At 31.8% G+C, this 266,043-nt stretch overlaps 8 protein-coding genes and 1 long non-coding RNA gene across 12 annotated transcripts; 3 read left to right on the top strand and 6 right to left on the bottom strand.

The window, feature by feature from the left end:
- Positions 1-9,079: 9,079 nt before the first annotated feature.
- On the bottom strand, positions 9,080-11,468 carry LOC134726277 (perlucin-like protein). The gene is made up of 4 exons (XM_063590677.1): positions 11,417-11,468; positions 10,323-10,411; positions 9,581-9,686; positions 9,080-9,312 (listed from the first exon to the last, which is right to left on the bottom strand). The coding sequence occupies exons 1-4, from the start codon at positions 11,466-11,468 to the stop codon at positions 9,080-9,082; spliced, it is 480 nt and encodes a 159-aa protein (XP_063446747.1).
- Positions 11,469-94,433: 82,965 nt separating this feature from the next.
- On the bottom strand, positions 94,434-101,522 carry LOC134724803 (uncharacterized). 2 transcript variants are annotated; one of them, XM_063588061.1, is made up of 7 exons: positions 101,393-101,522; positions 100,659-100,751; positions 98,905-99,045; positions 97,555-97,665; positions 96,141-96,339; positions 95,720-95,837; positions 94,434-94,672 (listed from the first exon to the last, which is right to left on the bottom strand). In XM_063588061.1, exons 2-7 carry the CDS (start codon positions 100,713-100,715, stop codon positions 94,504-94,506), a joined length of 795 nt encoding a protein of 264 aa, XP_063444131.1. In that variant the 5' UTR covers positions 100,716-100,751; positions 101,393-101,522; the 3' UTR covers positions 94,434-94,503. The 2 variants fall into 2 exon arrangements, with proteins under 2 accessions (XP_063444131.1, XP_063444132.1); XM_063588062.1 differs by lacking the exon at positions 101,393-101,522 and adding an exon at positions 101,336-101,360.
- Positions 101,523-128,748: 27,226 nt separating this feature from the next.
- LOC134724804 (furin-like protease 1) lies at positions 128,749-194,055 on the top strand. Of its 3 annotated transcripts, XM_063588064.1 has the most exons (17): positions 128,749-128,848; positions 137,630-137,788; positions 156,838-156,859; positions 157,655-157,720; positions 158,765-158,890; positions 160,149-160,201; positions 161,842-161,927; positions 167,402-167,574; positions 170,887-171,013; positions 173,019-173,119; positions 175,497-175,597; positions 181,007-181,119; positions 181,569-181,686; positions 185,058-185,332; positions 186,891-186,980; positions 190,045-190,348; positions 192,544-194,053. In XM_063588064.1, the coding sequence occupies exons 2-17, from the start codon at positions 137,724-137,726 to the stop codon at positions 192,566-192,568; spliced, it is 1,845 nt and encodes a 614-aa protein (XP_063444134.1). In that variant the 5' UTR covers positions 128,749-128,848; positions 137,630-137,723; the 3' UTR covers positions 192,569-194,053. The 3 variants fall into 3 exon arrangements, with proteins under 3 accessions (XP_063444134.1, XP_063444136.1, XP_063444135.1); XM_063588066.1 differs by lacking the exons at positions 167,402-167,574; positions 170,887-171,013 and having other exon boundaries at positions 192,544-194,055; XM_063588065.1 differs by lacking the exons at positions 128,749-128,848; positions 156,838-156,859 and having other exon boundaries at positions 137,710-137,788.
- On the bottom strand, positions 148,724-150,361 carry LOC134726060 (uncharacterized). The gene is made up of 4 exons (XM_063590455.1): positions 150,278-150,361; positions 149,998-150,126; positions 149,307-149,423; positions 148,724-149,017 (listed from the first exon to the last, which is right to left on the bottom strand). Exons 2-4 carry the CDS (start codon positions 150,085-150,087, stop codon positions 148,724-148,726), a joined length of 501 nt encoding a protein of 166 aa, XP_063446525.1. The 5' UTR covers positions 150,088-150,126; positions 150,278-150,361.
- On the bottom strand, positions 150,398-151,333 carry LOC134724802 (uncharacterized). Its single transcript, XM_063588060.1, has 3 exons — positions 151,211-151,333; positions 150,923-151,012; positions 150,398-150,663 (listed from the first exon to the last, which is right to left on the bottom strand). Exons 1-3 carry the CDS (start codon positions 151,328-151,330, stop codon positions 150,484-150,486), a joined length of 390 nt encoding a protein of 129 aa, XP_063444130.1. The 5' UTR covers positions 151,331-151,333; the 3' UTR covers positions 150,398-150,483.
- Positions 169,064-169,597, top strand: LOC134726911 (uncharacterized). Its single transcript, XR_010108673.1, has 2 exons — positions 169,064-169,158; positions 169,420-169,597. It is a non-coding gene; the product is annotated as an uncharacterized LOC134726911 (long non-coding RNA).
- Positions 194,056-200,956: 6,901 nt separating the features above from the next.
- Positions 200,957-203,598, bottom strand: LOC134726276 (perlucin-like protein). Its single transcript, XM_063590676.1, has 4 exons — positions 203,551-203,598; positions 202,286-202,408; positions 201,543-201,648; positions 200,957-201,262 (listed from the first exon to the last, which is right to left on the bottom strand). The coding sequence occupies exons 1-4, from the start codon at positions 203,596-203,598 to the stop codon at positions 201,030-201,032; spliced, it is 510 nt and encodes a 169-aa protein (XP_063446746.1). The 3' UTR covers positions 200,957-201,029.
- A 5,391-nt stretch (positions 203,599-208,989) lies between these two features.
- LOC134726275 (perlucin-like protein) lies at positions 208,990-214,169 on the top strand. Its single transcript, XM_063590675.1, has 5 exons — positions 208,990-208,995; positions 210,031-210,040; positions 212,514-212,602; positions 213,137-213,242; positions 213,937-214,169. Exons 1-5 carry the CDS (start codon positions 208,990-208,992, stop codon positions 214,167-214,169), a joined length of 444 nt encoding a protein of 147 aa, XP_063446745.1.
- Positions 214,170-232,368: 18,199 nt separating this feature from the next.
- On the bottom strand, positions 232,369-241,555 carry LOC134726274 (uncharacterized). The gene is made up of 7 exons (XM_063590674.1): positions 240,974-241,555; positions 238,637-238,817; positions 237,804-237,889; positions 236,267-237,057; positions 234,641-234,780; positions 233,809-233,999; positions 232,369-233,252 (listed from the first exon to the last, which is right to left on the bottom strand). Exons 1-7 carry the CDS (start codon positions 241,425-241,427, stop codon positions 232,462-232,464), a joined length of 2,634 nt encoding a protein of 877 aa, XP_063446744.1. The 5' UTR covers positions 241,428-241,555; the 3' UTR covers positions 232,369-232,461.
- Positions 241,556-266,043: the final 24,488 nt, after the last annotated feature.

Raw genomic sequence — 266,043 nt, 5'->3', positions numbered from 1 at the left:
CATTATCTGGTGGATGATTAGCCAACGGGTGTCAGCAGTGGAGCAGGAACACCTGAGATCAACCCAGGGTTTTGAGCTTCTCATGTTGTGTTTCTTAAACTGTTGTTTGTCTTGTGGTCCTTTTTTCTTTCTTTTGAGTTTTATAAGCCTTGCAGTATTGTAGACCTCTCCTTAGCAAACATATAACAATGTATTTGCATTTTGAATTTGACATTAATTGAAGTCTATTGGAAATTCACCATTGAAAAGTCTAGATAATTGGCATGAAGACAATTAACCGTCTATGAAATGCATGATGACTGTTGTACGTGCAGTAGGAAATTTTATAGGTATATTCAGGATAGAAACACGTTTAACACATATTAAACATGCTGACTTCTAGACCAACACATTGAGATGGATCTATAACGTGTAGGTGACAAGACAACAGTGCAAGTACAGATATTTCACGGCCCCACCATAACGAATGTTATCTATACCGAATATGCAGTGTCTGCCATTATTTAGAATGATATACATAAGGACCTCACGCGTATTACGAAATATTAATGTTCAACAATTATCATACTTACATGTAGTTATAGTCGAAATTATTGCTTGCAACTTGTTATACAGAATTTTCGTTTTTAATACTGTTTTGAGAAAAGTTATTTGTGTCAACACTTACAGAACTAGATTTTTTATTTCCAAAAAGCACCATATCCCAGTTTTCAATTATCACCCCGGGCCCGTTGTATAACAGAAAATAGAAATCCTTATTCAAAACGCGCCTTCAACAAAAGTTAGACAAATACAACTGCTATTTCTAAATTTCCACCTGTCTATTTATGACCACATACACATATACATTTCTCTCGCCTTCTTTTTTAACCAAAGAGTCTTAAATGAGGGTATCGATTGTGTTTACAGAGAAGCTAATAATGAAAAACAAAATTAAGGAGAACAATGTGAAAACAAATTAAACAAATTAATAATAATATTAAATGAAACTGGGTAACCTAAAAACGACTGAGAAAAATGACGCGAAATACATAAATGAAGACGTTTCCTTCTCAAATCTTCCAACTTTGATACCAACACACCAAGGTGTTAATTCCATTTCTCCACCAATGCAAGATACCAGTACATGTGTCATATTATCTTTTAGTTTGTAAATGTGTCAACACAGTAATCTGACAACTTATTTCTAGTTTTGGTTGATTTAGCATGTTCTCTGATTGCAATCTTACTACCGTAAAGATGCGCCTTTTTTAAAAATTATATTAAGTTTAAATAATATTTTAATCTCAAACGTTCACAACATTCAATTATACAATAGAAAAAAAAGGATTCGGAAACAAGAAACACTTATATAAATCCGTCTCTCTCTCTCTGTAAATTATATAACCCTTTGTCTTATGTAATATCTATCTGTATTTTGTCATTTTTTAGTTTCGTTGTTGTCTGTTTATTTATGTATAGTACATGTAGTAGTTGTACACGCTTTAAGGACTAAAGACGGTCAAAAGCCGATTTGGCAGAAAACATTAAAATCTTTCTGTTGTAAAAGAGGGGCCTCGGTCTTAAGGTGGTCTAAGTAGTTCTACTACTGTAATCACTAGCCAGTAAACACTGAGATTGTGAGTTCGAAGCCCGCTCGTGCAGGTGCACTCGACTCCAATCTTAATTGATTAGGATGGTCAGTTTTCCTATCGAATAAAAAATGATCCTCACGAAATACCAAAAATGGCGTTGATAAGTGTCGCGAAAACACCAACAATCAATCAATCAATCAATCAATCAATCAATATGTTGTTAAAGACTATTGATTGTGCCTGTCTGTGTCTTTTATGTTTAGTTTTGCGTTGTTTGTGTTAAGTGTAATCTCATATTATTTATACGCATTGCTGTACAAAAGACTTACATGTTCTCCACAGGTTTCCCCCAGAAAAATCAATACCAGTCAGATATCGAACCCAATTGGTATCAGATCCTGAAATTCAAAAATCACGTTAAGGATTCTTTATATCTGAAATGATGAAATGCGATGCATTTTTAGTAGCACTATAAAGCATAGACATATGATTTTGAAGCCATTTAAACTGGGTTTAAGGTAAAATTAAGAAGTAATTATCTTATTGATTTTAAATAAAGATTCGTGAAGATATATCTTCAAGGATAGGAAAAATCTTTACAGCATAGCCCTCAAAGAATTAATTTGCTAAAAATGATCATGGTTTATTAATCAAAAACGTATCCCGAACAATTTCCGAAAATTGCACATACATGACATACTTGAATGACAACTAGTATCATATATCTTTTACACAATTAAGTGTTTATGAATAGAAGAAAATCTGGAATGAAATCAAATTAGACAACTATCATACAGAGTCTTAATGGTGTGGTCGTTAACATCGATCTTAATATGAAACTGTACGGCCTTTAAAAATGGGGGAATACAAAAATCCGTTAAGTAAACCATAACAAGCTTAGACATACTTTACTTTAACGAACCCTAGTAGAATGTCGAAGGATATATTACAATTGTTTTCTTAATGTTGAGGGGCTTCGGCAGTTGAAAGGTTTTAAATTCATCATCTAGTGTATCACAGGTCTGTCATCACAGGTTGTGAGTTCATCTCAGCACGTGGCAAGTAAATGCGTTCAAGTAACCACTCTCAGTGGATAGTTGTTACAGCTAACAGGCAAACGCTCGAACAATTTCCATCGTTTGAAGTCAAATGTTGACTGTATTGATTTTATAGTTCATAGTTATAAGAAGATGTGGTATGAGTTACAATGTGTAAAAGTAAACCGTTATAGTTCATGCATTTTAAGAATATTAATACAGATGATAAAATGAACAATTGAGAGGTAGGATATGCTACATGTAAATGAGTCGACAGGGTCAGGGATAAACAGGAGATGAAAGATGTCAAAGGGGAAACCAAACACTCATAGGTCGAAGAGAAATCCACCTCCACCAACTAATGTTATAACACCTAACCGCTCACACAAACAACCACATGGACAAACAACAGACCATAAGACATTTCATAAAAAATAAACACGGAGTAACGGATTTCTTTGTGTGTATCTGCTGTTAAGTCTTCTTTTCTTGACATCCAGTGGCAAGTATTCATTGTTTTTCAGGACAGAAACATGCTATCTTGATTTTTCATGTGTCCAGGAATGCAGGTAGAAAAATCTTCTCTCAAGGGTCGGCTTCATTATATTTGCATATAAGGCATATTCAGGATTCAAAAAAAGATATTGAACGGTGCAGGGACGAGATATACATATTTCATGTTCTTTTTTGAAATGATGGCAGAGAAAAATATATAAACAGAACGACTAAAACTTGTACAGGTATAGAGAGTTTCCTCAAAATTATTGTTGTACACAAATTAGGTCAAATGCTGATTGGACAACATTGGATGTCCCCAGAGGGATAACTAGAATGCCAAATAAAATATATCATTAAGGAAAGAGTTGTGCCGATGATTATTAATCAATTTCAAATATCAAAGGAATAAGTCATTTTTTCATTTCAACTTTAATCTCATTTAAATGTCATAATGATAAAAGGAAATTGAATGCGGCGACGGTAGAAAGTACAAATGATATACCTGCACTTAAAAAGATATGGCTTAGTATTGCATAATATTTGCTTGTCTATCAATGAAGCCTGCATGCATGTTGCCCTCTTTCGATCGTTGGGTGCTTCTCATTGGCGTATACATGTACTTATCGATCCTTTTTATTTATATTTAACAATTTTTTTCTACAAGCCAATCAGAGATCTCTACCAGCTAGATTAAACCACTGTAAATTGGCGTTTGCTGCTTACCTGCTAAGCAAGCGTCGTTTAGGTTTCAGAGCAATGACTTTGTTCAGGTGTGCTGACATGTCATCCAGGGGACTGTTTTTTTTTTATTTTATGATTTTTTTGTTTCAAACACTAACAACAAATACATGACATACATTTGTACATACAATATAATAATTATAAGATATATGCAATGTCATTATTATAAATATATCTTAATTGGAAATATTTTCCATTTTCTATTTTTAAAGTTAAGAATTTTTTTTTTAAAGTAATAAATAAATTTTTAGAAGGTTGTTCAAGAAAAAAGAAAAAAAATAATAACAAAAAACCCAACACATAAGGATTATCCAGTTAAATCCCTATCTATTTTTTAAATTTCACATATTCACGTCAAAAAGTATTTGCAAAAAAACCTATACATATTTCTTCCGTAACAGCCCTCAAAACAGATCAAGTGCATAAAATGACAATAATATTTTCTTTAAAATAGATTATAATAAAATAGTCATAAGTAATTGTAAAAAAAATCCAGGGGACTGTTATCTTATGAACTAGTCTGGGAAAAACCCCTTAGCACATTGACATTTATTTGTCCTGATATGTATGTACTATATTTCACTGCACGATAGAACACATTTCATCTTTAGTATTATCACTACAGTTATTTTTCATCTATTTGCCCTATTTTCACTATGGATGTTAACATCGTTATGTAGGAGATTTTTATTTCAATCTGTATTATTACCCAAAGGTCGGCATGATTTTTATTTGACAATTTGTTTAGAGGTAATTCCATCAAATAAGTCTCCTGGGGATTTTGTTTTAGTAACTTATCGCTAAACAATCTAATATTTCATCATTCGGCAATAATATAAATGTTATCTACAGTCGGGATACCATCTTTGAAACAATCCACTACGTTGTTGATAATTACAGGTAAATCTCATGTAACTTATCTTTGGTCTATATCAGATAAAATCATCATAATGCGTGGCCTTGATTAAGTAAAGTATTCACGGACTATAAACCGAATAATATTTTGTTTCCTAAATTAAGAAATAAATCACTTAGATGACCTGTAATTTAAAAGGCGTAATTTAAGACAGTAAAATTTCTGATTGGATAGTTCGTACTAGTTGATGTAGTTTCTTTGAGACTGCGTGTTTAATTAAGACATTTTATTACAAATTCTCATATAGAATTTATACTTTGGTCCTGTTTCACATTTTTGCACTTAAAATAAACAGAATGCTTTAAGTTCAAAATATGTATTTATAGACAAATTTAAGCGTAAAGAAAAACATTAAAATATAATGTGTTCTAACAATCCACAACAACATAGAAAAGAACTTTGGAACTTTGTAACTAAATTCAGGCTGGTTTTCAGATGTGAAAATAAGGTCCAAACAACAGTATTATCATGTTGCAGAATGTATTTTAGTTCTGCACAAATTGTTTCAACCGTTGAGTGATATCATCTGGATTCACAATAGCTGTCGTTCTGTAGTCGGTATTACAAGTCTCACATTTTTTTAAGCTTGATTGCATAAACAATGTATTGTATGTGTTAATCAGTATGATCATATATGACTCTGATTTTAATGTTGAACAAATCTAACTATTCAAAAATTTGCATTTATTTTCAGCGAAAGCGATATTTTCGATCCACACTTAGGTTATATATTTTGCTCTTTTAGACGCTATAGTGCAACACTCTGAAACACTCTAGGGGATGCTCAACTTGTAAACGTAAACTATCTAGTCTCACTTCGTTTGAAGTTAATACAATTCTTTTATTGCTTGATGTACTCATGACTTTTGAGAACATCTTTACACTGCTTAAATTATCTTCACTTTTATATACAATTGTTTAAAATATCATTAAATATTATATGAAATTATGTATTCTGTTTTTCAATATCGCACTCGTTTCAAGCTAAGACATCAAAACACTCCAGCGAGTGTCTGTTCGAGATTTTATTTGTCTTTGGGTTGATACATGGTATGCTGTATGATATTGTATATGAAAAAATAAGACAAATAAGACAAATTTCATGCTTAACTTGGAACAGGCTTTTGTCTGTTTATATGTTTATAAGGTATTTACAACCATAGCTGCTATCGATATCACAATGGCTGACTTATCGGCAAAGTGCTATATAAATGAAAATTATAATTTGAATTATTTTGTTTACGAAGCCCTATTTTTGATCTACCATAATCAGGAACGCTCACGCGATAAGAATTTAAATTATCAGTCGGCAATAAATAAGCTGTTTAAAAAATTGATTCCGAAGAACCATGCATAATTTTTTGAATTTGATTACTGATACATTGGCGTGACATATTGAATTCTCTAAAAACGAACAATCCTGATTTCGATGAACACGGCATGTGTTCTGAAATAACCTTTATCAGATGGACACACGACAAATAGTTTAGGAAAACCATGAATATTAAATAACTTTTAAGAGAATTTAAACCAAAAGAGTCGAAATAACACGTCACCTTTCTCTAAAATTTTTAAATTACAAAAAACATTCTTCTGCTGTTGTCAATTGCAAATAAATCGAGTACCACTATATGGTTTTTATTTGATACAAATATATATATATATATAACAGAAGAAAGGACACCTATGTTAGCTTTAATTAAGGAAATCATGACACTTTTCGTAAGAGAAGGTGTAATCGTCTGAATGATTTAAAGGCTAATGAATATTTTGGTTTGTCTGATTTATGACGGAACGCCATTTTATTTAGCCTGCGTTTCTTTTTCTACCAATAAAAACAACAAGTCGCAAATCATTAAATCATAGAAGAAGAATGACAACTCACGCAAAATCTGTCTTTCTGCTTAGCTTACATCTTTCCATAATCATCTTAATAATTTGGTCATAACATTTATACAAGATATTCAAAATGTTTAATCACATAAATTAATGTGATGAAGTCACTAATTTGTCAATTCACAAAGAATGAATACCGCTTCATTTACAAAGTGTAGCTACCTATATCAGATATTTTTCTTAAAAAATGTATAAAGTCTAAAAAGTTTGTAGAGGCAACGATGCATCCAGCGTTTAATGAAATTATTTTATTTTGAGCAGATTCTATTGAAAATGTGTTCTTCAATCGTCGAAATCTAGCTGAAAGTTTTGTGTTTAGAGTTTCAATTTGATGTAACCACGACATTACAATAATATTTTTTTATCTTTTCATTTGGAAACATAATTCTTAGAGCATAATGTTACCTTTGATGATTATTTTTGTTTTTAATATAGTTTAAAAAAAATAGATATCGCTTTAAAAACCAGTTTGATTTATGCAAACGTCTCCAGGTGCTGTTGGATAAATGTGATTTCACAAACCTAGTACTTTGGGCACTCTAATAGCCCGATGAAGGTATGCAGAGGATGTAACTCTTATCAACAATTCTTTAATTTCATTTTTTTTTTAATTTCATTTTAAGTAAGGCTATATCAGGGTTTTATCTTTTTTAAAATGTTTTGGATTCGATCGTCAGAGATTTGTCTCTTTTATATGGAAAATGCGTGACTAAAACAAGTCAGTGCATATGTAACAAGGTCAGGGTAATTTGGCGAAATGGTTTCATCGAAACAACAAGGCTTATGTGTACTCTTATCTTTATATCGTTTTTATTATGTAAATCAATCTTTAAGATTATTCTGATTACAAGTAATTTTAGAATGATATTTGAAAATTCCGAAAGTACATTGGTATTTCATTCCCCCGCTGTTCACTTTTACATGCCTTTAAGTATACATAATTAACATGCTTTTCATATCACAAACCAGACAGTAGTTGGGTACTTTATGTACTATATGTAAAGGAAATGTAATAACTATAAGTTATATCTTTTCGTCTGGTTATACTGTGGGTCTCTATCAGGTCAATCAAAAAACATTGTTACTGGAAACAACATTGATTGTTATATTTATGTGGAGGACTATTTTATATACATTTTGTGCTTTTGTGATGTTTATTATTGCATGATATGAAAAATAATATTCATATCTTATACTTGAAAAAAAAAATAAGTTCGCTTTACAATACTTTCTTGTTCTTCATAATACACGTTAGTCAGCAATGGCTTTTGTTAAACGCTAAGTAGATAGATAAACGATAAATATGTGAAATTTACCAGAAATAATCCATACTTTATTTTGCCTTTTGAACATTTTTGGATTCGAGCGCCACTGATGAGTCTTTTTTGTAGACAAAACGCGCGTCTGGCGTATATACAAAATTTAGTCGTGGTATCTATGATGAGTTTTTTGGCATTTGCAATTTTAATTTTAAGTTTACAAAACAAAATTTCTGTTTTACGACAATCCATGTTACACCATGGGCGCTCTCAATATCCATCAATTCGCATAAAACGCTAAATATCAAATAAAAGCAACAGCAATGTTTGTGTGTGAATATGTAATAAATAAAGTGACATGTAAATTGTAAAACGATTACTGACAAGTACAGCTATCCAAGAAGGTTTCCAATATCTGCTGCCCTAAAACGAATAAATAAATATTTGAAGAAGTCGTTAGTATTCACGTTTGAATTGTTTCCCTTTTGACATTTCAGCGATTCTTATACTTTGGTAAGGTGTAGGGGTTTTATTCGTTGTTGAAGGCTTATCGGTAACATTATGATGATAGCTTATAACGTATTTTGTAAAGAATTGTTTCGTTGCAAATTATACAAATTATTCTTATTTTCATATAAATAGTTCTCTTTTGTAACGTATATTACAGAAGCGTGAATATGTATTTACTCAAAATATCAAACAATCGGTCATGGTATGAACTCAGTGGGTCATATGAATTAATATTGCTTAAACGCCGACCGCGAAGTGGACATCACAACAAACTGTTATGCAAAAAGAAATATCTACATTTTCAATTGCTTAAACGCCGACCGCGAAGTGGACAACACAACGAACTGTTATGCAAAAGAAATATCTACATTATCAATTGCTTGACATCGAAGCGGGGTAAAATGCGACTTATTTTGTAATTTTTGTACCTGTTCTTTGTAAATTAGTTGGCTGTTTATAAGAATACCCAGAGATAAAAAAAAAACTATAGCAAAAGACGTTTTTATATCTTGAAAACAACAAATATATGTTTATTACCAAATAGTTGAAACCACATTGAAAACAGAAAAAGAACAATATATTTTTGCAGTTATAAAAGGCTCAGTGTTAAAATTTTATTTGTTTAAATTTATTTGTTTTCAATATTACTTACACCATTTCACAAATGTATGTTGTTGGTACTGTACAAGGACCATCTGTCCAAGAATAATTGAAGCCTATAACTGGATCAACTCTCATAGCAACACAGTTCTCGTTTCCCCCTCTGTTGTTTGGCTGGGTAGGTCCCCAGTTAAAGTAAGTTGCCTGCTTGCCGTTACCTACCCAGTGAAATTCCCCTTCAGTTACAAGGTCATTTAATCCTATGTACATTCCAATGGAATCTGTGAAAACATACAAAATGGGTTTGGACACCAATCAAACATATGTTGATGCAATAAAACAAAACAAGCTAAATTCTCTCAATCAAATATCAATTTTGAAAGTTACTTTGTGAATTTTTGTTTTTAATTGCAGGTATTTTGCATGTAATTAAAACAGCCAAGTTTTATCTTAAAATAGTGGCTATATATGTATTCAGGTTAAGCACGATAGGGAGCAAAAATTGCGCTTCCTTATTTATTAAAAAATCTAATATCAACACATTCTTACTTATTTTGATCATTAAATCTGTAAGAAACTGTTGTGTTTTTGCATCATCAACGGTAGCTAATGATGCCGATCTACCATACTGGCGACCAATCACTTCACACAGTTTCTAAAAAAAAAAAAGATAGAAAAGAATTTCTTTCAAATTTAAACACACACATTTATTCATCATGGGGATATGCCAATATATCATTATATCAAATGGGAATTTGAACATATTTTCAGCTATTTCTCTCCCTTGAAAAACAGCATAATTCCGACATGCTTAAACGTTTAAAACAAACGGCCATTACCAACTGCTTTGATATTAATTTGACAAAAATATGCTACATCTAGAAAATATACTTCCACTACTAATATTATGTCGATGATCTTATTCAAAAACTGTATGTAGTTACTAAAGCTTTCTATTTATAAATTAAGAACGGCTGATTCATATACCAGATCATGTGATGTGAAATGAGATGCAACCGTAGTTTACCGGTGTTCAAAACACATGCATCCAAATAAGAAATAAATTATAAACAAAAACACTTGAGGGATTCGCATAACTTTGAAAGAGGCGATATTGCTATGCAAACATTGGAATGCACACTTTTTCAAAATCGCAAATAAGTCAGACTCCATACATCGTTCAAAACAAAAACAGTAATTATACTTCAAAGTAAAACAATCGAAATCAGAATAAGAGTTTATGAACAATTATTTTCGAAACCCTCCCTATGCTCTATTCCTTTGTACTCACCAGTGAATCGGCAAATGTCTCGTTGTCACGGCTTAGAAAGAAACACTTGTCTTTATAATGAGTCCAACTAGTAGGGCATGCAGAAAATACTGAAATCAGAATTATAATATATATGCATGTATCCTTTCATACAGAAAATTAATGTTGAGAACTTTCTTATATGATTTAGAGAGATTTATCACGTTCATGGAAAGCTGTCAAAATCCAAAATAATAGAATAACAATCTTTAATCCATTTAAAAAGATACACAAAAATATTCGACGCTTAGTTTATTTTCATCACGATGATAACCTCCACTATTTAATAATCAGTCTTAAAGCACAGGGTGTTCTTTATCCAAAAAAATCATCGCATCGATAACTGCTCTTGCTATCAATGACAACGTTTATCACAACAATATGAATATTCAAAAACAAACAAAGGTTGGGCTTTGAATGTTATTGCAATGTACAATTTGATGACATAAGGACCATTCACACGAAATACTACTACATTTTAACGAGTCAATGCATTATTAATTGGTTCTCTATAGAGTTGTTGTAATTGAGATATGTGTTTTACAATGCTATCTATCAAATATGCTACTTTGTAATTGGGTAAAATTGTTAGTCCTAAACTTCACCGCTATGATTATACTAACATTTACTTTAATCCTAATGTCCATTAATCAAAACAAGACGTAAAAACTTCTGATTATGAATTACAGATTAAATCATGAAGAATCAGTTAAATAAACAATAGTTACATTACAGACATTGTATATTTCATTATAATACTTTATTTTGATTGGTTGACAGCAATATTGCGTCATTCTGAAAATTTCTCAAAATGAAATGTATCCTCCATCATGACCAGAGTTTCCGCAATAAGGTGCACAGGTAATTCAAATGATCATGATCCTAGTAAAACATTTAACCATCAGTTTTGAATTCCTCTTTTAGTCATATTATAGGATTGAAAAAGGTTGTCCGTCCGTACATTTTTTCGAATGAAGCCATTCGGCGCTTTATGCTACATGTACTTCGGTAAATGCTTTTATATCCCCAAAAATACAGAAAAGAATCACTTAAATTTTTTAAAATAATTGACTTACCAATAGTGGCTACAAATGCCAGAACACAAAGTTTCATTAAAACAAAAGACATGTTGATATATTGAAAGCAGATTGAATATTGAATGATGTATTTCTAGAGGCGATATTTATATGCGTTAAATTAAGTTAAGTTCGTGATGTAAAAAAAATTCAGACAAACTTGAATGGGGGTGTAAAATTTTGGTCAAAGTCAAGGTTTTTCTTGTTATTAATGATAAGTAATGAACTTTGAGACTGGTATTCATAAAGACCATTATGATAAAGTTCAAATTTTAGAACAAGATTATTTGGAATATAATTTGGAACATTTGTCAGGATAAGGATACAAGCCATAGTTCGAGATGTCCAATGTGAATATTTGAAATTTGAATAAGAATATTTATCAGTTCATAAGGTGAAATAATAGAAGGTAAATCGGAATATCCATTTTGAGGGACTTTGTTGACTTAAATGAAGACGGAACGCGCATCTTGAGAAAATCCTAGCAACGATATTTTTCTATCTGAGTCACACCGTTAGTACTAGAATAGATGATGGTTGTGAATCTATTATCCAAAGATGCATGTCTTCGGAATCACCACCACAGAGTTATCACAATATTAATCTAAATATCAGAATATAATAAATACATTTTTCTGATCATTATCATAATATCGTCCTTGATGTTTGTTAACCTGATTTCATAGGATTATAACAATCAACATGATTTCCAAGTTGACTCAACTGATTAATGACTTTTTATTTTGTAAAGTTGATATGGTTTAGGGATATGCACAGATACGTTTACGAGCTGTCAGTAATGCACGTAAATAAATCGGTTTGAAAGCAATGGTTTAAGTTTAAATCGACTGGAATGCTTCATTTAAGGGTAGAAAGTGGAGGTAGCAAAAGAAGAGGTTCCACAGTGAATATATTTTTCTTGCGAACTTTTTTATTTGAAAGGTTTATATTTTATTTCACCTGTGAATGATCTTTTTTTTCCTTTCTCCGGTTATGTTTTGAATTAGCATGTTAAAAACCCGGTTCGGCCAGTCTTGTACAAATAAGGATTCATATTAACAAACATTAGCATGCACTTGTTCTAAATATGCATCAAATTTTTCTTCTGAAATTTTAAGATGATGAATAAAAAGGCGAGGTGTTTATAACCTCTGAAGGGTTTAAAAGAGTATATTATTTTTTTTCAGTTATGTTTAAAATCATTGATAGTATTTGTATTTAATGTAGATCATACAAATCTGACACTGTAATCCACAATGTCATTTGAAAAATAAAATAATGTTTCAAAAATGATGGTAATCTTCCCTACAAAAAAAACATAACTAATCATGTTAAGCCATTGGTGTCCCCTAGGCCTAAAAGACACAATACTTATAGATTCCATTCATAAAAATGGCAGAAACAATATTTATAGACCACGGAAATACGAACGACCAAACAGGTAATTTTTGTCTTTAAATAAGATCATTTCTTCTCCTTTCTATTGGGTCCTTTTGTTTCCTCTTCATCGCTTATCAGATATGAAATAACACCTTAACTGTACGTTTGAAAATTTACAATGTCCATCAAAAACAAGTGTGGTGTAAACGTCAATGAGCCGCATCCTACCGACACAAATAACCAAAAGACGTGTGCACGTTTGACGTTAAACAAATAGATGCGAGTTTCCTTCAATGAGACAGCATCCCATCGACATAATATAGGTATGAATGAACTAGTAACTTGTCTCATGCTTCAAATTATTAAATTTTCTCTCTCGATTTGTTGATATTTTCCCATAATAAAAATTACTGTTTGCATACTAATGAAAGTGGCATTACACACTTAAAATCGATAAATCCATCATTGTTTATTTCAGACGTGTTCTACTCCGCTCATTCTTTTGGTAACAAGAATCTATCAACTGGAGTTGTTGTTTCACTAGAGCAATGTTTTGCATCACACACTTGTTACTATATATTTTGCATTATGACTGTAATATTTGCAGCTGGTCATGAAGCAGTTTCAGGGAAATAAATGATTTCTTTAATACCTGTAACAAAAGATTCTTTTAAACCCGAAGTATGATGAAAACGTCAATCAACTTTATGTAAAGAAAAAGAAAAAAAGTACATGGTAAAGAAGTAAAAAGTGTTGAAAGGACAAAACGATATAGGTAGGACCTGCTTTTTAAGGTCTTTGTGTCCATCACAGGTTATGTGTGGTGACCTTCTGTTCTTAAGTCTATATTAAGTTAAACTTTTTAAAGTTAAAGTAAACTTGTCATACAACTTTAGGTCCACACTAATAGATATAGAATTTTTATTTTCAAAATGAAAGGGTGTGTTATATGTCGAAAATTTTCGAAAATTCTGTAAATGCATTGCACAGTCTCTATTTCAATGCATCACTGTAGTTAAGAAGACATGTCGTCGTGGAGCACAACAGTTTCACACTAACTGTTTCTGTAAAGTTCTTATGTGCAAAAATGGCCAAAACTAGCTTAGAGTTAAGTCCCTGCTAAACTGAAGTCTTCATGTTTCAGCTCTGGAGTTCCCAGTGAAGACATATTTTTTGGTTTCACACATTATCGGTATACAGTTACTAAATGAAGAAAAAGTTGAAAATCTCTTGAGCATCTTGACATATACTCAATTATTAACACATTTGAACTGCTTAGATATTTAAATGGCGTCATTAGACACATTGGAAAAGTCGCATTTTTTAACATACAATTTTCTATTTCATTTGTAGAATAGACAGATTTGCCATCCATACAAATCTGACACTGTAATCCACAATGCCATCTGAAAAATAAAATAATGTTTCAAAAATGATGGTAATCTTCCCTACAAAAAAGCATAACTAATCATTTTTAGCCATTGATGTCCCCCTAAAAGACACAGTACTTATAGATTCCATTCATAAAAATCAACTACATGTAAAGAAAAAGAAAAAAAGTACATGGTAAAGAAGTAAAAAGGGTTGGAAGGACAAAACGATATAGGTAGGACCTGCTTTTTAAGGTCTTTGTGTCCATCACAGGTTATGTGTGGTGACCTTTTGTTCTTAAGTCTATATTAAGTTAAACTTTCTAAAGTTAAAGTAAACTTGTCATACAACTTTAGGTCCACACTAATAGATATAGAATTTTTATTTTCAAAATGAAAGGGTGTGTTATATGTCGAAATTTTTCGAAAATTCTGTGAATGCATTGCACATTCTCTATTTCAATGCATCATTCTGTAGTTATGAAGACATGTCGTCGTGGAGCACAACAGTTTCACACTAACTGTTTCTGTAAAGTTCTTATGTGCAAAAATGGCCAAAACTAGCTTAGAGTTAAGTCCCTGCTAAACTGAAGTCTTCATGTTTCAGCTCTGGAGTTCCCAGTGAAGACATATTTTTTGGTTTCACACATTATCGGTATACAGTTACTAAATGTAGAAAAAGTTGAAAATCTCTTGAGCATCTTGACATATACTCAATTATTAACACATTTGAACTGCTTAGATATTTAAATGGCGTCAATAGACACATTGGAAAAGTCGCATTTTTTAACATACAATTTTTCTATTTCATTTGTAGAATAGACAGATTTGCCATCCATACAAATCTGACACTGTAATCCACAATGCCATCTGAAAAATAAAATAATGTTTCAAAAATGATGGTAATCTTCTCTACAAAAAAAGTATACTAATCATTTTTAGCCATTGATGTCCCCCTAAAAGACACAGTACTTATAGATTCCATTCATAAAAATGGCAGGAACTATAGTTATAGACAACGGAAATACGAACGACCAAACAGGTCATTTTTGTCTTTAGATAAGATCATTCCTCTCCTTTATATTGGCTCCTTTTGTCTCCTCTTCATCGCTTATCAGATATGAAATAACACCTTAACTGTATGTTTGAAAATTTACAATGTCCATCAAAAACAAGTGTGGTGTAAACGTCAATGAGCGGCATCCTACCGACACAAATAACCAAAAGACGTGTGCAAGTTTGACATTAAACAAATAGATGCGAGTTTCCTTCAATGAGACAGCATCCCAGCGACATAATATAGGTATGAATGAACTAGTAACTTGTCTCATGCTTCCAATTATTAATTTTTCTCTCTCGATTTGTTGGTATTTTCCCATAATAAAAATTACTGTTTGCATACTAATGAAAGTGGCATTACACACAAAAAATCGATAAATCCATCATTGTTTATTTCAGACGTGTTCTACCCCGCTCATTCCTTTGGTAACAAGAATCTATCATCTGGAGTTGCTATTTCACTAGAGCAATGTTTTGCATCACACACTTGTTACTATATATTTTGCATTATGACTGTAATATTTGCCGCTGGTCATGAAGCAGTTTCAGGGAAATAAATGATTTCTTTAATACCTGTAACAAAAGATTCTTTTAAACTCGAAGTATGATGAAAACTTCAATCAACTTTATGTAAAGAAAAAGAAAAAAAGTACATGGTAAAGAAGTAAAAAGGGTTGGAAGGACAAAACGATATAGGTAGGACCTGCTTTTTAAGGTCTTTGTGTCCATCATAGGTTATGTGTGTTGACCTTTTGTTCTTAAGTCTATATTAAGTTAAACTTTCTTAAGTTAAAGTAAACTTGTCATACAACTTTAGGTCCACACTAATAGATATAGAATTTTTATTTTCAAAATGAAAGGGTGTGTTATATGTCGAAAATTTTCGAAAATTCTGTGAATGCATTGCACATTCTCTATTTCAATGCATCATTCTGTAGTTAAGAAGACATGTCGTCGTGGAGCACAACAGTTTCACACTAACTGTTTCTGTAAAGTTCTTATGTGCAAAAATGGCCAAAACTAGCTTAGAGTTAAGTCCCTGCTAAACTGAAGTCTTCATGTTTCAGCTCTGGAGTTCCCAGTGAAGACATATTTTTTGGTTTCACACATTATCGGTATACAGTTACTAAATGAAGAAAAAGTTGAAAATCTCTTGAGCATCTTGACATATACTCAATTATTAACACATTTGAACTGCTTAGATATTTAAATGGCGTCAATAGACACATTGGAAAAGTCGCATTTTTTAACATACAATTTTCTATTTCATTTGTAAAATAGACAGATTTGCCATCCATACAAATCTGACACTGTAATCCACAATGCCATCTGAAAAATAAAATAATGTTTCAAAAATGATGGTAATCTTCCCTACAAAAAAAGCATAACTAATCATTTTTAGCCATTGATGTCCCCCTAAAAGACACAGTACTTACAGATTCCATTCATAAAAATGGCAGGAACTATATTCATAGACAACGGAAATACGAACGACCAAACAGGTCATTTTTGTCTTTAGATAAGATCATTTCTTCTCCTTTATATTGGCTCCTTTTGTCTCCTCTTCATCGCTTATCAGATATGAAATAACACCTTAACTGTATGTTTGAAAATTTACAATGTCCATCAAAAACAAGTGTGGTGTAAACGTCAATGAGCGGCATCCTACCGACACAAATAACCAAAAGACGTGTGCAAGTTTGACGTTAAACAAATAGATGCGAGTTTCCTTCAATGAGAAAGCATCCCAGCGACATAATATAGGTATGAATGAACTAGTAACTTGTCTCATGCTTCCAATTATTAATTTTTCTCTCTCGATTTGTTGGTATTTTCCCATAATAAAAATTACTGTTTGCATACTAATGAAAGTGGCATTACACACTAAAATTCGATAAATCCATCATTGTTTATTTCAGACGTGTTCTACCCCGCTCATTCCTTTGGTAACAAGAATCTATCATCTGGAGTTGTTATTTCATTAGAGCAATGTTTTGCATCACACACTTGTTACTATATATTTTACATTATGACTGTCATATTTGCCGCTGGTCATGAAGCAGTTTCAGGGAAATAAATGATTTCTTTAATACCTGTAACAAAAGATTCTTTTAAACTCGAAGTTTGAAGAAAACTTCAATCAACTTTATGTAAAGAAAAAGAAAAAAAGTACATGGTAAATAAGTAAAAAGGGTTGGAAGGACAAAACGATATAGGTAGGACCTGCTTTTTAAGGTCTTTGTGTCCATCACAGGTTATGTGTGGTGACCTTTTGTTCTTAAGTCTATATTAAGTTAAACTTTCTAAAGTTAAAGTAAACTTGTCATACAATTTTAGGTCCACACTAATAGATATAGAATTTTTATTTTCAAAATGAAAGGGTGTGTTATATGTCGAAAATTTTCGAAAATTCTGTGAATGCATTGCACATTCTCTATTTCAATGCATCATTCTGTAGTTAAGAAGACATGTCGTCGTGGAGAACAACAGTTTCACACTAACTGTTTCTGTAAAGTTCTTATGTGCAAAAATGGCCAAAACTAGCTTAGAGTTAAGTCCCTGCTAAACTGAAGTCTTCATGTTTCAGCTCTGGAGTTCCCAGTGAAGACATATTTTTTGGTTTCACACATTATCGGTATACAGTTACTAAATGAAGAAAAAGTTGAAAATCTCTTGAGCATCTTGACATATACTCAATTATTAACACATTTGAACTGCTTAGATATTTAAATGGCGTCAATAGACACATTGGAAAAGTCGCATTTTTTAACATACAATTTTCTATTTCATTTGTAGAATAGACAGATTTGTCATCCATACAAATCTGACACTGTAATCCACAATGCCATCTGAAAAATAAAATAATGTTTCAAAAATGATGGTAATCTTCCCTACAAAAAAAGCATAACTAATCATTTTTAGCCATTGATGTCCCCCTAAAAGACACAGTACTTATAGATTCCATTCATAAAAATCAACTTTATGTAAAGAAAAAGAAAAAAAGTACATGGTAAAGAAGTAAAAAGGGTTGGAAGGACAAAACGATATAGGTAGGACCTGCTTTTTAAGGTCTTTGTGTCCATCACAGGTTATGTGTGGTGACCTTCTGTTCTTAAGTCTATATTATGTTAAACTTTCTAAAGTTAAAGTAAACTTGTCATACAACTTTAGGTCCACACTAATAGATATAGAATTTTTATTTTCAAAATGAAAGGGTGTGTTATATGTCGAAAATTTTCGAAAATTCTGTGAATGCATTGCACATTCTCTATTTCAATGCATCATTCTGTAGTTAAGAAGACATGTCGTCGTGGAGCACAACAGTTTCACACTAACTGTTTCTGTAAAGTTCTTATGTGCAAAAATGGCCAAAACTAGCTTAGAGTTAAGTCCCTGCTAAACTGAAGTCTTCATGTTTCAGCTCTGGAGTTCCCAGTGAAGACATATTTTTTGGTTTCACACATTATCGGTATACAGTTACTAAATGAAGAAAAAGTTGAAAATCTCTTGAGCATCTTGACATATACTCAATTATTAACACATTTGAACTGCTTAGATATTTAAATGGCGTCAATAGACACATTGGAAAAGTCGCATTTTTTAACATACAATTTTCTATTTCATTTGTAGAATAGACAGATTTGCCATCCATACAAATCTGACACTGTAATCCACAATGCCATCTGAAAAATAAAATAATGTTTCAAAAATGATGGTAATCTTCCCTACAAAAAAAGCATAACTAATCATTTTTAGCCATTGATGTCCCCCTAAAAGACACAGTACTTATAGATTCCATTCATAAAAATGGCAGGAACTATATTTATAGACAACGTAAATACGAACGACCAAACAGGTCATTTTTGTCTTTAGATAAGATCATTTCTTCTCCTTTATATTGGCTCCTTTTGTCTCCTCTTCATCGCTTATCAGATATGAAATAACACCTTAACTGTATGTTTGAAAATTTACAATGTCCATCAAAAACAAGTGTGGTGTAAACGTCAATGAGCGGCATCCTACCGACACAAATAACCAAAAGACGTGTGCAAGTTTGACGTTAAACAAATAGATGCGAGTTTCCTTCAATGAGACAGCATCCCAGCGACATAATATAGGTATGAATGAACTAGTAACTTGTCTCATGCTTCCAATTATTAATTTTTCTCTCTCGATTTGTTGGTATTTTCCCATAATAAAAATTACTGTTTGCATACTAATGAAAGTGGCATTACACACTAAAAATCGATAAATCCATCATTGTTTATTTCAGACGTGTTCTACCCCGCTCATTCCTTTGGTAACAAGAATCTATCATCTGGAGTTGTTATTTCACTAGAGCAATGTTTTGCATCACACACTTGTTACTATATATTTTGCATTATGACTGTAATATTTGCCGCTGGTCATGAAGCAGTTTCAGGGAAATAAATGATTTCTTTAATACCTGTAACAAAAGATTCTTTTAAACTCGAAGTATGATGAAAACTTCAATCAACTTTATGTAAATAAAAAGAAAAAAAGTACATGGTAAAGAAGTAAAAAGGGTTGGAAGGACAAAACGATATAGGTAGGACCTGCTTTTTAAGGTCTTTGTGTCCATCACAGGTTATGTGTGGTGACCTTTTGTTCTTAAGTCTATATTAAGTTAAACTTTCTAAAGTTAAAGTAAACTTGTCATACAACTTTAGGTCCACACTAATAGATATAGAATTTTTATTTTCAAAATGAAAGGGTGTGTTATATGTCGAAAATTTTCGAAAATTCTGTGAATGCATTGCACATTCTCTATTTCAATGCATCATTCTGTAGTTAAGAAGACATGTCGTCGTGGAGCACAACAGTTTCACACTAACTGTTTCTGTAAAGTTCTTATGTGCAAAAATGGTCAAAACTAGCTTAGAGTTAAGTCCCTGCTAAACTGAAGTCTTCATGTTTCAGCTCTGGAGTTCCCAGTGAAGACATATTTTTTGGTTTCACACATTATCGGTATACAGTTACTAAATGAAGAAAAAGTTGAAAATCTCTTGAGCATCTTGACATATACTCAATTATTAACACATTTGAACTGCTTAGATATTTAAATGGCGTCAATAGACACATTGGAAAAGTCGCATTTTTTAACATACAATTTTCTATTTCATTTGTAGAATAGACAGATTTGCCATCCATACAAATCTGACACTGTAATCCACAATGCCATCTGAAAAATAAAATAATGTTTCAAAAATGATGGTAATCTTCCCTACAAAAAAAGCATAACTAATCATTTTTAGCCATTGATGTCCCCCTAAAAGACACAGTACTTATAGATTCCATTCATAAAAATGGCAGGAACTATATTTATAGACAACGTAAATACGAACGACCAAACAGGTCATTTTTGTCTTTAGATAAGATAATTTCTTCTCCTTTATATTGGCTCCTTTTGTCTCCTCTTCATCGCTTATCAGATATGAAATAACACCTTAACTGTATGTTTGAAAATTTACAATGTCCATCAAAAACAAGTGTGGTGTAAACGTCAATGAGCGGCATCCTACCGACACAAATAACCAAAAGACGTGTGCAAGTTTGACGTTAAACAAATAGATGCGAGTTTCCTTCAATGAGACAGCATCCCAGCGACATAATATAGGTATGAATGAACTAGTAACTTGTCTCATGCTTCCAATTATTATTTTTTCTCTCTCGATTTGTTGGTATTTTCCCATAATAAAAATTACTGTTTGCATACTAATGAAAGTGGCATTACACACTAAAAATCGATAAATCCATCATTGTTTATTTCAGACGTGTTCTACCCCGCTCATTCCTTTGGTAACAAGAATCTATCATCTGGAGTTGTTATTTCACTAGAGCAATGTTTTGCATCACACACTTGTTACTATATATTTTGCATTATGACTGTAATATTTGCCGCTGGTCATGAAGCAGTTTCAGGGAAATAAATGATTTCTTTAATACCTGTAACAAAAGATTCTTTTAAACTCGAAGTATGATGAAAACTTCAATCAACTTTATGTAAATAAAAAGAAAAAAAGTACATGGTAAAGAAGTAAAAAGGGTTGGAAGGACAAAACGATATAGGTAGGACCTGCTTTTTAAGGTCTTTGTGTCCATCACAGGTTATGTGTGGTGACCTTTTGTTCTTAAGTCTATATTAAGTTAAACTTTCTAAAGTTAAAGTAAACTTGTCATACAACTTTAGGTCCACACTAATAGATATAGAATTTTTATTTTCAAAATGAAAGGGTGTGTTATATGTCGAAAATTTTCGAAAATTCTGTGAATGCATTGCACATTCTCTATTTCAATGCATCATTCTGTAGTTAAGAAGACATGTCGTCGTGGAGCACAACAGTTTCACACTAACTGTTTCTGTAAAGTTCTTATGTGCAAAAATGGTCAAAACTAGCTTAGAGTTAAGTCCCTGCTAAACTGAAGTCTTCATGTTTCAGCTCTGGAGTTCCCAGTGAAGACATATTTTTTGGTTTCACACATTATCGGTATACAGTTACTAAATGAAGAAAAAGTTGAAAATCTCTTGAGCATCTTGACATATACTCAATTATTAACACATTTGAACTGCTTAGATATTTAAATGGCGTCAATAGACACATTGGAAAAGTCGCATTTTTTAACATACAATTTTCTATTTCATTTGTAGAATAGACAGATTTGCCATCCATACAAATCTGACACTGTAATCCACAATGCCATCTGAAAAATAAAATAATGTTTCAAAAATGATGGTAATCTTCCCTACAAAAAAAGCATAACTAATCATTTTTAGCCATTGATGTCCCCCTAAAAGACACAGTACTTATAGATTCCATTCATAAAAATCAACTTTATGTAAAGAAAAAGAAAAAAAGTACATGGTTAAAAAGTAAAAAGGGTTGGAAGGACAAAACGATATAGGTAGGACCTGCTTTTTAAGGTCTTTGTGTCCATCACAGGTTATGTGTGGTGACCTTTTGTTCTTAAGTCTATATTAAGTTAAACTTTTTAAAGTTAAAGTAAACTTGTCATACAACTTTAGGTCCACACTAATAGATATAGAATTTTTATTTTCAAAATGAAAGGGTGTGTTATATGTCGAAATTTTTCGAAAATTCTGTGAATATATTGCACATTCTCTATTTCAATGCATCATTCTGTAGTTAAGAAGACATGTCGTCGTGGAGCACAACAGTTTCACACTAACTGTTTCTGTAAAGTTCTTATGTGCAAAAATGGCCAAAACTAGCTTAGAGTTAAGTCCCTGCTAAACTGAAGTCTTCGTGTTTCAGCTCTGGAGTTCCCAGTGAAGACATATTTTTTGGTTTCACACATTATCAGTATACAGTTACTAAATGAAGAAAAAGTTGAAAATCTCTTGAGCATCTTGACATATACTCAATTATTAACACATTTGAACTGCTTAGATATTTAAATGGCGTCAAAAGACACATTGGAAAAGTCGCATTTTTTAACATACAATTTTCTATTTCATTTGTAGAATAGACAGATTTGCCATCCATACAAATCTGACACTGTAATCCACAATGCCATCTGAAAAATAAAATAATGTTTCAAAAATGATGGTAATCTTCCCTACAAAAAAAGTATAACTAATCATTTTTAGCCATTGATGTCCCCCTAAAAGACACAGTACTTATAGATTCCATTCATAAAAATCAACTTTATGTAAAGAAAAAGAAAAAAGGACATGGTAAAGAAGTAAAAAGGGTTGGAAGGACAAAACGATATAGGTAGGACCTGCTTTTTAAGGTCTTTGTGTCCATCACAGGTTATTAGGCGAGTGTAATATTTGAAAAAGACGTCTAGTTAAGGACTTTAATGCACCCACCTAACACACGGCTAATTTCTGCTTTAAATGAAAGAATAATGATTTAACTTTGATTTTTGCCCGGTCGTCACAAAATCGTACGGTGCAGTTTTTGTAAAATTGACGTTTATTTCAGAATGGAGTAGGGGCATTCAGGCCTAGTTTTGGCCCAACAAAATAAAATGTTTGATAACCATTTCAAATTGGCACATAATGTTTATAAATGCATAGGGTCAAGAAATATAAATTAAAAACAGAAAGATTTTTATCTGATGACGTCACAATTACGTCATAATATGTATTGTTTTCACAAAAACGATGGAAAATACAGAATTTATGCAGTTTTCTATCATAATTTCCGTTGAGGAAACATCCTGCGCAGCCGAGAAACAACAAAATAATTTAATAGAAGCTTTATTATAACTATTGGCATAATCTCACCAAATATAAAGTTGTTTCTTGGGTGCGCACATACTTTTTCAATCTAAAATATACTTAAAATTTTATGAAAAAAACGGGGAAAATCACGAAATTTAACAAAATATGCAAATTAGGTCATGATTCGTTGCCATAGTAACTTGTTCGATGTCAAATTTGTTTTGTTTTTCTTAGTACCTCACACCTTAGTAAAGTTTTTAGTAATTTAAAAAAATGTGTGATAACTTTTAAATTCGCAGTAATTTTTGGGCCAAATAAGGGCCTTATTGCCCCTACTCCTTTGTTGAAAATTATGACATAACGACATATTTTTCAAGCAAAAGAAATTAGTAATATCTCTTCTTTTAGACAGAATAATTAAGTAAATTAGATTTAAAAAAAAAATGAAAATCAATATTTACAACTGCAAGTCCGCATGCTTTTGCATTCCTTCTAAATATTTGACATTTTGTACAAATATTTCATAATCCTGATCTTAATTACGGATCTACAATTATTTTTTTATTAAATGCTTTTGCACTCTATCCGTTTTAGAACACACCAAATTACTCATCAGTTATCGTTTTTTCATTCAAGATCAAGACTTTATCTCAACATTTCTTAAAATCACGAATTTCTGTAATTTTATGATGTTGGGTAAAATCACTATCGTTTCCGGAATCCCTTATCTATTTCGTTATCGGTTTTTTACTGAATATATTAGTCGATTTCCGTGTACTAAATACTGCAATTAGAGTACGATAAATCATATTTAAACGGTTCTATTTCTATCTTTAACTTCAGTGTAGCTAAAATAGATATAAAATCGTCCGAAATTAAGATCAAATCAAAGTAAAACATAGCCGTTTTTGAGTTCTGTAGAATTCACCCCTTTCTAAATAAGGAATCGTATCGGAAAATTGTCGAAAATCTTCCGAGTCGTGTCAAATTTTCACTGTCCAGTTCACAATCAAACCCTTCCTATGCTAAAAAGCAAAAACGATCCATTAATTGACACAAATACATAGTCTGTCATATATTTACTACAGAGAAAATATGCAGTTAAACACTTAAACGAAGATACAGTTGTATTGCCGCAGTCGGAAAACGAAAAGATGAAATTTACAGAAGACTGGTCGATGAATATAAAAAAAATGAAAACATCCCATTTGAAAATTCAAAACATCATAAGAGTTGCTATAAATATTTCAAAAGTAAGTTTTGTCTGTACAAAGACTTTGTACTACATGTACCAATTCTAACGACCAGTCTCTTCTCATATACCAACGAGGGCAGTAGATCTACAACCTATTCTGATTTTTTTGTTTGTATATTTTGTAATTGTATAAAGCCTATTAGCAAGTTACACAACTTCATAATGTATCCTCTGAGGTGCAAACTCGTATTTAGTGGTACTACATATATCTCCTACAATGATCTGACTTACAAAATAACTCATGATAATTTTAAGATTAAATCTTTATATCATCGAGCTTGCATCGCTAAATATTTGTTACACAATTTGAAATCAGAAAGTAAAGAGCTATTTGATTCTGAGCATAAAACAGCTTTTACTAATATTTCGACGATTAAAGACGACGTGCATGTATACAAGTAAGTATTCTGGTTAACAACTTTACTGATTACTTGATCAGTTAACCGGGCTTAATTTCTGCTCGAGGATCGCCGCCGAGAAAACTACACAACATATTATCAGCTTCAACAAAAACTATAAAATGTTAATTTATAATTATATGTAAACAGCCTCAAAAAGACCAAGGTAAATCCAATATTGTATACAGTATCTCTTTAATGTTGTCTTATGCCGTAATGACGGAAAACTACCCGTTTAAAATGACTGTGATATATAGTCTGTCAATTTTAAAGATCTGAGCAGTGACTGCGAAACTGTTTGTAAGCACTTTATGCAGCTACTAGTATTTTACAGAAGCAGATAGAGGTAAAGTTGTAATTCAATCAGATGAATATCCATTATCTAAAAACATTTCACTGGACTATTCAATTGAAATTATGGCACCTGCTTTAAAAATATTTCTGTATTGTCTTTTGGATGATGGCACATCTGCGGCAGTCAATAAAGCGTACAATATTCCTATTGACAAAGTTCTTAGATGTACGGCTTTAGTAGAATGTATATCATCTTTAATTTTTTTTTACTCTAGTTCGTTATGTTTATCATTACAAATGCACCGTATTTATGGACACACCTTTGATAATTATTAAACAAGTTTGACTGATCAGGAGATTAGAAAAATTGAAAATGGGGCATACATTCTACATGGCATTGTTTTTTTTCTGGGGGTCAAATTTTATCCAAGACAATGTCGACCTAACAACAGAAACAATAAGTTCTCCGTATGACTTTGGTTGGCTTAAAGGCAACATCGGTCCGGTATGATGTCATCCAACTATCTACAAGATTTGATCTGTTCACGCATTGGTATAGGTATAGGGGGAGGGTTAAGGTTTCCCAAAACATGTTTAACCCCGACACAATTTTGCGCCTGTGCCAAGTCAGATGCCTCTGGCTCTTCTTAGTTTTGTATGATTTTTTATTTTAACTTCTTGCGTATATTTCGAAGCTTAGTATGATGTTCATTATCATTTCCAACTAGTACATTTTTGTTTAGGAGCCAGCTGAAGAACTCCTCCAGGTTTTGAAGTTTCTTGCTGCATTGATGACCCATTTGGTGGTCTTCGGTCGTTGCCTGCTTTTTGAACGGGTTGGTGCCTCTTTGACAAATCCTTCATGTCCATTTCCCAATTTTTATTTCAATCTGTATATAGTAGATCTTATGTCCGCTTTGAGCAAACCCTCTGCTGTACTGATATATACCCATACAGTGATATTGTTGCCTTTTTTTCAAAACTATCTCTAATACCCTTTTTTTTGGGGAAAATATGCGCAATTTTCATCAAATTGTGAAATATCAATAAACCATGAATTTGACTGAAACTTCGATTTACAGACCCCCTTTCAAGAGTCAAGTCCTGCTTTGGAATGAAACTCCATTTTGTCAGTAATGATACATAGTTAGACCCTCATATCTGCACATACAGTCATTTTAGGCATGAAAAATGTATAAATGAGTGTTTTCAGTTTGAATTCATGCACAATAACTACTGAGACTGCTCTGTTTGGGAAAAACGTTGTCTATTGGGGAATAATTTTAAACCATTTTTTGTCCAAATTGGGATTCTTATTCAGGGGGAAAAGCCTTTATTCTCCACTAATAAAGGCAAACAATATCACTGCCATGCCAAGGAAGTTGTCTTTGTATGGACATGTTGACCGATAAGAATGATGAGATTACAAGATAAAATGAAGCTATAATATTACGATATCGCAATATTCCATACACCTAAATGGTCGAACATCTCATTGGGCCGACGTTTCGATCATTTAGGTTACACGCTAACGGAATTTTAACACAAGAAAGCCAAATAAAAGGTTCATTATTAGGATAACCTTGTCCTCCCTTTTGAAGCGGTGAAACAAGATATAAAAAAGTAATACTCAGTGCCAAAGTAGCTATAGCCGAACGTCATCACTAGCGTAATTTAAAAAAAGTACAAACTACTTTGTCAAGTGTTGTTTGATTAATTATCTCAAGATACACGGCGGCCGACTAAAGTAAAACAATGAGTAATCATATTTTCCTTTAAAGTTTATATATTAAAATTGTCAATTTGTTGATATAAATATACTAGTAGCACTTTACTCATTTTAGTAATGTTAGTTAGTACTCTTATCATATCTGAGTTAGTGATGAAAATGGAATTGCGGTATGGTCCAGACTCAACATATTGCACTACAATAATAAAAAAGAAATATGCCCTACTGTTGTCTCATCTTGAAGCAGTTGGCAGGCTTTCAAACTAACAGGAGACCATTCGCTTCCTCAATTTTATTGTACAGCTCATCATGGGACTATCTAACCAATTAAAAACACGTCATATGTTATATTTTCCCCTTGCTTCAAATATTTTATTTCGGAATATTTATATCAAATTTAAAGATATATGTTTGTAAATACGTGTAATCAAATGATATGGAGGAATTATAAAATTAAGATGATGCAAGGGTAACTATAGATACATTTGTGTTACTTAATGATTGATTTTCAAAACTCCGAGAGAAAACATTACGTAAATGCGTTACCGTTAAAATCAACCAAAATTAATTAATATTATGATAGAAATATATTTTCCCAACAGTAATACAGCAATTCCATAAAATTGTTTTGTTTTTGCATTTGTTTTGACTCGATTTTTCCACTGGAAGTATCCGAGAATTGAAATTGCACCCATGACCTTTGACCTCGATTTAAAAAAAAATGCACCATAATTTCTTTTGACGACCGGGATATTAAGAAAGTACACATTCTTAGCTTTCCAATGATATATAATTTAGCCGTGTGTTAGATAGGTGCATTAAAAATGTAAATTTGGCTCTCATATTACTCAATTTATTTCACTTGACTGGGCGGAGTTTATCCAGTTCGCTCATAATAAACCAGTCCATCTTTAGATAGGTGTTTTAGGATACACTCATCAATGCATTGTCCAGTCATTCTTTTGTAAATTCCTTTGAGGTCACTGATAGGTGATTAGAAATCAGTAATAACTATATAAACTATATCGTAATCACACACATCTTCAAATCGACTGTCCTAATGCAAATTAAAACGTAAGCTCCGCCCGATCAGTTGAAATAACATTGGTAATATCACTCGCCTATATGTGTGGTGACCTTTTGTTCATAAGTCTATATTAAGTTAAACTTTTTAAAGTTAAAGTAAACTTGTCATACAACTTTAGGTCCACACTAATAGATATAGAATTTTTATTTTCAAAATGAAAGGGTGTGTTATATGTCGAAATTTTTCGAAAATTCTGTGAATGCATTGCACATTCTCTATTTCAATGCATCATTCTGTAGTTAAGAAGACATGTCGTCGTGGAGCACAACAGTTTCACTCTAACTGTTTCTGTAAAGTTCTTATGTGCAAAAATGGCCAAAACTAGCTTAGAGTTAAGTCCCTGCTAAACTGAAGTCTTCATGTTTCAGCTCTGGAGTTCCCAGTGAAGACATATTTTTTGGTTTCACACATTATCGGTATACAGTTACTAAATGAAGAAAAAGTTGAAAATCTCTTGAGCATCTTGACATATACTCAATTATTAAATAATACGTTTAAAACAGCCCTAATACGGATAAATCGGCATGTGCAATACTGATAACGTTCCACTGTCGATATAAATCAAGAGCTCATATTGCTTTTCGAACAGGGCCAATACAGATAAAAGCTGTATTGGCCCATGGGCTAATACAGGACGTTTACTTCCGGTTTCAATTTTCCAACGCCATTACTTAACTTTGGTGGTACATTTGTGTAATCATAAAATAAAAAGGTTAAATGATTTGCAATGTTTTTTAACGTCTTGCAGTCTTGAAACGGAAATAATTCACAGCCTTTTCGAGTACGACTTTCTATTATTGACACTGTTGCATTTCCGTAAGGTAAACAATCATCACATTCAAAACGCAGACGATCCAAGACAGAGTAAGAATAGTTTTAACTGTCTGAATTATTCTTCCCAGTTACTTTATATTTGCAACATAAAATGAATTGTTATAGCATTTTATTAAGTACTTGGACGAGGAATCAGAAATTTCATCTGACAATGTTGACAAGAAATCCATGCATGATGATGGACTTAAAAGCGAAAGGCAGTGACGAGTTCAGATATGAAATGATTTCTGTATCCTCTTTACAGTAAGTCCTATATTTATTCTTATTGAAAAAAATATGAATCTTACAAATTTGACAGTTCATACAAATTTGTCTTTTGAAATATTGACCGCTGATCACATTATGACACATATCAATGACATACATGTAACTCTATAAGTCTAAAGACTATAAACTGGATTCAATCAAGTCAGTATTTAAAAAATCAATGGCCTGTAAACATACATTGTGAACAGATCATAAATCATGTTATGGAGTGGTATTTGCGAAAAATACCAGTCAAGGGGCTGTGAAATTTCCCAAGCCTGCAAGGCGATGGAAATCGGTCCCAAGACTCGTATTTTTCGCAAATACCACTCCATAACATGATATATCTGTTTAATTACACCGAATAGTTAAGGACTAAAATTCTCTGTACAGGCGAAGTTGATTTTTTTCTTTTACTTGTAAGGTGTAATTCATAAACATGTTTATGCATAATTTTGAGGATAAATAAGTGGATATTATCATAGAACCGTAGGAATTATGCATGTACTAATACGTGTTAGCTCTCTTTTTTATGTAACGTCACATCCGAAACAAATTGGCGAAAATATGCCCGGCAGGGTAAAAAAGAAATATCCAAAATGGCAAATACCATGGTACATGTATTTGAGGCATATTCACCGGCAGTGGTGAAAAACAGGCAATTTGGTTTGAAATGAGGAAAAATGTTAGAATATGCGAAAAATACACTGGCTACCAACGGTTGAACTAATCAAATTCTGGCTTTCTTATATTAGGTGTAATTTTGCATGTAATTCAGGATTCATTGGCAGTCCGTATTGGAAATATTGGCCCGATATTCACATCATTGCCAGTCCGTATTGAAAATATTGGCCCTATATTCTCATTTGATGTATGTAATACAGCATTCAGAACAAGTCTGTATTGAAAACGTTGGATTATTTAATAAAAGTGTTATGAACTGGCTGTTTCTGTATTGACACTGGTATAGATTCTCGGTCAGCTGTACAATACAGCAAACCTTGAATCTATACCAGTGCCAATACAGAAACAGTCAGTTAATAACACTATATTATTAACACATTTGAACTGCTTAAATATTTAAATGGCGTCAATAGACACAATGGAAAAGTCGCATTTTTTAACATACAATTTTCTATTTCATTTGTAGAATAGACAGATTTGCCATCCATACAAATCTGACACTGTAATCCACAATGTCATCTGAAAAATAAAATAATGTTTCAAAAATGATGGTAATCTTCCCTACAAAAAAAGCATAACTAATCATTTTTAGCCATTGATGTCCCCCTAAAAGACACAGTACTTATAGATTCCATTCATAAAAATGGCAGGAACTATATTTATAGACAACGGAAATACGAACGACCAAACAGGTCATTTTTGTCTTTAGATAAGATCATTTCTTCTCCTTTATATTGGCTCCTTTTGTCTCCTCTTCATCGCTTATCAGATATGAAATAACACCTTAACTGTATGTTTGAAAATTTACAATGTCCATCAAAAAAAAGTGTGGTGTAAACGTCAATGAGCGGCATCCTACCGACACAAATAACCAAAAGACGTGTGCAAGTTTGACGTTAAACAAATAGATGCGAGTTTCCTTCAATGAGACAGCATCCCAGCGACATAATATAGGTATGAATGAACTAGTAACTTGTCTCATGCTTCCAATTATTAATTTTTCTCTCTCGATTTGTTGGTATTTTCCCATAATAAAAATTACTGTTTGCATACTAATGAAAGTGGCATTACACACTAAAATTCGATAAATCCATCATTGTTTATTTCAGACGTGTTCTATCCGCTCATTCCTTTGGTAACAAGAATCTATCATCTGGAGTTGTTATTTCACTAAAGCAATGTTTTGCATCACACACTTGTTACTATATATTTTGCATTATGACTGTAATATTTGCCGCTGGTCATGAGGCAGTTTCAGGGAAATAAATGATTTCTTTAATACCTGTAACAAAAGATTCTTTTAAACTCGAAGTATGATGAAAACTTCAATCAACTTTATGTAAAGAAAAAGAAAAAAAGTACATGGTAAAGAAGTAAAAAGGGTTGGAAGGACAAAACGATATAGGTAGGACCTGCTTTTTAAGGTCTTTGTGTCCATCACAGATTATGTGTGGTGACCTTTTGTTCTTAAGTCTATATTAAGTTAAACTTTCTAAAGTTAAATTAAACTTGTCATACAACTTTAGGTCCACACTAATAGATATAGAATTTTTATTTTCAAAATGAAAGGGTGTGTTATATGTCGAAAATTTTCGAAAATTCTGTGAATGCATTGCACATTCTCTATTTCAATGCATCATTCTGTAGTTAAGAAGACATGTCGTCGTGGAGCACAACAGTTTCACACTTTCTGTTTCTGTAAAGTTCTTATGTGCAAAAATGGCCAAAACTAGCTTAGAGTTAAGTCCCTGCTAAACTGAAGTCTTCATGTTTCAGCTCTGGAGTTCCCAGTGAAGACATATTTTTTGGTTTCACACATTATCGGTATACAGTTACTAAATGAAGAAAAAGTTGAAAATCGCTTGAGCATCTTGACATATACTCAATTATTAACACATTTGAACTGCTTAGATATTTAAATGGCGTCAATAGACACATTGGAAAAGTCGCATTTTTTAACATACAATTTTCTATTTCATTTGTAGAATAGACAGATTTGCCATCCATACAAATCTGACACTGTAATCCACAATGCCATCTGAAAAATAAAATAATGTTTCAAAAATGATGGTAATCTTCCCTACAAAAAAAGCATAACTAATCATTTTTAGCCATTGATGTCCCCCTAAAAGACACAGTACTTATAGATTCCATTCATAAAAATCAACTTTATGTAAAGAAAAAGAAAAAAAGTACATGGTAAAGAAGTAAAAAGGGTTGGAAGGACAAAACGATATAGGTAGGACCTGCTTTTTAAGGTCTTTGTGTCCATCACAGATTATGTGTGGTGACCTTTTGTTCTTAAGTCTATATTAAGTTAAACTTTTTAAAGTTAAATTAAACTTGTCATACAACTTTAGGTCCACACTAATAGATATAGAATTTTTATTTTCAAAATGAAAGGGTGTGTTATATGTCGAAAATTTTCGAAAATTCTGTGAATGCATTGCACATTCTCTATTTCAATGCATCATTCTGTAGTTAAGAAGACATGTCGTCGTGGAGCACAACAGTTTCACACTTTCTGTTTCTGTAAAGTTCTTATGTGCAAAAATGGCCAAAACTAGCTTAGAGTTAAGTCCCTGCTAAACTGAAGTCTTCATGTTTCAGCTCTGGAGTTCCCAGTGAAGACATATTTTTTGGTTTTACACATTATCGGTATACAGTTACTAAATGAAGAAAAAGTTGAAAATCGCTTGAGCATCTTGACATATACTCAATTATTAACACATTTGAACTGCTTAGATATTTAAATGGCGTCAATAGACACATTGGAAAAGTCGCATTTTTTAACATACAATTTTCTATTTCATTTGTAGAATAGACAGATTTGCCATCCATACAAATCTGACACTGTAATCCACAATGCCATCTGAAAAATAAAATAATGTTTCAAAAATGATGGTAATCTTCCCTACAAAAAAAGCATAACTAATCATTTTTAGCCATTGATGTCCCCCTAAAAGACACAGTACTTATAGATTCCATTCATAAAAATGGCAGGAACTATCTATATTTATAGACAACGGAAATACGAACGACCAAACAGGTCATTTTTGTCTTTATATAAGATCATTTCTTCTCCTTTATATTGGCTCCTTTTGTCTCCTCTTCATCGCTTATCAGATATGAAATAACACCTTAACTGTATGTTTGAAAATTTACAATGTCCATCAAAAACAAGTGTGGTGTAAACGTCAATGAGCGGCATCCTACCGACACAAATAACCAAAAGACGTGTGCAAGTTTGACGTTAAACAAATAGATGCGAGTTTCCTTCAATGAGACAGCATCCCAGCGACATAATATAGGTATGAATGAACTAGTAACTTGTCTCATGCTTCCAATTATTATTTTTTCTCTCTCGATTTGTTGGTATTTTCCCATAATAAAAATTACTGTTTGCATACTAATGAAAGTGGCATTACACACTAAAAATCGATAAATCCATCATTGTTTATTTCAGACGTGTTCTACCCCGCTCATTCCTTTGGTAACAAGAATCTATCATCTGGAGTTGTTATTTCACTAGAGCAATGTTTTGCATCACACACTTGTTACTATATATTTTGCATTATGACTGTAATATTTGCCGCTGGTCATGAAGCAGTTTCAGGGAAATAAATGATTTCTTTAATACCTGTAACAAAAGATTCTTTTAAACTCGAAGTATGATGAAAACTTCAATCAACTTTATGTAAAGAAAAAGAAAAAAAGTACATGGTAAAGAAGTTAAAAGGGTTGGAAGGACAAAACGATATAGGTAGGACCTGCTTTTTAAGGTTTTTGTGTCCATCACAGGTTATGTGTGGTGACCTTTTGTTCTTAAGTCTATATTAAGTTAAACTTTCTAAAGTTTAAGTAAACTTGTCATAGAACTTTAGGTCCACACTAATAGATATAGAATTTTTATTTTCAAAATGAAAGGGTGTGTTATATGTCGAAATTTTTCGAAAATTCTGTGAATGCATTGCACATTCTCTATTTCAATGCATCATTCTGTAGTTAAGAAGACATGTCGTCGTGGAGCACAACAGTTTCACACTAACTGTTTCTGTAAAGTTCTTATGTGCAAAAATGGCCAAAACTAGCTTAGAGTTAAGTCCCTGCTAAACTGAAGTCTTCATGTTTCAGCTCTGGAGTTCCCAGTGAAGACATATTTTTTGGTTTCACACATTATCGGTATACAGTTACTAAATGAAGAAAAAGTTGAAAATCTCTTGAGCATCTTGACATATACTCAATTATTAACACATTTGAACTGCTTAGATATTTAAATGGCGTCAATAGACACATTGGAAAAGTCGCATTTTTTAACATACAATTTTCTATTTCATTTGTAGAATAGACAGATTTGCCATCCATACAAATCTGACACTGTAATCCACAATGCCATCTGAAAAATAAAATAATGTTTCAAAAATGATGGTAATCTTCCCTACAAAAAAAGCATAACTAATCATTTTTAGCCATTGATGTCCCCCTAAAAGACACAGTACTTATAGATTCCATTCATAAAAATCAACTTTATGTAAAGAAAAAGAAAAAAAGTACATGGTAAAGAAGTAAAAAGGGTTGGAAGGACAAAACGATATAGGTAGGACCTGCTTTTTAAGGTCTTTGTGTCCATCACAGATTATGTGTGGTGACCTTTTGTTCTTAAGTCTATATTAAGTTAAACTTTTTAAAGTTAAATTAAACTTGTCATACAACTTTAGGTCCACACTAATAGATATAGAATTTTTATTTTCAAAATGAAAGGGTGTGTTATATGTCGAAAATTTTCGAAAATTCTGTGAATGCATTGCACATTCTCTATTTCAATGCATCATTCTGTAGTTAAGAAGACATGTCGTCGTGGAGCACAACAGTTTCACACTTTCTGTTTCTGTAAAGTTCTTATGTGCAAAAATGGCCAAAACTAGCTTAGAGTTAAGTCCCTGCTAAACTGAAGTCTTCATGTTTCAGCTCTGGAGTTCCCAGTGAAGACATATTTTTTGGTTTTACACATTATCGGTATACAGTTACTAAATGAAGAAAAAGTTGAAAATCGCTTGAGCATCTTGACATATACTCAATTATTAACACATTTGAACTGCTTAGATATTTAAATGGCGTCAATAGACACATTGGAAAAGTCGCATTTTTTAACATACAATTTTCTATTTCATTTGTAGAATAGACAGATTTGCCATCCATACAAATCTGACACTGTAATCCACAATGCCATCTGAAAAATAAAATAATGTTTCAAAAATGATGGTAATCTTCCCTACAAAAAAAACATAACTAATCATTTTTAGCCATTGATGTCCCCCTAAAAGACACAGTACTTATAGATTCCATTCATAAAAATGGCAGGAACTATCTATATTTATAGACAACGGAAATACGAACGACCAAACAGGTCATTTTTGTCTTTAGATAAGATCATTTCTTCTCCTTTATATTGGCTCCTTTTGTCTCCTCTTCATCGCTTATCAGATATGAAATAACACCTTAACTGTATGTTTGAAAATTTACAATGTCCATCAAAAACAAGTGTGGTGTAAACGTCAATGAGCGGCATCCTACCGACACAAATAACTAAAAGACGTGTGCAAGTTTGACGTTAAACAAATAGATGCGAGTTTCCTTCAATGAGACAGCATCCCAGCGACATAATATAGGTATGAATGAACTAGTAACTTGTCTCATGCTTCCAATTATTATTTTTTCTCTCTCGATTTGTTGGTATTTTCCCATAATAAAAATTACTGTTTGCATACTAATGAAAGTGGCATTACACACTAAAAATCGATAAATCCATCATTGTTTATTTCAGACGTGTTCTACCCCGCTCATTCCTTTGGTAACAAGAATCTATCATCTGGAGTTGTTATTTCACTAGAGCAATGTTTTGCATCACACACTTGTTACTATATATTTTGCATTATGACTGTAATATTTGCCGCTGGTCATGAAGCAGTTTCAGGGAAATAAATGATTTCGTTAATACCTGTAACAAAAGATTCTTTTAAACTCGAAGTATGATGAAAACTTCAATCAACTTTATGTAAAGAAAAAGAAAAAAAGTACATGGTAAAGAAGTTAAAAGGGTTGGAAGGACAAAACGATATAGGTAGGACCTGCTTTTTAAGGTTTTTGTGTCCATCACAGGTTATGTGTGGTGACCTTTTGTTCTTAAGTCTATATTAAGTTAAAATTTCTAAAGTTAAAGTAAACTTGTCATAGAACTTTAGGTCCACACTAATAGATATAGAATTTTTATTTTCAAAATGAAAGGGTGTGTTATATGTCGAAATTTTTCGAAAATTCTGTGAATGCATTGCACATTCTCTATTTCAATGCATCATTCTGTAGTTAAGAAGACATGTCGTCGTGGAGCACAACAGTTTCACACTAACTGTTTCTGTAAAGTTCTTATGTGCAAAAATGGCCAAAACTAGCTTAGAGTTAAGTCCCTGCTAAACTGAAGTCTTCATGTTTCAGCTCTGGAGTTCCCAGTGAAGACATATTTTTTGGTTTCACACATTATCGGTATACAGTTACTAAATGAAGAAAAAGTTGAAAATCTCTTGAGCATCTTGACATATACTCAATTATTAACACATTTGAACTGCTTAGATATTTAAATGGCGTCAATAGACACATTGGAAAAGTCGCATTTTTTAACATACAATTTTCTATTTCATTTGTAGAATAGACAGATTTGCCATCCATACAAATCTGACACTGTAATCCACAATGCCATCTGAAAAATAAAATAATGTTTCAAAAATGATGGTAATCTTCCCTACAAAAAAAGCATAACTAATCATTTTTAGCCATTGATGTCCCCCTAAAAGACACAGTACTTATAGATTCCATTCATAAAAATCAACTTTATGTAAAGAAAAAGAAAAAAAGTACATGGTAAAGAAGTAAAAAGGGTTGGAAGGACAAAACGATATAGGTAGGACCTGCTTTTTAAGGTCTTTGTGTCCATCACAGATTATGTGTGGTGACCTTTTGTTCTTAAGTCTATATTAAGTTAAACTTTTTAAAGTTAAATTAAACTTGTCATACAACTTTAGGTCCACACTAATAGATATAGAATTTTTATTTTCAAAATGAAAGGGTGTGTTATATGTCGAAAATTTTCGAAAATTCTGTGAATGCATTGCACATTCTCTATTTCAATGCATCATTCTGTAGTTAAGAAGACATGTCGTCGTGGAGCACAACAGTTTCACACTTTCTGTTTCTGTAAAGTTCTTATGTGCAAAAATGGCCAAAACTAGCTTAGAGTTAAGTCCCTGCTAAACTGAAGTCTTCATGTTTCAGCTCTGGAGTTCCCAGTGAAGACATATTTTTTGGTTTTACACATTATCGGTATACAGTTACTAAATGAAGAAAAAGTTGAAAATCGCTTGAGCATCTTGACATATACTCAATTATTAACACATTTGAACTGCTTAGATATTTAAATGGCGTCAATAGACACATTGGAAAAGTCGCATTTTTTAACATACAATTTTCTATTTCATTTGTAGAATAGACAGATTTGCCATCCATACAAATCTGACACTGTAATCCACAATGCCATCTGAAAAATAAAATAATGTTTCAAAAATGATGGTAATCTTCCCTACAAAAAAGCATAACTAATCATTTTTAGCCATTGATGTCCCCCTAAAAGACACAGTACTTATAGATTCCATTCATAAAAATGGCAGGAACTATCTATATTTATAGACAACGGAAATACGAACGACCAAACAGGTCATTTTTGTCTTTAGATAAGATCATTTCTTCTCCTTTATATTGGCTCCTTTTGTCTCCTCTTCATCGCTTATCAGATATGAAATAACACCTTAACTGTATGTTTGAAAATTTACAATGTCCATCAAAAACAAGTGTGGTGTAAACGTCAATGAGCGGCATCCTACCGACACAAATAACCAAAAGACGTGTGCAAGTTTGACGTTAAACAAATAGATGCGAGTTTCCTTCAATGAGACAGCATCCCAGCGACATAATATAGGTATGAATGAACTAGTAACTTGTCTCATGCTTCCAATTATTGATTTTTCGCTCTCGATTTGTTGGTATTTTCCCATAATAAAAATTACTGTTTGCATACTAATGAAAGTGGCATTACACACTAAAAATCGATAAATCCATCATTGTTTATTTCAGACGTGTTCTACCCCGCTCATTCCTTTGGTAACAAGAATCTATAATCTGGAGTTGTTATTTCACTAGAGCAATGTTTTGCATCACACACTTGTTACTATATATTTTGCATTATGACTGTAATATTTGCCGCTGGTCATGAAGCAGTTTCAGGGAAATAAATGATTTCGTTAATACCTGTAACAAAAGATTCTTTTAAACTCGAAGTATGATGAAAACTTCAATCAACTTTATGTAAAGAAAAAGAAAAAAAGTACATGGTAAAGAAGTAAAAAGGGTTGGAAGGACAAAACGATATAGGTAGGACCTGCTTTTTAAGGTTTTTGTGTCCATCACAGGTTATGTGTGGTGACCTTTTGTTCTTAAGTCTATATTAAGTTAAACTTTCTAAAGTTAAAGTAAACTTGTCATAGAACTTTAGGTCCACACTAATAGATATAGAATTTTTATTTTCAAAATGAAAGGGTGTGTTATATGTCGAAATTTTTCGAAAATTCTGTGAATGCATTGCACATTCTCTATTTCAATGCATCATTCTGTAGTTAAGAAGACATGTCGTCGTGGAGCACAACAGTTTCACACTAACTGTTTCTGTAAAGTTCTTATGTGCAAAAATGGCCAAAACTAGCTTAGAGTTAAGTCCCTGCTAAACTGAAGTCTTCATGTTTCAGCTCTGGAGTTCCCAGTGAAGACATATTTTTTGGTTTCACACATTATCGGTATACAGTTACTAAATGAAGAAAAAGTTGAAAATCTCTTGAGCATCTTGACATATACTCAATTATTAACACATTTGAACTGCTTAGATATTTAAATGGCGTCAATAGACACATTGGAAAAGTCGTATTTTTTAACATACAATTTTCTATTTCATTTGTAGAATAGACAAATTTGCCATCCATACAAATTCTGACACTGTAATCCACAATGCCATCTGAAAAATAAAATAATGTTTCAAAAATGATGGTAATCTTCCCTACAAAAAAGGCATAACTAATCATTTTTAGCCATTGATGACCCCCTAAAAGACACAGTACTTATAGATTCCATTCATAAAAATGGCAGGAACTATATTTATAGACAACGGAAATACGAACGACCAAACAGGTCATTTTTGTCTTTAGATAAGATCATTTCTTCTCCTTTATATTGGCTCCTTTTGTCTCCTCTTCATCGCTTATCAGATATGAAATAACACCTTAACTGTATGTTTGAAAATTTACAATGTCCATCAAAAACAAGTGTGGTGTAAACGTCAATAAGCCACATCCTACCGACACAAATAACCAAAAGACGTGTGCAAGTTTGACGTTAAACAAATAGATGCGAGTTTCCTTCAATGAGACAGCATCCCAGCGACATAATATAGGTATGAATGAACTAGTAACTTGTCTCATGCTTCCAATTATTAATTTTTCTCTCTCGATTTGTTGGTATTTTCCCATAATAAAAATTACTGTTTGCATACTAATGAAAGTGGCATTACACACTAAAAATCGATAAATCCATCATTGTTTATTTCAGACGTGTTCTACCCCGCTCATTCCTTTGGTAACAAGACTCTATCATCTGGAGTTGTTATTTCACTAGAGCAATGTTTTGCATCACACACTTGTTACTATATATTTTGCATTATGACTGTAATATTTGCCGCTGGTCATGAAGCAGTTTCAGGGAAATAAATGATTTCTTTAATACCTGTAACAAAAGATTCTTTTAAACTCGAAGTATGATGAAAACTTCAATCAACTTTATGTAATGAAAAAGAAAAAAAGTACATGGTAAAGAAGTAAAAAGGGTTGGAAGGACAAAACGATATAGGTAGGACCTGCTTTTTAAGGTCTTTGTGTCCTTCACAGGTTATGTGTGGTGACCTTTTGTTCTTAAGTCTATATTAAGTTAAACTTTCTAAAGTTATAGTAAACTTGTCATACAACTTCAAGTCCACACTAATAGATATAGAATTTTTATTTTCAAAATGAAAGGGTGTGTTATATGTCGAAAATTTTCGAAAATTCTGTGAATGCATTGCACAGTCTCTATTTCAATGCATCATTCTGTAGTTAAGAAGACATGTCGTCGTGGAGCACAACAGTTTCACACTAACTGTTTCTGTAAAGTTCTTATGTGCAAAAATGACCAAAACTAGCTTAGAGTTAAGTCCCTGCTAAACTGAAGTCTTCATGTTTCAGCTCTGGAGTTCCCAGTGAAGACATTTTTTTTGGTTTCACACATTATCGGTATACAGTTACTAAATGAAAAAAAAGTTGAAAATCTCTTGAGCATCTTGACATATACTCAATTATTAACACATTTGAACTGCTTAGATATTTAAATGGCGTCAATAGACACATTGGAAAAGTCGCATTTTTTAACATACAATTTTCTATTTCATTTGTAGAATAGACAGATTTGCCATCCATACAAATCTGACACTGTAATCCACAATGCCATCTGAAAAATAAAATAATGTTTCAAAAATGATGGTAATCTTCCCTACAAAAAAAGCATAACTAATCATTTTTAGCCATTGATGTCCCCCTAAAAGACACAGTACTTATAGATTCCATTCATAAAAATGGCAGGAACTATATTTATAGACAACGGAAATACGAACGACCAAACAGGTCATTTTTGTCTTTAGATAAGATCATTTCTTCTCCTTTATATTGGCTCCTTTTGTCTCCTCTTCATCGCTTATCAGATATGAAATAACACCTTAACTGTATGTTTGAAAATTTACAATGTCCATCAAAAACAAGTGTGGTGTAAACGTCAATGAGCGGCATCCTACCGACACAAATAACCAAAAGACGTGTGCAAGTTTGACGTTAAACAAATAGATGCGAGTTTCCTTCAATGAGACAGCATCCCAGCGACATAATATAGGTATGAATGAACTAGTAACTTGTCTCATGCTTCCAATTATTAATTTTTCTCTCTCGATTTGTTGGTATTTTCCCATAATAAAAATTACTGTTTGCATACTAATGAAAGTGGCATTACACACTAAAAATCGATAAATCCATCATTGTTTATTTCAGACGTGTTCTACCCCGCTCATTCCTTTGGTAACAAGAATCTATCATCTGGAGTTGTTATTTCACTAGAGCAATGTTTTGCATCACACACTTGTTACTATATATTTTGCATTATGACTGTAATATTTGCCGCTGGTCATGAAGCAGTTTCAGGGAAATAAATGATTTCTTTAATACCTGTAACAAAAGATTCTTTTAAACTCGAAGTATGATGAAAACTTCAATCAACTTTATGTAATGAAAAAGAAAAAAAGTACATGGTAAAGAAGTAAAAAGGGTTGGAAGGACAAAACGATATAGGTAGGACCTGCTTTTTAAGGTCTTTGTGTCCATCACAGGTTATGTGTGGTGACCTTTTGTTCTTAAGTCTATATTAAGTTAAACTTTCTAAAGTTATAGTAAACTTGTCATACAACTTCAAGTCCACACTAATAGATATAGAATTTTTATTTTCAAAATGAAAGGGTGTGTTATATGTCGAAAATTTTCGAAAATTCTGTGAATGCATTGCACAGTCTCTATTTCAATGCATCATTCTGTAGTTAAGAAGACATGTCGTCGTGGAGCACAACAGTTTCACACTAACTGTTTCTGTAAAGTTCTTATGTGCAAAAATGGCCAAAACTAGCTTAGAGTTAAGTCCCTGCTAAACTGAAGTCTTCATGTTTCAGCTCTGGAGTTCCCAGTGAAGACATATTTTTTGGTTTCACACATTATCGGTATACAGTTACTAAATGAAGAAAAAGTTGAAAATCTCTTGAGCATCTTGACATATACTCAATTATTAACACATTTGAACTGCTTAGATATTTAAATGGCGTCAATAGACACATTGGAAAAGTCGCATTTTTTAACGTACAATTTTCTATTTCATTTGTAGAATAGACAGATTTGCCATCCATACAAATCTGACACTGTAATCCACAATGCCATCTGAAAAATAAAATAATGTTTCAAAAATGATGGTAATCTTCCCTACAAAAAAAGCATAACTAATCATTTTTAGCCATTGATGTCCCCCTAAAAGACACAGTACTTATAGATTCCATTCATAAAAATGGCAGGAACTATATTTATAGACAACGGAAATACGAACGACCAAACAGGTCATTTTTGTCTTTAGATAAGATCATTTCTTCTCCTTTATATTGGCTCCTTTTGTCTCCTCTTCATCGCTTATCAGATATGAAATAACACCTTAACTGTATGTTTGAAAATTTACAATGTCCATCAAAAACAAGTGTGGTGTAAACGTCAATGAGCGACATCCTACCGACACAAATAACCAAAAGACGTGTGCAAGTTTGACGTTAAACAAATAGATGCGAGTTTCCTTCAATGAGACAGCATCCCAGCGACATAATATAGGTATGAATGAACTAGTAACTTGTCTCATGCTTCCAATTATTAATTTTTCTCTCTCGATTTGTTGGTATTTTCCCATAATAAAAATTACTGTTTGCATACTAATGAAAGTGGCATTACACACTAAAAATCGATAAATCCATCATTGTTTATTTCAGACGTGTTCTACCCCGCTCATTCCTTTGGTAACAAGAATCTATCATCTGGAGTTGTTATTTCACTAGAGCAATGTTTTGCATCACACACTTGTTACTATATATTTTGCATTATGACTGTAATATTTGCCGCTGGTCATGAAGCAGTTTCAGGGAAATAAATGATTTCTTTAATACCTGTAACAAAAGATTCTTTTAAACTCGAAGTATGATGAAAACTTCAATCAACTTTATGTAATGAAAAAGAAAAAAAGTACATGGTAAAGAAGTAAAAAGGGTTGGAAGGACAAAACGATATAGGTAGGACCTGCTTTTTAAGGTCTTTGTGTCCATCACAGGTTATGTGTGGTGACCTTTTGTTCTTAAGTCTATATTAAGTTAAACTTTCTAAAGTTATAGTAAACTTGTCATACAACTTCAAGTCCACACTAATAGATATAGAATTTTTATTTTCAAAATGAAAGGGTGTGTTATATGTCGAAAATTTTCGAAAATTCTGTGAATGCATTGCACAGTCTCTATTTCAATGCATCATTCTGTAGTTAAGAAGACATGTCGTCGTGGAGCACAACAGTTTCACACTAACTGTTTCTGTAAAGTTCTTATGTGCAAAAATGGCCAAAACTAGCTTAGAGTTAAGTCCCTGCTAAACTGAAGTCTTCATGTTTCAGCTCTGGAGTTCCCAGTGAAGACATATTTTTTGGTTTCACACATTATCGGTATACAGTTACTAAATGAAGAAAAAGTTGAAAATCTCTTGAGCATCTTGACATATACTCAATTATTAACACATTTGAACTGCTTAGATATTTAAATGGCGTCAATAGACACATTGGAAAAGTCGCATTTTTTAACGTACAATTTTCTATTTCATTTGTAGAATAGACAGATTTGCCATCCATACAAATCTGACACTGTAATCCACAATGCCATCTGAAAAATAAAATAATGTTTCAAAAATGATGGTAATCTTCCCTACAAAAAAAGCATAACTAATCATTTTTAGCCATTGATGTCCCCCTAAAAGACACAGTACTTATAGATTCCATTCATAAAAATGGCAGGAACTATATTTATAGTCAACGGAAATACGAACGACAAAACAGGTCATTTTTGTCTTTAGATAAGATCATTTCTTCTCCTTTATATTGGCTCCTTTTGTCTCCTCTTCATCGCTTATCAGATATGAAATAACACCTTAACTGTATGTTTGAAAATTTACAATGTCCATCAAAAACAAGTGTGGTGTAAACGTCAATGAGCGGCATCCTACCGACACAAATAACCAAAAGACGTGTGCAAGTTTGACGTTAAACAAATAGATGCGAGTTTCCTTCAATGATACAGCATCCCAGCGACATAAAATAGGTATGAATGAACTAGTAACTTGTCTCATGCTTCCAATTATTAATTTTTCTCTCTCGATTTGTTGGTATTTTCCCATAATGATAATAACTGTTTGCATACTAATGAAAGTGGCATTACACACTAAAAATCGATAAATCCATCATTGTTTATTTCAGAAGTGTTCTACCCCGCTCATTCCTTTGGTAACAAGAATCTATCATCTAGAGTTGTTATTTCACTAGAGCAATGTGTTGCATCACACACTTGTTACTATATATTTTGCATTATGACTGTAATATTTGCCGCTGGTCATGAAGCAGTTTCAGGGAAATAAATGATTTCTTTAATACCTGTAACAAAAGATTCTTTTAAACTCGAAGTATGATGAAAACTTCAATCAACTTTATGTAAAGAAAAAGAAAAAAAGTACATGGTAAAGAAGTAAAAAGGATTGGAAGGACAAAACGATATAGGTAGGACCTGCTTTTTAAGGTCTTTGTGTCCATCACAGGTTATGTGTGGTGACCTTTTGTTCTTAAGTCTATATTAAGTTAAACTTTCTAAAGTTAAAGTAAACTTGTCATACAACTTTAGGTCCACACTAATAGATATAGAATTTTTATTTTCAAAATGAAAGGGTGTGTTATATGTCGAAAATTTTCGAAAATTCTGTGAATGCATTGCACATTCTCTATTTCAATGCATCATTCTGTAGTTAAGAAGACATGTCGTCGTGGAGCACAACAGTTTCACACTAACTGTTTCTGTAAAGTTCTTATGTGCAAAAATGGCAAAACTAGCTTAGAGTTAAGTCCCTGCTAAACTGAAGTCTTCATGTTTCAGCCCTGGAGTTCCCAGTGAAGACATATTTTTTGGTTTCACACATTATCGGTATACAGTTACTAAATGAAGAAAAAGTTGAAAATCTCTTGAGCATCTTGACATATACTCAATTATTAACACATTTGAACTGCTTAGATATTTAAATGGCGTCAATAGACACATTGGAAAAGTCGCATTTTTTAACATACAATTTTCTATTTCATTTGTAGAATAGACAGATTTGCCATCCATACAAATCTGACACTGTAATCCACAATGCCATCTGAAAAATAAAATAATGTTTCAAAAATGATGGTAATCTTCCCTACAAAAAAAGCATAACTAATCATTTTTAGCCATTGATGTCCCCCTAAAAGACACAGTACTTATAGATTCCATTCATAAAAATGGCAGGAACTATATTTATAGACAACGGAAATACGAACGACCAAACAGGTCATTTTTGTCTTTAGATAAGATCATTTCTTCTCCTTTATATTGGCTCCTTTTGTCTCCTCTTCATCGCTTATCAGATATGAAATAACACCTTAACTGTATGTTTGAAAATTTACAATGTCCATCAAAAACAAGTGTGGTGTAAACGTCAATGAGCGGCATCCTACCGACACAAATAACCAAAAGACGTGTGCAAGTTTGACGTTAAACAAATAGATGCGAGTTTCCTTCAATGAGACAGCATCCCAGCGACATAATATAGGTATGAATGAACTAGTAACTTGTCTCATGCTTCCAATTATTAATTTTTCTCTCTCGATTTGTTGGTATTTTCCCATAATAAAAATTACTGTTTGCATACTAATGAAAGTGGCATTACACACTAAAAATCGATAAATCCATCATTGTTTATTTCAGACGTGTTCTACCCCGCTCATTCCTTTGGTAACAAGAATCTATCATCTGGAGTTGTTATTTCACTAGAGCAATGTTTTGCATCACACACTTGTTACTATATATTTTGCATTATGACTGTAATATTTGCCGCTGGTCATGAAGCAGTTTCAGGGAAATAAATGATTTCTTTAATACCTGTAACAAAAGATTCTTTTAAACTCGAAGTATGATGAAAACTTCAATCAACTTTATGTAAAGAAAAAGAAAAAAAGTACATGGTAAAGAAGTAAAAAGGGTTGGAAGGACAAAACGATATAGGTAGGACCTGCTTTTTAAGGTTTTTGTGTCTATCACAGGTTATGTGTGGTGACCTTTTGTTCTTAAGTCTATATTAAGTTAAACTTTCTAAAGTTAAAGTAAACTTGTCATAGAACTTTAGGTCCACACTAATAGATATAGAATTTTTATTTTCAAAATGAAAGGGTGTGTTATATGTCGAAATTTTTCGAAAATTCTGTGAATGCATTGCACATTCTCTATTTCAATGCATCATTCTGTAGTTAAGAAGACATGTCGTCGTGGAGCACAACAGTTTCACACTAACTGTTTCTGTAAAGTTCTTATGTGCAAAAATGGCAAAACTAGCTTAGAGTTAAGTCCCTGCTAAACTGAAGTCTTCATGTTTCAGCCCTGGAGTTCCCAGTGAAGACATATTTTTTGGTTTCACACATTATCGGTATACAGTTACTAAATGAAGAAAAAGTTGAAAATCTCTTGAGCATCTTGACATATACTCAATTATTAACACATTTGAACTGCTTAGATATTTAAATGGCGTCAATAGACACATTGGAAAAGTCGCATTTTTTAACATACAATTTTCTATTTCATTTGTAGAATAGACAGATTTGCCATCCATACAAATCTGACACTGTAATCCACAATGCCATCTGAAAAATAAAATAATGTTTCAAAAATGATGGTAATCTTCCCTACAAAAAAAGCATAACTAATCATTTTTAGCCATTGATGTCCCCCTAAAAGACACAGTACTTATAGATTCCATTCATAAAAATGGCAGGAACTATATTTATAGACAACGGAAATACGAACGACCAAACAGGTCATTTTTGTCTTTAGATAAGATCATTTCTTCTCCTTTATATTGGCTCCTTTTGTCTCCTCTTCATCGCTTATCAGATATGAAATAACACCTTAACTGTATGTTTGAAAATTTACAATGTCCATCAAAAACAAGTGTGGTGTAAACGTCAATGAGCGGCATCCTACCGACACAAATAACCAAAAGACGTGTGCAAGTTTGACGTTAAACAAATAGATGCGAGTTTCCTTCAATGAGACAGCATCCCAGCGACATAATATAGGTATGAATGAACTAGTAACTTGTCTCATGCTTCCAATTATTAATTTTTCTCTCTCGATTTGTTGGTATTTTCCCATAATAAAAATTACTGTTTGCATACTAATGAAAGTGGCATTACACACTAAAAATCGATAAATCCATCATTGTTTATTTCAGACGTGTTCTACCCCGCTCATTCCTTTGGTAACAAGAATCTATCATCTGGAGTTGTTATTTCACTAGAGCAATGTTTTGCATCACACACTTGTTACTATATATTTTGCATTATGACTGTAATATTTGCCGCTGGTCATGAAGCAGTTTCAGGGAAATAAATGATTTCTTTAATACCTGTAACAAAAGATTCTTTTAAACTCGAAGTATGATGAAAACTTCAATCAACTTTATGTAAAGAAAAAGAAAAAAAGTACATGGTAAAGAAGTAAAAAGGGTTGGAAGGACAAAACGATATAGGTAGGACCTGCTTTTTAAGGTTTTTGTGTCTATCACAGGTTATGTGTGGTGACCTTTTGTTCTTAAGTCTATATTAAGTTAAACTTTCTAAAGTTAAAGTAAACTTGTCATAGAACTTTAGGTCCACACTAATAGATATAGAATTTTTATTTTCAAAATGAAAGGGTGTGTTATATGTCGAAATTTTTCGAAAATTCTGTGAATGCATTGCACATTCTCTATTTCAATGCATCATTCTGTAGTTAAGAAGACATGTCGTCGTGGAGCACAACAGTTTCACACTAACTGTTTCTGTAAAGTTCTTATGTGCAAAAATGGCCAAAACTAGCTTAGAGTTAAGTCCCTGCTAAACTGAAGTCTTCATGTTTCAGCTCTGGAGTTCCCAGTGAAGACATATTTTTTGGTTTCACACATTATCGGTATACAGTTACTAAATGAAGAAAAAGTTGAAAATCTCTTGAGCATCTTGACATATACTCAATTATTAACACATTTGAACTGCTTAGATATTTAAATGGCGTCAATAGACACATTGGAAAAGTCGTATTTTTTAACATACAATTTTCTATTTCATTTGTAGAATAGACAGATTTGCCATCCATACAAATCTGACACTGTAATCCACAATGCCATCTGAAAAATAAAATAATGTTTCAAAAATGATGGTAATCTTCCCTACAAAAAAAGCATAACTAATCATTTTTAGCCATTGATGACCCCCTAAAAGACACAGTACTTATAGATTCCATTCATAAAAATGGCAGGAACTATATTTATAGACAACGGAAATACGAACGACCAAACAGGTCATTTTTGTCTTTAGATAAGATCATTTCTTCTCCTTTATATTGGCTCCTTTTGTCTCCTCTTCATCGCTTATCAGATATGAAATAACACCTTAACTGTATGTTTGAAAATTTACAATGTCCATCAAAAACAAGTGTGGTGTAAACGTCAATAAGCCACATCCTACCGACACAAATAACCAAAAGACGTGTGCAAGTTTGACGTTAAACAAATAGATGCGAGTTTCCTTCAATGAGACAGCATCCCAGCGACATAATATAGGTATGAATGAACTAGTAACTTGTCTCATGCTTCCAATTATTAATTTTTCTCTCTCGATTTGTTGGTATTTTCCCATAATAAAAATTACTGTTTGCATACTAATGAAAGTGGCATTACACACTAAAAATCGATAAATCCATCATTGTTTATTTCAGACGTGTTCTACCCCGCTCATTCCTTTGGTAACAAGAATCTATCATCTGGAGTTGTTATTTCACTAGAGCAATGTTTTGCATCACACACTTGTTACTATATATTTTGCATTATGACTGTAATATTTGCCGCTGGTCATGAAGCAGTTTCAGGGAAATAAATGATTTCTTTAATACCTGTAACAAAAGATTCTTTTAAACTCGAAGTATGATGAAAACTTCAATCAACTTTATGTAAAGAAAAAGAAAAAAAGTACATGGTAAAGAAGTAAAAAGGGTTGGAAGGACAAAAGGATATAGGTAGGACCTGCTTTTTAAGGTTTTTGTGTCTATCACAGGTTATGTGTGGTGACCTTTTGTTCTTAAGTCTATATTAAGTTAAACTTTCTAAAGTTAAAGTAAACTTGTCATAGAACTTTAGGTCCACACTAATAGATATAGAATTTTTATTTTCAAAATGAAAGGGTGTGTTATATGTCGAAATTTTTCGAAAATTCTGTGAATGCATTGCACATTCTCTATTTCAATGCATCATTCTGTAGTTAAGAAGACATGTCGTCGTGGAGCACAACAGTTTCACACTAACTGTTTCTGTAAAGTTCTTATGTGCAAAAATGGCCAAAACTAGCTTAGAGTTAAGTCCCTGCTAAACTGAAGTCTTCATGTTTCAGCTCTGGAGTTCCCAGTGAAGACATATTTTTTGGTTTCACACATTATCGGTATACAGTTACTAAATGAAGAAAAAGTTGAAAATCTCTTGAGCATCTTGACATATACTCAATTATTAACACATTTGAACTGCTTAGATATTTAAATGGCGTCAATAGACACATTGGAAAAGTCGTATTTTTTAACATACAATTTTCTATTTCATTTGTAGAATAGACAGATTTGCCATCCATACAAATCTGACACTGTAATCCACAATGCCATCTGAAAAATAAAATAATGTTTCAAAAATGATGGTAATCTTCCCTACAAAAAAAGCATAACTAATCATTTTTAGCCATTGATGACCCCCTAACAGACACAGTACTTATAGATTCCATTCATAAAAATGGCAGGAACTATATTTATAGACAACGGAAATACGAACGACCAAACAGGTCATTTTTGTCTTTAGATAAGATCATTTCTTCTCCTTTATATTGGCTCCTTTTGTCTCCTCTTCATCGCTTATCAGATATGAAATAACACCTTAACTGTATGTTTGAAAATTTACAATGTCCATCAAAAACAAGTGTGGTGTAAACGTCAATAAGCCACATCCTACCGACACAAATAACTAAAAGACGTGTGCAAGTTTGACGTTAAACAAATAGATGCAAGTTTCCTTCAATGAGACAGCATCCCAGCGACATAATATAGGTATGAATGAACTAGTAACTTGTCTCATGCTTCCAATTATTAATTTTTCTCTCTCGATTTGTTGGTATTTTCCCATAATAAAAATTACTGTTTGCATACTAATGAAAGTGGCATTACACACTAAAAATCGATAAATCCATCATTGTTTATTTCAGACGTGTTCTACCCCGCTCATTCCTTTGGTAACAAGAATCTATCATCTGGAGTTGTTATTTCACTAGAGCAATGTTTTGCATCACACACTTGTTACTATATATTTTGCATTATGACTGTAATATTTGCCGCTGGTCATGAAGCAGTTTCAGGGAAATAAATGATTTCTTTAATACCTGTAACAAAAGATTCTTTTAAACTCGAAGTATGATGAAAACTTCAATCAACTTTATGTAATGAAAAAGAAAAAAAGTACATGGTAAAGAAGTAAAAAGGGTTGGAAGGACAAAACGATATAGGTAGGACCTGCTTTTTAAGGTCTTTGTGTCCATCACAGGTTATGTGTGGTGACCTTTTGTTCTTAAGTCTATATTAAGTTAAACTTTCTAAAGTTATAGTAAACTTGTCATACAACTTCAAGTCCACAACTAATAGATATAGAATTTTTATTTTCAAAATGAAAGGGTGTGTTATATGTCGAAAATTTTCGAAAATTCTGTGAATGCATTGCACAGTCTCTATTTCAATGCATCATTCTGTAGTTAAGAAGACATGTCGTCGTGGAGCACAACAGTTTCACACTAACTGTTTCTGTAAAGTTCTTATGTGCAAAAATGGCCAAAACTAGCTTAGAGTTAAGTCCCTGCTAAACTGAAGTCTTCATGTTTCAGCTCTGGAGTTCCCAGTGAAGACATATTTTTTGGTTTCACACATTATCGGTATACAGTTACTAAATGAAAAAAAAGTTGAAAATCTCTTGAGCATCTTGACATATACTCAATTATTAACACATTTGAACTGCTTAGATATTTAAATGGCGTCAATAGACACATTGGAAAAGTCGCATTTTTTAACATACAATTTTCTATTTCATTTGTAGAATAGACAGATTTGCCATCCATACAAATCTGACACTGTAATCCAGAATGCCATCTGAAAAATAAAATAATGTTTCAAAAATGATGGTAATCTTCCCTACAAAAAAAGCATAACTAATCATTTTTAGCCATTGATGTCCCCCTAAAAGACACAGTACTTATAGATTCCATTCATAAAAATGGCAGGAACTATATTTATAGACAACGGAAATACGAACGACCAAACAGGTCATTTTTGTCTTTAGATAAGATCATTTCTTCTCCTTTATATTGGCTCCTTTTTTCTCCTCTTCATCGCTTATCAGATATGAAATAACACCTTAACTGTATGTTTGAAAATTTACAATGTCCATCAAAAACAAGTGTGGTGTAAACGTCAATAAGCCACATCCTACCGACACAAATAACCAAAAGACGTGTGCAAGTTTGACGTTAAACAAATAGATGCAAGTTTCCTTCAATGAGACAGCATCCCAGCGACATAATATAGGTATGAATGAACTAGTAACTTGTCTCATGCTTCCAATTATTAATTTTTCTCTCTCGATTTGTTGGTATTTTCCCATAATGATAATTACTGTTTGCATACTAATGAAAGTGGCATTACACACTAAAAATCGATAAATTCATCATTGTTTATTTCAGACGTGTTCTACCCCGCTCATTCCTTTGGTAACAAGAATCTATCATCTGGAGTTGTTATTTCACTAGAGCAATGTTTTGCATCACACACTTGTTACTATATATTTTGCATTATGACTGTAATATTTGCCGCTGGTCATGAAGCAGTTTCAGGGAAATAAATGATTTCTTTAATACCTGTAACAAAAGATTCTTTTAAACTCGAAGTATGATGAAAACTTCAATCATCTTTATGTAATGAAAAAGAAAAAAAGTACATGGTAAAGAAGTAAAAAGGGTTGGAAGGACAAAACGATATAGGTAGGACCTGCTTTTTAAGGTCTTTGTGTCCATCACAGGTTATGTGTGGTGACCTTTTGTTCTTAAGTCTATATTAAGTTAAACTTTCTAAAGTTATAGTAAACTTGTCATACAACTTCAAGTCCACACTAATAGATATAGAATTTTTATTTTCAAAATGAAAGGGTGTGTTATATGTCGAAAATTTTCGAAAATTCTGTGAATGCATTGCACAGTCTCTATTTCAATGCATCATTCTGTAGTTAAGAAGACATGTCGTCGTGGAGCACAACAGTTTCACACTAACTGTTTCTGTAAAGTTCTTATGTGCAAAAATGGCCAAAACTAGCTTAGAGTTAAGTCCCTGCTAAACTGAAGTCTTCATGTTTCAGCTCTGGAGTTCCCAGTGAAGACATATTTTTTGGTTTCACACATTATCGGTATACAGTTACTAAATGAAGAAAAAGTTGAAAATCTCTTGAGCATCTTGACATATACTCAATTATTAACACATTTGAACTGCTTAGATATTTAAATGGCGTCAATAGACACATTGGAAAAGTCGCATTTTTTAACATACAATTTTCTATTTCATTTGTAGAATAGACAGATTTGCCATCCATACAAATCTGACACTGTAATCCACAATGCCATCTGAAAAATAAAATAATGTTTCAAAAATGATGGTAATCTTCCCTACAAAAAAAGCATAACTAATCATTTTTAGCCATTGATGTCCCCCTAAAAGACACAGTACTTATAGATTCCATTCATAAAAATGGCAGGAACTATATTTATAGACAACGTAAATACGAACGACCAAACAGGTCATTTTTGTCTTTAGATAAGATCATTTCTTCTCCTTTATATTGGCTCCTTTTGTCTCCTCTTCATCGCTTATCAGATATGAAATAACACCTTAACTGTATGTTTGAAAATTTACAATGTCCATCAAAAACAAGTGTGGTGTAAACGTCAATGAGCGACATCCTACCGACACAAATAACCAAAAGACGTGTGCAAGTTTGACGTTAAACAAATAGATGCGAGTTTCCTTCAATGAGACAGCATCCCAGCGACATAATATAGGTATGAATGAACTAGTAACTTGTCTCATGCTTCCAATTATTAATTTTTCTCTCTCGATTTGTTGGTATTTTCCCATAATGATAATTACTGTTTGCATACTAATGAAAGTGGCATTACACACTAAAAATCGATAAATCCATCATTGTTTATTTCAGACGTGTTCTACCCCGCTCATTCCTTTGGTAACAAGAATCTATCATCTGGAGTTGTTATTTCACTAGAGCAATGTGTTGCATCACACACTTGTTACTATATATTTTGCATTATGACTGTAATATTTGCCGCTGGTCATGAAGCAGTTTCAGGGAAATAAATGATTTCTTTAATACCTGTAACAAAAGATTCTTTTAAACTCGAAGTATGATGAAAACTTCAATCAACTTTATGTAAAGAAAAAGAAAAAAAGTACATGGTAAAGAAGTAAAAAGGATTGGAAGGACAAACGATATAGGTAGGACCTGCTTTTTAAGGTCTTTGTGTCCATCACAGGTTATGTGTGGTGACCTTTTGTTCTTAAGTCTATATTAAGTTAAACTTTCTAAAGTTAAAGTAAACTTGTCATACAACTTTAGGTCCACACTAATAGATATAGAATTTTTATTTTCAAAATGAAAGGGTGTGTTATATGTCGAAAATTTTCGAAAATTCTGTGAATGCATTGCACAGTCTCTATTTCAATGCATCATTCTGTAGTTAAGAAGACATGTCGTCGTGGAGCACAACAGTTTCACACTAACTGTTTCTGTAAAGTTCTTATGTGCAAAAATGGCCAAAACTAGCTTAGAGTTAAGTCCCTGCTAAACTGAAGTCTTCATGTTTCAGCTCTGGAGTTCCCAGTGAAGACATATTTTTTGGTTTCACACATTATCGGTATACAGTTACTAAATGAAGAAAAAGTTGAAAATCTCTTGAGCATCTTGACATATACTCAATTATTAACACATTTGAACTGCTTAGATATTTAAATGGCGTCAATAGACACATTGGAAAAGTCGCATTTTTTAACATACAATTTTCTATTTCATTTGTAGAATAGACAGATTTGCCATCCATACAAATCTGACACTGTAATCCACAATGCCATCTGAAAAATAAAATAATGTTTCAAAAATGATGGTAATCTTCCCTACAAAAAAAGCATAACTAATCATTTTTAGCCATTGATGTCCCCCTAAAAGACACAGTACTTATAGATTCCATTCATAAAAATGGCAGGAACTATATTTATAGACAACGTAAATACGAACGACCAAACAGGTCATTTTTGTCTTTAGATAAGATCATTTCTTCTCCTTTATATTGGCTCCTTTTGTCTCCTCTTCATCGCTTATCAGATATGAAATAACACCTTAACTGTATGTTTGAAAATTTACAATGTCCATCAAAAACAAGTGTGGTGTAAACGTCAATGAGCGACATCCTACCGACACAAATAACCAAAAGACGTGTGCAAGTTTGACGTTAAACAAATAGATGCGAGTTTCCTTCAATGAGACAGCATCCCAGCGACATAATATAGGTATGAATGAACTAGTAACTTGTCTCATGCTTCCAATTATTAATTTTTCTCTCTCGATTTGTTGGTATTTTCCCATAATGATAATTACTGTTTGCATACTAATGAAAGTGGCATTACACACTAAAAATCGATAAATCCATCATTGTTTATTTCAGACGTGTTCTACCCCGCTCATTCCTTTGGTAACAAGAATCTATCATCTGGAGTTGTTATTTCACTAGAGCAATGTGTTGCATCACACACTTGTTACTATATATTTTGCATTATGACTGTAATATTTGCCGCTGGTCATGAAGCAGTTTCAGGGAAATAAATGATTTCTTTAATACCTGTAACAAAAGATTCTTTTAAACTCGAAGTATGATGAAAACTTCAATCAACTTTATGTAAAGAAAAAGAAAAAAAGTACATGGTAAAGAAGTAAAAAGGATTGGAAGGACAAACGATATAGGTAGGACCTGCTTTTTAAGGTCTTTGTGTCCATCACAGGTTATGTGTGGTGACCTTTTGTTCTTAAGTCTATATTAAGTTAAACTTTCTAAAGTTAAAGTAAACTTGTCATACAACTTTAGGTCCACACTAATAGATATAGAATTTTTATTTTCAAAATGAAAGGGTGTGTTATATGTCGAAAATTTTCGAAAATTCTGTGAATGCATTGCACAGTCTCTATTTCAATGCATCATTCTGTAGTTAAGAAGACATGTCGTCGTGGAGCACAACAGTTTCACACTAACTGTTTCTGTAAAGTTCTTATGTGCAAAAATGGCCAAAACTAGCTTAGAGTTAAGTCCCTGCTAAACTGAAGTCTTCATGTTTCAGCTCTGGAGTTCCCAGTGAAGACATATTTTTTGGTTTCACACATTATCGGTATACAGTTACTAAATGAAGAAAAAGTTGAAAATCTCTTGAGCATCTTGACATATACTCAATTATTAACACATTTGAACTGCTTAGATATTTAAATGGCGTCAATAGACACATTGGAAAAGTCGCATTTTTTAACATACAATTTTCTATTTCATTTGTAGAATAGACAGATTTGCCATCCATACAAATCTGACACTGTAATCCACAATGCCATCTGAAAAATAAAATAATGTTTCAAAAATGATGGTAATCTTCCCTACAAAAAAAGCATAACTAATCATTTTTAGCCATTGATGTCCCCCTAAAAGACACAGTACTTATAGATTCCATTCATAAAAATGGCAGGAACTATATTTATAGACAACGTAAATACGAACGACCAAACAGGTCATTTTTGTCTTTAGATAAGATCATTTCTTCTCCTTTATATTGGCTCCTTTTGTCTCCTCTTCATCGCTTATCAGATATGAAATAACACCTTAACTGTATGTTTGAAAATTTACAATGTCCATCAAAAACAAGTGTGGTGTAAACGTCAATGAGCGACATCCTACCGACACAAATAACCAAAAGACGTGTGCAAGTTTGACGTTAAACAAATAGATGCGAGTTTCCTTCAATGAGACAGCATCCCAGCGACATAATATAGGTATGAATGAACTAGTAACTTGTCTCATGCTTCCAATTATTAATTTTTCTCTCTCGATTTGTTGGTATTTTCCCATAATGATAATTACTGTTTGCATACTAATGAAAGTGGCATTACACACTAAAAATCGATAAATCCATCATTGTTTATTTCAGACGTGTTCTACCCCGCTCATTCCTTTGGTAACAAGAATCTATCATCTGGAGTTGTTATTTCACTAGAGCAATGTGTTGCATCACACACTTGTTACTATATATTTTGCATTATGACTGTAATATTTGCCGCTGGTCATGAAGCAGTTTCAGGGAAATAAATGATTTCTTTAATACCTGTAACAAAAGATTCTTTTAAACTCGAAGTATGATGAAAACTTCAATCAACTTTATGTAAAGAAAAAGAAAAAAAGTACATGGTAAAGAAGTAAAAAGGATTGGAAGGACAAACGATATAGGTAGGACCTGCTTTTTAAGGTCTTTGTGTCCATCACAGGTTATGTGTGGTGACCTTTTGTTCTTAAGTCTATATTAAGTTAAACTTTCTAAAGTTAAAGTAAACTTGTCACACAACTTTAGGTCCACACTAATAGATATAGAATTTTTATTTTCAAAATGAAAGGGTGTGTTATATGTCGAAAATTTTCGAAAATTCTGTGAATGCATTGCACATTCTCTATTTCAATGCATCATTCTGTAGTTAAGAAGACATGTCGTCGTGGAGCACAACAGTTTCACACTAACTGTTTCTGTAAAGTTCTTATGTGCAAAAATGGCCAAAACTAGCTTAGAGTTAAGTCCCTGCTAAACTGAAGTCTTCATGTTTCAGCTCTGGAGTTCCCAGTGATGACATATTTTTTGGTTTCACACATTATCGGTATACAGTTACTAAATGAAGAAAAAGTTGAAAATCTCTTGAGCATCTTGACATATACTCAATTATTAACACATTTGAACTGCTTAGATATTTAAATGGCGTCAATAGACACATTGGAAAAGTCGCATTTTTTAACATACAATTTTCTATTTCATTTGTAGAATAGACAGATTTGCCATCCATACAAATCTGACACTGTAATCCACAATGCCATCTGAAAAATAAAATAATGTTTCAAAAATGATGGTAATCTTCCCTACAAAAAAAGCATAACTAATCATTTTTAGCCATTGATGTCCCCCTAAAAGACACAGTACTTATAGATTCCATTCATAAAAATGGCAGGAACTATATTTATAGACAACGGAAATACGAACGACCAAACAGGTCATTTTTGTCTTTAGATAAGATCATTTCTTCTCCTTTATATTGGCTCCTTTTGTCTCCTCTTCATCGCTTATCAGATATGAAATAACACCTTAACTGTATGTTTGAAAATTTACAATGTCCATCAAAAACAAGTGTGGTGTAAACGTCAATGAGCGGCATCCTACCGACACAAATAACCAAAGGACGTGTGCAAGTTTGACGTTAAACAAATAGATGCGAGTTTCCTACAATGAGACAGCATCCAAGCGACATAATATAGGTATGAATGAACTAGTAACTTGTCTCATGCTTCCAATTATTAATTTTTCTCTCTCGATTTGTTGGTATTTTCCCATAATAAAAATTACTGTTTGCATACTAATGAAAGTGGCATTACACACTAAAAATCGATAAATCCATCATTGTTTATTTCAGACGTGTTCTACCCCGCTCATTCCTTTGGTAACAAGAATCTATCATCTGGAGTTGTTATTTCACTAGAGCAATGTTTTGCATCACACACTTGTTACTATATATTTTGCATTATGACTGTAATATTTGCCGCTGGTCATGAAGCAGTTTCAGGGAAATAAATGATTTCTTTAATACCTGTAACAAAAGATTCTTTTAAACTCGAAGTATGATGAAAACTTCAATCAACTTTATGTAAAGAAAAAGAAAAAAAGTACATGGTAAAGAAGTAAAAAGGATTGGAAGGACAAACGATATAGGTAGGACCTGCTTTTTAAGGTCTTTGTGTCCATCACAGGTTATGTGTGGTGACCTTTTGTTCTTAAGTCTATATTAAGTTAAACTTTCTAAAGTTAAAGTAAACTTGTCACACAACTTTAGGTCCACACTAATAGATATAGAATTTTTATTTTCAAAATGAAAGGGTGTGTTATATGTCGAAAATTTTCGAAAATTCTGTGAATGCATTGCACATTCTCTATTTCAATGCATCATTCTGTAGTTAAGAAGACATGTCGTCGTGGAGCACAACAGTTTCACACTAACTGTTTCTGTAAAGTTCTTATGTGCAAAAATGGCCAAAACTAGCTTAGAGTTAAGTCCCTGCTAAACTGAAGTCTTCATGTTTCAGCTCTGGAGTTCCCAGTGATGACATATTTTTTGGTTTCACACATTATCGGTATACAGTTACTAAATGAAGAAAAAGTTGAAAATCTCTTGAGCATCTTGACATATACTCAATTATTAACACATTTGAACTGCTTAGATATTTAAATGGCGTCAATAGACACATTGGAAAAGTCGCATTTTTTAACATACAATTTTCTATTTCATTTGTAGAATAGACAGATTTGCCATCCATACAAATCTGACACTGTAATCCACAATGCCATCTGAAAAATAAAATAATGTTTCAAAAATGATGGTAATCTTCCCTACAAAAAAAGCATAACTAATCATTTTTAGCCATTGATGTCCCCCTAAAAGACACAGTACTTATAGATTCCATTCATAAAAATGGCAGGAACTATATTTATAGACAACGGAAATACGAACGACCAAACAGGTCATTTTTGTCTTTAGATAAGATCATTTCTTCTCCTTTATATTGGCTCCTTTTGTCTCCTCTTCATCGCTTATCAGATATGAAATAACACCTTAACTGTATGTTTGAAAATTTACAATGTCCATCAAAAACAAGTGTGGTGTAAACGTCAATGAGCGGCATCCTACCGACACAAATAACCAAAGGACGTGTGCAAGTTTGACGTTAAACAAATAGATGCGAGTTTCCTTCAATGAGACAGCATCCAAGCGACATAATATAGGTATGAATGAACTAGTAACTTGTCTCATGCTTCCAATTATTAATTTTTCTCTCTCGATTTGTTGGTATTTTCCCATAATAAAAATTACTGTTTGCATACTAATGAAAGTGGCATTACACACTAAAAATCGATAAATCCATCATTGTTTATTTCAGACGTGTTCTACCCCGCTCATTCCTTTGGTAACAAGAATCTATCATCTGGAGTTGTTATTTCACTAGAGCAATGTTTTGCATCACACACTTGTTACTATATATTTTGCATTATGACTGTAATATTTGCCGCTGGTCATGAAGCAGTTTCAGGGAAATAAATGATTTCTTTAATACCTGTAACAAAAGATTCTTTTAAACTCGAAGTATGATGAAAACTTCAATCAACTTTATGTAAAGAAAAAGAAAAAAAGTACATGGTAAAGAAGTAAAAAGGATTGGAAGGACAAAACGATATAGGTAGGACCTGCTTTTTAAGGTCTTTGTGTCCATCACAGGTTATGTGTGGTGACCTTTTGTTCTTAAGTCTATATTAAGTTAAACTTTCTAAAGTTAAAGTAAACTTGTCATACAACTTTAGGTCCACACTAATAGATATAGAATTTTTATTTTCAAAATGAAAGGGTGTGTTATATGTCGAAAATTTTCGAAAATTCTGTGAATGCATTGCACATTCTCTATTTCAATGCATCATTCTGTAGTTAAGAAGACATGTCGTCGTGGAGCACAACAGTTTCACACTAACTGTTTCTGTAAAGTTCTTATGTGCAAAAATGGCCAAAACTAGCTTAGAGTTAAGTCCCTGCTAAACTGAAGTCTTCATGTTTCAGCTCTGGAGTTCCCAGTGAAGACATATTTTTTTGGTTTCACACATTATCGGTATACAGTTACTAAATGAAGAAAAAGTTGAAAATCTCTTGAGCATCTTGACATATACTCAATTATTAACACATTTGAACTGCTTAGATATTTAAATGGCGTCAATAGACACATTGGAAAAGTCGCATTTTTTAACATACAACTTTCTATTTCATTTGTAGAATAGACAGATTTGCCATCCATACAAATCTGACACTGTAATCCACAATGCCATCTGAAAAATAAAATAATGTTTCAAAAATGATGGTAATCTTCCCTACAAAAAAAGCATAACTAATCATTTTTAGCCATTGATGTCCCCCTAAAAGACACAGTACTTATAGATTCCATTCATAAAAATGGCAGGAACTATATTTATAGACAACGGAAATACGAACGACCAAACAGGTCATTTTTGTCTTTAGATAAGATCATTTCTTCTCCTTTATATTGGCTCCTTTTGTCTCCTCTTCATCGCTTATCAGATATGAAATAACACCTTAACTGTATGTTTGAAAATTTACAATGTCCATCAAAAACAAGTGTGGTGTAAACGTCAATGAGCGACATCCTACCGACACAAATAACCAAAAGACGTGTGCAAGTTTGACGTTAAACAAATAGATGCGAGTTTCCTTCAATGAGACAGCATCCCAGCGACATAAAAGAGGTACCGATAATGTGTGAAACCAAAAAATATGTCTTCACTGGGAACTCCAGAGCTGAAACATGAAGACTTCAGTTTAGCAGGGACTTAACTCTAAGCTAGTTTTGGCCATTTTTGCACATAAGAACTTTACAGAAACAGTTAGTGTGAAACTGTTGTGCTCCACGACGACATGTCTTCTTAACTACAGAATGATGCATTGAAATAGAGACTGTGCAATGCATTCACAGAATTTTCAAAAATTTTCGACATATAACACACCCTTTCATTTTGAAAATAAAAATTCTATATCTATTAGTGTGGACTTAAAGTTGTATGACAAGTTTACTATAACTTTAGAAAGTTTAACTTAATAAAGACTTAAGAACAAAAGGTCACCACACATAACCTGTGATGGACACAAAGACCTTAAAAAGCAGGTCCTACCTATATCGTTTTGTCCTTCCAACCCTTTTTACTTCTTTACCATGTACTTTTTTTCTTTTTCTTTACATAAAGTTGATTGAAGTTTTCATCATACTTCGAGTTTAAACGAATCTTTTGTTACAGGTATTAAAGAAATCAATTATTTCCCTGAAACTGCTTCATGACCAGCGGCAAATGTGTTAATAATTGAGTATATGTCAAGATGCTCAAGAGATTTTCAACTTTTTCTTCATTTAGTAACTGTATACCGATAATGTGTGAAACCAAAAAATATGTCTTCACTGGGAACTCCAGAGCTGAAACATGAAGACTTCAGTTTAGCAGGGACTTAACTCTAAGCTAGTTTTGGCCATTTTTGCACATAAGAACTTTACAGAAACAGTTAGTGTGAAACTGTTGTGCTCCACGACGACATGTCTTCTTAACTACAGAATGATGCATTGAAATAGAGACTCTGCAATGCATTCACAGAATTTTCGAAAATTTTCGACATATAACACACCCTTTCATTTTGAAAATAAAAATTCTATATCTATTAGTGTGAACTTAAAGTTGTATGACAAGTTTACTTTAACTTTAGAAAGTTTAACTTAAAAAAGACTTAAGAACAAAAGGTCACCACACATAACCTGTGATGGACACAAAGACCTTAAAAAGCAGGTCCTACCTATATCGTTTTATCCTTCCAACCCTTTTTACTTCTTTAACATGTACTTTTTTTCTTTTTCTTTACATAAAGTTGATTGAAGTTTTCATCATACTTCGAGTTTAAAAGAATCTTTTGTTACAGGTATTAAAGAAATCATTTATTTCCCTGAAACTGCTTCATGACCAGCGGCAAATATTACAGTCATAATGCAAAATATATAGTAACAAGTGTGTGATGCAAAACATTGCTCTAGTGAAATAACAACTCCAGATGATAGATTCTTGTTACCAAAGGAATGAGCGGGGTAGAACACGTCTGAAATAAACAATGATGGATTTATCGATTTTTAGTGTGTAATGCCACTTTCATTAGTATGCAAACAGTAATTTTAATTATGGGAAAATACCAACAAATCGAGAGAGAAAAATTAATAATTGGAAGCATGAGACAAGTTACTAGTTCATTCATACCTATATTATGTCGCTGGGATGCTGTCTCATTGAAGGAAACTCGCATCTATTTGTTTAACGTCAAACTTGCACACGTCTTTTGGTTATTTGTGTCGGTAGGATGCGGCTCATTGACGTTTACACCACACTTGTTTTTGATGGACATTGTAAATTTTCAAACATACAGTTAAGGTGCTTTTTCATATCTGATAAGCGATGAAGAGGAGGCAAAAGGAGCCAATATAAAGGAGAAGAAATGATCTTATCTAAAGACAAAAATGACCTGTTTGGTCGTTCGTATTTCCGTTGTCTATAAATATAGTTCCTGCCATTTTTATGAATGGAATCTATAAGTACTGTGTCTTTTAGGGGGACATCAATGGCTAAAAATGATTAGTTATGCTTTTTTTGTAGGGAAGATTACCATCATTTTTGAAACATTATTTTATTTTTCAGATGGCATTGTGGATTACAGTGTCAGATTTGTATGGATGGCAAATCTGTCTATTCTACAAATGAAATAGAAAATTGTATGTTAAAACATGCGACTTTTCCAATGTGTCTATTGACGCCATTTAAATATCTAAGCAGTTCAAATGTGTTAATAATTGAGTATATGTCAAGATGCTCAAGAGATTTTCAACTTTTTCTTCATTTAGTAACTGTATACCGATAATATGTGAAACCAAAAAAATATGTCTTCACTAGGAACTCCAGAGCTGAAACATGAATACTTCAGTTTAGCAGGGACTTAACTCTAAGCTAGTTTTGGCCATTTTTGCACATAAGAACTTTACAGAAACAGTTAGTGTGAAACTGTTGTGCTCCACGACGACATGTCTTCTTAACTACAGAATGATGCATTGAAATAGAGACTGTGCAATGCATTCACAGAATTTTCGAAAATTTTCGACATATAACACACCCTTTCATTTTGAAAATAAAAATTCTATATCTATTAGTGTGAACTTAAAGTTGTATGACAAGTTTACTATAACTTTAGAAAGTTTAACTTAAAAAAGACTTAAGAACAAAAGGTCACCACACATAACCTGTGATGGACACAAAGACCTTAAAAAGCAGGTCCTACCTATATCGTTTTATCCTTCCAACCCTTTTTACTTCTTTAACATGTACTTTTTTTCTTTTTCTTTACATAAAGTTGATTGAAGTTTTCATCATACTTCGAGTTTAAAAGAATCTTTTGTTACAGGTATTAAAGAAATCATTTATTTCCCTGAAACTGCTTCATGACCAGCGGCAAATATTACAGTCATAATGCAAAATATATAGTAACAAGTGTGTGATGCAAAACATTGCTCTAGTGAAATATCAACTCCAGATGATAGATTCTTGTTACCAAAGGAATGAGCGGGGTAGAACACGTCTGAAATAAACAATGATGGATTTATCGATTTTTAGTGTGTAATGCCACTTTCATTAGTATGCAAACAGTAATTTTTATTATGGGAAAATACCAACAAATCGAGAGAGAAAAATTAATAATTGGAAGCATGAGACAAGTTACTAGTTCATTCATACCTATATTATGTCGCTGGGATGCTGTCTCATTGAAGGAAACTCGCATCTATTTGTTTAACGTCAAACTTGCACACGTCTTTTGGTTATTTGTGTCGGTAGGATGCGGCTCATTGACGTTTACACCACACTTGTTTTTGATGGACATTGTAAATTTTCAAACATACAGTTAAGGTGTTATTTCATATCTGATAAGCGATGAAGAGGAGACAAAAGGAGCCAATATAAAGGAGAAGAAATGATCTTATCTAAAGACAAAAATGACCTGTTTGGTTGTTCGTATTTCCGTTGTCTATAAATATAGTTCCTGCCATTTTTATGAATGGAATCTATAAGTACTGTGTCTTTTAGGGGGACATCAATGGCTAAAAATGATTAGTTATGCTTTTTTTGTAGGGAAGAATACCATCATTTTTGAAACATTATTTTATTTTTCAGATGGCATTGTGGATTACAGTGTCAGATTTGTATGGATGGCAAATCTGTCTATTCTACAAATGAAATAAAAAGTTGTATGTTAAAAAATGCGACTTTTCCAATGTGTCTATTGACGCCATTTAAATATCTAAGCAGTTCAAATGTGTTAATAATTGAGTATATGTCAAGATGCTCAAGAGATTTTCAACTTTTTCTTCATTTAGTAACTGTATACCGATAATATGTGAAACCAAAAAAATATGTCTTCACTAGGAACTCCAGGGCTGAAACATGAATACTTCAGTTTAGCAGGGACTTAACTCTAAGCTAGTTTTGGCCATTTTTGCACATACGAACTTTACAGAAACAGTTAGTGTGAAACTGTTGTGCTCCACGACGACATGTCTTCTTAACTACAGAATGATGCATTGAAATAGAGACTGTGCAATGCATTCACAGAATTTTCAAAAATTTTCGACATATAACACACCCTTTCATTTTGAAAATAAAAATTCTATATCTATTAGTGTGGACTTAAAGTTGTATGACAAGTTTACTATAACTTTAGAAAGTTTAACTTAATAAAGACTTAAGAACAAAAGGTCACCACACATAACCTGTGATGGACACAAAGACCTTAAAAAGCAGGTCCTACCTATATCTTTTTGTCCTTCCAACCCTTTTTACTTCTTTACCATGTACTTTTTTTCTTTTTCTTTACATAAAGTTGATTGAAGTTTTCATCATACTTCGAGTTTAAAAGAATCTTTTGTTACAGGTATTAAAGAAATCAATTATTTCCCTGAAACTGCTTCATGACCAGCGGCAAATATTACAGTCATAATGCAAAATATATAGTAACAAGTGTGTGATGCAAAACATTGCTCTAGTGAAATAACAACTCCAGATGATAGATTCTTGTTACCAAAGGAATGAGCGGGGTAGAACACGTCTGAAATAAACAATGATGGATTTATCGATTTTTAGTGTGTAATGCCACTTTCATTAGTATGCAAACATAAATTTTTATTATGGGAAAATACCAACAAATCGAGAGAGAAAAATTAATAATTGGAAGCATGAGACAAGTTACTAGTTCATTCATACCTATATTATGTCGCTGGGATGCTGTCTCATTGAAGGAAACTCGCATCTATTTGTTTAACGTCAAACTTGCACACGTCTTTTGGTTATTTGTGTCGGTAGGATGCGGCTCATTGACGTTTACACCACACTTGTTTTTGATGGACATTGTAAATTTTCAAACATACAGTTAAGGTGTTATTTCATATCTGATAAGCGATGAAGAGGAGACAAAAGGAGCCAATATAAAGGAGAAGAAATGATCTTATCTAAAGACAAAAATGACCTGTTTGGTTGTTCGTATTTCCGTTGTCTATAAATATAGTTCCTGCCATTTTTATGAATGGAATCTATAAGTACTGTGTCTTTTAGGGGGACATCAATGGCTAAAAATGATTAGTTATGCTTTTTTTGTAGGGAAGAATACCATCATTTTTGAAACATTATTTTATTTTTCAGATGGCATTGTGGATTACAGTGTCAGATTTGTATGGATGGCAAATCTGTCTATTCTACAAATGAAATAAAAAGTTGTATGTTAAAAAATGCGACTTTTCCAATGTGTCTATTGACGCCATTTAAATATCTAAGCTAATAATTGAGTATATGTCAAGATGCTCAAGAGATTTTCAACTTTTTCTTCATTTAGTAACTGTATACCGATAATATGTGAAACCAAAAAAATATGTCTTCACTAGGAACTCCAGAGCTGAAACATGAATACTTCAGTTTAGCAGGGACTTAACTCTAAGCTAGTTTTGGCCATTTTTGCACATACGAACTTTACAGAAACAGTTAGTGTGAAACTGTTGTGCTCCACGACGACATGTCTTCTTAACTACAGAATGATGCATTGAAATAGAGACTGTGCAATGCATTCACAGAATTTTCAAAAATTTTCGACATATAACACACCCTTTCATTTTGAAAATAAAAATTCTATATCTATTAGTGTGGACTTAAAGTTGTATGACAAGTTTACTATAACTTTAGAAAGTTTAACTTAATAAAGACTTAAGAACAAAAGGTCACCACACATAACCTGTGATGGACACAAAGACCTTAAAAAGCAGGTCCTACCTATATCTTTTTGTCCTTCCAACCCTTTTTACTTCTTTACCATGTACTTTTTTTTCTTTTTCTTTACATAAAGTTGATTGAAGTTTTCATCATACTTCGAGTTTAAAAGAATCTTTTGTTACAGGTATTAAAGAAATCAATTATTTCCCTGAAACTGCTTCATGACCAGCGGCAAATATTACAGTCATAATGCAAAATATATAGTAACAAGTGTGTGATGCAAAACATTGCTCTAGTGAAATAACAACTCCAGATGATAGATTCTTGTTACCAAAGGAATGAGCGGGGTAGAACACGTCTGAAATAAACAATGATGGATTTATCGATTTTTAGTGTGTAATGCCACTTTCATTAGTATGCAAACAGTAATTTTTATTATGGGAAAATACCAACAAATCGAGAGAGAAAAATTAATAATTGGAAGCATGAGACAAGTTACTAGTTCATTCATACTTTATTTTTATTATTATTATACAGTATTTATAACAGCGCATTATATAATATTAAAATTACCCTAAGCGCTTTACAATATATTTCCATATACATATATAAGAATTAACAATAAAATATAAAAGCCCATGTTTAAAACTTTTAAAAACAAAAAGATTTGAAAAATATAGCATTGATAAAACAATAAAATTGATATAAAATGGGCATGATAAAATTAAGGAGATATTGAAACGGTACCAATAAAAGTAAGTTAAAACTTCAAAATATTTGCTTAAAAAAACAATCTAAAATAACCAATAAAAGTATACTAAATTAAAAATTCAAATAAAGTAATATCTTAAAAATTCAAATAAAGTAATATCTTAAAAATTCAAATAAAGTAATATCTTAAAAATTCAAAATTACAATGATGTAGAAATATTTTAAGAACTATTAAAAGCATGACTGAATAAATGAGTTTTCAATTTTTTCTTAAAAACGTTCACACAATGGATGTTTCGTAGATCACTTGGTAAATCATTCCACAGAACGGCTGCTGCTTTGTCGAATCTCCTTTCCCCATATGTTTTAGTTCTTACACGTGGCGTTGTTAAAATCATGGAATTATTAGATCTAAGTGCTCGCATTGGTTTGTATATTTGAACGAGTTCTTGTAGGTAGACCGGTGCCTCCTCGTGCAAAGCCTTAAACACATACAATAGAAGTTTATACTGGCATCGGTATGTTACGGGCAGCCAATGGAGAGACTTGAGGATTGGTGTTATGTGGTCGTACTTCCTCTTCCTTGTAATGACCCTAGCTGCTGTGTTTTGGACTCGTTGTAACCTTTGGATAGATGTTGCTGGGAGTCCATACAGTAATGCGTTACCATAATCTAAACGGGAGGTTACAAGAGAGCATACTAAGGTTTTGCATGCTTCTTCGGTAATAAAAGGTCGAATTCGTCCAATGTTTCTGATCTGATTGAAACATGATTTAGAAATAGCACTAATTTGTTTGTCCATTGTCAAAGTTTTCTCAAAATAAACGCCTAGGTTTTTTACGCACTCAGCATCACTAACAATGTTTCCACCAAGGTTGAGATTCATGTTTGAAAGGTCCTTCACTCGGTTTTTTGGAGCAAATACTATCAGTTCCGTTTTATCCTCGTTTAATTTTAACATGTTCGAGCACATCCACTTGCTGATATCAGCTACGCAAGCCTCAAGTCGCTTTGATATGTTCGTCCAGTTATCGAGTGGCTTGAATACGAGATAAACTTGTGTGTCGTCTGCATAACAGTGATAACTCATGTTATGGCGTTTACATATTTCGCCAATTGGTCTTGAAAAAATGCAATAAAGTTTTGGTCCCAAGACCGATCCTTGAGGAACACCAAAAAGGAGACGAATCTCATCTGAAAGAACAGAACCAATAGCGATTCGTTGAGTCCGAGTTTTGAGATACGACTTCAACCAACTAAGTGCTGTACCGGTAATCCCACATGAGTATTCCATCCGCTTTATCAGAATAGGATGATCTATAACATCGAAAGCGGCCGATAGGTCTAGCATTAGTAAAACGGCACAACAGTCGTTATCAAGTGCAACGGTGATGTCATGATGTACACGAAGTAATGCTGTCTCGGTCGAATGACACGCACGGTAGGCTGATTGCACATTGTCGTGAAGAGAGTTTGTCGTATGATGGTTTTCAAGGCGGGTCTCAACAACCTTTTCAACTACCTTGGATACAAACGGAAGATTCGAGACGGGTCGATAATTCTTCAATACCTCTTTGTCTAGACCGGCCTTTTTCAAGAGAGGTCGAACAACTGCCTCCTTGAAAGATGGTGGTACACAACACTGTTCGAGTGACAAGTTCACTATCTTGGTGATGACGGCAGCCAAACTGTTCAAACACGGTTTTAATATCTTTGTCGGAAGTGGATCTAATTCGCATGATTTTGTTGGAGCTTTCAAAATAATTTTACGTACTTCCTGTACAGATGCAGGTGTAAAGAAGGTGAGTGGTTGACCTTCAAATTTTAAATCGTATTTGAATTCTTCATTCTCATATGCAGACGATTCATTCACTAAGTAAAGGTTGGTCCTTATTGTTTCGATTTTTCCAAGGAAAAAATTTCCGAATCTATTTGATAATTCAAATTCACTCTGATGCGATGGCAAAACCACATCGTTTGTGTTTCCCATTAGACCGTTTGTGAGCCTATGCAGTTTCTTTTGATCATGTCCAACTTCAGAAATTTTATTTGAGTAATATTCCGTCTTGCATTTGTAGAGCAGTTTGATTGTCCTGGAACAATGTTCTTTGTAAATTTGTTTATGTACTTCGAGTTTTGTTTTCCGCATTTGCCGCTCAGCTTTGCGGCGTTCGCGCTTAGCAAATCGCAACTCATCAGTGTACCACTCGGTGTTTGGTCGCTGAGTGATAACTTTCGATTGTTCTGGAGCATGCTTGTCGAGGACAGTTCGAAGCACCGAATCGTATGACGCAACAACCTGTTCAACCGAAGTATTTTGCTCATTTAGGAGATGAGAATTGTTTATATCCATTTCGATGTTTTCAATGTTTATTTCTTTGAACTTCCGAAAATTCACGGACTTTCTTTGCTTTGGAGGTTTCGTGATATTAAGTTCACAAAGAACTGCAAAATGGTCTAGCGATATACCTATATTATGTCGCTGGGATGCTGTCTCATTGAAGGAAACTCGCATCTATTTGTTTAACGTCAAACTTGCACACGTCTTTTGGTTATTTGTGTCGGTAGGATGCGGCTCATTGACGTTTACACCACACTTGTTTTTGATGGACATTGTAAATTTTCAAACATACAGTTAAGGTGTTATTTCATATCTAATAAGCGATGAAGAGGAGGCAAAAGGAGCCAATATAAAGGAGAAGAAATGATCTTATCTAAAGACAAAAATGACCTGTTTGGTCGTTCGTATTTGCGTTGTCTATAAATATAGTTCCTGCCATTTTTATGAATGGAATCTATAAGTACTGTGTCTTTTAGGGGGACATCAATGGCTAAAAATGATTAGTTATGCTTTTTTTGTAGGGAAGATTACCATCATTTTTGAAACATTATTTTATTTTTCAGATGGCATTGTGGATTACAGTGTCAGATTTGTATGGATGGCAAATCTGTCTATTCTACAAATGAAATAGAAAATTGTATGTTAAAACATGCGACTTTTCCAATGTGTCTATTGACGCCATTTAAATATCTAAGCAGTTCAAATGTGTTAATAATTGAGTATATGTCAAGATGCTCAAGAGATTTTCAACTTTTTCTTCATTTAGTAACTGTATACCGATAATATGTGAAACCAAAAAAATATGTCTTCACTAGGAACTCCAGAGCTGAAACATGAATACTTCAGTTTAGCAGGGACTTAACTCTAAGCTAGTTTTGGCCATTTTTGCACATAAGAACTTTACAGAAACAGTTAGTGTGAAACTGTTGTGCTCCACGACGACATGTCTTCTTAACTACAGAATGATGCATTGAAATAGAGACTGTGCAATGCATTCACAGAATTTTCAAAAATTTTCGACATATAACACACCCTTTCATTTTGAAAATAAAAATTCTATATCTATTAGTGTGGACTTAAAGTTGTATGACAAGTTTACTATAACTTTAGAAAGTTTAACTTAATAAAGACTTAAGAACAAAAGGTCACCACACATAACCTGTGATGGACACAAAGACCTTAAAAAGCAGGTCCTACCTATATCGTTTTGTCCTTCCAACCCTTTTTACTTCTTTACCATGTACTTTTTTTCTTTTTCTTTACATAAAGTTGATTGAAGTTTTCATCATACTTCGAGTTTAAAAGAATCTTTTGTTACAGGTATTAAAGAAATCAATTATTTCCCTGAAACTGCTTCATGACCAGCGGCAAATATTACAGTCATAATGCAAAATATATAGTAACAAGTGTGTGATGCAAAACATTGCTCTAGTGAAATAACAACTCCAGATGATAGATTCTTGTTACCAAAGGAATGAGCGGGGTAGAACACGTCTGAAATAAACAATGATGGATTTATCGATTTTTAGTGTGTAATGCCACTTTCATTAGTATGCAAACATAAATTTTTATTATGGGAAAATACCAACAAATCGAGAGAGAAAAATTAATAATTGGAAGCATGAGACAAGTTACTAGTTCATTCATACCTATATTATGTCGCTGGGATGCTGTCTCATTGAAGGAAACTCGCATCTATTTGTTTAACGTCAAACTTGCACACGTCTTTTGGTTATTTGTGTCGGTAGGATGCGGCTCATTGACGTTTATATAACCCCGTGAACTTGCGGCATGAGTCCGTGAAGTTCGGCACGGGTTACATTAAAGTCTGTAGGTCTATAATCGACACTATGGCTGCTTTAAACGCAAGACCGTATAAAATATATATACAAATTTATTCACACAAGTTTACAGTTCGAAAGCTAGGGGAAGACTGCCCAAGCAAAAGTTTACAAAACATAAATTAAGTTCAAGATAAGGGTATTAAAACATAATAAAAGGTTCTCATAAAATATAAATATAATTGTCCAATCTTATGTAATAATAAGCTGATCATTGTCCTCCGGCTTAACTTTATAAACTAGCGATAATTGCTTTTGTAGTTCAAGTGTTAGATACATGTATTATCTCTCACACTCTTGACAGCCATCGGATTTAGTTGTAAAATAGTAACTCTATAATCTCTTTGGACATTGAAATAAGAAACATTATATTTAAGAAAACAGGAACATTTAAAATAAGAATATACAACTTAAAACTAAAATGGGAAATACTAGTATTCAATTTGAAACGAGAGTTCATATAAATATTCAATTCAAAACGAGAGTTCATATAAATATTCAATTCAAAACGAGAGTTCATATCAATATCAAATGTAAAACGGGAGTTCATATAAAGCACTTTTCGAATTATGGTAAAAGTTCCCAAAGTCACTTTTCTTCCGGTTCACCAATTATAACCCCGTGAACTTGCGGCATGAGTCCGTGAAGTTCGGCACGGGTTACATTAAAGTCTGTAGGTCTATAATCGACACTATGGCTGCTTTAAACGCAAGACCGTATAAAATATATATACAAATTTATTCACACAAGTTTACAGTTCGAAAGCTAGGGGAAGACTGCCCAAGCAAAAGTTTACAAAACATAAATTAAGTTCAAGATAAGGGTATTAGAACATAATAAAAGGTTCTCATAAAATATAAATATAATTGTCCAATCTTATGTAATAATAAGCTGATCATTGTCCTCCGGCTTAACTTTATAAACTAGCGATAATTGCTTTTGTAGTTCAAGTGTTAGATACATGTATTATCTCTCACACTCTTGACAGCCATCGGATTTAGTTGTAAAATAGTAACTCTATAATCTCTTTGGACATTGAAATAAGAAACATTATATTTAAGAAAACAGGAACATTTAAAATAAGAATATACAACTTAAAACTAAAATGGGAAATACTAGTATTCAATTTGAAACGAGAGTTCATATAAATATTCAATTCAAAACGAGAGTTCATATAAATATTCAATTCAAAACGAGAGTTCATATCAATATCAAATGTAAAACGGGAGTTCATATAAAGCACTTTTCGAATTATGGTAAAAGTTCCCAAAGTCACTTTTCTTCCGGTTATATTTACACCACACTTGTTTTTGATGGACATTGTAAATTTTCAAACATACAGTTAAGGTGTTATTTCATATCTGATAAGCGATGAAGAGGAGACAAAAGGAGCCAATATAAAGGAGAAGAAATGATCTTATCTAAAGACAAAAATGACCTGTTTGGTCGTTCGTATTTCCGTTGTCTATAAATATAGTTCCTGCCATTTTTATGAATGGAATCTATAAGTACTGTGTCTTTTAGGGGGAAATCAATGGCTAAAAATGATTAGTTATGCTTTTTTTGTAGGGAAGATTACCATCATTTTTGAAACATTATTTTATTTTTCAGATGGCATTGTGGATTACAGTGTCAGATTTGTATGGATGGCAAATCTGTCTATTCTACAAATGAAATAAAAAGTTGTATGTTAAAAAATGCGACTTTTCCAATGTGTCTATTGACGCCATTTAAATATCTAAGCAGTTCAAATGTGTTAATAATTGAGTATATGTCAAGATGCTCAAGAGATTTTCAACTTTTTCTTCATTTAGTAACTGTATACCGATAATATGTGAAACCAAAAAAATATGTCTTCACTAGGAACTCCAGAGCTGAAACATGAATACTTCAGTTTAGCAGGGACTTAACTCTAAGCTAGTTTTGGCCATTTTTGCACATAAGAACTTTACAGAAACAGTTAGTGTGAAACTGTTGTGCTCCACGACGACATGTCTTCTTAACTACAGAATGATGCATTGAAATAGAGACTGTGCAATGCATTCACAGAATTTTCAAAAATTTTCGACATATAACACACCCTTTCATTTTGAAAATAAAAATTCTATATCTATTAGTGTGGACTTAAAGTTGTATGACAAGTTTACTATAACTTTAGAAAGTTTAACTTAATAAAGACTTAAGAACAAAAGGTCACCACACATAACCTGTGATGGACACAAAGACCTTAAAAAGCAGGTCCTACCTATATCGTTTTGTCCTTCCAACCCTTTTTACTTCTTTACCATGTACTTTTTTTCTTTTTCTTTACATAAAGTTGATTGAAGTTTTCATCATACTTCGAGTTTAAAAGAATCTTTTGTTACAGGTATTAAAGAAATCAATTATTTCCCTGAAACTGCTTCATGACCAGCGGCAAATATTACAGTCATAATGCAAAATATATAGTAACAAGTGTGTGATGCAAAACATTGCTCTAGTGAAATAACAACTCCAGATGATAGATTCTTGTTACCAAAGGAATGAGCGGGGTAGAACACGTCTGAAATAAACAATGATGGATTTATCGATTTTTAGTGTGTAATGCCACTTTCATTAGTATGCAAACAGTAATTTTTATTATGGGAAAATACCAACAAATCGAGAGAGAAAAATTAATAATTGGAAGCATGAGACAAGTTACTAGTTCATTCATACCTATATTATGTCGCTGGGATGCTGTCTCATTGAAGGAAACTCGCATCTATTTGTTTAACGTCAAACTTGCACACGTCTTTTGGTTATTTGTGTCGGTAGGATGCGGCTCATTGACGTTTACACCACACTTGTTTTTGATGGACATTGTAAATTTTCAAACATACAGTTAAGGTGTTATTTCATATCTAATAAGCGATGAAGAGGAGGCAAAAGGAGCCAATATAAAGGAGAAGAAATGATCTTATCTAAAGATAAAAATGACCTGTTTGGTCGTTCGTATTTGCGTTGTCTATAAATATAGTTCCTGCCATTTTTATGAATGGAATCTATAAGTACTGTGTCTTTTAGGGGGACATCAATGGCTAAAAATGATTAGTTATGCTTTTTTTGTAGGGAAGATTACCATCATTTTTGAAACATTATTTTATTTTTCAGATGGCATTGTGGATTACAGTGTCAGATTTGTATGGATGGCAAATCTGTCTATTCTACAAATGAAATAGAAAATTGTATGTTAAAACATGCGACTTTTCCAATGTGTCTATTGACGCCATTTAAATATCTAAGCAGTTCAAATGTGTTAATAATTGAGTATATGTCAAGATGCTCAAGAGATTTTCAACTTTTTCTTCATTTAGTAACTGTATACCGATAATATGTGAAACCAAAAAAATATGTCTTCACTAGGAACTCCAGAGCTGAAACATGAATACTTCAGTTTAGCAGGGACTTAACTCTAAGCTAGTTTTGGCCATTTTTGCACATAAGAACTTTACAGAAACAGTTAGTGTGAAACTGTTGTGCTCCACGACGACATGTCTTCTTAACTACAGAATGATGCATTGAAATAGAGACTGTGCAATGCATTCACAGAATTTTCAAAAATTTTCGACATATAACACACCCTTTCATTTTGAAAATAAAAATTCTATATCTATTAGTGTGGACTTAAAGTTGTATGACAAGTTTACTATAACTTTAGAAAGTTTAACTTAATAAAGACTTAAGAACAAAAGGTCACCACACATAACCTGCGATGGACACAAAGACCTTAAAAAGCAGGTCCTACCTATATCGTTTTGTCCTTCCAACCCTTTTTACTTCTTTACCATGTACTTTTTTTCTTTTTCTTTACATAAAGTTGATTGAAGTTTTCATCATACTTCGAGTTTAAAAGAATCTTTTGTTACAGGTATTAAAGAAATCAATTATTTCCCTGAAACTGCTTCATGACCAGCGGCAAATATTACAGTCATAATGCAAAATATATAGTAACAAGTGTGTGATGCAAAACATTGCTCTAGTGAAATAACAACTCCAGATGATAGATTCTTGTTACCAAAGGAATGAGCGGGGTAGAACACGTCTGAAATAAACAATGATGGATTTATCGATTTTTAGTGTGTAATGCCACTTTCATTAGTATGCAAACAGTAATTTTTATTATGGGAAAATACCAACAAATCGAGAGAGAAAAATTAATAATTGGAAGCATGAGACAAGTTACTAGTTCATTCATACCTATATTATGTCGCTGGGATGCTGTCTCATTGAAGGAAACTCGCATCTATTTGTTTAACGTCAAACTTGCACACGTCTTTTGGTTATTTGTGTCGGTAGGATGCGGCTCATTGACGTTTACACCACACTTGTTTTTGATGGACATTGTAAATTTTCAAACATACAGTTAAGGTGTTATTTCATATCTGATAAGCGATGAAGAGGAGACAAAAGGAGCCAATATAAAGGAGAAGAAATGATCTTATCTAAAGACAAAAATGACCTGTTTGGTCGTTCGTATTTCCGTTGTCTATAAATATAGTTCCTGCCATTTTTATGAATGGAATCTATAAGTACTGTGTCTTTTAGGGGGACATCAATGGCTAAAAATGATTAGTTATGCTTTTTTTGTAGGGAAGAATACCATCATTTTTGAAACATTATTTTATTTTTCAGATGGCATTGTGGATTACAGTGTCAGATTTGTATGGATGGCAAATCTGTCTATTCTACAAATGAAATAGAAAGTTGTATGTTAAAAAATGCGACTTTTCCAATGTGTCTATTGACGCCATTTAAATATCTAAGCAGTTCAAATGTGTTAATAATTGAGTATATGTCAAGATGCTCAAGAGATTTTCAACTTTTTCTTCATTTAGTAACTGTATACCGATAATGTGTGAAACCAAAAAATATGTCTTCACTGGGAACTCCAGAGCTGAAACATGAAGACTTCAGTTTAGCAGGGACTTAACTCTAAGCTAGTTTTGGCCATTTTTGCACATAAGAACTTTACAGAAACAGTTAGTGTGAAACTGTTGTGCTCCACGACGACATGTCTTCTTAACTACAGAATGATGCATTGAAATAGAGAATGTGCAATGCATTCACAGAATTTTCGAAAATTTTCGACATATAACACATCCTTTCATTTTGAAAATAAAAATTATATATCTATTAGTGTGGACCTAAAGTTGTATGACAAGTTTACTTTAACTTTAGAAAGTTTAACTTAATATAGACTTAAGAACAAAAGGTCACCACACATAACCTGTGATGGACACAAAGACCTTTAAAAGTAGGGCCTACCTATATCGTTTTGTCCTTCCAACCCTTTTTACTTCTTTACCATGTCCTTTTTTTCTTTTTCTTTACATAAAGTTGATTGAAGTTTTCATCATACTTCGAGTTTAAAAGAATCTTTTGCTACAGGTATTAAAGAAATCATTTATTTCCCTGAAACTGCTTCATGACCAGCGGCAAATATTACAGTCATAATGCAAAATATATAGTAACAAGTGTGTGATGCAAAACATTGCTCTAGTGAAATAACAACTCCAGATGATAGATTCTTGTTACCAAAGGAATGAGCGGGGTAGAACACGTCTGAAATAAACAATGATGGATTTATCGATTTTTAGTGTGTAATGCCACTTTCATTAGTATGCAAACAGTAATTTTTATTATGGGAAAATACCAACAAATCGAGAGAGAAAAATTAATAATTGGAAGCATGACACAAGTTACTAGTTCATTCATACCTATATTATGTCGCTGGGATGCTGTCTCATTGAAGGAAACTCGCATCTATTTGTTTAACGTCAAACTTGCACACGTCTTTTGGTTATTTGTGTCGGTAGGATGCCGCTCATTGACGTTTACACCACACTTGTTTTTGATGGACATTGTAAATTTTCAAACATACAGTTAAGGTGTTATTTCATATCTGATAAGCGATGAAGAGGAGACAAAAGGAGCCAATATAAAGGAGAAGAAATGATCTTATCTAAAGACAAAAATGACCTGTTTGGTCGTTCGTATTTCCGTTGTCTATAAATATAGTTCCTGCCATTTTCATGAATGGAATCTATAAGTACTGTGTCTTTTAGGGGGACATCAATGGCTAAAAATGATTAGTTATGCTTTTTTTGTAGGGAAGAATACCATCATTTTTGAAACATTATTTTATTTTTCAGATGGCATTGTGGATTACAGTGTCAGATTTGTATGGATGGCAAATCTGTCTATTCTACAAATGAAATAGAAAGTTGTATGTTAAAAAATGCGACTTTTCCAATGTGTCTATTGACGCCATTTAAATATCTAAGCAGTTCAAATGTGTTAATAATTGAGTATATGTCAAGATGCTCAAGAGATTTTCAACTTTTTCTTCATTTAGTAACTGTATACCGATAATGTGTGAAACCAAAAAATATGTCTTCACTGGGAACTCCAGAGCTGAAACATGAAGACTTCAGTTGAGCAGGGACTTAACTCTAAGCTAGTTTTGGCCATTTTTGCACATAAGAACTTTACAGAAACAGTTAGTGTGAAACTGTTGTGCTCCACGACGACATGTCTTCTTAACTACAGAATGATGCATTGAAATAGAGAATGTGCAATGCATTCACAGAATTTTCGAAAATTTTCGACATATAACACACCCTTTCATTTTGAAAATAAAAATTATATATCTATTAGTGTGGACCTAAAGTTGTATGACAAGTTTACTTTAACTTTAGAAAGTTTAACTTAATATAGACTTAAGAACAAAAGGTCACCACACATAACCTGTGATGGACACAAAGACCTTTAAAAGCAGGGCCTACCTATATCGTTTTGTCCTTCCAACCCTTTTTACTTCTTTACCATGTCCTTTTTTTCTTTTTCTTTACATAAAGTTGATTGAAGTTTTCATCATACTTCGAGTTTAAAAGAATCTTTTGTTACAGGTATTAAAGAAATCATTTATTTCCCTGAAACTGCTTCATGACCAGCGGCAAATATTACAGTCATAATGCAAAATATATAGTAACAAGTGTGTGATGCAAAACATTGCTCTAGTGAAATAACAACTCCAGATGATAGATTCTTGTTACCAAAGGAATGAGCGGGGTAGAACACGTCTGAAATAAACAATGATGGATTTATCGATTTTTAGTGTGTAATGCCACTTTCATTAGTATGCAAACAGTAATTTTTATTATGGGAAAATACCAACAAATCGAGAGAGAAAAATTAATAATTGGAAGCATGACACAAGTTACTAGTTCATTCATACCTATATTATGTCGCTGGGATGCTGTCTCATTGAAGGAAACTCGCATCTATTTGTTTAACGTCAAACTTGCACACGTCTTTTGGTTATTTGTGTCGGTAGGATGCCGCTCATTGACGTTTACACCACACTTGTTTTTGATGGACATTGTAAATTTTCAAACATACAGTTAAGGTGTTATTTCATATCTGATAAGCGATGAAGAGGAGACAAAAGGAGCCAATATAAAGGAGAAGAAATGATCTTATCTAAAGACAAAAATGACCTGTTTGGTCGTTCGTATTTCCGTTGTCTATAAATATAGTTCCTGCCATTTTCATGAATGGAATCTATAAGTACTGTGTCTTTTAGGGGGACATCAATGGCTAAAAATGATTAGTTATGCTTTTTTTGTAGGGAAGATTACCATCATTTTTGAAACATTATTTTATTTTTCAGATGGCATTGTGGATTACAGTGTCAGATTTGTATGGATGGCAAATCTGTCTATTCTACAAATGAAATAAAAAATTGTATGTTAAAAAATGCGACTTTTCCAATGTGTCTATTGACGCCATTTAAATATCTAAGCAGTTCAAATGTGTTAATAATTGAGTATATGTCAAGATGCTCAAGAGATTTTCAACTTTTTCTTCATTTAGTAACTGTATACCGATAATGTGTGAAACCAAAAAATATGTCTTCACTGGGAACTCCAGAGCTGAAACATGAAGACTTCAGTTTAGCAGGGACTTAACTCTAAGCTAGTTTTGGCCATTTTTGCACATAAGAACTTTACAGAAACAGTTAGTGTGAAACTGTTGTGCTCCACGACGACATGTCTTCTTAACTACAGAATGATGCATTGAAATAGAGAATGTGCAATGCATTCACAGAATTTTCGAAAATTTTCGACATATAACACACCCTTTCATTTTGAAAATAAAAATTATATATCTATTAGTGTGGACCTAAAGTTGTATGACAAGTTGACTTTAACTTTAGAAAGTTTAACTTAATATAGACTTAAGAACAAAAGGTCACCACACATAACCTGTGATGGACACAAAGACCTTTAAAAGCAGGGCCTACCTATATCGTTTTGTCCTTCCAGCCCTTTTTACTTCTTTACCATGTACTTTTTTTCTTTTTCTTTACATAAAGTTGATTGAAGTTTTCATCATACTTCGAGTTTAAAAGAATCTTTTGTTACAGGTATTAAAGAAATCATTTATTTCCCTGAAACTGCTTCATGACCAGCGGCAAATATTACAGTCATAATGTAAAATATATAGTAACAAGTGTGTGATGCAAAACATTGCTCTAGTGAAATAACAACTCCAGTTGATAGATTCTTGTTACCAAAGGAATGAGCGGGGTAGAACACGTCTGAAATAAACAATGATGGATTTATCGATTTTTAGTGTGTAATGCCACTTTCATTAGTATGCAAACAGTAATTTTTATTATGGGAAAATACCAACAAATCGAGAGAGAAAAATTAATAATTGGAAGCATGAGACAAGTTACTAGTTCATTCATACCTATATTATGTCGCTGGGATGCTGTCTCATTGAAGGAAACTCGCATCTATTTGTTTAACGTCAAACTTGCACACGTCTTTTGGTTATTTGTGTCGGTAGGATGCCGCTCATTGACGTTTGCACCATACTTGTTTTTGATGGACATTGTAAATTTTCAAACATACAGTTAAGGTGTTATTTCATATCTGATAAGCGATGAAGAGGAGACAAAAGGAGCCAATATAAAGGAGAAGAAATGATCTTATCTAAAGACAAAAATTACATGTTTGGTCGTTCGTATTTCCGTTGTCTACAGGTCATGCTTCCAAGACTTGCAAGATATATGCATTTTCTGAACGTCAAGTGGCAAATACTTGATGCATATATATAATGCAGAGCAATTAATAGAATTGAAATTCAAACAAGAAGCAGCCCTTTTTGAAGAAAAAGTTAAAAACATAAATATATCCATAATTATAGTATTCAAAGTAAGCAACCATCTTCGTTAGTCGGTAGTAGCACAATCGCATACAACGGTACAGAAAGAGACAACACAAAAGAGACCAAAATAACATCAACTTTGTATGTGCCTGTAATTCAGTGGTTGTCGTTTGTTGCTATATATCATTGTTTTTCGTTAATAGTTTTATATATAACTTAGATTTCTTGTTTGCATTTTTTTAATCAAAACTATCGTGATTTGATATTTGAATGGTCATATATAGGCCTTTTATTGCTTATTCTTCACAATGGGTTTTGATCGTCGCTCGATGACATATATTTGTTAACGACTGAATCATCTGGTCTCCGAAAGGGAGTTATCTCTTTGGCAATCATACTACTCCTTTTTGTCTTTATACTTACTTTTAGGAACCCAATCCCATGTGAATATCGGAAACCTAAAACATATCATAATGTCGGATTGTTTTTCTTAATTTTCTATCGTTTTTATTGGGAAAAAAATGTTCTTACAGGGTAATGTCAATAAATTTAACTAACAAGTCGTTATTTCAGTTTTATAATTTATTTGGAAAGTCTCTCTGACTGAATTAAACCACTGTGAAGGACTGTGTATAAGGTCGAGGGGGGTCCACTTCCTATATACAAGGTTATAGGACGTTCCGCTGGAAGGGGCTACCTTTTCAAGCTTGAAAATATGTGAATAGGTCGGGAAAACTATCAGAAATATTTTATAATGTTGATAAAGTTTTCCATAGTTCTGTTATATATCTATCTACACCATCGATTCATAATTATCTTTAATTCTAACTTGGCATGCCATATTTGATGAAAGCTAGGAAATATGTGAAAAGGTCGGGAAAACTATCAGAAATATATAATGAGGTGGATAAAGTTTTCCATAGTTCTGTTATATATCTATCTACACCATCGATTCATAATTATCTTAAATGATAACTTGGCATGCCATACTTGATGAAATGCGAACAAGAAAGAAAGCACCCTTCACCTACGCTTCAAAAAAGATTTGATTCCCAATGATTTTGTCATTTAAAAAACAGAAGCCTATTATATTTAACATGTGCAGAAGGTTGTACTAAATTAACAACAGAAATAACAGGTTTTTGAAAGATCATTATGATGTGGATATATATAATTATGCCAAAACAAACACCTCAAATTATCTTTTTTCATTGAGTACTGAAGACAATCACTGACATTGTTTGAACTGTGGCCTAAGTCATAATTCAAAGTGAAATAAAAATCTTGAAAATTACATGTACCCTAAACCATTTCATGGTAAACAAAATGAATGCACATGTAACTTTTTCCATTCACAGGCTGATTTTTTTTTATTCTTGACGACCCTTGAAAGCATATTTTATTTCGAACTGGAAACACATCTAAAATATTAATATATGTTTCCATAAAAAAATTAACATTGTCATAAGATATTTATTCAATAATTATTCACCCAAAAACTGGTTAAAAGAAGAATGTTATAATTTAAAGCAGAAAGGGAAGTTATGTAGGCCCTGATTTATAATGCATTGTGGAAAACACTTGCTCTCTACCCAATCTTAATCATATGATTAACAATTAATAAAGTGATTATTTAGTAATTGCAATGATTAAAATAAGTTGAACAACGTAATTTAATCATTGTATTTACTAATCATGTGATCAACTTTTAACGACTGATTAAAACTAATCATATGATGAGTAACATCAAAAGTTGAACAACAGACCCCTTGTTTTATAGCTAGCTAAACCTCTCACCTGTATGACAGTCCCAGTTAAATTCCATTATATCAACAACGATATGTGAACAAAACAAATATAGATAATAAGTAAAAATGTAAAAAAAAAAACAGGGCACAGCAGTCAACATTGTGTCATAATTGAATCACTATAAAAACAAACAAACATGTAATAAATAATATTTATATTTTATTTTCATTAACGGTGTTGCTTTTCTTGTTTTAAATGATTATAGTAATCCTTCGAACATACAAATTAGAAGAAAGTTTCTTTTATCTTCATACCTAATTGTACACTGAAATAATTATATCAGTTAGCTATTAATACATGTAATTAGAGGTTTTAAAGAAAATTGAAACAGTAAAACCACAAAAAATTATAGTTGTTGATTATTCATACATTAGCGTCACACAATAACTTTTTACAACAACAAAAAAAAAAGATACTGATGTCCATTAGGTTTTCTGAAATAACCTTTATCTGATGGACACATGACGAAAAAAACACATGCATACTTTAAGAGACTTCAGAAAAATAACAACACAACAAATAACACGTCACAATTGTCTAAAGTATTCCAATTACAAAATCAAATAAACATGTACTGTTGTCACTTGAAAAATAATTCAAATACAACAATATACAATTATGGCTCGTAGAAAAGATGAATATCCAAAATTGTCAACACGAGAAATTGTTTCACGGAGAGTTGCAAATTTTGGATATTCGTCGATTCTAAGGGGCAACAATTGTTTTTATTATTCCGAACTTACAATGGAAGGAAAGAATCATTGAAAAAGCTCTTACTATTTTACTGGAAACAATCACAAGGTGACGTTCGAAAATAAATTTGTGTCTGAGAATTTCTCGTATGTAAAACAAAGGTAGATTTGTTTTTGTGAAATATTGGTAGCACTGAAAAGGACTGTTTATAAGAGATATTATTGGCAATAGATGTATGTCCCAAGCCTTATTTCCTTGTCTCTCGATAGACTTCCTGTGACGTGAGGCTGCAATTTTTTTGGTTACGTCAGTGACGTCATTTTCATGGATGATAACTCGTGTACAAATCAAAAAAAATTTTAAACAATGTTATTCACCGGTGAATAATAGGGTTATATTTACCGCTGGTGTATGTTTTAAGGGATATTCTACCTTCTTTGTAATTAAATGAAAATTAACTGAATTATTCCATGTCACGTGATAAAATGTTACCCAATAGAAGTAATTGTAAGTATTATAATACGAATTGTAAATTATTCAAATGAATATAACAGACGGAATGACAGCTTTTTTTTTGCTTATTTGAGGAAATTTTGTCACTTTTCGCCAATAAAAGATGAAATAATCCGTCTGCGAATGATTTAAATGTCAATGAAATATTTCGTTTGTTTGATCCAGAAAGGAACGTACGTAGTTTATTAAGGCTGCATTTCGTTTCAACTAGTAATAACTACAACCCGCAATTTTTTAAATCACGGAAAAAGAACGGAAACTCTTGCAAAATTTCCCTTTATGTTTCCGTTTACTTTTATTTCAATAATCATTTGTTAATTGCATTTACAATATTTTAATCACCAGAATTTACGATCAGGTCAATAAATTGTCAATTAAAAAAAAATGGATACTAATTCATGTACAAAATGAGGCTACATTATCAGAAATCCCTTTTATACAGTTTAAATAAGCAACTTTGTATTGCAAATTAAAGCAATACGATTGTGAGATAGATGCAACAAAGGAAATAAACTGTTAAATTTACGAAATAGTTTTATCAAAACAAAACCACAATTGAGACGTATATGTATTATTCATCAACTGCGAGTGGTTTTCAAATCGCACTGTGTTACCTGTTAATACAATCTTTTTTTTTTGGTTTTTGAATGCTCTATCTCGTGTTTCATGTTTTAAGCATTTTATAAGCGTTTGACAGGTTTGATATAACTGTAAATTGTCAGTTCTGATCTCGTACTATGATCAACAAAATTATCTATTTTGAAAATAGAATAAGTTCCGTTCTTCATTAATGTATACCTTAAAACAAAATTATTTTCATTTATCTGTACATTATTTTTATGGCGGTATTTGTCCTTGGTATGGTTGTAATTCTGATGAGGTACCAGTCTTGTATTACAACTCCAGTTTCCGGTGCATGTCAAAACATGGAGGGAAACAAAAAAACATGAAGTGCATTTTTTTCTGATTTTTTTTCTGTTTCATTATAGGTTTATGCTGAATTGAAACATATATATAGACTTTAAAAAAAATCTTGCATCTTTTGCGGATATCAATCCAGGAAAGTGGAAGGATATTATGTTTACTGAGTGTCGTGCGGCCTAGTAAAAATAACAAACAGAAAGTAGGAAAAAAAATTTGACTTCAGGATTTCCGTAACTTTTAATTCTCCGTGGTAAGACCCTCTTTTTGTCTCGGTTTAATCACAATTTCACATTAGTGAATTCATGATATGAACATGATTTGTTTTTTTTGTGTAGAATTATTTTTTTTATATTTTCAAAGATCAGCTGTTTTGCATGTAAGCCTATGGAGCAATCAATTACAAGACTGCAACCATTATGATTAAGATATAATCATTATTTTATTGATTTTGTATTAACATTGTGTCATATATCAAATATATTCGTTCAAAGTATCTTCACTTATTTGTGTTAATATGTCTGTTGATTGAGTAAAGCCATTTCAATTGATATTTTATAGTGTGCCTTTCTACATGTATGTTTTGATGTTACACTATTGTTTCAGATAAGAGCAATGGTTGGTTTGTATTTAAACATTTTAACACGATGTATTCGTTTGCAGCTGATCCAAGTCAGGCACCTGATATCTAGTGGTTGTCGTTTGCAGAATAGTTCATAAGTGTTATTCGTTTCTAGTTTTTTTTATATAGATGTTTTCCTGTTTAAATAGTTATTCACTAGTATTTTTTTGGATCCTTTATAGCTTGCTATTCTCAGTAACCCAAGGCTCCGTGTTAAAGACCATACTTTGAACTATATTGGTTTACCTTTAAAGTTGTAACTTGAATGGCGAGATGTCTCGTTGCCACTAATACAGCATCTACTGATATCTAGCATATGTACCCTTACCTACTATTGTAATTTAATCATATGGCTTATTCTGATTACTAGTCATGTTCTGAAAGTGTTATTTTTACATTTCCCCTCTGTTTACTTATATAGTTATCAAAGGTACCAGGATTATAATTTAGTACGCCAGACGCGCGTTTCGTCTACACAAAACTCATCAGTGACGCTCAAATCAAAATATAATAAACCAAACAAGTACAAAGTTGAAGAGCATTGAGGAACAAAAATTCCAAAACGTTGTGCCAAATACGGCTAAGATAATCTATGCCTGGGATAAGAAAATCCTTAGTTTTTCGAAAAAATCAAAGTTTTACTAACAGGAAATTTATAAAAATGACCACATTATTGATATTCATGTCAACACCGAAGTGTTGACTACTGGGCTGTTGATACCATCGGAGACGAAACGTCCACCAGCAATGGCATCGACCCAGTGGTGTAAATAGTTATCAAAGGTACTAGGATTATAATTTAGTACGCCAGACGCGCGTTTCGTCTACACAAGACTCATCAGTGATGCTCAAATCAAAATATTATAAAACCAAACAAGTACAAAGTTGAAGAGCATTGAGGAACAAAAATTCCAAAACGTTGTGCCAAATACGGCTAAGATAATCTATGCCTGGGATAAGAAAATCCTTAGTTTTTCGAAAAAATCAAAGTTTTACTAACAGGAAATTTATAAAAATGACCACATTATTGATATTAATGTCAACACCGAAGTGTTGACTACTGGGCTGGTGAAACCCTCGGGGAGGAAACGTCCACCAGCAGTGGCATCGACCATGAATATAAGCATACATAGTTAGCATGCTTTTCATACCACAAACGAGCTAGTGATTAGGCTCATTATGTAAGGGAAAGGGTAATAACTAGAAATTTGGAAGGGTAATAACTTGAAGTTATATCTTTTGTTCCGATGTATACTGTGTTCATTTCCCATCGGTTCCATTAAACAACATAAATACTGGAAACATCATTGATTGTAATGTGAATAGGAGAACCCTTTTCTTCTTTTGTCATGTTTGTGTTTTTGTGTTCTTTATGTTTGCATAATCTGTCAAATTATATCAATTTTTCTATTGTAAATAAATACGCAAGTAAGCTGTACAAAACGTTTTGGATCTTCACATTATAGATGGCCAACTACGGTTTTGAAATATTGGACTGGTAAATTGATAGATAAACGAGGATAGCTCAAAGTATTTACCATAACAAATCTGTACGATTGCGTTTATATATTCGAGCTAACCAAAACAAAAAAAAATCTATTTTGACGACAATCCATGTTACACCATGAACTCTCTCAATATCAAATAAAAACAACAACAGTGTTTGTGAGTATATATATGTAACAAATAATCGGGCATATTAAATGTAAAACAAAATTCTGACAATACGGCTATCCAAGAAGGTTTCCAATATCTGCTGTCCTAAAATAAATAAAGAAATATTTGAAAAAGTTATCAGTTATACAGTATATATTAGATACTGCTTATTTCAAATATATGGGATTTTCCCAACTAACTGTTGACACATTAACAATGGGACATTTGAACGAAGTATTTTGGTCCTCAATACTCTTCGTACTTTATTTGGCTCTTGAACTTTTTTGGATTCGGGCGTCACTAATAAGTCTTTTGTAGACGAAACGCGCGACTGACGTACATACACAATTTAGTCCTGGTATCTATGATCAGTTTATTTACTACCACTGGGTCGATGCCACTGCTGGTGTAGATTTATTTCCCCGAGGGTATCACCAGCCCAGTAGTCAGCATTTTTTGTGTTGACATGAATTATCAATGATATGGTTATATTATTAAATTATATGTTTACAAAATTTAGATTTTTTTAAATACTAAGGCTTTTCTACCACCTCAGGCATAGATTACCTTAGCTGGATTTGGCAAAATTTTTAGGAATTTTGGTCCTCAATGCTCTTCAAATTCGTACTTTATTTGGCTCTTCAACTTTTTTGGATTCGAGCGTCACTGATGAGTATTTTGTAGACGAAACGCGCGTCTGGCGTATATACAAAATTTAGTCCTGGTATCTATGATGAGTTTATTTATACACTAGTTGTCTTTTGTTGTTTTCATATTATGTTCATTTTCGTTTGATGCAGAACCTTCCTTGTAAACAGCATCCTTCTATCAAGAAAATTATGTTTGGAAACGCACTCCCTGGAATATTGTTTTAACTGTTAGATTAATACTAAATATTCAGTTGCTACTGGAATGTTGTTACATAAAAAGGAAAGTTCACAATTGGAAAATTTAAAAATCTCTTTGTCGTAAAATTTATTTCTCAAGCAACTCTCGTTGTCTGTTTATACATGTACATCAAGATATTGAGCAGACTTAACTTTATCTATGGTATCCTATATTTCAAGTCAATTGGAATAGATGCTGTCAACAGTGTCATCAAATATTGACTTACTCAGTGAAGGAACATCATCTATATAGCTGAAAGAGAAGTTAAAGGATAATGACAGCTTCTTTTTATTTGTCTTTAGAAGCTCAAGTCACTAAGTCTGCCTCGTTAGTATGAAGGAACCCACAAAGCAAGCAGAGGGACACAGTTGGTTAAATAGAAATGCCGATTTGTCTGTTGAATAGCACGTCCCCCTAACGTGACAAATATGGAAGCCAATGAATGATGGGATCCTTATGATGCCCTGGCCTTACCTTCATTTTGCTGTTAGATAGTGGTCATGTACGATTTGTTCTTTGATGGAAGTAGTAGGAATTAAAAAAAGTAAAATCTCATTTGAAAGTACAAAACCTTCGACATAGTATTAACGCTAAACAACTATAAACTGACACGTCAGGAAGAGCCCCGCTTGCATATGTTTGTGAAAGGCACAGACGCAAATCATGAATACTAATTAAAAAAAAGCAATACACATTGAAGATATATCAATTTTGGTAATCTTTGACACCATAAATTAATTGAGAACACGTTCTGCGCAAATATCGTTATGATCCGAACATTTTGTATGTATTTATGCAGCCATTTCAAAAATTGCGATTGATACATAATTTTAAACTCATGGAATATATTTTGAATAGCCTTTTATATCTGTACATCAATTTTTATTGAAATCCTACCACACAACGTGGTTTCCCCAAATTTGTGGTTTGTTTTCAAATTTAAACCTAAGTTAATACTGTAAATTTGACACTTATTATACCAGCATTTCAACTTTTGCTGTAATATTAGCACAAAAAATGTATTTCAAACTTTGTGATTTTTTTAACAAAAAATAAGTTTTTCCAAAAACTAATTAACAAAGTTTTACCAAAATATAATTTGCACATCTACCTTTTATGCACAACACCAATGCATAGTTTCATCAGTTTCTAGTTATAAATGTACGAATTTTTTTTTCATTTAGAAAAAGTCATTTTCCAAAATATGTATGTTGTTTTACAGAAAATAAGTATTTTAACAAAATTTACTTGTCGATTTTTTTACAAAAAAATAAAGTAAGCATGACAGTCCATACTTTTGGAGTTTTTGCGCTTACAAAAAATGTTGACGGACGTACGGACGGACAAACAGGCAGACAAAGGGAAAACTATAAGAGTCTCGCAAACTCGATGCGGGTCCTTTACAAGAAAACCGTTTTCAGCTTTGTCAGTTGATACATACACAGAACAAATATGTAATTTTGTGAGCCAATGCACAGTAGGTTCATAAAGATGCCCAGTCGTCAAGGTAACGTTGTTGTAAATGTATATACTCAAATTTCTGTAATTACAAAAACAAAATTACCTATTTCTTTACTTACTGATTAGAAAGCATTTCTTTTTTGAGGAAATTAGGAATTTATGATTTTGCTTTGGTATCTTAGAAGAGTGTGTTTGTATGTATTTATTTTTAAACTATATGAATTGTCTTTTCTTGATTTATCTATGTTTACCGTTTAGTTAAACTTGTTCTTTCAATCTAGAAAGAGGAATATGTGTAGAGGATAGAAAAGTCAAATGTTTTATACTATTGATCGAAATGCTTTTTATAAATAAGCATTTCTACGTGTCAGTTTTTTCAATACCAACAAATTTTTAATATCAACGATGGACAGTATCTGGATTGATAACTGTAATATAAAACTAAGTTATGTGTTTTGATTGCCAATGACACAACTATCCACCACAGTTAAAATGACGAAGATAATGACAATTATGGTCATCGTACGGCATTCAACAGTGAAAAATACCCGTACCGTATAGTCAGCTATAAAAAGCCCTGACATGAAAAATGTGAAACAATTCAAACAAGAAAACTAACGACCCAATTCATAACAACACAATTTACGAAAAAAAAACAAATATGACAGACATTAACCAACGACAACCACTGAATTACAGCCTGCCGACTTGGGACAGGCACATAACACATTTGGCGGGGTTAAACATTTTTGTGAGCGCTCAACCATCCCCGTGAAATGAGACAGTGTCGTAACAGCACAACATAATAACAAACTGTAAAAATCAGTTGTAAAGTTGCTTAAGGCGAAGTGAACGTAATTAAACTACACAATCGATTTTTTTTAAATTTCACATACGAATTCTGCTTGTAAAATTACACCAGAAAATGAAATAAAAAAAGAGGGTAACCGTTTTCGTTTTTGAGATACGAGCCGTTGAAATTAACTACATGATACACCAAAATTACAAAGGATATATAGGGAAAATCATCAAAATTAGCAGATATTTTTACATTATCAAGATTTTCTATTTTGTTGGACAATGGATTTTTTTCTAAAATTGAAATACGATTTAAAAATGAAAGACGAATCCATCGGTGCAAAGAAAGTCCTTAGCAACCGTATTAGTTTTTACGCTACTCTCTGAAGTTTAGTTTATTGGCCGGAACATTAAAATTATCTGGCGACGTCATTGTCTGCAGTAACGTCGCCACAACTTCTACGTCGAAACGTTATTATACCGTACAATGTCGTAGCAATGGCGGGCGTGTGTATTACCCATCCTCCTATGCATTACAAATGATCTAAGGAAATAAATTGATAAGGAAATAAACTAACTTACTTTAAAGAATATTTCTGTCGCAAAAAAAAATGCAAGTTTGTAAATTAATTTACCGCAAATAAAAGAAATTTACCGTAGTCTCTAATTTCATCTTTTCTATATAAGAGTGATTTCCGAACCTTTTTCAATGCTGGCATGGATTGTTTAATTCTTTTATGAATCAAATATCGAGTTTGAATTTGTCCCGGTTAGCACAATGTTGTCAGAATGAATTGATCGGCTTTAATACTAAGATCGCGTATACACCTCGTTTTCAATCTAACTTCTGCATGTTTGTATTTAAAAAAATAGACCTATTTTCTGCATATTCACATGTTCGTCATTTCTGCATGTTGTTAATCTGAGGATTTGCACACACTATAGTCTACATCATAAACCTATTTCATTAGTCATGTTTACACACATGCTCACGTCGCATCTCTGCCAAAACATATTTTATTTTACAAAATTTCCAATCTCAACCACTTTCCCTTTTCTTTAACTAAATGACAAAGAATGATGTAATGTTTGCTGAATGAGGTTTCACTAACATAAGAAAATATTTGTTTGTTCCATGCATTATTTTAAAAAAATCCACATTTAAGGATTTAAATTGATTGGTTGATTGTTGGTTGCTTAACGTCCAGTGGTAAATATGTCATGCATGTTCAGGACGAGAACAAGTTAATAATAAATACAATAGGAAGTTTTGTTCATAACAGAGGCCATCCGGATGATGGTCCGGGAAATTTGGAGTGCCATTAGAAAATGAGGGTATATTGGATAGGGACAGAAATTTTGCCGCGTGCAACAGTCCACATACTCAACCCTTAAATTATAGTTGTTGCAATGGCTTTTAACGGGCATAGAGTGTGGCACTCTCTTTACACGAGGCATCGGAGTTAACGTTCCCATTCTGATCGGACGTGACTGCGAGCTTAATGAATCCTGCACAACCAAACGGACGCTCCTCTTCGGCAAATGTTTTACTGCCAGTCGGGAGAAGACCAAGTGACCATGTTTCGTTTCCCCAGTCACCCTTGGGGTAACACGGATTCAAACAATAAGCATAATGCATACTATTGCACTTCAACTATTTTAGTTCTTATACATCCGTGGCTTTAAAGTGTTCTGCCTTTAGTGTCCCTTATCTAGGTTAATCCAGACAAGCGCTTCATTTCATTTAATCTTCAGACCGCAATGAGGTTAAAAAGAAGGACTCGTTTATGTATAAATTTTCAAAAAAATAGAAAAGATCGGAGTATTTGGTATAACTACCCGTCGCAGATATTTCATACATGTATATTCAAAATGAAAACCTTACACCGTATATGATCCTTTTAAGATCGACGTACCTAGTCAGTTCAATAACGATCGTAACATACCAATGCAGTGTTATGCAATAAAATTTGTGTAGGGGAAGGCTTAAAATAGCGATGAATATAGAGTAATGCTTTAAATTAACTGCTGTAAAATTAATTATGTAAGAATGCGACCTTATGAGAATTATCATGTCCGATGCTTTAAAAATTTACCTAATAACATGTTACAATAATGTACTCAGTGTAATGCACGGAGATAATTCATACTGTATGCTACACGGGTTTACCTAGCGAAGTGCCGTACGAATATAGCCTCTGCATAATGCAAATGCATAGCTTTCCTATTTATATCATATAAAACAATAAGGAGATGTGGTTTGACATCCAATGAGTCAACTACCCGCCACTGGTTAAGTGAAGTCGATGTAAGCAAGAACTATTAACAACCAAACTCTCTTTTCAACAATTCAAGGGACAAAAACATAATGTGTAGGCCACAAAAACCCGATATGAAAAATGCAAAAAATTTCCAACGAGAAAATCAACAGCCTTATTCAAGAAAAAAATAGTTGCGAAAAACAAATACCACGTTGTGAAGTGACAGACTTGAACCAAAGTGAATAACAACCAGTAAACTATTAGTCCAATAATACAAAACTTTGGAGTTTAAAATGATTTACATTCAACGATTTTAATCGGATACATTTTTTTTTTGGGGGGGGGGGGGGGGGCAACGTTGATAATAAAAAAAGTAATATCCTATAAAAAACGTTGAATGTAAATGATATGAAACTCCAAATTCTTACATTATTGGACAAGTAACTGGAAGATCCTTACGGGAGTTGGACCCTCTTTTGGGGCCGATCAATGCATTTGAATGGGGACATATAGTTGGAACCCCCTTTTTTAAATGGCTGGATCCGCCACTGCTAGTACACCACAGACTTCTCAATTCTTGTATTATGATCTATTATCATGAACTTAGTGAAAGCATAGAGCTGACCGAGTGTGAAATCTTCCTTGATATAATCATTGAGGTCGTTTAAGCATCCCTTGTAGTAGACTTCCGTTAAATTAAAAAAAAAATCTTTAAAATGATATCGAAATGTATTAAAAGTCTAAACTCATTTCACCTCTCATTCCACTAATTAAAACATTGAATTACAGTGACAAGTGCCACAAAACTTTCCTGACCTCTGTTCTTTAACCGTAATGATATATTCTACTCATTCGTAATTGAATTGAGACGTTACTTCAAAATTACATTTTTTTCTCTAACTTGAAATTAGGCACACAGGCACAATAAAAGAAAACAAATTTTGCTATCTCTTCGAAATTGAAGTTTGAAAAAGGAGAAATGACGTGTTATATATTTATCATACATGAATCATGTGTATTTGTACTTTCAATTTCAATTTGGTTCTAAATTTAGATTCAGTTTTCCAATAAATTTCGGACGGAATAGAAGACACCTGTTTATTTTCTGCACATGTAGAAAAAGTTGAAAACTGGAAGTTGAATGACATAGTTTTTACTTATTCTCAGATAAACTATTAGAGTGATCACTTTTTAGTTTACTATGAGTATTTTTTGGGGCCTAATTTGTTAATTTTCGTCTTTGTTCTTCCGACTTGTAAGTGTTGCTCTAGACTAGTGGTCAAATTATATTCTCTTGGCATCGTCTTATTTTCTAAATGGATATAAAATATGTCCTAAAATTTTCATTTGCACAAAAAACGAACATGTCAACGTTTTTTTAATCTAAAAATTAATTTCACCTGTCTTTCATTAATTGTTCGGTAACCTAAAACTTTATGTTGAGTACTGTGTGTTTTCGTTCAAAACTACGGCTTTTAAAACGTTATTCAGATTGTTGGGTCAATTCAGGTTTCATTTAAATTAATTTGATATCAATTGAAGTAGAATCGTCACATGTTTATTTATTCATAATTCTGTTGTGAGGCGTTTTTACAATCTGTTGGTGTCATAAATGTTACACGAAATGCCTTTCATGTCCCATGCGTCTAAAACAAAAAAATTCAACTGGTATTAAAGTCAGGCTGCATGAAATAATAGAATGCTTTGATTTCTATATATGTTATAACTGGAGAAATTCAGATAATTTCTCATGATTAGGTTTTTTAAGACAGCACGGGCGTGCTTGTTGGATGTATGATAGACCGCACGAAGTATTGTCCTTTCTTTAAATAAGGGAGATAACTTGCGTAACTAACGTCGAACGTTATTAATCCCGTATACTGCTAGGGGCGTGCAATTACGTACACTTCGCCTTAACTCAAAAGATCGGTACAAAGCACAAAAAGCAATTAACTGGAATCTAGTAAATGATTGATCAAATGCATAGATTGATTCCATTAACAGAATAAACTCGAATGAACAACGAAAATAAATTGCTGAAAAAAATCACATGCTTCAACTTATAAACTTTATATTTTCTCGGTCTGTTCGCCTCAAATCGCCTCCAATAAGTTGATCGTTCCATCTTTGTACAAGTACAATGTTTCCTATTAGATTTATGACTGTAACCCGAGACAGATTGACCTACCTTGTAGAACCTAGTTATTTTATTAATTGTTGATCTGTTCTTACCATTGATATGTATGAAATATTTGCTACGAGACGTTAAGCAAGCATCAATCATGGTTTTTCCAAAAAATAGTTCATTTCATCAGAACTATCCAAAAAAAATAACGAACAAAAAGGAATTGCTAAAATACATCAAATACTTTATTTTCTATGCAGATAATAGACCATCTTCAGCTTACAGTACATATTTATCTTATTTTTTTCCCGGCCGGCTTGCCTGATTCATCTTTGTACATTGACAAGTGTTTGTATTGATTTCTGTAACTGGTGAGCAGCATGAACACATATATGCAAGCGGCGACGTAATGTGCACATTTTCACACCCCTGGAGTACATAATTTCCGTTTACGTTTTGCAAAGTACTAAAAATAGAAAATTCAGATGATTCATGGTTTATTTACGATATAAATTACAAAAAGGTATTTTCTGTTAATGACAAATATTAGATATCTCATCGTTTATGCAGATATGAAACTGAGTAAACTATTATAATACAATCGAATCAATTGTAGGCATCAAGGATTTCAAAGGGTAATTAAATGTGTGTAATAAAAATAAAAAAGAGAACTTTTCAGTGTTTGCTATGCAACTTGTCTCAATGAAAATATATTTAAAATTTTGAATTGGAAGAGATAAAATTATTGCAGAATGGATAACAAGTATTCAAAACTTTAGCCAACCGACCTTTTCAGTAATCGTATATGAGAGTGTTTCATTATTATGCTTCGTTGTGTAGAATATGACAATGAACAGAGGTATTTTGATCGAGATTGGTTTTCGATGTAAGCCTGCAAGTTTCATTTAAAAAGATAATTATCCAGATGAATAAAGGCAAATTTATCCGTTGATGGATAGTTTCTGTGTTATTTTCTTAAACGGTTTTAAATAAATTTGAGACCGTATATTAACATCAGTTAAAATTTAAACAGGTCTCATTTAAGAACAATATTTCAGGTGTATTTTGAAATATAATGCTTTTATTATACGTTTTGACTAAATACCTTATCGCTTTTTTTTTAGTCTAAATAAGTTTAAACGTTTTGATCCTTTCATCCTGTAGATGTTATTTCTCTTCATACCATACTCTACTTTAAACTGTAAATTGTACTAGGCTGATTATAACCAAGGGTCCGAATCGACCACTAACAAGCAGTGACATCGACCCAGAGGTGTAAAACTTGTAAAAGATATCAGGTTATAATTGTGTACGCCATTACGCCAGACGCGCGTTTCGTTCATATATATTCTTTATAGCAATTGCATGTTTAAACAAAATAATAAAACATTTGCAGAAGATGTTCAAAATGAGAGTAAGGAATATGATGTACAATAAATGAATACGGTGGGAAGTGTAGAATTGCATTCCCTCTCCACATTTTCTACAGCAAAACTTTGAATATAATACTTACTCTCCACATATTTTAAGATAGTTACATGACATTCCAGTAGAAATACCGTAAACTGTTTCGGGCGGTTGTCCATTGTCACAGGGTTGCAGAGTTTTGAATACCCTTTTCAACCGTCTTTCTGAAATCAAAATAGGCATTTTTAAACAAACATGATTGATATGACAGCATTGATATTTGCTCTGAATTTTGTATTACTGATGTCGAATCTAACATGTACATGGCTATGAGTAAATTTATCAATTTGTGTTAAGCAACAGTATATATGCTTGTTAAGACAGCACTAAATTCAATTTGATAAGATGCAAAGATTAAGAAAATAACCCATACTAGTTTGAAATACGTTTGAAAAAGTTAAGTAAAGTGTGTCATTATATTGATGTGTCAATGAAATTTTATCAGTTAGATTTTGATATAAACTTACCAGAATAATTGGTTATATTAAGTACTCCAGCGTCACTGGGTATTTTCTTTTCAATATAAAGAGGGTATTCAAAGCTTTCATAAAATTCCCTCAAGTCCTCCCCAAGTGAAACAGTATCGGTTACCTTTTCGCCATCAACAAAATACAGCTCTCTTATCACTATTGCATTGTTGCTTGATATACTGTTTGTGCCCTTGTTCTGAAACAAAAAAATCTTAATTAGTGAACAAGCATGATTGAAATTCGTCAAAAATAAGTATAATGAACTAATTTTTAAAAGGCAGTACAGTCCGGAATCATGTGGTTTTGTGTTTCCCGCTAATAGATATACTCTTCTGAGAAACAAAATGTTTATAAAACTTAGAATATACATAAGGGCAATCATAGCACACGTCAAGGAAGGACACACAGCAACGTAGTCAAATAGTTATCAAAAGTACCAGGATTATAATTTTATACGCCAGACGCGCGTTTCGTCTACATAAGACTCATCAGTGACGCTCAGATCGAAATAGTTAAAAAGCCAAATAAATACAAAGTTGAAGAGCATTGCGGATCCAAAAATAAACACAAAATCAACAGTCCATAAACACTACCAAATGAGAAATTTCAAACGTCAATTCGGATTGTTTTCATAACAAAGCTCAAGGATACATAATACAATTTCTTGCAGAACCAACACAGACAAAGAAAAATAAAATACAATAAAAACGCAGAACACTTAAAATAAAGCAACTATGAAACCTTATGAAGGAAAAATTTTGGTCGTGAATTCGTGAAAAAGCGTGACATATCTGGGGCCATCAGTGGCACGGAATTCCGCAACGCTCTACCATGTTATGATGGCATTTGTTATTCTTTCAAATATATATTTACGCTATTCAATATTTCAAGCAAAACAGTTTTTATTCATTATGATATGTGTACTGCTTTGTTTTATCACTGTAAGTAAATTGTCTTAACAACCACCAAACATGTGAAATACGTTACAGGACAATTTGTGTTTTGGAAGAATCAAGAGTTCGGTCATTGATTATATCAATCGCCTTGCTGAATAAGTTTTCTTTGTGATTTATACCTAGCAACTAGTAGTTGATTGTCAATCAATCATCATCATCTTTTTATTCTTTATAGAAGTTCGTTTAATATGTGTCTATTTATTTTGATTTGGAGCAGGACAGCTTACCCTTCAGGAGCATCAGAACCAATCCCGGTTTTTAGTGGAGTTTGTTATGCTCAGTGTTATGTTTTCTGCGTATTGTTTTGTGGACTGTTGCTTGTTTGCGTTGTTTTTCTGTTCACCATGATGTGGTCTGTATATCTTTTACTTATGAAAGATTGCCCCCTTGGTATCTGCTTCGCTTTTTAATACCATTTACAATAATATCCATGTCAAAATGGGTGTTATACATACCCAACTCTGTACATATGACTCTGTAACTTGGCCAGCATCGGCGGAAGTCTGTCTATCAATATCCCTCAGTCTACATTGATGTAAAGATGGAAGACATCTTATTTGCTTACCCTATAAATAATACATATGTTTAGCTTTTCTTTTATGTTCATATATTAAGTAATTCAGCGGTCATTCTCATCTGATTACGTTTCAAATGTTTGAATCCAAAACCGTTTAGTCCTTAAAAATATTTTATGCTTTTTTTCAGACATATTTCGAAGATACAATCCTGATCTGTTCGGTCAGCTTTTAGATATTTGTCATTCAGTACGTGGTAGCAACCTAAAGTCAACATATATATAGTTTAAAATAAAAATTAAAGTTGTCGGACACAATTTTGAATTCGCAGATATTCCAGAGTATTTCGCATATTTGTCCACCATTACTGGATATCACACAGGTTCCCGTAAAATTTTGTCGTCATAAAACAACTTATCTGACGCCACAATGGAAAAGTGATTGTTGTATGCGTCAAAAGTTCAAGCGGCCAGGTCAGCCGGGATTATTGATAAGGTGTATTGTTGCGGACGTTGATGATATTTTCAGGGAGCTAAGATACAGCTATAATCTTTTTTGAGATATGCCTTTGTTTGCCTTTATGTTATATGTCTTATTGTAATTTACCCTAAGTTCTCTCCCTTCCTTATCAACCTGGACTGTCCTCAGTTTTTGTCACATAGTCCGGCATTTTTGGCAATTTCGTTGATATATAGTTCAGTGACACAGGTTCAAGTACGTTTTTGACATATATCGAAAATTATTTTCCAGAGTCGTTCTATGATCTCACTTAAATTGATACATGTATGCATATTTTGCAATCAGCTATTTCATTTGGCATAAACAACCCAACTTAAAATATATAAACTATTCGTACGTCAACTTGTGGCGAGGAATGTGCAATTTTTTGAAACATAATTGAGATTTCAGGACAGGAACAACTTTATAAATATTGTATCCTTTTTGTTTTATTTACCTCATAATGGTGTGATTGTTTTTTTTTATTCTGAATTGATCCCAAATATCAATGGCATTGAGTCCGTTTTATAACCACCATATCAACATGATCAAATATTCATCAGTGTTTTAAGATGTTTAAAGTTAAAAAAATGTCTGAAGATGTTTCAATACACTTGTGATCATTTTCTTAATTAAGCATTTAAGTGAGATCATATGATATTACTGGTTCAACACCAGTGAGATTTGTGGCATCTCATTAAATCATAGTAATTTATGTGTTTCAGATTTTAAAGTTCGCGAGTTTGCCTATTTATTGTTTGACAATATGTCTGACCCACATAAATTACAAACCTTTTGGAAATCTTGCATAAGGTGTGATTCGAGAACATCGTTGTGTGCTGGAGTATGGATTTTAACTATATTCTTTCCTAGATTGGTTTCTATATTTTCAACAAATCTGGCCCTCCCTTCACTAACCTGGTAATCAAATTTCTGAAAATAAAAATAAAATTTAAATATAAATTTTCGTCTAAAAATAATATATGTTATATGGGTAAATCATTAAATAACACATTCTTGACTATTTTCGTTAAGATGTTAAGGATAAAATCAAAAAATCAAAGGGTAGAATTGGCACATGATATGAACCAAATTTCATTTGTCATATGAAAAAAAAGATTATGGTAAACGCTATTGAGACACCAATCTAACGACAAAAATAACCATCATGTTATCCTCCAATAGAAATGTATAAAGAGTTGAAATTAGAAATTGAAATGTTCTTTGGAATACTTCATTCTTGTCAAGTGTTGTTCAAAATATCTGATAGTCGAGCATTTTCAGAAAGAAAACAAAAACATGATTCCTATAAGTTTGATGGTGAACCTGTGTTACATCATAGCCACCATGTATACATTGTATCACAAGATAAGCAAAAATGAAGAATATTTGTGTTACAAAATACAGAAAAAATGAAGAATATTTGTGTTACAAAATACAGCAAAAATGAAGAATATTTGTTTAACAAAATACAGCAAAAAGTTTCAACAATATTGTATAAATTGTAGCAGATTGAAATGATGTTCATTTATTCTATGCAAAAATATAGGTGAGCTGCCGTAATAAATAACATTAGGATAAAGAATAAGGGAGGGATATTTATGGGAAAATATAGGTACGTTGTTAAATTCAAATAATAAAGTAAAAATAATATTACTTTTATTACATTTATGAAAACTACAGTTTTGTTTTCGGGAAAAATATGAACAACTAATAACATTTTGATAAAGAAACATAAAATTTGTATCCCGGAAAATTTAGTCTAAATGAGCTTTGACCGTTTCTAAGACATTCACAGGTATTTTAGTGAATTTTACAGATTCTATTTGAAATACAACTGCCATATTTATTGACGGACCAGAACATTATACATAAGTTATACATAAGTTACCAAGAGGATTAGTCATGTTGAGTTCGGATTTTCAAAATTAAGTAATTCAGCCAACAACAGATGACGAAGGCTACCTGATTTTTATAGCGGCTTCATAATTTTTGTTTTGCGAGCTAGAAAGGAAAATCATTAACTCAGTATAGGAGTAAATTTAGTAAATGTTATATCCGTCATAAAGGACCGCCCATTTGAGGTAGAGCTTTCTGTATAACATTGAAGTCCTGTGCTCCACTGATTAATAGATAATGTTTGTAATTAACATTTTTTGATAAATGGATCAAAACAAGGTTAAAATAAAATAAAGAATGAATATTGAATGCAGTTAATTTTTTGTTCTACATGGTTGGAAAGTAAGGGGTCCGTTTAGGAATTTAGTGTGAATCTACAGTGTTTTTAACCAGGCCATGTAATTGGCCAAGAAAAGCCGCATGATCCTATGTTTTTATTATTGCAAAAGATGGTGCTACATTTGTACTTTGATGAATGATATATGAAAGCATATGATTTCTAAAGGTAAACCAGGCATAAATTTAATTCAAGAAATAGGTTTGTCAATGGGAGATTTTTTACGGAATTTACCCCTATAAAATACGCATTAGTATTATTGCTTTTCAAAACGTGTGTAGACATGTGCTGTAGTATAAACAATACATACCAAATCGAATGCTGCAATAAATGACACTAAAAGCACACATATCTGTATTCTAAACATTGTTACGTTCAGTTCAATCTTTAATTAAAAAAATCCCTGAAAGATAAAAATAAAATAAAAAAAGGAATAGAAGCGGCAAAAATATACTTATATTTTATGACATAATGTTCAATGAAAAGCAGTGTTAAAAAAATATTTGCATGTCATTTATAAATTATCCGTCAACGCTAAGATAAGAGGATGTTGTCTGTTCTGTTAAGAACAATTTATTTTTCATGCTTGCAAACGATTTATGCATATGCCGTCTCAAGTGAATCTTATGAAGGTTATATTAGAAACATGTTTCGACCGCACGTCTTCAAACTAAAAATAGACAATAAACCAACGATAAAACAACACAAAAGACAGCTATAGTCAACACACGGTCGTCAATATTATAGACAAATATTTATGCAATGTGTAAAGCTTAAAATCAACCCCAGTCTAGTAATGATCCTGTTTTGATCTTTTCTAATTTTATCAATTAATGAACTGTTTTTCAATTTCTAATTTGTTTTATGTTAGTTCTTCTTATCATAAAGTATCAGTTTCTGTTTATATATTTACTATTTTATATAGTGAAAAATCCATGAGCAAAATAAATAGAAATAGTGTTCAGCATTAATTAATCTTATACCGACCTTGCTTTACTATGGGATCGATGGAACCAATTCACTGATATAATTTTAGTCACTTACCTTTAAAATTTGTCGATTTTGCTGATACCAGGTTTTGGTCTGCAAGTTAATTTATACTGCTTAATATGTATCCCACGCATATGTGGTCGCTAATCATATTCGACCATCGCGGTCGTCACGTGACTTTTACGATTTGGTTGGCTATCAATATATTGTGTATTGAACCGCCAAACCCGGCATAATATAGATATATCTTTTTTTAGGACCTTCTTATGTAATAAATATTCTCATTTTATTCATTGTTAATAATATCCGCAAAACCACTGAAAAGGTCGACAATATATTTAACTAAAAGATTTCGAAAACCAAATCATTATTGCCTTAACTATTTTCAGCATATAATCAACAATTCAATTTCTCTTTTCTTTATTATCTATTCTTTAAAAGTGAAAACGGTGAAAAAAAACTAATCTGTTTTTAGTGATCTTGAAAACGACTAAAATCGAACTCATCATCTAGAAACCAAAAAAAAAATAGAATGTTTCCCAACAATCAAGAACCATTACTCTGGAACGGTAGAAGTGAAAACAACGAAAATCGACCTTAAATTGTGAATACTGGTTCAAAACATTCCATCAAAATTTCAATCAATTTGAAACAAAATTTTTTTTTTTTCAACAATCAAGTACCATAACTATTGAACAGTAAAAATGTAAACCAGAAAAATTGACCTCTACCTGTCTTTAGTGGTCCAAAACATTCCATAAGGATTTTGATTAATTTAAAAAAAGCTGTTCTCTATCTATCATACTGAAACTAAAGAGTGTGAAAGACGGACAGACGGACGGACATGAGGATTCATATCTACCACCGACTCTATCGAGCGGGAGTATAAAAAGACAAAAAATGACACATCGTACCGATCTCAGAAGGTACTCGCAGTTACTGAAAGCTAGTTCATAACCAATTAAAACTAATCAATAATTCTTGTATTTCTAAACGAATAGAGCAATAATATAAATTGCTTTTTATATATATAAATATTTTTGAAAATAGATATTACAGACTTTCATCGAGTTACCATTATTTGTTAAACTGTTCAGTTGGCGCTGGGAAGATCTAGTCCCTACAAAATGACAAACTTTATTTCCATAATTTAAAATTCCATAATTATTTAGTTATTATGATTAACACTTTGGTTGATAAATTTCAAGCACTACCAACTGGTGTTTATTAATGATGATATAAATACATAGTTGTAACCCGACACTTGCAATTCTCTATACTTTAAAGACATAATTGTTGTCGGTCAATATCGAATATCGGTGAGAACTATTGAAATACATTATAAGTGGATAATAGTCAAGACTCATGTAATATAATTTTGTTATACAATATAACTACTTTATTTCTAAAGAAACATGAACATTTTCATCGCTTAATGGTTTGACTTTAATTAAATCTAAAATTGGGTTCACAGACATCCGTGTACTTTAAAAATTACATAAGAGTTTTAAAAATATTTAAACAAAATTCTATGGGGTATATACTTTGAAATAGTCGATTTAATTTCATTTTATACATGAATACGTATAATACAATTTCAGTCAAATCTATACAGAGCACTAGTTTGAACAGTGTTTCAAACTGGCCCGAGTCGTCTTTGAAAGTGGCCCGAAATGTCTTTAAATTGTCCGAGATGTCTTGGTCCAATTTGTGATTGGTCCGACTTGTCCTGATTCCGACAACCTTACTGAAAGGTGTTAAAATCTGTATTTTCAATTACTGCATTTCATCGATTTGTAACTTTTCTCCACTTTTTTATGGTGTCTTGTATTCACATCAGAATGCGGATATTTTTCGGCCTTTTCTCCGATTTCGCTCCGATATTACTAATTCGAAGAAAGCTGTTGTTTTTGGGGAGAGATTGTTTTATATGATTTTGAGTGCCTCCGCCAACGTGAGACAATAATTTCTTTTCTTAGTCGGCCATCTTAATCACTAACTTTTACTTTGGCTCACGTTGGCGAAGGCCTTTTAAAACGAAGTCTGATGACGTATTTGAAGCACTTTAAGCAACCCAAAATCTCTGTTTTTTTTTACTAAAAGATAAAATACGCATGTGCTACTGAAGAACAGATAAATGCAAATATTTTCCGATCCTTAGTTTATTTATTTCATGAAAATGATTTTGTGACAAAATAGGGGGCCACAAAAGACTCTTAGTGTACCTTGTCCTTTAAAGTTTAACCATGCATAGTTTGAAATTGTGTTAAACTTGTCAAACGATTTTGATATTTGCCTCAAATTGAGTTTCTGTATGTTTACCTTTATAACCACTATAGATATGTTTCTGCAATAATTAGATAATTATTACCAATTTCACAATTATAACTATCATTCAAGTTTATTTTATAACTTAACCTGTATCTAAATGTGTATCATCATTTCTTTCTCGTAACCTAAAATCAAACAAGTTATGTAGAGGTCCTAACGTGTGGGTATTAGTCCCTTTAAAACTTATTTAGTAAACACGTTTACAATATGCTATAGTGTGAAGATAGAGAAAACAAGTATTATTGTTATTACACTCAATATAAATTGACATTATTTAACTTAGAATTGGAGTTATCCTGCACCATTGTGCACCCAACACGCGCATCACATTATTTGCTGCATACAATTTGCTTCAGGTTCATGTAACATCAAACTGACATCATTATTATATGCAGATGACATTATTTTATTCTTTTGAGACCCAAGAAGGGCTACAAAATGCACTAAATGAGATAACTTAATTGTGTTCCCTATGGAAACTTGATGTTAACAAACAAAAATCAAAAATTATAATATTCAATTCTGATGGAAAATCTTATTGTAATTATTCTAAAGTAGAAAAAGAACATCTTGAAACTGTTAAATCTATTTTTTACCTTGGAATAACTATAAATTGTTCAGGAAGTTTAAGTCATTCAAAAAAAAATCTTATGGAAAAAGGAAGAAAGTCTTGGTTTAAAAAAAACAAAAAAACAGTCTCTTTAGATATTTCCTGCAGTATGCTTGAAAACTTATTTGATACTTTAGTTGTTCCAATAACTCTTTATGGAAGTGACGTTTGGGGTGTAAGCCAAGTGTTCAAAGATGCAGATCCATTTGAACATTTACATATTAAATTTATAAAAGAAATTTTAGGAGTACAGTGCAAAACAACAAATGTAGCCGTTTAACTGAGACAAACATAACCCCGTTGTACTTTAAAATTCAGCTTTCAGCTATAAAATTTCTAAACCACATCGTAAACTCGCTTAACACTTTAGTCCATATAATATATAATAATGAAGAGAAAACAAGTAAATGGGTTAACATTGTAAAAGACTGGTTAAATAATTTAGGCTTTGGTCATCTCACTTTTGATACTATTACTTTAAGATATCACATAAATACTATCCAACAAAGAATCTTTGACTAGGCTTATAAAATTATGAGTTATTCTATCAATAAATGTCAAAAATTAAATTTCCTTTGTCATATTAAAAGAATTAGAAAAGGGCCCCCATATATTGATATATGTAAATTCAAAACTGACTTATCCTGTAACAGACAAGAAATTGAGGATGAATACCATTTCTTCTCAATCTGTCCACGCTATACATCATTGAGGGATACATATGTACAAAATATTAATAAAAATCTTAATTTCAATTTTATTAAATTGCAGTCCAATACAATACTGAAGCATTCGACTGTATTTTTAAATAACAGTCTACCAGTCATTATAAAAATCACCATAAAGTATATCAATGATTGTTTTTTTTATTGAGAACATCTGTATAACTTGCATTTTTTTTTAATATGCAACCTAATTTTGGTTTGTGTTCTTTTTTTTTAATTGTTCATAAACATTAATAATGTGTTAACTGTTGCTATGTATAGTCTTTTTCTTTTTCGCTGTGAATACCACTGTCACTCTAATATAATTATAATCAATTTAACTATTGTCAGTTTATTGTCTTGATTTTGTATGCCATAACCATTTAATGTAAATGTGTTTGTGCTACTAAAATATTGTATTGTATTGTAATTTTATATTATTGGAGTTTAACCGACTCGATATCAAACAAAATTTAAAATTTATTTATTTTCCTTTCAAATGCAGATAATTTTCATGTTTCATTTTATTAAATATATATTGACCGATTTTCGATACCTTTTCAGTTTTCAACTTCAGTAATTGAAATGAAACAGGTATCGTCAGTCATGTGGCGATCAACAATAAAACAAGGAGTTTCAATGTTTATTACAGATACCAGATACCCCACAAAGGAGTAATTATGTACTTGACAAACCTTTTATTTTCTTAAGAAACAAGTGTGGACACAGACTTGTGTTGTCTGATGGGCGAATTTTTACAATGACTTGGGCAGGGTTGATTATGCAGAGTGACTGCATGCGCAGATGCCATTACAAAATCTAAAATTCTGTTGTGTTGTTTTGTAGGCGAATGTTGACACTATTTTACGAGATAGCGAGAAGTGTGACTTATTGAACAAATACTTTGGTTTGATATCTAAACTAGAGGAAGAAAATGTTCCCATTCCAGAGTTTAAAGAAAAAACCAATACTTATATTCAAAATTTATACATAAATCAAAATGAAATAATTGATATTATTAAAACTATTGATCCGAATAAGGCATCAGGACCAGATTTGATTAGTCACAGAATGCTGAAAATTTGCCCTAAGAAAGTGGCGGTTCCTTTACAAATAATATTAAATAAATCCCTCCAACAATGTAAGTATCCTTCTAGCTGGAAGATTGCAAATGTTATTGCTATTTTTAAAAAAGGTGATTCGTCATTACCTTCAAACTATAGACCAATTTCGTTAATAAGCTGTGTAGGTAAAATCATGGAACGAATTGTCTTTAAACATGTATATAATCATTTACATATGAATAAATTAATTTATGAATATCAGTCTGGATTTTTGCCAAAAAATTCAACTGTACATCAGCTATTAGAAATGTATAATTGTATTCTTAACTCACTAGAAAAGAAGGAAATAAATTGTTTTGTCTTTTGTGATTTTTCGAGAGCTTTTGACAAGGTTTGGCATAGAGGACTCTTGCATAAAATGAAAGCTTACGGAATACATGGTAATCTACTTAACTGGTTTGAGAGTTATCTTTGTGATAGGCAACAAAAAGTTGTGATTAATACATCATCATCCTCATTTTGCAGTCTTTCAGCTGGAGTACCCCAAGGCTCAGTACTTGGTCCCTTATTATTCATAATATATATAAATGACATTGCAGAGAAACTCACATCTCTAACTAGACTCTATGCGGATGACACTTCGTTTAATTACTCGGGGAACGACCAAGAGCAAATAAAAACTGTTATTGATCGTGACCTCGAAGAGCTAAACGAGTGGTCACGGAGGTGGCTAATGTCTTTTAATCCAGACAAAACAGAAATAATGATTTTTTCAAATAAAGATGCACCCGTTTTAAAATTCTGCTTAAATGATAAAGAAATCCCTATAACAAAATGTCACAAACACCTTGGGGTAACGTTTTGCTCTGATGCTCGATGGAACAGTCATATAGACAATCTGATTATCAGTGTTACGAAACATCTAAATATCCTGAGAAAACTCAAGTATCAGCTTTTTAGGAAAAACTTAGAAAAACTCTATTTAGTATTTATAAGACCAATTTTTGAATATGCAACTGAAGTTTGGGATAATTGCGGGATAGGATATGTTAATAAACTTGAAAGTTTGCAGCTAGAAGCTGCTAGAATAGTTACTGGTTTGCCTATATTTACAAAATCTGAAATTCTGTATGAGGAAATTGGGTGGGAAACTTTAGCTGACAGGAGGAAAAGACGAAAATTACAAATGTTTTATAACATTCAACATAACCAAGCTCCGGATTATCTATGCAAACTTGTTCCACCTAGTGTACAGAGCACAACTACATATCCCTTGAGAAATGGCAATGACATCATTGTTCCTTTTTGTAGATTATCTCTTACTAAAGAATCTTTTATACCATCAACTATTAACCTATGGAATCATACCGATTTGTCCCTTCGAAAATCAGACTCTATAGCAAAGTTTAAAATTCAATTAAAAAGGTTAAATACCACAAATAAAGATGTACCAAAGCACTTTCTATATGGACCGAGGAAACTAAATATGATTTTAACACAATTCAGATGCTACTCATCTTTCTTAAACTATGACTTGTTTAGAGTCAATATAATTGCTGATCCATCTTGCTTTTGTGGATGTAACATTGAGACTGTACACCATTTCCTTTTCGACTGCTCTTTATATAAACACCAGAGAGAAATTCTGATGAATAATCTAAGATGGCTTCCTGATGACCTTATATTAAATGTTAAGTTACTTACATCTGGTAATCCGAATCTCTCGTATGAACAAAATGTGAATATATTCAAACACATATTCGAATTTATCAAAAGGTCTGAGAGATTTCTTGTTATGTAGAAAATGTATTTACGGTAAATTCACGTCATCATCATCATCATCATCAACGTTTTCAATGTTTACATCTACTTCTGTTTCATTTGTTTTTCTCAATTGATAGACTCGTAAAATATTGTTTATTTTGATATTGCATGCTCATATTAATATTGTATTGTAAATTATTGTCATTCGGAGCGGACTTCATAAGTATGGCTTACTTGTGTCCAATCCATTTTACTTTGAGTAAATAAAATATGTTTAAACTAAACACTATTTTACATTGAAATAGGAAAACAGATACCTAAGGAAATAACAAAACAGTAACAACGAAAGACAACTCTCAGAAGAAACAATTAAAAATTACCATGACTGGTACTGTTTTGCAAAAATGTGGGCAAGTCACTTCTGTTCTTTTGTGGTAGGGGTGAGCAGCTTGGTGTCCAGTACTCCAGCCTTTATATATGTTTTAAATATTAAGTAAAAATAGACCTATAGCTTTGTTACACTATTTAATGGAGAGAACATTTTATTTGACCAATATATTATGCATTTGTGACTGTGGTTTTAGTTGCATCTTTAAAAAATACTAAATATAATTTATTTAATTTCTTAACCTTATCATATATTATGACCTCACCCCCCTGATACATGTACATGTAAAAATGTAGCTTATCTAAAACATCCTGCAGATACCACAGATTATACATGTATATCAGTGTGTATAGGGCTCTAGCACATGAACACTGCGATTGTGAGTTTAAACCCTTCTCTAGGCAAGATCAATAGACCTCCATCTTAGGATTGCAAGTTTTCCTGCCGAAGGTCACTGGGTCTCCCTTTTGGTACTTCGGCTTCCGACAAAAAATGGCAACCTTGATAAAGCCAAGTGTTGAATGTGGTGTTCAACACAATAAATCAATCAACTAATCAATGTGCAATAACACAATCAATGTACATCTTCTTATATGTATCAATGTACAAAGGTCAATGTCAATTCCATTTAGGGGAAAAGCAAATTACAGTAATATACATCCATGTATATACTTCAAAATTCAAATATATATATAAAGAACTTTACTTGGTTCTTCCAAGGGCTTTAAAACTCCATTGTGCTATATGTTTTGCTATCTGAATATATTTTATAATGGAATGTTTTATTAATGTGGTGCTATAATTAATTTAGGGAAACAGTGCTATTTTCAAATCCCGTGATGCTTCATGTATATGAAAATACTGCAAGCTTACATACATGTACATAACACACATCCTAACAAGACTGGATATACAATTAATGAATCTTTGACCTTTGATCAATATCAAAAGCATATCAAATTTGAAGAGTATTTATTGCTCATTTACTTTTAAGCTATACATTGCTATATGTTAATAAAAAAAATGAATATAACAGATTAGGTACTTTCTATATCAAGGATCTGATAAAAATAACTTCAAGGTTAAGATTTTTATGAAGTCTGACTAACTGTTTTCATGAATTTTAGTTGACGTAAAAATGTCATCTAATAATCTGTCTATCAAGCTACAATTACAATAGCATTTTGGAACTTTACTGGACTATTGAAGTACATGTTATATAAATGCAGAAATTGCAAAGTTCATACTTCTGAATATTTCATGAACTGTAACATTTTGACAAAAAAAACCAGTTTGAATTGAATCATAATAATATTATGTAAATTTGAAATTGTCTTACATGTACATTTACAATTGTCATTAGATACTTTGCAAAAAAGCCCACCCCTTATATAAAAACAATAGGAAATTATAAATGCAACAGTATATATTTTTCAGTGAATTTGTATAATCAGGAATTATGTAGAATCCCTAAAATTTTCAGGGATTTTGTAGAATCCCTGGTTAGTGTAGGGATTATATAAATGTATTTAAAGATGAGGATTTCAAGTTCTTAAATGGAAATTAAATAAAAATGAGACGCTTTTTGGAAATAAAAAACAGTTAAAAATATAACATTTAAGCAAAAGATAAATTGGATCGGGTTTCTGTGTATTCACATTATTTGTATATCTCTCTTTAATTTGAAAAAAAAATCGGGATATTTCCGACCCATTTGGCTTGCTACGAACAATATTTCTATATATAGTATAGTAATCAGTAGGGATGGGAATGTGATAATTTTCCGTTTATACTGTCAATATAGTGCTTCCATGATCTGTAACTACATTTCAATTTATGTAAAAGTTTCCGTTAACACTGCGACGATTACTAACTTATCAATACACTTGTATTTGGTTAGTAAATAAATTGCAACTTCAATGATCGAAACATTATTGCACCACCTGCATACATGTATGACAAAACTGTTTTTCACTTAGGCTTCTCAGACGATATCATTTCATTATTTTTTAAATTACATAATTCAAACTATAGAGTCGTTACGAAACCATGATTCGAATTCTTAAGATCAAGATAAGATGGCAAATTGCATGTTGGGAATACCCCCAAAGAGAATAATTTAAAAAGTAATTATATACTCGTTGAATAGTGTTTGGTAAGATAATGTTTAACAATTATATAATTTTGACATGACAATACTTTCATTTTACACATTTCAATTATGACGCCTCTTCATGGATTACCACAAAAACAAAGCGTCTGAGTATACAATTTCTGAGTTAAAGAATAGGGAAATATGAATATGCGGACTGGAACAATAATAATTTGCGGTCGTGAATGATAAATATCTAGTTTCATGATAATTTCGGTGTTGACTGATTTAAAGATAATTTAACATAAACATGATATGATTTTTGTACGTGTACATCAGATATTAAGTCATGTTCTTCAGTATACATAAAACAATTGAGTTATTTTATAACAGATTCACAAAGATTATCATTATAGACTGGATCGCTAGAATCTGAAGTGTTATACCTATCTCTGCTTTCACACGAAGATCAATGTCACGTCATCTACATAGGGTTTAATATCTCAAAGTCTTTAAATAAATGCAGAAGATATGAAATAAATTTGGAATATTGTATGAACAAAAATTCCAAGTCACACACTGTCCACACTAGGGACTGTTTTCATACACAAAGTAAATCAAATAATGATAACTATGTTCCCAGACTTAATAAGATAGAAAAACTTGGCATGACCTAAGCTTCGGAAATTCTAAGACAGTTTCCCAAATTTCATGGCAATATGATATACATTATAGACAGTACGGTCATTTTTATTAGTTTTAGAATTTGGGTGTTTATTTTAACGTTTAAATTGTACAATTCACCTATCAAGACTTGAGTCTAAAACAGAATATTGCAAAATGTGCTTCTTAAACGCTCTTATACATAATGTGGCATGTATTTAGGGCAACTGAACACTCATTTGATGTATCAGATTTATCATTGTTTTTTGCAATGATTCAAAAATCAAACTTATATGAGCCTGTTTCTAAAAAATAGATTTTCGGATGAATATATGAAAATGTTTTTTTTCCCCACCAATTAATATTTTTAAAGTTATATTGGTTATAAATAACTCTTCCATATGTATTTAATGTACTTTAAATGGCAAGAAATAGTACAAAAATCTTACGATTTGAGTATAAGTTAGTCCTATGCCATGTAAGACTGAAAATTATTTTTTTGGTAAATTTTGGCCGTAAGACATATTTACATTAACGAGGCATACAGAAGCTATTAGGAGATATAATATAGTTACTTTTTGCCCATTTTAATGCATAAGATATCATGATACAAGAAGTCTGAATGCAATTGAACTCTTGCATTCAACTGTTTTGCCGTGCCGGAAGTATGGTCTGAGCAATGCACAACGTTTTTTTTTTAATTTTCAGTTTAAAACTTGCATGTTATTTTAGTCTCAACAGGCATAAATATCTGAACCACTCTCTATTCTACAGAAGAAAATAAAGGAAGTATTTAAAATCACACTGATACACCTTTCATTGTAAAGTCTTTTTTTTTTTTACAGATTAAGTGAAATATTTATGATGGATTTCAACTTTTTAGTACATTTTACTTGCATCAAACAGGCCGTTTGACCAGCACCATAAATACAACACATTTTGCACATTTTTTTTGTGATAATCAACTTTTCTGTAGATTCAGAGTTCACAAATGATGGATGAAACTGAAATTAAGTTAGATAAAGTATATATTTTTTGAGACAGAATTTCCTTATAATTTGCAAAAATGAAGATTTTTCTATGCTTTTGAAAAAAAATGTAATACAAAATATAGGTCACTGTGCTTTTTTTCATAAGTCGTTGAAAATTGACTAAGTTTAGTTAGTTTGTTCATAAAAAAACACATTAGTGTACATAAAAAAAATTCTATGAGATAGAATTTTGAAATAAATTTTGAGAAGATAGGTTTCATAATATGTTTTTAGAAAATAAAAAGAAACAGGTAGCACCGAAATTGTTTTCTTGCTACATGTAAAAAGTAAAAAAAATCCCTATTAGCCCAGTTTAAATTTTGTACTGAAAAAGTTATCTTCCCTTAAAAGGCTCATTTGAAAACAAGGATTTTAAAAACCAAAATATTTGATATTTGTTAAAATGTTTTAAATAAAACAAAAAATTGACAAGTTTTCTTATATAAATAAACAGTCTAACCATTAAATTGCAAGACTGTCTCCAAACTTGCAGATTTAGTCAAATAACTAGACCGATTTTGTACTGTGATTGTACAATCCAAGATGGCGGTATACCATGAATCTACCTTAAGACTAGAAAAAAATACCAAAACATAAAAATCTGTCAAATAAAAAGTCAGCATGCCATAAAATGGAAACAGCTTTAAAATGCGTAAACTGTCTATATAATGCCAAAATAGGACATTTTTACAGGATTTCTATCAAATAAAGATGTTAATTCCTTTATTTTCATTCAGTTTGACAAATTGATAACACCAAACCATTCAGGAAAGTTGCCAAAGCACAGAATCAACATTTACTAAATTTATCTCTTAGGCCCACAGTTATTTTGTAGTGCACTGCTTTTAAACAATAAACTCAATTTAAAAAAAATCGCACCTTCTCTATTTCAAAAAGATTTTAACAGTATGCGTGTACTACTTTTGGGACAAATTATATCTAAATTATAGAAAAGTCTACTAGCTCTAACTCAAAATATGAACTATATAAAGTTGAGGAGGTCTTTAAATCAGTTTGACAGCTTCAGCCTGTTTCAAATTTTTACCTTTTCAACTTGAATCACTACTTTACCTTAAAATTCATATAGGTTCACTTTATTAGTTTCATGCGAACTCTTAGAGATATTTTGAAAAAGTCCGGGAAAAAATTACGTCCCTTTAACAAAAGTCCGGGAAAAAATTACGTCCCTTTAACAAAAGGCCGGGATAAGGTAACTTCCCTTGTATTTTATCAGTAAGCTTCCGGGCACGTAAATTTGAAAACATAGAAAAAAGTTTAAATCTTTTTATTATACGCCTGAGATGGACTTAAAATGTTACGAACATTACCAAATTGAAAAATATAAACGATGTCTGCGATCTGACGGCCTGAAAGGCACGTTTTCCAGATAAATCGTTGGGGAATCAAGGTAGGTCAATTTCGTTCTTTATAGATAGCAAAAAAAAATGGCGTCGAGTTAGTTGCCTTTTTGTTTCTTAGTATGGATAGTAAAATTTGGTATTTTCACTAAGTCGTTTAAATCACTCGAAATTAGGTGAGACATGCACAGAAGTGATAGATATGCATTATGAATATAAAAAAAATTGTATCATATACCCAAGCGCCTGTGTTTTTGACCCGTCTGTCTGTCCGCCAGTCATTTATGTTTGAAGGTGTAAACTCCTATTCTTTATATCAGCTTTCACCCATACTTGGATAAGTGGTAAACTATAATGAGGGGAAGATTGTTATTGGTAATTAGGTCACTACCTTCATTGTCAAGGTCAAAGATACTAAAAATAGCAAAACATTTAGCCAAAAAGTAGTTTCCGGATGCTAAATCAAATACCTCTTAGGAGATTGCAACCTTACTTAGTTCTATAGTCACATATAATAAAGAACAGAACCCTATTGATAGCGAGGTAACTGCATCCAAATTCAAAGTCAAAGTTACTTTAAGAATACACGGAAAATTGGGGGTTTCTGGATGCTAAATCAAATACTACATGAGGGATCTCAACCATACTTTGATATATAAATACATGGTCACATATAAAGTTTTTAGGTCACATTGTTTATTGTCATTCTTATTCAAAATATACTGCAATGTATGCCAAAAAGTAATTTCCAGATGATAAATCAATTACTTAACATGGGATCGCAATCTTATTTTGATGGTCACATATAATGAGAGGAAGATCTCTATTGGTTTTAAGGTCACCACATTTAAGGAGTAGGTCACAGCTGCTTAAATAGACAGAAATTGTTGCAGTAAAGTGGTTTCCTGATGCTTTATTAAATGCAATCTTACTTGGACATATGGTCACATTTTAGAGGAGGAAGATTCCTATTTTATTTTTAGTCATTAGGTAAAATTTCATGTCATAGTAACTAAAAATAGATTTTTGTAACAGTTTATTACTGCCTGAAACAATAATCAAAAGATTCATATTTTAAAGTAAACCGAAAAACTATACTATCATGACATTTTAAACTTCTGACCTTTATAATAGAGGCATGGGGTATGTGAGCTTGCTAACTTAAAGTTTTACAATTCATTTTTCAGGGAGCCAATTAAAATAAAGCATAATTAAGTACGACAAAAAAACGACTACCTGCAAATCATGTGTTAACTTTTTTAAACATATGTTTAACAATCTTTACTGCCTATTGAAGAGTTCTTAGTACAAATGGTTATTCATTTATGCATATATTTATGCAAAGGGACGAAACTCACAAGGCCTAAACGACTTCCAAAATTATCTAACATTGTTCAAATTTACATTTTTGTTCAACTTTTATCATTATTTGTTAAATCTAAATTCGTGTAAATGGTTGTTACAGCACTGCTCTATTTTTGTACATTGTGTACCGCCATTTCAAAACTGAATGCTCGTATTTTCATCACCACGTGTGTTCAAACAAGTCATTATCTATATACATGATAAATTTTTCTCTAGGTAACAATAAAGTGAACAAAAAATAGTTCTGCAATATTTTTTTCATTTCAAATTCAGTTAAATGCTATAGTTCATGTTTTATAAATCTTTAAGTCTACACAATCTATTGTAATTGACTTCTAGAACATTAATAATCATGAACAAATAAATTTCTTTTACCATTTTATTAAAATCAATTTTATATTTGTGAAAAAATGTTAAATGTCAATTCAATTAGGGCTTGGGACTCTAGGCAGAAAACATTTCGAAAGAAAGAATACAAATTGCACAAGAATATACTTTCTGCATCTATTAGCTCACCTAGCCCAAAGGGTCAGGTGAAGAACTGTCTAAACATTAAACATTTGTATCTTCTGCAAAATGTTTCCTGCTAATTGAAAGTAAGCTGGAAGGGAATCTTCATAATTGAAAAAATATGTACTCTCAATTAAACTTTTTTTTATGTGAATCTGAATTTTAAATGGCTTCAAGGATCAAAAATGTATACTGATTGCCTGAAATTGAAAACATCTCCTGATAAGCATATTGAATAAAATATTGTAGGAATTATTTATTGATAGTCTAATACCAATTGAAGCTTATATTGTCAAATGCTAAATTCAAGATGACCACCACTTGCACCATCGAATAAAGTTTAACATAGATCTATGAGAAATACATACACATAGATTATTCTCAAAAACTCTCTAACACATTTAAATGAAATCTTGCACTAATGTTACTAAAGTGATCGTATATCATGTATATAAATTTGCAGTTTTTGTTCCCTAACCGAAATAAGAAATGAATACCAGTGTGAAACATAATAAAACCATATGAGTTATACATACATACAGCTTCTGAAAAACCATCTCACACATGAAAACCAAATCTCGCACAAGTGCACCTAGGATATTCCTCTAATTATGATTGTTTGTTCTAAAAACAAAGACAGCCACTACTGTGTAATATGTTTACCATAGATTCATGTTGGAAATCATACAAATAGCGTCTTCTCCAAAATAGTCCTGAACATTTTAACCAAATATTGAATTAATGACACTATGCTAAATTTGATGATTAATTTCTACTATCTGAAATCCAAGTTGGCTCTCATTATAGCTGTTTGACACAGTTTAACATAGAACACTATGAGAAAGACTTATTAAAAGCTCAGAAAACATCTGTTTGGGGTACCACCATTCATAAATAACAGGAGAAAAGTTTGTCAAACATTCTATCCCTATTCAAACAATTACTATCCACACTGATATGTGTCCACACTTGTATTATCAATAAAGATTATTTGAAATGTCATATTTTATTTAAAAAAAAAAGGAATTCTTATTTTTGACAAATATATTAGTTCACAAGAGGTCGTTTTTCCATTTTTTTTAAATCCTGCATTCTAATTCAAGATTCAGTTACAAACTTTAAGAGATGTGTTTAAAAAAAGTACACAATAGAACTTACAGTTCGATATTAAAGTTTTAAACGTTTTTATTTCACTAAAAAAATAATGTTTATTGCATGTGAATTGTTATTGAAATATTTCAATTATTTCGTTTAAAAAAAAACGGAAAATATAAAATTGGTTTTGCTCATTCATATATCAAACTTAATATAATATCATATAACATCTGCTAGTTAATTAATCTGATTTGATGATTTAGGTTTAATACAGTTTTACAGAAATATAATATTTTTATGTGTTTTTTTTCTCTCTTCTGTTTTTAATTATTAGAGTCACATTCTCTCAACTATTAATACATTTCATTTTAATAAATTGCAAAAAGTATTACATTTCATCCATCTTTAATCATATTATATATAAAGTGCCAAAAAAATCAACAATATAACTGATTGTTTGTTTTCTCCCTTCCTTGTTGGAACCTGAACGTTGACTTATCACTTCTACGACTACACCACCTAGCATTGCGCAGCCGCTTTATCCCCTCCTCTAACGATTCTTGTTCCTTATCCCTATCGTTACTACATCATACCACGTGGTTCGTGTTTGTAATGTTTGTGGAATTGTGTTACATTATTCCATATCTGTGGTGCGTGATCTCTCATTTTGACACTACTGTATTGAATTGCAGTCCTCTTGCACAAGAAATGAAGTCGTCTTCAGTTGTCCATTGTTATATAAAGATCATTTTAGATTGAAAGATTATAAATTATTTTGTTTATTTAATTTCACATACCGTTCGTCATTCAACTTTCATACAATGATTCAATACTAAACAGTTCAGTCTGTTCATAGTAGACTTATGCATCTAAGGTTCACAACTGCAGAGAAATATTATATCTAAAATCCAAAAAATGAATAGTAACACATGTCGTTGTAACAAATAAGGCATTAGTCAGTATACATTTTCCATGTTTTTTCTATAAATCAAATTATTCAGTCGTTATATGTGGATGTTCTACTATTTTCAAATCAGGCATGTATATATGCAGATAGCAAACTGATATTTCATAAACACTATAACGATAAAAATTGATCGTTAGTAATACTGAAATGTTCATATTTTTTGTGAAAACAGTCACAGAGATTTCTGGTCTTCCTTTTTATTTGTTTTAACGCAGTAAAATTTAATAATGGCATGGTCGTTTAATTTCAATTCCCCGACAAATATGTACACATGCGGTTATTTCTGTATATTCCGTAATTACGATCAACAACGTTGATCGAAACCCATATGTATCGGTATGAGATGTCGATTTAATCAACAGATACTTAACAATTTTAAACTATCAACAACATGTTAATGATGTTGGTAAGCCAAACATCAATCATCGGAAACCAATCAACTGTTTGTTCAAAAACAAAATAGTAGGTTGATGCAAAAAAAAGAAAGAATAAACTTATATGTGATTATTGATCGTTAAAAATCGTATACTCTTCAATGTGAACAGTAATTAAAATAATGTACTTATTTTCTCTATTCAACAACTGGGAGAGGCACGTTAATCCTTTCGTGGTAGGGATGAGCAGTTGATACTTTACATCAACCTATTCATATAATTTGAATAACAAAAATACATACCCTAGTATATGTTTTACACAAAATATACCGTTAGCTTTAATGATGAGCTAGGTCGTCGAGAGATGAATAGGTTTGACAAATATTTGATTCAGTCACAGGGGTTTTATTCGCATCTGTGAAAAAAAACGACATCTGATTAGTTGCAGATACTTATGATTCAATGAGCAACCCTCTCATATTTCTCGACCTTATCATATAGCATGAAAAAGTGACGTATCCCAACGGCTCATCCCTACCACTCATTGCATAGTAAGTGCCCCCACCACCCACTCTCACCTCAAACTATCCCCCACTCCCTTTCCGAGATTTAGCAAAACAAAATCATTGTCAGGACTAAACATAGATTTGTAATATTTAACCCTACCTTATTTTCACTTTGTATTGTTTTAAAGACTTTGTAATATTCAACCCTATATAAATGACTTGACATAGATCTTCGTGTTATAGTAGAGATAAGTATAATACTTCAAATTCTAGTGGTCCCTTCTGAGGATAGTCTCTGTGAATCTTTTTTATGATAACATTGATCAGTCCTACTATTTATATAAAAGAAAGTTATTATACATTCATCTGTTGTACGTAAAAAAGCATATCATGTTTATCTTAAACTTTCATTAAATCAGTCAACATCAAAATTATCCTGAAACTGGGTAGACAGATTTGTTTTTCCCGTCTCGGGTTATCCTAAATTGATGCGACATTAAACGCCTGAAGTTTAATACCCAGACACTTTAATTTTGTGGTAAACCATTGAGGATTGTAAGTTTTTCAATATTACTATCCAAGATAGGAATAGTATATGTCAAAATTATATGATCATTAAACATTGTATAACCAAGATCTATTGAAACAGTATAGAATAACTTTATAAATTAATCTGCTTTGGGGTATTCACGCGAATTTGCCACCTCATCTTCATCATAAATAGTCGAATCATGGTTCGAGTATGACCTTATATAATTTGAATAATATAAATTTAGAATTAATGAACTAATATCGTCTGAGAAGCCGCTGTATTAAGAAAATAAAAGGTTTTACAAGTACATAATAACGCCTTCTTTTGTGAGGTATCTGTTATACCGTATCTGCTTATTAAGTAAACTGAAGCTACTCTTATCACGTAATATGTTATCAAATGTCTTATATTCCTACCAATGTCAATAAAATTGAAACTGAGCCAGTTGTCAATTGTGGATCGACATGACGATACATGTTACATTTCAATTACTGAAGGCGAAAACTGTAAAAAAAATCTCAAAAACTGGTCAATACTGAACAGAACGACACATGAAAATTAAATGTATTTGGAAGGAAGATAAAAATATTTTTATTCTTGTTTTATGTTTTAATCCTTGAAACTTTTAAGTTGGTTGAACTCCGATAATGAAAATTACATGTACCTGAAGCAGATTATTTTCCGAAAATAATGTGATGCGCGTATAGATGCAGGATAGAGCAGGTTAACTCCAATTTGAGACAAAATGCAATTTATATCGACTGTAATAAACAAATGAACTGTTTGCTCTATCTTCACAATACAGAAAAATGAAAACATGTTTTTTAATAGGTTTAAAAGAGGTTAATACCCACACGTGATGACCTCTACATAATGTATTAGGTGACGAGACAGAGAACATGATACAAGTGTATGTTTAGGTTTAATAAAATAAATTTGAATGATAGTTATAATTGTGAAATTGATAATAACTATTTAATTATAGCAGAAACATATATATCTAAAGTTATAATATAAGTAAAAAAACAGCAATTGATTTAAAGCAAATATCAAAATCATTTCACATGTTTTAAACCATTTCAAACTATGAATGTTTTAACTTTTAATTCAAGTATTCTGAATTACATTTGTAGCTTGAATAATATGATCATGATGAAGGGACCAAAGCAGTGTAATGGTTTTTTTTTGTTCTTTTAATTTTATCATGGGAACCAAATTCAAATTTAAGTTTTTTGTGTAAATGTTTAACGGTGCTGAATCAACATTCAAATTATGCTAAGCAACTTGTTTTGTGTTCAAATAGCTTGAAATATTTCCCATTGGACATTCAGTAAACACTTAATAAAACAGAGGGGGTACCTTGGTACCTTATTCCTACTGCCCACTTCTCCCTCACTCCAATAAGTCAAAATTCTGTCCAGCATATCCCTATTTTGTACCCCCTCTTCCCCCAGTGTCCTCCCCTGACTCCCTCTCAATAAATAGATAGTAATGGATAAGCTTTATTAAGAGGCGGCATGGTTTACAGAACAAGGACAAAAGTTAAGCTCTATCGAGCCTAATACCGACACACAAGGCATAACAATACAAACAAGCATACAATAAGTAAAATAAAAATACAAAATCAAGCACTATAACTTAGGATAGTAACAGTAAGCATAATTTATGTGCACGAACAGGTATTAAAGCAAAAATAAAATAAAACCGAAAAGTCAGCATAAGTAAGCTAGTAAAAGGCATAGCATAAAAGAATAAAAAAGGGACATGATCTAATTTGGTAAAAATTTAACAAAATACATAAAAAATCTGCACAAACTGTGCACTTACTGTCATGTCACTTTAATTTTTTTTTAAACTGACTGAAATTAGAAATGTTTCTAAAATCATGTATAGGCAAATTCCATAAAGTAGCAGTTGTATATTTACCAAAGAGACTGTTCGCCATTCATTACGATGTTCCCTTATCCCTACATATCCAACCCCAAAACAATAACTGTCAACTGTAATGCGAAACTTCGATAATAGCTATGAATTACAACTTATTTGTTTTCCTGTTATCACAAACGTATTATTTTTTATTTTATCAATTTCTGACTTTTCTGTGACATGTGGCAAGTTTTGTGTTTTGAATGATTTTTTTTTAATATGAATTAAATTTGATGTTACAAACACATGGTTTTCAACAATTGACAGAAATTCTGTAAACAAAATTTCAACCTAAATGGGAGTATCGAAATATTTGTTCAATAAAACTGATCAGATATAGCAAGGAGGAAATAGTAAGTCTAAATAGATGTAAAGAACCAAATCCACGATAAAAGGTTGCTTGTCCAATTGTATTTTGAGATTTACGTTAAAAAGTAGAAATAACAAATGTTTACAATTTGTAAATAAATTTTAAAAGGCGATTCCAGATTTCTTAGTTCCCTCTATTAACATTGCCGGTAAGCCTAAGAGAAAACTGTATCAATGACTTTCTTTGGTAACAGAAATTAAATTTGCAGTTGGTTGCGGTATCATGTATATTGAAGTAAAACGGATCATTCCCTCACATCATTGACGAAAATTTTCCTTGAACAAACTATCTGCAAACAGTAAGTGGCAGTATGGCGGATGTGAAGAATTGCTTACACTCTACAACTCAACAGTATCAAGCTGCACACCAACTATTTAATCATTCCCTTCCATAGAAGCCAAGAAAAAGTTTTCACTGATCTAAAAACAAATGATTAACCTTCAAATATACTTAATTGAACACATGCATGCTTTTAAACAAGATTTTTATGTAAATATATGAGGTAATTTTTTTATATTTTCAAAGACAAAAGAAATACCTTTCACTGATCGACCCCACTGTGAGAACTGGATGTATTTGAATTTTATTAGATAGATCTCTTATACACTGACAAATGATCATCCATCGGGTACAAAGTTCAATTTTGACTTTAAACTTAAACATTTCCAAAATTTTAAATGACATATTTAGATTTCAAAGAGGTATATTTTAACTTGTGGAATGGATTTTCAGACATGATCAGTATGGAACTTGGCTGTATGAATATATATAAATTTCGTTTTAAACACCTTTTTTCATAACAGCCATATCATGCAACTTCAAATTCATTTAATTTTCCTTGTATAATTTCAATAGTTTTTGTGTGTCGAACTCATTTAAAATCAACAGTAGAAAGGGAAATAAATCCAGCAATTTTACCTAGGTTCAAAATTGGCAGATTTATGGTGCAAAATGAGCAGGTGCTTTATCAGCAGGTGACAGATCTAAACCCATATCAATCTTCTCATTCATTTTTGATCATCATTAACCAAATGAACTTGTTTTTTATCATTCGAACTAATTAAATGTTTCAATTAACATGATTAAACGTTTATCTAATCTTTTAATTAATATACGTTACGCTTTTCTTTATAAAATAAACATTTTAAGGGAATTATTTTTTGGGCAAGGTCACATGGATTCGAACTTAAGTGTAACCTTTAAAGAACCTATGGCTAATTTACATAAATGTCATGCGAATGGATATCGGATTTATCTAGTTTCATTTTGGTGAATAGATAGATTTTAAAATCTTCAAATAGTTTTACTAAAGACTCCTTGGCTTTATCCTTTTTATGTGAATTGAAAGCCAATGAGTCTTTAGTAAAAAAAGATCACAGGATATTATTCAGCACAATCAATACCTTAACTGAGATTGAGAGATGGAATAAATTAAGGTACCAAAAGTGGCAGAAAAATCAGTCTATTGATGACGGCCGCGTAATGGTAGAAGGAGAAGAGTCAAGACAGGGACTGTCAGTCTTTCTTGGCAAATTATTAAACGGATTTCACAGCAGTTTGGCTTATCATTGGTATTTATAATAAGTTTTAGGCATGACATTTCGTAATCCAATTGGGATTTGCAGGTAAGGGCTTTTTTTCTTTTGTTGCTCCGGCAGTGAGAACATACGGTAGTGTCACACATATTCGTGGAAATAAGACTATTCAAATGGAATGTTCAGTCGAATTTTTACTTGCGAATAATGATTTCTTTACACACAAATAAAGTTCATATACAAAATAACTTAAATGATCGCAACTCAAAAATGTTTCAACTGTTAATTAAGAACTACTTCCAGTAAACGCATTTTACGTAAAAATAACTGGAAACGATCAAACAGTTAACTGCATTATCAGTGTTCTTCAGTTTTTGTTTGCAGGAAAACCCCTGACACGGGCAGTAAATTTAATCTGTCCTGCGAAGGACAGAGACATCACAGCAAAATTTAAGATGAGTCAATGATCACATTCTTGAAATTCAAATTTGACCCATTGTGTAAATACAATGGAGATGCATTCCGTTTACTTCTTTGGCTGCCACATGTTGCAAACACAATGTGTCATTATCATGATGATTAGCCTATGCAAATGATTCATATGAAACGACTATGTTGTGCAGCCCTGATGAACCTGGCTGTTGTGAGTCTTGCTGGCTCTTTTTGAATTTCTTGAGTGGGGCTTTTGAACTAGGGGAAGATGATGTAACATTTGGTTTACGTTTAGTTGTTGTATTTTAAGCCTTCTGGGTAATCTTGGGTTTTGTTGATTTATTGTCGGTCTTAGCTATTGACTTGGTTCGTGACTTTGACTGTTTAACATACTTCTTTATTTATTTACGTGTCTCTGGTTCTGTAATTGCCTTTCCTGCCACTATCTTATAACTGGAAAGTCTTTCCTTTTTCGGTGGACTTTTGTTGGACAAATTTGTTGATTTTGCACTGAAAAGGACTGAGTTGTAATTTCAACTTTTTTTTCATCAGGAATTCTCTCAGCAACGTAAATCAGCATGTTTTCATTTTCCTTGTTTGTAAATATTGGTTCAGTGTTGATATTGATCATATCTCCTGAATTGTTCATTATATCAGTTGGTTCAGTTGTTACATTTTGGATGACAGGGATTACATCATCTTTGCTATTCTCTTTTTCATCTGATTGTCTCTGTTTATGCATGTTATGATAGTGACCAAGTCGTAAATCATACAAGACTAATGTTTTTCTCGGCTTCGAATCAATTATAGCTGGTGTTATATGAGTTCTGTGACCATTATACAGAAGAAGAACGTGTTTGTCTTGCATATCAGTGATATATTTGATGAAATTATTTTCAAGGTACGACTGAAAAATCTCCGAATGTGTCCATCCTGTTTCACTAAATGACCCATCAGCACCTGGTGTGGCCACTTCTAGTAATTCCTGTCTCATACGCTCACCTGCAAAAACGAAGTATGGTGGAATTTTCTGTTCAAGGCCTAACCACATATCATTACAGTAGGTTTTTTGCCTTTTTCTAATGCTAAAGTAGAGGTACATACTCAGCTGATGCTACAACATTTGATGGTTTGTAATTTGGTTGTAAACCCTTCTCATAAACGTTATAAATACTTTGTGGCCTTTCTTTGAGTCCTTACCTTTCCATTATACGACCAAGCTCATCAAATTAATGGATGGATGCCCTTGAAGTTGCTTTTGCTTTTAGTTCGGAGATAGTTTTGACTCTATATATCTTCAGTTCAGGCAATCTACCCATAAAGCTGCAAAAACATCTCAACGAAAGCTGGTTGTCTTCTGTTGTCTTATCGGCCAAGTGTACTCAGTTCCAAGACCCACCACTTTAGCTCTGGTGTATGCATAACCTTCGGTACCCATTTCTTTAATGTGCTGAACTGATGTTGCCTCCTGTTCACAGGTAAACACTGGTGGTGGTCCAGACTTCATGTTGTCTATGACGATATGGCCCAATACACGGTCTCTCAATGTCTGTTCTGGAATACATTTACTTCCTAGCAACCTAAACAACACTCAGCTTGATGTCAGTAACACCAAGATAGGCATTAGTCAACTTTGTTGTAGAATATGACTTATATTTTTTTTTCTTTCTAGTATATATTTTATTTGAATTTTACATTTGTTAGAGATACATAAAGAACCTGTACCTTATCCCGGCCTAGTTAACGTTAGTATATAGCATATAAGTGATAAGGTTAGTATTTGTTAGTGTACAATATATATAATAATTTAGCTACTAATTTATAAAAATTTCAAACACATTTACTTGTTTTGTCGTTTGCTCGGATTTATAGTATCTTTTGTATACAGTAAAAAGTATTATTGTAAGTTAATCATTAATGTTGTAATACTATGTATCGTTTATCTTGTAACCATACAGCAGTGACCTGAGTGATATTTTAATATAATATCACTTAGATATTATGATGCCCTATTTTAAGTTTATCGAGCAATAGTTTTATTTGATCCCAGATTGATTTTAGAAATTTGCATGTCAAAAAATAATGTTCCTAATCTTCGATGTCAATACATATGTTACATAAAGGAGTTTTAGTTATTCACCAAGAGAAAAGTAATTGTTTGGTTGGTAAAATGTAATGCAGAAATTTCAAATTTAAAATTTTCATTGTTTTGTATATAGTTAAAAATAAAGTACAGCATTTGTTGTTTTTTGGTTGTGTTTTTTTTCTAAATTATTTTTTTTGTCCCATTTTTGAAATCCTATTGGTTTTTCTTAATATCTATTTAGGAGGAAAATATAAATGTCTTTAGGAGAATATGTTTTAATTGATATCTTTTTGCATACAAGTGAGAGGTTTAGCTAGCTATAAAACCAGGTTCAATCCACCATTTTCTACATTAGAAAATGCCTGTACCAAGTCAGGAATATGACAGTTGTTATCCATTCGTTTGATGTGTTTGGACTTTTGATTTTGCCTTTTGATTTTGGATTTTCCTTTTTGAATTTTCCTCGGAGTTCAGTATTTTTGTGTTTTTATTTTTTGCCTTTTTTATCTTTAAATTTAAATTCAGAGCCAGTAGCAACTTTTGTTTTAATTGACTCTTCTTTAGTTAGCTCTTGTAAGCACGGTTTTGGTATTGTTTTCATCAATTTAGAATATTCCGAAAACCAGTTAACATGGCTAAATAGTTAATCTAAAATCATATTTTGATTAAATTTTCCTTTGCTAACAATTATGTCATTTACAAATAAAATTGGACTGTCCATCCAGTTTTAAAAAACGAGACATTTATCGTTTAAATTCATATTTGTATTGCCCCATATAATTTGCTGTCTAATCTGCTTATATGACAGTTGATCTGATTTTTTTTCAAATTTTAAATTTATCCATGATATGATTCTTTTTAAGTAAAAATGTGGAATTATTTCCTTTAGCATGTTTAATTTATTAGTCAAATTAATATTGTTAAAGTTCATTTTGAATATAAGTAATTCTTGTCCTAAGTTAACAAAGTAACATTTTGATAAGGCTTTCCAGTTGGGCGATTGGTCTTAGTTATCAATGAGGTTTATTTTTACCCAATTAATATTTATCGCTTCTATGTCTAACATTTTAAGCCCGCCTGCATTGTAATTTTTACTTATTATAGCTCTTTTAACTTTTTTTCTGATTTATTGTTCCATATAAAACTATAGTGTAGTTTCATTTAAGTGCCAGTCTTTGTAAGAATCAGGCAATTTAGGTAAAAATCAAAACATGATCAGAAAAAAACCACCGAGCTAATCATGCTATTTATTACTTACCATCATCCTTAGTTGAAAATATTTGGTCTTTTGTTTGTGTGTGTCTAGTAATATCAAATAACTTGGTTAGAAAATTGGTTAGAATGATAGCAAATTACAGAGTTATTTCCCCTTATTCGTTAATTTTTAGTGCATTTCAACCACATTGTATCTTCTATTACCAGAACAGAAAACGGAAATAAATGTTTATTTTGTGCATAACTACATTTAATGAACTGAAGTCAATGTCAAATCGGGTGGTGTTTTTTGGTCATGTTTTCACCACTGTCTGATTTTTATGCAGACTGGCACTTAAAGTTTACTAGGTATTCTTTCTCTCTTTCGGTTAAAGATGCAATATAAGTGATAGTAGGATTAGTGATTTAACAAGAGTTATCATACCTAGCACTGTTAAATTTCTTTTATTCAAGTCATTATTTATTTTTCAGATTTTTCGTATTGTCGTTGCAAGTTTTATTTTTTACATTCATTTTTATTAAGTCCAAAATATATTCCAAAAACATGTATCGGTTCTTTTGTCCACTTTATGATTTCAGGTTTTCTATGTAGGACTTTAAATTACCGAGCCATATTCTCTCTTTTTTATTTCGATTAATGTTTAGGCCTGAAAGTGATCCCAACATTTCAATAATATTTCAAGTTAGCTAACTTATCTTTAAAGTATGAGTTTTGTTATCTAGTTTAATTTGAAAACCTTTATTTTGTTTATTGTGTCTTTACTTACATGCTAGAAGTTCAGCAGCAATAACGAAAATTATAAAACTCGCAGTACAGCCTTGATGAATCCCGTGCTCCATGTTGAAGGGTCTTGAAATCCAGCAATTTTTTTATAGGCAGCCCTTTATATCTGTATATAAAGTATTTATCCACCTTAATAGAAATTTTTGATAGCAAAATTTCTTTAAAGAACAATACATGAATACCCATTCTAGTGAGTCAAGTGCCTTTGTGAAGTCTAAACAAAGGATTGCTCCAATCAAATATATCTGGGTTTTTTTCAAATCCGTTTTGATCATTGTGAACAATGTTATGTTATATTAGTTTATGGGTGGGGTCTACATTTTATAAAATAATTGGTATATCATTATCTTATTTTAATGGGTCGTTTTTCTGGTAAACGAGAGTAATTAAACCTAGTTTCTGGGGATTGGTCAATTCTTTTTTCTCATAGCAATGCTTAAAGACATCTACAGCAAAGTTTTGTAGATTTGACCAGAAAGATCTTTAAAATTCAATTGGGAATCGTTCAATACCCGGTGTTTTATTAAGGTTCATTTTAAAGACAGATTTTGTACATTCCTCTATTTTCAGCTTTCCTTCAATTTCATTACCTTCATGTATAGTTAGTTTGTAATTTGTTTTTGTATTTTCAATATAATTTTTAATTTGTCTTAGTTCTGGCTTAGTTGACGTATATAAATGTACATAATAATTTCTCCCCGTTTCTAATATTTTTCCTTGATCTTCGGTTATTTTCATTTAAGTGTCCCTAATCGCAGTACTGTTTTTCCCTGTTTGTCTAGAATTTTCTGATACCAAGAAATATTTTGAATTTTTTTCGCCCTCTTCTATCCATTTTACTCTTGATCTTATTTGTGCTCTTTTATTTTATCTGAATATAGAGTTTGTAGCGTTTCTTCGGTTTTCTTTATTGAATCTATGATGTTTGGCAAATTACTATTTATTTCATCAGGGCTATTATCATGAATTGCTTTCAAAAGTTTTAGTTCTTGTTCTAATTTTTCAATTTCATCTCTTTAATGTTTAGCTCCAACTTAAGGGAAAAAATGCCCATCAAAATCCAAAAAAAGATTTTATCTTTCTCAAACATGAAAAGCATTTATATATCTTGTGGCTGCTAGGCCTTCAAACTTTTCCAACTGGACAGGTAAGTCTGTACTCAGAGTAGTTTTTGAGGTGAAAATACAGCCATTTTTCCGTTGTTTTGATGAACCTTTAAGAACATATACGTAAAAGATAAGGTTTCATCTTGGTATTTTTTAAAAACGTATTCGATACATGTATGACAAATAGAAAAACACAATATACTGTAAACTAATTTATTTTCACGGATAATTTATTTAGCGTTTTACCATTGGTTGACCACTTCGCGGCTATTTAATTTCGCGATTTTCTGATTAACTTGATGAAGTTTAATAAGGAAAGACCCAAGGTTTACATATTCGCGACGATTTATATTCGCGTTATTTTTCTACTCGCGAAAGTCGCGAAAATAAATCGCTTGCGAAAATAAGTTGGTTTCCAGTATATACCAAAATTTACAGTTAAAGAATTTAGAGACAAATTGACAATCATACGTATATCATGACAGTTGATTTGGGAGTTGCTAGTATAAATACATGTGCACACATTCATTTAATTTCATATTGACGTGTCTAGCTATTTCTATATTTAGAATCGTTGACTGGTAAAATATATTGAGCTTCCCACGTATAACATTTGATATGCACAAGGATCGACTTTAAATTAACATACCTTACATAGGAATATATAATTGTGTTGGATGTAATAAATATATCTCTAAATGGGTAAATATTGAGTATATATTTCATGATTTGTATATTTTTAAAACACTTTTCAGAAAGGAAGACGTTAAGGTTCATCATAATTACAAACGGAAAAAATGGCTGTATTTCCACTTAAAAAATTACTCTGAGTACAGACTTACCTGTCATATTGGAAAAGTTTTAAGGCCTGACATCCACTAGATATATAAATGTTAAATGCATTTTGTGTTTTAGAAAGTCTGAACTCAGAGTAGTTTTTGAGGTGTAAATACAGCCATGTTTGTTCGTTTGTTATGATGAACCTTAATAGACAAGTTGCATGACAACTGAAAGGTTATAATCAAATGTCTTCGCATGCTATTGATATAAAATGTACTGACAGTTTTACTGTTTGGTTTGCTAGTCTTGACTTTACTAACACCGATGTGTATCAAATCAAGGAAATTTTTATAAAAGAAGTTGCGGATATGTTTAATTCGACCTTAATTTAATAATCATAAGATTTGGCATTTAATATTTCGTAGCTACAACTAATAGATGATGATTATCTGTATAGAAAAAGGTATAAATAGATCAATCTGATTTGTTTACATGTTGTGCACAGGTGAGTGGAAGTGTCAATGTATTTGATTTGCATATCTATATGAATACTGATAAGTGCTGTGGTGATCATTGTTTACGGGATTACAACGTAATGCACATATCGATATTTCCGTACATTAATCACAAATTATTACATATGCATGTATGACAATACTGGTTATTTTTTATAAGAAAAAAAGTGGTGACTTTCATAATCTCTATATGTTATATTGACAAACATCTGTTTACAAATTGTTTGTTATATTTGTTTTGTGCAGAGTATATACGATCTAAGGGTATTGTATCATACACTGCCACATATTTTTTTAAATGTTTTTTCGGAGGTATAGATACAATAGGAATATATACAGATATTTATACAAGTACAAATCATTTTGTTCATTAAGTTGAGGGTATATAGAAGGATTTGCAAGGAAATGATATATGATAAAAAATCATTGACTTATGTTTTTGAAGATTTGCTGGAGTCAATTTTTCTATTGTGATATTCATCTGTAGGGGTTGTTGCTGCTCTTTTACCCTGTTTTTGTACTGGTGTTGTTGAGTCTAAATTCACAATAAATTTATCAATTGGACCTTTTGATTCTGCTTTTGGTTTGTTTTTGTTTGTTTTCCCCTGTAAATCAGGATCAGTTTCTGAATTGATGACTTTACTGACATATGTTTTTTTTCTGTGGTTGTTTTCTGATATTGCTTCTGTAGGTTGCAATATGGACTGTGATGGTCGGGTTTCACTGTGATTATCATGATCACCAATGTCAGTCTCATCCCCACTTTCACTTTCACTTGAATCAGATTGATCATCATTCTTATTTACATCCTTATTTGTTGCTGATTTACTTGGATTTTGGCATTCTTTTAAATTTGCTTTTTGCCCTTCTTTGCCACATTGGTTACAAACCCAATTGGTTTGACATTTGTCTTATTTGTGTCCCTTTTTCAGACATTTCTGACAAGTAATGTATGCATTTATGTAAATCTACCCTTTATAGTATACTTTGCCAATTCTTGTAAATCTTGGTAGTGTGTCTTCTAATGGATAGACATAGAAAATTCTGTCTCCCGATTGGCAGTCTGTGAGAGCGCCATCTATTCTCACTTTCTTTTTGAAATAGTTAGCAATGACTACCCAAATAGACTGAATTACGCAAAAATCATACCGTCATCAGCTGATAGTGGGATATTGGGCACACGTACTCTTAGGTATACTTGCTGCTCAGTTACAAGGATTTTTGGGTTTTTATCATAGTCTGTTAAGAGTTTATTACGTATAAATAGACTAGTTGTAAGGAGGTGATCTCTTGCTTCTTCTTGTGCACTGTAAATACGCCACATTCCCTTGACTCTTTGTAACCCTTTCATTTGGTATCTGGGTACCTCTGTACCGATACTTTTGTATACTTCTTCGTGTGTTAAGAAATGTTTTTGTTGGAGGTCTGTATTACCGAATAAATCTGTCTCTAGGATAAATATAGGCTTTACTCAGAACAGTTCTTCAAGAACTTCATGTATCGACTGAAAAGACACGGTTTTGACAAGCTTGTTTTTAAACAACGTCGGAATATGAGTTGTTGTCAGCCATGTTGTTTGTTTTGGTTTTCTTGACTGGTTGGTTATATTAAATTCATGGTTTTAAAGAGTCTGTTAGAATGTTAGATATACTTTTCTACCATTTCCGATTACTGATAACTGTAGCAATATACAAATTATTCACTCTAGAAGAATATGTCTATGATTATTTGAACAATTTTTGGGAGCACGAAAAGTTCCGTGGAAATCATTCAATGTCCCTTACGTTTCTCTACGTTTACGTAAATGACTTATATATTTTTTTTTAATTTGAAACTTTTAGATATAAATGAATAACACTTATAATGTCGTGATACACAAAACAGTTTAAACAAAACAAATAAATATACAATAGAATATTTATTTATTCAATCTTGGTTTTTAATAATATCGTGTAGTCAACTTTTGTTGAGCTTAATTAAGATGAACTGTGTTCATTAAATCCTTTCAAGATGATTCAATAAACTGAATCTCATAATTTATCGCTAAAATGCTTTAAAACCATTAAAGATTATGAAGCTCGTTGTGTTCCATAGATTTGTTCTGCTACAGGGAATCACCTTGCTGGTCATGTGACTTTATTCATTGGAATATAGAGAAATGAGACGACACTTGGATTGTGGAATATAACCTTGGATAAAACGTATCTATAGATAAATTGGGAAATGAGCAAAATCAGCCATTTTTAATATGACATAAATAATGAATAAGTTTTACCTTGCTTGAAACGACGAGATTCCTTCTGCATGTTGGCGTAGTAAGAATATCCTATAGCCATCAAAACAAGCAAGTGAAGACGTTACAACAGTTACACACATGCAAAATATTTACCATTTCCGGAAGTCAATGAACTTTTATATCAACAAATTTATGTGACTAATCTGTACGGATTCGTTTGGCCCCGATATTTTTAAAGAATGTTATTTTGACAAGAATATGAAATTTGAAATGACAAAGTCTGAAAAATAAACTTATATTTTTACGGTAATTACACATTTTAAAATAAAAAATAAATATGAATTATATATTTTACAAATAGGGGTGTATAACTACTCACTTTTCAGGGCGAATCGACTAGAGGCAAAACAAGCCTGTGCGAGTGAGAATTGGAGCGAACCGACACGTTACTGATTTGACTACAGGTCGATTTATCTCGTTTTTATATTATTAACTGTTTGCTATAAATAAAAATTACTAACTAACTAACTTATCAGAAAACAGTTATCACGGTTGCATCCTAAGGTTTTGGATATCAAATTACTTTAAAGAGTGTCTTAAATAGTTGTCTTAGGTATTATGCATTTTGACATTTACAGGGGATTCTGCAGCTGTCAGAATGAAACGTTTTATGCCGATTAAACATGTTATTTCACCATTCATGTCATTAATATTTGATTTGTTTTAACATGAAAAGAAAAACAGACCATACAAGACTAAGTTTTATGGAATATATGTGCCACATTTTTTCGATTGTGACATCTTTGAATCAGAATTAATCATCAAGGAATTTGCACTTACATATATCATGAGTAAACAGACAGGTGTTAGGAATAGAGCAGAATCTGTTTACCATTCAGGAGCACTTATGATTACCCCCTATTTTTAGTAGACTAAGTGTTGATCAGTCTAGTTTTCTATGTAGTGTTTTGTAGACTTTTGTCTTCATTGTTTTTCTATGATTTTTTTGCCATGATGTTATATTTACTCTTCTAACTTCATCTTATAACGTGTTATTGTCCTTTTGGTACACGTATATCTTCTGCCTCTGTTTTGAGGTGTGGGTACAAAGACATACCGGGCATCCGCCTGTCCGTCCGCCCGCTCTTGTACAGTTAGGGGTATTTTAAACAAGTAACAATTAAAATTACCTATACAAGAAATGTTGAAAACGAGGCTAATTTAAATATAACTTATATAAGTTATTTTTATGAATATTATGTTTATAGGTGTCCAAGAATACAGATTTTACTAGCTTTAAATAATTTTCACAGTTATCTGGTTACTTTTCCCTTGATATATAAAAACTAATTCTTCAGAAACACTAATTAACTTTCCGACGCACTTATCTTTCATACCGACGCTTCTGGGTCAAAGATTGGTCTCTTGGGACTATTAAATTATCATTTTCCTCTAAAATCTTAAAGGTAGACTGATATAAATAGATAGATACTTGTGAATTAATTAAGACCTGAAGTTATTTATAATTTGTAACCTAAATCAATTACATATGTGCCTTAGATAAGTGTAATTGCTATTTTTTTCAAAAATGATTAAAATAACTTATTCAAGTAATATTTTTGCCATTATTTTCAAAGTAACCCTTTATCTCTATACTCCTTTTAAATCTGATAAATTCTTTACTTTATGATATAAAATGTTGTTTAAAATCATGAAAACTACATTTAGCCTATGTTTCTATTGAAAATTAAAATAACTCTATCAAGTAATTTTATTATTTTTAAAATAAAAAAAATACTTATATAAGTAATTAAAAAAAAAACTTGTTTAAGTAACGCCCCTGACTGTTGTAAGCGCTCTCACCCGTACAATTATTACAAATTTTTTATGAAATTTTTTTCATAGGTTTATATCAGTAATGTCTCGTCTCAGCTTAAAACTATCTTTAAAGGAGTTAATCCGCTTTGGTAAAAACAATTCTATGGAAAATTGCTTTGTAAGTGCTCTCAAGTCACATTTATTGTAGGATTGTTATGAAATTTCTATCAAAGGTTTATGTCAGCATTATCTGGGACGAGTTCGCAAATCAGCGCTAATCACTTATTTTGACGGGAGTAATGTCCCTTGGTAATTGTAAATTCTATAGAAAATTACATAGTAAGTGCTCTCATGTGTACATGTATTACCAGATTTTTATGAACTGTATATTAAAGGTTTATATGTTTTATATCAGCAATGTCTCGGACGAGTTCGAAAATCATTGTCGATCAACTGTTTTCCAAGAAGTTATGCCCCTTTGTAGATATAAATTATATGGAAAATTACATTGTACTAAAGTACTCTTACACTTACATTTCTTGTAGGATTGTTATGAAATTTACATCAAAGGTTTATTTTAGCAATGTCTGAAACAACATCGAAAATTAGCGGTGATCAATTATTTTTACGGGAGTTATATCCCTTTCAAATGTAATTCATATTGAACATTGCACTCTGACACCTTCATTTCTTGTCGAATTTTCAACAAATCTATATCAAATGTTTATACCAGCAAGGTATTGGAACATTGCCGACCAATTATTTTTTTAGAAGTTACAGTACTTGCAACCTTAGGCGTTACTATTTCAGCGATCAATCAGCGGTCATCGATCAGTCACCGATCAGTCAAGTTCGCGTCAAACTCACGTCAGCAATCCGTCAGACTTATAGTAAAAGTAATTGACTGATCGGACTGATCGAACGGATAGTACCGATCGACCTTGATGACAGATTGACTTGTTATACGTCACATGATAAACAAATACAAATTACGGAATCTTAGTTTCGTTTAATTTGATTTTAAAACGGCGACTAGTGAACATCGAACGTTCAATGATCATGGTGATACATTTTGTTTATTACTTATTTAGCAAAGTTTTATCAATTGAAATGATAAGAAATGTACAGATAAAACCTAAAATAAATATCATTATTAAAGAATATGGTCTTTTGATGTATTTTTGTTATATATTTTCAAACCCGGCGGGTTTTAAAACGGTGTCTTCATCGCGATTTTGATTTTATTATTTTCCAAACATACTCGGGAAAAGCAAAATGAAAGGATCAGTTAATGAAAGATGTAGTCTAGTTTTTTCAATATTTTAAAGTTTTGTATCCTTATCATGATAATAAAATTCTTTAAAAAAAAACTTATGATAATCACGGACTTTCTATATTCCTGTCACAATCATTTTTAATAAAAAAAAGTAGACTAATGTTTGATATTTTAAACAATGCGAATACAATTTAAGTAAGTAAGATTTATTTGACACTCTTTTAATTTCATGAAAAAAAAACAATTCTAAACTATGAAAAGTACAAAAATCCAATGGCGATCAATAATTTTTAGTAACATGAAGAAATATTTGCATTTAAGGAAACGCGTTCAAAATTTAATATCTTGTTCCTTAAAGTAAGCATATTTTATGAAGAACAGCCAATCCTGATGTACAAAGAGTACTGAAATCATATGGCGGTTAATAATTTGTATCAAAATAAATCAATAACTGCATTCTTATTCCACAAAAATAAAAGTTTAAGTATTTAAATTCTCCTTATATCTCAATTCTGATTAGAAGACTTGTCTCAAGATGGGGAAAATAACTGATTTCAAATAAAATAGCATCATTTTTAATAAAAATAATACTAGTTTTGGTTATTCTTAATAATGCCAATAAAACTTTAGTATGATTTGTTTGACACTTTTTTAATTTCATGATTTTTTTTTTATTCTAAACTATAAAAAGTACAACAAATCAAATGGCGGTCAATAATTTACAGTAAAATGAAGAAATATTTGCATTTTAGGCAACGCGTACAAAAATTTAATATCTTTTCCTTAAAGTAAGCATATGTTATGAATAACAGCCAATCTTGATGTACAAAAACTACTGAAATTATATGACGGTTAATTATTTGCATCAAAATAAATCAACAACTGCATTCTTATTCATCCAAAATAAAAGTTGAAGTATTTCAATTCTCATTATATCTCAATTTTGATTATTAGACTTGTCTCAAGATGGAAAAATAACTGATTTCAAATAAAATAGTATCAATTTTAATAAAAAGAGTTATTTTAAGCAATGTGAATAAATTTTTATTTTGATTTCTCTGACATTCTTTTATTTTATGAAAAAAACCTATTCGAAACTATAAAAAGTACAAAAATCCAATGGCGGTCAATAATTTACAGTTAAATGAAGAAATATTTGCATTTTGGGCAACGCGTACAAAAATTTAATATATTTTCCCTTAAAGTCAGCATATTTTATGAAGAACAGCCAATCTTGATGGACAAAGAGTACTGAAATCATATGGCGGTTAATAATTTACAGTAAAATGAAGAAATATTTGAATTTTGGGCAACGCGTACAAAATTTTAATATCTTTTCCCTTAAAGTCAGCATATTTTATGAAAAACAGTCAATCTTGATGGACAAAGAGTACTGAAATCATATGGCGGTTAATAATTTACAGTAAAATGAAGAAATATTTGCATTTTGGGCAACACGTACAAAAATTGAATACCTTTTTCTTTTAAAGTAAACATTATTTATAATGAACAAACAATCGTGATGAACAAAAAGTACTGAAATCTTATGGCGGTTCATAATTTGTATAAAAAATAAACAATAACGACAATTTTCTTTTTCCACAAAATAAAAGTTTAAGAATTTTATTTTTATTATATCTCAATTCTAATTAAAAGACTTATCTTGAGTTGTTTGAAATAACTGATTTCAAATAAAATAGTGTCATTTTTTAAATAAAAAGGAGATTATTTTTTGTTAATTTTTAACAATGTGAAAACAAAATTTTAATATGATTTCTGTGACATTTTTAATTTTATGAAAAACGACCTTTTCTAAATTATAAACTGTTCAAAACTGCAATGGATGGAAAATTACCGACATTTTTGTAGGAAGAAGTTCATGTTAAATAAGACATATAAAACAATTATATATTATATATGTCTCTGATGTTTACAATATTTTATTCAAAACTATTAATTCAAACAAACAATTTAACGCTTTAATTAAGCATCTTATACAGTTATACTATTTTTACTTTTTTATTGCAACCAATTTTATTACAAATTAACGTGTACACCATAGTGTCTTCGTCGAGGTCCGCGTTCGTGGATTGTAAACACTGTTGAGTTCGGTTTACATAAGAATTTGAAATATATACGTATCCGTCCGATCCGTTCATAAATTTGATTTACTGATTGATCGATGAACGTTGTCACGGTAACTCTTACATAGGTTATTTGACTTATCTGACGGATCCTATGGGTCACCGATCACTCATCGATCAGTCAACCATCCGTCACCGATCATTCACCGATGAGTCAAGTTCACGTCAAACAGTAACGCCTAAGGTTGCAAGTACTACATGCCCCTTTGAAATAGAAGGTAAATAAAACTATTTTCTTTTTTCTTTAATATTTTGCATAGACAATATATGGAAATGCGTAACCAAAAATGTCATGCAAGTTAACAGTGTTAGGGTAGGTAGGTAGACTGGCAGGAAACACAACTGTTTGGCCTTGTTTTTAATTTCAGTGCAGAGCACACTGATAATGAAGACGATCCTTGCCTGAGAAGTTGCATCATTAGTTTTCATGGTTTATTAAGATGATTGGTGTTTCATACGCAGTGGCAAATATTACATGCATATCAGGACAAGAACATTTTGATGTGATATGAATATGAACCCTGTTTTGTAGTAGACTGACATGATCAGCATAAAGTTTATTCCTGAGAAAATGTGTCCTTATTCAGTTAGAGTTATGAACAGAAGCAAACTTGCAAGTATTCATAAGATTGGAACCATTTTCTTTACTCACATTTCTAAATGTAATCTAAGTATAATGGTGACAGTTTATAAGACTATTTTTTCTTCTTCCAGTCAGTGGCAATAATGGTGTAACAATAAATCCTAAAAGAAGAGGAATTGAGAGCCTAAAGCAGCATATGATATTCTTTGATGTTTGAACTGCATTATGGTGCCATTTCCCACAGAAATCAAGAAAATATTTGCAGCTGTTTATCTATGTATCTTTTTCATGTAAGTTAATAAACTATAACCTCAGGTTCATGTAGATGAACCAACTTACTTACATTACTAAATGAATGAATGGATTGGTTTGTCAAAGAAATAAAATAATCAAAATTCTTACAAAGTTGAAATAGCGGCATTTTTTATTAGAAATCTGATACATTATAGAATGAAAAGTCATTCCGGTTGATTGCTCCATGAGGTAGAACATTGTCAATTCAATACTAACATGTCATCGGACATTTTAATTTCTATATAAACAATTAACAAATTAATTGTCAAATAGCTTGTAATTTTTGGGTTTTTGGGTTGCAGTCTCATTGTCGTAAACCCACATCTCCTTTCATTTATACAAATGTAAAAAAAAATTGCAGAAAAATGTTCTGCCTCAGGGTTATTTAAGAAACAGAAACACCTGGAATTTATAAGTTTTACTTTTGTTATTTAGGCTTCATATATTCCGGACCATATGAGTATTTGGAGCATATGCGTATATACTTATGTGTATGGTCGTTTTAATTAACACTATGCAGGTTGAAACGTTTAACCTGTAATATTGTAAATTTAATAAGGTATGACCTATCGAGTTGACATAGACAACGATTCTAAAAAAGCTAAATGTTGAGTTTTTAAATCATATTCCATGATATGGTCATCATTTGTACATGACTAACTAAATATAGTTACGATCGATGGATAACTCAGTGGATTTAATTCACCAGTTAAAAGTATAGTAATCACATTTATCATTATCAATTCAATTCAAATTCAAATATTTATTGTCAGATAAACTCTGAACAATAAGTTTGTGACAAATAATATAAACATACACAAAATACGTTTTACAAACAAAACAATGAAAACAAAAAAAGCAAAAACGCAAAACAATCTATCTATATGATAAATAAATATATTTTATAATTAAATCAAGAGTCCCCTATCCTTAGTTCTAATGCCTGTTTAAAATAGGACCCTAAGCTTTCTACTTCTTTTGAGGTTGATGGACAAAGAAAACATTTATTTTTTTTCATTTTCTTGCCAGGACATAAAATCTGGCATATGTTTAATTACATTTCCTATAAAGTTATCTCTTAGTTGAGCTTTTTTTTTGCAGTATAAAATAAAATGGGCTTCATCATCCATTGTATTACAGGATGTGCAAAGTCTTTTTTCTCTAGGCATTTTTAAATGTCTTCCTTTTTCTATCATTAAATTATGATCGCTAATTCTCATTTTTTTTTATGTTACTTCTCTTTTCAAAAGATTTACAGTTTAAGTAGTTTTCCATGTTTGAATTTTGCTTTAAACTTTTATATAAATTTAATTTACCTTTTTGACCTATTTTTTGTTCAAATATATTTGTGTAGAAATTTAAGAATTGATGTTTTAAGGTTTTTTTTAACAACTTTGAGTAACTATTTTGTTTCCCTCAAGAATGGATGCGTCCATGTTCACCTCTTTCAAAATATTTTTAACATATGTAAACCAGGTATAGCAACCTGAATTATCTAAACTTTTAGAAAGTAAAAAGGATTCGTATAATAATGTATTAATTTCAGAATTTAGTAATTTTGATAAGTAAAGTATACTTTGAGTTTTTATATCGGGATCTCCCTAACTCTGTTCTCACAGCTATGTTTGATGAAGATAGTCTTGTTCCGAGGATATATTTACAGAAATACAAATGTATTTTTTCTAAAATTGATTTATCAGTAAAATTAAGGGGGTCTATATTTGTTTTGGAATATTTGCACGTTTTTCTGCTCTAAATTTTAAAACATAAGTATCTATATATTGAGTAATTTCTGAATTATAAGTGGCTATTGGTTTAACTATAGAATCAAAAAAGACTGCAATATACTTTAACTGGCAGATTATTTAAGGAACCCGTATAAGTTTTAATGGCAAACATCACTGTCCTTGCTTTATTTGCAAGCTATTCAGAGCTATGCAATAAGTTTCTATTTGATTTCACAAGAATTCCAAGAGATGAATACTCAGAGACATTTGACAAATTTTCATTTTTTTATATTTTGATAAAGATGTTTCCACTTTTTTTTATTATTTTGCTGCAGAATCATTGTTTTAGTTTGATTAATATTTAAAGTTAATTGCCATTGTTCACAATACTTTTCTAAGTTGTTCAGACTATTTTGTAGGCTTTCTTTACTTTCAGATAATATTAAAAGGTCATCAGCAAATTGTGAAGATCTTACTCTAGTATCAATTAGTTCTAATGGACAGCTATTTTCATTTGAAAACTCTGCATCTAAAACATTAATAAATAAAATAAATAAAGTAGGACTCAATAAATCCCCTTGTATAACCCCTTGTGTGATTTCAAAATATTCTGAATGCCACTCTTGATGCTTGAAGGCAGACTTTGTTTCCTCATACTGTCCTTTAATAATATAAAATATTTTTGTCCCTTCACCTGCCTTATACAGTTTATAAGGTAAAACTTTTCTTCAGACGGAATCAAAAGCCTTTTTTAAATCTACAAAGCAGGCATATATCTTATTTTTATTTTTGTGTAAGTATTAGTTTATTAAAGACAAGCACACATATACTTTCAGAGGATCTGTGATTTTTTCTGAAGCCAAATTGAGTATTACTTATAGTATTTTCCATCATTTAAATCAATCTTTCATTTAATACAGCATTAAACAACTTTGGTAAGCAACTTATCAGAGATATTCCCCTGTAATTATTAGGATCAGTTTTTACTCCTGATTTATGCAATAAGATTAAGTATGAGTATTTCCATTTTGATGGGTAAATACATGTATTCAAAAATAAGGTTAAACAGTTTTGCAATACTTTTGATAGATACATTTTTACTAAATTCTACTATTTCATTTATAACGGTATCTGGCCAAGGCGCCTTTTCTTTTTTTTTTTAGCTTTTTTATGTCAGAGTATTTTATTGGAGCATCTGTTTCTCTATTAGATATTATATTCTTTTCAATATTAACAAGTTGTTTTTCTTTTTCCTCTTTCCATTTATATTTACAAATGTGGGTTTTCCTTGGTCCTGAATATGCTTCGTAATTATTTCTTCATCTTTTAAAATTTCTGGCACTTTATTACCAGTATTTTTTTTGTTTTTCATTCTTTTAAGTATTTCCCAATAATCTTTAGTTTTTTTTTATCAAAACTATCTGTTAATGAGTTAAATATTTTCTCTCTGTATTGTGCTTTTTTGAATTTAACCATTTTTTAAAAACTTTTCAACAATTCAAAATATTTCTTTTTAAGTTGATTATTTGGACATTTTTTAAGTTTATTTCCAACCCTGTTTATTTCTTTTTTAGTCTGATATACACAATTTTCCGACCATACCTGTCTATATTTTTTTCTCTTACTTTTAATTCTTTTGTAATTTTACAAGTAATATCGGAGATATTTAAAAAAATGTTAGTTAAATTTTCAGTTACACCATCAACCCCTTTTTGATTTTCCTGATACTCATGTAATTCAAACTTCATTATATCATTTTTGATATTCTCTGACATAAGAGCTTTAAGTAGCAAGTTATGTGAATTTTCAGTCCATTTATATCTTTTCAAATATTTCCATTTTTTTTTATTATATAACTTTTAAGGTCCAAAGTTTGTTTTATATTACAATTTAATGTTAACTGAATCTGCACATGAGCTGACAAGCAAGTAAAATCATCAGTTTTAAAGTATTTCACTGAGGACAGGAGACTTTCAATTATTAATGCATAATCTACAGCACTGTATAAATTTATTGGCATGTAAGTATAGTAGCCTAGTCTGTCCCCTATAAATCTGCCATTTAATATGCGTATTATGCATATTATTGAGGCAATACATACTTCTAATAAGGATTTACCTTGTACATTTGTTACATTATCTTGATGGTTTCTAGAAACTTCAGTGTCAACTTCATAATAATGTGGTATTAGATTTTTAACATCAAAATTATTTATTTGACAAGAATCTCCTGTAATAAAAATCAGGATATTTACCAGTCCTTGCATTCATGTCACCCATTAAAAGTATTTTTCCTTGTCATGCAAAAGTACTGATCTCATTTTCTAAAATAAATATAATGATTTTCAAAATAGTTTGAATTTATAGGGGGAATGTATAATGCACATAAATATAAGTCTTCTTTGAAACCAAAGAATTCCTTTTCAAGTTTTAACCATAATCTATTTTGTGATTTTGTACCAATAATATTGGTTATACCTTTTGCTATTTCATTTTTGTAGTAGACAATAATTCCTCCACTATGTCGACGTGTTTTTGTCTTTTTTTGCGTATTTTTGAGAAAGTATTATAATTTGGTATTTTATAATCTTTACACTCCCCTTTCCAGGTTTCAAGTAATATATTTATGTCACTTTGAATTTTATCTATAATAATATCATCTTGAATTTTGTCCTCAAGGCCACACATATTCCAAGCAAAAATAGTTAAATAGCGTTTATTCTCATGAGTTCCCATAATCAAATTCCTTCCTTTTTTTGTAAAGTAAATGTTTTTGTAAAATAAATAAATAAATGGTCTAAAAATAAATATAAGTTTCAATGTTATAGTTTTCATTTAAGTTTTTCTACTGCCAATTATTGACTTAAGAAGATGTCTTTGGTTTACCTTTAAAATATAAAACTCTTCATTATCATATAAAGTATATGATATATTCTTATTTTAAAACATTTACCATACATTTGTACATATAAGAAATATCAAGCAATAAACAATATGTCATCATTTAAACAATATCTGAGGACAAAGAAAGATAACTAAAAATTTTTGAATAATCGAGTAAAAAATGCTTGTTTTTTTCTTTCTATTTTCTGTTTTAAAATTATTTCTTTATACTTACATCCAGATATATTGATTAAACATGTTGAATTCTAATTTTAAAATGATTGTTTATGAATTACTTTTTTAACATAGTACATTAAATATGGTAAATCTGTCATTGCCTTATGATTTATGGTAAACAATTAACATATAAAATAACACTTTTAAGTTTCTCTTTTGTCAGTTTGATCACAGTTATCCAATTTTACCAACCTTCTTATTTTAACTAACCCCAGGTATATTATATGGATACACATTATAGTATCTATCATATTTCTTTTAATACATCTACATGATTATATGACAAATATTAAAAAACTTAATTTCTTTCAAATATTACTAGGCTTATCTATTTTGCCTATTTTAACATGTTTAACCAAAAAACAAATATTCAAAAATGTCAACAAAAAATCTTTATTTCTTATTACTTAACAATGTCCATCTCTCATTCCACTAAACATGTATTCAAACAATTTGTACATGTTGTCACTATCATTGTTCATGTGCATGTGACTAGTATTTGTATTATCTGTATATCTGTTATTTGTATTATCTGTGTATCCATTGTTTGTATTCTCTGTATATCTATTATACGAGTTATGCTTGTCCTGTCTGTAACCCTGATATCCATTTGTATCTCTTTTATTGTATCCACTTCTATTCTGGTCATAAGTTGACCTCACTGAATAGCCATTGTTGAAGGACCTTGTATTATTTTTATCATATCTAACTGATAACAGTGGGTTTAAAATTTCCTTAACACATCTGACATAAAGCTTTACACCTTTAAAATTTGGATAAATACCATAATAGAAATCTGAATGAATCATATTTTTAAATTGTAACCCAGTATCAACACAAAAGTCTCTAAGTAAAATGTTGTATAGACCAATTTTTTCATTATATGCATCAGCTTTGTCTCGGTCACCAAGATAATATCTTGGTAAAAATTCCCCGATCAAAACTGTAGATTCTGGTAGAGTAGATTTAAGTTCACGAACAAGTAATTCAACCTCTTGTAGTACATCATCTGGTGTTTTTTATTAGTAGCAAAACAGTTTTAGCATGTACTGTGCCCAATTTCACAAATTGTGTTGCTCCCTCTACAGTTTTATCTCTCAAAGTAGTGATTTTCACTTGTTTATTCTTGTACATTTTTTTACCATCAAGGTCATTCACAATTGATGATCCTATGACCCATAAATCAACTTTTTGTATGTTTGTGTTTTTTGATTTTTCAATACAATTTCCAGACTCTTTTTCTATCATACTTTGTGTATTGTTATCAAACTGTGTACATCTTGCTTTAAACAGATCTTTCATTTCAGATCATATCTTGGTTACCTCTTGTATTCTCTCTAATGTCTTAAAACTTGTGGTCACGCCTATCCTTAAATCCATAAAATGTCTATTTATTTCTTCCAGGATATTTTCCTTCATTTCTTTTGTTGAATTTTCCAATAGTTTTAGCCCACTGTTTTCTACATGTAAATTCTTATGCATTTCCTTTAATTGAGGATTTATTTCTTCTTTTATCTCTTGCACTTTCTTTTCTATTGATGTTTTCTATCTTTATATTCAAACTATCTACTTTCTTGCATATTTCACTACGGTAAATCTTGATCTTAATTCTTTGTATTTCTTTGTAATTTTCAGCTAATTTTTAATTATTCAAAAGATTTTGAGCTTTATTTTCCTTGTAATTTTCATTTGTTGGAGCGAAATCTAGCTTATCAACTGATTGAGTAATCATGTGTACTTCTGATTTTATTTGGTCTATATCTACACATTTTGTTATGATTTTTTCACACATAATAGTTAGATTATTGTTTTTTCATCCCTGACAACAGTCGGGGCACTTAGCGAACTCAATAATATTATGGAATTCCATATTTTTGGTGGAAAACTAGAGTTGTCTCCCTCTGACTAAGAGGCTAAATTTTAGATGGGAGATAACTATATTTTGAAAGTGATTCTCCAAAAAAAGGGAGACAAATGATTTTTTTTTCTCTAAAATACTATGGAATAAATAATATAATAATATCATTAATTTGACATCCTTACAAGTAAGAAAATAAATTATTATGACATCCTTACATCCTTAGAAAAATTGATTGGTCGTAATTGTTTCCAACATTTTGTTGATCGCAAATATTAACACAAGGTCTGTAAAATAAATAAAAAAAGAAGAAGATATGATATGATTCCCTATGATACAACTCTCAACAAGAGACCATATAACACAAAAATTTGCTTGAAGCATGTACACGCATAATGTGGCGGTGTTAAACAACTTTGAAGACTCCAAAACCTCCTCTAACCTGGTATATGAGTGTAACATTGCAACATATGAACGAACTTAAAAAATCATTTAAAAAAAACATTTTAAAGGCTACCATATGGTATGGGATTTTTTCATGGTTTCAGCCATTACTGTTGCTTACACCCACTTCATTTAAACTCTGGTGGATAGTTGTTTTATCATACAACACCAAATTATCCATATTAACTGATCAGATTAATACGAATAGAAATTCTCATGACAAAAACAGAGAGGACAAGGACGTGGCGGGGTACTTATACATCAGCACTTCATTTGACATCATAAACAAACTGATGAAGATTATCTGTTATCTGAAATGGTTATAGATACATTCATTTAATGGTCCCGTTAAATATATATATATATCAACGATATTATGCGTATTCTTTAAACCCTATATGTCCGTAATTTTTTTAATAAAGGACGAGTTGACAGTGTAATAATTCGACTGTCTTTATTAGTAACTTCCAACAAAAAGTATAATGACAGACCACATGCAATTGTCTCAGAAATTGTTTTTTCTATATACCGTAATATAACAACATATTAAGGTTGGTAGAAAAATATATTCTGAGAAAGGTGCCTGTGTGCCAGACTTGGTAATATTCCTCGTTATATCATTTCCAAGTTTACACAATGAAGTTGTATCTCATACCATAAAACCAAAAGAAAAATAAATTAAACGAATCACTCCTATCCCATTATCATTTACAAAGCGTATCTGCTAGTATTTCAATTACATAAGTCGGAATAAATATACCAACCAATTATCAAGTCTATCGAAAAAAAGGCATTTGGATATTATAATTCACAGGCACTTGTTTCTATCCATTGGAAGAACCACTATCAACGTATATTTACGAGAAGGTACCCAACTACTTTTTTCACCTCTCCGCTTAAAACCCTTATTTCTCTGTCAATTCAGTCTCAATTTTTTTGTAACATACACCATTCGATTCATGAAAAGTCTATCTTTCAGATGATATGCATTGTATTTACCCTTAGAGTACCCCTTACCCCCAGTACACAAGAATTGTCAATAAATTTTCATATTCTCATTTTAGTCCTCCTACAAAATACAACAACAACCGGTTTGAAGCAGAAAGATTTAAAACCGCTTGTGATTGGTCGGTTCATAGTTCATAGGGTCATTTACTCTCTAGACTTTACATTAATCATTTGTGACTCTTTAGATTTATCCTTTACTGTTTTATGCAAATTATCTAAAACGGAAATAGTTGTATTTTGTAGGAGGACTAAAAACAATCACATGAAAATTTAGTGACAAATCTTGTGTACTGGGGGTAAGGGGTACTATAAGGGTAAATACAATGCATATCATCTGAAAGATAGACTTTTCATGAATCGAATGGTGTATGTTACAAAAAAATTGAGACTGAATTGACAGAGAAATAAGGGTTTTAAGCGGAGAGGTGAAAAAAGTAGTTGGGTACCTTCTCGTAAATATACGTTGATAGTGGTTCTTCCAATGGATAGAAACAAGTGCCTGTGTTATAATTGCAGGACATCAATAAATATGAACCCTAACAACCATTGACAAATTGTTGATGCAATCACATTGACGTATGCGTATAAGCTTTCCATATGTGTGCTATAAATACATTTTAATCTGCAGAGATATATAACTTGTGTAATTATAAATCGTTTTAATTACAAAATATTGTGTTTTATCAATGGAGTGAAATACGATACTAATACATCTGTGTAGTGTAAGCCATTTGATTATCAATGGCCCAAGTTAATCAGGAAACCTCATTATAACTAGTGATAATTCAACGAGTTGACATTCCTCTTTAGATAGAAACAGAGGTTATGTCGGTACAATGATATCTCGAATTGCACTTCCCACTTTAATATATAACATTTGTGATAAAAGTTTAGAGATTGAAAACGACAGACAACAAAATACACAAGCGTAGTTAATAGTTATAAATTTTGTTTTAACTTTTATTGTTAATTTATATGCATCTGGAGGAAAACAAACTAATCGACGGCATAAATAAAATAAAACTAAATTGATCATTTGAAAATGCTCATATAATAGAAAACATTCACAATAACTTTAGTGTATCATGAGTTAATTTATGTTAGAATGTTAAATACGTTGGATTTGTTTTCTCCGTATGCACATGTACTAACTTTCACGGACTTCAAAGTGAAAGTTTCTGAATTTAAATTAAATTTATAATAAATGCTTAAAGCTTGTGAAATACTAAAACTCTTTTTTTTCTCGCGTTTGTTTAAATTTTATGACTTATTTTATGTCATATTCAACTAAACTGGTTAGCAGCGCTGTATTTTGTTTACCTGAAAATGTACATTTACATTTAAATAGTCAACAAAACAATCCTTACTTTTAATATTACTCCGCTATCACCACAATGTTCCCTCTGACATAAAATACAGGGGCGGATTTAGCCATTTAAAAATGGGTTCCAACCCAGGACAAAAGGGGTGGGGTTCCAACTGTATGTCCCCATTCACATGCATTGATCGGCCCCCCAAAAAGGGGGTTCCATCCCCGATTGAACCCAACTCCTGGATCCGCCAATGTAATATTTCTTATTAATTGCATCGAAAAATATCACTCATACGAAAGATGTGTACATGCCAGCACGAGACTGACGGGTCGGTTTAAACATAACAGGACACATTTAATTGTATTGCAATACTTTTATTCTAATCTTTTTTAACATAATCAGTATTGTATATGTAAGACTCTAAAGTGCGATGGTACTCTAAAGTGCGATGGTCACGCTAAAGTGCGATGGTCTACGCTAAAGTGCGATGGTGTAAATCGCTAAAGTGCGATTGTTGTTTGTTTTAAGTGTAAAAAGATGACACGCTAAAGTGCGATGGTATGACACGCTAAAGTGCGATGGTCTATGACAAGCTAAAGTGCAATTGTGTATGACACGCTAAAGTGCGATGGTATGATACGCTAAAGTGCGATGGTGTTTGTCACGCTAAAGTACGATGGTATAACACGCTAAAGTGCGATGGTATGAAATGATAAAATTTTATGGTAGCACATTTGCACCGCTTACAATCAAGTATGTAATGGAAATTGGGTTAATGCAATGGTTATTTTAAGTGTTTTTGAAAGTCATTTTTTTGTTGTTGTATTATTTGTAAATAATGCCGTTGGTTTTCTCTTTCAAACTGTTCATTGTGGTTCTAAATAGCCTGGTTCAATGTGCTCCATGTTGAAGGTTATAAAAAAAATATTTGCATACACCAAAAATATTTGGTCTTTGGTGAATAGTTGTTTCGTTTACAAGTTTTTGTTATGTATTTAATTCAATTATTTTCCGCTGGTTGTTGATAACTCTCGGTTGTATAAGATTACTTTTTGCAGGGTTATTTATACGGTAACCTATAGTTAATAAAAACATATTTTATTTTGTAAAGAGCCATATTGTCTCATTGGCATTCATTTTATAATACAACACCTGTAGGTTTTTTGTTACTGGTTGAATGTCGAGTATTTATTTATTTCCCGTAATTGTCTCATTGTCAATCAAAATATGATGTTACAAGTTGTGTTGATAAGTTATTGTCTTGTTGGCGAAAATCAATATATTAAACAAATGTACTTTTACATTTAAAACCTGTGACTTTGATGTAAAGTTATCTCATTGGCACTCATATCAATCTTTTTTTTAACTCTATTTAATAAAATATAATTAATTAATTTCAAAGTGAAAAGTAGACTTTATTTGGCACAACTTTTAAAAGTCATGGAATTCATAAAAAAGATATCTAAATCAAATTCGGACGAATCAAATATTTTGAAACTTGGTGAATTTTGCCATTTTCAAGCTCCTTTATGGTATACACCTTCCCTTTACTGTCATCATTTTCAATATTCATAACAAGTCCTTTCTTCCAATACCCGGACAGAAAAACGTTTGTACCCGCGGACAAAGCTGATCTTGGTTTAAAGTCTATAACTGCATTAACTGAGGGATGAAAAGTTTGCATTTCTGTAAGTTTGGATACTTTTTTAGGAAACAACTCCTCCGGATACAAGCTACTGTCCCATTCTTCACGATTCTAAAAAGCGTAATAAAACATAAAGTTACAATAAAATCAAACCAAGTAATGAAAGTAACAAATGTAACTTAAAAGAGTTCAAGACGTGATTATGAATTAAGCAAAGTCCTTAATAAACATGATAAAAGCACATTATTTTTTTTATTTTTTTAGTTTGAAAATTTTAAATAACTTTACTATAACATTTAAAAGTACGTTCACAAATGTGCATAACAAACAAATACTAGATTACAAATTGTTTAATCACCTTTAATTCTATATTTTGTTACACGGTAGTTAAGATGCTTACCTGAGACATATAAATTTCTGTTTCCAAATGACGGCGTTTCAGGCCTGCTATACCAGAATCAGTACGTTGTATAAATTTTCTTGCATACAAGTCTTTATCATATGGGCTAACTTCTGACTGAAAGCAAATAAGAAAAGGTTTAAACAAAAATTAATATTAACTTAAAAGTGTTGATAATATTCAAATTTGTACACACAATAGGCCGTTGGTGTTTTCGTTTTTGTTTACATAAATTTGTTATTTAAAGACATTCAGTTATACATAGCTAATCAATATGTATAAGTTTTGCTTTTTTTCAACGGCCGTAGAGTGACAAATATTTGTAAACTTCTTTGATCAGTTAGTCTCTGTTAGATATTTGTCATACCATGATGAATATTAAACTACATCTTCTTATTTTTATATTTTCACTTTTTAAAACAAAAATATAATAGTTCAGTAATGTTAGTGCATTTTCAGATACATGAACATGTATATGATGATAAACAAAATAACAGAGATGACATCTGTATAACGTTTAGTACGCAGAAATAACTACGGATTTACATTTGTTTAAAGAGTTTTACTCATAAAGCTGCAACTATTACCATGCAATAAAATAAAAGTACAGTATGTTTAAAAATACCATTGAAGTTGATAGTGTTAAGGCAATATTTTTATAAACTACTTTTTAGTGATAAAATTTACGTACTTGATGTAAACTTGTATTGCGCATCATTTGAGAATTTGTGATATCTTGCAGTGGTTGAGACATTTGGAGTTGCTGTTGTGATGGTATCATTTCGTTCAATCTATCGTAAGTCTGTACAGTATTATTGACCTACAATAACAAAAATATTTTAATATTAAAATTGGGTATTCAATTTAAAAGTATAATGATATTTGCAAAATGTTTTGGACAATTGAACCTTTTTTTTAAATAAAAACTTAAAATGTTATCAAAATACTAAATGTAAACTAGTAGTACTAACCTCAACATTTTCTACGCCATTTACGGACTCATTACTAGTTATAGTTGCATTTGCAGATATTACCTAAAATGTAAAAAAAAAAAACACACTTATAATTATTGACAAAGATGTATATTGTAATCAAATTATTAGTACTTTATCCTTCATTACGTGACACTTTTTCACCTTATCAAAACTAAATTATAGTTATATGAACAGATTTTTATTTAAAAACAATTAGAATAAACAGTTCTGTATCTTACTAATTCACTTTCTTTGATCCTGTTGGTAATTTTTGTGTGCCACATCGCTTCAACAAATTCCTGGTAATCATTTTCTGCATCCATTCTGGCAATTTCTCCAGCTTTATTCTCTGAGGCTTTATTAACCACATCTTTACTGTTAATCTATAAGTATGCAATAAAAATGTTTTATAAATTACGTTTAATAACAAGACAGGATTTTAACCCTTGGGTCTAAAATTAAATGAACGAAAATTAAATTTGACATATAACCTTTAATAAGCCATTTTTTCCTAAAACTCAATTCAAAAAAAGAAAGAGTGTAAAGGGAAAGATATTTAACCTTCTATTACATGGAAAAACACCAAGAATTCTGAATATTTAACACTTATACTAAAACAAAGATTAAGGTTTTCGCACTCACCTCAAAATTTGTATTTGATGCACCAATTGTTGCAGAGTCCGTAGTTATGGTATGATGTAGAATCTCAGACTGCTGAACTTCATTATCTTTCTACAAAGGCATTACACATGTAAAATATTTTTAAATGCACAGGTACATTAGAGTAAGCAATCAAATAATGTATAGATTTAAAAAATAATCATCACTTTTTTTTTAATTACAACTTGTGTGCAGATAATAACCCATATTAATTTATTTTACCAGTTTCGTTATTTTTTATTTAAAATATTGATACAGCTATTTTTATACCTGATTAATATGACTCTCTTCTGGATCTGTAATTTCATTAATTTTCACTGATTTTAAGTTTTCATTTAAGGCCAAGTTATTGTTGTCGTCATCATCTGCTTCAACATCCAAGTGAGCCATTTCTAGAAATTCTTCTTTAGTCAAATTACACTTTGCAACCTAAACATAAACAGTTCAATAGATTCATTAAAATTAGTATGAATAAACAAATGGTTGCCAGTAATTGTCAAGTAAATGCATGTAATATTTGTCACTGTACGTTTAACAAGTACGGTGTCAACATAAAGATATTACACAAATTAATAAAACTAATTACTTTTGTCTTGATAATAAAACATGAACTTAAACCTTGGTGATGAGTTTTATACTTAGACAAAATCGTTGTTTATAACTTAATTTTTAAATAACTGTTTAAAGAGGGGCTCTATAATTGCAATAATTATGCGTGAAATAAAAAAAAAAGTTAGTACCTGTTCTTCTAATGCCATTGAAAAATTTGGCCTCTTAAAAAATCTTTGGTGGGGTGTCATGGGTCTAGTGGATTTGTTGACTCTGTTGTTGTATTTATAATAAAATTCTCCTAGTAAACTTGGCCAATCTCTAGTATCAACAAATTGGGCTCTAAAGTATGCGACTACAGTCCTGTTAAATCTTTCTACACGTCCTGAAATTATTGTGTAAAAATGTGTTATAATAGTTTGCAGATTACATATATTTGTTAATATAAAATTTTAAAGATAATAAAGCTTTAAAACAAAACAAAACATGAGGCTCGCCAAGCTATTCTCCTGTTTTGCAGCGACTCCACATGAATGTTATATTTTCCAACAATGTACATATTTTTTTTTATCCAGCAATTAGCTGACTATTGTACAAATAAAGGGTATACATATATTTTTTTGCTTTATTTGTGCTTGTTCAAATGTCGATTTCTTTGAAACATTAGAGGCAATAATTTAGATTAAAATGATTTAAGATTACATAATTTAGTAATTATATATTTAGAGCTAATGATTTCGTAAATTAGTAATTTTTTACTTGTTGTTTGTTTACGTTAAAGGTGTTAAAATTGTGTTAAGAACGGCCTGTTTAAGAAGTACACCAGTCCTGTAAATGAAACGTAAAGGCAAAATATAATTGTATTTGTATTTATTTTTTAAATACATAAGTGAAACTAAATTATCATTTATTAATGCAGTACAATAAAGTTTTTTATGACTAACCTTGTGATTGTGGATGGTACGGACGACCATTAATTTTTCTTGTCTTAAACTCATCAATTACTGCACAAAGATCAGCATTATTAAATTCTTTGCCGTTATCAGTCTGGAGAATCCGAGGTGGGCCAAATATGTAGATGAATTTCAAAAGCAATTCCGACACTTCTTTTGCCGTCTTCTGTTTAAGATGTCCACCAAAGGCAAAGCGGCTGTAACAGTCAACTATGTTGCATATATAATTGTAACCTTTGCATGGGGGCATTTTCTTCAGATCCATTTGCCACCTACTATTTGAATAGGTAGCCGGTATAGGTCTTCTGGTTATTTGTGTTTTTGGTAGATCTACAGCTGCTAGGCATTGGGAACATTTTATATGTTGCTTGAACAGTAATCTTGTATTTTCCCGAACTACGGGAAAATAGGTCTTTCTAAGTGTTTCATATACCGCGTCACTTTTACGGTGATCAATTTTATGGTTGGCATTAATTTCAGCTATCATTTGTTCTTTTGATAAAACTCTTCTGTGATTGTCTCCAATCTTAGTACTTCTGTGGTACAATGCACAGGTATCATCATCATAAAGAAAGTTGGCCAAATATTTTCTTACACTTGTCTCACTCATTTGTAAACTTAGTTGCTCTTTTATTTTTTTAGCACCCCAGCTGTTTTCATCAAATTTCTTTTTACAAATTAAATTTACCTCTTCTAAAACCGACCAAAAGTGTTCCGGATTCGGATCATTTGTTTCTCTTTTCTTTCTTTTTTTGTCAAGAATAAATCCTTCATTTGGACACATATTTAAGTTTAACGGCAGCGGCACTTCCATTTTTGTTTGTTTGTATAAACGGCTTATAACGTCATAATAATAGTTAACGTTCCGAACGTAAATACTTTCGCGAACAAATGCACTTTCGCGGAAAAACGCACTTTAGCGTATTGAGGCATCGGACTTTAGCGTGTTCTACTTTATATGACATACCATCGTACTTTAGCGTATCTTACCATCGCACTTTAGCGGAGACCATCGCACTTTAGCGTGACCATCGCACTTTAGCGTCCCCATCGCACTTTAGAGTCCTACATATATATGTTCAATTATTTTTTTAAACTTTTCTAGGAGATTTTGCTTACTTATATTCTAACAATTCGGTAGAGAAGTAATATTCCTTTAGGAAAACAAATGAGTAACACGTCGACCTTTTATTTTATTGCATTCATCACACAAAAGAACTACAAACAAGCTGTCCCAAGTCAGGATCGTGTAATTCAGTGGTTGTCGTTTGTTGATGTATTTCATATTTGTTTTTCGTTCATTTTTGTGCGTAATTTAGGTTTGCATTGTTTTATATTTGTCATTTCGGAACCTTGTATAGCTGACAAAGTGGTATTGGTTTTGCTCAGTGTTGAAGACCGTGCAGTGACCTATAATGGTCAGTTTCTGTTTTATTTGGTCTCTTATGGAGAGTTGGCTTTCATACCACATCTTTTTTATATGATAAAGTTTAGTTGATGATTTTCTGAAATCTTTCAACATCAAGAATCACTTACACAGTGCAAATTGTTTTCTTACACTTGAGGTGAGTGATATTTTCCCCATATCGAAGTCCTAACTAATATTTCAAGTTGAAGACAAGCATTTACACGCGGTTCATGTGCTTTTTGGGGTTTTCAGCATTGCATGTACTGATTGTGTGTCATAGATCCTTTTTTCGTCATACATTGTAGTAATCACAATATGGAAGAGGAAAAGAGGAATATTGCAGCTAGACAAAGTCTTTCAATTTTATTAATTCATTTATTGTCTGCACTGTAATGAAATATTCGAATTACTTCTATTTTCACTACTGTCCCAGAATATTATGCGAGTTAAAACAACACCAAAAAAAAACGCCATTTAAAAAAAAAATGGAGGCTCTAAAACCTATGTTGCTCACTTTGTTTTATATGCATATTAGGCACACACAATATCTGTTTTTTTCCTTATCTTATATTGCCGGTCATTGAAGTCTGTTCAGTTTCTCTCTTTTATATCTTATATAAATAAAACACTGTATCCCCGCTAATTTAATATTTAGCCATGCTGCCACATTGGTTAATGGTTGGTCATCGGATACATTTTTTAAACTAGATACTTTGGGGATTGTTTAGGCAAAGTTTGTTTAAATTTGGATAAGTTCTTTCAGAGGAGATTTTTTTTAAAAGGATTACCGAAATGTAAAACAAATTGTAAGAAATTAACTGTAAAAGGCAATAATTAGCGGTTTAGGGAGAAACAACATAACAACGGGTTGTCTGATGTAAGTTTGAATAGGCAGATACATTTTGACTGAATGAAGATAAAATTTGATATAAATGCTTCAGTTTTGGAGATTTATAAGCCAAAAGTGCATTTTACCCCGATGTTCTAATGTTAGCGATGGCTGCCATCTCGATGGATAAGCGTGGTCATCGGAATTATTTTTTAAATCTAGATACCCCAAGGATGATTGGCAGTTTTCTTTTGGCCCAGCAGATTCAGAGGGGAATATTTTTATTATGGAGTTCGCTAAGTGCCCCAACTGGACAATGTGTTCATTCTCTTACTTATGGAATGCTGATTTTAGTGTTTTTATTTCATTTTCCTGTTATCATGATTACATTAAATTATTGGTTTAATTAAACAAAAAAACTAATTAAGCTCTCATTTTTTAAAATTTATAAAGTTGTTTTATATTCTATTTTATATATTTATTAATTAAAAAATATTCAATGCATTATTAATTAGGCTCAACAAAATCTATACTAGGCTAACGTAAATGGTGAAAATAGTCCAGTTACCATAAAATACTTCAGAAATATTCATAAAATTTTGAATAAATATTGAAATTATTAGTCATTTGTTATAAGTCACAATTCATTTTCTTAGATTGATTGATCAGCTTGTTTTATTGATATTTTAAAAGTTGATATATATTATTACGTAAGTGTTGAATAATATTGTGTTGAAGTTATATTAAAATTAATACTTTTTAATTTCAAGTTGTTGTTTAAATTTCATTTTTATTAAAAAAAATCCTAAATTGATAAAATTCAATTGACAGATACAAAGAACTGTAGGACTAGGTTGGTTCAGACTTGGTCTAGTATGGTTCAGACAAGGTCGAGTATGGTTCAGAAAAGGTCGAGTACGGTTCAGACTAGCATATAATGGTTATGTACTGGTCAAGTACATATTAAGACTGTTAAGTTTGGTTCAGACTACAGTCGAGTATTATCAATTGAATCTCAGACGAATTCAGACTGGTCGAGTAAAAATCAGTACAGTCAAGTACAGATATAGGCCATTTCAGACTTTTAATGGTTTGTAGTGCAAGCATGATATAAACTGTTTTGGATAAGTTAAAATCTGTGCTTGTTACAAAAAACGTTACTTTAATGCAAAGTATTATCTCTTTATGAATGGAATATCAGATTAAAGATTATGTTTTTTGCACCCATTAAATATTTTAAAATGAAGTCATCAGTTTTTTGAAGATTCAATATGACTCGATTGATTTATTTTATTTTCATTTATTACGAGGGGTCTTGGTGGCCGAGTTGTCTAGGAAGTTGACCATTAATATAGCCAAGAGTGCTGGAAGTCAACACCAACTATCAAGCAAACATGTATTTATTTTATTGCGACCGTTATACAATTTGGCCGGTGAGGATTTGATGATTTGCATCGGTTTTTTATGCTCTTTTATCAGCATGAAGAAAAAGATTGTTATGTTAGATCCCACAAATAAGATTTTAATTTACGTTTGTCTGTATGAAGCATTAATTTTGATTGATGGGAAAATCATTTTACCTATTTTTTAACAGTAGTAAAATTATATGCAAGGCTTAATTATTTTTTTTTAGATATCTTGTTTTATGAAAATAATACTGTTAACCAACTTTTTTTCGCGAGTAGAAAAAAAATGATGATAAAAATCTTTGTGAATATGTAACACTTATCTTGGTATATAAATACACCAAGAAAATTAGAAAATTTTGCAATAATTACCACGTCGTAATCAGCAGGAATTCTCTGAACGCCAAATAAAGTCTCTTTGAAAATAAGTTGGCTAACTGTATTTTTATTTTTCATTTTGCTCACTCGTTGAATCACACTAAACCATCGTTTCAATACACCTGTACTAAAGGTAATAGAAATGTATTAAACAAATGCTATGATAAAGTATGAAATTGAATAACAGACAATTAAATTATTCCGAACAATTGGGAAATTGTGAATCCTCCGCATGATTTAATGACATAAAACTTGGCCACATAAGAGCCTTCACCAAATAATTACGGTATTATTGTTAACACATAGATAGTATATTACATATCTGTGATTTATAAAGAATACTTTTTATTTTATACCATTTTACTCTTTTTAAGGTCATTCAAACAGCTTTGTCAGGTAAGTGCGATTTTGATGTGCTTTTACAAAAAAAAAATGTTAGCCATTGTTTCCAACTAATCAGAATTATAGATTACTTTGAAAAGTTATCCACACAAACATTTAGCTTATTTGGCAAAAATGCTGAAAGAACCTTCCTTTGGAATCTAGTTTCAAAATTATGTAGAATTTCTAATACTTTCATTTTCTGTGCAACCATGAAGGGAACCAGTTATTTTAGGGTCTTATTTCAGATGGCCAACGAATTTGTCGGCTATTATCATTCAAAATTAAATAAAAAAAAACATATTGAAGAACTTCTGGTTAAAAGTATTTGGGGGAACAAATACCAAGGGGGCAACTAAAACCAAAAGTCAATAATTGATTGCAGTTATTTTAACCAAATTTGACAACGCTGCTTAATTGGAAAAAATCAAACGACATCAAAGGAAGAAGACTTCTAAAATCATGTGTGGTTTGCATAGAAATTGGAATCATATTTTTTGTAAGAAACATCTCAGACATCATGTAACTCTATCCCACATACACTGAATCTTTCCTTAATATGTTTGACATAGCATTACCTAGACGTTTATCAATGTTAGTTTAATATTATTCAGGTCATCAAATACTTTCTACATATACAAAAAGAAACTGGTGATTCATGAAATTGCAGCATCCAGTCAGTAAAAAGGTTATATATATATATTTAACCTTAAACCATTTAGAAACAATTTGATGAAACCATGTTTAAGTATGGTTAATTAAATCAATATAAATAATATATGATTGATTCTTATTTTTTTCTCTCACTAGCTTGTAGAATCACAGACCTGTGATATAATAATTGAAGATGAGTTATGGCCATTACAGTGGTATCTTGTAAGTAGTACAGCGGAATTCGGGGTTAGATGTTATTGCTGATAGCATTTTACTAAGCAGGATCAACTTTATAGAATAATAATCTGACAAAAAATTGTCATGGCCTCAACTGTTACTTAAAATGAAAATATAGGCAAAAAATCTGTGAAAGACGAAAGAACACTATACTTTGTGTAATAGACACATTATAATATCCCTTTGATAATATTGTTGATGAATCAACTGCCATCAAACATGGCCATCATTATTACTAAATCCCGAAAATGGGACTATAAAAATGGCAAATTCCTTCAAGCGTTGGCTAAATGATAGTTGATGACACCACAAGAGTACCACTACATAATACATTACTACTTAAAAAGAAAAAAATGACAAAACATTTCTATGAAAAACTCTTTGGAATATCTGTTAAAGAAAATTGCCACTAGAAATTGGGTAAATGGAATAAAAAAAAAATAAAATCAAAAAGAATATAAAATTTTAACAAAAATTAAACATGATTAACAAATATATCATTAAATGAAATGTCAGTATTTTTATACTTTTTCAACACAGTTAGATTGTTTTTTATAGTTCAAGGAACGATAACGACTTACTCATCTGAAACAACTAGGCTAATTTAAACCTAACTTTAATATTCACACTTTAAAAACGTACATCTTGTGGACATTATTTCTCATCACTCATACTTGGAATGGGACCCTGAATTGCAAAAAAGCCAGATCAGCAATATAGGTCCCAGGGACTGTAGTTGTTTGTCTGCTGGGGATCTTTAGGGTTAAAACAGCTCACATACATTTGAGAAATCATCTAACATCAACCTTACTATGCATTAGTCTTTGCTTTTTATATTTGAATTAAAAATCGTATTTTGATCTGCATCCTAACTTGGTAATAACTCTGAACAGAATATTTTAACAGTGAATATTATGACATTTTACATTAGTCTTGATAGTGGCTTTGGTGTCTTCTTTGCTTGCTGCTACAAGAAATTATCTTAGTACGATTCCTAAATCATCAGTCTATAAATACTTATCATTTTAGAATAAATCAGAAGGAGACCAGTATGACATGAACGTTCTACCTGCATGGAGAAGTTGTATTAATGGTACTGGTGTTACAGTTGGCGTGGTAGACAAAGGTGTTCAAGATCATATTGATCTTAAAATTGTAAGTATCGCATGGTTATTCAGTGATTGTCTTATTTCATGTCTTGATATATTCTTTTTGTTGCAGAGTTTAACCTTGATGGTAGATCTTTGACTGTTTCTGTTTAAATTATGCACACCTTTTTTAGACTCGGTACGATTTAGAGCTTGACATGTTGATTTAGAAACTTGTCTTTTATTGAAGGCTGTATGTTATAATTACAGATTAACCTTCAGACAACTTTGGTTATTTTTCCTTGGTTTGCTTTCTCATTGATCAATACCCCAAATCTAATTTAATTCATACTTAAATAATCTGTTCTAAGGATGCTTTACAAAAGGTTATACACAGATAAACAGATATAAACAGTGTAATTCAGCTAAATATTACTCTTGAATCACTCTTAAATTCAATATAGGACAGAGCGGGTGGTCATTCCAGTATTCTTTAATTTGTTGGCTCATTTTTCTCTATTCTTTAAATTGTTTTGCCTATTATTCTCTATTTTTTATAATCTAACACCCCATTATTTTCTATTCTTTTATTTTGTTTGGCCCATTTTCTTTATTTTGTTGCCCATTATTCTCTATTCTGTAACCCCCATGAAGACTTTTAAATGTGATGTAACAAGGTCGTGCATCAGACTAAGTTAAGTCACCAGCAGTGCATGCATGATCTGAGATGACTGGAATAAAATGATAGCATTAGTTTAAGAAGACTTAAAGAGGCTATTCATGAATACTGTAAACCAACTTAATTTCGCGGATACTTTATTTCGCGTTTTACCCATTCTTGACCACTTCGCGGCAATTCAATTTCGCGATTTTCTGATTTACTTGATGAAGTTTAATAAAGAAAGATCCAAGGTTTACATATTCGCGAGGATTTATATTCGCGTTATTTTTCTACTCGCAAAATTCGCGAAAATAAATCGCTCGCGAAAATAAGTTGGTTTAAAGTAAATGGTGCGAGTTATAAAACCTATTAATAAAGGAACCAGCCAGGAATAAATGCAAGCATTTTTAATGGACTTAGTAAGTATAGATTTATACAAAATAAGGAGATGTGGCATGACAACTATCCAACAGAGTCCAAATAACGTGGAGTTTTTTACCGCTAAAACTGTCTTAATCGACATGTTGGTTCCATGAATTATATGGGCCATGATTGATGATTTTTTGCTAAATTCGATATTTTGTATTTTATAAACAAAATTCAGAAATGATTTTTTTTTTAATTTTATTATTTACATTGTATTTTTTTTTAAATCTGATTGCAGAACAAACACATTGGTTTTGGTGATGTAAACGCAGGAACAGTTATTTCATTACAGTAAGTTACAGTAGCCAGTCAAGGTCATGAACCAGTTAAGAAAGAATGTTTCGTACCAAGCTCTATGCTCATTTTAACATGGGTAGGCATAATTTTTGTCAATAACTTTATACCGAGCGGAAGCGAGGTAAAAACTATTGACAAATACAATGGCTACCCATTTGAACATGAACATAGAGCATGGGTTGATAGAGTTATTTCGATTCTAATAGGAAAATTAAGAAGTTTTGTCCTTCGAAGCGGACCTTAGCAACATTAGAAAGACATTCATTTTTATTTGATGAAGCCAAAAATGAACTGTTTCACGATTGCAAAATTAACAGATATATGTAAACTTACTTTTATAGTTATCTTATTTGATTTCCTAGCGAGCAGTACCAACAAAAATGTCCATTTTGATCTTATGCGTTGTTCAAAATGCAGCTGACGTTGCAATTTTGAATGTGACAACCATCACGTGAGCCCCATGTTCTTTTAAAATTTCAACATGGCTTTGTTTCCAAACCAAAAGAAGAACGTCATATTAGAATATATATGTTGCACCGGTAGTTCATAGAAGCCAATTTCAGGTGTTTGTTTAACCAGTTTTGAAACATTTAATTAGTTCATTTTTCCATAGTACAGTACAGTAAAATTTGTTGTCACATTAATAGTGTAACTTCATCTATTTAAACAAGCAAAATAGAAGACTTACTATACGTAATTGGCTAGTTATATTCTTCTATACAATGATTGTAAGGTGTACATATCCAATTGACTTTGACTTCATTTCCATGGTTCAATGCTTAAATTTTCTTAAAAGGTGATTTTTTAATTGATAGATCAAGCATATTGGTGTTATGGAATGATTAAAAAGTCTACATGTCTTTAATTATTCTGGCCTTGAACTCATTTTCACAAAGCATTAATAGATGTTAAGTTTTCATGGTTAGGGAGTTGTTCGAGTTACTGTAAGTTATATTTATGGAGTGATTGTAATGACTACATGTCTGTCTGACAGGGTCTCCTTGGCATGGACCTCATTTTCTTGGTTCTTTGAACAACTTTAACTTGTTTACTTTTCATAATTAAATCAGATTATCAGTAACTATAAGTTATAGGTTTATATTTTGTTGTATAAATGTGTTCATTCCCTGACAGGTCTCATCTTACCTTGACATCATTTGCATTGATCATTGATCAATGTTAAGTTTTTGTGATCAATATGTATTAAAACCTTGATCATAAGATATTACACTTGATTAAGCATATGTTAGCATGTACATTCTTGTAATATCATGTTATTTTGTATAAGAATACCAAAAGTAAAGCTCATTGAATTCAATGATACACAAAAGCATACACTTATTTGTTATCAAAAGAAAATACATCATGGTAACAATGCTTTAAGGCATCTAATCTTGTCATTTCAGTACTGCAAATAACTTCTGAGATAACGGCTGAAAAAATACTTTACTGAAATTTTGCAATAAATATTTTCAACTATCACTAAGTAGACTTACGAAAATAAGTGTTAAGGATTTCATAATGTTTCCAAGACAACTGACCCTCGAAAGTACCATTTAAAGCATGCTATGGTTGTTGTATGATGTAGGTAGTTATTGCACTTCAATTGACTGTTATATCTTTGTTTTTTGCAGACATGGTACTAGGGTCGCTGGTATTATAGGAGCTCTGACGAATAAGAATTTTACAATTGGAATTGCTTTTGGATCAGAAATAGCAGGTACACATTTAAAGAAGCATGTATCGGGACATTTTTTTAACAATCTATTATAGCCCTGTTTACTGAAATGGGGGTAAATGGGGATCATTGTGTCTATTTTGTTTGGTTGTTTGTTCGTCTGTTGCACTGTGCGTCGGCAATTCCTCATAAACAGGAAACTTGATTTCAATGAAATTTGTACAGAATCTTAAGTATCTAATTGAATTGTACACCTATTACACTTTTCTAGAGTTGATTTTCTAATTGTAAAACATGGACTTAACCATATCTATACAAATTGGGGCCGGGTGGGAGGGGGCAAGGAATATGCATTTGTGATCTCTGCTTACAATATTCTATAAAACCATAACAACCGTACCTTTTCAGTTATTTTTAAAACATATGTTTATATCTGTTTGATACAAAGATGGCCTTTTTAGTTGTGTTTACAATTATCTGTTTGGAAATGGCAACCATGCTTAAGATTTCATTTTTAAACTATCTTTTATCTGTCAATGTTGTTTATAAAGCACGTTACTTTAAATATGATCCTTTGAAGAATTTTTTTTTTAAAAGATATTATCTTAACACCGTAGTAAGATCTTTGAGAATTGTTTTATCGGTTCTAATATTGATTTCGATTTTGATGAATTAAAACATAATTAAATATGTATTACATTTCATTGATGAAAACTTATGGGCCTACATGCCGTCGATATTATGCATTATATTTTGCTATTGCCCAAGTTCATGCTTTTTCAGACTGTTTGTGACGTCTTTACACTAAATGTGTTGGATGTGTACCAATTGATCATTTTGTCTGGAAGACATACTTTATTTATTAGTTGTGATCGGCTTTGAAATAGCTTATAGTAACTATGAGTACTCTTAGATCAATACTCAGTGTCTTTGCCTTTTGGTATTAGTTGGTTTTTTTTGTGTCGTGCTGGTCTGGTTAGTCCAATGGATTTTACAGTTTGTTCTTTAATATGTTGTACTGTAAAACCATTTTCCCAAGCTAGGCGAGGGTTGAGCACTTTGTAAGTGTCCGTAATCAGGAGCATCTAATTCAGTGGTAATTGTTGGTTGCTGTCTGCTATATCTGTTTTTCGTTATCTGTTTTGTCATAACTCAGGTCATTGTTTTTTTTCGTTTGAATTGTTTCACATTTTGTTCTGTCGTGCCCTTTAAAGCTAACTTTACAGTATGACTCTTGCTCATTGTTGAAGGTCGTACGGTGATCTATATTTGCTTAAATCTACGTTATTTGGACTCTGTTGGATAGTTGTCTCATTGGCAATCATACCCCATCTAGTTGTTTTATAAAGAATGTCTGACAGGAAAAAGCAAAATTTGGACCTTGCAAACGGGCTTGCACCAGAAGTTGCGAAATTTAAACTTCCAAAAATAAACCCCTATTGGTACCCTCATTTGTACTAGGCCAACTTACTCAACCATTCTTTGCTCTTTAATGTCATTTTTTCGCCGGAAAAGTGGAAAATACCAGTTTTGAAGTCTTTGGTTTGACTTACATGTAGACAGAGAATAAATATATGACACTCTGCAATCCAGGTGAACATATATTAACAAAACCACTGAGTCTGTTAAGTCATCTTCTTAAATTGTACATGTGTTCAAGACATGTATTTATGTAGGTGGCGGATGAATTTTATCGTATGATAATTCTATTATAATATCAATAGAATTCTAACCGGTTTTTAAAAAAAAATTGAAATTATCGACAAGGGTGTTGACTATTCGCCAGTATATACGTATTTTTGTAAGCTGTTTTTTACGAAGTCTGCCATAGTAGTTACGTTGATAATGTCTGATATTGAGGAGGAAACATTAGGTGAACAGCACTAGAGAAATTCTCACGACATGACGAACGCTGATTTGTTTTCGCTCCTAAAGACTTATATGGACAATAGGTTATCTAGCATTGAAACTTCTTTCACAAATACTACGCAAAATTAAGAGAAGAAAGCAAAAAAGGCGGAAAATTCCTTTAAATTCAAGGGACATTATTTACAGTACGAGCTTAATGATGATTTGCAAGGTTTGATAGAGAGGGCGTGTGCTTATTTAAGGAGGAATAAGTCTAATAAAGCGGAGACCATCTTAATAGAGGCACTCAACACTTTGACGAAAAGAAACAAGCTCATAAGAATTGCAGATAAGTAGAAAGGTTCGATTTTCGTACAAGAATATATATCTGATGATCTAACCAGCCATTCTGAGGATGAAAAGAAGATAAGGACAGCAGACAATCGTGCCATGAAAAAGCTAAATACCGTAAAGTCTGTGGCCAAGAAGTAGAACGTGCGCAAAAACCCGTTCAAGCATCAGGTTCAAATTCATAGACTGCTCAAAACGCAATCCCCATTTCTGTTAGCATGCCGCCTTTTCGTGGGAGCAGACCTGGCTACAAAACCAGGTCAAAAGGTCCAGAGAAGGAGATATGTGTTACAGGTGTAGATTATTTGGACACTGGGCTTTAGAGTGTAAAGAAGACACCAAGACTGGATTTGGAGCTCCCAGAGAAACTTCGTAAAGACTTCAGCGCTCATACGGACTCTTTGCAGGTACAAAATGTTTCTCAATCTTATTTTAAATATGAAAAGGTTTAATCTGATATTGATATAAAAAATCTTTTGGAAAAGTATTAATGCATCTAGTTTTATTGTTGATGTTAGCGAAAATGGTTACAAAATACCTTTGTTAAAAGAACATGAAAACACATATCTTGAAAATAATAAATCTGCATTAGACAATGTTAGAGCATGCAGATCTTGTGTCAAATCCAATTGAACATGTTGAGAAGCTTTTATCAAGCGAATTAGTAAAACGGGTACCGATTGGGCCACATGTTGTTAACCCTTTAACCGTTTCAGTTAATGGTAAAGGTAAACAGAGATTGAGTTGAGACCTTAGACATGTAAATATACAGGTTGTTTTTCACAAAGTCAAATTTGAAGATTGGAGAACTTTGTCACAATATGTTACTTTGAATTGTTAGGAGTGTGTTTTTTTATTTAAAGTCAGGATACCATTATTTGAATAAATGTTTGAGCCACATTAAAAGTATTTAGGTTTTTTGTGGAAAGGAGAACATGATACTTACAATTTTATGTGTTTACTGTATTGCCATTTGGTTGAAGCTCTCGTGGTTATAGTTTTACTAAAGCTGTTAGACAATTGGTCTAGTACTGGCGTAAATCTAGCATAAAGGTATTTGTCTACTTAGACGACGGTTTTGGAGTTCAAGAAAAATATGAACTTTGTGAAAAGCACGGTAAAAGAATCAAAACAGACTTGAATGATTCTGTTTTTGTCCCAAAATAAAATTAAGTGTGTATGGTTAAATTTACAGCGTGTTGAATGTAAGGTTTACTTTGTGGAATTTAATTACTTGCAAGTTAGAAATTCCTCAGAGAAAAATAGCTGACATATTGAATTTAGTATCTTTTATACTTGAATCTAGTTACAGGGTTAAGGTACGCCATTTGGCCAAAATCTGCGGTTAGTTAATTGCTTTGCCACTAGCTGTAGGAATTGTACTCAGATCATGACTTGATTCATTTTTGCAGTTTTTAATATGAGAGACCATTGGGATCAAACATCGGAAAATATCCTGATTGTATTATTAATTTATTTTCTGTAGAGAGAATTTGCCTTTTTTAAAAGCTGTGGATCTGGTAAAGAATATTTAAAGTTTTCATGTTTTCACAGACGCAAGCGATACGGGCGCCGCTGGTTACATACAAAATTCATCTAAAATTTTGCACAAAATGTTGTTCTAATCAGAGAGAGATAGAAATTTATGCAAACAATCGTATAGTACCACCAGTGTCTTTAGTTTGTAAATGCATAAACCACTTGGTTAGATACAAGCAGAAGAAACTATTGTAGTTCCTATTTGTCCGTCTTCTCCTTATTGACCATTGAAATTTGATGAAAATTCAGAACACAGATCAAATATGTTTAAATTTCACGAGGTAGACATAATTTTTGTAGCAGGAAACAATCTGAATTCAATTTTTGCGAACGGAAAATGTAAGGGTAGACTTTTAGCTGTTCGTTTACAAGCAACTTTTTTTAATGATTTTCTTTGTTATTTTTGCAGATTTAAGATATTGGATGTTCTTGGTTCAGAGAAATTAGATTACTCATTGATGATGATAGTCTGTCACGCAAATATAGACTTTTTTTGAAATTTGGCGATAACAATAATTCTCTAAAAAACTTTGCTTATTAGCTATGTGTTTTCTAGCTTTTTCGAAATTTGTAAGGTACAGCAAAACACTTTACATTCGGAGATGATCATATTGATATTTTCTATTGAGAGTAGTATAGAAAATGTTACCGAAAAGGAAACAAAAAACAACGTTTTAATAGCTTAACTTGACCAAGTGCACTGTCCTGTTAAAATTTTGAATGATTATTTAGATGTTGCTCAAATAGACATGTCTTCAGATAATTTTGTGTTTAGAGCTTTATCTTATTGTAAGAGTAAAAACAACTGAAACTATCATATACTAGAACTAGAGTGATAGTAAATAGCGCTTTGTCAGAAATAGTTTAAGATCAACGCATAGTTTTAGAGAAGGCGGTTGCTCAGCCGCTGCAACACTGGTGTATCAGACAGATTAGTAGAGTCTCACGGAAGGTTGAAGACTGTTATCGCGGAAGTAAGTTACATTAGTGATGATTTTAAAAAAAACACTTACTAGTTTCAAAATCTTTAGATATATAAGATTTCTTCCGGCAATTTCTTTCTTTGTTCACTCGAGAATGGTCATCTTGCCTAACAAGATATAACACTGGTGTTATAGTTATTTATGAGTGAAGAAGTCGCCAGTATACACGTATTTTCGTTACCTTTACTTATGTAGATATGTATTCTAAAATAGTAGCAAATGCTTGTCTTTTTTAGATTGTTCAGCTCAACATTGTTCTTAAATTTCAACAGAGGACTTATTCTGTTTATGGACTTTGAGTAATGCTTATAAATATATCATTGATTGCTTTAAATTACAATGGTTGATTAAAGAGAATGGTCATCGTGCCTGACAAGACCTAAAACCTGGTGTTTTAGTTATTTATGAGATAATAATTAGATGGGTCATTCGCTGGTTTATTGTTTCTATACTATAAATCATAAAGATTAGAACATACATAATGTATGTTCGTTTGACGAAGGGAATTAAAAAATAAGTGTTTTTGTCTGACAATGTCTGATATAGGTACAGAAATATAATTTCCATGTACGTATATCAGGTTATTTGCACGTCATGTTTAGTTTTTGGTCTCGACCTTAGAAGGGGCAGTGATATCTTCATTATTTGCGTTTAATGGCATTGTACGATGCATTAAAATGGACAGTGAAATCTTCTTGTAGGGTAAATTAAATGGGAACATGTCCATAGCGAAAATTTAACACATGCGAAAATTTTCTAATATAGAGTACTTTAATTTTTTGTTTTCCTTTTTAGATTTAAAGATAGCTTCCACAGCTGTTTGGGAGACGTTTGATGTGGCAGTATTCTTTCATCGTATGGATATTATTGATATTTACTCCTGTAGTTTTGCTAATTTCCATACTGGCACTAAAACATATAAATTAGAAAAGAATCAGGAGGATGCATTCATAAAGGGAACTACTTTGGTAATTATCTCCCCTTTAAAGAATTTTATATAGGTATTACTTTTCTGGTATCATAAGATTATTGGCATTAGCTTTGAAAAATATCAGTTACATATTGTCCTTATAACGTTTGTCCAAGCTCCTGCTTTCAAGAATTCCTAGGCTCTTACGGGCACTTTTTTTCTCTTCAATCTTCAATGAGTGCAACCGTGACACTGATTTCCATGCCTCTTGTAGATTTATAAAATAATTCGCATGAGCATCGTGATACGGTGTAACAAAATCGGAATATAGATTCTTTAGAAGATGATAAACAATAATTCGTTATTAAGCTTTCCGAAATTCTCATGTTTTGATGTCTCCCTTTTTCATACATGCTACATGTGTGAAAATTAAGTCTCCCTAACAAAACAGTTCTTAGTAGTATTATTAAGTCGCTAAAACCGAAAGTTGTTTTTGTCCCGTTTCTTCTTATTATAATTATGTCAACCCGAACGAATGTCGGGTGACAATGCTTTTCCTCCATTTATTTAGTATTATTATTTTTCTTCCACCTTTTTTCGTCCGCGACTTTTCTCAGAGATAAGTGGACCAATCTGAATAGATGTTTACCATAACCAGGACCACCATATGTAGATACACTGTAAAAATAGTGCTTAAAATTTAAACGTGTTGCAAGACTTATGTGCTGAGGAAAGTGTTTAATTTCTAAACATTAAAAACTAAACATGTTTTGGCTCTCAGCACTTCGCACTAAACATGTTTAGGCTGTCAGCACTTCGCAATACACATGTTGTTGTGCTAAACATGTTTAGCTACATCGTCAAGTATATGAAGCTAAACGTGTTGCAATTCTAAGCACTTCCAATATTTAGACACTTTCCTAAACACGTTTAGAATAACAACAAATTTAGGCCGAAGACGGCATGCATACCACGTGTTATTTTTTGAGCGGGAAGAAGGAACAAAGAACCCGAAGTCACAAGGCCACGTTGTTTACTTCTGACCATATCTGATCGTAACTTAACTGTTTCAGAAAGGTAAGGAGTTATAATTATACTGATTTTTATTTTGTACTGCCAATTTTAAATGATAATTGACAGTTATAAGTATTATTTACAAGTACACTTACCGTATAGTCAATGCAGGAGAAGAAAAAGGGGGAGCCATCCCACGAAACAAGTGCTTGTAAAAGCTTTTAGTGTTCAAACTATCTTGTGATGGATAAGAGTTGTTTTATCATGCAAGCTAGTACTTACTATTTTATATGTATATATTCTTGGAAAGGAGTTTGTGAGGACAATTTTCATTTGGTATACTCCTCGGCAGATTATAATGCAACATGAAGGGAATTAAACGGAATCTGCCGAGTGCATCATTCGCAAAACCAGTGTCATATCGAGTTCATTGTTTTAGTAAGCACTTCATAAATTCACAATCAACACTTGCTGAAATAAATAAAAAGATGCTTGTTTTTCTTCAATAATTATAAGCGGTTTTGCTTTCTTATATTTTTATTGATATGTATTGTTTTATTTCAGAATAAATCATTTGTCTTGACATGCTAAAAGAGGAAATAATGCACAGTAGCAACTATATTGCTAGGTAAGAATCCGAAGTGTATTTGATTTTAAAAATGTCAATATATATTTGATCAAATGAATGATATTTAGCATGAAAAGAAGTTTTGTATTAAAAATATCAATTGACTTATCAGTACTACATTTATGCTTTTATATCACGGTTCTAATGTTGTTATCTTGATTTTAAATCATACATTTACTTTTTGGTGTTTTAGTTCGTATACTTATATTTTTAGATTATTTTTTCTTAGTTGCTTCTCAATTATATATTTCTATCTTTCAGGCCAGTGACCAGCAGTTGGGTACTAAGAAAGGAGAAGCTCTTATTGACTGGTAAAATGAAAACAGGACATTTTCAAATTGTTTTGATTGGTCAATATTATGTATATGTACGTTGATATGAATTTATGATTTTATATTTGATTGTGTTCAATGATTAACTGGAAATAAACAATTACATACATTCCTTTGTTTCATATGTTGTAATTTTGTTTTTAATCCTGGAATTAGTATAATAAAAATTTCATTTCAAAAATTCTAGACTGTTTAATGAATATTTGAAATGAAGAAAAAATGCAATAGTCGAATGTCAATTAAAGAAAATACTCATTCAGATTGAAAAGGTTTTAGTCACAATCAATTTGATTTGGAATTCCAGTTTCTTAGTTTGATGCGTTTTGCTTCTTTTGTGATGGTATGAAAACATATAGTATTGAGAGCTATCATACGTGTTACAGTCTAGCCATCCGGAATATGAGTTTATTTGGGGTCTAATGAAGTAACGGCTTATCGCACTAAAACGATAAACATGTTTCTTCACGACCCTTTATGGTCTAAACATGTTTACATTCAAAACACTTCACAACTAAACGTGTTTCCTGACAAAACACTTCAGAGCTAAACATGTTTTCAGATACAACACTTTACATCTAAACATGTTTACAGTCTAAGCACTTTTTAGCAAAACATGTTTCTAGTCTTAGCACTTTACATCTAAACATGTTTACAGTCTAAGCACGTTAAAGCTTGACACGTTTAGGCTGTAAGCATATTAAATATTAAACATGTTTAGATTTAAAACATGTCAAAAATCGGTTTCACAAATGTGTTTAGGAAAGTGTTTAGGCTCTAAACACAATTTTTAGAGTGTATACAAAACTTCGTTGGGATTTTTTTTAAATCGCCACTGTTACCATGGAAACTGCAAAAATGTAAAAAAGAAAATATTTTATTATAAAACCAAACCGAAAGAAACTGTACGGAAATGTTGCCTGTTATGTTTGAAAGCACCGACAATATTTAGAAATTCTAAAATAGCTACCATTGCCATGGAAACAGGGGGAAAGATTTACATAGAACCCTATTGGAAAACACATTAAAGTATCATTTTTTCAAAGAATATAAGATCAAATCCAGTGAAGCTTTACTGAAATGTACCATGTCATGTGCTAATGTGGTATCTGTTTTTGAAATTTTCCAAAAGGCTCCCGTTACCACGGAAACAATGCAAAAAAAAAAAAAATGCTCCAAACTTAATGAAACTTTATATAAATGCTAACTTGAATCCGTAGATGTGCCTTTTGACTTTAGATTTTTTTAAATGACCACCGTAACCATTGAAACAGCACAAATTTGCAAAATTGTTGTCTTAAATGTGTTTATTCTGTGTGTGTTTTGCTTATTTAAGTTGTATGTTAGTTATATATATATATATATATTATTAAATTAACTATTTTTATTCAACTTTCAGGGCAGGGGAGGTCTTGGATCTGTGTTTGTTTTTGCTACAGGAAACAGTGGTGATGAAACAAAAATAAGTCATGACAGCTGTGCTTTTGACAGACTAGTTACTAATAGATATGTTATTTCAGTAGCAGGTATATTATTTAAGTTTTAATAGGTATCAGAATATAATAAGCAGCTGCAACCATCATAATTGATCACATTAAGATCAAGTTACAACAACCTCTGATGCAAAAGGTTTTACTAGATTTTGCATACAGGTTCCATATATATGTTAAACTTAAACAAAAACAAACAAAAAATAATGAATTTATATCTATTAACTTCTAAACAGAATTTCAATGATTTTTCTTTATATCATATTTGTTGTAAATAAAAGCACGTACAATTGAGAAAAATATTCTTAATTTCTATTTAAAACCAGTGTTTCACAATATTTAACAATTCACAGATTTTTGTAAAAAAACAGATCATGTTGTTGCTAGACAGATTCACATTTAATTGATATAAAATAAGCATAGGGTTTTATTTATACTTTGTTTTTGATGCATTACTATTTGTTTTAGTGAAACATATTAAAAATTGTGTTTTACAGTTTAAGGCTAAACCTGAGTAACTGGGCAGTCCTTCGGGTTTTTATGAAATTATATAGGCATTTAGATCTTGTAGAAATGCATCTGAATATATACCAACAAAAATAATGTTAGTTGCATTTATACTTTAAGAGACTTTATTAGATACAATCAATTAAAAATACAGAGAAATATATTCATAAATATCTAAACTGCACGTAAAAAGCACTGTAAAATTGCATTTTTGATTTAAATAGTGATTTCACAAAATCCTGTGTATAGAAGACTGTTTCAAAAGGATATGTTATTAATGATATAACATTTCTATTGGACAGGTCTACTACAATTATTCATACATGATTTATTTTATCTACATGAAGCTTGTATATCTTAGGCTGTGTTCCCTTTGAGTTAAACTCGGTGTGGTGCTTGTGTTCTCAACATATAGGCTAAACTATACTAGGTTCCTATTGATTATAAACCAATGTTTACACGTAATTTAAATCAGGTTTTGATTACATGTAGTTGAAAGTCAATGTAGGCCAGATGAGGGTTAAGCGTACATAAAACTAGATATTTTGAACGTCAATTTTATAATGAATATTTCAGAAGAAATTTAATAGTATCTGCAGGAAAAAGACTATATCGGACGAAAAGCGTTTTTCTTCTTTGAACAAATAATTTGTTCGGCTTTAATAAAAACAAAAACTCTTCTTTCAAAAACATACAGAAACAAACATTTACTTTTGTATTTTGTTCTCTCTTATTGACAATGGAAATATACTATTTTTTTCACTTTCCTTCTGAAACAGATCATTTTTTTTTCAATGAAATTTGAATCAAACAAATAATTTATTTTTATAAAAACCATGCACCCAATATATTACATACTTTGTCATCAGAAAACTGTTACGTTATACATTACGTATGCGTGAAGCGGGATACCTTGAGAGGTCTAGCTGTACAGAAATGCATGTGAATACAATGTGCAACTTGTTGAACAATTCCTATTTACATATCCCTTATATGAAAATACATCAAAGTATGTCAGTTTTGATGAAACCATATTTGTATTTAACAAAACATACATGAAATCATCCATGGGATATCAGATTTTAATATATCTATAATAGACCCCTGACATTCAGACAATATGTTTTGTTTAAACAACAATATGTTCTTTTACGCTGAATCAGCATAGCCACTACTATGGACCAAACTTTCATCAAAATGTCTAAATAATATATTTTCAAAGATTTTTTGACAAGTCGGGTTTATGCTTTGCATATATATGTGCCGGATAAGCTATTTTCGCAGCTGAGTTCATCTTATTTTGAGAACACCAGGGTTCTGTAAACCAACTTATATTGGAAAGCAGTTGATGTTCGCGACTTTCCCGAGTAGAAAAATAACTTGAGAAAAATGTTTGTCTTTCCTTATATAAATATATCAAGAAAATTAGAAATCGCAAATAAAATCGATGCAAAAGTGGCTAGAAAGGGCTAAACTCAAATTAAAGTATCCACGAAATAAATTGGTTTACTAGTAAGTAACTATATAATTTCAGGAATTCAGAATGATTTAAGTAAGGTTCCAAATGGAGAAGCCTGCAGTGCAATGATGGTAGCTGCTTTCACTGCAAAGGGTGGAGCCAAACATCACGAAATAGTATGTAGAATATAAATTATAAAACTATTGAGATGTGGTATGATAAAAAATGAGACATTTGTATGACAAAAAAAGACATTTATATGACAAAATAAAAGACATTTATATGATAAAAAAAAGACATTTATATGATAAAATATGAGACATTTATATGATAAAATATGAGACATTTATATGATAAAATATGAGACATTTATATGACAAAAAAAGACATTTATATGACTAAAAAAGACATTTATATGACAAAAAAAAGGTATTTATATGACAAAATAAAAGACATTTATATGACTAAAAAAGACATTTATATGACCAAAAAAAGACATTTATATGATAAAAAAAGACATGTATATGATCAAAAATGAGACATATATATGACAAAAAAAAAGACATTTATATGACAAAAAAAAGACATTTATATGACCAAAAAACGACATTTATATGACCAAAAAAAAGACATTTATATGAAAAAAAAAGACATTTATATGACCAAAAAACGACATTTATATGACTAAAAAAAGACATTTATATGACAAAAAAAAGACATTTATATCACAAAAAAAAAAGACATTTATATGACAAAATAGAAGACATTTATATGATAAAAGAAAAAGACATGTATATGATAAAATATGAGACATTTATATGACAAAAAAAGACATTTATATGACTAAAAAAGACATTTATATGACTAAAAAAGACATTTATATGACTAAAAAAGACATTTATATGATAAAATATGATACATTTCTCAGTCTATAGTTTTCTATGTAGTCATGGTGGTTTTTTATGAACTTATTTGTATTTCCTCGTTTTTTTCTGTTTTGCCATACTTGTCAGTTTCTTATTCGCCTCATGATCAGTCAAAGCACAGAATCATAATACAGCATGCTAAATGGAAACTTGCTAATGCATATTACGAACATGACAAAAGGGGAGCTTCTATATCTATGAAAAAATGTATATTTGAGGTATGTGACAAAAAAATTCTTGTCCTTTGGTCTTTTGGTGGATAGATGTCCAATTGGCAAATTAAATATCATCAACCTGACTATTCATGAAAAAGTTGCAACTAGATATAAAGCAAACAACAATCAACCAATCCTTTAAGTTTATGACAAACGCTTGAGTATAACTAATTCAGAATACACTTGAAGGGAAATCATACAATTTTTTTTTTCTAAAGATATTCATCTTAAACTGGATAGAAAGCAGGAATAACTAGTGATGTTAGAGATGCATTTAACTTTCTATCCGAAGGCAATATAACACATCATAAAATACAATATTCTATGAGGTAATTTTCGTAATTACCCTTTATATCCTCGGGTTACCTAGTGAGTTCATAAAAATAATTAAAAAAGGTGATATGCGTGTTGGCCCCAGATGACTTTTAAAATGTAAACATCATTGAAAAAATTCCAAATTATCTCCCTTTGGTGAAAAAATGCCATTTTTTGGCTTTAAAATTGAAATATCTCTTTAAACTCATCGGTGACCTATATTTTTTAATATAATTTCGATATATGATGTACTGAAACTAAATTATTGTAAAATTTGAGCGATTTCTGTAATAAATTTCATTTTTTAATTGCGATATTACCTTTATTTCTCCTATTAGTTCAACAGAAAAAAAAACACTTTTATGCTTCTTTCGAAGGCAGACTGTGAGCGCAAATGAACGGTGACCCCATTTTTTTATTTTATTTTTCTATTAACTATAAGATAAAGTTTATTTATAGAAAAATATAGAGAAATCCTATATAAATGATTTAGAACTGCGAACCCCCTTAATGTTGTTGCAACTACTTAAAAAGTAAAATAGCAAAAATACCGAACTCTAAGGAAAATTCAAAGGGAAAGTCTTTCATCAAATGGGAAAATCACGTGAGAAAAAAAATATACTCAAAAGCTCAAACACATCAAACGAATGAAAACAGTTCTCATATTCCTGACTTGGTACAGGCATTTCCTCATGTAGAAAATGGTGGATTAAACCTGGTTTTTTAGCTAGCTAAACCTATCACTTGAATGACAGTCGCATAATTTAGTTTTGATTTTTTTGAAAACTGTTTAGAAAATATTAAAATGGAGATTGGGTACAAATGTACCTAAGCTAGCAATATCAGTTCGTTCAAAATCATTTAGCTCTAGGTGAAATCAATTAGAGCTGAACAGATTCAAGCACTTTAGTTTTGACCTCAAGTGGGAGAATCATATAACAGTATATTGTACTACAAGCTCCTTTAAGTTACACCAGAAAAGAGGATGGTATAACAGAATGAAACTCAGATTGATAATAAATTACTCATTAATTACTCAGTGAAAATGGGGTTGACCATTTATACATATAACAGATATGAATTTATTAATTGTTTAGGTAACTACTGATGTAGGGAACAAATCGACAGGATATTTTAATCATAACTCAGCAGCTGTACCAATGGTGTCAGGAGCAGTAGCACTGGCTTTCAGTGCCAAGTAAGTCTGTTTGTAGATCACAGCAATAAATTCTCTGTGCTGAATTGTCTAATCTTTTTATGATATGCTTCAAGTGAGGATCCACAAGGAGTTATGAATACCTTTGTTTCATCTGTCGTATCACGAAATAGTTGGGTCATTAATCTATGTCATTTAAAGGAAAATAAAGACATATCTGCATTTAGTATGGGTTCCAATATTGAACAACATATTGGCCTTTAAACTATCCTGTTCATATTATTCTGCCAGTTTTCCCTTAATACTAGTTATTGATTGCTAAGTGAAAAGCAGTATGCAATTACTTTATCTGGTCCAAGGAGACTTCTGAATCCTTCACGGTAATATGACAACTTGAATACTACATTTATTTGACATTTTGAGGTATACTTTTGCATGATCACCAGTGATATAAATACAGACAGAAAAATAAGATTTTGCATGTGAGGTTTGATATTTTTATTGATACTAGCTTAGGTTGAGGAATCACTGTTAAGAAGTTAATTTCAATTAGATTTTCTGTGGTAACCATCTGCTTTCAACTGTGATATGTGTTTATATAGCATAAATTACTTTTAAGTATGTTAAACAAATGATTATTAGACAATGTCTGTACTTTAAAAAGGACAAGCACCTACCAACTTGTAATCGAAAGGATTTCCTAAGAAATTGTCTTTGGATTCATATTGATGGACAACTTAATATTCCTCGATGTCTTTCCTTGTACGTAATTTGCTGTATCAGAATCTAAAGGATTATAGGTAGTTTCATTGTAAGTACACCAATTTGAAAATGAAAATAACGTTAAGCTATTGGTTGAACTTCCATTGTTGTGGACGTTATTAACCAATCACAACGTTTTGAAGTATGGTTTTGAAATATTACCCAGAACGCAAAGGTTCTGAAACGGCAAATTGCTGATATGTTAAACAGATGTTAATTTAGCAACATGTTTTTGAATAAGTTGTCAAAAGTTCGTCAAACGAACTTTAAACTTGTAATCTTATTGATTTCTTTATAGAATACAAATAATTTTGCCAATTGTGTTTTAATCGAATGTTTGCTAAAACAAAACTAGTCTAGTCTTATGAAATATATGGAACATTTTGGAATTGGATGTGAACTATTAAAATAATTTAAACCAAAAAACAAATATCAAAGGTTAATGAAATAATATTACTTAAAATTGATAATAATCTCTCAATTGAACAAATTGTGAACATTTCAAGAACTATAAGTTCCTCAAATTATAAGTTCGAGATGGAAGAAATATTATGAAATATTATTTCAACTGGAACAAATATTACAGTATTTGTTCCTAGCGGAATAAAGGTTATTGAATATGTGTTCCAACATGAACAGATAGCATGGCATTGTTTCTAACAAAGTTTCCAGTGGAACTTCTGTTAGCGGAACAAATATACGTGTTTGTCCCATCTCCGACAAAAGTAACAGAATGCGAGACAAACGCTAATCCAGCACCTGCAGTGTTAGAGTTTTGTATAAGATATCATATTTCAGAAGATAAAACGCTGGATAGTCCACAGTATGCTGATGCCTAATAGTCTAAAATTTGTTTCTTGCATATGTTCATTGTCCCTGACCTAATTTTCATGAATCAATGACAACTTAAGAAACTAAATAGATATTTATATCATGTGATTTTTTTCAGTTATTATGAGTAATACGACAACTATATATGGAATATAGAATCATTGCAAGGTAAACAGATAAAACTAAGGATATATGGTATAATAGCCAATAAGACATCTTTGAACCAAGTATAAGGATTTACACAACTATATGTCCATCTGACCGTTATCTAATTTTCAAGGTGTATTTGTCTTTGAAATGTTTATGGTACAAAGGTCAGTTTAAGATACTGTAAATAATAGGTCAACTATGTTCAGTGTATAGAATTATTGTAAGGTGACCATCTGACACGTTTATTTTATTTTGATCCCGTTTTCATTGTTAAATGGTTTTTTTTCTTGATTAGGTCCATTTTTTTAGATACTTTAAGAAATAAGTCAACTACATTTTGTGTATTCAATGATTGTAAGGTACATATGTCTGTCTGACACAGTGATCTGACCTTGATCTCATTTTCATGGTTCTTCCATCGTTCTGATATTTTCGTGATTAGGTCAAATCTCAGATACTTAAAAGTGAAAAGCCAATTATCAGTATGTGTATAGAATGAGTGTACATGTTCATCTGGTGTTCACTTGACCTTGTCTCCTTTTTCACGGTTCATTGGTCAACATACATGTGCAGGTCTATTTCACAGATAATTTAAGTAACTGATAAATTTTATGCTGTATAAAGAATGCTTGTAAATTGTACATATCCGCTTACACATTCATCTTATCTTGACCTCAATTAGTAATAAACTAGATCAATCATATGTGGTTTATAGTGTAAAAATATATAAAGATGCCTTTAGAATATAGAATTATTAAATAGTTTTCTTTTTTTAATATTGCCTTTAAATGTTAGTTTAATTACTAGTATTATTTTTATTTTTTGAATTATCAACAACTGTTAAAATTGTTCAAGGTTCTAAACAATTGCAATAGGAAATAAAGTTTTACCATGTTAAAATATTTGGTGACTGTTTAGAAAAAATTAAAAAAGAAAATTAAAAAATGTTTTAGCAGTTTCTACAATGTAGAAGTACATCTTTTCGCAATAGAAGTACTTGTTCGAAAATGTTAGAAGATACTCAAGAAAAGGCACAATAAATTAGGATCCGATTGACTGCAGAAAGTTGCACTTCTACAAATGTACTATACAAAAACTGTAGTTAACTTACTGCAGCCATCTCTTTTACTCCCTGCAGATTTTTTTTATTTTAGATTCGCTCATGTTGCGCTGAAATGAATTCTTTTTTACTTTTAGTTCTGATTAAATGTAAAATGGCCTCTAGAAGCAATGGTTGCTTCTGATTGGCAAATTTTCAAAAATTTTACCTGAAACAACACGTAGAAATGTTTTGAAAGAGGGACGAAAGATACCAAAGGGACAGTCAAACTCATAAATCTTAAACAAACTGACAACGCCATGGTTAAAAATGAAAAAGACAAACAGAAAAACAATAGTACACATGACACAGCATAGAAAACTAAAGAATAAACAACACGAACCCCACCAAAAACTAGGGGTGATCTCATGTGCTCCGGAAGGGTAAGCAGATCCTGCTCCACATGCGGCACCCGTCGTGTTGCTCATGTGATTACAAATCCGGTAAATAGTCTAATTCGGTAGGTCAAATTCATGAAAGGGAAGGGGATTGTAGTAACGACGTGAGGAACAAATCCGATATCATTTGTGAAATGGTTATTCCATAACGGTCAACCAACTCGTGATGGCGTCCGAAAAATTTACGAAGGGATGATTTCAACTTCACCATTTGGAACTCTTGATTTAATAGCTTCCTTGTGAGCAGTAACCTTCTATCAAGAAAATCATGATAGGAAATGCAAGCACGGGAATATCGTATCAATTGAGAGATATATACCCCGTATGCAGGTGCTGCTGGAATGTTGCTACTTAGAAATGGAAAGTTCACAATTGGAAAGCTGAAATCATCTCTTTTGTCGTAAAGTTTTGTCTTCAACCGACCCTCATTGTCAATTTCTAGATGTAAGTCAAGACATGAAGCTGACTTAACTGTATCTGTAGTATCCTTTATCTCCAATTCGATGGGATAGATGCGTTCCACATAGTCACCAAATTTTGAATTGTTTAGTGAAAGAACGTCATCTATATAGCGGAAAGTAGAGTTAAAGGATATTGCTAACTTCTTATCTTTCTTCCTAAGAAGTTCCTGCATGAAGTCAGCCTCATAATAATAAAGAAACAAGTCAGCAAGTAGAGGGGCACAGTTTGTTCCCATTGGGATGCCGACAGTCTGTTGAATAACACGTCCTCCGAACGTAACAAATATGTTGTCAATCAAGAAATCAAGCATCTTGATAATATCGGTTTCAGAGAATTTTTTGTTTGAATCAGAGTGATTCTTTACAAAGTAGGATTTATCCCTCCCTAAGACAAGATACTTGTATCTACGTTGGCCATTCTTTTTTATGAAGCAAAGTAATACCAACTCTTTTAATTTGTCTTTAAGTTTGGAATGTGGAATACTTGTGTAAAGAGTAGAGAAGTCAAATGTTTTAATACTGTTACAAGATGAAAGAGAGTTAGATTGTATGTACTCTAAAAGATCTTTGGAATTTTTAAGTATCCACATCTGATTCACGCCACCTCTAGAATAGGCAGTTTCACAATAACTTTGAAGCCCGTCTTTGATTGCTGATAAAATTGATGTTAATAATTTAGAAAGAGGTTTTGTGGAGCACTTGGAAGACCCAGCAATATACCGCTGTTTGTAAGGACACTTATGTAGTTTAGGTATCCAATACAGTGATGGAAGATCCAGTTCTTCATCTTTGGTTGAAATACCAAAGGAACAAAGACCAGACCTATGATCATCCAGGATTTCCTCTTTGGTAAGTGTCATGAGGGTATATGTTGAGTTTCCAAGTGAATTTTCTATACCTAATTCGTTTATCAAGCAATTAATGTAATGACTTTTACAGACAAAAACGATGTTATTTGGGGCTTTGTCTGCGGGGACAACAACATATTTATCATGGAGGTCGGATAGGTGTTTAGCAACATTTGGGTCTTTAAAAATTGACGTAGCATGGGCATTGATGGACCCATTCAGTTTCTTAATTCTGATTTGTATTAAGGACCTCACTGCCTTTATCCATTCGGATAGAGTGTATACGTCTTCCTTCTCGCGCTTAGGCCATTGCCTGGCATAATCCTCGACTGAATCCATCAAAATTGCAGGGATTGATGATTTTATGACACTCAACAAAGGAACCTTGTTGATAGTAATTGATAGCAAACACTGTAGTTTTGATGGCCTAAATGGTATTAAAACTCTGTGAACAATCACTTATTCATCTTCTGTGAACCCTTCCAGGCATGATGTATGGAAAACCCCGAAAAAAAGTCCTGAAATGGTTATATTCAGATGTTAAACATGGCCACGAGAGGAAATTGTTCATTCCGATTGATAAATCAGCAAAATATTCTCTAAAACTTCAAAACAATATATCTTGAACCTGTAGGGGATTCATCAAAATAAAAAAAATATGTAGCTTAATTTGACAGAAGTTATCTTTTCTTTAGCAATAAAAGAATAAATATTTCAGGTAATCGATTTAGGCTGCTAAGGAGCCTCTTATTATATTATCCATTCAACTGTTCTGTATTACATATTCTTGGTTAGAAAATAATTATGGTCTTACCAAATAATGCCACCACTGGTTATTCATGTTACTTTATAATTTATATTTAAGTTGCATGCTATCATTATTATATATAATTATTTTTTAGTCCAAAGCTATCATATCGTGATGTGATGCACCTTCTGGTTTTAACATCTAGGGGTGATCTGCCTGAATTTAAACAAGGAAACTATTTCATTAAGAATGCAGCAAACTTATCAGGTATATGTAGATTAAGGCCATATCTTTTTTTAATTTCTTTTGCTTCAAGTCAAATTGTTAAAACCTTCCAACCAGATAGCAAGGAAGAAAAAAAATAAAAACAAATAAAAACAATTTCATAAACTGAAAAAGTCATACAGTAAGTGAGACATCGGTAAATAATGTTTATAATCTGAATCAATCAATGTATGATTTTGGTAATATATATGACTGCTTTCAGAATTTCCCAACATCTTTATTTCTTGATTTTCAAAAGATTTTCAAAAGTACACTTTTTGTGTTACTTTTTTTTTTTTTTTTTTTTTTTTTTTTTTTCTCAGATCACTTTATGCAGACATATGCCCAAACAAATGTCCATCCTGTAAAATTTGATATTAAAAAGTAAACAAATACTTTCCCAAAACTAATTATGTTGTAAATATATCTTGTAGAAACTGTCTATTTTGTAGTTTCTTCATATTTTGGATTTGGCTTGCTGGATATGGGAGCACTTGTTAAACGGAGTCGTGGTTGGAACAATGTACCAGTAAAGGAGAGCTGTAATGCAATCAATCCCCATCGTAACCCGTATGTATCAGTAACAATCCAGCTTCTGGAGCTTTCATGTACTCTTCACTACTGTTTATTTTGTCATAAACTTTGTTGAAGAGTTGTTCGCTTAACAAGTCTGTTTCTCACTTAAATGTTTTCAAAATACACATATTTATAAATCTTGCGAGTATAGTTTCAGACTCTGTGTAGGACGTTTAAGTGCAGATACTGATTATGAGTTTAAAAAATGGTAAATTTAAAATTCTAATGGGTACTGTAATGTATCTGTATGTTTTTATCAGGTGCCTAATAAATTTATATACATTTCTTCCTAAATTGCCAAAATTAAATAGAGAAAATAGAAAGACCTATTTAAAAGAATGAAAACTATAAACAAGGACTACTTAAATTTTGATAACCTAGATGAAACAAATGGACCTAAACATTTAATCACACATCTCGCAGTCAAATTAAAATAACAGTGTCCTTCGTACGACAGTCATTGAAACTGAAGACTAACTGTTTTTATATATTAACTTAAAGTTAAACTTTCAACTAGTTGTATACATGTTAGTATCATAATGTTCCACTGACTAATCAGTGGAAACCTTTAGTAATCAGCGTCCCTGAGCATCCGTTTGTCACAAATTGTTTCCGCTCTCTAACTTTCAAATCCCTTGAAGTTGGGTAATGACACTTGGCATGATTATTCACCACAACAACAACTTATGTAAATGAAGACAATCTTACAGTGAAAGTCATGTTCAAAAACTTAAATCAACTTAGCTATCCCTGTGCATATGTACACAAAATGTTTCTGCTTTCTCTTTCTTTAAAACCCCTAGGAGCATTGGGTTGAATTATTGGTGCATCAGAAACAGTCTGCCTTCCATGGGTATAAGCTATATTTACACAAGATAACCCTGATTTCTTATTTGCATCACAATTTACTTGTTAACTCAGGTGGGGCCCTAAGTGATTGGTTCCATCATTATCGTCTAGTGTAATTGTCCCTACCGAGCTTTTACATCAGAAATGTCAGACGAATTCATATAGTAAAAAATGAAAGCAACACATATAAATTTCATGCGTCCAAAACTCTTTTCTTGGTTTACCTTCATCAGGAACCCCCGAAGCCGAATATTTGATCGCAAAAGATGTAGTAGAACCGATACAGCTGAAGAGCTTGATGACAAAAAAAAACATAAAAATAATAGCCAAATCCATCTAACTTTGCCTGACCAAATGCTGAGGGAGTTGAAACCTTAATTTCTTAATCATTTAAAAATTTATAAACTGTAAATTTAAGACGAGCTTGTTAAAAATCATGTCAGTACCATAGTATCATAGTACTGACTACTGAGCTGATGAAACCCCCTGGGACTGAAGTCCTTCAGCAGCGGTATCGACCAATGACAATGTTTGCCAATTTTTGCGTTTATTCCAATTATATTGAAAACTATAATACATACACAGAAACCTTAAATAGCATGACGATTTTTACCAATTTGTTGTGTTATTGTCTATAATTTTGGAACTATACCAGACAGAGATAAACTTTAGATAGTAAAAACGATTCTCAGGACAGGACAGGATCGACAAACGAAAATAATTGCAAAACCGTTGGTCAATTTTTACCATTTTTTTCGTTTTTGCCTATTATTTGGTAAACTTAAACAATAGATTGATGGAAAATAAAAAAAACACTATCAGCAAGACAAGATCTTCAAGCAAGTCAACATGGCCCAAATTGTCAGTAATTCCTTAAACAGTGTGTTAAAGGAGTAATTGCCCTTAAATGACGATTGTTACCAAGTTTTTTGCGTTTTTGCCTATTACAATGTATTTTGAAAACTATAATAGATAGATAGAAACTTTAAAAACAGAAATGATGAGCAGGACATTATTTAACGAATACGTCAACGGGCCGAAATTGTCAGTCATTCCTTTCAAGATGATTTTTACCATTTTTTCCTTTTTTTGTGATAACCTGGTGAATAAAGAAAAACTGTTAACAACAAAAATGGTCAACATAGCCGAAATTGCCAGTCGATTCCTGATAGGAGTTATTGCCCTTAAATGACAATTTTAACCCTTTTTTCATTTGTGGCAAAACATATAGAAGATAGAGAGAAACTGTAAAATAGTAAAAATAATCAACCAAAAAGATGTTGGAGAGTGGCCCTTGTAGAAGATGCACAAGGATCCAGTTGAAACGTCGTCATAAACATGATAAACTTTAAGAAAAATCTTCACCTCTAAAACTACTGGGCCAAATGTCAACAAACTTTACCTGAACAACCCATTTTTGAGTAATTGTCATAGAAAAGTATTTTGTTTGGAAAATTTCGAGGTTTTAACCTTGAAAACAGCTGTAACAGATAAAGTGAAATTTTAAACGGTTAAAATGGCAAGAAAAATAAGAATTATAAATAAGTCAGCATAGCAGAAATCGTTAATTGACCTCTTATAGGCGATATTGCCTTTGAATGATGATTTTGACCCTTTTTGCATTTTTTGCGGAACCTATATAGTAGTCATGGTGGTTAGAGAGAATATTTCGATAATAATATGTTAAGTAAAATAAGATCTACAAATAAGTCAAAATGGGGAAAGTTGTCAATTGACCCTTTATATGAGTTATTGCCCATGAAAGACGTATTTTACCCACATCATAGATAGACAAAAACGTTAAAATAAATATGTTCAGCAAAATAAGATCTACGATGTAGTCAAATGGTCAAAATCGTCAAATTACCCTTTTTAGGAGATATTGCCTTGAACGATGGTTTTCACCTATTTTTACATTTTTTGCAGAAACCATAACATATAGAGAGAATTGTAATTTGCATAGATGCTAGGCACAATAAGATCTACTGATAAATCAAGATGGCCTTATTGGAGTCATTTCCTCTAACAATGTCTAAGTGATGTCTTTTACAAATGTACCCATTTTTTTTTCAAAGACTATAGTGGATAGAGATAAACCTAAAAAAGCAAAAAAGAGCAGAATTATGATTCATTATGATTCCACCATTTCATGGAAGAAATGGAAATTTGACCATTGTTTGAACTATTGTACCACATGGACACAAAACTCTGCCTGTTGAATAAAAGCTACAACAATGATTGATTGATTGTTGTGTGCTTATATTTTACAGTCCAGAGACAAATATTTCATGTGTGTTGAAGACGAGAACAAATTAATAATTAGTACAATAAGTAGGTCCTGTTATATGTGTTTGCCGAGAAGAAGGGCGGGACATTTGGAATTCCACTGAAATAGGAGGGCATATTGTATAAAGAAAGACATGTATCCTTGCAACATGCAATGCAATGTTGATATTTGACCATTTAAGTGAACAATCAGCTGAAGGGAAGATAACCTTACTAGTTATATTTTTCAGAGTGGAAAGTCCCTATAATTTTGTACATGTACACTCATGCAACATCAGTTACACAGAACATGTTGAAGTATCACTCAAGGTAAACCACCGACATGCTGGGCAGATACAGTGGGTTCTAATATCGCCTCACGGAACCAGATCTACAATACTACCAGGCAGGATATTGGATTCAACAAAATATATGAACTTTACTGTATTAACTGTTCAGATGTGGGGAGAAACACCTAATGGATACTGGACTTTAGAACCTACAGCTCTCTTTGAAATAAACTTAGGTACGTATTTAAATGCTCTGTCTCTTTGTCCTTGCTTAGTTTATATAGCAATTGCTGTTCCTGTTGTAATTCAGTTAAAATTTATGTGGAAATAAGTCATTCTTTTGGTTTATCATCAATATATCTGTGTAGCCTATTAAGTTGTTATATAGAGTAATTCTACTTCAGCAATGGGAATGATATACTAACAAGAACTACCTTTGGTAGCTATTACTGCTAGTGGACTTTTTGTTCCCGGGCGTACCTTCTGCCAATGCCAATAGCAAATTGTTTTTGTACATACATGATTAAATTATATATTCGGTCTTAGCTTTCTATTTACAAGATAAGTGAAATATTAATAAAAATTAAGATTGCATCTACTTCAGGAAAAGTTGACCTTGTTTGGGTTATTATATTAAGGGGGTTAAAGTTCAATCTGGCAACATGTGATGTGACTGTTCAACACGAACTTTTTCGGTGTTTTCGTTTGTATGTCCTCTTGCAGTTGTTTCTTAAGGAATTTTCTTTGATATTATTTAACCCCTCGACATGCTCGTCCGAATTTAAAGCATTTCTTTATTAAATTCGTTGGTATATATAAACAAAACTCTCATGTAGATTTGGTTGCTCCCAGGCACGTATTCTCTTTTCTTTCAAACAATGTTTAATAACATAATAATCCGATATAATTTGATAACAATATTCAAATTGACATATTCATGCAACCAATTGTCCAACACATCATTATATGTAAATGAACTTAAATTCTATATGATCCATGTATTCGTAATGGCAAGAAATGGAGAAATGTATGCTGTAGTTACTGTGAGCACCTTCGATGAACTGACTGCTCAACAATTTCTTTATAAAGTATACTTGAACCCCTACCTTAAAACCGCCAAAGGATTGCACGTGCATATATTACTCATATATCTAAATCAAAATGACAAGAACCCGTTTTACAACTGCTCTAACCAGTTTAAAAATATAAATAATATAACTATATTAAACACAGGGAAAACCTCAAAGTTCCAACGAAAAAAATATAATTATAGCCTCTTTCAACATATGAATACACGGTGATGTTGGTAGACCCCAACAAAATGTGTCTGTACATTATGTCAAACTCTAAATCGTCCTTAGTCTACTCTGGAGATTATTAAAAAAGCGAGTTTTTTTTTAGACATTTGATTTTTTCTCCATCTAAATGAACCTCTCAATGTCTTTTCTAAAAATTGTCTTATAACTGAAATGGAGATAATTAAATTGTGTGCACAAATGATTTTCCCTTAAAATGCTCAGAGATTTGAAAGTTTGATAAGTGTGTAGGGTCACAGAGTGGAGATGACTTATGTGCTTATGTTTGGTTATTCATATCAGTAAAATTATAAGACAGTTTTGAGTTTTGCCTTTATTACAGAAAAAAGTTTTTTATAAGGGCTATTCGATTAAAATGGGCGGAGAAGTTAAAAAGAGACTTACAATTACAAAACCCCCTTCAATGAAAATGGAATTATATCAATGTTTTAAAGCTAAACAGAGTATTGTTTAACCTGACTAATTTTATTTTTTTTAGATGGTGGTACAGTGGAGTTAATCAGTCTAACTATACATGGGTTTAACTGTTCATCATCTGACTTAAAATGTTTAAAGCCTGCTGTACAAGGTAATTGAATAAACCACTGTTATATCAACTAATTTTGAGTTTTTAGACTTACTACTACCATAGATGTATAAAGCCATAGATAAAGTACTCAAACTATGTCCCACTGAACACCCTGTAAATCACCTCGAAATATCAAAAGCACGGCAATCAGGGCCTGATGGCCTGTGATGTAAGTGATATTTTCAGACTAATTACCTATCATAATTACACATAAATAATTGGTCCGTCGTCTTATTAGACGATGATTAATTTCCTATACCTGTCTCACGTAAAACATTTCAAGGGTGTAGAACCTATATAATTGTCAAGATGGAAAATTGTTTTAATGGATGATTATTTTGTGAAAATTGGTCAACAAATGAGAAGTTTATGGCGTAGTAAAAATAACAAAATAGAAAAATCATGGGAACTTGACAAAAAAGGTATCTTAAATCAAATTGTCAAAGCACTTGCATGAGTTGCACTCAGCTTATAAGACTTATATGATTTACGAGAGATGAAACTTTGTCAACCAATGGTAGAAACGGCTAGGATGTTGAACTGAGCCAAATTTTCTATGATGACTTAATGAATAATGCTTTGGTAGAGAATCACAATAATGACATAGTATTGGGTGTCATTTTCGTCACAATTAACTTTGTAATGAAAGAAATTATTATTTAATTTTCCAGAAAAGAATAGGGTATTAATTTTTCGAAGTATTGTTATATTATGCCGTTACAAGAAGGTCTTGAAAATTTAATAGATCCAATTTTAAAGTGATACCGTATCATCTTCAACAGAAAAGTTGTGCATCTGCAATTTTTACTGGGACCAAATATAATATATGGACTATGTTTTGTCCCAGATTTATATAATCAGATATCTATGGAATGGCAGATCATATACCATTTCGTATATGAAAATGTCACATAACTTGAACGTTTTAGAGACATTGACTGGATATTGAATTAAAAAACCAAATTAAGTATTATTTCATGGATTTCTTCTCATATAAATTCAATTGTATGCGGACATGGTAGCTAATGTAAATATGAGTGGTCAAAATTTACCGATAAATAGATTAACAGGAATAATCCAAAGAACCATGATAGTACTCTTCAGATTGGCAATTTATTTGATATCAATCAACAACAATTACCAATTAAGGTTAAACAACACCAAACTTAACATGTCTGATAACATTTCGGTTAATATCATCTTCTTTTGACGTGGGGTCAGTACTTTGTCTGTGGCGTCATACATTTGTGCTACAACTGACATAAAATTTGCTCAAATTGACCTAATGATGCATGTGCAAAACAATGATTTCGTTTTGTGACTTCTGATGTTTTTGTGTTGAGGTAAACAGATAACGTAATATTTTTCGTTTCTGTCAATGTCAGACAAACTAGAAAACTGTGTATTGGGATTTTTGATAGGCAGCTTTGTTAATATTAAAGTGTAAAAGAAACCTCAAATGGATCAACATTTGACTTTAATATTTGAAATAGGAATACTCATTTTGACTTGTAGAAAAACATTGACCTATGGCAGGGTCAAACTAACAATTTGAGTACTGGAATCTTCCTTTTTAGCTCACCTGGCCCAAAGCTTTTCTCACCACTTGATGTCCGTCGTCCGTCGTCGCCGTCGTCGTTAAATTTTTACATTTTGAACTTCTTTTAGAGAACCACTGAATGGAATGATACCAAACATGGCATGAATGTTCCTTATGAGGTGCTGACCAAGTGTTGTTACTTAATAGCTGATCCAACATTCAAGATGACCGTCAGCAGGGGGACTTAGTTTAACATAGGACCCTATGGAAAATGCATACACATGACTTCTTTTAGAGAACCACTGAATGGAATGAAACCAAACATGGCATGAATGTTCCTTATGAGTTGCTGACCAAGTGTTGTTCTTTGTAGCTGATCCACCATCCAAGATGGTAGCCATTGGGGGACTTAGTTTTACATAGGACTCTATGGGAAATACATACACATGTCTTCTTTTAGTCAACCACTGAATTGAATGAAACCAAACATGGCATGAATGTTCCTTATGAGGTGCTGACCAAGTGTTGTTACTTAATAGCTGATCCAACATTCAAGATGACCGTCAGCAGGGGGACTTAGTTTAACATAGGACCCTATGGAAAATGCATACACATGACTTCTTTTAGAGAACCACTGAATGGAATGAAACCAAACATGGCATGAATGTTCCTTATGAGTTGCTGACCAAGTGTTGTTCTTTGTAGCTGATCCACCATCCAAGATGGTAGCCATTGGGGGACTTAGTTTTACATAGGACTCTATGGGAAATACATACACATGTCTTCTTTTAGTCAACCACTGAATTGAATGAAACCAGACATGGCATGAATGTTCCTTATGAGGTGCTGACCAAGTGTTGTTATTTTGTAGCCGATCCATCATCCAAAATGGCCGCAAGTGGGGGGACTTAGTGTAACATTGAACCCTATGGGAAATGCACACAAACGTCTTTTTCTAGAGAACCACTGTTACTTTTAGCCAAATTTTATATTTTTTAATATGATTTCAAAAACCCAAGTAGAATCAGGTCAGCCATACAGGCTCTTGAGAGCCTCTAGTTTTTAAATCCAATTTTACATGATCATAGAAAATTTTGTTTGGGTTAAGGTAGTTTACCATAACGTTGTGGTCACATCAACTTGAAAAAAGTAAAACAAAACTTTATGAATTGCATGCATACGAAGCGCTTTTATGGATTTGAAACTTAGAACACAAATTAATTATGATGTAAATTTATATGCCAAATTGGGGTTTGACCTTAAAATTGGTTTCACAGTTTACTGAACATAGAAAATTGATAGCGCTAGCGGGGAATTGTGCAATATGGACACATACTTGTCCGTACAACTGACCATGCTTTTACTACTTATTTATGCAATGTTTCTGAGCTTCTGAGCTTCTGATTGTTGTTTAAATATTTAAGACGTTAATAGTCAGACACTCGTACACGACTGTTGTTGTCATGAATTGATACACTATATCCTCATTTTTCATTGTTTAATAATATAACCATTGCTTTGCAGATAAATCCCTTTTTACCACACCACTCCCAGATGTTACAGATAAACTTCCAGATGTTACAGATACACTCCCAGATGTTACAGACAAACTCCCAGATGTTACAGATAGACTCCCAGATGTTACAGATAAACTCCCAGATGTTACAGATAAACTCCCAGATGTTACAGATAAATCTGATAAAAGACCTAACTCTACCATTATGATAATAATTGTTGTCGTATTAGGTATAGGTTTAGTCATAAGTGGAATTCTACTTCTGTGCTATGTCAAGAAAAAGAAACAATTCAGTTTTAAAGATAGATTGAGGTATGTCTATCATTTACAATGTATACAACCAATTATGTATGCTGTAAACATGGAACTTTTAGAGTTTTTTTCACTTCTATTTTTTGCACGAAGAAAGTATCTCCCATGTGAATAGTTTATACAAATCAACAATAATGGTGTGAAGGGCCAACTTATTGTTCCAGGTACGAATTTAACACCACAAAAAATATTTATGTCTACAGTAGTATTTTGGGGATCTGCTGATGAAGTTGAAAATGGCCAAATATGAAAAACGATGAAAAAACAAACAATAGAACACTACATAAAAAAAGACTGAGAAACGGGAACCCCACCAAAAACCGGGGTAATATTAAAACTATATTGAGTTATTTGAGATGTAACTTTTGAAAGAATTTTGAGAAATATAAGGATTGCTTAATCATTCTGAGATTTCTGTTTTTAACGTGCCCTGGGAAGATGTGCATGCAGTGACAGGTCGTCATTTCTTTTTTCAGACAAAGATATGTTTAAGCTTTGATTACAAATTTCTTTCAAAACAGTTTAGAAAAGTTTAACCAATTTCAAAATTAAAATGTATTCCCCTCTTTGATACAGTGAAACTTTTTGATTTGAAATGACTTAAATACATTATAATATAAAAAGGGATAATAGACGGTGTGATACGATTGCCAATAAGACAACTATCCACCAGAGATCATATGACGTAAATGTAAGCAGCTATAGGTCAGGGTATGACCTTTAACAATGAGCAAAATCAGTATCGTAAAGTAAGCCGTAAAAGAACCAGACATGATAAAATGTAAAACAATTCAAACAAGAAAACTTTAGGTACAAAACAGTAAACAAAAAACAAATTTGATAGACAGCGACCAACGACATGCACTGAATTACAGGATCCTGACTTGGGACAGACACGTACAGAAGTGGCGGGGTTAAACATGTTTGTAAACGCTCAACCTTTCCCCGATCCTAGACAGTTGTGTATCAGAACAACATTAGAACAAACCGTAAAAATTGCGGTCTGGAACATTGAAATCGGCCTGAATCATCAGATCGCCACAAAGTACAAAAATCAAATAACATAAAGAATAAAGACACAAAGCACCGATCTAATATAATTCACAGTTACTGAAAGCTAGTTCAAAGCCAATTAAAACTAATAAATGATTTATGATTCCCAGACTAAAATATCAATCAGTATGCATCGAATGGATTTAGTGTAAAGACGTCATAAACAAATAATAAGTTCAGATTTAGAAAAGGTTCAGAGTTTATAGGCAGAGTGAAATGAAATGTGTTTCAATAGTTTATTTGAAGAACCTTTTTGTTTTTTTGTTTCATAGTAGAAAAATATGGCATTAATGTTCATATTCAGTAGAAATGTCTATCGTTTAGTGGTTAGAATCATTTGGGATGGTACTGGTCCTTGCTTGTATCCATTATCTTACAAGAATAATTACAAATAAAGTTTCTGTTTCACAATATCCAAGAAAAACTGTAAATTCGCTACGTACTGGCAACTGATCCAAGACCAGAAGTAATGCTAAAAAAAAATCAACTGGTCCACAATATATACAGTGAAACCTGTATATAAAGGTCACCCTTTGTACAAGAGAAAACTGACCTTGAAAAAGAGATGACCTTTGAATTGAGTTTCAAAATGCAAAGGTATTACTAGAATGGGACAAGACTAATGTGACTTGACTAGGTTTTCCTTAAACAAAGATAACTTTTAAGCCAGGTTTGACTGTATAAAATCCTATGTTCACTTTGATATTTCGTTTGTGAATGCAGATCAGAGAATTACCTACACACACAATGTATATATATAAGATTATATAGAAACCAACCAACCAGCAAATTTAATACCTATTGACGTTCAGCACAAACAGAAAAAAAATACTACAGTCTAAAGATCTGTGCAATGATACTGATAAAGGATAAATATATACGAATAAGATGAAATAAAATCGAATTGACAGATATTTCGGCACCTTTTCAAAAGTGATAAACAATGAGTTATTTGTGTGTTAAAAGAGTTTACTCACTCATACAGGTAATCTTGCAGTTTATCCAATAAAAAAACAAAATAGTTGTAAAATTCAAATGTATATACATATTCCCCGATCAAGACTGTTTATAATAGACACGGAATACTAAATTGTGTGAACATTTATATATATATATAAGGTTGTTGTTTTATACTACTGCAGGATATACCAACTTTCAGAAAAGTAATGACTGTCTTAATATGGAAGTGTTTTCGGAGTGAAGATTACCTAATGTAGGGACTCTGTGGGACTGCGACGTCAAAGACCAAGACGTTATATCTGCCACTGTACAAAATATGGAAAAATGAACTTTCTAAAAACTGTCGAATCAATGTTTCGGAGGCAAAAAAGTTATATATAAGTAGATATTTCTGAAGCAAATATTGTATTTTGTTTCAAACTGTAATATGTGTGCACGAAATATTTTTTCACCTTTATTTACGTTTGAGAAAGACCGCCGTTTTTTTTTATATCAGCACTAAGCATATTTCGTCTGTTATCGCTTTAAACCTAGCCATCAGAGATACACCGGAAATGACTAAAATGAAAGTCTTCTAGCTCATTAAGATTTTTAAGTAGTTTTACAGCTTCAATTCAACCATTAATTACCGTCTTTTTTTTCCAGAATTAGGAATTTCCTGATCTTCCCGAAGCTTATACCTAGTGCATTCGATTTTATGAAAGTTTTTCTTTTAGAAACCGGTCTTTAGCTGTCAAAAAAATTTAAAAGATAAAAGCGATTTGTGTTTGAAGTAACGAATGTCACTCTTAAAACATTGTAAAATATGAACGTGTTTCGCTTTCAACGTCGTACTGATGTAAACGTAAAAGTTGAAATAAAAAATACACGCTTATATTACAATATCGTTTTTTTTACGATAGCAAGGCAACAAACAGGCTAAATAAATATTTCTTCCCCCATCAAGACTATTTATAGACACGGAATACTGAATTGTGTGAATATTTATATTATGAAATAAATAAAAAATAAGGAAATTATAGAATGTTAGAGGGGCGGGCCAGCTGATGGGAACTTTAATTTAAACTAACGGCTGTTAGTCACTGCGATAACATTCCGATCTGTATACTTAGAGTGTTTTTTTTCGTTGAGACGTACAAATACTGAGCCACTCCGTCTCTATGTTTTTCTATGTGTATCCAACTCATGAGGTAAACCTTATACAACTAATTTGTTCTTATGGCATAGTGTTACACCACAGTCCCTTGTTCAGGCGAGTGATCGGCTCCCATTTAAATGTTTAACCCTGCCACATTATGTATGTACTTGTCCCAAGTCAGGAGCGCGTAATTTAGTGGTTGTCGTTTGTTGTTTTGTTACTTATTTGTATTTTATTAGTTCATTTTTCGATACATCACCTCGGCCGCTAGTTTTTTTGTTTTTTCAAAGCTGACTGTTTGGTACGGTCTTTGCTCATTTGCAACATATTTATATACCATTTTTATATCAATAAATATCTAAAAATGCCACATTTTCAATACTAAATTAATAATCCGATGCGCACATATTTACAGCGAAGCAGTCAACCGCTTTTTAGAAAGCTCAAATTTGTACTTTTTCTTAATTTTCAAAGTGAATATCATTGATGCGTTTTATTTTGATCTGTGTCATAAAGGCGTTTACCAGAACGTAATGTGACAATATGATGGGCTTAAAAAATATACAAATATATATATATATATATTATATAAACGAGTCTAAATTGAAAACTACGTTCAAACCTATGATTGCATATGGTTGCATAAAAAAACGCATTTTTTATACGTGTGCATGTAAAACAAATTTCGTTGTAGAAGGGTCTAAATACAGCACAAACAACATTTTCCAAAAGACCAAAAAATTGAAAAAGTATATTTAAACAAAACGCATTTGACTAACAGGTCGAACAACTGATGTTCTTAAACCCTGTTGACTGCCATTGGCGATTGCCACATAAAATTGATCACAAGATGTAACAAAATGGATCTTAATATGAATTTAATACTAAACAGAAAACGATAAACTTGTGGCCAAGATGAAATACCACAAACACAAGGTGTCAATATATATATATATATATATCTATACTATTAAACGAGAAGACCTCATTTTGGGTGTCGCTTCTCTTCCTTTCACAATAAATCAATCATCATGCCTTTGTGTCCTATAGGTAACATGCATAGTCGCATTTGTCATCCTTTCTTATGATTATTCAGATTTAGTTCTTTTGGGAGAAAAACGACAAAAAGGGGTCCGGATATGATTCCGCTCACACTGTCTTTTAGTCATATATATGACTTCCGGTTTGAAACATGCAAAAATGCAATCAATCGAACTAGTATATATTTGTTTAGGGGCCAGCTGAAGGACGCCTCCGGGTGTGGGAATTTCTCGCTACATTGAAGACCTGTTAATGACCTTCTGCTGTTGGTTTTTTTATTTGGTCGGGTTGTTGTCTCTTTGACACATTCCCCATTTCCATTCTCAATTTTAATCGTAAGATAAATAACAAAAATAAAAAAGAGATAAGTCAATCAGAGCGTTCTCCATATCATGGTGTTTAGATCGCAAGAACCACAACTATTATACCTCCTTAGAGAGGATAATTAATTTTCGCGTTTATCTACATGTAAACTAAGATTATACTACTTTAATATATAGAGACTCTCTGTTTTCTGTCTACTGCTTTTTAAATGTTTACTATTTAAATTAGAATAAGTAAAACATGTGACACAAGCAAGAACAACCAATCGAAGAACGTTCTCCATATCATGGTGTTTAGATCGCAAGAATCAAAACTATTATACCTCCTTAGTCTTAGAGAGGACAAATATTTTTCGCGTTTATCTACATGTAATCTACAATTATTCTATTTTAATATATAGAGACTCTGTATTTTGTCAGGGAATTTCTATGTTAGTATAGAAAGTTCCTGATTCTGTTTACTGTTTTCTTTGAAATGTTTACTATTTATAAAGGGGTCATACCACTTGCATATATATTAAAATAAGTAAAACATGCTCAACTTCATCTAAAACTACCTCGAACAAAAACTTCGAGATAGAGGCGGATTTATGGGGCCCGGCCCCTCCCCCTTTTCTTGAAAAAAATTGGTTGCTATTAAGGGAATCACTGAATCATGATCGAAGCGGGCCCCTCTTAGGCAGTCATCGGCCCCTGCGTATGAAAAGGACAGACGCACAAGACGGACGGACGACCGAACAAACGAACGCACAGGTGCACAGACTAGAAACCATAATTATTCTTGGCCATAATTGGGGCATACAAATTTATTGTTAAAAGGGAACATAGTAATTTTGCAAAAATGAAAGTAAGGTAGAGATTAGAGGGAAGCAGGACCTTTCTCGAGGCGGTGGGATCGGGTGTTTTTAAGCCCGGGATCCGGGAACTTATTTTTCGATTTCGGAATATGAATTTCTTTAAATTCTGCATCTCGGGATTTCATGATTTCAAGCCCGGGATTTCGGGATCTGGACCCCTCCAACATCCCCTAAAATAAGCCTCAGTCGGTATAAGTAATTTATACATGATTCAAATCCTACTATTGGCATGTTAATAAGGCTCTTAAAAGATAGCACTGATGGATTGTCATAGAAGCATAGTTTTAAGACTATCAGACTCTGGTCTATAGACTATATATAAGCAGTTACATTTATTTCATGTTTGAAACGGTGCAAATTTTTAATTTGATTTGACTTTTACCAAAAGAAGCATTGTAGCAAAGTAGAAGAATAATTATGGTCGTAGGCCAGAAACACGAATATAATTGATTTTAACAGAAAGGAACCAAATATCGGACTTTGGAAAAAGGGGGAGGGCTTTTGATAACTTTTATGTAATTCTTCATACATAATATCTTATACAAAAAAATATCCTACAACAGTTCACAAGCTGTATATGCCCGCGAAATGAATATAGTTTGTTTAGACTTTGTTTCGTTTCTACCACAAATAACAACCAGTCAATTATTAAATCATGGGAAAAGAACGACAACTTATGCAAAATCTTCCTCTCTGTTTCAGCTTACATCTTTCCAAAGTCATTTATTAGAATGCATTTACACAAGATACTCATATATTTCAATCACCGGAATTTACATTGAAGTAAATTAATTGTCAATTAACCATGTTTACAAAGAATTGATACTGCCGTTTCTTTAAAAAATGTAGTTACCTTCTCAGAATCTAAAAGTTTGTAAAGGCAAATGATATCAAGTGTTTTTGTTTAGTTCTAAAGAGATTCTACTGTAAATAAAGCAAATTGAATGAAATTTCTGTTGCAAAATAAAGCATCACAATTGCGAGATATTTTGTAAAAACGTAACCATATTTGTAAGATAAAAGTAGTATTTGCTTGCCATAAAATCCATCAGATGTGTCCTTTAATTATCGAAATCTGACCAATAATGTTGTGTTTAAAGTTTCAAGTTGATGCAACCACGACTTAGCGATAATTGTTTCTGTTTTTTAGTTTGAAAAAGTAAAGAAAGCTGTACAAAACTTTATGGATCTTCATTATACACGTTAAACAGCTAAGGCTTTGATATACTGGACTGCTTAATTGATAGATAAACAATAATAGCTCATAATAGTTACATTAAACGATCAGCTAGATTGAATTTTTATATTCGAGTTAACAAAAAAATATATTCTGTTTTAATGACAATCCATGTTACACCATGGACCCTCTCAATATCTAGCAATTAACATAAAACACTAAATATCAAATAAAAACAACAACACTGTTTGTATGTATATATGGAATTATGGGTCCTAAACGCGCCTCAACTTTGTACTTGCTTTGCTTCATAACTGTTTTATGAGAGCGTCGCTGATGGTCCTTATGTAGACGAAACGCGCGTCTGGCGTATTAGATTATAATTCTTTGATAACTATTAACTAGAATCAATGATACACTATTGGATCTCTAAAAATCCAGCAATTAACATACAAACTAAATATAAAACAAAAACAACAGAATTATTTGTGTGTATATATGTAATAAATAAAATGACAAATAAAATGAAAAACAAATTCCTGACACCTAAGGCTATCCAAGAAGGTTTCCAATATCTGCTGCCCTAAAATAAATATAGAAATATTTGAAAAAAAATCATCAGTTGTATTCTAGTATATTAAATAATGTTTATTTCAAATGTGTTGGATTTTTCGTGAAAGAAGTAGCGGTTGACACATTAACAATGGTGTGTTTGAACGAAGTAATTCATTAGTTGCCTTTTGTTGTTTTTATATTATATTCATTTTCTTTTACAAGGCTGTCAGTTTTCACGTATATATTATGTTTTAAATTTGCAATTTCAGCCATTTTTCAGCTACTTTAATATATAGAGACTCTCTGTTTTCTGTCTACTGCTTTTTAAATGTTTACTATTTAAATTAGAATAAGTAAAACATGTGACACAAGCAAGAACAACCAATCGAAGAACGTTCTCCATATCATGGTGTTTAGATCGCAAGAATCAAAACTATTATACCTCCTTAGTCTTAGAGAGGACAAATATTTTTCGCGTTTATCTACATGTAATCTACAATTATTCTATTTTAATATATAGAGACTCTGTATTTTGTCAGGGAATTTCTATGTTAGTATAGAAAGTTCCTGATTCTGTTTACTGTTTTCTTTGAAATGTTTACTATTTATAAAGGGGTCATACCACTTGCATATATATTAAAATAAGTAAAACATGCTCAACTTCATCTAAAACTACCTCGAACAAAAACTTCGAGATAGAGGCGGATTTATGGGGCCCGGCCCCTCCCCCTTTTCTTGAAAAAAATTGGTTGCTATTAAGGGAATCACTGAATCATGACCGAAGCGGGCCCCTCTTAGGCAGTCATCGGGCCCCTGCGTATGAAAAGGACAGACGCACAAGACGGACGGACGACCGAACAAACGAACGCACAGGTGCACAGACTAGAAACCATAATTATTCTTGGCCATAATTGGGGCATACAAATTTATTGTTAAAAGGGAACATAGTAATTTTGCAAAAATGAAAGTAAGGTAGAGATTAGAGGGAAGCAGGACCTTTCTCGAGGCGGTGGGATCGGGTGTTTTTAAGCCCGGGATCCGGGAACTTATTTTTCGATTTCGGAATATGAATTTCTTTAAATTCTGCATCTCGGGATTTCATGATTTCAAGCCCGGGATTTCGGGATCTGGACCCCTCCAACATCCCCTAAAATAAGCCTCAGTCGGTATAAGTAATTTATACATGATTCAAATCCTACTATTGGCATGTTAATAAGGCTCTTAAAAGATAGCACTGATGGATTGTCATAGAAGCATAGTTTTAAGACTATCAGACTCTGGTCTATAGACTATATATAAGCAGTTACATTTATTTCATGTTTGAAACGGTGCAAATTTTTAATTTGATTTGACTTTTACCAAAAGAAGCATTGTAGCAAAGTAGAAGAATAATTATGGTCGTAGGCCAGAAACACGAATATAATTGATTTTAACAGAAAGGAACCAAATATCGGACTTTGGAAAAAGGGGGAGGGCTTTTGATAACTTTTATGTAATTCTTCATACATAATATCTTATACAAAAAAATATCCTACAACAGTTCACAAGCTGTATATGCCCGCGAAATGAATATAGTTTGTTTAGACTTTGTTTCGTTTCTACCACAAATAACAACCAGTCAATTATTAAATCATGGGAAAAGAACGACAACTTATGCAAAATCTTCCTCTCTGTTTCAGCTTACATCTTTCCAAAGTCATTTATTAGAATGCATTTACACAAGATACTCATATATTTCAATCACCGGAATTTACATTGAAGTAAATTAATTGTCAATTAACCATGTTTACAAAGAATTGATACTGCCGTTTCTTTAAAAAATGTAGTTACCTTCTCAGAATCTAAAAGTTTGTAAAGGCAAATGATATCAAGTGTTTTTGTTTAGTTCTAAAGAGATTCTACTGTAAATAAAGCAAATTGAATGAAATTTCTGTTGCAAAATAAAGCATCACAATTGCGAGATATTTTGTAAAAACGTAACCATATTTGTAAGATAAAAGTAGTATTTGCTTGCCATAAAATCCATCAGATGTGTCCTTTAATTATCGAAATCTGACCAATAATGTTGTGTTTAAAGTTTCAAGTTGATGCAACCACGACTTAGCGATAATTGTTTCTGTTTTTTAGTTTGAAAAAGTAAAGAAAGCTGTACAAAACTTTATGGATCTTCATTATACACGTTAAACAGCTAAGGCTTTGATATACTGGACTGCTTAATTGATAGATAAACAATAATAGCTCATAATAGTTACATTAAACGATCAGCTAGATTGAATTTTTATATTCGAGTTAACAAAAAAATATAATCTGTTTTAATGACAATCCATGTTACACCATGGACCCTCTCAATATCTAGCAATTAACATAAAACACTAAATATCAAATAAAAACAACAACACTGTTTGTATGTATATATGGAATAATGGGTCCTAAACGCGCCTCAACTTTGTACTTGCTTTGCTTCATAACTGTTTTATGAGAGCGTCGCTGATGGTCCTTATGTAGACGAAACGCGCGTCTGGCGTATTAGATTATAATTCTTTGATAACTATTAACTAGAATCAATGATACACTATTGGATCTCTAAAAATCCAGCAATTAACATACAAACTAAATATAAAACAAAAACAACAGAATTATTTGTGTGTATATATGTAATAAATAAAATGACAAATAAAATGAAAAACAAATTCCTGACACCTAAGGCTATCCAAGAAGGTTTCCAATATCTGCTGCCCTAAAATAAATATAGAAATATTTGAAAAAAAATCATCAGTTGTATTCTAGTATATTAAATAATGTTTATTTCAAATGTGTTGGATTTTTCGTGAAAGAAGTAGCGGTTGACACATTAACAATGGTGTGTTTGAACGAAGTAATTCATTAGTTGCCTTTTGTTGTTTTTATATTATATTCATTTTCTTTTACAAGGCTGTCAGTTTTCACGTATATATTATGTTTTAAATTTGCAATTTCAGCCATTTTTGTACCTTGGTAATGTGGAAGTTTTATTTCTCATTGTCTAACAGTGACTTATAGATGCGAATTTATAATGTTTCTTGTAAAGAATTGTCACATTGGCAATTTTACAAATTCCACTATTTTCTTTAAATAGTTATCTTTTTAACATATTGCAGACTTGTATATGTGCCTACTCCAAACAATAAACGATGGACTAAGTTCATTTTCATTGTCTAATCGGGGCCTTTTATAGCTGATTATATGCGGTATGGGCTTTGCTCATTGTTGAAGGCCGTACAGTGACCTATAATTGTTAATGTTTGTGTCATTTTGGTCTTTTGTGGATAGTTGTCTCATTGTCAATCATACCACATCTTCTGTTTTATTAGTAAATTATTATATATACAAATGTATTCGGAACAAAATGTTCGGAGAGATAAATAAAGAACTATACTTATAGACGGAGAGGACTTTCTGAAATTTTGCTGATATGTGCTGATTACTCGGTATTTGAATTCAAATAAAAAAATAAAAAGTCCCAACATATTTTTGCAAAGATAAAAAAAAGCACACTGTTAAATGTATTGCGTTAGAATTAACTTGTGTGCTATAATACTTACACCATTTCACAAATGTATGTGGTTGGTACAGTACAAGGACCATCTGTCCAAGAATAATTAAAACCTATAACTGGATCAACTCTCATAGCTACACAGTTCTCGTTCCCCCCTCTGTTGTTTGGCTGGGTAGGTCCCCAGTTGAAGTATGTTGCCTGCTTGCCGTTTGATATCCAGTGAAATTCCCCTTCAGTTACAAGGTCATTTAATCCTATGTACATTCCAATGGAATCTGTGGAAACAAACAAAATGGTTTTGGACACCAATAAAACATAGGTTGGTGCTATAAAACAAAACCTGCTGAATTCATTCAATTAAATATACATTTTAAAGTTACGTTGTGAATTTTGTTTTTTATTTATTTTGCAGGTATGTTGCTTGTTATTAAAACATCCAAGTTTGACCTTAAACTAGTGGCTATATATATTCAGGTTACGCAAGATAGAGAACAAACGTTGCGCTTCATTTTTTTTTATAAAAAATCTAATATCTATATAGCTACACATTCTTACTTATTTTGATCATTAAATCTGTAAGAAACTGTTGTGTTTTTGCATCATCAACGGTAGCTAATGATGCCGATCTACCATACTGGCGCCCAATTACTTCACATAGACTCTGGGAAAAGATAGAAAAGTATTACTTTCAAATTTATAAACAAACATTTATTCATTTTGTAGATATGATATTATACCATAACATCAAATAAACATTTTAACATATTTTCAGTTATTTCTCTCCTTTGAACAACAGCACCATTCCGACACACTTAAATGTTTAAATCAAACGGCCATTACCAACTGTTTTGATATAAATTGGAAAAAAAATATGCTACATTTAGAAAATATACTTCGCAAGTAATATTATGTCGATGATCTTATTCTAAAACTGTATGTAGTTACTAAAGCTTTCTTTTGACAAATTAAGAACGGTTGATATAATATACAAGATAACGTGATGTGAAATGAGATGCAACCGTAGTTTATCGGTGTTCAAAAGTCATGTATCCAAATAAGAAATAAATGTTGCACAAAGATACTTGAAGGATTCGCATAACTTTAAAAGAGGCGATACTGCTATGCAAACACTGGAATGCACACTTATTTCAAATCGCAAAATTAATAAGTTAAACTCCATACATCGTTCAAAACGAATTGAGTTATTATATTTCAAAGTAAATTAATCGAAATCAGAATACGAATGTTTAAACACTTATTTTTGAAACCCTACCTATGCTGTATTCATTTGTACTCACCAGTGAATCGGCAAATGTCTCGTTGTCACGGCTTAGAAAGAAACACTTGTCTTTATAATGAGTCCAACTAGTAGGGCATGCAGAAAATACTGAAATCAGAATTATAATATATTTGCATGTATCCTTTCATACAAAAAAAATAATGCTAAGAACTGTGTAATATGATATAGAGAGAGTTATTACGTTCATGGAAAGCTGTCAAAATGATCTATATTACATTTAAAATTATAAAAAAATTCGACGCTCATTTTTTTTGCATCACGATGATAACCTTCACTATTTGATAATCAGTCTAAGAGCACACGATGTTCTTTATCCCAATAAATCGTTGCATCAATAACTGCTCGTGCTATCTATGACAACGTTCATCACAACAATATGAATATTAAAGAAAGTAAGGACTTTAAATGTTATTGCAAGAGGAGATAATTTGATGACGCAAGGGTCATACCCACGAAATACTGCTGTATTTTAAGGAGTATATGCATTATTAATTGGTTCTCTGTAGAGTTTTTGTAATTTAAATATGTGTTTTAATATGCTATGAATCAGATATGTTAGTTTGTAATTGCGTCAAATTAGTGAGCATGACTTTGATAGCTATAATTATCCTAACATTTACTTTAACCCTAATGTCCATTTATAAAAGTTACATGAAGAAACATTTATTTATAAATTACAGATAAAATATTTGAGAATCAGTTTAATAAGCAATAGTTACATTACAAGCATTTTATGTTTCATTATAATACTTTATTTTGATTGGCTAACAGCAATCTTGCGTCATTCTGAAATTAACATTTATTTCAAAATAAAATGTTACATTGATCCCGATTCGCAATCCGGTGTTCAGGTGTACAGGTAATTAACAGAAAAACTTGATAGAAATCTTGTTTTCATGATCCTAGCAAAAAATGTAATAATATGTATTACATTCTACTTTAATTAAATTTATAGAAGTTTTATATAAATTCACAAAAATACTGAACTCAGAAGATTATCCAATCGGAAAGTCCATAATCACATGGCAAAAACAAATGACAAAACACATAAAAACGAATGGACAAGACCTGTGTTATTTCTGACTTGGTACAGGCATTTTCAAATGTAGAAAATGGTGGATTCAACCTGGTGTTATAGCGCTAACCCTCTCACTTTGATGACAGTCTCGTCAAATTCCGTTATAATTACAATGATGCGTGAACTAAACCCCAAAATATTTACGAAAGAAGGCATTTAATTTTTTTTTAAATTGACTTACCAACTGTGGCTACAAATGCCAGAACACAAAGTTTCATCGAAATAAGAGACATGTTGATATATTAGGCAGCAGGTTGAATATTGAATGTTGCATTTCTAGAAGCGAAATTTATATGCATTAATTATCTCAAGTTCGTGATGTATTTTGTTTTTAGACAAACTGGATTGGGGTCGAAAATTTGGGCCAAAAGCAAAGTCAAGGTTTTCCTTAGTTATTAATGATAAATTAATGATAAATGATGAACTTTTATGAGACTGGTATTCTTAAAGACCATTTTGATAATTAAAAGTTCAAATTTTAGAACAACATTATTTGGAATATAATTTGGAACAATTATCAGGATAAGGATACAAGCCATAGTTCGAGATGTCCTACGTGAATATTTGAAAAAAAAAGAATATTTATCAGTACATTAGTTGTATTAATAGAATGTAAATCGGAATATCCATTTTGAGGGGCTTTGTTGACTTTAATGAAATTTTATAGAGGGCCCTATATTAAAAAAAAAAAGACGGACACATTGTATATGAGATAATCAGTATGATCGATAGACGTTCAATGTATACACAGATCTAACTGTTTAATAATTTGCTAGAATTTCCAGCGAAAGAGACGTTTTTGATTCCGCATTCGGTTATATATATTTCCCTTCTAGACACAATACTGCAACACTGTGAAACACTCTTGGGAATGTTTAAATTTTCAACGTTTCTAGTTTAACTTCGTTTGAAGTTAATGCATTTCTTTGATTGTGTGTTTTAATCATAACTTTTGAGAACATCGGTACACTACCATAAAAGTATTTACTATTATTAACACTTGTTTCATTTGACGTGTTAGGAAAGTAGATACTTCTGTTGGCGCTCGTGTTGAATGGAAGATGAATACAATATGATGTGGGGGTCATCTCCAAAATTATTAATACTCTATTTTTTTTTATTACCTGTATGGCCACTGGAATACGGTATTTATAGTGTTAAAGACTTGATCGATCGAGCATTGTTAAAGAACCAAAATTATTTATCAAATGTGAATTTTAAATTCAGTTACTTGATAAAATTGAGAATGGAAATGGGGAATGTGTCAAAGAGACAACAACCCGACCAAATAAAAAACAACAGCAGAAGGTCACCAACAGGTCTTCAATGTAGCGAGAAATTCCCGCACCCGGAGGCGTCTTTCAGATGGCCCCTAATCAAATATATACTAGTCCAGTGATAATGAACACATACTAATATCCAATTTGTACACAAGAAACTAAAATTAAAATAATACAAGACTAACAAAGGCCAGAGGCTACCGACTTGGGACAGGCGCAAAAATGCAGCGGGGTTAAACATGTTTGTGAGATCCCAACCCTCCCCCTATACCTCTAACCAATGTCGAAAAGTAAAGTTTGGTACATTTATAAATTGATAAGATAATTATAACGATGAAAATAATCTCATCACAGATACCAGGACTGAATTTTGTATATTATTTTGAAAAAGGGGGGATGTTTTTATTTTATGCACAGAACCAACAAACGTTTGCAAAAATAATGGAATAAGGGTTTTAGCCCGCATGATCTCTGATCAGATGAATCAAACTGTCTTTTTGCTTTAATTCTATTTTGGAAAACACAAATCCTCTTTTTCACAATTTGAATGCTCGATGATTTATTTTCAAATGCAATTTGGGATCTGTTGTTATCTTGCCTAGTAACGTAGCATTGTTTGATTGGGTAGCAGATGAGGATTTAGAGGGGGCCTAGAGGGTCCGCCCCCGCCCTTTTCTGGGAAAAATTTGGGTGATCATATAGGTAAACACTCAAGCATGACCGGAGCGGGGCCCCCTATGAGACAGTCAGTGGGCCCTCACTTATGAAAAATTCTGGATCCGCCACTGGGTAGTTTTTGCATTGTCAAGAAGGTTCCCAACGACTATGACTGTCTCTAAACGTCTTATTGCGTCGACCCTGATACTTTTTTTTCCCTCAACGTTAGATATTGCTACTAACACGAAAAGTAGCGCTAAGTAAATATTTGATAAGGAAATTTTCTTAGAAATGCTGAAATGAATATTTCAAATTATATATGAAAATAAAGATTGCTTCTTAAATTTTCACATTATGATAGAGAAAGAATAAAAATATAATATTCATAGACTTCGGAAGACACAGATTATCAGAAAAAACGTTCACCTGGCGTTGTCCCATGTAACAAACTCGAAACATTAAACTCGAACAATTCGCGAAATGTTCACGCAACTCTTCGAAATTGTGCATGAATGTTCTATGACGTGATATATTTCAGTACCGGTTTACATAGCCGTCTCAATATAAAATTAGCATAGATATTTTGAAAAGAATATGTATAAGAATTTCCCAGGAGAAATTTAGTTTGGAAACTTGAAACATTTCAGTTAAAAAAAAAAAAATGTTCACATATAATTTATTAAATTGTAAGCACGATCATTTTGTACTAAGTGTTAGCTTCAAAAGTTCAAATTAATGAATGAATTGAACTACATATTCAATTCAATACAATAGGTTTGCAATGTCTTGCGGTAATGTCCGAGTTAAACTTTCTTGCCTTCACAAAACTTTTACTGCCAAAAAACAGAGATTTGATTTCATGAAGATTATTTTTCGGGTTTGATTACCTATACCATGTATACCAATAAAAAGTACTTTAAAAGTTGAAATTTTACACCAAATTGTATTATGATTATAGGGTTACCTATAAAAAAAATAAGGATTAATGAAAATGTCTGGCAGGGTTGTCCGTTAACATTATTTGACGTCGCCACAAGCGTAATATGGGACTCACTTGACTCATTGGTAGTTACGGCCTTGATGAAGGCTTAAGTATATGACAAGCTAATTCAAAATATGTCAAACTATAACGAATTAGAAGTGCAATGATATCAAATAAATTCCAACTGTGACCTTGACCTTCCGAACGTATAAGGTAAAGGTTTATTATTGTTTAATAAGGAAACAATGGCAATTTTAAAAATGGTACACAAAAAATCCTGTTCTTTCCTGTTACCAAAGGGAATCAATTTTAAAAAGTCTCTAATGTGAATAAGGAATAAGTTTTAGACATTATTTGTGTTTTACTAGTATATCCTGCAATAGTTTATCAAATGCCAATTATTGATTTTAACATTTGCAATACAAAAGGTTTAGAAATATACTTAAATATAGTTCGGTATGTCGGTAACATGAAAGAATCTTGAGTAACAGGACAATGGTAACAGGACAGACTGGGTAACAGAAAGGATTTTTCTGCTTTATTTTAAAGTTTAAGAAAAATACATCATTTTAGATTGGTCACAATTGGAAGATAACAGCAAACAATGTCATTTATTCTTTGAAACTGTATTTGCAAGATGAAAAATCTGCCTAGGTAATGAAAAACTCTAAAATAAATTCCTTTCTGTTACTATCTACTATACTTAAATTGCACAATGTTCTCTGCTGTTATCAAAAGCAAAAAACCTGTATATTATTTTGAAATTTATTTGATATGGTGGTGATAACTTATATTAAATGAAATGGTTGACATATAGTAGATTAACTCTTCGATTCTTCAGTGAAAATGTCTTGAACATCCTTCCTGTTACTAATGATGGTTATACTGTTACTTTTTATCATGTAACATGACAGAACGTAACAGAAAGGAATTACGCGATAGTTTTTGTCCTTTTTATCACATTAAATGTAAGTGTATTTCCTGTGTCCTATAACTTTTAAAAAGATGATATAAAAAGACACTTAATGTTGTGGTGCACACTTAAAAATATTCTCAGAAAGTGGAAGAAAAGGCTATAACAGGATAGAACACCAATAAGTATTTTTCTATAAATTCTTACCTTGGATGGGCTTGAATGTTCAAACCTGGTCGCCTTTTCAACTATTTTATTGTACTAATGCATTCAGGAAATGATGCTCTTCACAATACATAATGGCAAAATAATTATTGGTGTTGTAAACGTTTCCACAGGTAAAAAAAACTCAGTGGTAACAGGAGGGAAATCACCTCTGGAGACAAATTATTTTTTTCTTAAAATTTGCAAAATTTTATTACATGCTATTGTTATAATATAAAAAGACATATTAAGGGCAAGTTTATTAAATAATTTATCATATATGTGAGAATCGGACGCCTGTTTAATTAATTTGGATATTATTTGAATGATTTAGTTTTCAAAAAAACACAGGGGACAACATGATTTTAGGGGGGGTTGAACATTTAAATTACAATATTTTATTGGAAGAAATATAAAAAATATAAAGTGGGGGACATGAAAAATCGACTTTTTCAGATATTGTCTCATTTATTGAACCTCATCTGATTCTTAAAAAAATAATTTATCTTCTCCTGCGTACTCTTACAGTTGTTTAAAATTCATCAAACACGTATTAGGTACGACATTTTAGTTTTTGTTATCATTAAGATGGTCCCTACATCATACTGTATTCATCTTCCATCCAACACGAGCGCCAGCAGTAGTGTCGACTTTCCTAACACGTCTTATAACATTACATATTAAATCAAATTAGAAATAGTATATATTTTCTCAATAACAGACCCGTATCACGCTGAGACTTCAATACAGAGTCTCCGTTCGAGATTATAATTTTCTGCTGGATTATACTACGCTGTGCTATATTGTATGAAAAATACATATTACACAACATATAACAGACGATTGTCTGTTTATATTTTTATAAAGCATAACCAACAATAGCCATGGTAGCTGTCATCGATTCAACATTGGATGACTTATTGGTCAAGTAATAATTTTTTTTTTATCTCTTTGTAAATTATGTGTTTCTGAAGTTGCATTTTTGGATTAACCTTCAACATACGCTCATATGGAAAGAAATTTAACTCTGATGAAGTTTTGTAATAAAGAAAAGCGTGTCAGACACACTGACTAAAAGCTTAAATAACAAAATACTGAACTCCGAGGATAACTCAAAAAAGGAAATCCTTATAATCAAATGACGAAATTAAAAGCTCAAATCATCAAACTAATGGACACCAACTTTCATATATTATTGTTGACTTGGTACAGGGATTTTCTTATGCAGAAAATGGTGGATTGAACCTGGTTTTATACCTAGCTAAATCTCTCACCTGTATGACAGTCCCAGCTAAATTCCATTATATTAACAGTGATATGTGAACAAAACAAATAAAGATAATACATAGAAATGTAAAAAAAAAAACGGACCACAGCAGTCATTATTGTGTTATAATCGTTATCACTATAAAAACAAACACACATGAAACAAATAATTTATAATATTTTATTTTCATTACCAGGATTGCTTGTCTTGTTCTAAATGATTATAGTAATCTTTCGTACTTACCAATTAGACGAAAATTTCTTTTATCTTCATACCTATACTTTAATTGTATACTGAAATATTAATATCAGTCAGCTATTAATGAAGGTAATTAGAGGTTTTAATCAAAATTGAAACTTACAGGAAAAGCATAAATACTTGAAGTTGTTGATTATTTATACATTAGCGTGACACAATTACTGTTTACAACAACAACAAACGTTACTGATGTCCATTGGGTTTTCTGAAATAATCTTTAGCTGATGTACACAAGACCAGATAACAGATGAATACTTAAAAAATACATTTGTGTCTTAGAATTTCTTGTACAAAGGTAGAATCTTTTTGTGAAATATTGGTAGCCCTGAAAAGGACTGTTAAAAAGAGATATTATTGACCATAGATGTATGTCCAAAGCCTTATTTCCTTGTCTCTCGATAGGCTTACTGTAACGTGAAGGCTGCCATTTTTTTGTTTACGTCAGTGACGTTATTGTCATTGATGATAACTCGTGTACAAATCAAAAAACTTTTAAACAATGTTATTCACCGGTGAATAATAGGGTTATTTTCACCGCTGGTGTAAGTTTTAAGGGTTATTCTACTTTCTTTGCAATTAAATGAAAATTAACTGAATTATTCCATGTCACGTGATAAAATGTTACCCAATAGAAGTAATTGTAAGTATTATAGTAAGAATTGTAAATTATTCAAATGAATATAACAGACGAAATGACAGTTTTTTTTTTGCTCATTTGAGGAAATTTTGTCACTTTTAGCCAATTAGAGATGACATAATCCGTCTGCGAACGATTTAAATGTCAATGAAATATTTCGTTTGTTTGATCCAGAAAGGAACGTACGTAGTTTATTAAGGCTGCATTTCGTTTCAACTAGTAATAACTACAACCCGTAATTTTCACGGAAAAAGAACGGAAACTCTTGCAAAATTTCCCATTTACTTTTATTTCATTAATCATTTGTTAATTGCATTTACAATATTTTAATCACCAGAATTTACGATCAGGTCAATAAATTGTCAATTAAAAAATAATAGATACTAATTCATGTACAAAATGACGCTACATTATCAGAAATTCCTTTTAAACAGTTTAAATAAGCAACTTTTTATTGCAAAACAAAGCAATACGATTGTGAGATAGATGCAACAAAGGAAATAAAATGTTAAATTTACGAAATAGTTTTATCAAAACAAAACCACAATTTAGACGTATATGTATTATTCATCAACTGCGAGTGCTTTCAAATCGCACTGTGTTACCTGTTAATACAACCTTTTTTTTGTTATTTAATGCTCTATCTAGTGTTTCATGTTTTAAGCATTTGATAAGCGTTTGACATGTTTGATATAACTGTAAATTGTCAGTTCTGATCTCGTACTATGATCAACAAAATTATTTATTTTGAAAATATAATAAGTTCCAATCTTCATTAATGTATACCTTAGAACAAACTTATTTTCATTTATCTGTGTACATTATTTTTATGGCGGTATTTGTCCTTGGTATGGTTGTAATTCTGATAAAGTACCAGTCTTGTATTACAACTCCAGTTTCCGGTGCATGTCAAAACATGGAGGGAAACAAAAAACATGTAGTGCATTTTTTTCTGATTTTTTTTCTGTTTGATTATAGGTTTATGCTGAATTGAAACATATAGTTAAGCTGTATTTCACTTATGACTCGAAGAGTCGATGTCCAATACAGCTGATCGATAATCTTTAACAGGACCAAAACATAATCAGTCAGTTCATAACAATTTTATCAAATGATTGTCGGTCTTAAAATTAGACATCAACTGCACATGCATTAAGAAACCGTGAAGAGGATACTGAAATTCATATAAGAACTTGTCTTTTCCCAATCACATCATTGGATTTAGTTGTCAATATTGTCAGATGTAATCTCTGATTTCTCGTCAAAGTACTTAATGTCATGCTATTACAATTAATTTTATCTAGCAAATATAAAGAAGATGAAAGAATTTTTCAGACAGTTTTACTTCTTTAATCTATTCTTAGATCGTCTTTGTTCTGATGATTGATCTCGAAAAGGCGGTGAAATGACTTCGTTTCAAGACCTCAAGACGTTTCAAAACATTGAACCTCATTTTAACTTTATGATTTCAAGTTAAAAAAAAGATTTTTGTTTGCATAACAATAAGTCCAAATTGTAGAAATGTTTAAGAAAATTGATACTGGAAGTTCACGTTCCTTATACATTTTTTTCGTATTAGCCACCGTATTGATCATGTTCAAAAATCAATATTAACTCTTGATTGATATCGACAGGGTAACGTCATAAGTATTATGGATGCTAATGTATCTGTATTATGACTGATTTCCTCGTATTTTTAAATGATTTTATTTTTGTTCCAACAAATGTTCTAAATAACAACCCTTATCTTCATATAATGATAAACGTTCTTATTTATATTCTTACAAATGTTCTATATAACAGAATTTACCGTACGTGTACTGATAAATGTTCTGATTAACGTTCCTATTGTTTATAAGGGACCTTTTGAAATTTGGTTCTAGTCCGAATTTTCACCCACATTATAACATGTCTGCAGTTTCCTTTCACATTCTAAAATATTCTGACATTGAAATCACGATCATTGATAATAAGTCTTATCAAAATTGAGATAACTCACAAATGGCAGTATAAATATCACCTCAACAAATGCAACTATCAAAATTAGACTGAGCTTTCATATCATAAAATGTTTCCTGTTTTGATGAAACTTTTTGTACTTGCAGTTGTAGGAACTGCTGGTAAGAATATTTATATAATTCATTTAACATGTTTATTTAATGAATTACGTCTTAAACTTTGACTGATATAATTAAGTTTATCTGTTCACAACATTCTGAAAACTACCAAATAAATAATATCAATATATGCATGTACATGCTTATTTTTTATATTTTTCTATATAAACGGCATCAATCTAGAAACTATGAAACAACTGACTTTTTCAAAATGAACACTTCGCAATTTTCATCCTTCAATTAGTAATATTCCATCTTAAGGCGTTTGCAGAGTCAATACGTTACACACGCGCACGCTCCAACAATACTAACTTTATTGACAGAAGTGTGCTCCTTACACAACAACTACTCAAATTGATTGACGAGGAAGAACGTATGGAATTTACTTTTATTAAGTTACTCAAATAGAATTGGCAAACCGATACGACATGATTGTGTCTCAACTTATTAGCGACATGTCTGTGTCTGAACTTATATTTAGCGGCATGTTTTTGCTATCTTAGATCCCAAACTACTATACTACCTATTCATTCTGTAGGTTTACCGATCTTGTCTTATTCTGAGTGATTACAATCGACTGACTGTTGTTTTGCAAGGCTGGACAAACATACAGAAGACAACTTATAGTTCGACACCCCATATTTCAATCAATATCGTGTTCATACAATTCCATAAGTTTCCGGTATTTCCTTTTTTTCTGCTCGATAAACATGAATTGAACTATTGTAGCCTCAATTTGCTTCCTGTATGCAAACTATATTTATTATTTATAAATGTAAACGTCCATGGTAAATTATATGACTAGTACTAATGTAATGGTAAAACTGTTTCAGTATTGTCCACATGTCCAAATGGATGGAACCATTATGAAGATAAATGTTTCTTTCTAAGCAGGGACAATGAGACATTTGGCAATTCACTGGTAGGTTGATATCATGAATAGAAGTCTAAAAAGTACTAACATACTAACAACGTTTAAATTTTATTTTGTTTGAACCAAATTTAATTATCAAATACAAACGTTTGATAGTAACCACCATGTAACTGACAGATCGATTGTATACATTTCAGGTTATAACTTGCTTTTAATCTATAAGTCCTCGCAAAGGAAATGATACACTGCGTTGTCGTTGTTTTTCCGTTTTTTTGTTGAATTTAAAAAAAAAATCGTTTCTATATTTAGTTTTTGTCCAAAATATGCGATGTAGCACGAACTGAACGAAATTTAGTCACTTGGTAATTCGCAAATGTTGATAAATTCAAGAAATGTATATAGGCACAAAGGTCGAAGACAAAAACCCCAAAATAATTCAAAGAAACTTGTAATAATGACCATCCCTTACTTTACTAAAATTCCAACTTTCATAAACACTTATCATGCTTATTAAGCTTGAAACCTATAAAAAATTACATATTCCTTTAATATTTATTATACAATTTCTTTATATTTTGTCAGATGCTATGTGAAGTAATTGGTCGTCAGTATGGTAGATCTGCTTCTTTGGCCACTGTTGATGACGCCAAAACACAACAATTTCTTACAGATTTAATGATCAAAATAAGTAAGAATAAACATGCTATATATAGTACATACAACTTTGATGAACCAAAACGTTCGATCATTCTTTCTTTGTAACGTTTCTTTCTGAATTTAGTGAATAAGTCGTCACGATGTTAGACAGTAATATTTGATTTTCATAAGAACGAAAGCTACGTCTTGTTTGGGTCTACACAATAGAAGGCGACTTGCATATTTTCGGAAGTTAATCTGTATTGGTGTATGATATTAAATATATTTCACCTTTCGTATTGTTTACAAAATCCGTTGCAAGCTTTAAACATATAAGACAGCGTTTTATTAATTATCGTCTACTACTTAAATTATCTACCACTTCGTTGATGGCTTTCGAAAGAATTTCTGAATATACAAGCTGTACTGCATCAAAATAAAACACGAATCTATCAAGTCGATCAGATAAATGAACGGAGATTAACTGCGAATACACTTTCACACAATATTTCTCCCAAATAAAAAAGACAAGGGGTGCAAAACTTTTCTCATTTACACTTTTTCTATTAGTTTGAAATCATTGGAAATCCTGTACACAAATCAAATTTTATTTTGGTTTTATGCATTTCTATTACACGATTGTCATAGGAAAATATTTCTTCAGAGAGCAAATTAAAGCAATTGGTATATATAGTCTCCAATAACAATGTTTATCTGTCTATACCATTTTCACTTTGAATTATCAGATTCCATCGGAATGTACATAGGATTAAATGACCTTGTAACTGAAGGGACATTTCACTGGATAGCCAACGGCAAGCAGGCAACTTACTTTAACTGGGGACCTACTCAACCTAATAACAGAGGGGGAAACGAAAATTGTGTAGCTATGCGAGTTGATCCAGTTATAGGTTTCAATTATTCTTGGACAGATGGTCCTTGCACAGTACCAACCACATATATTTGTGAAATGGTGTAAGTATTACTTCTAAAAAATACATTTGACACTAAAATACGGTTGATTCTGTGGACGGATTTAACAACACACGAACAGACGGTCTTTGACGCATTTGTCATATTTGTAGAATCATATTAAAAGTAATCGGTTAAATCAAACATCTATTTTTTGTGATTTTTACAGTAACTAAAACAATGAATTATTTGTATCGTTCTTTTTTAACAACCTAGTTATCGACAAATGGTGTATAATTCAAAATTTCATAATGTCCTTTCTGTCTTAAAGTGTTCGACAGCTTATGCATGTCCTTCAAATAAATAGTATATACACTGAAATGGTGATTAACACACTTCTGTTACATGTATGTTATGATCACGGTACAAGTCGCAATATAAAATAATAAATTACATAAACCAGAAGTATTAAAAAAACGATAGCTTGTTTCGTCTACAGATGACTAATTATTGACGTTCGAATCAAGAAAGTAAAAACGTTAAAAGTCCAAAGTTGTAGAGCCTGTTATTTATAATAATCTTATGACGTTGTTGTTTTTTCCCTTTCTGATTTTCATAACCAATAGCATGTGTATAGTTCATATCTGAATTGCTTGACTGTCAACATAATGATTTTGATTTGATAAATAAATTCAACAGTTGTATACAGCTGTTCAAAAGTAATAAGTATATTGGGAAAAAATACATCTGGGTTACAAACTAAAACCAAGGGAAACACATCAACTATAAGGGGAAACCATATACACAACAGAATACTGAAGTGCAACAACAAACAAACGACAAATACGACTTACATAAAAACAAACCAAAAGATAACAACTGCCCTTTTCCTTACTTAAGTAAGGACATTTTAAGGGAAAATTTTGAAAGATTAATTGTTACATAACTGAAGAGATATGATTAGCAAGCAGAAAATGGTCAACAGACTAACAGACGGACATGCTTTCCCCTTAAGATCACCAATATCATCAGCAATTAGAAAAACTCATTAATCAAAGGAAACTATAGTGGACCAATGTGTTACACATGTAAACCATGTAACCAAAAACACTATCGATATGAGGTTTGTTTAAAACAATAACGAACACAAAGTAGACCACAACAAATGTAATCATTGAAATATAGGATTTTAGCTCGGTTTAAAATAATCATCGTTCATGCTGTCAGCAACACCTATCACAAAAGAAACAACCACACTGAAATAAGATTTTTATGTATAATATGTAAAAGATAAGCTGTTGATTGATTTTTTCAAACAATTATCTATCCATTTCAGGGCAGCAGATATTGGAAACCTCCTCGGATAGTCGATATTGTCAGGATTAACCATTTACATGTCAGTTTATTTATTAAATCTATATCAATATTTTTTTCTATTTCTTCTATTTGATTTTGTTTTAATTGATGAATATAAGTAGTCTCTACACTTTGATATTACATTTTGGACTTTCCCTTTTGAATTTTCCTCGGAGTTCAATATTTTTGTGTTTTTGCTTCTTTTTTTATTATTACAACAGACTGACAGAAAGCATGCTGAAGACATAGAGAAAACTATACAAAATCAGCTCCTAGCCATATTTTTTTTAAATTTTCATGTTGGCAACCCATCATTTTGCAAATGGCGTAATATCCAACTTGCTTCAAATCCTAAATCCTTTGAAAGCTGTTTTATAGGTATAGTCCAATGTAAGTTTTGATAAAATGTAAATACCAGTTACTGAAGTAAGATGAAATCATACATAAATGAATAAAAAGTGACTCTTGGTTCAAAATTGTGACGAAAACGTAGAACATGTAAATTTTTATCATTTCAATCAACTTAACAAGAGATATCACTTACTTTGTTCAGTACAAATATCTTGTTTGGTAAGAAAAACAGGTTTCTATATTCAATAGTTATATGAGAGTTGCCTATACACAAACCCTTGCAAATAAGGTCAGAAAGGTAGTATTTACCGTAAACAAAGACAACTGTCATTGTTTTATTTATTATATCAAACCCATTCTTTATGTCACAAATTCATAAATCCGGTTGAGCCTAAATATGTCCACCGTAATATGCTTCTCTTTCGGTTAGCTGCAGAAGAAAACTTCTGGTAGGCAGAAAGCTTCCGCTCAAATAATTCAAATTGTGCGTTGTTTGCAGCTAATGTTGATGTTGTCGGACATACTTGAGGCAGACACCTGCTTCTATGATGATGTGAATATCTGTCTCTCAAAATTCAAGCGGACATTTGGAAACATTTCCCATGTCTGCCTATCTGACCTCTTCACTTTCAATCGAAATACCCACACAGTATCCTCTCCTCTAAATGCATGGAAGAAAGGAAGAGCACCTACACAAATACCAAAGCATTTAATGTACATTTAACCATCGCGAAAGTATCTTTTCCAGACAAAACCTATCCACAATTTGTCCACACCTAATCATGCGAGTGTTATAATTTCGAATACTACTACAAGTGTGTCAGAATCTACGTACTACTTTTGTTTTACTAAATTACTTTTTACAACCATTTTCAGCAGTATGCTTATCATGGACAAACATTGTGCTTTCTCATGGTTACACGCTAGCGGATATCTGTGAAGTATCCTTATTTAAATTGCAAAGAATATGTTTACCCTGAGTAACATAAACATGTTTATGCGTCTCTAAAGAAGATAACAATGAACATTTCCGTTTTGTTGTCATCTTCACAGTTAAAATTTCTCTAAACCCTTGGCGTTCTACCATAACCAACAAATTATCGTCTGGAACAGTCACTTTGTTTTTTATCGTCCCAGCCTCTAATTTTTTCGTTTAGTCATTAAATATAATATAAAAAAGAAGATGTGGTATGATTGGCAAAAGGAAACTATCCACGAAAGACCGAAATGACATAGACATTAACAACTATAGGTCACCGTACAATGTATACTATTCAATACTTACATGTATGATTTTTTTTATGGAAGAACAGTTCTCTGTCTTTGTTTTTGACAAAAAAAAAGGGATTGATAAACTCGTTCGTCACATTAGAAAGCATTTCGAGCTTGCAGAACAAATTTTGTCGTTTGTTTCTCTAAATTTTTCAAATTCATCTTCCTGTCTACTGATTTCTGATCCAGCTGTATTTCTATCGATATGTATAGATTAGCATGAATAATCAAATTTTGTGTGATAAAAAGAAATAGATATAGGAAGATGTGGTGTAAGTGCCAATGAGACAACTCTCCATCTAAATAACAATTTAATAATAAGTAAATCATTATAGGTCAATGTACGGCCTACAGCACGGAGCCTTGGCTCACACCAAACAACAAGCTAGAATGGGCCCCAAAATTACTTGTGCAAAGAAAGCATACTATCATAACTTTAAGATAAAATAAGAGAAGATTGTGCTTATAACATGCTTTCAGATAAGAAAAAAGAGAAAACGGAGTCACCAAACTTATTTTCTTGCTGCATATCAAAATAGAAAAATTCAGAACAATTTCTATTATAAAAATTCCTTTATTTATGTCATCTTCCCTTATTTGGTTAAGTTGAAAAAAATATTATCAAACACAAACAGGTGTTTTTGAGAAATGTCAGCTGTAATTATGATAAAACACAAAATTTTCTATATTTATATATGAAGTCATTTACATAAATTATATACAACTCTTGAAATATGTACATTTCTTCAAATATCTATACCAAAGGTATCTGATTCTCCATATTCCAATATGGAGGACGAAAACAGAGCCACGTGCACGTGCAAGGGCTGTATAGCCAGTGAAGGTCGTTAAAAACTTCCATTTGTCGCACAACACGATTAATACCCACACATACGGTATCATGCTTGATAAAGACTCTTTATAAAGTCGACAATCGGACTCACACAATGAGCGTACTACCAAAACCTCATGCTGTTCTTAAATCATAATTTATCAGAGAATATTAATTGGCCGAGATAACTCTCTTTCCAAACAACAGTCTATACAATCATCGAACTTCATAGAGAGGGACGAAAGATACCAAAGGGACAGTCAAACTCGTAAATCTAAAACAAACTTACAACGCCATGGCTAAAAATGAAAAAGACAAACAGAAAACAATAGTACACATGACACAACATAGAAAACTAAAGAATAAACAACACGAACCCCATCATAGAGTGATGAGCACATTTCCTGCTCTTACGCTTTCATAAGCCGACACAACCCATTCAAGCAAAACACAGATGTTCATCTAATGTGCGTGTCTTGTCCAATAGGTACATTTGAACGTACATGTAAATAATCTGCCGTGATAAGTGTTGCGTTATCGACTTTAATGAAGGTATATGTTAATCAACTATCACGAAATATCTATATTTGAATAGGCAATCCACCAAACATGATGATAATCTTATCTTTTACTTACAAATCTGGACATTCCTACTCAGTTTGCTTATCCAATACCAAAAGTGTTTGATCTGCGGTAATAATTTATGTTTGCCTGGGATTTAGAAAATTAACTTTTTCATCATATCCATCGAATGCGTGATCATTGCAACGTGATGGGCGTGTATTCAAACAGTGGCGTAATATATGTTACACTGACTTGACCATAAGAGTTTCGATTTTAGAGAAATAATAGAACTACCAAGACATGCTTGCGAAATCCAAATCCTCGACTGCTTTTGCCTTGAAGACGTTTTAAAACTTGTACATTTTTGTAAACAATTAAATGTATTGAAGTGTTAAGGAACATTGACCCTTCTTGATTCATCAAGTAACGGAAATTAACCATTAATTGATTGATAGATTCATTTTTTAAAGGAAACAAAGGCAAGTCATTGAGAAGACAAACACTAATAAAGTAACATTTAGTGTTATTTGGACAGCACGATATTTTATTTTATCTGTCAGAAAATTGACTAATGTGTTCAGTGACGATATCTCTTTCTGTCACAGCGTTTTCTTATTTTAGTAGTGGTTGCCTCGGTTGATGTTGTTGTTGAAGTGTCTGCTTGGCTAGTTGTAATTGGTTTGTTGGTAGTCATAGGTGGATATCCTTCCGGTATCGAGTCGGTTAGACTACATGTATCTTTTCCTACACATGATGATGGCAAAAAACATGGAAAGGTTCCTGGGTGAGTAACTACAACAATAGTTTGAATAATCGTTACCAAATGGAACAAATAAACCTCTAACTGACATTTTTTTATTCACCATAATTTAAATTGATGATCGTATTTTATCAATTGATAATAGGTGTAACAAAACTTACAGGGAAAGATATCGATATTACTACACACAATTTTGTGTTACAACACGCATAAAGAACGATGTAGTATCTTATCATTTATATTGTAATACAATATAGTGCTGTGTACCCTTGCATGATGCACCCGGTGCTGTAAAGAAATACAATTAGTATTTATCAAGGATTCATTTTTTTTTTATCTATTTAGTACGTAGTTTTGATATACAATAATACATGTTTTGTTTTTCTCTTGAAAAGAAGAGAGAGTTAAAACACTATCAACTGATAACATTGAATGTATAATCAAAATTTACAGTTTCGTAAAAGATATGAATTATCTTTTTGAAAAATCATTTTGCGTTATACGAAGGATTCTCTACAATGAACTATAATAAGCTTTATTAAGAAGACAAATTACTCAATGTTTAGTTCTCAACGATCATAAACTACGTACTTTATTTGGCCTGTTGACTAAGTTTGATTTAAAAGCTTCGCAGGTCAGTCGCGTCTGACATATCATTTTTAAGTCCCAGTATCCGTGATTAGTTTCATCAATTAATATTCGTGGGATACCAATTTCCGTGGACTTCGAGGGTACATGGAACCTCGAATTCAAATGTTCAACGATGAAAAGTTTTCCAAAGAAATGAAAGCAGACTTTGCCAGAACAACAAAATCAAATATCCACGAAAATGATGGTTTTCCTCAACGAAAGTTGGTACCCATGAAAATAAATGAATTCAAAGTATATATATATATATTCATATCATACTTGCATACTTGATGGTTCGTGAAAGCAAAAACTGACAAAATAGAGAACAATCGTGATTTTGTTTTAAAGTATGTATGAACATTTCTTTTTTATAAAGCTGCTTCGACAGACTCAAGCATTTAAATGAATGTATTAGTGAGAGGATAAACATTTGAGAAAGCTATATATTCAAACGTTAAATTGACAGCAAACCTACAAACTTGACAAAGATCAAAGTTCTCGTCACCAATATCTACAATTATAATTATTTAGTATTATTCTGATAACAAGGTTATTACCGATCAAATTCAAGCCAGGAGATAAATAACATGACGACGAATTCCTTCTTTTTTATTCCCCGAGAGTATCACCATCTAAGAAGTCAGCGCTTCTGTGTTGATTTAAGTTATTATTCATGTTCATATGTTCATAATTTTAAAATTAACTGTTAACAAAACATTGAATGATTGAAATACGAATGCTTTTCTACCTCAGGAATAAATTACCTTAGCTGTATTTGTCAAAACTTTTAGGAATGTTGGTCCTCAATAGTCTTCAACTTCATACTTTATTATTTTTTTTATCATCTTTTTTTCGAGTGTCACTAGAACAATTCAAGCGGGAAAACTGACGGATTAATTTATGTACAAAATAATGAACGAAATATCTAAAAAGTAAAATCACAAAAATACTGAACTCAGAGGAAAATCAATTTGGAAAGTCCATAATCACATGGCAAAATCAAAAAACAAAACGCATCAAAAACGAATGGACAAGAACTGTCATATTCCTGACTTGGTACAGGCATTTTCAAATGTAGAAAATGGTGGATTAAACCTGGTTCTATAGCGCTAACCCTCTCACTTTAATAACAGTCTCATCAAATTCCGTTACATTTACATGATGCGTTAAATAAACAGTCACAATCAATAAAATAGTCAAAATATGGGAACATCAGTCATCATCGTATAACAATTTAACAGGACACAACAACATCTACTATCTACGAACACATGGATTGATTTGAGTGTCTGACGTCAGAAAAATTATATACGTCACATAAATTTGTCGTTCAATGTGCATACAATAGTTATCCAAAGTACCTGGATTATAAACAATTTTAAATTTTACATAGGCAATGAGCGCAGAAATATCGTAACAAACAAAAACAACAGAACAATATTTCCACTGAGAGAGGGACACAAGTGGGGCGAAAGATACAAGAGGGACATTAAAACTCATAAACAGAAAATCTGCTGACAACAACATGTATAATAAAGAAGAAAAAACAGACAAATAATAGTACAAACAAAACAACATAGAAAACTAACGACTAAGCATCACGAACACCAATAGAAACTGGAGTGCTCTAGGTGCCTCCAAAGGGTGAGCAGATCTTGCTCTTTATGTGGCACCCGTCGTGTTGTTAATGTTATTACAAACCCGGTAAATTGTCTAATTTGATAAGTCAAATTCATGTAAAGAGAATCAAATTATTAAATGCAATGTTAGGAGCATAGCTGGTATAATCTGGGAAACAGATTTTCCATAACGGTCAATCAACGCGTAATGGCGTTTGAAATATTAACGAGGGATGGTTTTAAAGCTTTCTCGTGAGCAGAAACCCTCTATCAAGGAAATCATGACAGAAAATACAATCCCGGTGATATCGTATCAATTGGAAGATATATGCGTCGTTTCCAATCGACCTTTTTTGTCAATTTTTAGTTGTAAATCAAGATATGAGGCAGACTTAACTCCATCTGTTGTAACCATTATCTTTAGTTCGATGAAATATGCGATCAACATAGTCACCAATTTTTGAACTATTGAGACAGAGAGCATCATTGATATCGATAAGTAAAGATACAAAATATTGCTAACTTTTCTCAGACTAATAAAAATAAAGATAAAGGAACATGTCCGCAAAAAGAGGGGCACAATTGGTTCCCGAAATTGGAACAAGCACATACATAATGTGTCGTCGTTAAACTAGGCTTCAAAAGCTACCCTTACCCGTTACAGTTATACATAGAATATTGAAATTAAAAACGTCACAACAGACCCGTCCAAAACCGTAAATAACCATAGTGAACGAAAAATCAACCCTTTTGTCTAAAATTTTAGTTTGAAGTTTCGAATAGAAAAATGAAATGTCTGAATTTGTGAAAGGATCGTTTCTCGTGAGCAGAAACCCTCTATCAAGGAAATCATGACAATCCCGGTGATATCGTATCGTATTATGTATTTCTCTTACATATTCATTTGTTAAAATTTACTGTTTGCAATAGCGTGAATTGTTTTATATAATATGAATGTTCTTATCCTGGGCATACAAACAATGCCGTATTTGGCAAAACCTTTTCAACTTTTGATCTTCAGTGCTGTACAATTTTGTATTTTTTTCACTTTCGATCTTTTATATCTGGGCGTCACTTGTGAGTCTCGTGTGGACTAGATGCGTTTTTGGCGTATTGAATTTTAAACCTAATGCTTTTTGTTATCTATTAATCATGCTTTTCTTTGTCTAATATGTTCTGCTTTTTATTTGTATTGTAGTCCTGTAATATTTTGTTTTCATTTCAATGTTATATTTAACTGTGCCATTAAAGTGCGAGGTTTGGCATGCCATAAAACCAGGTTCAACCCACCACTTTTATTCCCCTTTAAAAGTGTCCTGTACCAAGTCAGGAAGATGGCCATTGTTGTAATATTGTTCGTTTCTGTATGTGTGTTGCATTTTAACGTTGAGTCGTTTGTGTTTTCTCTTATTTTTGAGATAAGACGTGGCACGGTACTTGTCTATCCCTAATTCATATATTTGGTTTTGATGTTATATTTGTTATTCTCGTGGTGTTTTGTCTGTTGCTTGGTCCGTTTAGGTGTTGTGTCGTTGTTCTCCTCTTATATTTAATGCGTTTCCCTCGGTTTTAGTTTGTTACCCCGATTTTGTTCTTTGTCCATGGATTTATGAGTTTTGAACAGCGGTATACTACTGTTGCCTTTATTTAACCACCTCGGTATTTTAATTCAAGTTAGTTCCTTTTTGTATAACGCCCTATCTCAACATTTAACTTCATAGTACCACTACGTAGCTTTGTGAAAAAATGTGAATTATAGTTATAATCTACGTAATCTTTAAAACAAAAAATTAATCTTAAAATTCTATACATAGAAAGTTTCTCACAATCCTGCATAGATGCAGACCAGCTTTGAATATATTGATCTTTTAATCTAGTTTTTATTACATCTAATGATATATTCATACCAGACTGCTGGTACCATACAAAGTTTAAACCAATACTAAACAATAGGTCACAAACATTAGAAACAATATTGAACTTTTGATGTTGTGCCTAAAGAATGTCAGATATTTACATAATATGTTTACCTTTGATATTTTTTTGTAGTAACTGTGTCCAGTATACCAAGTGTGCTCATTTTTGACAATACTCTACCATTAAAAATCCCTAAAATGTGTGATTGTTTCCAAATGTTACTTACTGCCAGCTGCAAAACTGAACTTAGTTGTGTTCCCACTACTTTTGAAGTTTAACACATGACATTGATATCTGTTGCTGTCCCTGAATATAAAGATAAATACATTTACTTAATTATTTGCAATGTTAACATGGATTTCTTAGTGAAATCAAAACGACGATTTAACAGAACTGCGTTTATTTTACTCCTCTGACGTCATACAAATATAGGCGTTGGCAAGACGTCGATCGATGACGTCTGATCATAACAAAGTGTGAATTCGCAAATAAAAACATTTCTTACATGCTTGTCTTTATTTTGAAAAAAAACACATTTACCAATGTAATAAAAAAAAACTGATCAAAGAAATAAAATATCACCAAATATTCAATTCGTGAACCAGCAACGCTGATAATTAACGCATGCGCATTCGTTATTTACTCGTTGAATATTTATCTCTATACGAATTCGATATGTTTACACAACGAAGAAACTTTGAAGTGACATAAACTACGATATTGAAATAATAAAAAAAGAATGATAAACTTATTTTCTTACATTTAAAACAGTAACTGGTGTAATAAAAGTTCCATGAAAACAATAAGTGTAGTTATATTTTCCAAAATTAGTTCAAAATAGTTAAATATATATATATCATTTATTATGTTTTCACCTAAGTTGAACATAGGTAATAGTCAATCTAGCACCTGAAAGTAATTGCAACAGAAGATTTTTAAGTTTTAATCTTTAGCATTATACCATAAATATACACAGAAAAAAATTCCTATAAAATCTAACTTTTGGAAGACTAAAAAGATACCGTTTAAATTCCTATGAAAATTTGCATTGAAAAGGGAGATGACTCTTGCAAAAAAGACAGAAATATCAATAAAAATTTGATACAAAATAAAAAATTTACCGCTTCTATACATCAAAATTTAATGATTCTTCATTTTTTAGCGGTCTTTAGAGTATAACAAACAACTCTAAAGGTGTTTTCATATATTTTCTTAAGCTATTCTCTAGATTTTGTAATTCTTTACTTGACCATTTAATGAATTTTTCAACATTTCAAGGTAGAGAATCCGAAATTTAATAAAAATAATTTAGCGTTTATTTTTTTTGTTGCTTTAGAGTTTCTTTAGATGAGTGAGTTGCTGAAAAAATAATATATAAAGATTTAAACCATACCAAATTTTCTTATTATTTTTTCAAAATGGTTACAAAGCTTCAAATTTGCAATTTCTAAAATGAAAAATGCCCGAAAAAAATAAAACTACCCATAACACTTCGGTTTTGTACATTTCATGAGTAGAAGGTTATCTTATTTAGTCAAATACGAACATATAACCCCATTAAAGTATCATATCTTACATAAAATTCAAGAAAAACAACCCAAATTGACAATTTTACAAGAGTTATCTCCCTTCCCAATGTTAATTTCCATAGGAAATAGGAAATGCTGATTATGAGTTTTTCAAATAAGTTTTTATGGGACTTTTGTGTGTGTGTATAAAGGGCATAATGCTACAGATTAGAACTAACACATTTTCTGATGTAATTAGTTTGAGATTAAATCTTAGTTTGACTAGATTATAAACAGAATAAAGATAATGACTTACATTACATTGCCTTGTACATTTGAGGAATTATACATATGAAATATTAAATTTTGTATATCAATTTGACCCTTAAATGGGGATGAGTTAGGCATGGGCCACGCATTATAATATTTTCATTTAAAAGAAACAAATTTCACCAGAGAAAAGTGAAACAAGAAAACCACATATATATTTGATTGACTGATTCTATGCACGCAAAAATATCATTAATATACATGCAAGACGATGGCATATGTTTATTCAAAAACCATAACATGATATCTATTATAGTACAAATTAACGAAATACCCAAAACATATAGTATAGTACAAATTAACGAAATACTCAAAACTGAAGGATTTACATGAACCCATAAAACATATAAATTGTAATGCATATATGCCACAGATTTCAGTTTTCCTTTTTATATTTTTGTCTGGGCATCTGTACAGTTAAGCTCCATTGACTGACTTGAGTCTGTTCTATTGTTTCAAGTAATATGCAATAACGAGTTTAATCTGCAACTTAACAAATGCTTGTACATAAGCAAACTTATCAATAGAAATAAAATTAAACTTCAATCATCAAAATTGGTACCTACGGAAAATATTGTTCAGAAAGTATCCTAGCAACCTGTATTTACTTTCACTATTTGGTATTGTGTATTAAACTAAATATTATTTTGAGAAACAAATATGCATTGATCAAAACGGTAAACAAACTATTAAAGTTACCTTAAAATGAGGAATATTCCTGCACGACGAAAACACCTTATATTCCTGATTGTCCCAACTATATTTAATGAACTGGAGATCCCGTCGTTGTCAAAAGACCAATTCCAAAGACGAAAACCATTACCTTCAAAATGAATGTCGAATGTTTGACCTCTCAACTCACAAGGAAACTCACAGTTGGCTTGACCTTCGAAGAAAACACATGTTATTTTCATCTTCATTTATAAAGTTAAAATCTACAGTCGAAAGTAAATGATAAAAAATAAGCAGGAATGGGACCTTTTTTGAATGCGAATGAGGTGTCCTCGTCAGCTAGGAAATTCACAGTTGACTTAACATGTGCAGGAAACATTCGCTAAATTCATCTTCATTTATGAAGATAAAATCTACAATCGAAAGTAAATTATAAAAAATAAACAGGAATGGGACCTTTTTGAATAAAAAGGAGATGTCCTTATCAGCTAGGGTTTTTTTTTTTCGTATGATAGAATTTCTTTGATGTTTCGTTGACATACCTATTCATTCGATTTACTTCAATATAAGATTGATTGAGGAGAATACAATAGTTGTCAAAGGTACCAGAATTATAATTGAATACACCAGATGAGCCTTCTGTCTACATAAGTCTAATAAGTGACGCTCAGATCAAAATTTTTGTAAAGTCAAACAAGTAAAAAATTAGAGAGGATTGAGGACCTAAAATTCCAAATAGGTGTGCCAAATAGGGCTAAGGTAATCTATTCCTGGGATAAAAAAAATCTTTAGTTGTTCGAAAAATTCAAAGTTTTGTAGAAGAAAATTTATCAAAAAGACCATATAATTGATATGCATGTCAACATCGAATTGCTGACTGCTGGGCTGGTGATACATTCGGGGACGACATCCACCAGCAGTGGCATCGACCCAGTGGTGTAAATATTTATCAGGTACCAGGATTATAATCTTATATGCCAAACAAACGTTTAGTATAGATAAGACTCATCAGTGACACTGAACACACTAAGCAAAGGTCATAGGAATCCAGAAAGTCTCGTGTATATTTTTATTTTAGAGTACTCATGATATCTGGCATTCAACAATATTGCGTTTTTCGTGATCTTTGTTTAGGATGAAATATTAGTGATGGGGATATGTGTTATATTTAAATTTGTAATGAGTTAACTCTTCGATACAAAACACACAAAAACCTAATAACAGCACAAGGCTCAACGTACAAATATAATAATACTAGCAGTTACTAAATCATAGTCAAAGGCAAATACGAATTAAATTTAGAAATGAATCGCCCTCACCCAAAGAGCTGATCCTTGCTCAATTTTGGTTATAATTTATGTTAATGTTGGTTTATATGCTCTACATTTGTTTGAAAAGCTTTGAGTTACAAATAGTGTTGACCCGAGACATTTATTGTGGGAATGCGAATTTGACGTAGCAAAGTTTGGTCCGTAAATGGTAAAACATTGGTGGTGAAATCTGGATTGTATAATTGAACAGTACTAGTAAGTAAATTCCTGATACAGATTCAAGATGAGCAATTGGTTTTTGTTCTGTGTAGTTAAACATGTTATATGAATTTAAATATCTTATACATATACACATGGACAAAATACTCAAATTATAATTGAAATTTAAAAAACACTCTTTATTTTTTTGTGATATAATTTGGTAAAATAGAACTAGTAAAACATTACTTAAGTATCACCTGAGTTTAATTAATAAATATCGACTCGATAAGTTTTTATCTGCACATGCAGCTACTGTACCCGTAAACAGCAAAAAAGATGTTTTTTATCCTCATTGTTTTCAACACTTTAAATAACCAAGTTTTTAAAGTTATGTGATTGACACCTTGTTATGGGTCCTTGACAACTTTTAGCTGCAGATTATCAGCGTAAGAGAAGCAGGGATGTCGCTGTAACAACTGCACCTATTGTTGGTCATTAACATTCCACTATAAGTCGTTTTGAGAATAAAAATCAGGCAATAAACGCTGTTAAAGACCTTCCGAGATAATGAAGACCCACTATACCATTTACTTGAGAAAATCAAGCATAATGAAGGTTGGTCAGAAGGAAACCCATTGCATGCATGACAATTCTTAAAAGAGAGTGGTGGCCATACAGGAGCCTTTTAACAAGAACTGTTCGAGAAAAACTCCTCGCTACTGGTTATCGTGCGATAAGACCATTTTGGAGACCTTTGCTAACGAACAGACACACAATTTTCCGTATCCAATGTAGTGCATAGCTCGCCAAAGTTGGAAATCAGCATCGTGGAGGAAGATTCAATGTTCAAATGGAATAAGGTTCATCCTCCTTGGCCCGATCGTAGCTTGGCTTTGAACCATATCGAGCATATATGGGACATTATTGGGCGGAAAGTGCGCGAAAGGATTCCCCAGTTCATACACATCATAAAATAAACAATGCCCTTCATCAGAAATGGTTGCTGCTACCTTAGCAACAAATAAGTTGATTTATGGCAGGAATCAGAAGACGTTAAGATGCGGTTATCCGTTTTAAAGAAGGCTGCGCCTAAATACTAATTCTTTGGCGTATAGCGATCAACCATGATGTGGACAGTCATCTGAAGATTAATTTTGAATTGTCTGACATTGTAAAGTTCTAATAAAAGTTGTAAAATGCATTTTTTTGTACAAAAAACACTTCATTTTGTTATTTAAATTATGGTTATATAAATCATTTTTTTTTCAAACATTTTTTGTTCGTTTAAATGCCAATGTTATCATCAAATATGTTTCAATAATATTATACACATACTTTTTTTATATTTCATCCAAAAAAAGAGGCTGGTTTTTCAGGTTTAAAAAAATCAAGGTATCGCAATACTTGTTTCCATGTGTATACATAATTCAGACGTAGTTTATTTGTAAAGTTTCATTTTGAAGTGATTGAATGAGCGATGATCTTTGACACTATTTTTTTTGACAGAATAACTTTATAATCAGGGCATAACTTTCACCCTCGTACAATGAATGTCTAATTAGATGATAATGTTTCCACAAAAGATAACAAAAGTAAGCAATGCGCATTACTGATTTGCAATATGCGTCTCAAATTTTAAATAAAGTAAAAAGAAATTTCTGTGTTTGATAATTTGAGCATTTATCCCTATGTAAACTAGTAGTAAAGACTTCTAAATATATGTACATCTGAACTTTTCCTGTTCTTTTAATGTTTTATCGTCTATAAGATAAGATTAGATACTACATGTGTATATTTTAACCAGAGAAAATCTAACTGTCAGTTGGTCATATATCACCCTGTGTTACTTACACATGTTATATTGCCTTTTCTGTCATTTTAACAAATCGGACCTCCGTTGTGATACAGATGCAACAGCTTCTTGATGTTTTACCTACACACACGATTTGTAGTGTAATTGATTGTTCTGTTGTGTTGTTTTATTTTCTGATGACTAAGGTACTGGTATAGAGACGGTGGTAAAAATGTCAGTACTAGTATCTAAACAGATTGTGAATTGGCGACACAATTGTTGTTGACTGCATTTGTTACATATATTAACATTTTCAAAAAAGGTTTCGAAAAATAGTTTGTGTTGTTTTGAAACTTGTATACAATGGCCTTATTTTAAGTTATGTGTATATAACACCCACAACATGTAGGTTTTATTGCTATAGAATTAATTCTCGTGCTATTGGTTATGTACAGGCCCCTACATCAGTTTGACGGCAGTTGGTCCTTGAATATATGTTATAAATGTAACCACATGAATAGAAAGTGAGTCAAAATGTGGATAGTCAAGGAATGTACACAACAAGCAACACTATTTTTTTCTTTGGTACATGTAAAATGATAAACTAGTATTCTAGCTGTATAGTCAAAATGAACCAGAATGACTCTATGAATTAAGCAAACATCCGAAAAAATATCATAGAAACATTAAAGTTTAATATAAAACACATAATTAAAATGCAAATATTCTTAGCGAGATTCGAACCCTTTCTTTAAAACCATCATTTATTAGTAGTTCTGTGCTCTACTACTGGAGCTACAGCGATGCTTATACATATCTGTCTTATTGAGAAGCTATATTGGTACAATTTATCGATGTTACAATTTTTTCTTTAAAAAGTTGTTTTTTATGTAATAAGGACACTTTAAACCAATTTCATTTTTGAGGGAACAATTAGTATGAATAACAACAGTCGTAAAAAGCATAACTTTTTGTTTGGTTTGAAATGTCCTTCTGAGGGAATTCCCTGTTTTTCTCACCTAAAAACACCTGAAAATCCGCATATTGGACTTTCATCCTTTTTTAGGGTCAAATTAACTTTTGATCACACATGTCATAATATATGTAAATCGAGATATTGATCAAAAAGCATTTCTATTTTTTTGTTTTTATTGTAAATTTTATTCTTTCGGCACTTTTTGAAATTGGCCCTTCTGTGAAAAAATCATCATTAAATTGGCCCTACCTCTTTATCCTGTTGAACGTACTTTATAAACTTATAAAATTAATACTAACAATGACCATTGTACATACCTCGATCTTGATATTCACATCATAAACTGAAGGCTTAATACTAAAATTTATGATAAAAGAGATGATTATTTATTTCCTATCGTTAATAATTCATTTTTAGATTGTGACGTTGGTCCTTTGTCACCATCGTACGATGTTTATATATCTCAATTTGTACGATTCGCTCGTGTATGAAACATCGTGTTATTTTTTTATTTTTTTAAAGACAGGAAATTGATATATAGCTGACAAATTATTTCACAAACTAGTCAAAACCTTTGCTAAACTTTATCATCGGCACAAGGACACCGTTTGTAAATATAGCTCAACATGCAGACTTTTAATACGTTCAGGTATTTCAAATCCAATCATTTTTTGGTAATACACTTTATAAAGCACAACAAGTGTAAGCATTAACCTCAGAACTAACAAAACCTGTACATAGACTTATTACGAAGGGATAAAGTTACGATACTGTTATGAGGTCATTAAAAATTACATATTTTTGCTTTAATGTTACGTCTTCTGACATCAGACTCGGACTTCTTTTGAACTGAATTTTAACGTGCGTACTGTTATGCGTTTAATTTTCTACATTGGCTAGAGGTATGCGGGGCGGATTGATATCTAATAAACATGTTTAACCCAACCAAATCGTTGCGTCTGTCCCAAGTCAGGAGCCTCTGACCTTTGTTAGTCTTGTATCAATTTTAATTATAGTTTCTTGTGTATAATTTGGAGTTTAGTATAGCGTCCATGATCACTGAACTAGTGTATATTTGTTTAAGAGACAACTGAAAGACGCATTCGGGTGCGGAAATTTCTCGCTGCATCGAAGACCTATTGGTGACCTTTTGTTGTCGTCTGTTCTATGATCGGGTTATTGTCTCGATGACACATTCCCCATTTTCAATCTCAATTTTATCAATAAAAAAGTATGTGACATTAGGAGCTCATATATTACTTTGGGCGTTTGTTTGTTCGTAAACCAAATTATCAATAAAAGTCCTTCCTTTAGAAACAAATGTTGCAAAACACTGATGGCAATTACATTCTTGGGAAATATCGTGTTGATATATGTCATATTCCTGATTTGGTACAAGTATTTTCAAATGTAGAAAAATGTATAAAAAAAATAGACTAAGCACGGGAACCTCCCAAGACAATAAGGAAGGACATTAACACACATGTATTGTGTATCACAGTTTGCTTTTGATTTCCCGTGTCTTATGTGCAATAGTCAACTACATCTGTATCCTGAATACTCACCCTTAAGGTTCGCTACTGAAATTCAAAATAACAAGAAAGTTTTCCTGTTGTGTTTTTTTATAACTCCTTTCATATGGGAGTGGAAAAATGAAAAAAAAAATATAGGTCAATGCGCTATATTTTTCGTAAGGATGGCATTTATGGTCACTCATAATGTCAGTATTGAAAAATCCGGTATTTTCAAAGAATTGGAACATCTGCATTGAAGTTTCAATTACAACAACAATTCATACAAATGTAAATATATTTAATTATAATATCAATAAAAATATACCTTTATTTCAATTTCTACAAAAATTGTGCATTCAAGGCATATAGTCAATGTGTTTTTCCCGTAATAAAAAAATAAACAAAAAAGTACGGGAAAGAGAATGACATCAAAATGAAACCTTTGATTTAACCTTTATAAAATAACAAGAAATTTCAAAACAATTCAGAAATAATTCACAAGACTTTATTTTAAGATATTATTAATAGAAAAGTATAGGTCAATGTGCAAAATTTTGAATTAGAGCTGAAAAAAAATCAAAATTCCATGAAAAACTACGGGAAATTTAAATTTAGACATTTTTCATAACATATATGTCAATTTATCAAATACTGTTATCTTTTTTAACCAAACAATTTGTTTTAAATTTAGATCACTGTATACTAGGTACAACAAAGACCTTTTTTCATAAAAAATATATAACTAAGGACTGAAAAACATTCAAAACAACATCAAAAAGTTCATGAAAATGACATCATTCTTTCAAAAAATCTGAAACCTGTCTTATGATCTTTTCTGATTTTGTGACACGTACACCTGAACCACTCTTTTCTGTGAAAAGATCTTTTATGCCTTTACAACCATTCCTAGAAAAGGCCAACTTCAAGTGCTCTATTGAGCACAGTCCACTACTGGCAATAATACGTGCCATTCCTAATGAAAGTATCTTACAATCAATCAACAGCTTCAAAGAAGGCAAATTTTTATGCAATTCTTTCATAGAATTGAATTTGTCTGATATGACACATTCTGGTATATATACTTTTTCAAAATGAACATTTAACTCAATTTTCTTATTGACAAGTGTGCATAGTGCATCAACATCTTCATCAGCCCTGTGGGCTTCATATGATTTGCTCATAAATGTTTCAAACAAATTTGTCTGTGAATAAGAATTCAGACCTGAATGAGAAAGTTTAAATAATGGCAATGTGTCAATAAAGCCTATCACAGTTGACTTGAATTTATCAAGCAAATTACATTTTTGTAGTGAAGTGTACAATAACACACAGTCATATGTTTGAACATTATGGCCAATTAAAACATTGTTCTTAGTTTTTTCAAGAAAAGAAATAAAGTCATTGAGGCACTTTTTGATATGGACAGCAGGCAACACATTTCCATTTGATAATAACTGCCCATTCTCAAATGTCAATCCAGTAATCTCTGCCGCCTTTGGTGTTATTTGGTGCTGGGGTAGGACAAATCTGGAAAAAGATTCTGCTGCACTCTTTGCTGCTAATTGTGTGATATGGGATGATCTACCTAAAAAGCAATATAAATACAACTTATTCCAGTTCCTAGATGTTCACATAAGAATTACATGTATCAGTAGTTGTAAAGGTTCTGTATTAAAATAAGTTTACCAATTTCTCCACAAAATGTATAGCAATGAGTAGTGATAACATTTAGTTCATATAATGTACAAGTTTTTACACAAGAAATCCACATATTTCTTTTATTTCGAGGTACATGGCAGACTTTGTATTCATATATAGTGTAGATCTTGAGAGCTAACAAAAATCAAGTTCCATAACTCTCTGAGGAGTTGGATTTAAAAAGTGTTAGTATAGTGTAGAATTGTCAAAAACATCAGCGTCTAATATCTCCAATAAGTTGTGTTAAATTATTATTATAAATGGCAGTTGTAAAAAGATCGAGTACATGTGGTGACTAACTGCTTTGCAAGATTTGAATGACCTAATAAAGTAACTGACTGACCGACAGACAGACAAGGAGCATCACTTTAAAGGTCTCTCCATCACGTTGTGGCGTGGACAATAAATGTATTGAAAAAAAATGTTTTTTTATTATAACATACTTAGTCCTGTAGCTTCTATGTCAAAGAAAATTTCTGTAACACAATCATGCTTTGGTGAGGCTTCTATTCTTGAAGTTCTAGGAGGGGGTATTTCTGTTATGTTTTCAGGATCCAATCTAGATTCTTCCATATCTATGCCTGACTGGTAACTGATTCCTTCCCTCACTTCACAGCTTGATATATCTTGATTACTGAAAAAAACATTTTCAACAATGAATATGAAACTCTTCATTTTTCTCAATTATACATTGATCTTAAAGAATGCCAGGTTGTTTGGAAGTTTGATTTATTGCAATAAAATATGAGGATTTAATAAATAGGTAGTATAGGATGTGAGAAAATTTTCAGTCAGACTTAATTTAGATAGTCAACTTTCAAATTTGTTTACTATTTTTTTCAAATTAACTTGGATTTTCATAAAATTATACTGCTATTTCAGTTATATATGGATCTTACTGAATCCTAGCTTGTTATGAAGTTAAGACTATTGGCTGAGTATTGCTGTGAAGTTTAAGGATTTAATTAATCTATAGGTAAAAATAAAATAGAATGTGCAGTTCCCACAAAAGTCTTTAAAAAAATTATAACTATTTCAAAGCAACTAGGATTTTCATCAAATTTACAGATATCTTCATTATATATTTATCTTACAAAATACCCTTCTTGGGGGTAATTTGGTTTATTAAAGTTATCTATCTGATGGCTGATTTGCACTCCTTTTGTTTTTGGGATTTAGGTCTCATAAACATCTATATCAATATCTTTTTAAAATGAAACATTGAACAGGCTCTTTATATTTTAATCTATTATGTAAATGCATCTTTCAAATTACCGTTCTGTCTTCAACTCTAATCTTCTCAGTTTAGCCTTCTTTGTAATCGCTATTGCCTTTCTCTTTTTGTACTGGAGATCTCTCAGCGCGCTAACTTTGGATGTGTGAACACCAGGTGAAAGACCAGCTGTTCTATTTGCCTGTAATGTATTTATATATATAAATAAATATTTGTTCATTCATTAGTATGAGTAAGTAAATTCCTTCCAACTATATATGAAAGGTGAAATATTTATATTTTTTGCTGAATTTTATATACTTAGTTAACCTGGCATGAAAAGAGTTATCACCCATTGATTTGTGAACTGAAAAACTATTTTATTCTAGTGTGAAAATATTGCTATCCATTACAAAGCAATATATATATACTGATTTTAATGACATTACAATTATTTTAATAAAAATATATGTTTTTCTGTTACGTGTTATGTAATTTATTCTCCATTGCCATTGGCCTGATATGAGTAATTTGAACTTATAGTAATCTAATATCATAAGAAATAACAAGAACAAAAGTATGAATATATAATCAAAAATGCAATGTGGCAATCAATATATAAATTGTCAATTTGTTTTATTTTGTCAAAGGAAAGGAATAAAAATTGGAGCAAAATGTAATTCCTTTTATCATGTTTATTTGGTTGGCAAACATTCTATCAAACTTTTAAATAAGTTATATAGTGTTCAAGACAATGTGCCAGCATTCATCAAATTCTTTAGAAAAACTAAAAGTAGAAAAAATATTGCTTTCCTATTTCTCTCTAACTTTCCTTTGACAGGTGAACAATTAATGAAAAAAAACATTAAATAATGTTAAAATGTCATAATCATAATAAACAGATTGGCCAGAAGCAAATATGGTACCCCATTATTCATGAAATGATTTATTTTTGTGGTTTTATAGGAGAAATTTTAGTTTCAGTTAGTATTAATTCTCATACTAGTTCCAAAACAATTCTGCAATTCAAACTGAGTTTACAAAGACAGACAGAAATGTATACCATAGTATGTCCTGTCAAAAGTTAGGAAAATAAAGAGTCTCCCAAACAAACATGAATTGTGATGATTTTGTTTTCTATGTCAAACTTGAAGTAGCAGACCCATCTAAGAATCATGCAATTTGGAAAATAAGTTGTTTTATATACCAATTTATTCATACAGTATATAGATATGTTATAGCTCTATATATAGAATTAAACTAAAATAATTAAATGTAGTCTAAAGTGGCAGTTTTACTTGATTACAGGACATATATGACCTTTAAATGTGAACTATAAATATTCTGTTTGTACATTATTACAAATTTGAGAGTTATCTCCCTTTGTCCAAGTTAATTGAAATTTTATGTAGGCTATAAATCAATGTATCTCCTATTGCACAATTCTAAGCTGGAGAGATACTTAATTTTGTGTTCAATATTTAGACAAATTACTTTTCAAATATGAAAACTATTATTACTAAAAAGTTTGCTACAGCTGGTTTATGTATAAATCTAGTTTCAGTGGATCCAAATGGCTACAATGTACATGTATTCATATGATTTTAGAAGAAACATATGAAATTCAGTGTTCAAGCTTGTTTAGGAGACTAACAATAATTCAAATATGCTTTCAATTTTGTACTTACATCTACGAGGTACTTGTGACCTTTATTTTTTTGAATGACACTTGCAGCAACCCTATAGCCAAGACTTCCAGAACTACCATAATGTCTGTTTTTTGGTGCTTTTGAAGCCACTGTATCATTAAAGCTTTCATTGCCTTGTGTACTCTCAAGTTTAGCTAGCTTTTCAGACTGTGTTATGTAATTACTGAATAATGTGCTCAATGAGGCCTGCAGTTGCTTGTCTTTTAGAGGTTTACCATATGGTAAAGAGCGAAATTTCATACTAGAGTCTTCAAAAGACTGGCACCAACTGGGATCGCAACTGGTGTGGTCACCAAAGGGGTGTTTAGATAGTGCAGGTAAATTCTTTGATATTTCTTCTGGTCTTCCTCTAGCTTGTGCAACCAAGAAATTAAAACATTTCATAAAATAGTAAATGATCTTTGTAGTAAGGCGAGAATGTTTATTTCTCAGAGCAAAAAGACTCTTTCCTAGGGTTTTCTTGACATGATTACTATCCGAAAGCTTTATTATTGACTTGTCTACTTTATTTCTCAGTCTGGCTATGGTTGTAGCATCCTCATCTCCAACTATCGTCATAATGTTCGTACCTTTTATTCTTGCATCAGCTACCATTTGTACTACCATGTCAGCTTCCATTGCTTTGGAACTCCCACTATAATTCTTTCTGCAAGTATGTACTTTAGGTATCTTTTTCATCCTTCTAGCTGTCACACATACTCTGCATGTTCTTGATCTTAAACTATAATCTAATATCATGCCTGTTCTTGTTCCAATCATTGAGCAATGACCTGTACAATAATTCATACAATAAATCAATTCATTCAAATTGGAGAATACATTTACATTTTATAAAAATAAAAGAAGACTGTATCAAGGACATAGAGGCTCCTGTTTAAAAACCCTACAGGGTATCAGACTGAAAATCAAACTTAAAGTGTATGTATTATAATCATAATAATTGTTTTCAAATTTGAAAACATTTGATTTATATGAAAAAAGAAGATGTGGTATGATTGCCAATTACACAACTATCCACAAAAGACCAAAATGACAGAGACATTAACAACTATAGGTCACTGTACGGCCTTCAACAATGGGACCCATACCGCATAGTCAGCTATAAAAGGCCCTGATAAGACAATATAAAACGAATAAGTAAATATAAATAGACTGACAATGTAACAGACAGACTGATGTCTACAGTATAGCCGACTCTTACCAAAGGACAAGGATATACATGTATAACACTAAATACCCCCTAAGCTGTCAGACACCGGACATAATTATTTGTATGAAAATTTTCACGTGGAGTAGTATTAAGAAAAAATTCCCCGGTGTATGTTTAATTGGTTATATGTGTATCGCTTGAAAATCTATGTCTATATAAAAAGGAAGATGTGGTATGATTGCCAATGAGACAACTATCCACAAAAGACCAAAATGACATAAACATTAACAACTATAGGTCTAGTTTTCTTTTTATAAAGTTTTGTCGTTCAAAGTAATAAAACACATAAAAATTTCTTTAACTTACCTGTGAGACTATCATACGATCTGCCACTACCTCTTTTTTGCCACCCTGCATCAACTGCTACGGTTATGTCGTCGTTTCCACTACATCTTTAAGTAAAAAAAATGGAAATTAGTAACACATGGATACCTGTATATCATTTTATAGCAGCTGGGATAAACTGTTAATAATACTTTTTAATAATTTCTAAACATTATGTTATTTTATTTGTACATCATTTTTAAAGTAATGTTAAAAAATGCCTTTTTATCAAATTCTAAATTGACTATAAACATTGATTTATACCTGAAATTTGGATGTATTGTAATTTGTATCACTTGCTCTTGTCCTGATTGAGCATGCAGGAAACAATTAAAATTGAGTATGGAAATGGGGAATGTGTCAAAGCGACATCAACCCTACTATAGAGCACACAACAGCCGAATTAAGGCCACCAATGGGTCTTCAATGAAGCGTGAAACCTGCATGAACGACAAGATATTAAGAACCACTAATCAATATGAATTTCAATCAATATTTATAAGAAGACTAAATAATTTCTTTCATTAAAATTGAAGTACTATAGCTATACTGCTATTTCTGAAATTATTGCATTGTTTTTATTATTGCGAAAAAATTGCGACAGGTTTAGTAATACATGTATATGGCAATAATTCAAATTCACATTTTGAAATTTATTATAATTTATTTCTATGTAAAAAGGATTTTTATCAACATTGCAAAAATTTAAATCACATTTTAGTTTAAAATAATGAAATCGCAATAATAGATAAATGCACTCAATAATTTCTAAATTTACTATTCCTCAAACTCCAAAATCATTTCTATTAACTTACTCTTTCGTCATACTCTTTTCTTTCTCTGTCCATTCCTTCATCGATTTCTCTGCAATTTCTTCAAGAATTGTTCCAATTTCATTTTGTCGTTGGTCAAACATTCTGTGGCTAACTGGAGGTATATTTAATGTGGATAGAAAACCATTTACTTGCCTTTCCCCAAGACCAGTATGAATTGATGCTAAAATAATAGAAAACAAAATTTATTAAATCTGGAGGTTGATTTTTGTTATAAATCTAGCCCCCTAAGGGATGACTAACCGCCTACCCTGAAGTTGGGCCTTAGTTTTACCCTATATAATCTTTTCAATTTTTCATATCTAACATGTCTAACCGCACCACATATTTTGTATGTACATGTAATAGTACATTTTTTACATGTATGTGCCTGTCCCAAGTAATTAGGAGCCTGTTATTCAGTGGTTGTCGTTTGTTGATATGTGCTTCATCATAAATTTGTTTTCCGTTCATTTTTTTCTGCCTGAATTCGGACATTAGTTTCTCTTTGTAATTTCAGGGTCTGTTATAGTTTATTATGAGGTACCGGCTTTGCTTATTGTTGAAGGACGTACAGTGACCTGAAGTTGTTAATTTCTTTGTCATTTTGTCTCTTGTGGAGAGTTGTCCCATTTACAATCATACCACTCATTACCCAATTTTTTTTTATATAAAAGGGGAAGGTTTAAATCTAACAGTTAAAACTCTGACCGCAATTATTTGTGTGTGTGACTTCAGTCAGAAGTGGTGTGGTTATAAGTGTCTTTGTATTGTTAAACCTTTTAGATTTAAAATTAGATGTTTTTGGAAGGATGAAAATATCTGGAATTCCCAACAATGGTCCATACATACATGTAGTTACTATTGCAATTAAAATTATGATTCATATAAATGTACATGTGCATGGACATTTATATAGAACTTATAAAGAGTTAGACAGACCCAATAGCAAATATGAAGCTTTCATAAATGGTTAACTTGCCTTCTTTTTACATCATATCTACATTTTGTACATGTACATGATTGTCTGACTAAACCCCCAAGGTTGGTCAACCGTTGTACTACATGTAGTAAGTCTGCTTGCTTGATACTTATCAAGTAAATTTTAATCAAAATTTCAGCTAAATGTAGCAAAATTATAATCTGTTCTCTCAGAGACTGAAGGCCAATATTTATGTATGTATAAGTACATGTATAGATCTGAAGTCATTTTATTGTGTAAAATGTACTTATCATTTAGACTAAAGTTTTAAATAATTTAAACTACTGTAAATTCAGAAATTACTTTGAAGTTTGAACATTCATTATTGCAATTTTGTTATTTTAGATTTTCAGTATTTAAATTTTCATGATTTTGAGAAAAATTCATGTAAAATATTCATGATATTTCAAAATTCAAGTTTAAATTGTTTACAACTCAGTCACATTTTTTCACAATAATTTCTGAATTGACAGTATAAAGTTTTCTAGGGAAGAAACCAATTTAATTCACTTCAAAGGGGGTTACATGGTTGTGGCTGTTTGTTCTACATGTAGTCAGATTTTTTTCCACACAATTTGTTAACATAATTTTTTATTTGTAAGTTTTCCATCAAATTATTTTTATCAAAGTTTAACACTTCACACTCACAGGCTCGGATCCAGGGGGGTTCTGGGGTTGGAACCCCCCTTTTTTGGACGATCAATGCATTGGAATGGGGACATGTACATGGAACACACACCCCCTTTTTTCTCTTGGGTTAGGAACACCTCCTGTTTAAAATGGTTGGATTCGCCCCTGCTATATGTTACCTGTATAAGGTTTTAATATAGGGGAAAGCAAGATTCTGAATATTTTTTTTGTCATCTTCTTGACCACAATATTTTTTTCATCAAATATGGCATGACTTTATGGGATCAAAATATTTTTTTAAGGAGAAAAAAAACATGATTGAGAAAATTAGGATGAGATATCAGATATGAAGTTTAACAGCCACTACATGCTTAGTGAAAAATATCAATAATATATTATATGTTTAATACACATATTTGAGAGATAAAAAATAGAGGATTGCACATGCATGCATGTACATTATTGCTACAGGTGAACAAGAAAACCACATATTTTTTCTTTCAGCCTTATTATCAATTTATAGACTTGTTTGTTATTTAACTTATAAAGAATTTATAAAGTAAGACATCTTTGAATGAATGCCGAGGCGGCTTTAGGGAAAAAATTTGGTTGCTTATATAGGGAAATACTGAAGCATGACTGGAGTGGGCCCCCTCTTATGTCAGTCAGTGGGCCCCCATCTATGAAAAAATCTGAATCCACCACTGGGATGCGATGATTACATTTACCTGTTGCTAACTTTGTATTTACATCCCATATTCTGTTGTGCTGTTTTCCTGTTGGTATGGCATTGATGTTTTTACAACTTTGGTTGACACATAAAACTTTCAAGACAGCAGCCAGGCCACATGTTGTTATGTTTAAACAGTTTTGTAAAGAGAGCGGAAGACCACATTGTTTGCACGCAGCGAGATGATCTGCCAATACCCCAAGTTCTACGACCCTTCTTCCATTTCTCCAGCTGTCGTCTGATGTTATGTTAACATTGTTTTCATCTATGACTTCCTCATTTATAAAATTTGACAGGTCTGGTTGTTTATATGAAGACGATGGATATGAAGTTGTATATGCATGATCTAGTAATACTGTTCGAGCCGTTTGTCTGATGTTCTGACCCTTCCTAATTGACGCAATTTTCTGTTTTTGTTTACAAGACAAAAATCCGTGTCTAAACCTCCCCATTGAATAATGATCTTATAAAAATAGCATCGATGTATATTAAAAGTAAATAAGATATAAAAGTTTGATGTAAAATGGTTAAAAAATGTTCAAATATACTGGTAAACGATCTGTTGACGGGTCTTCTGATGTCGTCTGATGTCAATGTAAACAATGCCGGAAATAGGCGAAATACCGCGTAAATATTATTGTCGTATATTCTGGATTAATTTGACATTTAAAATTGGTTTAAAATCAAAATTTCACTAAAAATAAGGTAAGATATAATATTTGATAACTTTGAGTCAAATACATTGTTTTAAATTTATAAAAAATAAAAAATATATTACGGCATTTGTTCTCAACTACGGTGCGCAAACGGTGTCAAAATAATGAGTAGCGAACATCCTTGAATTTGTATTTGTAACGAGCCTAGGGATTTGTTTGTCTGATTTAAAATTGAAATATTTTCTATAAGAAAAATCTACATGAGTCATATAATTTTTTACGTATGTGGCGTGGCTTTTTTTTAGCTGTAGTAATCATATAAAATAAATTGTATATGATATACATACCTAAGATATTTATTGGTTTGTAAGAATGAGTTCTCAACTAAAATTTCAAATTCTCATGTACAGTTTTTTTCATACATTCCGTGAAATAACTAGGAAATAGCATATTTCAATGAAAAGATGCTAACTTAGAATAATTTTTCAAAGTATTTCTCAATTTTTTAATTGCTTTCATATTTTGCATAAGGTAGCATCTTTTTATAGTACGTATGCTGTGTGTTTTATTTTATATGCTTCTGGCATTAAAATTTGATGTAGATGCTGTTGTTAAAATAATAAGGTATTGGAGCATCTTACTATTACTGGGATGCTAGTTTTGCATATATTTTGTAAAACTATTTTTTTATTTTTTGGGGATGCTGGATTTCCTATATATTGAAATGCTGGCATCCCGTTATATTGGGATGCTGGCATCCCGTTTTATTGGGATGCTGGCATCCCGTTTTATTGAGATGCTGGCATCCCGTTATTTTGGGATGCTGGCATCCCGTTATTTTGGGATGCTGGCATCCCGTTATATTGGGATGCTGGCATCCCGTTTTATTTGGATGCTGGCATCCCGTTTTATTGAGATGCTGGCATCCAGTTTTATTGGGATGCTGGCATCCCGAAAAAGCTGGATGCTGGCATCCCAAAACTGTAGGAGTGCAGACATCGCAAAATATCCAAATGCAGTAATCCTTCAAGTTCTGTTTGATATACCGTTGGCCGAATTTCTATAGATGTACTCCAATGCGTAATGCAAAAAATAAAACAACAAAAAAAATCCGTTTGTTGTTTCTTCCCAACACTTTATCTAATGACGTCAGGGATATTATGACGTAAGAGGTGGTTTACCATCATGCGTAGAGATTCGTGCAGACACAGTAAACATGAAAAGAAATTAATTCTCAAGAATCATTAATACCGATATAATTTTTTTTTGAAAAGTAATTAAAACAGATAACCCTTTTAATATTCTCTTATATATTAGTTTTTCTTATGTTTAATACTGAAAGCGCTTGCACTATGTTTTTACGCTAATTGCGGTTAATCCCACCCGCATGACGTCATGTAAAAAGAATGTTCAAAATCGGCGAAGTGGACATGGTTGCAAGGGGAAGGACGAAAAACACTTCTTTGGCCAGTTTGCTGCAATTTATCATCATTTTGATATAACAATAACATATTCGCAATAGAACGCTATTCATACAGGTAAGGAGATTTGCTTATTTAAGTTATATTCTACATGCACTTCGTAGTTCGAGATTTCTCAGATTTAGCCATTCATGATCCCCCCCCCCCCCCCCCCCTTTCCCCTCATTCATACACAAGGAATGTTCTACTCAACCCGACAACTGTATCATGTATGTCTGTAATGGTTTCATATGTATATATTATCGACATTATCAGATGTCGAATTTTTCTATAGGAGACGATTTGACCTGTGCCCGTCAGAGATTTCTCTGACATCCTACGCTCATGGGCCTAGCTTGTCTTGCAAAACAGCTGTTTGAAGTCCGAGTAATCTCGGACGCATTTCAGTGACTTGATACGCCAGCCGGATAATATAATTCTGATTACTTCCAGAGGGAAAATTACGGGCAAAAATGGTTAGGCAACAATGATTAATGTCAGTCGCCAGATTCTCCCATGTCGTCGGGGAGGGATGCACTTCGATCCGTTTGTGGTAGCAAATGGTGATTCCACAACTTTCTATAAATGGGATTTGGGGGGTCACTGACTGTCATAACAGAGGGCCCCGCTAAAGTCTTCTTTTAATGTTTACCTGTATAATAAACCATGGATCCACCTATGGTAGTGATGAGCCCCCAAGACAGACATAGTAATACATTTGTAGGGAATACACATATATTCTTTTTATTTTGCCTTATTGAAGTATGTCCTTTTTCATAAAGTAATGAATAGTTTTGACAAAAATATGATCGACATAAACCCCACTGAGACGATTAACCACCATCAATATGGCCATGGCCAGTAAAAATATTGGGTCTGCAAAATTTGTTTACCCCTCGACAACCTATAGGAAAACCATTAAAATTTAAAATGCATCACTGGTAAGAGTCTGAGTTCAAGAAAAATAAAGTATGACAAGCTTAATTTAAGATTGATTTTCGGTCTAGAAAATTGAATGTGATGTTTGCCTCTTTTTTGCAAGGGTCTAAAACTAGTTAACTTGTGCCCGTCCGAGATTACTTTGAGTCTTGACTTCCTACGCTCATGGGCCTAGCTTGTCAGGCTTGCAAAACAGCCGTTTGAAGTGTGAGCAATATCTGAGTAATGGTATGATTGCTAATGAGACAACTCTCCACCGGACTGAGACCAAATCATATAGCACTAACATGACTAAGCAGTTTACAATTAAATGTCAGCATATGGCCTCCAACAATGAACAAAATGTAAATATCGCTAAAAGACTTTTGTGTTCCAAGACGAGGCTAAAATTTAAAAAGAAATACACAAATTAATGTGTTAACCGAATACAATCTTAGAGTGGGGTGCTCATTTTCGCCATATCTTTCCATGTTTTCTACAGTTTATGTTCAGGTCTATATGTTTTTGAAGTGTACTGACATATTTCAACATGAAGATAACTTCAAATGCTAAACATTCCTAAGCTTGAAAACATGTTTGTTTGAAAATAATCGTATGTAAGGTTACATTAAAGGGTGTTTGAAAGTTCCTGAAGTTTCGTCAATGGGGGACACATATTCGCCGTTTTTACACATCTATTTAAAACCAAATAACTACAGCTTTATATAATATTTATCAAATAAATTTCACTATAGATGAACAGCAGACATTTCAAATGTTTTAAAAAACAGAAATTAAGGCCAATCAGTCCAAAAAATATTAAGAAAAAAATCTCTGAAAATCCTGTTTTTCATTCAGGAAATTGACCGAAAATCGTTGTCCTTTTTTCTATCTTTTGCAGTAAGTGCCGTAATTTTGTTTAAGTTTAAAAAATAATCATATTTGTTATAAAATTATAATTTATCGTCATATTTCTTTCATTTTAGCCATCCTTTGAAGTGTTTACACATTAAAATCATAAAACGGCGAAATTGTGTCCCCAGCGAATATGGGAATAATACTCTAGATGGGAATTAAATTTCACGAAAGTCACTAAATACATGTAGGATGTATTTCTAAATAAAAACTTCGATGAAATTGAACACTTTTCTCCCTTTCATAATGTACAGTAAAGACCTGGATGTTGTTCCATAAAATTCAAATTGAACTATAGTGGTTCATATGTGTTTTGAATAAGTTTTAACGACTTCGCAGAAACAACAGGCATATATTGGTGTGGAAAACTTAATTTAACAGAAGTTTAAATGAAGATTTTCTTCGAATAATAATGCGTTTTCTCGTAGGGAAGTGGGTGTGGAAGTATTTTATTTTTAATATCAACCACGAGTGAGAAAACAATCTTTAAATTTAATTCTACATCATTATGACATCATACATGAATACATGAATATTTACTTTCTGTTCCCTAGTGTTGTGATGTTACATCGAAAAATTATTTTTGATAATCTTTCATATAATTATTATTTCTCTTTTCAGCATTTGTAAAGAGTAAAGAAGTGGCTTCACCTTTCTGGTTACTATTCATATGTTGTGTATTAATGTATCGCAACACTTTATAGTTATTGGACAGGTTAAACTCAGACGACGAATCATCCAAACAGCACCAGATCATTTGTGATTCCAGCTGATTTCAGATTACTAGCAATACATTATAATAGAAAGTTTGAAAGTTCCGGTTCGTGTAACTTATTTGATTAAATGATTAACAAATATTGAAATATCAAAATACAGAAAAAGATACAAGTTTAATAATGATTGTAATAAAAAAAAAGTTGTGTTAATGAAATCAAAGACTCCAGTACTAAAAGATGCTGACATGATGTACTGACACATTGGAAGATGAATACAGCAAGTCCAGATACATGAGATATACTGACAATATCCAGTACGTACAGATCAAAGACACTGCACCAGTATCGATAATAGTTTTTTTTTAAATATTGCATTGTGGTACATGTTTTATGGTATACAGACAATAGTTAGGAAAACAAATCTCCTTACTTTATACATTAAATGCACCTCATATTTAGCATCTTCATAAAGGTACAGTCTCCAATCTGTTTTGTAGAGTGTATGTCCTGGATGACTTAGTTAATCAGACATTCCAAAGGTTGATGGTCATTGGGCAATTGCATTAAACTTATTTTCAAAAAGAATATTCTATGAACATTTGAAACATGAGCAGATTTGAAAATTGTAGTCCTGATGTCATATATAAATGTATTGTCTCGAGACCATTATACATGTAGTCAATAAAATGTATACATCATGTCTTTCATAATGGTAATCAAAGTCAGAAAATAACATTAAAATTGGCTTATTATTGGAAACTTACCGGTAGTACATTGGCATAGTCTTATAAATATCAAATTGTTAACATCAGCATTCACATGGTAAACTAGCACTTTACAATTCAGACTCAGTTTGTTGGTCAGGTATACATTTCACACACTGACCTATGATGTCACATTCTCAATATGCATTAAACTGGCCACTGGACATGAACAAAGACAAAAAAGATAATCTTGCCGGCATTCATCAGTAGCTTTTTTTTTAATGTTTACTTGATTGTTTAAATATGCATTCAACACACATCAAAACCTTAGGAAATGTTCTGGGTGTTATATTGGTGGCTTAATACTAAAATCAATTGATTAGGAAGCAGCATTTAAATTCGTATTTCATAATGAAAAATGGTACATGTCTGCATGGTTGTGATGCCAGAATCCCTATATTCTGGGATGCCAGCATCCAGATATATTGGGATGCCAGCATCCCGATATGTTGAGATGACAGCATCCGGATATTTTGGGATGCCAGCATCCAGATATATTGGGATGCCAGCATCCGGATATTTTGGGATGCCAGCATCCAGATATATTGGGATGCCAGCATCCGGATAATTTGGGATGCCAGCATCCAGACAAATTGGGATGCCAGCATCCGGATATATTGGGATGCCAGCATCCGGATATATTGGGATGCCAGCATCCAGATAAATTGGGATGCCAGCATCCGGATATTTTCGGATGCCAGCATCCAGATAAATTGGGATGCCAGCATCCGTAATATTGGGATGCCAGCATCCAGATATGTTGGGATGTCAGTTTCCGTATATGTTGGGATGCCAGAATCTATAAATAATTGGAAGCCAGCATCCAAAGGTTGAGGTTTACAATGGACTTCAATATGAAATTAAAAGAATTACATCAGCATCTATCAAAGGTGGAGATGCAATTTTAATTTTGTTCTTTATCATCCGCAGACACTTTTCTTAAATATGCCATATACAGAAATAAGAAGTGCTTTTTATACAAAACAATTTCAGAACTACAAAAGTTATTAATATAATCGAGAGAGCATCCATAATCTTTGAGAACCAATAAAATCTATTATGCAGCATCTACTATTCATAGAAATAAATGAATCAGTATGATTTTTGTAAAATGAGCATATGTTGATACTAAAACAAATGCAATACAGTAGAAATATTCCAAATATGGAACATGGCCGTAACATTTTCTCTGGAAATTGAAATATTTAGTAGAATACAACATAATTTTACCTTAAAAGTTCAAGAATTGTCAAAAAAATCTCTTTTAGCATATGAGAATTACAAATTTTAGTTGAGAACTCATTTAAGTTTGCTGATCGATTTATTTAGGTTGTAAATCATATAACCAAGCAACGGGTTATTTAAAGATAGATTTTTGATATGTTTACATAGACGACATATTAGTAATGTGTACGTAGACGACATTCTTGTGTAAAGATTTAAAAAGCTGATCGAAGTAAGTCTTGTTTTCATGTTTTCGTTTGTTTAATAAGTTTTTTGTGTATATGTGATAATAAGGTTCGTTTTCATTAACTGTTTGCATATTTTATTATAACTATCGTTAAATGTTAAGGTAGATTGCTTAAAGAAAAACTACACGGCAGACACTCGGCTAACCGAGAGATAGGTCGGTTAATCTATATTGAGTATGCGGCTATATCGGCGGTGGGTCTGTTAATCGGGTTGGCTAAAGTCTGTAAAGAGTAAAACTCACAATTTAATGTTAAACTCTGTTAAATATACAGATTTTTTGGCACATTATGAGAATCACATCAAAAAAAGAAAGGTGTCTGACAAAATGATATCTATCATAGAACATTTTCCACCATTAAAAAAATGCATAGCCTGATCAATTTCAAGCTAAACGAAAAGGCGTCGCGCAAGTATGTGGTTTTTATTCTTGTACGCATAGCAATATTTTAGATAAAAGGCCAAAAACCTTTTTTAGATATGATTTAAAGGACACAAAGTAGTACCTTGGTTCTAAAAAATCAATTGTCATTGATAAATATTTCATAATTGTTATATAAGTTGAGTTATATCACATTTAATGAATATTAGGAGAATAATGGGTTGGACAATTTAAATCGTGTCAGTTAAGAGTTATTTAGCCACGACAATAGTCTTACTACCTTGAGTTTATATTTTCACATTGAAAAAAATAAGATGTACTTATGACGAATAAATTACAATACGGTGCAACAGTATCCTTATAGAAAGAACACTTTTATTTTAATTTTTTTTCTCTACATTTCATCAAAAGGGTGTGTCACTTCAAATTAGCGTTATATGGACTGATTGGCCGCTCGAATTCGCATGAATTTTTATTTAATTAATTTATTATCTACGCCAAGTTATCAGTCAGCCGGCTTATTTTTTTGTCTGTTCAAAGTCTGTAACATCTATGAATCTATCATGTGTTGCATTTCAGCTGGTTAAATTCCATGCGTTTTCTTCGGAATACTAAGGCTTTTCTACCTCAGGAATAGATTACCTTATGCCGGCGTCACACATTGGCGGATAGACCAGCGTGCACCAAACGTACAGAGAAAACTGACAAAGTCGGTATATATATATATATACGTTAGTTGCACGCCATAGGAACGCTTATAGACGGCATGCACAAAGTTGACGGCAACTATAAAATACGCTTTTAAAAGTAGTTTTATACAACCGTGTTTAAAATATCTTTCCATGGGAAATTTTTTGTATGATAAAATTATGAATACTAGCCATTAAAATCCATTATACTAGTAAGGCTATCAAAATTAAATCGTTAAACTATGAAACGAACATAGAGAAAACGGAAAAAATATGCCAAACTTGTAACATTGAATTACATTAAATAGAGATTCTGACATAAAATTTATACAAATTCAACATATATTCCCAAATTTTCGTATAATAGAATTTTTCGGATTCGGACTATGACGTCCTACAAAATTCAGCGCAAAATAAAACACTAACGACCATCGTAGATGCGTTTAGAATGTAGTTCGTTATGTGTAAGAAGTAGTCATTTGGAGGGATTTATATTTGAAAAGACAGGAATCGATAAGAAAAATTATGGAATTGCATTTTTTCTTCTTCGAATAACTTGATATGCACATTTGGAATAAGGTTTACAAAAATCTGCAAAATATGAATGATTCGATTGTTTCGACTGAACACCTCAATTTTTGAAATGTCCACTTATTATGTTACAATTTAAAGAAATGTCGTTTTAACGCCATTTTCTGAATAGGGTCCAGGGCATGGTCGCTTATTATTTCCATTAAAGTTCTCTTAGCTTATATCTATTCATATTTTCAGAATGTGCATTCGCTGCACCTTTTGTTCGTAAAAAAAGCAATGTGTTGAACGTTTGTGTTAAAAGTTATGTGATAAACTGAGTGTCCAGTGTTTTTGTTACGCTTATGCTTTCTGGGGGAAAATGCCGACGTCGTAAATGATTTTAGCTATTTCAAGACATTACGTTTGTGGACGCCGTCTTAGCAATCGTTCAAAGCATAAGTTTGAAGTACATCGAAATACATAGGTAAGATTGAGAAAGGAAATGATGAATGTGTCAAAGCGACAACAACCCGACCATAGAACAGGCAAAGGCCACCAATAGGTCTTCAATGTAGAGAGAATCCCCCGCACCCGTAGGCGTCCTTCATCTGGCCCCTTAAAAATAGGCATACTAGTACTTCTAGTGATAATGGACGTCAAAATAAACTCCGAATTATACACAAGAAACTAGAATTAAAAATCATATAAGACTAACAAAGGCCAGAGGCTCCTGACTTGGGACAGGCGCAAAATTGCGGAGGGGATAAACATGTTTATGAGATATCAACCCTCCCATATACCTCTAGCCACTGACGGAAAGTAAATACGCTTGATGAACGCTACAACTAGAGGAAATTTTTATGCAGCATAAAAAACATACAACATACGCCAAAATACGTTTCTTGAACGCCGGATAAACGCTTAGCCTTATGTACGCTTCTAGTACGCCTAATACACGCTTAAAAGATATTGGTAGCGTAAATGATTTTTAACACGTCGGAGCTATACGCTGATGTGTGACGCCGGTAATATTTGTATTTCCTCAATGCTTTTCAACTTTGTTTTGGGCCTTTTAAACATTTTTTTCGAGCGTCACTGATGAGTTTTTCGTAGACGAAACGCGTGTCTGGCGTAAATATAAGGCGCAAATATCAAATTTCATTCCTGGTATCTATCAGGAGTTTATTTCCGGTATGTATTTTTCTTTGTACCGAGTTATCATTCTCATTTTCTGCCGCCTAAGGAAATGTCTGTACCAAGTTCTATACCGTGGTTCTAAACAAGAAATAGACATTACTAAGTTTTTTTATATTAGTGTTGGGCGCTGATTTAATGTGTAACAACAAGACAATTTTATATTCCTGTAAATCACAATAAATGCATAATATTAATTTTTATTTTTCGAGTATTGATGTATACCTATGATATCGTAAGTCATTTAGCCGACTCGCAGTCCGCAAACGTGCTTGTTTTTCTATCGAGTGACCTTCAAGGTGGTGTAGAGAAAGGTTGATGTTGAAAAGTTTGTCTATATTTTTTTGCATTATAAACATATTTCAGTTCATTCGATAAAAAAAATCAAAACATTACGAAGTTTATCTCTGATTTATGTACTTGTTAACTATGTAAATGACAAATTTGTGCCATTCATATCAATGAAACAGAATCCACATGATATATGCGACCATTCTTTGATGAAATTAATAATTTTTAAAATTATTTCTATCAACTTTCAGATTCCATTGTCTAAAGTTATGTTTCATTGTTCATGTGTTGTTTCCATTTATTGTAGCCACTAATCTTGGGCCTATCTCTTTATTCAGATAACACCCCATATAGCAATTAAATTTTACTTGTAATGTCATTCATAACTCTTAACAGACCAATTAACAGACCGAGTTTTATACATCCAACCCATTAACAGACCATATTTTTATAAAAAAAAATGATTTATGTCACCAAAATACAGTTTTTCGTGTAGATTTTTCACATACTGATGTTAATATGGTAAACAAACATAATGCCAGTCTTTTTTCGATGTTAAAAAGATTGCATGCAAGTAAACTCAACCAACTTGTCATTTTTGTGTACATTTTGTGTGGGTAAAAGGTGTATAAATTTACTGATGAGTAACTCGCCTTTTCATTTTATAGATCGTTTATTGAAGCTAGAAAAAAAATAATTACACTACTGGATTCAGTACTCCAAATCATTTTGTCAGACATGAATAGTTTTTATAATATAAATGTAATTAAAAAGTTATACAATGAAACATGCTGTCCTTGCGCTGATTTTCACGATAACACCTGATTAACAGACTTTAGCCAACCTGATTAACAGACCCACCGCCGATATAGCCGCATACTCAATATAGATTAGCCGACCTATCTTTCGGTTAGCCGATTGTCGGCCGTGAACTAAGTCTTAATAACTCAATACATAGCGTTCACACATTGCAAGCGTAAAAAATTTAAAGCACTCTTGTATTTAATGTAATTTTATAAAAGCTCTAACATATTAACAACATTATACTTAGTTCTGTAAATTTTAAATATAATTACAGTATTATAGACTTAACTACAAGAAACGATTCGAAGTAGGCCGTTTATGAAAATTCAAATCGGCAATTATTATTATTGCTTCTCATTTTTTATTGATCTTCTTAATTACAATTTTATAATTCTCTAAAATAATCTTAATCTATATGCAGATTTTAGACTCATGACAGTTTTATTCAAACAGTGTAAAAGAAACTGTTTCTGAGTAGAACAATGTTTCGGTATCACACAAAGGTTATTAAATACGAATAACCATCAAACTCTAACAAGCTTTTACCGGTGGTCTGGCATACGTGATGCGCGTGTTTTTTTCTATCAATTTACAGTTTTTGTTATACTTGCAAGCAGACATTACACATTATAAAATGTGCAAAATCTTATTAAAGCAAGGAAATATTGATAAATAAAGGCAACAGTAGTATACCGCTGTTCAAAACTCATAAATCCAGTGTTTTCCATTCAGCATTTAAGCCGGGTGTGCCGACCACCTTCTTTTCAAAGCCGACCACCTTTCCATTTTAGGAGGTGGTTGGCTTTTTTTTTAAATTGCGGATTTTTTTCGGTTCCGCACCGTAAACATTTAAATACTTATCGCGCCTCGCAGATAGATTTGTTTTCATTGACAAAAATTGTTGATCGTCGAATTTCTATGTTTTCCTTTATTAATCGGGGGAGTGGAAAGGCAGATGACGATGGTGATAAGGAAAATTCTAAGCCATATAAGTCAACTAAAACGGAGAAAAAAAAGTATCAAAACAACAGAAAAGGCACACAGGCGATCGCGAAGATAAACAGGTTGGGAACAATCCCAAAATGAGGGACTGTCCCTCAGGCAAGGGCTCATATTACTGTTGAAAAAAGAAAAAGAAAAACTTAGATTTTTTTTAAATTTTTTACAACTTTTCTAAAAGAGTGTCCATAATGATAAAAAAGGCAGAAACAAATATGTGCTCATTTGTTTCTCTTTAAATGAACCCCTCATAAAGGGGATAGTCATTACATTGAGAGGTTACCCCTCATTTGTTTCTTTTTAAATGTAGACCTCATAAAGGGGATAGTCATTACATTGAGAGGTTACCCCTTCATTCGAGGGGGTGATAAATATGAACAAGACTTTAAATGGCTAATCGTCACAGAAGGATATTAATCTTATGTGTGCCAAAAATACAGCACTAAAGCGAGGAATAGGACAGAAACTTGGTTCGATAGGCCATGCATTCGCAGGAGGGAGTCCTGCAAAAGCCATTATGATCTGCTATCGGAGATGCACAAAACTAATTTGTCAAATCATTTAATGAAAGACTAGCAGTGATAGCAGAAGAATAGTTCAAATTCATTAAATGTAAATACAATACTTATCCTTCTATTTTTGACCCAAACCCACAGTAAAAAAAAAAAAAACCCGGTTGAAAATATTTAAAAAAAAAAAAACGGTTACAAGTGTTTTTTTCGAAACACCCACCTTACCTAAGTGAAAAAAGGAGAACACTGATATCCATGGACAAAAAACAAAATCGGGGCAACAAACCAAAACCGAGGGAAACGCATTAAAATGATATTCACATTTTTACATTTTTATATTATATACAAAAAGAAGAGTTAGTGGTATTACAAACGGGACAACTCTCTACAAGAGACAAAACGACACAGATATAAACACCTTTTGTCACTGAACGGCCTTCAACAATGAGCAGATTCTATGTCCCATAGTCATCTTTTATAGGCCCCTTAATCACAAACGTAAAAGAATTCTAAGGAGAAAACTAACGGTCTAATTAATGTGAAAGAAATGGCGAAACACAAACATGTAATACTGCAACGAACGACAAACACTGAACAACAGGCTCCTGGCTAAGGATATCCTCATACATGCAAAATGAGTCTGGGATTACCATGTTAGCGGATTGTCAACCCCCTTAACCTTGGACAGTGGTGTAACAATACAGCATAAGTGCTTAACTCATTGGATGGATTTAAATAGAAATACATGATTAAAAAAACACGGAATGGGCTGGACGGGTATTTGTACATTCCAAAGACAATCAGACAATAAGACACAATAAGACACTAAGAACAGATTTGAGAATTCTCGCAGTTAATTACAGCTTGTTTAAAGTCAATATAACATCTATTAAAAAAAATCATGTATCTAAGAATAAATTTATATGTTATCATGATCATACATGTACATACTGTAACACTGTTTACTTATAAGACCAGCCACGACATATCCAGGGTTATGGAGTTAGAAAGTCATTGTGAGATAAACGTTGTTAACTATATGTGACTATCCACTTCAAGGCTTAGGAGGGTACATTGTCTAAAATTTGCTTTTAGTATATTTATCTAGAAGATCTAGTCATGTTATTATGACATATTTGTTGTAAACGCAACGAGTCATTTCGAATACCGGTATGAAAATGAGACTGTTCTATGACGACATTTATTTATTGAAGGCACTAATGTATAAAACACAAAATTATTGTATTTATTGGCTCTTAGCTTATTTAGCGTATTTGAATAAAATATCAAAGACTTAAGTTTAATAAAACAAACAATTCTTATCTCTATTTTAGAACATTTATTTTAAACATGCTGAAATAAAGTTAGATTAACATTTGTCAAAGTAAACTTTAAGAATTATTTTTTTTTAATTTAGATTTATTATGCATGTCTCTAAACATAGTATGCGACGCGTAACAGTTTAAGATGAGTTCTCATATATGCATTTGATACGGTGAATTTATTATGGATATATTTCACACTTCATTTATGAAAGAAAATCTTTAGAGCAGAGCATTTTTGTTTTGTTTGTAGCTCTATTTTTGAACATGAAATTTAAACTTGTTGAAATATGTTTAAAATTTGTCAACGTAAGCTTTGAGAATTCCCTTTTTTTTTTTTAATTTAGATGTATTATGCATGTCTCTTTACATAGTATGCAACGCGTAACAGTTTATAAGTAGGTGTTCTCTTATATACATTTGATACGGTGCATTAATTATGGATATATTTCAGACTTCATTTATGAAAGGAAATCAAAAGAGCAGATTTTTTTTGTATCAATTTAAAATGTAGATTCAAAAATTTTTCACCTCAAATGACTAACTATAACTTCTTCAAAACTTATATATGATGTATAATAGTTCGGCGTCCGCAAAAAAGAAGTCAAGGCAAGTGTTTATCTTTTCTTCACAATACGTATTTCATTAAATCTCGATATTTTCGAATTTTTCTAACAATTACGTTCTACCTACATAAGCCTGCAAATGTCATGGCGAGTCTTAAGTTGCACATGGTAAGTATGTCGGATCTTACTCTTTACACAATCCGTTAAATGTTTTTATTAAATCTGTAGTCGGTGGGATAATTTTTATTTTTTTTGTCGCCATTTGCCTTGCAATTGCCTTCTGTAAATACAAGCTCTCTTGTATCCAAGTTTTGTGGTATCTAATGTCTTTCGCCCAAAGTAGGAAAAAAGATGAAATTAAAAAAAAAAAAATTCCCAGGAAAATAATATTCTACACGGAAAGTCCCTTAGCAAGTGGCAAAATTTAACAAATGCTATAATCCTGAATTGGTACATACATTTTTTTATGTAGTAAATGGTGTATTAAACCTAGTTTTAAAGCTAGCTTAACCTTTCAACTGTATGGCAGTCGCATACATCATGTTACATTGTAAGCGATGTGTGGACAAAACAAGCAGACACTTTTTACATAAATAAGGCCGTTAGTTTTCTCGTTTGAATTGTTTTACATTGTCTTATCGGGGCCTTCTATAGCTGACTATGCGGTATGGGCTTTGCTCATTGTTGAAGGCCGTACAGTGACCTATAGTTGTCAATGTATGTGTCATGTTGGTCTTTTGTGGATAGTTGTCTCATTGGCAATCATACCACATCTCCTTTTTTATATCTATTAAGTAAAATTGTCAGAAGCGAGGGCACAGCAGTGTATAATAATCGCAATTACTAAAATCCTAACATAAATATCAACTCAAAAACAAGGCACATTAGCAAAGACGATACGATAGACAAGAACACAAAATTTTACCATAGCACAATGACACAATGAAGACATTTTTGCGTTCCAAAAATATTACCAAAAGTAGACTTTTTTTTCTATATTGCTATGCATCTCAGTTTATATTATGACAAAACTCAGTAAAGACCCATCATTGTTATATTTGGTTGATACATCATGTACATTCAAAAATACCTACCGTTATCTGGATGATATGTTTTCGTTGAATAATCCAGAGTTCTCTTAATATACCTCAGAAATTTACCCAAACGAACTTACTTTAACTAAATCTAACATTATAAAACAGCAGCAGTTGTCCTTTTCTAGATTTAGACATTTTAATTTCAAACGGGAAACTTCACACTAAAATTTACGACAAAAGAGACGATTTTTCATTTCCTATTGTTAATTTTCCTTTTTTAGACGGCGATGTGCCTTTGGCTCCATCATACGTTGTTTATGTATCGCAACTCGTTCGGTTTGCCCGTGTGTGTTCTGATGTCATAGATTTTAACGAACGTAATCAATGCATCACTGGTAAATTGTTGTGTCAGGGATTTCGATACCATAAATTACTTAAAACTTTTACTAAATTCTTTCATAGATACAAAGATTTGATTAGTAAATTTGGCTATAACTGTAGAAAGCTTATGAAAATTGTATTTCACATCCTGAATTTTATGGTAATATTGTACTTAAAGCGAGGAAATCCCTATGTGATCCTTGTAAACTCATCGAACCTTTAAACAAACTTATAAGTAAGGGTTATCGTACCAATATTGTAATTAGATCTCTGAATATAGTTCACATTGGCACTAATATTGATTTTGTCATTAGCAAATTAAAACATAACTAAATGTCATTTTCTTTTGAGGCGAGATGTATAGAGACACAGACACGTTAATTTTTATTTCTATGGAAGTCGCTCTTCACTATCCTACTACCTGTCGATACATTTATTTTTGGCATTGCACAAGTCATGTCTTCTTTGACTATTAATGACGTTAAAATACTAAGTCCCTGGGATGTGTTTTAGTTGATTTTAGTCTCTGATGCATGATTTTTTATTATTAATTGGTTTTGGCTTTTAACTAGCTGTCAGTAACTGCGAGTACTCTCAAATCGTATTTTCTTGTTAATTAAACCTGTTGATATACTGTTTATAATGCTTTTTTGTTATTTTTTATTTACATGGATCTTGTCTGTACACTAGCTTTGATTATTTGTAATATCTTCAATTTTTCACTTATTCTAACTACATTTGTATAAACTTCAAGATTATAATTATTTGTTTATAACCGGTTTTTTTTCTAACGTGAATATTGATTGGTTAAATATTTCTCAGTGATGTCCTGCCATGGCTTTGTTTGAATTTGTTTGTTAGCTTTTTGGTCATGAATGTTTGTCTCTAATATTTAATTAACTGTGCATTTGTATTCAGATATCGCAGATCAAATTTATTCATTCATTGTGTAATCATACGTTTTGTGATTGAGTTAAGTCTGCCAATCGATATTTTATCGTGTGTTTTTCTATGTTGTGATGTTATGCTATTGTTTCAGAAAAAGGGAGAAGGTTTGGATACAATAAAACGTTTAATCCCGCTGCAAATGTTTGCACCTGTTCTAAGTCAGGAATCTGATGTAATGTAGTTGTCGTTTGTTTATGTAATATATACGTGTTTCTCGTTTCTCGTTTTGTTTATATAGATTAGACCGTTGGTTTTCCCGTTTGAATGGTTTTACACTAGTAATTTTGGGGCCCTTTATAGCTTGTTGTTCGGTGTGAGCCAAGGCTCCGTGTTGAAGGCCGTACTTTAACCTATAATGGTTTACTTTTTAAATTGTTATTTGGATGGAGAGTTGTCTCATTGGCACTCGCACCACATCTTCCTATATCTATTATCAGTTTATTAATAATTTACAAAGACAGCTAAAGGAATACTAGTACACTTTTTTAAGATGATAAACAATGTCAATGTCTCAATAATTTATACTTACAGACCATTGTGTATTATTCTGAAAATTGATATGGAATAGGTATACATCAACACGGTATACACATATTCTTATGTTTTCTTTTTCTTTTTTCTATTGTTTTGTCATGGTCTCTCAACGTAGCTATTGGAATGCATACATGTTTAAACCTTAATGTCAATGATTTTAACAACGACATCACTCTAACGGATTGACATTCTACCTTTGTCAAAATTTTGTGGACACAAGGAAATAATTTAAAGAGGATATTTCAGAGTGGTAAGTCAACATTTGCTTGACCAAGTTATCAATTTTGAAAGAGTTTTTGACACTGACATAGGTAAAGAGCCCAGAGATACTGTCTTTGCTCTGAGGGAAAATGAAACTCGCATGGCCTTCTTTTCTAGCTCTTTGAGACTATGTTTGAGGTTACCATTACACATTAATAAACAACATACGAATTTATTTTTAGTAACATTCTGTATAATGTTATCTTTAAATTTTGTAAATTAAAGTGGAAATTATCCTAGTGTGTTGATGGATAATCTTGTTTTTTTTTAATATTTAGTGTTGCAAATCATCAAATAAGAATTGTTAAGTTTTAGATATTATTTTGTAGGCCTTCCTTACTTTCAGACATAATCAGAAGGTCATCTGCAAAAGAAAGTTAACCATTATAGAGTTAAGTAATTTTGCAGGTCTACACTCATCATTGAAAAATATTTGTGTTTCAATTCCCTATAAAGGTGTGTTTTCCTATCTTGGTACTAATGAGATTGAACGTTTTTTTGTTCAAGTATTCTTTTGTCGTACTATTTTAGTCTAACCACTTACTTTAGTTTTCGTTTTTTTTTCTCACAATTCGACATGATTTGTCTGCTATCTAAAAAAAACTGAGTTAAGCTGTTCTGTGCTTTTAATTTCGCTTTGGTTCTCTGTAAATGTTTTTGAATACAAATTTTAATATGATTTATAATATTTTTATCACTTAGAGCATTTACAATTTCAACTTTAGACCCGTTTGTTCATCTGTAATTTACAGTATTCTGCCAATTTTTAATAACTGAATCTGGTGAAGATTGCTTTTCTATTTTAAGAAGTATACAATCATGTTAATACATATTATGTACATTGTGGGATTGTCTGCCTATGAGTAGTAATAACTGCAAACTATATGTTATAACTTGTAATTGAGAAATACCGGGTGTTAAAATATTATTAAAAAAAAGAAATAGTTTTTGAAATACTAAGGGTTTTCTACCTCGAGAATACATTACTCTAGCTGTATTTGGCAAAACTTTTAGGAATTTTTGGTGCTCAATGCTCTTCAACTTCGTACTTTTTGGCTATTTTAAACATTTTTCGGAATCGAGCGTCAATTATGAGTCTTTAGTAGACGACGCGCGCGTCTGGCGTATGTTTAAAATTTTAATCCTGGTATCTATGATGAGTTTATTTATATGAATTATTTAATAAACATTATATGAATTATATCATATACATTATATGAACTATATAATATACACTATATGAACTTTATAAAACACCTTATATTGATTATATAATTTTATTTTAATTATATAGTTTTAATTATTTAGATTATAAAATTTTGATAATTTAGATCAAATAATTAATATAGTTTAAATTATATAATTTTATAAATTTATAAATTGAAATTTAATATTTTTTATAATTTAAATCATACAATTTAAATAATTTAAATCATATAATTTAAATAATTAAAATCATATAATTTAAATAATTTAAATTATGTAATTTTAATAACTAATCATATATGTTATTTCTTATAATCAGCCGTACTGATTTATTGCAGATTATGGAACTTGATATGTAAAACACAAATTTTACTGGATGGTGTTATACCTGACAGCAACAATGGGAACTAATCTTTCAAGTAAGAATTAACGAGCATGTGAATACTACTTAGTGATACTGAATAAAGAGAAAATGATTACAAACCGTATCTTTAAATAAGATTTAAAAGAATGAAGGTACCCAGTTACTTACAGTTGTAATGCAGCACTTTGTTTTCAATCTGACGTTACTCAAATATTGACCTGATATGAGATTATATTATATTTGAATAAGATGTTTCCGTTTCGAAAAGTTTTTTTTTAGCAATGGAAATCATTTATGATTATGCTTTTATTGTTGTAAAGATATTTGATTCATATTCACAATTTACATGTTTATAAGTCGAGAGTATATTACACTGTTTTCAAACCACAGATGCACCATGAACTCCTTTTTTCAATTGCTTGATTTCCTATCCTAATTCAAATATAAACTTAAGTACCAATTGTATTATTGTGCAATTTACAAATGGATGTAACTTAGGAATTTCAATAGAGCATGGGCTGTTAACTCAGTCCAAATATATCCCCTCTGTGGACAGTTTACTCGATTTCATTTGTTTTAATGATCTAATGGTCTTTGAAATAGCAACATTTGATTGATATAAACTTAAATTAATAGATAAGAGAAAAGAAATAATATGATATTTATGTTTAAAATGTTGTAAAATTCGGGATGTTGACCTCTGTCTTATGTGCACCTGGTTTTCTTCGATTGATTTATCCCTTACCCAATTCTGTTTTTAAATTTTCTAAAAGTAGCAAAACCATAGAAATGTCACGGGGGTCTCAACATTGGATTTTAGGTACAGTTGTGCAACTGAGATTTAAAAAACAACTCCATTCATATATTGAATAATTGTGAAATCACTACCTCTATATGTATTTCACAGTTTTGAGTTTTCGGTTCACCCTCGAAACTATTTGCGAGTATGGTCTTGAGAAACGATGACAGTACGTCGGAAAGGGACAATAAATTGATGGCACGTGTTAAGAGACCGCAATATATCTTGCACGTAAAAGACACCCTTTTAGATTTCTAAAAAGAGCAGGCTTATGTCACTAAAAGGCAGCACTTGCACCCGCAAAGTGGAAATGGATATAAGGTGTCATTACTTGTTTCCTAATCCATTTTTGATAAATATGTTTTAATTTAATGTGCGTTTATTTCGTCAATATTCAATTGAACTTATTCGCAATATTGTTAAGTATTGGAGAGGTCGATAGAAAATTGATTCAATTTGGGAGATTACTTTACACATTAAAATAAATAATTTTTAACGCAAACAGTTGGTTTACAAGGAAAATTGATAAACCATTATTTTTGGTTTTTGGATAGTTTTTATTTTTTAGCGATGCTTTAAACATGTTAAACTTAATATTTGTTTTTATAACTTTGAAAATGATAGACATTTCCTTCATTTAACATATCATCATATTCATATAAAGTATAACAACCCTTGGTGTCTTCATTGTTTCAGTCGAGCCCGAAAAAACAAGGTATACCGTGCTTCACAGAGAGCATGTGACGCTTAAATGTACAATAAGAGGATTATCTGGAATATCTCAGATTCCGTCCGTTATATGGGAAAAAAGAAATAGAAGTTACATAACAAACAAGCTCAAAGGATCAACAGAATGGAATGAGGACAGCTCCACATTGACAAGTTCTCTAACAATTAAGTCTTCCTCTGAAACTGACTCTGGATTTTACAGTTGTTTCTTGCAAAAGAAATCAAAGAAAATAAAAAGTGAAGACATAGAATTGAGTGTTTTAAGAAGTAAGTAAAAAAACAACTGCTACATAAATGTTTTACGCACACACACATAGTCATATGCTTTTGCTTCTAGAAAAGTTACTGTAAATTAATCGGAATACAGCAAATCAGTTAAGATGTGTAGAGCTTGCGTTTCCTAATCTTCTGATAACTGATTGCTGCTTACACGAAACATTCTAACATAGTGTTGCAAATAGGGTAGTTAAAATCATCCCTTTACAATTAATGGATACAATCACCAGTTGGTTGGCCTTTATTCAATATTTATTTCAAAGATAACTACGTATACCGACATATGCATGTTTGTTTTAGTTGTCGTATATCCTGACAATCATGACATCTTGACCTTAAATGTGACATAATATGATTAAACTTATCACATTAGTTGTACTTTCTATAGCAAGACATATGGATGTAACATATAGAGCAGGATTCATTTACCGCTCCAAATCACTTATAGCAATTAAGGGACGGGTTTGTATTTATTTACTTTTTTTCGATTGGACTTTTGTTCTATATAAGTCAGATCGTAATTTTGAGGTCAACGACTGATAATTTTGATTGCTTCTGTGGTGTTAGCCGTCGTTCTCTTCAGAATAGTTCAAGAGATGCATAATACTTATCGGACATTTGGGTTTTCAACACTATAAAACACCAACGCATATGCAGATACATGCCTACTTTACATTACAGGTTTTTTAAATAGACATAAAAAGGTTAATCTCATTTATTATAATGGAAACGGTATTTAAACGTTCCAATTTGGTTTAGATTGTACTGTCTGGTCGTTAACGTCCACGATCAATAACTACAGTTATAAGACCCGGTAAAATCTCCGGATTTTGTTAATTTTATGAAACTAACATCTTTACTCGTTCTAGTTGTTCCTGCAAAAACTAAATATGAACTTTTTCCTTATCACTACAATGAAATTGAGTGTCACCTCAAGGATTTTCGAATACATTTTGATGGCATATTTACATGGGAAAGAAGAAAGAAAAAAGGCGCCGGCGGTCCTTCACGAAAAACAGTGGGACGCTCAATAGTTGAACACAAATTCAAATATCCCAGTTTGGCAAAATGTACATCATTACCAATTCAAGCAGATGAGACAGCTCCTGAGAGTTCAGGATTTTACACTTGCACCATAGAATATCAAAACAAGACAATACGAAGTGATGAAATAGAATTATGTGTGTATGCACGTAAGTTGAGTTTCATACGTTGTTATATACGATTAAAAAAATGCTAATTTAATAACAAAATCATCATAATGAATGTGACGTTAGCGAACGGTTCGTTATTCGACATTTAATATTCAAAATCCAACCGGCTGCTAGAAGTCGGTTCGATATTCAAATTAAGTTAAAAATCATTAAAAAAAATGATATAACTATAGATTAAGTTGATCATCTCAACGAGATTGGTTTTCTCGATTAACCGCTAGCCGGTAAAAAGCAATCGAGTTGAGATTACTAATGATAATCTTTTTACCGCTATTTTACCTATAACGACGTTGTCAATTTCATGTCAATTTCATTAGCAATGCCACGTGACTCCTTAGTTTCTGGCGAGTGTATGATATGGAAAATTATCATAAAAGATAAAATTAAAAATGCACAAAATAGCGATCATATTTCAAAACATTAAAAAGATATATGAAGATGTGGTGTGAGTGCCAATGAGACAACTCTCCATGATTTTCATTGTTAAAAGGAGTGAAAAGATACGTAGGATATCTTTTTATGACCCCTTTAAATTGTTTTAACTCTCGTTGTCCTCGAATGTAAACCCTTATCAATGATTATGCAAGTTGAATATTTGTCTTATATGTAATTTAGATTTCATACAATAAAACGACATCAAAACTGCAATTTATCTAATGTTTCTTAAAACAAAACAAAAAACTGTAGGTTGTCGCTATGTATTTTATAAAAAAATAACTGGCACTTTGGGCCCTCGGTAAGCATAGAAGACAGCATTCCTTTTAGTTAAGTTTTATTTACATATTACTTAACAGTCTGCTTAATATTGTGCATATATGACCAGCGCTCAGTATTACCCTGTGCCTGATATTTTTAGCTGAAAAGTTACATTCTTCTCTCCGTAGATATCGAAGATGACATTATTCAGGGAAATCCTTTTGATTCAACCTTTCTATAAACAGGGTCTATCATTTCCTTCAATTTTATTGAAATTGAAAGAGTAGGGAGTTTCATTGTCATTCCAGCGGTCTCCAGTTTTAATTCACGGTACTTTCCTATTTTGGGGTCAATTTCCATCAATTTTATGTTTCTAAAAGTTTCTAGAGTGTTCGGTTTTTGTTTTTGTATCATATGCTTTATATAAAATTACTGGCTTGATGTCGTTTTATTTCTAGAAATCTATAATACATCTACACAAATATGCAACTTAGAAATAGGATTAAGGTGGTACCTAACACTACAGGGAGATAACTCTGTAAAATCAGCAGAACGTTTTAATGACGTTGTGTTCATAAGGGAATATTAAGCTTCTCAATGTTCAAAATAAGTGTTTGTCAAACTGCTATATAACCAGTGTAATTTTTCTGATAAAACGGTTGGTTCAAATTTTTTGGAATTTTTATATTTTTGTCAAAGGGGCAAAGGAAATCCTTTGTCAAAATTTTAAGAAAATTGAACGAGCCAAATTATTTTTAGTTAAAGTGTTAGGTACCACCTTAAACGCCTTTTTTTAAGGAATTTATTGGTGTATAAAATCGACCAATTCGCTCCCAAACAAATAAAAGTCTAAATTATAAAAAAAGAAGATGTGGTATGATTGCCAATGAGACAACTATCCACAAAAGACCAAAATGACACAAACATAAACAAGTATTGGTCACCGTACGGCTTTTTTTAATATGTTTGTGAGTGACTTGGTCCAGTTTGTACACCAATAAATTCGTTGAAAAAGGCGTGTAATCCTTAAGATTCTTTAAAATTGGAGACAGGGAATATATTTTCCACACTCGTTACCTATATCACACGTAAATTGTATATGTATGTCAATGAATAGGCCTGACGCATAAATATATTTGTTATTTAAAGCAAAAATATGTACTCCATAAAATTTGCTATCTGATAAAAAGTAAACTGTAAAAACTCTTAATATCATTCAAACGAATGTTTTCGCGTATTATTTTAGTTAACGATAGACGTGCAGGGAAAATACATTTGGAAACATCGGTGCACTTGTTAAAGCCTCGACCACACTTTACTGGTTAAGACGAACGGATGCCTAACGGATGAAAATAAAAGTTGTTCGTTGACAAAATTGTTATCCGTTGGGAGTCCGTTGATGTACTGACACAAAAAATATGGATGCCTAACAAATGCATAACGGACATTCAACGGATTTGCAACGTCCGAGAAACGGAAACGTAACGGAAATAACGGATGTCGAACGTGCATCCAACGGACGATTACCGCATAAAACGGACACCTAACGGAAGCGTACCAGATAAAACGGATGAACAAGATATACGAAAAAGTGAAAGGCGACAATAGTAATTCATTTAAATCGCTTTAATATTCAAAATGTTATGTGTAACTGGTGTTGGTTTGTTCTTCAAAATGCCGCCAAAGGCCAGTGTCTGGCCTGAATAACAGCTGCTTGGTTGTAAAGATGTGACCTTACTCTAAGATCGATTATGAATAATAAGAATTCATGAATCTTAAGAAATCTAATTGGCATTTCTGACGCGAATTTTTCATTTATCCGTTTCAGATCCGTTCATCATCCGTTTTACCAGTTAGGCGTCCGTTAGAAGACCGTTAGTGAATTTATCTGCCATACTCCAGCGAATGAATAACGGACAAGAACGGATACAAAATGGAAACGAAACGGACGAGTACCGTACAAAACTGACGCCTACCGGATGTTCAGTGGACCTTTCATCCGTTGGTCGTCCATGCAAAGTTTTGAACATGCTCAAAATGTTCTACCGGACAGAACGGACGTCGACGGATAAAACGTACGCTTAACAGACATGCAACGGATATGGACGGACGTCGGGTGGATATGGACAGATTGAAAAAAGTTATCCGTTAGTCATCTGTTCGCGCTATCCGTTAAGGTGTCACCGAGGCTTAACATTGGTTATGAAAAGAAGTTCGGTCAACGTAGTCTTTCGACAAATAGCCAACGTCAAGATCAACTACGAGAAGTTCGCTCGATCAATCATATCAACGTATTTCCTAATATGCAAATCATATAAGAATTTTTCATTTATGATTAAGATAAACTTGAATTAAATTTCATTCAGAAAAAAACCTTACATCCTATAATAATAAGTATCATGAAATGAAAGTTCGAAAATCAAAAACGCGATAATGTTCATTGGTTACAATT

The sequence above is a fragment of the Mytilus trossulus genome, chromosome 7 (assembly GCF_036588685.1).
Source record: "Mytilus trossulus isolate FHL-02 chromosome 7, PNRI_Mtr1.1.1.hap1, whole genome shotgun sequence".
In the NCBI taxonomy this organism is placed as follows: Eukaryota; Metazoa; Mollusca; class Bivalvia; order Mytilida; family Mytilidae; genus Mytilus; species Mytilus trossulus.
Note: the sequence above shows the minus strand (reverse complement) of the source record. Positions and strands in the feature narration are given on the sequence as shown.

What these genes read in the sequence shown, in the direction of transcription:
- LOC134726275 (XM_063590675.1), top strand. An exon ending in AGACATTTGGCAATTCACTG is followed by an intron (nt 212,603 to 213,136) that starts GTAGGTTGATAT and finishes ATATTTTGTCAG; the next exon opens with ATGCTATGTGAAGTAATTGG. An exon ending in AGATTTAATGATCAAAATAA is followed by an intron (nt 213,243 to 213,936) that starts GTAAGAATAAAC and finishes TTGAATTATCAG; the next exon opens with ATTCCATCGGAATGTACATA.
- LOC134726276 (XM_063590676.1), bottom strand. Translation starts at nt 203,598, where the DNA reads ATGTCTCTTATTTCGATGAAACTTTGTGTTCTGGCATTTGTAGCCACA. An exon ending in AGACATTTGCCGATTCACTG is followed by an intron (nt 201,649 to 202,285) that starts GTGAGTACAAAT and finishes ATCTTTTCCCAG; the next exon opens with AGTCTATGTGAAGTAATTGG. An exon ending in AGATTTAATGATCAAAATAA is followed by an intron (nt 201,263 to 201,542) that starts GTAAGAATGTGT and finishes TTGTTTCCACAG; the next exon opens with ATTCCATTGGAATGTACATA.
- LOC134724802 (XM_063588060.1), bottom strand. Translation starts at nt 151,330, where the DNA reads ATGGCTCACTTGGATGTTGAAGCAGATGATGACGACAACAATAACTTG. An exon ending in AAGAGAGTCATATTAATCAG is followed by an intron (nt 151,013 to 151,210) that starts GTATAAAAATAG and finishes ATGCCTTTGTAG; the next exon opens with AAAGATAATGAAGTTCAGCA. An exon ending in CATCAAATACAAATTTTGAG is followed by an intron (nt 150,664 to 150,922) that starts GTGAGTGCGAAA and finishes GCATACTTATAG; the next exon opens with ATTAACAGTAAAGATGTGGT.
- LOC134726060 (XM_063590455.1), bottom strand. Translation starts at nt 150,087, where the DNA reads ATGATACCATCACAACAGCAACTCCAAATGTCTCAACCACTGCAAGAT. An exon ending in GCAATACAAGTTTACATCAA is followed by an intron (nt 149,424 to 149,997) that starts GTACGTAAATTT and finishes ATTTGCTTTCAG; the next exon opens with TCAGAAGTTAGCCCATATGA. An exon ending in CAGAAATTTATATGTCTCAG is followed by an intron (nt 149,018 to 149,306) that starts GTAAGCATCTTA and finishes TACGCTTTTTAG; the next exon opens with AATCGTGAAGAATGGGACAG.
- LOC134726274 (XM_063590674.1), bottom strand. Translation starts at nt 241,427, where the DNA reads ATGGGGAGGTTTAGACACGGATTTTTGTCTTGTAAACAAAAACAGAAA. An exon ending in ATCGTATGATAGTCTCACAG is followed by an intron (nt 237,058 to 237,803) that starts GTAAGTTAAAGA and finishes ATTATTGTACAG; the next exon opens with GTCATTGCTCAATGATTGGA. An exon ending in TTAGAGTTGAAGACAGAACG is followed by an intron (nt 234,000 to 234,640) that starts GTAATTTGAAAG and finishes TGTTTTTTTCAG; the next exon opens with TAATCAAGATATATCAAGCT.
- LOC134724804 (XM_063588064.1), top strand. Translation starts at nt 137,724, where the DNA reads ATGGTGCCATTTCCCACAGAAATCAAGAAAATATTTGCAGCTGTTTAT. An exon ending in ATCAATCCCCATCGTAACCC is followed by an intron (nt 181,687 to 185,057) that starts GTATGTATCAGT and finishes TATATTTTTCAG; the next exon opens with AGTGGAAAGTCCCTATAATT. An exon ending in TCTCTTTGAAATAAACTTAG is followed by an intron (nt 185,333 to 186,890) that starts GTACGTATTTAA and finishes TATTTTTTTTAG; the next exon opens with ATGGTGGTACAGTGGAGTTA.
- LOC134726277 (XM_063590677.1), bottom strand. Translation starts at nt 11,468, where the DNA reads ATGTCTTTTGTTTTAATGAAACTTTGTGTTCTGGCATTTGTAGCCACT. An exon ending in AGACATTTGCCGATTCACTG is followed by an intron (nt 9,687 to 10,322) that starts GTGAGTACAAAG and finishes TTTTTTTTTTAG; the next exon opens with AAACTGTGTGAAGTGATTGG. An exon ending in AGATTTAATGATCAAAATAA is followed by an intron (nt 9,313 to 9,580) that starts GTAAGAATGTGT and finishes ATGTTTTCACAG; the next exon opens with ATTCCATTGGAATGTACATA.
- LOC134724803 (XM_063588061.1), bottom strand. Translation starts at nt 100,715, where the DNA reads ATGTTTAGAATACAGATATGTGTGCTTTTAGTGTCATTTATTGCAGCA. An exon ending in TTATGCAAGATTTCCAAAAG is followed by an intron (nt 97,666 to 98,904) that starts GTTTGTAATTTA and finishes TATTATTTATAG; the next exon opens with GGTAAGCAAATAAGATGTCT. An exon ending in TAATATAACCAATTATTCTG is followed by an intron (nt 95,838 to 96,140) that starts GTAAGTTTATAT and finishes TTTTGATTTCAG; the next exon opens with AAAGACGGTTGAAAAGGGTA.